The sequence below is a fragment of the Hemicordylus capensis genome, chromosome 4 (genome assembly GCF_027244095.1).
Source record: "Hemicordylus capensis ecotype Gifberg chromosome 4, rHemCap1.1.pri, whole genome shotgun sequence".
Lineage (NCBI taxonomy): Eukaryota > Metazoa > Chordata > Lepidosauria > Squamata > Cordylidae > Hemicordylus > Hemicordylus capensis.
Window position 1 is genome coordinate 148,477,587 of NC_069660.1, and position 259,149 is coordinate 148,736,735.

At 44.5% G+C, this 259,149-nt stretch overlaps 3 protein-coding genes across 8 annotated transcripts; 1 reads left to right on the forward strand and 2 right to left on the reverse strand.

Moving 5' to 3' along the window:
- Positions 1-47,723: 47,723 nt before the first annotated feature.
- ODR4 (odr-4 GPCR localization factor homolog) lies at positions 47,724-84,526 on the reverse strand. 3 transcript variants are annotated; one of them, XM_053250875.1, is made up of 14 exons: positions 84,359-84,526; positions 83,154-83,283; positions 80,939-81,073; positions 79,472-79,567; positions 78,505-78,611; positions 77,155-77,191; positions 67,840-67,980; positions 66,483-66,578; positions 64,925-64,993; positions 62,902-63,030; positions 60,331-60,421; positions 55,714-55,899; positions 49,823-49,915; positions 47,724-48,108 (listed from the first exon to the last, which is right to left on the reverse strand). In XM_053250875.1, the coding sequence occupies exons 2-14, from the start codon at positions 83,250-83,252 to the stop codon at positions 48,041-48,043; spliced, it is 1,347 nt and encodes a 448-aa protein (XP_053106850.1). In that variant the 5' UTR covers positions 83,253-83,283; positions 84,359-84,526; the 3' UTR covers positions 47,724-48,040. The 3 variants fall into 3 exon arrangements, with proteins under 3 accessions (XP_053106850.1, XP_053106849.1, XP_053106848.1); XM_053250874.1 differs by having other exon boundaries at positions 84,287-84,525; XM_053250873.1 differs by having other exon boundaries at positions 84,270-84,525.
- Positions 84,527-85,077: 551 nt separating this feature from the next.
- On the forward strand, positions 85,078-187,959 carry TPR (translocated promoter region, nuclear basket protein). Of its 4 annotated transcripts, none has more exons than XM_053250869.1 (52): positions 85,078-85,770; positions 92,762-92,866; positions 93,175-93,248; positions 95,113-95,209; positions 98,168-98,271; positions 98,716-98,880; positions 100,200-100,292; positions 100,979-101,059; positions 101,896-101,983; positions 102,894-103,034; positions 103,484-103,575; positions 104,751-104,948; positions 109,314-109,421; positions 110,234-110,460; positions 111,381-111,544; positions 118,497-118,639; positions 118,736-118,884; positions 119,838-120,000; positions 121,123-121,257; positions 121,472-121,612; positions 128,794-128,962; positions 131,958-132,124; positions 139,967-140,119; positions 141,340-141,456; positions 141,917-142,120; positions 142,240-142,424; positions 142,956-143,103; positions 149,314-149,451; positions 149,990-150,121; positions 150,891-151,021; positions 151,567-151,777; positions 152,331-152,477; positions 153,258-153,456; positions 154,144-154,349; positions 155,274-155,335; positions 155,731-155,939; positions 156,630-156,902; positions 157,042-157,190; positions 158,586-158,669; positions 159,407-159,607; positions 168,025-168,159; positions 169,196-169,286; positions 169,983-170,161; positions 171,552-171,620; positions 172,166-172,257; positions 172,834-172,940; positions 181,843-181,938; positions 183,432-183,588; positions 185,850-185,968; positions 186,071-186,249; positions 186,762-186,860; positions 187,736-187,959. In XM_053250869.1, the coding sequence occupies exons 1-51, from the start codon at positions 85,620-85,622 to the stop codon at positions 186,819-186,821; spliced, it is 7,188 nt and encodes a 2,395-aa protein (XP_053106844.1). In that variant the 5' UTR covers positions 85,078-85,619; the 3' UTR covers positions 186,822-186,860; positions 187,736-187,959. The 4 variants fall into 4 exon arrangements, with proteins under 4 accessions (XP_053106844.1, XP_053106843.1, XP_053106846.1 ...); XM_053250868.1 differs by having other exon boundaries at positions 85,098-85,770; positions 172,163-172,257; XM_053250871.1 differs by lacking the exon at positions 186,071-186,249 and having other exon boundaries at positions 85,121-85,770.
- Positions 187,960-187,961: 2 nt separating this feature from the next.
- On the reverse strand, positions 187,962-239,188 carry PRG4 (proteoglycan 4). Its single transcript, XM_053245888.1, has 13 exons — positions 239,140-239,188; positions 232,784-232,882; positions 227,346-227,468; positions 224,995-225,114; positions 216,924-217,136; positions 212,229-212,363; positions 206,526-211,262; positions 199,072-199,158; positions 198,345-198,484; positions 192,915-193,071; positions 192,490-192,708; positions 191,337-191,462; positions 187,962-188,096 (listed from the first exon to the last, which is right to left on the reverse strand). Exons 1-13 carry the CDS (start codon positions 239,186-239,188, stop codon positions 187,993-187,995), a joined length of 6,309 nt encoding a protein of 2,102 aa, XP_053101863.1. The 3' UTR covers positions 187,962-187,992.
- Positions 239,189-259,149: the final 19,961 nt, after the last annotated feature.

The following is a 259,149-nucleotide window of genomic DNA, read 5'->3' on the forward strand; positions in this document are numbered from 1 at the left end:
AACCTGAAAGTAATGATAAAAATGACAGACCTGAAGGGACCACAACAGTTACAGAGACGATAACCATACAGACCGATCCAGCAAATGGCACACACAACCCTGTTGGTGATGATAAAAATGACAAACCAGAAACAACCACTACAGTCAGAGAAACCATTACAACAGGAACTGATCCTTCTTCAAGCGATCCAGAGATACAAAAAATAGCATCATCACCCTCTAAGGCACCAAATGATGAGCCTAGTCCGAATGGCAACAGGAATGGTGACAGGCCAGATGATACTACAGAAATAATGGAGACAACAACAATAATCACAGAAACTAATACACCAAATCCCAATCAAAACGATTCCCCCTAATCCTGATGAAAGTGACAGACCAGACAGCGTCACTACAGTCACAAAAACAACCACAACCACAACAGAATCAAACCCAAAGGACGGTGATAAAAATGGCAAGACAGAAGTTATCACTAAAGTTACATGGATAACTACTACTACTACTACCACCACCACCACCACCCAGTAAAATACAACTGAACAACCAGAAACAACCACACGTGATGTTACAACTAATACAAAAATTGACCTTGTTTCAGATAAACCCACCACAGAAAATCCAACTAACAAGAATACAAATACTACAGTAACACAGGTGACTACAACTTCCTCGGTGACATCCAAACCTCTCAGCACCCCAACTTCTACAGTTGATAAGACTACACAGTATACCTCCACTTTGCCCGCCACACTTACAACTACAAAAAGAAGAGTGATCTATTACCCAACTACAATATATTCCACAACAAGATCTCCTGAGAGAACTCCCAATATAACCAGAGAGTATGTTCGACCAGAAAAGATTGCCACACCCTTATTGTACAAAGGTATGTTTATTTCTTTATTCTTGTAATAAGGCTGAACAACACCACCATAACTACACAAGTGAGATCTGCAGCAAATTTTGCATATGCCAGACCCTAATGCCCATCTCCAGAATACAATAAGTTGTTAACAGGCCAATTCACTTTCCCCACCACCAGTATTCTGCTACTGTTGTTTTCCCAACAGACACCTTCAACATTTCATGGCTCCTGAGGGCTACTGATCATGGTCAAATGTTAATAGGCTAGTTTCTCTTATAAATTTTTCACTTTTTCTTTTAATTTACAAATACGTGTATTTCTATATAACTATGGGGTTTCTCATGTGTGTAGAAACCAATGCCTAATGTTGTGCTGGCCCTGTTTTGCTTCCAAACTGGTAGATGTTCAACTACCTGAGTTTGATATATAAATCCATGGAGGGAATGTAGGTTCTGTGTGTGTGTGTGTGTGTGTGTGTGTGTGTGTGTGTGTGTGTGTGAATAATATTTGCACAGTTAATTGTGAGCCAGGGTGTTATTTAGGGAGTGGGAAGTGATGTTCCCCTTCTGTTTTTCACACCACATGTAAGTCTACCTCTACACCACCCAAGATATGACTTGGGTTCAAATGGGCCACAACTTTACTGAATAAACCAAACTCAAATTAAATCTAACTGCAACAGGCCTGAATTTCAGCTCCCAGACCCAAGATGGGCAATCACACCCTGGCTCCGAGCAGTAGATTAGCACAAATCTGAGCCATAGCCAGTCCTTTAAAGGGGTCAGGGTATCTGCCAGTAATCTCACCCTTCCAAGCTGTTCAGCTTTTGAGGTTGGCAGTCCCACTGGTGTCAAGGAAAAGTCCCCAACTGCTATCCCTCATTTTATTGATAGATAGATAGATAGATAGATAGATAGATAGATAGATAGATCGATAGATAGATAGATAGATTTTTATATCACCTTTCATTAAAACCATCTCGAGGCGGTTTACAAAATATTCAAATCCATATAACACTACATCACAGTTACACAATACAAATACTAAACTGGAATATAAAAATACAAATCTAATTAGAAGTTTTTTAAAAAACTTGCACAATTAGACCATAAAATACAGAGCAGCAGCAAAAAATAAAAACATTCATATAAAAACCTGGGTTAAAAGGTCAAGATTTTACTTGCTTTCTAAAAACTTTTGATGGAGACTGAGGAGCAAATGCCCACTGGGAGAACATTCAAAAGTCTGGGGGCAATAACTGAGAAGGGCCTGTCCTGCATACACAAATTCTCAAATTCTGTGACAGACTGAGGCAAATGCTTCCTCCAGGTATGGGTGTCTGGGGCTGGGGGCAAGAGGGTGCACACACACACACACACACACACACACACTTCCAATGAGCCACTTCCCATTGACTTCAGTGGCACATTGGCTTTAATTATCTAACTGCTAACTGAGCAAAGAGGCGCCTTTTCAAAGTGGCAGATATTAAGCAGGGGGAGAGCAACTGGCCCTCTCCAATCCTAGCACAGCATCTTTCCAGTGGTTGTTGCTGGTGTCTAACATGTTTATTTTTAGATTGTGAGCCCTTTGGGGACAGGGAACAATCTTATTTATTTATTATTTTCCTACATAACCCGCTCTGAGAACTTTTGTTGAAAAGTGGTATATAAGTAGTAGTAGTAGTAGTAGCAGCAGCAGCAGCAGCAGCAGCAGCAGCAGCATATACCCAAGGAGTGGGGTGGTGGTATTGGATTTCTGACTTTGCCTCCCCCCACTGCCAGAAAAAGTCCTGCAGACACCCATGTTTCCAGGAAGCCTTCAGGCAGAGCATGGAGGCAAAATTCCTTCCTTGTTGCTTGTCTCCAGTATTTGGTATGCAGAGGTATAGTGCAACTAAAAATGGAGGTTCTGTTTCACTATCTTGGCTAGTGATAGACATTCTTCATACTTACTCATCAGGATGTTTTCTCTCTTTGCTATACCGATGGAACATATATGAAGAAAGAAGACTTTGGACTCAGTTTTACACATGCAACTTTGTGATCCAAGACACCAAATTCTCTCTTAATTGTTTTTGTTATTTGAGCCCATGCAGCCAAAAACACCTGAAATCACTGTGTGTTGCGTTCAGCCCTATGGCAGCACAACTCCATATGTGCTGTGATGTCCATAACTCTACTGTTAATCCCAATACCTGATGTCACCATAGCCATTCAAATATTTTTCTTGTACTAGAAACATAGTTGGACTTTTTGGAAAGCCAGTAGAATTGCCACCATCAGGAGAACTGAGGTATCTGTCCTCCTGGAAAATGGCTGCAGAAGCACTCTATAATGCCGTACAAAATGGCTCAATTGAGGGCATCCAGAAACTGTTGGAAGACGGTGTAGATCTCAATTCTAAAGTGAATAATCATGGCTTCACAGCTCTCCATTGTGCAGTTTGTGACAACAAGGAGGAAATTGTCTCCTTTCTTCTTGAAAAGGGGGCTGATCCACGTGCTAGAAAGGATAATGGAGCTACTCCTTTTATCACAGCAGGGATAACAGGCAACGTGAGGCTTCTGGAGCTCTTGCTTGACTCCAGAGAAAGAATCAATGAGTATGACTTCAATGGCTTCACAGCATTGATGGAGGCTGCTTGGCATGGGAAAGAGGAAGCCCTGAAATTCCTGTCTGGCTGTGGGGCAGATGTCAATTTCGCCAGAGTAGTGGATAAGGAGAAAAGGGCCCTGAATAGAGGCGGCAGAACAGCCCTGATGGATGCTGCAGAGAATGGCCAAGTTGCTGTCGTCAAAGCCCTGGTAGAAGAAATGGAAGCTGTTGTGAACATCTGTGACAATAAGGATAGGAATGCAATAGTCCATGCTCTGTCCATGACTAAAAATAAGAACTGGGACCAGGACAAAGAGGCCATCGCCCTTTTCCTCTTACAACATGGGGCTGTTGTGAACAAGAAAGATGCATCAGAAAGAACTACCCTGATTTTAGCAGTTGAAAACAAGAGCCAAAAGCTGGTGAAGGCTCTGTTGGAAAAAGAGCAAGTTGACATCAATACTGCCGACAAAAATGGAAGAACAGCACTAATGGTCGCCACTGAGAAGAAAAACTGGGACATAGCAAAGACTGTGTGAAAAGGGGGCGAGGACAGACATTGGGGACCCCATTGGAATTGCATGTAGAACTTATCACCTTGAGATGGTGAAACTGCTTCAGCAATATGGTGCCATGGCTAGTTCAAGTCAGCCCCAGAAACACTGGACCCCAGTCAGCAAACACTGGGGACCCAAGCTCCAGGAGCTCTATGGGAAAAGCTGCATTGCTATTGGAAAACTCAGGATCTACAAAGCAAATTGTGATTTCAGGTTCCTGGAAACCTCTCAGGGTGGTGTCTACCTGGGATTTTATGATGAAAAAGAAGTAGCTGTGAAGATATTCAAGAGTGAATCAGCAAATGCCAAGTGTGAGAAAACCTGCCTTGAAAAATGCCGTACTACCAGCAAATATCTGGTAAAGTTCTATGGGTCGGAAGAAGAAAATGCCTGTCTCTACATTTGCCTCTCCTTGTGTGAGAAGAATCTTGAGGAGTACTTGAAGACATCAAATCATGCAACTCTGAAGAGTGAAGATATTCTTCCAACAGTCTTTCAGGCAGTGCAAGAGCTGCATACGTTTGGATTTGGCCACCAAGATCTGCACCCACGTAACATTTTGATAGGTTTGTATTCTTTAGAATTTGGCTGCCAAATACAGTCCACATGGGAGTCCACACCGTGCACTCCAGTGCAGACCCGCTGAGCTGAATGGGACAGATGAATTGTGGGGGAGAAGGAGGTTTTAAAAATCTGGCATATCTCGTGACTTATTTGCACGAGCCGTCTTTTTGCAATGTTACCATTTCCTCTTGCTGCCTCAAGATGAGAAAGGAAACCTGAATGTGATGGGCTTCAGTCCTCTGGAGCAGAGAAACAAGCACAAGCTGTTTAGTTTGGGTCTTCGACTCCTGCTTTCAGTTCTCATTGTTGTAATCACATTGGAGACAGTGTGATCCAGCCAATAGATTTGTTTTGTTCTTGGAGGAAAGTTAGATGTGGTGTTGGCAATTCCTTGTGCATACACATGGAATTGTCCCCACCACATAAGAGAGGTGTAAAAAGCAAAATGAGTGTGTGTGTGTGTGTGTGTGTGGCAGATTTTGAAGAGTGGCAGTGTGAGAACTGCAGACCCCTCTGACCCACTGGGCCTAGTTCTCTCTGGTGAATTCTATACAACTCGCATTGAGATGAAGGGGAACTGCGATAAAGACCATTACTTTGTTCTCACACACCCATTCATTTCCCTGGAGCCTGGGAGGGAAACTTTCCAATGGACTGTGGCCTGTGTGAATTAATAGGAAGGGGCCTACAGTTGCAAGCTCTGCTCTGCTCTGCTCTCTCACAGACTCGTTGTTCCCACACGGGACAGACAGAGATGAAGACCCTCCTACCAAGTGGGCACAACCTCAGCAGTGCCCTCTCTTTGTGAATCTCATGTGCTCACTCCCATTAGCCTTGGCCTCGTCTTGGCTCACACACAGGAAGGGGCAGCTGCAGAACATAAGGGAACATAAGGGAAAGTTCTGCCTGACTTCCTGCTGCTGCTTCTGGGGAGTAGAGGGTGGAAGAAAACTTGGCCTGCATCCCAGTCTAGGAGAAAGAAGGTGAAGCACACACAGAAGGATTTTGGGATCTTGGGATCAGGGGCTGGGATGGGGGCCAAGTAGGAAGGCCCTGAGTGGGTCAAAGGGACGTCCGTTGCCTCTTTTCACTTGGTTAATCCCATGAACGTTGTGTGCATGTGGACGGGAGTGGAATGTACAATATACATTAGGAACCTTCTGCAGAATCAAGCTTTTCCTATATAACCATCCTGAAGTGGGGGGATTGCCTGCTCCTGTGCTCCCTGCCCTCTGTCATAGTACTTTTGTATGCATATGTTGGAGGGGAGAGGTTTAGTTCACTCCCATTTTAGCAGAGCATGTGTGTGTGAGAAGAGTAAGCCCATTCAGGAGTACTGAGACAGACATTTTCAGGTTCAAAAGCGAGTGAGATTGATTTGGGAAGTTACATACTTGGAGAGAAATGCCTGTGTCCCTGAGCTTTCTGTCTTCATGGTGCAGAGTAGAGAGGGGAAGCATATCTGTCTCCCAATAGAAAACTGCTGGAGCAGAGGGAGAAACAACAAAAAAGGAAGATTGCAGAGTCTTCCTCGCTATCTCTACTCCTCATGTCCCTAGTGGTCACTAGGAGAGAAGGTGCACACAGGCGATGCCACTGAATCTGCGTCTCCAACAGCACAGAGCAAAGGGCTGCTGCTGCTATTACTGTTGTTGTTGCTGCTGCTGCTCCCTTAGACGGAGTCAGCCATTGGTCGTTCTAGCTCAGTATTGTCAGCGACACTCCAGGGCCTCAAGAAAGGGGCTGTCTCACAGTCCTGCCAACCTTTTAACGGTGGACACCAGAGGCTGAAGCTGGGCCATCACGCTTGCAAAGGATGTGCTCTGCCACAGAGCTAGAACACCCTCCCCCAAAGGGCCCAGCCTCCTTTCCTCCAGAACATGGGCTTCTTTGGGAACTGAACCCAGGCCAGCCCTCTCCATCCAAACAAAAAACCATACCTCTCGATCAAGACTAGGTTGAATAGACCTCTCTGATCCTCTACTGCACAAATGATAAGGTTTTCCAGTAGTGGGGTTCCTCAAAGGGGATACTACAAGTAGTACCCCAAGGGTACTTCTGCCTCCCCATGCTGCAGATACATGATTTGTTCCCCAGCTGACATGTCCTCACTGACATGTTTTTAAGAAATTATGATTTTATGTTTATTAAAAACACAATTCATGTTTTTATGTATATATGTGCGCACACACTTAAATGTTAGTTATGAGACAGGCTCTCCACTGTCTCTCCAATGGGACAAGTTTACTTATCCTTGTTTTACTTATTGAAGTTTACTTGTCCTGTTAATTTCAGTGGAAATACTCATGAGTAACTTAGTCTGGATGTAAGACAGTGAGCGGAGTAGACTCTCTCATGACTGTAATATTGACTTGTGTGCACAGACGCACTCACAATCTCTATGTGGTACCTGAGCTGTAGGTTTGCAGCAGACGGGGTACATTTGTTAGGCCAGAGGTTCCCAACCTTTTTAAACAGAAGGGGTCCTTTCAGTGGCACTTCTATACCTCTGAGTCTGTAGCCCTGATCTCTCCTGGTAATGCTGGCCTTGCCTTGCTTCTAGAGAGAGCCTGGAAACTCTGAACCTCCTCCTTAGGACTGTTGGCATAGAGGAGGAGAGTCTGGGGGAATACCTGGAGCACTTTGGCAGGCCAGAAGGCTTCAGCCACAGACTGTCCATTTTGGTGATGTAAGATGAAGAACACTGTGGTTTCCCAACGGGGAGAGATGAGCGGGACCTAAGAGTGCAAGAGCTTTTCTTGTGCTGCTGACACTTGTGCCTCTTCCCTCATTCATGAGCTCTGGTTTCACACTGCAGCATACTCATCGCTAAATGTTCATGGTCAACCCCAGCCTTAGTACATTATATTGGTGCTATTTTTGAAGTCAAACACTTGACGGGTTTGCCTGAAATAGGACTGGACATCTACCTTGAGGTGAGAGGGACTGAAGTTCTAGGGAATTTATTGACATATAAAACTAAACAGACATAAGTTTTGGGTGGTATAAAAATATGTTAGTCAAATAAATAAATAAAGGATACCTATGACTGCTTTCTGGAGATGCTGACTATGAGGGTTAATGTAGAAATACTCCCTCTAGGGGTCAGTAAAAAAACATCCCCAGGAATTTCAGGCTCTGGAGAGAAGCTAGCGGGGGAGAGGGGTAGCCTGAAAGAAGCAAATGAGCCCACAGGATAACCATCTGTCTGACTTCTGTTGCCCACATGGTACCTCTGCACAACTAGTTGTGTGGATGAAGAGCTTGTCTGCATGGCCAGTCATTTTTTGTATCACAGCTACTGTGGTAACTCAAGATGCTGAAGCATTGCTGGCCTCCATTTAGGCAGGTACTTATTTAAGACATAATGTGGGAACAGAGAGTTGGATCTGGATCCAGGAGACTAGGTTGAAGTCTCCTGAGCCTAGTCTCCTTCAAGTCTCCTGAACCACCTTTTAGCAGGGGTGTATCTAGGGAAAATAGCACCTAGGGCTAGCACTGAAATTGCACCCCTGTCCAAAAATCTGACACCCATCTTTCAGATAACTTTACCATAATATCAGCTCAAAAATACAAGTCAAGCTCATTAATCTTTTAATTAACAAATTATAATTGCACCTTCCTTGCCTCTGAGGCTGAAGGTGGCCTAAAGCCCTCAGACTAGTAGCCATTGATTGAGCTGTCTACTGTAAGGCTGCAATTCTATGCTCCTTGACTTGGAAGCAAGCCGCCTGAACCCAGTGGCACTTACTTCTGAGTAGACAGGCACAGCATTGGGTTGCTCATGGAGATGTGATTGTGTGTGTGTGTGTGTGTTTGTGTGAGCTTAGTGGAATGCTGAACTCTACATGTTTGGATGCAGCATTTAAGAAGTGCCCATCACAGCATTAGGGGCAAACTAGGTATAGGCAAAATGAAGCAGCTTTGAGTTATTTAAATTTAGGATGGTGAGGTGACTAAAATTGCTTAACTTTGTCTGGAAGAAGAAATCAAGAAGAAATCCAGATGCTATAATCTTACAATCCTTCTAAACATATTACCTGAATGTAAGTCCCTCTGTAGAAAATTGGATTTATTACAAGTAAATTATTTACAACTGGTGTGTAGGGGTTCATCAATGCTGAACCTAAACATAAACTGTAATGGACTTGGTGGAAAGTAAACACTTGGTGGAAAATGAAAAGGCATTGGCCTGCTTTCTGAAAAGCAGGCCTCTGTTGGGAAGAGGTTCTACAAGGAAGGTTCCACCAAAGAGAAGGCCCTGCTTCCCAAAGCAGCCAAGTTAACGTCCGGTGGGAAATGAATGCCAAGCTGGACCTCTCCAGAGGATCACTGGAGAATAAAGTGCTCCCCCTAGTGTAAAACCTTAACATGCCTGGTCTGTGGGATTTGACAGCTTCTCTTGTCTTTCAATTTGCAGCAAGTCCCAGGAGCACTGGTAGGCAATATTCCGTGCTGCCGGATACTAACTGAGGTGGCAAAATGGATGAGTGCAGCAAAGTTGCGGTAAGAAATTGGAAATGCTACATTTGCTACTATGTTAATCCGGTCCTGGCTCTGTGGTCGCCAGGAGTCGACACCGACTCGACGGCACACTTTACTAAAACTGATAGGACTTGAAAATGTTTAATTGTGGCTAGGTTATGCTCCTAACGTACAAAGAATTTTGCATCACAGTTACCATCAAAATAGCCCCTGTGAGGTTGAGGGTCATCATTCATAACAAACCTTGTTCTTCCATGTGCACATCCAACATACTGTGCATCATTCACATGTAACGTAGCCGCACCACCATTACTCTCCCATCCAAATTCGGATGTAACTGCTGCAAATTTTGTTTACATTCATTTCCCACCCCCTGCCCTGAAGTACAATGAGACAGCTTTGTAGCAGAGCAGAAGCAGCAGGTTGGTTATATATCAACTACTATTATTTTGTCCAGTTCTGCATTAGTATATCTGTGTTTATATAAATATATATTAATTTCTGTTACCACTATTTAAGAACCATAGAAGCCAAGGCCACCAAGCTGTATTTTCTCTCTCAAAAGCATTACCGGTTATATTCACACAACAATCAGATCTCTCTCTCTCTCTCTCTCTCTCTCTCTCTCTCTCTCTCTCTCTCAGAGCTCGAAAATCATCAAAGTCATCATCCAAAGCTGTAAGAGTGATTTCGGAGGAGGATGGCAGTAGGGTAGACAATATAGTGACAACAGTAGCTACCACAACTTCTACTACAAGTCAACCTTCTAGTACAACAAGGCAGCCTTCTACTACAACCACGACAAAGCAGGCTTCTACTACAGTTACAAGGAAACAGCCTTCTACTACAACCACAGTGAAGAAACCTTCCACCACAACAAGGCAGTCTTCTACTATGACCACCATAAAGCAAACTCCTACTACAACCAAAGCTGTGGCAACTCCTAGTATGACTACAATGCAGCTGCTTTCTACTGCTGCTACAATCTCAGCTTCTACTATGACTACAACAAGGCTGCCTTCAACTATGACCACAACAAGAGAGCCTTCTACAACTGCAAATCAACCTGACACGGAGCGTACAACCAAAGGAAATAAAAGTATTGAATCAACTTCTTTGAAGACCATATTATCCAAACCCCTTCTCCCCAATCCAAAAAAGTAACCACATCCTTCAGCATTACTACCACAAAACCATTGAGGCCAAATACTAGCTTGCCACCTCACACTTCTTCAAGTATTAGTAAAATACTGACTTCTACTGTGGCTAAAGTCACAGGTACGGCTGCTATGAAAACCACAACTACTCCAGCTAAAGGGACAACAACAATATCCAAAAGAGACACTACTACTGTAGCTATGGAAGCAACTTCAACAGCCGACAGAGACACAACCAATGCAAACAGCCAGGCTGTAACAAGAATGGAAAAAAGTGAAGCAACAAATGAAATTGATAAAAGTGATATCACAGCTGCAAATAAAGAGACTACAATAATAGACACTAAAGACACAAATAGTAATTTAGGCACTGCAAGTCCAATACAGACAGCAGATATTACAACCACAGGGACTCTAATAACTGATAAATCCGATGCAACTGCAGATTCCAAAGAAGCAACCACTGCAGATAAGGAAACAACATCTGTGGAAAGAAGAGAATCAACAGCCATTAATCAGGAGCCAGGTATGGATGATAAAAAAAGACAGTAGTACTGTTGATGCCACAGTCATCACTTCAGCTGATAGAGAAAAGGCAACTACACCTCTCACAGATACAACTACAAGTATTGAGAAAGAGATTAAAGAGTCAACCGCAGAGCATAATCAAGAGACAGAAAACTCTAAAGAGAGATCTGTTACCAGAATCAAAGAAAAAATGACAGTTGGTGAAATGGAAACTTCAGAAAATCAAAAAGATTCTAGTGCAACTGCTGTTACTGAGGGGATGCCAACTGAATTGCTGCCAACCGTAGCCGATAGCTCAAAAAAAGAGACCATGACTCCATCAAGCCCAAATTCTAGAGATACTACAAACACAATAGAATCAGCAATTACATCTCGGACCATCAGAGAAATTGATCAAAGTCAGGAACCAACGAACAAGCCAGAGCAACTTGTAACTCTAGATAATTCAGATCTCATTCCTGATGTTCTGCTAAGAGGTACACCTCTGCCTGAGGTTGATTTTGGAAGTGTGAGACCAGAACAGAGTAGTACAGTGACAGAGACAATAATAGAGACTGATCCAACAAGAGACACAGCCAATCCTGATGGTGATGATAAAAATTACAAACCAGAAAGTAGTACTACAGTCAGAGCATCAATAATGACACAGACTGAGCCAACAAGCAACACAGACAGGCTTGATGGCAGTTATACAAATGACAAGCCAGGAAGTAGCACAACAGTCACAGAGACAACAGTAACACAGACTGATCCAACAAATGATGCACGCAGACTTGGCAGTGATAGTAACACACCGGAAGGGACAACTTCTATACACAGAGTATAACACAGTCAGATCCAACAAGTAGCACATCAAGCCCTGACAGTGATGTTAAAAATGACATACCAAAGGCAACTACTACAATCGCAGAGACAATAATACAGACTGATCTCTCAAATGACATACCCACTCCTGATGGTGATGATAAAAATAAAAAATCAGGAAGCAGCACTACAGCAGTACTCACAGAGACAACAACAACAACACAGACTGATGGAGATGATAAAAGTGACAAGCCAGAAGGAACTACTATAGTTGCAAAGACAAAAATACAGACTGACCTCCCAAGTGACACATTTACTCCTGATGATGCTGATAAAAACCAAAAGCCAGAAAGCAGTACCATAGTCATGGGGACAACACCAACTGATCTAGGTGACACATCCAATCCTGAGGACACTAACAAAAGTGACAAACCAGAAGGGACTACTAGAGTCACAGAAACAACACAGACTGATCCAGGTGACACAACCAATCCTGATGGTGGTAATAAAAGTGACAAACCAGAAAGGACTACTACAGTCACAGAGACAATCATAACAGAGACTGATCCAGAAAATGGCACACCTAGCCCTGTTGGTGATGATAAAAGTGACAGGCCAGAAGGGACTACCACAGTCACAGAGACAATCATAACAGAGACCTGCCCTGAAAGTGATTATAAAAATGACAGACCTGCAGAGACCACAACAGTCAGAGAGACAGTAATAACAGAAACAATAATAACAGACACTGATCTAAGAAGTGGTACACCCAAACCTGAAAGTAATGATAAAAATGACAGACCTGAAGGGACCACAACAGTTACAGAGACGATAACCATACAGACCGATCCAGCAAATGGCACACACAACCCTGTTGGTGATGATAAAAATGACAAACCAGAAACAACCACTACAGTCAGAGAAACCATTACAACAGGAACTGATCCTTCTTCAAGCAATCCAGAGATACAAAAAATAGCGTCATCACCCTCTAAGCCACCAAATGATGAGCCTAGTCCTAATGGCAACAGGAATGGTGACAGGCCAGATGATACTACAGAAATAATGGAGACAACAACAATATTCTGTGCTGCCGGATACTAATTGAGGTGGCAAAATGGATTCCGGAGTGTAGCAAAGTTGCGGTAAGAAATTGGAAACCGCCTTTGGGTCCACTGCTCTTCATCTGCGTAACCAGAGCTGCATCTATCCTGCCATTGCACAAGCAGAGAGAAGCTAAAAAGAAACAAAAAAGAAGAAATGCCCAAAAGATGGGTGCCCGCCTTATTCCCCAAGATTGGCTGCAATTGGCTGCAAAATGACTACATTGGCTCAATTCTCCTTCAATGGGGGAGTGTATCTATTGATGCTGGGTTGCTCCTCCCACCTGCTCTGAGACAGGGCCAATCAGGTGACAACAGGGCTCTCAATACATTGATCACCCATTCAAATCTCTATGGTAGGCCTGCACAACTCAAATGACCTGGTGTGTCGCAAATGACCATGATATGGCTCATGGGGGCCAAAGTCACTGATTATTAAATTAACACCTAATATCAATCAATTAATCAAATCAAATTAAATTGAAATTAATTAAAATGAATTTAATTAAAATTTAACTTTTGAACTTCTGGCTGGGAAGAATTAATTTAAATTAAAATAAAATAAATTGAATTAAAAATTCTAATAAAATACATACAATGCAACCTGTACACAATACATAACAAAATGCATTGTTCTTCCTTTCCACCTCTCCCAAAATGGGGCAGTCTGGGGTGGGGGGAGAGAGAGAATGGAGCAGTCTTAGAGAGAGAGAGAGAGAGAGAGAGAGAGGGAGGGAGAGAGAGAATGCAACAGTCTTGGCGAGGGAGAGAGAGAGAATGGAGCAGTCTTGGAGAGAGAGAAAGAGAGAGAGAATGGAGCAATCTTGGAGAGAGAGAGGAGCAGTCTTGGTGAGAGAGGGTGAGAGAGAGAGAATGGAGCGGTCTTGGAGAGAGGGGAGAGAATGAGAATGGAGCAGTCTTGGAGAGAGAGAGAGAATGGAGCAATCTTGGAGAGAGAGAGAGAGGAGCAGTCTTGGTGAGAGAGGGTGTGAGAGAGAGAATGGAGCGGTCTTGGCGAGAGGGGAGAGAATGAGAATGGAGCGGTCTTGGCAAGAAGGAGAAAGAGAGAGAGAATGGAGCGGACTTGGGGAGAGGGGGAGAGAGAGAGGAGCAGTCTTGGAGAGAGAGAGAATGCAGCAGTCTTGGAGAGAGGGGAGAGAGAGAGAATGGAGCAATCTTGGAGAGAGAGAGAAGCAGTCTTGGCGAGAGAGGGTGAGAGAGAGAGAATGGAGCGGTCTTGGCGAGAGGGGAGAGAATGAGAATGCAGCAGTCTTGGCGAGGGGAGAGAGAGAGAATGGAGCAGTCTTGGGGAGAGAGAGAGAGGGGGGGAGGGAGAATGGAGCAATCTTGGAGAGAGAGAGAGGAGCAGTCTTGGGGAGAGGGAGAGGGAGAGAGAGAGAGAGAGAGAAGCAGTCTTGGTGAGAGGAGAGAGAATGAGAGTGGAGCAGTCTTGGAGAGAGAGAGAGAGAGAGAGAGAGAGAGAGAGAGAGAGAGAGAGAATGCAGCAGTCCTGGAGAGAGGGGAGAGAGAGAAAATGGAGCGGTCGGCGAGAGGGAGAGATAGAATGCAGCAGTCTTGGGAGAGAGGGAGAGAATGTAGCAGTCTTGGGAGAGAGGGAGAGAGAGAATGTAGCAGTCTTGGGAGAGAGGGAGAGAGAGAATGAAGCGGTCTTGGGAGAGAGGGAGAGAGAGAATGCAGCGGTCTTGGGGAGAGAGAGGGAGAGAGATAGAAGGAAACAGTCTTGACGAGAGGGAAGAGAGAGAGAATGGAGCAGTCTTGGAGAGAGAGAGAGAGAGAGAGAGAATGGAGCAGTCTTGTAGAGAGTGAGAGAGAACGCAGCAGTCTTGGCGAGAGGGGGGAGAGAGAGAGAGAACGCAGCGGTCTTGGCGAGAGGGGAGAGAGAGAATGGAACAGTCTTGTGAGAGAGAGAGAGAGAGAATGGAGCAGTCTTGTGCGAGAGATAGAGAGAGAGAGAGAATGGAGCGATCTTGGCGAGAGAGAGAGAGAGAGAGAGAATGGAGCAGTCTTGGTGAGAGGGAGAGAGAGAGAATGGAGCAGTCTTGGAGAGAGACAAAGAGAGAACGCAGCAGTCTTGGCGAGAGGGGGAGAGATAGAGAAAATGGAGCGGTCTTGGCGAGAGGTAGAGAGAGAGAGAATGGAGCAGTCTTGGGGAGAGAGAGAGAGAGAATGGAGCGATCTTGGCGAGAGGGAGAGAGAGAGAGAGAATGGAGCAGTCTTGGAGAGAGAGAGAGAGAGAGAGAGAGAGAGAGAATGGAGCAGTCTTGTAGAGAGTGAGAGAGAACGCAGCAGTCTTGGCGAGAGGGGAGAGAGAGAGAGAGAACGCAGCAGTCTTGGCGAGAGGGGAGAGAGAGAATGGAACAGTCTTGGAGATAGACCGCAGCAGTCTTGGCGAGAGGGGAGAGAGAGAGAGAATGGAGAAGTCTTGGAGTGAGAAAGAGACAGAGAGAGAACGCAGTAGTCTTGGCTAGAGGGGAGCGAGAGAGAGAATGAAGCAGTCTTGGCGAGAGGGGAGAGAGAGAGAATGGAGCAGTCTTGGAGAGAGAGAAAGAGAGAGAGGGGAGGGAGAATGGAGCAATCTTGGAGAGAGAGAATGCAGCAGTCCTGGAGAGAGGGGAGAGAGAGAAAATGGAGCGGTTGGCGAGAGGGAGAGAGAGAATGCAGCAGTCTTGGGAGAGAGGGAGAGAATGCAGCAGTCTTGGGAGAGAGGGAGAGAGAATGCAGCAGTCTTGGGAGAGAGGGAGAGAGAGAATGCAGCGGTCTTGGGAGAGAGGGAATGCAGCGGTCTTGGGGAGAGAAAGGGAGATAGATAGAAGGAAACAGTCTTGTCGAGAGGGAAGAGAGAGAGAATGGAGCAGTCTTGGAGAGAGAGAGAGAGAGAGAGAGAGAGAGAGAGAGAGAGAGAGAGAATGGAGCAGTCTTGTAGAGAGTGAGAGAGAACGCAGCAGTCTTGGCGAGAGGGGAGAGAGAGAGAGAACGCAGCGGTCTTGGCGAGAGGGGAGAGAGAGAATGGTACAGTCTTGTGTGTGAGAGAGAGAGAATGGAGCAGTCTTGTGCAAGAGATAGAGAGAGAGAGAATGGAGCGATCTTGGCGAGAGAGAGAGAATGGAGCAGTCTTGGTGAGAGGGAGAGAGAGAGAATGGAGCAGTCTTGGAGAGAGAGAAAGAGAGAACGCAGCAGTCTTGGCAAGAGGGGGAGAGATAGAGAAAATGGAGCGGTCTTGGCGAGAGGTAGAGAGAGAGAGAATGGAGCAGTCTTGGGGAGAGAGAGAGAGAGAATGGAGCAATCTTGGCGAGAGGGAGAGAGAGAGAGAATGGAGCAGTCTTGGAGAGAGAGAGAGAGAACGCAGCAGTCTTGGCGAGAGGGGAGAGAGAGAGAGAGAACGCAGCGGTCTTGGCGAGAGGGGAGAGAGAGAATGGAACAGTCTTGGAGATAGACCGCAGCAGTCTTGGTGAGAGGGGAGAGAGAGAAAGAATGGAGAAGTCTTGGAGAGAGAAAGAGACAGAGAGAGAACGCAGTAGTCTTGGCGAGAGGGGAGAGAGAGAGAGAATGAAGCAGTCTTGGCGAGAGGGGGAGAGAGAGAGAATGGAACGGTCTTGGGGAGAGAGAGGAAGAGAGAGAGAATGGAGCAGTCTTGGCGAGGGAGAGAAGAGAATGGAGCAGTCTTGGAGAGAGAGAGAGAGAGAGAGAGAGAGAGAGAGAGAGAGAGAGAGAGAATGGAGCAGTCTTGTAGAGAGTGAGAGAGAACGCAGCAGTCTTGGCGAGAGGGGAGAGAGAGAGAGAGAACGCAGCAGTCTTGGCGAGAGGGGAGAGAGAGAATGGAACAGTCTTGGAGATAGACCTCAGCAGTCTTGGCGAGAGGAGAGAGAGAGAGAGAGAATGGAGAAGTCTTGGAGAGGGAAAGAGACAGAGAGAGAACGCAGTAGTCTTGGCGAGAGCGGAGAGAGAGAGAGAATGAAGCAGTCTTGGCGAGAGGGGGAGAGAGAGAGAATGGAGCGGTCTTGGGGAGAGAGAGGAAGAGAGAGAGAATGGAGCAGTCTTGGCGAGGGAGAGAAGAGAATGGAGCAGTCTTGGCGAGAGGGGAGAGGGAGAGAATGCAGCAGTCTTGGCAAGAGGGGAGAGAGAGAGAGAATGCAGCAGTCTTGGCAAGAGGGGAGAGAGAGAGAGAATGGAGCCGTCTTGGCGAGAGGGGAGAGAGAGAGAATGGAGCCGTCTTGGCGAGAGGGGAGAAAGAGAGAGAGAATGGAGCAGTCTTGGCATGAGGGGGAGAAAGAGAATGCAACAGGAGGGAGAGGGAGAGAGAGAGAGAGAGAGAGAGAGAGAGAGAGAGAGAGGGAGAGGGGAGAGAGAGAGAAAGGAGCAGTCTTGTGCTAGAGATAGAGAGAGATAGAATGGAGCGATCTTGGCGAGGGAGAGAGAGAGAGAATGGAGCAGTCTTTCACGAGAGAGAGAGAGAGAAAGAGAATGGAGCAGTCTTGTGCGAGAGATAGAGAGAGAGAGAATGGAGCGATCTTGGCGAGAGGGAGAGGGAGAGAGAATGGAGCAGTCTTGGTGAGAGGGAGAGAGAACGCAGCAGTCTTGGCGAGAGGAGAGAGAGAGAGAGAACGCAGCGGTTTTGGCGAGAGGGCAGAGAGAGAGAATGAAGCAGTCTTGGCGAGAGGGGGAGAGAGAGAGAATGGAGTGGTCTTGTGCGAGAGAGAGAGAGAGAGAGAGAGAGAGAGAGAGAGAGAGAGAGAGAGAGAGAGAGAGAGAGAGAATGGAGCCATCTTGGTGAGAGGGAGAGAGAGAGAGAGAAAGAGAGAGAGAGAGAATGAGAATGCAGCAGTCTTGGCGACAGGGGGAGAGGGAGAGAATGGAGCAGTCTTGTGCGAGAGAGAGATAATGGAGCGGTCTTGGAGAGAGGGAGAGAGAGAGAATGGAGCAGTCTTAGAGAGAGAGAGAATGCAGCTGTCTTGTGCGAGAGAGAGAGAGAGGGAGAGAGAGAGAATGGAACAGTCTTGGTGAGAGGGGAGAGGGAGAGAGAATGGAGCAGTCTTGGCGAGAGGGGAGAGAGAGAGAATGGAGCGGTCTCGGCGAGAGGGGGAAGAGAGAGAGAGAATGCAGCGGTCTTGGCGAGAGGGGAGAGAGAGAGAATGAAGCAGTCTTGGCGAGGGAGAAAGAGAGAATGCAGTAGTCTTGGCGAGAGGGGGGAAGAGAGAGAATGGAGCGCTCTTGGGGAGAGAGGGAGAGAGATAGAGAGCAGCAATCTTGGCGAGGGAGAGAGAGAGAATGCAGCAGTCTTGGCGAGAGGAGAGAGAAAGAGAGAGAGAATGGAGCAGTCTTGGCGAGAGCGAGAGAGAGAGAATGGAGCAGTTTTGGCGAGAGGGGAGAGAGAGAGAATGGAGCAGTCTTGGCGAGAGGGGAGAGAATGCAGCAGTCTTGGCATGAGGGGGAGAAAGAGAATGCAGCCGTCTTGTGTGTGTGAGAGAGAGAGAATGGAGCCGTCTTGTGAGAGAGAGAGAGAGAGAATGGAGCAGTCTTGTGAGAGACAGAGAGAGAGAGAGAGAATGGAGCAGTCTTGGAGAGGGAGAGGGAGAGAATGCAGCAGTCTTGGCATGAGGGGGGGAAAGAGAATGGAGCAGTCTTGTGAGAGACAGAGAGAGAGAGAGAGAGAGAATGGAGCAGTCTTGGAGAGGGAGAGGGAGAGAGAGAGAGAATGGAGCAGTCTTGGTGAGAGGGAGAGAGAGAGAATGGAGCGCTCTTGGGGAGAGAGGGAGAGAGATAGAGAGCAGCAATCTTGGCGAGGGAGAGAGAGAGAATGCAGCAGTCTTGTGCGAGAGAGAGAGAGAGAGAGGGAGAGAGAGAGAATGGAGCAGTCTTGGTGAGAGGGAGAGGGAGAGAGAATGGAGCAGTCTTGGCGAGAGGGGAGAGAGAGAGAATGGAGCGGTCTCGGAGAGAGGGAGGGAGAGAGAGAGAATGGAGCAGTCTTGGCGAGGGAGAGAGAGAGAATGGAGCAGTCTTGGCGAGGGAGAGAGAGAGAATGCAGCAGTCTTGGCATGAGGGGGGGAAAGAGAATGCAGCAGTCTTGTGTGTGTGAGAGAGAGAGAGAGAGAGAGAGAGAGAATGGAGCAGTCTTGTGCAAGAGAGAGAGAGAGAATGGAGCAATCTTGGCGAGAGAGAGAGAGAGAGAGAGAGAGAGAGAGAGAATGGAGCAGTCTTGGTGAGAGGGAGAGAGAATGGAGCGGTCTCGGAGAGAGGGAGGGAGAGAGAGAGAATGGAGCAGTCTTGGCGAGAGAGAGAGAGAGAATGGAGCAGTCTTGGTGAGGGAGAGAGAGAGAGTGCAGCAGTCTTGGCATGAGGGGGAGAAAGAGAATGCAGCAGTCTTGTGTGAGAGAGAGAGAGAATGGAGCAGTCTTGGTGAGAGGGAGAGAGAATGGAGCGGTCTCGGAGAGAGGGAGGGAGAGAGAGAGAATGGAGCAGTCTTGGCGAGAGAGAGAGAGAGAATGGAGCAGTCTTGGTGAGGGAGAGAGAGAGAATGCAGCAGTCTTGGCATGAGGGGGAGAAAGAGAATGCAGCAGTCTTGTGTGTGTGTGTGTGAGAGAGAGAGAGAGAGAGAGAGAGAGAGAGAGAGAGAGAGAGAGAGAGAGAATGGAGCAGTCTTGTGCAAGAGAGAGAGAGAGAGAATGGAGCAATCTTGGAGAGAGAGAGAGAGAGAGAGAGAGAGAGAGAGAGAGAGAGAATGGATCAGTCTTGGTGAGAGGGAGAGAGAATGGAGCGGTCTCGGAGAGAGGGAGGGAGAGAGAGAAAATGGAGCAGTCTTGGCGAGAGAGAGAGAGAGAATGGAGCAGTCTTGGCGAGGGAGAGAGAGAGAGAGAATGCAGCAGTCTTGGCATGAGGGGGAGAAAGAGAATGCAGCAGTCTTGTGAGAGAGAGAGAATGGAGCAGTCTTGTGCGAGAGAGAGATAATGGAGCGGTCTTGGAGAGAGGGAGAGAGAGAGAATGGAGCAGTCTTGGAGAGAGGGAGAGAGAGAGAATGGAGCAGTCTTGGAGAGAGAGAGAGAGAGAGAGAGTGAGAATGGAGCAGTCTTAGAGAGAGAGAGAATGCAGCTGTCTTGTGTGAGAGAGAGAGAGAGGGAGAGAGAGAGAATGGAGCAGTCTTGGTGAGAGGGAGAGGGAGAGAGAATGGAGCAGTCTTGGCGAGAGGGGAGAGAGAGAGAATGGAGCGGTCTCGGCGAGAGGGGGGAGAGAGAGAGAGAATGCAGCGGTCTTGGCGAGAGGGGAGAGAGAGAGAATGCAGCGGTCTTGGCGAGAGAGGAGAGAGAGAGAATGAAGCAGTCTTGGCGAGAGGGGGGAGAGAGAGAATGGAGCGCTCTTGGGGAGAGAGGGAGAGAGATAGAGAGCAGCAATCTTGGCGAGGGAGAGAGAGAGAATGCAGCAGTCTTGGCGAGAGGGGAGAGAAAGAGAGAGAGAATGGAGCAGTCTTGGTGAGAGGGGGAGAGAGAGAATGGAGCAGTCTTGGCGAAAGCGAGAGAGAGAGAATGGAGCAGTTTTGGCGAGAGGGGAGAGAGAGAATGGAGCAGTCTTGGCATTAGGGGAGAGAGAGAATGGAGCAGTCTTGGCATTAGGGGGAGAAAGAGAATGCAGCAGTCTTGTGTGTGTGTGAGAGAGAGAATGGAGCCGTCTTGTGTGTGTGTGTGTGAGAGAGAGAGAGAGAGAGAGAGAGAATGGAGCAGTCTTGTGAGAGAGAGAGAGAGAGAGAGAGAGAGAGAGAGAGAGAGAGAGAGAATGGAGCAGTCTTGGAGAGGGAGAGAGAGAGAGAGAGAGAATGGAGCAGTCTTGGAGAGGGAGAGAGAGAGAGAGAGAATGGAGCAGTCTTGGTGAGAGGGAGAGAGAGAGAATGCAGCAGTATTGGCATGAGCGGGAGAGAGAGAGAATGGAGCAGTCTTGTGCGAGAGATAGAGAGAGAGAGAGGAGCAGTCTTGTGTGAGAGAGAGAGAGAGAATGCAGCAGTCTTGGCAAGAGCGGGAGAGAGAGAGAATGGAGCGGTCTTGGCGAGAGAGAGAGAGAGAATGCAGCAGTATTGGCATGAGGGGGAGAGAGAGAGAATGGAGCAGTCTTGTTCGAGAGAGAGAGAATGGAGCCATCTTGGGGAGAGGGAGAGAGAGAAAATGGAGCAGTCTTGGAGAGAGAGGGAGAGAGAACGCAGCAGTCTTGGCGACGGGGAGAGAGAGAATGGAGCAGTCTTGGAGAGAGAGAGAGAGAATGCAGCAGTCTTGGCGACGGGGGGAAGAGAGAGAATGGAGCAATCTTGTGCAAGAGAGATAGAATGGAGCAGTCTTGGAGAGAGGGAGAGAGAGAGAATAAAGCAGTCTTGGAGAGAGAGAGAGAGAGAGAGAGAGAGAGAGAGAGAGAGAGAGAGAGAGAGAGAGAATGGAGCAGTCTTGGCGAGAGAGAGAGAATGGAGCAGTCTTGGCGAGAGAGAGAGAGAGAGAATGGATACCATAAATTCTTCGCTTCAAACACAGCTCCAGTTCCCCAAGAGCTTCCATTGCTCTCTCAGCCCTGTCTTGGAGATGCCAGGGAGGGAATTTGGAGCCTTCTAGGCTCCATCCCCCTAAAGGGAATATCTTTCAGTGCTCACACATCAAGTTTCCCATTCATATGCAACCAGGGCAGACCCTGCTTAGCTAAGGGGACAAGTCATGCTTGCTACTACAAGACTAGCTCTCCTCTCTTCCCTATAGCATAGTGGTTAGAATGTTTATCTCAGACCAAGAAGACTCGAGTTCAAATCCCCATTCAACCACAAAACTCACTGGGTGACTGGGCCAGTCATGTATCTGTCAGCCTAACCTACCTCCCAGGGTGGTTGTGAGGTTAAACATAACTGTATTCCTTTGAGCTCCTCAGAGGAAAAAGCGGGATATAAATGTAAAATAAATAAATAAATAAGGCTCCCTTTGAACCTCTCAGATGGATTTCCCTAAAGTTTATTTTGTTGAAGGCTTTGTTTCTTGTTGCCATTAGCTCCATGTGTTGGATTTCAGAGCTGGGGGTGCTGTTTACACATATGAAACCGTGTCTGATTTTTCCCTATTACATTCGCCTACGGATGGATCCTACCTTTGTGCCTAAAGTAAACTAATTGTTTCACAGAACACAGAAGCTCATGCTGCCATCTTTTTGCCCTAACCCCAGTTCACCTAAGAAGGAGTGGCATACTCTGGACATGTACAGGGTAGTTAAGATTTACCTACATTGTATGAATTGTTTTAGGACCAGATTTTCACTCTTTTCTCATTCCAGGACAGCTCCCCGGGGCACAAGGTCTAAGTCCACTCCCCCCACCCCACCGGCCTTTTTAAATGCTTTTATTAGTATTATAGAAACAGAAAAGGTTACATCTCTGAGAGTCCAACAAAACCATACAAACAGATCTTATCCATCGACAACAACAAAAAAGATCCCCATACATAAGAAAGAAACAATAGTAGTAATTTTATATGTGTGTGTGTATATATATATATATATATATATATATATAGAGAGAGAGAGAGAGAGAGAGAGAGAGAGAGAGAGAGAGAGAGAGAGAAATATTGTTAATATATTATTAGGATAGCAGGCCTCGGAAAGTCTAAAACGGAATATAACCTTCAGTAAAGGATCTTAAACCTCTCAAGGAAAACTCCCCCTGAACCGATTGATCGTCCAACAATTATGCAATTTAAAGAGGCGAGAACCCATTCTACCATGACAAAAAAAGATATAGATAATATAAGTAATTCAAGCACAGTGTTCTACAATAGGTATTCCCATCTACACCACTTGCTGGTCCATGTAAAAACAGATCAATAAAATCAATAAATGTAAATTTCCGCACTCCAATTTTGTCCTTCATCTGATTTGAAACCTATATAATTGAAAATGAAAAAAAATTATTAAAAATTATTCAGAAGCTTTCAAAATCCCGAGTCTAACCTAACCAAAAAAATGTGTTTGGAGTGTTCTATAGTGCTGAATAGTAATTTTTTTAATTAAAGATTATAAAAAGTCATAAATATTCTAATCTCATCCATCCCAGCTTCCTGAGTAACAAATAAAAAATTCCATGCAGAATACTAAATGATATAAGTAATGAGTACAAATTCCATTAATAATGCTGTTTATTAAGCTGATGGGTGAATAAAATCCAAGACAGACAAGAAAAATCCAAAAATCTAGAAAAACACCAGGAATATTCAGTGTCTTTAAGATCCTTATTCTAATAAGGGGATTTGGAGCTGGGTGTTACCAGTACGCTGATGACACCCAGATCTACATCTCCATGTGAACTTATTCAGCAGCTGGCATATCCTCCCTAAATGCCTGCCTGGAAGCAGTAATGGGCTGGATGAGAGAGAATAAACTGAAGCTGAATCCAGATAAGACGGAGGTACTTATTGTGCAGGGTCAGAAATCTAGAGACGATTTTGATCTACCTGTTCTAGATAAGGTCACACTTCCCCAAAAGGAACAGGTTCACAGTCTGGGAGTACTTCTGGATTAATACCTCTCCCTGGTTTCTCAGGTTGAGGCGGTGGCCAGGGGTGCTTTCTATCAGCTCTGGCTAATATGCCAGCTGCGCCCGTTTCTCGAGATCAGTGACCTCAAAACAGTGGTACATCTGTTGGTAACTTCCAACTTGACTTCTGTAATGCGCTCTACATGGGGCTGCCTTTGTACGTAGTCCGGAAACTTCAGCTGGTTCAGAATGCAGCAGCCAGGTTGGTCTCTGGGTCATCTCGGAGAGACCACATTACTCCTTTACTGATGGGGCTACACTGGCTGCCAATAGGTTACTGGACAAAATACAAAGTGCTAGTTATAACTTATAAAGCCCTAAATGGCTTAGGCCTTGGGTATTTAAGAGAGCGTCTTCTTCACTATGAGCCCCACCACCCATTGATGTCATCTGAGGAGGTTAACAAGAGAAAAAAGTGAGTCCTGTATATTTATATTAAGAAGAGCTTTCATGAATAATAAAATGTAAGTGTACGTATGCTCAAACAATATTCTTATAAGAAATATAAAGAATATCAAATGCTGGATAGCTATAAAACCTTATCAGCACTGTTTACCTTATGTACTAAAAACATCATAAATCGAATCCCGACATTGGGAACAAATGGAGACCTTGTCGAATGTTGTAGTTTATAAAAGGCTCCCAAACAGACATAAATGACTCAGAACACGAACCCTCCTTATAAGATGAGACTTTCAAAATTGAAGTATAATCCCATAATTTCAAAAACCAATCATTTAAAGAAGGAATCTCAGACATACACCAATTTCTTGTTCATGATGTTTAAGGTTAGAGTTCAGTGGCACCAGAGCGATTCTCTAAGACTTCAAATTGGGGATTAGGGGGTAGCTCCTCCCAGCTCATCAGAAAAAGTTGTTTCCTCATTGGCCCTGTCTTGGAGCAGGTGGGAGGAACAACCCAGCATCACTGGATACACTCCCTACCACTGAGAATGATCTTTCAGGTGAGTGCCAACAATGCATTGAACCTTGACTTTGATCAGAAATGTTGTGTCGACCATGACTATACCATCTGTTTCAGTACCAACAAAGTGAATTTCTTTCGTGTCAGTATTAAACTTTCAACTACTATTCAACTTTACATATCAATTGGAAGGAACAACAGCAGCTGCTTTCTGCTTCGCACCTGAAGACCATGTTCCAGATATCTAAGACACCATTCATGTCTCCTTGCAAAACTTCACCATCTAGAACCACTTCGGTGATGACACAACAAGCATTGGAAGAAGAGAAACATCCTCCTGTTGAGTCTAGAGGTGAACATTGCTATCAACTATTTCCTCAGTATGATCATTGCTGGTACTGTATTGCAGGAGCATGGGACCACATGAGGGCAGTCAAAAGCCATATAGAGTTGGACTGTGGTTTCTTCCACCCGGACTGTGAATCCAGATTTCCACAACCATACTCTCTAGTGTCTACGATGGGAGATTTCATGCACCATCATTAGGAAGTTTGCTCTCCACATTTTCGCCACTATCGCCCATCATCATGTAGAGAAATGTCTCCTGTGCATGAGGGCTAACAGCCTGGAGAAGCAGCTAGACAGAGACATATCAGCCACAGTTTCTGAACCCGCCAGTCCCTCAGCAAACTGAGCAAGTAAGGGAAAACATTATGCAGACTCTTCCACATAGCTACTCTGTGGCAACAGTGGCAGTACCAACTACCACAGCAATCCCAATAACTCCTATCAAAGAATCATCTGTAGCACAACTTACCTCAGATTCATTTAGTTGGACTCTTTGTACCCCTTGTTCAAGTTTGATGTTAATATAACTTCATATTTGTACCTATTGAACCAATCTACCCATTACTTATAAAGATTTTAATTTCTTCCAAAGCAATGCATCTGCCTTATATATTGTACTACAAAATCATACAGGTATCATCTCATACTGCACGGGAGATAGCAATGGTAAGCCCCTCCTGTATTCTAGCAAGACAACCACAGAGCTCTGTGGTCGCCAGGAGTCGACACTGACTTGACAGCACACTTTACCTTTACCTCCTAGCCCAAACTGATTCTTTGCCTTCTGTGCAGAACATCTCATTATATTTAAGGAAGCCAAAGCTGAAATTCCAGGATTAAACTTACATCTCTCCCAAAGAACTGTGGCAAACTGCTATGGTCTTAATCTATGTTAGATGGTCAAAATAGTGCCACTTTAGGACCAGAGTTAAGGATATTTCATTTTGGCTCAAACTCCACAAAACTGGGACACTGGAACCCAAGCCTAATGCCTAGACATGCCATGTCATCTACAATAAAGTTTTGCAGTGTCACAAATTGTGCTTGCTTCCAGTTTGCCCTTCACATGCACCCACATTTTTCCTTGGTCTTTGAGGACCAAATCAAGATGATGATAGTGGAGTGCCTGGCACCAGCCAAGTCACCCATGATGTCAGTTTGGTACACTGAAGACAAGTTGTAAGAGAATTATTCTTCAGTCTATAAATGCTTGCCTCTCAAATGTCTTCACACAGCAATTATTTATATAGCCATAGATAGCTCCTTGGAGGCATGGTAACAAAGAAAGCAGATCTCCAAAATACGCAGAGCATACTTGGTGGTAGGGTGGGGCGGGGGAATAAATTGAGACCTCTTTAAAAAAAAAAAGCTGCATTAGTGGCTGATAAATTCTATTGAATGTTATAACAAAGTTTATGAACAACATCTTTTGTCAGTTAAGTTGTTAGATTATGTTTATTAAATATTGGTGGAATAAGGCACATTCATCGCAAGATACTGGGTGTTTGTTTTATATGTTGTGAATGTATTAACGTGTGTGTGTGTGTGTGTGTGTGTGTGTGTGTGTGTGTGTGTGTGTGAGAGAGAGAATTGTTTAAAGACTATATAAAATTGTACATGGATATGAATTTGCAGACTCAGACACAGGGGCATATCTAGTAGAGAGGGGGCCTGTGTTCGTCCATCTCCCTGGCGGCCCCTCAGAGTGAGGGAGAAAATGAATAAAATTGGGAGGGGTGGAGTTGGGGGCCCCTCAGGAGCCGGGGGGGCTGGGTTCTTTGAACCCCTCCGCTTAATTATCGCTACACCTCTGCTCAGACAGTTCACATTCCCCCAGAAAGAAGGGCTTTTCCTTCAGCTTGAGGACTTTCCTGTGGTTTTCCCTAAGGTCTTACCTACCTAGCATATGTTGAATTACAGAGGCTTTTTTCCTTGGAAACAGGAGTTATTATGAGCTCTCTGAGGAGGGAGGAGGCTGTTGTCTTCAAAATGAGGACTTTCCCACTCTTTCCCCCCTAAGGATCTGCCTAGACCATTAATTCCTGATCTGCTGCATGTTTCTGCCCTGCCCCCACAGAGTTTCCCCACGCCTCTTTCTTGAATACAGGAGCAGGTTGTGTCTGTTCATAAAGCAGGCTCTTCTTTCAAGCCAGATGCATTTATAAATGCATCCCTGGATGCATTTATAAAGTAAAAAAAGAGCAGTTGTCTTTCCTCTAGAATCTAGAGTCTAGATGGCTACAGTTTGTTTTAAAAACAGAACGGAACATAAAATTTGCCTCCGGAATTCATGGAAGCTCTAAAGTGTCACTATAGATGCACTTGCCAGAAACTGGCATATATGTTTCCTGAGGCTGAGAATGTGGCTGAAGATGAGCTAGTGTCATGAAGGCAGCTGCAGTCACTCCTCTGTTGGCCAGGGTTCCAGTCCACTGGCCGAAGGGGCTCTCTGGAATAAGCCCTGTGTGGTATATCATGAGGAGGGGGACACAGTGCACGGACTTCAGCCAGGGGGCGGAGCCTAGGACCAGCACTGCAGCAGGCAGGGGCCTCCGTCTTCAGTTGTTACTGCATGTTAAGCAAAAAAGGGCACAGGCCTCTAACCTAAGACTGTCTCGATGAAGCATGCAGGAGAAGGCAGTCCTCTGTAAGATAGATCAGTTCGTGAGGGCTGCTGTCTTTATGGCAGATGTAAATTTAGACCCTATGCATTCTTCTGTCTGCATCATGGGAGCAGACAGCACCTGTTCTCTGTTTCCATGCAGAGTGAGGGCTGAGAAGGGAGCCTGAGAATTACAGCACTTTCTAAAATCTGACCTGCCATTCCTGGCAGCAACAATCATAGACGAAACTAGGGTGGAGCAGCCAGGGCACGTGCCCTAGGCGCCACTGGGGGCATGCCAGTGCCATGTTACCCCCACTCCCCAATTCATGGATTAAAAAAAATAAAATTATTTACCTGTAGCCCCCTGAGGCACCTTCCTAAAGGCCGTGGGAGGGAGGAATCTGCAAAGGTTCCTCTCCCCTGCCAGCCTCTCAGATCACCACTGCAGCCCATCCTGGGCTGATTTTCAGGCCTGTTCGGGCCTAGAAAGATCAGTGCAACGGCCATTTTAGAGGTCCCGCACATGCTCAATAGGCCACTGCGAGGCCTGGCAAGGCATAGGACCTCACAGAGACTATTTGAGCACGTGCGGCAGCCATTTTTTTAAAATAAAAAAAGGCTGCTGGAAATAAAAAAATGGCTGCCACACATGCTCAAATGGCCTCTGCAAGACCCAAGTCTAGATTTTTCCCTGATCTAGGGAGTCAGAAGAATGCAAAGTTGTTGGCAAGTGACCTGAGCATTTAAAAAACAGATATAAATGGCACAAAAAAGTAAGTGGACAAAATATCCTTTAAAAGGACAATGTCGGTTTAATACCTTGTAAGCTGGCAAAACTGAAGGGTGCGGGGGGGAGAGGCAAGGAATAAAATGGAAATATTCACTCTCATGCTGTTTAATTCTCTATACAGAGCTCTATCTGCATATTTGCCAAGCAATCTGATGATAAGGTTTGTGAGATTTCAAACTTGGAAAGTGTCTGCCTTTAACTTGTGTGGTGCTTTACAAAAAAAAAAAACTGTTGTAAGAATTCACACCCAGAAATGTTGCATTTGCAATGTATTGCCATCCCTGTGCTTTCAGCTGTGAGCAATGTCTCAGCTGTGCTAAAGACCCCCTGTGGAAGGGTCCAAAGATAACAAGGATCCAGTCTGCTGCAGACATCAGTTTCTTCTTAAAGGTTATTTAGTATTAATTATAGTTCTTCATTGCACTTGATAGACTCCAGCACGTGTAGGACAAGGGTTGTGGAATTACATAGGAACTGATGTAAAAACCCAAAGCAAGCATGACTCGTTTACTGCAGTGCTTTGAAATAATCATGCCTTCCACCTCAAATTTAACAAAACGTTATAGAATAATTTGTTTTTGTTTTACTGGCAGACACTTTCTGCTTTGAAATGCCTTATGAAAAGAAGGAAATCAGCAAATAAAAATGCAATAATGAGAGGCTTTGCCTACTGAATTTCTACCTGTTGCTTAGGTTTAAAAAGTACAGCAGCATAATGTACAGGCTCCCTTTGGAATGTATGTTATAAGAACACTTGATCAAGCACTCCGTTTCTACCATCTCTTAACAATAGTTAGAGGCTTTTCTCAGACAAAACAAAGACACCCAAAGCCACAGATGGTAGTTAGTACTTATATAGTCCATCTTACTGAGTATATATGAGTGCATAGCAAAGGATTTGATCTAAGAATGCCATGTATAAGCACTACAGTTCTGTACATAATTATTAAAATGGGGGGAAATGTAGGGCTGCTAACTAGATTTTTAAGCTGATCAATCATTGGGTGGATGGGGCTCATTCCTGGGTCCACTTAACCAATCAGTCAGACACAAGGATTGGGAATTATTAATTGAAGCTTTATTGCTCTGCAGTCAGCAATAGGTAATCAGTAGGCTCATGCTCTCAAACCAATTACAGTTTGGTTACAGGTGCACCTTACATTTATACAAACAATCTAGATGGTGCTAACACGCTAGACACTGTATACGTGGCAATAAAATGGTGGTCTAAGTATCTAGTACGCATGTGAATGATTCATTGTTTATCTGGTGATTACTCCTTATTTGGTTAGATCCTGTTTTCTAGCAATGTGAAGCTTAGCTGTGTACAATTTAGCTGGAGAGAGATAATGATGTTAATCATGAGAGGCAGTGATGTCCCTGATTTTGGGGGCCAGATTACTTTAAGTTAGAATAAGGTCTTCTGGGCAAAATGGAGTTTCTTTGGTTTTTTAAACACATCAATTCCCCCCTGAAATTGGATTATCCTGAATCTTCAGGATGACTTAAGGCTTGTAAAGGTACAGCTGTATATTTAGGTCTTACATTATGGTGAGGTTTAAAGGTTCTCATAAACATTTGGATTAAAGCTGGAATGCATTATAAGCAGCAACATGTGACTATCAATAAAAAGAAAATACATGCTATAACTAGAATTATCTTATTTGCCTTGGAAATATAGTTCTGTGTTTCGTGTGGCTAAAGGATTTGTGACATGTGGTTATCGGATGCCTAAACATAGATTTTACAGAAATGGTAGGTGCTAAATGGGCTGTACACATGGTAATAAAACTAGATACATTGCATACAACATCCTAGAGCTACACACATAATTAGTATAATTCCATAAATTAACACACATATCCTTAACCACCCATATCCGGCCTGATTTGATATAGATAAAAGGTTTTACACATAGCAGCAAGGTGTACATATAAAGATCATACAACTTATAGCAAGCAACATTGTCTTAACCCAACTCCATCCCAAATAAAGTATCAGTAATAGCCTTGCATTATGGAACCAGGTGCTTCTGGCGATTAATGGATTATCAGCTCGTGGAAAGCAATGGTAATGAGAAGTCATGTACAGTCACATTAGTTAAAGATGTCTTAGAAAACTAGCAGGTAAAGCTTGGGCTAACTTAATGTCTTTAGAGCGCAAAAAGGAACCAGTAAGTTGGGGAAAGGTGCAGACTTGCAGGTAGATGCTCTGGGTGAAACTGTGAGATGATTGGCACAAGATGTCAGGGAACCAAGTAAGGAAATGACCAGAAAGCAAGCATGTGAAGTTCATGTCCTTACAGTACAGGGGATAGCAGGGTTTCCAACATAATCATAGCTCATAGTCACTACAAGAAAGTGGTGTAAATCATCAACTCCCACCCCCCTTTGTGTCCTCTAGAGTCTGCCATGGCCAAAAGGAAGCCATGGAGAGCCCTACAATTCCAAAAACTAAGAGTCCTTGGTGGGGGGTTTTTGTGTTGTTTTTTAAAAGCCATTTTAGTCCTTCAATTGGTTCTGTCTTCCAAATGCTCTTGTCCAATGTTGCAAGATTCTGGCTATCCTGGATGTTCTCTGATCAGTGTTGTTTTGGCCTGTTTGACTAGTGTCCATAGACAAGCTTGAATGTTCATGTGTTTGGGAGCCTTGACTCCCCCCCACCCTTGTGGGCAATTTGAAATAGTGTCTGTCTTTGGCAGAATTTGAAATAGTGTCTGTCTTTGGCAGAATATCTTACCCCGGTAGGATGGTTCCAGGGCTTTACAGGAGCTACCAAAGGCTTGGGGAGATGCTGTTGCACATATTACTCCAGAGAAAAGCAAACAAATTGGCTTGCCTGTTTGCTGTCAGGCACTCTTCAGGCATTTGTTGTCTATTCCTCTGCTACAGCACTTAAGAGCAGGAAGATGGACTTTGCATTAGGCCCTCTTCCTTGAACACAGGACAGGGCAGCAGATGGATGTTCTCTCACCATTGGGTTGGACTGGAAACACAGATAAGGACTCCCCTCGGGTAGTTGCTGCTGCTGCTGGTTAGTTCTCCTGGGTCAGGGTTGGATCCAGGTACTCCTTCAATCTGGGGAGGACCAATCCTTCTCGGAAAGACAATTCAAGGCACTGTTGGTTGCAAACCTGTTACCTGAGAAAAAGACAGGCAAGTGAGTTACCAATTCCCTCCCCTCATGTAGGGACAGCATCCTGAGACTAAGTCCCTGGGTGCCAACCATCAGCACAAAAGGAAAAGTCAAGTTTTCAAGGCAAATAATACAATGGATGGATAAGACCTGAGGCTATTTTCAATTTGGTCTTTTGGCATTTTTTCCAATTTATGTTTTTGTTTCCCTGCTTGTCCTGGGCCCCTCTCCCCGCCGAAGTCCAGAACAGGGGATAATGTCTGCATTTAGGGCTTGGTGGCTTGTGTTGTAGGCTGGTCTCTGATCACGAGGACAAAACGGCAATCCTGGGCAAAAGGAAAAGCAACAAAGTCAAAAGGAAAAAGGGCATCCACATTTTCACCCCCCTCATGAGTTTGGGGTTTTGAGGAAGCATTAAAGCCTGCCTGACAGGTCAAACATAGTTTTATCACTTGAGAGGCTGCAAAATAAAACTCCAGTGCTTGTATTTCACCAAGGCCCTTTGGGTGTAACTACTGACAAAGTTCTGTTTCCATGTGGCATCTCACAGTCTCTTCTGTATCCTGTTCTTCCTCCTTACAACAACCCTGTGAGGCAGGCCAAACCATTTGAGTGGCTGGCCTTGTGTCACCCAGCAAGTGTCATGGCTGAATGAGGGTTTGGACTCAGGTTTCCCTGGTCCTAGTCCAGCACTCTAACCACTGCACCACACTGGCTGACAATCATATTTACAGGCCTTTGTCAGGGCATTCAATCCCCATCCAGTATACCTGACTTTATTCTCCATAAAGGGGTGATTCGTCAGTAACATCTGGCTTTGGGATCTTCATCTAGGTCACGTGTAGATAGTTGTGGTGTTCCAGCTCTCCATCTTTAGCCTCATAACTAGCAAGTGACCAATGAGTAAGGGTTTGACATCCTTGTAGGGTAACAATATCCTCATGAAAAACCTATATAAGAAAGAAAAAGTCCCTGCCCCCAGGCAAAAATACTATACCTTGTTGAAATAGGACTGAGACTTCTGGGCAAGGCCTAATGTCTCATGAAGCAAATCAAAGTGTCCCTTTTTACAGGCCTCTTTAGCAAAAGGTGTTATCAGAAAAATTGTCCATAATTTTGCAGAGGGGTGAAACCTGTGATAATAAAGTCAAGTCTCTCATCAGGAGCTGTGAAAACAGGGTATGGGTTTCACAGTAACATACAAAGCTTGATTCTTTTAAACTGGGATGTCTTCCAGGTGAAATGCAAACCGGTACTTTGGAACTCCCTTCCACTTGCAGGAGTGGCAAAACAAAATTCTTTTCATCAAATCTCACATCTGGGATCTCATCATTCAGCTACTGGGATTCAGCTACTGTGAAGGCAAAGCAGGGCTAGCAGATGAGACAAATTTAAAATTTAAGCCTTAGAACATTTGATTATTAACTCTCAGTTTACATCAAAATCAGTTAGCAGAAATATTGCATAGATTTTGCAAAAACAAAAACAGTAATACAATTAGACTAATTTATCTTCAAATCCTATTTTTAATTCTCACCCACAATTAACTGGCTGGAACACAAACTGCTTTACAGAGAACCTCCTTCCTCCTCCCATCCAGAAATGGGCGGAGTTATCATTGTTCACCAGAGATCAGTTTTCAGTTGTGAGAAAAAAGTAAAAGGGAAAACGTCCGGTTAGAGAAAAGAGCAAAGTTTTGAGCTAACAGAAAATAGGTAAGAGAGACCATGTCAAGGAAATCAGTAAGCATAACATATAAAGTCCTATGACATTCAGTAGTGGCAGAAATAACACAATCAACTTATGCCTAATGCATTTAGCCAGCCATAAGCAGCACCTCCCTTTTGCGGGGGGGGGGGGGGACGACGACTCACAAAGAAGGAAAACATCAGCACCCCCGGTGGCCAGCTGGGACTGCTGAAAGTTCCCCCTGCTGCTCAGGCCACGACCAATCTTATGTTCAATTAATACAATAACTGCAAATTTTGGAATCCAATGTCAGAGCAAGTTTGTTCTGGAACAGTTTACAGAAAAAGACATGTCACTAGAATACATTCACAAATACAACAGAAACCTCATCTTCTCAGTGATGAGTTATAAGATTGATGGGGGTTTTGGCTTTTCCCCAGATCATTGCAGTTTAACAAAATGAGGATTCCTGCACAGAACCAGAGCATTGGGCTCCCGCTCAGAAACACGCTCGCGCACGCACGCACGCGCACACACACACACACACAATTGTCTTGTGTATTTCACAGAACAAGGGACTAAACAGGGAATTTCACATGGGTCACATAGGATTTTATAACATTTTAAATATGTTTAGGTCAAACAATCATTTTGCCGTAAAACTCAGTTAAGAAAGTAGCTCAAACAAAACAAACTGTTATCACAGTCATCCACAAAACCATCTGTAATTCCATATTACCTTTCCACATTACAGCTTACATTTTTCAACTTACAAGTGCTTTTCAACTTTTTAATAACTTCCAACTAAAATCCTTAAGACATTCCTTCCCCTCTGTCCACATCTCCTTCCAGTCTTTTCTCTACAATTCCTTGCACAGAACTACATCACATGCATTCCTTCAAACTCCATTTTTCTTTCCTCTTTTCCAACTGCAAGCAGTTGAAGGAAGGAAGAAGAAGGAAAAGAAAAGAAAAGCAGCCTTTTGTTCAGAGAAACTTTTTGCAGCAAGAACAGTGTTCTCTCTGGGCTTGGGACAGAGCGGCAGCAGGAAATTAGACTGTTCGCAACACAAGGGGTGGAGGAGGCCGATGCGCCTCCCCCCTTTTTCTCAGCTGAAGCAGCTGTTTGAGCTTGGAAACAGAACACAGACAGCATGATTTTAGCAAAAGGCAGTCATCCTTTCCTCTTTAATACTTTCCTCAGACCCCTCCCTCTCTTCACAGACTAAGAGAGTTTCCTTGTTCTCCGTAGCATGCTGGAAAGGAGAAGCTGCTTGGAGCATGATGGTAATACATATGGAGGGGGTTTCATTGGTGGGCCTGCACATATTGGTGTTCTTAACATTTCCCGCTATGTGTATAAAATAAAAGCAGTTGCAAAAGGGTGTTATTTTCGGGGCCTGAAGGCCTCTGACTCGAGTTCATAATATGGCCATGATTCTGTACAGAAGCGCTTTACTCTAAAGGTGAGTAGGAATTCCTAGAGGATTTCCCACTTGTTCTGATCTATTCCCCGTTTTCCCCACGTTAATGCTCTAGTATCGTCGATCTTCTGTTCTACAGAGTCTGCACAATACCCCCGAGAACCTAGTGGCCTTTATTGGCAGTAAGGTCTCAAATATTGTAGGATCCTACATTCATCGCTGCGCAGACCATTTTCCCCGCCCCTGCTCGGACTGGGTACTTACCAAGAGATGCCTTTCTGGAATTCACTCTCCCTCCCCCCTGCATCCCACTGTTCTCAGATGCAGCGTGTTGTGGTGAACAGCGCGTCCTGGTTTCCCGAGATCCCTTTCCGCTCAAGAGGCAGAGTACTGGCTGGGGTATCGGGGTTCCATGATGGGTCGGACAACCACCCAGGAGTCTACATCCGAGCCACAGCACCAAACTGATGTGGATGGGGCTCATTCCTGGGTCCGCTTAACCAATCAGTCTGACACAAGGATTGAGGCTTTATTGCTCTGCAGTCAGCAATAGGTAATGAGTAGGCTCATGCTCTCAAACCAATTACAGTTTGGTTATAGGCTCACCTAACATATATATAAATAATCTAAATGGTGCTGACACCCTAGACACAGTATACGTGGCAATAAAATGGTGGTCTAAGTATCTAGTACGCATGCGAATGATTCATTGTTCATCTGGTGATTACTCCTTATTTGGTTAGATCCTGTTTTCTAGCAGTGAGAAGCTTAGCTGTGTTAGCAAGTTTCATAGATACAATTTAGCTGGAGAGAGATAATGATGTTAATCATGAGAGGCAGTGATGTCCCTGAGTTTGGGCCAGGTTACTTTAAGTTAGAATGAGGTCTTCTGGGCAAAAATGGAGTTTCTTTGGTTTTCTAAACACATCAATTGGCATTTTAACTAATGCACCACTAAACTGATTTTAAATAAAGTTACAATTCTCCATAATGCCAACTTAGGCACTAGCATAAAGAGTCTCCTTTACTCACAAACCCACTGATAAAAATTTGCCATCACTAGTTAAAATTAGCTCTCATAATTAATCTACTTAAACCAATTGAAGCCCTAATAATACTTGGAAGATGAGGGTGATTCTCACAATCACAAGGATTCAGATTAAAGAATTAATAATTCTTTACAATATTGTTGTAAAGTTAAGAATTTTTTAATTACCTCTTCAGTTTATTCCAGACATTCATAGAAAAAACAAGTTTTCTGAAAGATGCATGTCAGATGTTGGGATGGGGGGGTGCAATTTCCGTGCTTGCCCTAGGTGCCATTTTCCCTAGTTACGCCCCTGTGTAGTAAAGACACTTAGGTATCCTGAATGGAAAGAGCATGAGTGCTTCCTCCCAAGGTTGGACTGGTAGAGCTTTCTTTGGGGTGGTTGGGTTTTTTTCACCCAGTTGCTATAGAAACTAAGCTCCTCCTGTGCAGGCCTATCTTAGTCTTCTCATTTCTCCTCTCTCTGTTACCCTCTTCTCCCTGTTAGCCTCCTCTCTCCCACCTCGAGTGCTGATGTGGCTAAAGAGAGTGTAAAACAGGTTTTGCTCCCTCATCCCCTCCTGAAATGGGTGAAATGGGAGTTTTCCCAAGAGCTCCTCTGATGCAAAGGCCTCTGAGGGCAAGGTTCTATTTCAGGAGCAGGGGAAGAAGAGTATCCCCTCTTTAAAAAAAAAAAAACCATTTAAAGGGAGGACAGGACTAGTGTCATTGGGGGGTCAGTGTGGGTGCTATGGTTTTGGCAGTTGCCAAGGATGCCATGCAAATGCCAGGCCTAGCATGAAGGGGTTTTGTAAACAAAAGCATGTTAAAGGGGGCCCAGAATCTAACTGGCAACCCGCACAACTGCTGCAGAACTGGTTCAGTATGTCCACACAACCTAGTACTGTATATAGCAGGAGGCAAGTGGCAGCATTGTGCACCCAGTCTTCTATACACCATGACAGCTTTAATACACAGGCATCAAATTTTGAAAATATGGGGCCCAGGGATCAAAATTTGGAAAGAATTAAATACCCTTCCAGGAATTGGATTTAATCATTTGTCTGACGCTGACTTTCTTCACCCAGTTTGGAAACAATTTTTTGATACGGAGACTTTTGGCAATTAATCATTTGCCACAATCAATGATATTACCACCACGTAGCACCTTTTGGATGCAACAAAGCTCTCCACTATCGTTTAAAACATTATCTGGAAAGCATTGTGTTCTTCACCTCCTTCATGAGACTTGGAGCTACAAGAATCTCTCCTGACCCCTGTTCCCCATTTGTAAATGGAAATAATAATGAACTGTGTGAGACAATGTTGTGAGGATCCACAAGACTGACTGACCATGCTTATCCATTGCCCCAGCTGCAGGACTAATGGAAAGGGTTCATGAAGGACTACATAGATGTAGCACACTGATTTGGAGGTTAAGAGGTATTTCACATCATGATCACTTAAGCACATTCCACCTTCTCCCTAGAAATAGCACCGTTTCAGGAGACCTAATTATAATTGGTGATTAAGAAATGGCCAATTAAAATGGCAGGTCAAGCATGCACAAGCATGATTTCTCAGGGGAATCCATTAACCTAAAATTGTCAGGAGGAGGCAATGGCACTAGCCAAGCCTCCACACATACTACCACTCTCCAAGGCAGCAGCCCATGACTAATCAAAATAAAGTTTTGATCACAACAGTCATCAAGACTTCTGCAGCAAAGTCTAAAGAAGGACTAGGACTTCATGAGAATACTATAAACCACTGCATGCAAGATTCCCTTTTTAAAAAATGAAGACTTAAGATAAAAGGAAAGGAGGGCTAGATATACTGGATATAATGCACCCAGATTTGAATAAAATCAAAATTCTGCAGAGAAAAAGTAGGATTATGTAATTTATATAAGTTTACCAAATGGTACATTTGGAATATATTTACTAACTTTTCCATGACTTACTCTGGTTTTATTAGTAATGGAGGAAAGATGAGCAGCACACTGAAGCCTCATCTGACTCCTTAAAATCCTGGGTGCATATGCATCCTCCCTCCCTCCCTCCCTCTCCCCCCCCCCTCTCTCTCTCTCTCTCTCACACACACACACACAGATTTCTGGGCCCTATGAAATATTTGCACATTTTGGTTAAAGGCTCAGCAACTTTACACTTAGAAACCGAGCCCAAGCTGACCATGAAAAGAGATGGCAAGCACAGATTAAGCTGAGCACTCTGTTCTGATAAAAAGAGAGGGGGAGTTAACATTCCATGCACAAGCTGGCTATAATGAGTACTCCTCAACTCATATAAAGATTACCAGGTCAGATTTTCTTGCTGATGAACCGCAAGATTCCTGCATATTAACTTTCCCCTTGCTCCCCAGTGGCTTTGCCTCCTCATCCACACACTCCATTGGCACATTAAGGTCATCTGAGGAGGTCCGTCTTCAGTTACCACTGACACGTCTGGTGGCGACTCAGAGGCGGGCCTTCTCTGTAGCTGCTCCTAAACTGTGGAATGCACTCCCGGCATAAGTGCCTAATCTGAGTTCATTATTGGCCTTCAGGAGAGCCCTTAAGACCTATCTGTTTCGCCTGGCCTTCCAGGGTTTTTAAACTGTAATGGTTTGGCCTGGTTTTCCAGGGTTTTACAAACTGTTTTAATAATGGTTTTATGTTGTTTTTGCAGTTTTTGATTTTAATAGTTAATTGATTTTAGTTTTGTTTTACTGTAAACCACACTGAGCCATTTTTGGAAGGGCGGTATAGAACTCAAATAAATAAATAAATAAAATATGACAGAGTTTGGTTTTTTGAACCATCTTGGGTGAATGCCAACATTGGCCAAAAATTATTTCATGCATCCCTGGGGAAATAGCAATGAACGCTAGAGCTAAATTATCAGAACTCAGCACCATTTTACTGTGGGTCCCCTTTTTAATCCTGTAGGGGTAGACATTATACATGCCCAATAAACTGCCTATATGAATACTTCTACAGCACCCTTGAATGCACAAATTCAAAATATGCAGAGAACTGCATTTAGGATCGCCAAGCAGCCTTTATTTTTATGTAACTGACCAATAAAAATTAAGCAGGGGCTCTGGTCACCTTAAGTGGCGCAGCGGGGAAATCTTTGACCAGCAAGCAGAAGGTTGCCAGTTTGAATCCCTGCTAGTATTATATCGAGCAGCAGCGATATAGGAAGATGCTGAAAGGCATCTAGGCTATTCCCACGATCCCTGGAAAGCAGGCTAAGAGACCCTGGTGCTCCGAAGGTGACTCCCCCTCCCCTTAAATGAGGTTAACGGAGTGAGCACTAGGTTAACCTCATTTTTTTGCTCGTGTGTCGCCACAGTCTGTGCAGCCTCCCGGGCTTGAGGGTCTCTCCAGGATGCCCTGCGCACTCACACAGGGCATCCTGGAACTTCCGCACACACCCCGATTCCTGTAGACATGTGGCCAGCTGATCCAGCCGTCCAGGTCTGCTTTTTTATCATCTCTGTGTAGAGTGGACTAAGCCCACTCTCCCCGCAGACCCAGAAGCTCTTCTCATTGATCGTAAGAAGAGCTTCATCATCTCATACTGTGTGGGAGGAGGCAATGGTAAACCCCTCCTGTATTCTACCAAAGAAAACCACCGTGGGCGCCACAAGTTGAAATCGATGGCACACTTTACCTTTACCTGGGTATTCTGTGCTTTAAAAAGAAAAACCAAAATCTGTCCAAAGAAAAGCTGAATACAATTCATAGACTTGCTTGTCTGCATATTATCCTGTTTTGTATAATTTATTTCGCTTCTCAAAATCTTGTGTGGAGCAGAGTTACAAAGGCCGCTGAGGTTCTGGCCCCTGCTCAGCCAACTGTGTGGTGTGAGGCATTGCTCACATGCTTTCAAGATCTTTGCAGCGATAAGTGCTAGACTGTCACTTGTTTCCTTTGGAAGAATCTCAGCTTTCCTTTTAAAATTGGATTTCTGTTCTTCTGCACCTCTGCAGAATAGCAAGATGCACTCAGCCCTATATTAGGCTTTTTAAAAGGCAGTCAAATCCCAAGTAGCCGACTATTTATTTATTTGCTATTGATGAAGCCCAGCCCTATCATATTTCACCTTGGCTCCCCCCAGATTGACTTGCCACCTGGGCTCTGCTTCTGATCTGTGTCAGCACCAGGAAGGCACTATTTTAAAAACCAAAACCAATGGCTAGGAAACCCTACCCATCATTCAACAGAAAACATGTTAGCTTGAAATGTAGCCAGGGTTTTAAAGAGTTTTTTTGCTCCTGTGCCTCCAGTGGCACTCTTACCCCTTGGACTTCGGGGCTGAAGTCTAGGGGCCTCCACACCCCCTGGGGGCCCCCAAATACTCTTTAGTCTGTCCGGGGAAGTGTGGTTGCTGCTGGCCCGCATTGCACCAGGTAGCCGAGTGTGATTGTGACCTGTGCTGGGCGCTTTAGAGACAGAGGGGGGAGCAGGGAAAGAAATATGTGGGATAGGAATATGTCAAGTTGTGTGTTGAAAGATTTCTGCTAATGCTTACTGTATTTGCATGACTATACCTGTTTTATATTCTTATTTATTTGTTCCATCTTATTTGTTTGTTATCTCTGTGTAAACCGCCCTGAGCCATTTTTGGAAGGGCGGTATAGAAATCGAAATAATAATAATAACAACAACAACAACAGCCTATATTCTGCGACGATATCTATAACAACTGACAATAAAATTCAGCCAACCCAGGTCCTTGGGAAGGACTCGATGTCTGGATAGAACAAACCAGTCAATAACACCTGTCCGACTGTGTAAACAAGAAATAATAATAATTGGTAATTGGCGTCCTGGGTGCAGTTCCAAAAGGCCTTGAAGAGCACCTCAATACCACAGGGGCCACAGAAATCATCATCAGCCAATTACAAAAAGCAACTTTACTGGGAACAGCCTATATTCTGTGATGATATCTATAACAGCAGCAACAACATTGACAATAAAATTCAGGCACCCCAGGTCCTTGGGAAGGACTCAATGTCTGGATAAAACAAACCAGTCAATAACACCTGTCTGACTGTGTAAATAAATAAATAAAAGTATTAGTAGTGGTGGCGGCGGCTCCAAAGATTTTTAAGTCCCGGCTACAAAATTACCTATGTCAGGGTTTCTTAACCTTGGGCCCCCAGATGTTGTTGGACTACAACTCCCAGAATCCCCAGCCACAAAGGCCATATCTGGGGATTCTGGGTGTTGTAGTCCAACAACATCTGGGGGCCCAAGGTTAAGAAACTCTGACCTAAGTGTATCCCTGTGTGCCTCTAAATCAGTGTTTCTCAACATTTTTGGAGTCATGGACCAGTACATCATTCATGCGCAGTTTCCTGGACCAGCAGTTTCCTTACTACCAGTAAGGGGGTCGCCCCCAACCTCACCCCCAGGCACCCCCCCAAAAAAAAACACCAATTTGGGGCAGCTTTCCAGAGCTCATTTCCAGGCAGCCCTCGTTGCTGGATAATGTTCATTTCGAGGAAGCAAAATGAACGTTATCCAGCAGCGAGGGCTGCCTGGAAATGAGTTCTAGAGAGCTCCTGGCGGCTCCCGCTGGTCCAAAATTTGTTTTTTTGGGAGGGGGTGTGATTTTTATTAGTGATGCCTCACAGTGGGGTACTCAACTCCTTGTGGACCGGCACTGGTCCGAGGACCGGTGGTTGAGAAACGCTGCTCTAAATGAAGGGTCGCTTTTACAAGTTTCAGATTTAATGAAGGCGTTTAATATGCTTGAGGACTTTTTTGAATCACAAAGAGAGGCAACTTGCTTCCACAACTAAGTTGACAGTTATATTGACAAACAACATAGTGAAGCCTCTTGTCTACCAATTACTGCAACATTTTCCCAATTATATTCCACCCAGGACACTGAGATGTGTAGGAAGCCTAGGCCAGAGACACAAGAGGCAGGCAAGATCCTGTTCTTTATTCTACCACACCCATAGGGCAGAATGTCTGCTGGGCTGGATTCCCCTGACACTGGCCAAGCTAGGATGACACTTTTCTGGCAGGAGTTTTCTTACTCACTTTACTACCAGCAAAAGAAACAGCTAGGTCTTTCCGGCCTGTAGTTCATAAAAGAAAAGAGAAAACAAGTTGTTCTAGTCAGAACTAATCTGCCTATTAGTGAATCTGCCTTCACTATCCCTTCAATTGGACTAAGTTTGGTCCAAATTGGTTAGGCAGTTCACAAGTTAGCCCACTTGCACTAGGGGTATGCACGAATCAGTTCGGCAACCTATTCACAGACTGCTGTACTGGTTCGAAAGACCAGCATTTAAGCCGGTTCAGAGGTAGGGAGGAGGTTGCTTTAAGGCATCGAGAGGGTGTTCTTACCTCCCCTGCCAGAGCTGTCAAAATCGCTGGCATGGGGCATCTATATACCCTCTTGCATTCCTGGTCAACATAATACTGGATGTGGCCAGTGCACTGATGATATAATCACAAACCGTGTTGTTGAGGTGTCCCCGTGTGTCACTCACTACATTTGTACCAAATTTGGTTCAAATTGGATAGGTAGTTCAAAAGTTAGCCCATTTGCACCTCAAACATTTACATGTTCACCATCTTGGAGTGGATGACATCATCACAAACTATGCCATTGAGATGTCCCTATGTGTCCTACAATTGTACCCTATTTGGTTCATATTGGTTCAGGCACTGCAAAGTTGATGGGGGCAGCTGGGGGGAGACACACGGATTGACGCACACATGGAATGCCAGGTGATCTTATAAGGCTAATGGAAAGTAGGCTAAAAACACTGAACTTCCATGGAACTCATGTTAAACCAGGTGTTTTGCCCTAGGCTCTTCTACTTTTTCAATGTCAATTTCCAAGACTCAAAAGGAGATGTGCTATGGCTACGGCAGTGTTATTAAAACAACCTGTCACTTGCAGATCCATCCTATGGCGGGGGCGGGGGCGGGGGCGGGGGAAGGGAGGGAGGGGGAGAAAGAGAGAGAGAAAATGAAGGAGAATAAATATGGGGGTGGAGAGAATATAATTAACTGTCTGAGAACTAAACAGAGTTAATGGCACAGTAAATACAAATCAAGTTCTAACTTAGTACTGCAAGTGAAGGCTGGCAGACAGAATTCAGAGAAAGAGAAAAGTGATAAACAAAACACTTCCCTCAAGAGGATACTCCTCTGATGAATAAGCCTTTGATGGCATCAGCTATTGCATTCTTGGGCTTTCCCCAGCATCTTTTAATTGCTAGTTTCCTAAAATAGCACTGTAAAGCATTACTACTTCTGTCTTTACATGAAAACACCCTCTACCACTACACACACACACCCAGATAAAAGGCATCATGAGCTTGTACATTCAGAATCCCTTAAAGATTATCAGTAATTTATGGCCATTTTCTATGCCATGTTGGAGGAGGAGTGAAAATTGTAATTTTAAATTGCAAAATATAGCTTTGTCAATCACTTATGTAATGGTTGGCACAACACGCCAATATTATTTTGCTTTCTAGCTGGGGTTTACAGAGGTAATGACAACTCTGTATCATAAAGGATTGCAATAGCGATTCAGAATGTCAAAACCTTCCAGTAATGTCTGTGCCCTCTGTAAGAATGAAGCAAAGGTAGGATTCAAAGAGCTATCGTAGGAGGCTCCCCTGTGGTGTGATAGCTTTGTAATAGTCATATGTTTTATACACATATCACCAAGTCAGATGCCAATTCAGCTGGCAGTCTTTCCCCCTTAAAGTCAGTGTCTCTTTTTAAAAATCAAGACAATTTATTTTTGACACTCATCACTGTCAGCTTATTAGAACACTGAAACTAACATTTTTAAGAACAGTGGCAAAATTATTCCAGGAATGGGGTGAAAGGGGGCTGCAATAGCCAACTAGTGCCCTCTGCCATGCTGCAAATGTGCAGCACTGGTTTCCAGAGCTTGCTTTTGGAAAAGAAAATAAGGCTGTTCACATGTGCAGCAGAAACCAGGTTTCTGTGAACCACCAGGAGTCACTGCTCATGTGAACCACCAGGAGTCACGAGCCCACTTAAGTAGCCTGCCGCTTAACCAAGGTCTTGGGTGCAAGTGTGCCCAAACACCGGGTCAATTGATTGTGTGTCTGCCACAGCTCCCAGTAATGCACCACACACTGACACAGTGCATTATTGGGGCACCACATGGCAGCGCTCCTGTGAGCCGCAGCCGGGCACAGGAGCACCGGAGACAAGACGCCGGTCGTCTGGGCGGGTGATCTGCCTGCCCGGCAACGGGTGAGTAATTGTCTGTGGGGAGAGCGGGTCAAACCTCCTCTCGTGTGAAGCACCTCAGTATATGTTTGTACCGAATACAGTAAGGGTATTGCTGCCGTTACAGGCGGCTTCATTGTTACTCTTCTTGAAGGCTTCTTTCTATCATAGGTGGAGTATAATCATTCCTAAAGGTATTACATTAAACTATGGAGGTCTTCACGCAGATTATTTAAAGGGAGAAAAGCCTGCTGGCAATACTGATAAGCCTGCCAAAATATTTCTCACATGTTTTTAGTTAAATGGCACAATCCACTGCACTTGGGACTTTACAGACCACTCTGTACAGTAAAGCATGAGCAGGGCTCAATGCTTATTCTAAAAGTTATCCTCATGCCTGGCCATTATTAGTACTAGTTTACATAGTGCAGAAGACCTCAGATTTATGACACAATTGGTTCCTGAAAACTGTGTCTTAAGTCACCAATGCTTTTTAACATCTACATGAAACCGCTGGGTGAGGTCATCAGGAGATTTGGTCCTGGGTGTTATCAGTATGCTGATGACACCCAAATCTACTTCTCCTTTTCATCTTCAGGAAATGGCACTCATTCTCTAAATGCCTGCCTACAGGCAGTAATGGGCTGGATGAGGGAGAACAAATTGAAGCTGAATCCAAGCAAGACGGAGGTGCTCATTGTGGGGGCTCAGAATCTGAGGGGTGAGTTAGATCTCCCTGTGCTGGATGGGGTTACACTCCCTCAGAAAGAACAGGTGCGCAGCTTGGGAGTACTCCTGGACCCAGGCCTTACCCTGGTGGAGGCCATGGCCAGGAGTGCTTTCTATCAGCTTCGGCTGATTCGACAGCTGCACCCATTCCTTGAAGAGGATGACCTCAAAACAGTGGTGCATCAGCTGGTGACCTCCCCGCTTGACTATTTCAATGCTCTCTACGTGGGGCGGCCTTTGTACATAGTCCAGAAACTTCAGCTAGTTCAGAATGCGACAGCCAGATTGGTCTCTGGGGCAACCCGGAGAGACCATATTATGCCTGTCTTGAAACAATTGCACTGGCTGCCGATATGTTTCTGGGCAAAATACAAAGTGCTGTTTATTACCTTTAAAGCCCTGAATGACTTGGGTCCGAGATATCTTAGAGAGCGCCTTCTTTTACATGATCCCCACTGTAGGTTAAGGTCATCTGAGGAGGTCCATCTCCAGTTACCACCGGTTCGTTTGGTGGCGACTCAGAGGCGGGCCTTCTCTGTGGCTGCTCCCGGGCTGTGGAATGCACTCCCAGCAGAAATTTGTAATCTTAATTCCTTACTGACCTTCAAGACAGCCCTTAAAAACCATCTGTTTGGCCTGGGCTTTCAAGGTTTTTAATTAGTTTTAATCGTTTTAATGCTAACCTGGTTTTCAGGGTTTTAATTATTATGATAGTTTAATTGTTTTTTAAGATGTTTTAATTGGTGTTAATATTTATATCTCTGTTTTAATTGTTATTGGTTTTAATGGTTTCTGTTTTTAATTGTAAACTGCCCTGAGCCATTCCAGAAGGGCAGTATAAAAATCGAATAAATAAATAATAAATAATAAATAAATAAGTCAAACATCTTAACTTGGAACCTAATTCCCCATAGGTGTTTTGGTTTCCAAACCAAGGCTGGATACCCTATTTCTCCCCCACCCCACCGGCTGCTTTCTAAGCGTACAGTATTTCACTTGGCAGACAAGTCTTGGATTCAATACAATAAGAACCAGTCAGTCACAGACATGTGGCAGAGAACTTGATGGTGAAGAATCAGGAATTCTCACCCTTTCCACCCCACTCCCTCCCCAGTCCTTTCCTGGTTCTTTCTCGGTTTTCTATAGAAGGGGGGCAGTTTAGATCTCCTCCTCCTGGGTAACAGACAGGGAGGGAGAGAGGGCAGGAAGCAGTGTATGGTTTGGAAACAGGTTGGACTGTCTCCATCTCACTATTACAGTATGGCAGATAAACCTGGAAGAGTGGACGTAGCAGCAGTGGGAGTGGAGCGGGGAGTCTTTATGCAGTATAGGGTTATCAAACAGGGCCAGCTGGGTAGTTCGATACCGAACTACCCCCGAATCTAACTGGCCCCTGTTCAGCCTGAACAAAGTTTAATAATAATTTTTAAAAATGACAACCCCCCCAAACCAAACTGGGTTGGGTGGGTCAGGGTGCACCAAACTGAACATGCCTGGTCTAGACTCAAACCTAACTGTCAAACCTAACTGTCCAATGTTTTGTCCTTAGCCATTCTTGGGTGCTTTTAGCTGTGTGTTTTGGGTCATTATCCAGTTGGAGGATCCAGGAACTGTGACTGAGACAGAGCTTTCTGACACTGGGCAGTACGTTTCGCTCTTGATAGTCTTGAGATTTCATTGTTCCCTGCACAGACTCAAGGTACCCCGTGCCAGATGCAGCAAGAAAGCAGCCCCAAAACATAAGCGAGCCTCCTCCATGTTTCACAGTAGGTATGGTGTTCTTTTCTTTGAAAGCTTCATTTTTTCATTCGTGGACATAGAGCTGATGTGACTCCAAAAATAGAGCTGATGTGACTCCAAAAAGCTCCAGTTTTGTCTCATCTGTCCAAAGGACATTCTGCCTGAAGCATTGTGGCTTGTCAATATGCATTTTAGCAAATTCCAGTCTGGTTTTTTAATGTTTTTCTTTCAACAGTGGAGTCCTCCTGGGTCTTCTTCCATTGAGCCCACTGTCACTCAAAAAGTGACGGATAGTGCAATCAGACACTGATGGACCTTGACCTTGGAGTTCAGCTTGTATCTCTTTGGAAGTTGTCCTTGGCTTTTTGTCTACCATTCTCACTATCCTTCTGCCCATTCTGGTGTCAATTTTCCTCTTGCGGCTACATCCAGGGAGGTGGGCTACAGTCCCATGGACCTTGAACTTCTTCATAATGTCATAAGAACTTGTTGTAAACCACCCAGAGATGCAAGTTTTGGGTGGTATAAAAATATGTAAAATAAAATAAAAAACATAATATTTGCAACTGTTGTCACAGAAACATCAAACTGCTTGGAGATGGTCTTATAGCCTTTGCCTTTAACATTGCTTGTCTATCATTGTCTTTCTGATCTCCTCAGACAACTCTCTCCTTTGCTTTCTCTGGTCCATGTTCATTGTGGGACACACGATGATACCAAACAGCAGAGTGACTACTTTTCTCCATTTAAATAGGCTGAATGACTGATTGCACGATTGGAGACATGTGTGATACTAATGAAAGAAAACAGCTAATTTGAAAAATCACTCGAATCCAATTATTTATGATCTTTTCTAGGGGTATCAACAAATGTGTCCAGGCCACTTTAGAATATCTTTGTAGAATAAGCAATACTTTATCTCTTTTCACACTTGCTTTGCTTTACTCGATGACATATCAAAGGCACGCAGGTATACATGGGACAGTTGCTTTTCATTTAATCACTTTTCAGGAGGCATAAAACACTTTTTCAATGAGCTGTAAGGGTACCAACAAATTTGTCCATGTGTGTATAGCAAGTGTTATGAAGTTAATACAAGGCAGCCACTTACAAACCTCTGAAGTATTGCTCATCTTAACTTGGAGCACCTTTAAGTTCCTGACTGCTTGTACAAGGCTTCTTAGTGAGCAGGGGTGGTGGTAGTAGAGTTCAGTTACTAGTGAGAATGGTTACAGGTTATAGCATACTCATAGCACTAGGACAAATTTGCTCTGGCAGACAGAGACTGTCATGGGGTGTGTGGAAGAAGAGAAGGTTACAAAAGACATGTGGGACCATGCAACGTTTTCTTGTGCTACTTGCATCTCAGAACAAGACTGGTCTGGGTAATTGTTGATTTTGAAATTTGAAAATACACTGGAAAATGTGTATGGGATACTGTCACAGAACACATACCAATGCCATATCAACACTACCTGAACAGCTGACTTCATAGAAGTTTAAGTTGTCCTGGCATCCACCAAAGAATGTTGGGAATTGTGATTTATTTATTTAATACATGTAACACATAACTGGTGGGGCACTGAGTTCTGTTAGAGATTCCTAGTCCTTCCTCAGAGAAGTAAGAGTTCGCACTTTTGCCTGAGAAATAAATAGGAATACCAGCTTAAGTCAATAGCATAGACATGTCATGGGGACCCAGTGATACTTTTGGTAATAGAGGAAAAAGTAGTCATGACTATTAAGTCATTTTAAAAAGGCAACACCTGAAGTATTGGGCAATTCAAAGAAAATACACCATTTAAATTTTTACAACTTCACAGTCTCTTGAAACAAAAGAAACAACTTTAGCAATTATCCTTTTAATTAGTAAGGAGGAAAGTACACATTTGAGATATTCTTCCTGGAAAAATAAGATTATATTACAGGTATCATCTGCCCAGTTGGTAGTGTTGGTGTTCTTTCTCCCTCTTAAAACCACCCCACCTACACTATCAGCATGCAGAAACAAGACAGCTGAAGCTATCATTATTATTTAGAACAGCTAATTGGTATTTTTAGGTGACACATTGGGTTGCTAATGCACTCGGTTCCAGAAGCATGCATCTTCTGATTAAATCTATGGTGGCTGGAGTTTCCAGGATGATGCTTGATGTCTGAAGTCTAGTCACTGAAGTAGTTAAAGGAGAAGGCTGCCGCCGATATTGCAACAGCCACTGCTATCACCACGCCTAAAAATGACAAAGGAAATACAAATTCAGCATGTGAACAGGATAACCTAGATTGCTAGAAAGCAAGAAACAGGAAGAACAGAATACAGTGAGAGTCTAGTACGTGCCTCTTGGCAACACTCAAAATACATGAATAAAAAAAAGGTCCCATTAGTCATTTCATTCTATTCAACAACATGCACATGATTCTATTTCCTCCATTCATAAGCCCTATTTATACATTGGTCAAAGCATACAGAATCAGCATATGATGGGATCACACCCACCCAGCCTGCGCATGTTGGATGTAACATTTAATTGACCGTCCACATACAGAGTCTAGTTTGTGTATGCCTGATAATATGAATATTTAACCAACAAAACTGAAAGGATGGGGTCGGGCATTTGACCACTCAAAATAGATAATTATTTATCATATTTCTATACTGCCTGATATGTGCATCCCTAGGTGGTGGTGTCAATTAATCACTCAAGTATTATCAGATAATGGTTAATAAGTACTGACTTTACTAGGAACAACAAAAATATGCTTCAATCAACAGGCTTCAGACTTGGGCTAGTTACAAGAACAAATTAGTTAACAGTTATTGTGAAACAATGATATGGATTTTTTAAAAAGCTGAAATCTCAGGAGCAGAGTCTGATCCGTCACAGAGGCTTGAAGGAGCAGCCAGACAAATCACACAAGAGTGGGGTATGCACTTGATCCTGTATCAAGCAAGATCAAGTCATGAGGAATCCTAGGCAATTACATTCGTCACTGATAACTGCCTGTGTTAAGAACACAAGAACAGCCCTTCTGGGTCAAGGCCTATCTAGTCCAGCATCCTGTTTCACACAGTGGCCCACCAGATGCCTCTGAGTAGTTCCCAGGCAAAAGGTGAGGGCATGCTCTCTCTCCTGCTATTGTTCCCCTGCAACTGGTATTTAGAGGCATTTTTCCTCTGAGGCTAGAGGTGGCCTGCAGTCCTCTGGCTATAGCTGTGTTCCTGTAGTTATACCAGGTGATCAGCAGAAAAAGCTTTTCAGCACTGCTATGTTTGCCCCTGACTGCTGCAGGGTTAAGAGGAAAGCAGCCCTCACTCCTGCCCTTGCTAAAAAATGACGGCCTATGGATAAAAATAAGTTGCCACCTATACAGCATTCTTGGCTTCATGGAATAGCTGACAATAGTTAGACTTCAATCAAATAATAGGCACATTGATCGGTGTACCAACGCCAGTGTGGGGAGATTTTACAATTTTAGGCAGAAAGGGATATAACCCCCCTCCAGGAGGATTTTCATAATCCTCAGTTCTTTGCTCCTAATGCTGCATCACAGATGACCTAAACTTCAGAGCTTAATCAGGTGAATCACAGAGAATATGCATATCAGGGAAGTCACTAAAAATCCTACTGACCACAAGGTTTCCCCACTGCACATTGCTGGATGTGTGAATCCAGTTATTCCAATCTACTCTTCCACCACCTGGCGATTCTTTTCCCTCAATTGTAGTTTTGGGAAAGCCATGGAGAATAAGCATTTTATGAAGGACACACGGTACCATCCTCAGTCATCCTGCATGCCACCCTACCCATCCCCACTGCACACACACTGCTGCATAAGTTTTGCTGAAGGAGGCAGGAATTCAGGAAGAAAAAAAAAGTTACGTTGCTGATCATACCCAGGGAGAAAATACCCAAAGTGTAGGAGCAGTTTCTGGAGTCCACATACCTATGTTCTGATGAAGTTTCAACAAAAGCATTTCTTTTGTCAACCGCTTCTGTTGCACATCATCTTGGAGTTCCTTAGGTGAATTTATTTCAACTGGAGGAATAAAGAAACATGGTGTGTGTGTGTCTCCGTTTAATCCCATTCTCATTCAGATTCCTCCTTTCTTGGCCTCTGCAGTATTTGTCAATAATCTTTAGAAGTCTCAGTTTCCGAAGCAAAGGGACACAAAGCAAGCAAACATATGCAAATCTAATGTATGTGACTATTTTATCCTGAGTGTAAGACACATATAACCCATGACCTCATTTTATATGCCATAGCCACCGATACAAAACTTCATGATACAAAACTGAACTAGGTTGCAAGCACTAATGAGGAAAGGTGGAGCTTCACCTGTTGAATAATTCAGAGATTAGTACAGGGGGAGGCAAACCTTGGCACTTTAGCCCTATAAATTGTGCTCGGGATGATGGGAGTTGTGGTTCAACAACAGTTGGAGTGCCAAAAGTTGTGTAACCCTGAATTAGTGTATGACATACTTAGCCAGAATTGGAGGGGTGGGCATTTAAACCCCACACATGGATGGCCAAGACACTGTTTATATGTAGCCCAACATCCACAATTCCTCACAAGCCAGTCTAGATCTGCATAAAGTTTCCACCTACAGAGTTCCTCCGATGGCACACTCACGACATTCAGTACATGCCTTCTCAAGGGGCCAAACATTGCTTGTGTAGTACACTAAGTGCCATCAGTGGAACCATATGGGCAGGAACCTTTAAAAAACCATGGAGGGAGGGCAACCACAGTGGCTGGGGAATGTGTTTTACATGATAGGCTAGTTCAAACTGATAAACAGGGTCCTACCCTAAATCAGGAGCTGTGAACGCTTCCGTTTTCTGCTTGTGTGCAAGTAAAACACAAAGCAGGAGGCACCTAAGTGGCAGGTGGGTATGAGGGCTCCATCCTACCCAGTTGCTGAATACAGTAGGAGGAAAAAACCCTTGCACCCAGCTGCTGCTTAAGAGACGATGACTGTAGGTGCCTCCTATATCGATTTTTACTTGCACACAAGCAGAGAACGGGAGTATGTACAGCTCCCAAACTAGGGTAGGACTCTTGCCCTACCCTATTTATCATCATGTGAACTAGCCTAATGTCTGCTGCTTCAAAACCAGCAGCAGCTGCAGCCCAAACACCAGGCTGAGTTGAAAAGGTTCCCATCTCATCCCCGTAGCCATTGCTACCTCTGCAGAGAGAAAGAGGCAAGAGCCAAGGGTTGCTTTCAGACCTGAGGTCAATGAATGAGAAGCCCCACTCCCCTGTTACTGTCATCTGCTGCTGTGTTTAGCTGGCAGCCATTCAAAAGGAAGCGTTATTTGGGGTGGAAGAGAATACCATACAAGATCTGGGAATCCTATTTTGAGGAGTACTGTATTCAGTAAGATCTCTCCACAAGTACAGTGGATGGCCAAGGAGGTGGTGTTTCAGAGCATGTAGGAGCTGGGCAGGATTTCTACATGCATTCCAAGGGGTGCTGTATATGGGTGTAGCAACTGCCCTTTCTGTAATGCTTGAACAGGACCATTGTCTTTGCTCCACAGCTAAGTGCTCTGAAGCCCCCTCCCTGCTCTCCTTGTTTAGAGTGTTTGTCTGAGGAGACAAACTCGTGGCAAGATCCTCCCTCTCATTTGGGATGCTGCTGAATTTCCAACACTCAAATTTTACTTTCCATATCTGCCCAAGAGATATAAAGCATATATTCTTTTGATAACACATTTTAAGCCCAACTTGCTCAATTCAGTACTTTCACCCTTTTTTTTTGGAGTAACCCTTAAAAAAAACCATAGCATCTATAAGTGGGGGAAATGAAGAACAACATTTCAAATTTAAGTTGCTGAAATCCCCACCCACCCAATTCATTTAAGCTCTACATATCCCAATACTGTGGGATACAACTATCTAGCATTACATGATGGACCAATCCTCCTTGCCTTTGCATGCCATCTTAGCTGCAACACAACAAGCTACTCAAATAGCTTGGATAGCCAGCCACAGCTATCCAAATCTGTAGGGGGTCAAGGTGCTCATCACTTGGGTTCATTAGAGCATCAACTAATAAAAAATGAGTTCAGGAGAACAGATTACCACCACTGAAATCTTATTTGCCTTTATCTGCTCAGCGGATTTAACCCCTTTATGCATGAAAGCGGGATTTAGGGGAGCCAACTGCTAAAGCAAATCATATTTGTTCACACTAAAGAGCTCTAGCAAAAGGTAGTGTAAGGTATAGCAAAAAGTCTTTAGGAAAAGGTAGTGTAAGGTGTAGACCAAATTATTATTTACATAGCCTATTAAAATTTGAATAGATAGGATATTTTAAAATAGGCAAATGTTCAGATAATTTCAAACACCCCAACATTCAACCTTTGAGTGGGACATTATTATAGTGGAATCTTTAAGGAGAGCCTTAAAGACCTGACTTTTTAGAATGGCTTTGAATTATATTTAGTTTTAATTGTAATTTTAATTTGCTGTAAGGTTCCACCTCCTCCTGTGTAGAGGGTTCCAGATGGCCACTGGGGGAGCACTATGCCACTGTCTGGCAAGCTCTTCCTTTCATAGACTGCCAGTGGGAACAGCTGCCTCCAGCAATCCAAGGGACTCCTGACCTCTTGGCAGCTCATCACTGGCCAGCTCTAGTTTATATAACCCTTGGCAGGTGGGGCAAGTCTTGTGATAACTCAGGGTGAGATCTCATGTGAGTTGCTCCTGGTCCTATGACAACTTGCCGTCTTCAAGTGATGGCGTGCTGCTATCCTGTGGGGGCCAGACAGACATTCCCTGTCCGGGCTAAGCAGCCACCTCCAGGGCTGCATGGCCAGGAGGGACTGACACCGGCCACATTGGGAGGGTAGGTTCCTAAGTGCCGGCTCAATCTCTTGTGGCGGGTCGTCGGGGGATCCCCAACACCTGCTTTTAATTGGTTTTTGATTTTAATTGTTATGTATTTTTGATTTTCATGTAAACTGCCCTGAGCCACTTTAGGAAGGGCAATATATCAATTAATTAAGTACTGCAAATAAATCTGTTGAGAGCCAAACTGAAGAGAGACAGAGTGGGTCACTGTATTTTCAAGAGTAAAGCAAGCACTGTAAGTCACAAAATAGAAAGCCATAGGTAGACAACATAACCAATGTTAAGTTGCTTGAATCGAGACAATTCTATCCTCATGGCATTAAGACTCATCCTACCTGTTTGTTGCATTATGGCCAACATCCAGAATAACCCTGCACCAGCCGTGCCAGGCTTTTCTGTGGCATGAAAACCATGCAACAAAGCAATCCTTTCTTTCCTCTGAAGCTGCCTGTACCCCCAAAAACTATGTCCCCAAGAGTCCTCCAACCCTCAGAGACATAGTTTCGAAAAGCACCAGCAGCTGCACAGGAAAGGGTAGGAATCACCAAAAACTCCCCCTCCCCTTGGTTTCAATAGGAAACCCTGGCACATTGGTGTGGAGTTAGTCTGGATACAATCCAGTTTCCCTTTCCCCTTTGACCTATCTGGCTGTGCATGAGTCAGGGGGAAAGGAGAAAACATTCCAAGCCTCTTCTCTGCATTTTCAGCTTTTGTTTAAAAACCGAAAGAAGATTTTTCATCCTTTTACTCAGCTAAGATATAGACTTATAGCCTATTCAGACATAACATTATATGTATGTACAGGGTCTGTACACATCTGCATTCGTGTAAATGACTGTATATGCATCTATTTTAAAATTGAAGCCGGAACCAGGAGCCCTCAAATGTATGGTGCAGAAAGTATACTGCTGTGTGTGTTGATCATTATGTGTGAATAACTGTATGCACATACAGATCTACTGTACAGAGCCTGTACATGTGTAACGTAACATGCAAATAGGGCTAACATAAATAGTAAATCTACTCCCAGTCTTCTAAGCTGTTAACTGCAAAAGGTATTGACTGATTTATGAGCACATCAAGTGACTAGCATATGTTTTAAAAACATGTTTTGGGGTGTTTTGCATTGCCCTATAACAGCCTTACCACCACATAATTTCTGATTATAGGCCAGAGATGAAAGTGAAAGATACAAGCCTTCTCTCTCTTTCTACTGTAAGCCACGTTGGGGCTCCTGCCCCAGGTGTGGCTTAGGATTTCCTGGCCACCATGGATCTGTTCAAATTGCTATAATCACACATTCACAAAGCAGGGCATGCTCCAGACTGTTATCCCCTTTAGAGGGGGAAGATTAATATCACTCCTTTGTCAGGGCTGGATCACTTCCTGATAGGGTTTAGGCTTGTTGCAGTCTCTAATCTCCACAAGGTCAGGGGATCCATTCAACTGCTAACTTGGCAAAGAGGCACCTTTTAACGTGGTGATTCTCTTTATTTAGCAGGGGGAGAGTAACTGGCCCTCTCCACCCCCAGCACAGTACCTCCAGTTACTGTTGCTGGTGTCTATGTGAGCCCTTTGGGGAAAGGGGTCCATTTTATTAATTAAAATTTTATTAATTAAAACTGTGTTTATTTCCTCTGCTGGATGTAAATCCTCTGCTTGAACAGCCTGATCCAACATCTCAAGAAAACGCTCTTGGATTTCCCTGGTTGTCTCATCACCAAACTTGTAATCACACAGCAACACACTGGATCCAGCAATGGGGGCAAATACTCTGCAGGGCAAAGTGTGATACTCCCTCTCTGAATCTAAGCAAGGGCAGGGGGAAGTGGCAGTGAAGAAAATACAGAACTCTTATTATAGATCACTGAAGGATGCTATAGAATCTAGCCTACATTACACTGCGGGTGGGCAGACCATCGATTGTGATACACTGGTCCTCCACCACTGGAAGGGGGGGGGATTAATTAATTAATTAGATTTCTCTGTATAAACCGCCCTGATCCATTTTTGGAAGGTTGGTATAGAAATAGAATAAAATAAATAAATAAAAAATAAATAAATAACTGCTCCAACCCCAGAAGCTTATGAATGGATTCCTGAGGGCTTTGGTGGATAGTCCAGCCGAGAAGAGTTAATGGTTCTGCCAAAACCTTGGTCACCCTCTGGAATGAGGTGGTGACCAGGGCTATTGCTGGTTGCTCCCAAAATGGCCTCTGCCATAACACAAAGCTCAGGGAGTTGTGTATAATTTTTAGCTTGCTCAACCTGAAGTGGTGGACAGGATCCTTGGAGGAATCCCCGCTCAATCCCTGCCCTGCCTGGCTAGTAAAGGCAGCTGAGGGGACTAGCTGATTTGATCAGGAGGGTTTTAAATAGATCTTTGGCAGTGTGTGTGGTTTGATCAGGCCTAAAGCAGGTGGTGCTGTGGAACCTCCTTTCCTGTGAGATCTGGCTTGCCCCACGTAGGGCATCTACTTAAAACTCTTCTGTTCTAGTAGGCTTTCCCCCATTGCTACTTGAGAATTCGGTGTGTGTTTTTAGTGATTTTAACTCTCTCTGTCTAGTGTTCCATTATTATAGCAAGTTGTAGTGGTTTTGTTTCCTCTGAGTTTGTCTTTCTCATTTATCTTTTAGACTTGTAAACTTCATTGAAACTTCTTATGAAAGGGATATACATTTTTAAAATAAACAAATTGCACTCAAGGAAGAGTCTTTTCCCTTGAATTAAGAATGTATAGAATAGAATGAGAGAGTTTGGCATGATATTTTCCAACTCTAATTCATATCTTGTCATATATATTCAAAATCCCTAGGAACCTACAAGGTGCAGATATGTTAAAAACCCAAGCCAAGTTCAAACTCCCCAGTTAGTCAACATTTTATGAATCAGAGTTAAGTATCTTGGATCTAGCTTCTCAGTAATTCCTGGCAGGGAGTAATCCAGCTCTTAACTTAGCTGCTATATTTACCTGTGTTTATTTCCTCTGCTGGATGCAAATCCTCTGCTTGAACAGCCTGATCCAACATCTCAAGAAAACGCTCTTGGATTTCCCTGGTTGTCTCATCACCAAACTTGTAATCACACAGCAAAACACTGGATCCAGCAATGGGGGCAAATACTCTGCAGGGCAAAGTGTGATACTCCCTCTCTGAATCTGAGCAAGGGCAGGGGGAAGCGGCGGTGAAGAAAATACAGAACTCTTATTATAGATCACTGAAGGATGCTATAGAATCTAGCCTACATTACACTGGGAGTGGGCAGACCATCGATTGTGATACACTGGTCCTCCACCACTGGGGGGGAAAAAATCCCTTCGCCAAGATGGTGCCAATGTATATGCAACATCAGTGCTACCTGTGTGCAGGTTGCCTTAACCCCAGTTACACAACCTCCAAGCTGTCAGCATTCAATTTTATTTTTTGTTTAAAATGTGCTTAATTCTGAATGCTCTATTGCTGCATCTTAAACTACAAGAAAGCATTGGATTAGCTAGTGAGATACCAAATTTTAGAAATTGCACAGATGTTGCACGTGCGTCCTGCCTATATAGAAGCAGGCACTGTGTGTGTTGGCACCATTCTGTTAAAGAGATGGATTTTCCAGTGATAGAGATCAAGAATGGATCTGGCACGGTTGGACCAAAGGGTACAGCCAAATCAAATCAAATCTCTTTATTTCGGTCAGCGACCAGCATGAGATTAAAACAAATGTAGAAGAGAAGACACTCAAGCTTCTACTACAAACAATAAAACTAAATAAATTTTAAAAAGTCCTCCTCAGCATAGATCAAGGTACTGAAAATACTACTAAAAATACATAATTAAGAATATAAGGAGGCAGCAGTATTTCATATTTATGAGACTACACACAAAACAAAACTCAAACAGTTGCCTTTCCGGCTCCTGAATCTGAGAGGGGTTAAACAATTCAGGAGCATGGGAAAATTTTGTTGTTAGATTTAGTGATGATATACAGGTGATCCCAATACCTGTGTGCCCACCTGCAGTTAGCCACATTGTAGCTACAAAAGTTGTTCTGGCCTTAAATCCATCACCTATTTTCCCATTATTAAGTTCTTACGCAAATGGATGGCTGTGCTACAAAATTTAGCTACCTGTCTGGTGGTGCTGGAATTACTTCCTTCCAACAGCCTGCCAATCATCTGAGGGGAATCAAGACCTGGGCATTTAGTCATCAAAGGGTAAATGAGAGGTCTCTATAGAACAGGTCTCTATAGAACAAACATTCCAATAGCACATGGGTGACTGTTTCCACTTGACCTTCCCCACATGGGCAGAGCCTCTCCCCATAGCGAGTCCCTCTATATCTGCCCTCTAAGAGGGCTGAAGGCAGGGCATTGCATCTTACCAGGTTAAAAACTCTTCTAAGTGGGGGCACCTCCAAGAGAGTGAGATAGGATGCTGGGGCCAAACTATACCTGACTGATTGCTGGCTCTGAAAGTCAGGTGCCCTTGCTATATCCGTAAGTCTCTCAAAATCCTCAATTCTCTGTTTAATGTGCTTCCTAGCTGTCTCCAAACTTTGCGTAAGCAAGGCAGACTGATCGAGGCCCAGAGCAGTCATCTTTTGGTTCAGAGCACACTTCCAGGTCAACTGATAGGAATCCTCTAATACTAAGCAGCTCAGCCCTGTGTCTGAGGAAAAAACTCTCAGCCAATAAAACAGCGCCATTTGCCAGCATCTGGCCTCAACTCTAATGAGACCCGCCTCCAATCTGAGCCTTGCATTAGAGGTGCACTTGGGTGTCTGAAATATTTCTCTCAAGAATTTAGACTGCACCACTTCTAGCGGGGACAGATCTGGGTAAGGACCCAATTGGGCACTGTACAGTAACTGTGCCAGTGATTTTGCTCGAAAAAGTTTTAAGATCGCGGGGATAAAATACCCTCCCCTGGTTCTAAAGAACTGCAAAATAGCTCAGGCACTGTTTTGGGCAATCTGGGCCATATGAGAGGCATGGGCCTGTCTTGATCCCGATGAATCCCAAGTTTACGAAATTTTGGACCTGCTTTATCCTTTGTCCACTGATCTTCCATACCCGTCTCTTAGGTTTCCTAGCAAAGGAGAACACCTTTGTTTTCTCATAATTAATACTCAGCCGTTCTCTCTTACAATAAACAGCCAATGCCCCCAAGGCCCTCCTTAGACCAACTGGGGTTCTAGCCAGAATGGCCACGTCATCCGCATACAGCAACACCAGGATACTTCTTCCAGCTAGCTTGGGAGGATGGAAATCACTGTTATCAAGATGGGTCACCATGTCGTTGACAAAAAAATTAAACAGCAATGGCACCAGCACACATCCTTGTCAGACCCCCTTTCCAATTGGAATAGCTCTGGTTAATCCTCCCTGTGGATTGTACCTAACCCTCATGGTTGGCGATATGTGTAAAGCTCTAATCAGAGCTAAGAGAAGCCGATCAATGGAGGAGGCTCTCCATTTATCCCAGAGCCTATCCCGTGGGATTGAGTCAAAGGCAACCTAAGATATACAAAGGCAACATGCAAGGATTGAGCATATTACTGTGCTAGATGATGCAGAACAAAACAATGGTCAACAGTAGACCCCCTTCTCTGAACCCCGCTTGCTCTTCTGCAAGAATGTTATCCTGTTCCATCCATTCCCTCAACTTCCAATAAAGGTGTTTAGCGTTAAGTTTGCTAACTCTACTCAGAAGACTGGTTGGCCTATAATTGCCTGGCTCACTTCTGCACCCCTTCTTATAGATAGGTACAATGATGGACAAGCCCCAGTCTTTCGGTATGCACCCTGATCTATCAATGGCAGTAAACAACGAAGCAAGCACTGGCGCCCACCAGTCCACACTGGACAAACTCTGGTGGGACCAGGTCAGTGCCGGGGGCCTTGCCTGGCTTCAGTTGGCAAAGGGTATAGCTGTTTGCCTACTTTGCAGAAATATATAGAAATTTATAATTCAGAATGGTCCACAAAAAATGGCAGAAAATGTAACTTCTTGATAAACGTGCATAAATGTTCTTTCGTTAGGTGTGCTTGCTGAATCCATTTATACGGTCTTCAAAACTGTAGCACTGCTCCTCTTTCCACTTGGAACACTTGGCATAAGTGTCCCCAACTACTTTTAATACTGGACCAAATAACACACATGAAGGCAAGTAGTTTGTTGTGGAAAGTAGGAGCTACCACCAGAAGTGGACCAGTGATGTATCAGTTGGTCCCACACAGCCTCCCAATAGAAGTGGAAGGGCGCGCACACACACACACACACACACACAAACACACAAACACACACCCTCCAGCTGGCCTCTGTTCTTTGACTTCCTAGACAATTAGTTTTCAGCACAATAAATTCATGATGTGTACTTGTTACTGCTACTTGTTACTAGTCTGGAAAGTTAGGACAGAGTGTCATATTTGAACAGAAAAGTAGTTGAGGGGCACAGATTGTTTAGAGGAAATTATCCCGAAGAGTTTCAACTGTCAGCATTAAATTTATAGTTGGCACATGTCATGCAAAGATATTCACATCTGTAGAAGACATATGCCACCTAAAGAGAAAACTGAAAATTGCAGGCAGTCTAGCAGCTTTGCTCAGCTAGAATCTAATTCACAGCAGATATTTCCATTTGATCTAAATGATGCCCAAACAGAGAAAGGAGATGGACTACATTTTATGGTGCAGTGGCATCAGGACCAAATGCTAGATGTTAGACTGACTGTCTGTTTCCAATCAGTTTATGCAATCTAATGCAAGAGAAATCTTCTGCAAGATGGGGCCTAGGAAGTTATTTGGATCCGTGTTTGTTTGTTTGTTTATATATATATATATTGATGTATAACAGCAAAAATAAAGAGAAACATTACCAAAACAAATGTACACTTTCCAGAATGCATAAAAGCCCAGTCTTCTGACGGGGGTGGGAGGAAGGGAAGAAAGTGAATATTCCAGCACAAAGATTTCACATCTTTAAGGACAATATTTGCCTCAATGTACTATCACACAATCTGTTCCAAGCTCAGAAACAAGGGCCAGCCAAAGAACTGTGCAATTATCTCCCTATATTCATGGGAGTTTCAGACTTGGTTTTCTTGAACATCAGTTTCCCCATGCCAACTGATTAAAAAGCATGGCTTGATCCCATGCTTTTAATAGCTTGATCTGCAGAAGTCAGCAGATTATGCTTTGCATGGCGTACAGAGAAGTATTAGCACTTGCCAATATCTACAGCATTCAAAGCTGTTGTTCATGGTACAGGAGCAGGGGGTGGTGAAAAGGTTGGCAACCCCAGTCATTGCATCATGTCTGGGCTTTACAAAACCTTGCTTTATCTGTCAGATAAAACAAGCTTTTGTAAAGCCCAGAAACGATGCAGTACATGGAATAACTGCATGGAGAAAAACATCTGTTACTATATCAATAGGACAGGCAGCTCCTGCAAAATAATCTTGTTATTTGACTCTCAAACACATGAACCCTTTGTTTTTGCTAAGAACACATTCTTTTTATCAGAAGCACCATTTTAAAAATGTCAAACTTAAGGCAAAGCATTAATTTTAAAAATGTACAATTTCTCTCCCCCTTACTTTTCTTTCCTAGAGTTTCATTTATAAGCAGATCTTCAAATAATATTTCACACCGATCAGAGAGAGTGTTTATGATGTCCCTCTTCAAGGCCTGTGAAGGCAAGAACAGAGATACACAACCATTCTACAATTTGCAAGACTATTCTAAGTCACAGCCAGAACAACACACCGAAGATTCTCAGACTATTGCATTTAGTATCCATCTTTGCAGTGAAATCAGATGTGAAAGGAAATAGCTATAACCAGCATATTGGAACCTGAGTTCAGTTGACAGCAATATTGCCCCCTTCCATTGCTCTAAAGCCCATTATAATCCAAAACAATACAACTGATGTCACAATTGTATAAGCCAATAATTATGCAGACACCTGCACATACTACACAATCTACTGCACATACTACACAAAAATGGGAGGAATCTCAAGCCTCCCATTTTTAAAGAAGTTCCCTCTTTTGAATGTATTTATTTATTTTTATTTATTTAAAATATTTCTATACAGCCCCAAACTTGCGTCTCTGGGCAGTTTACAATCAAAATAATTTAAAACATTAAATCAATTAACAATTAAAATCATTTAAAAGATTAAAACATTTAAAGCCCAGTATTAAAGTTATTTAAAACTATAAATCTAATTAAAATTCTGGGTGAATAAATGTGTCTTTAGTGCCTTTTAAAAAGTTGCCAGAGATGAGGAGGCTCTTATTTCAACAGGGAGCGCATTCCAAAGTCCAGGGGCTACAATGGAGAAGGCCCATTCTCAAGCAGCCACCAGATGACGCAGCCGCAGGTGAACCTCTCCAGATGATCTTAGCAGGTGGTGGGGCTCATGGTGAAGAAGACATTCTCTTAAATACCTAGGGCCTAAGCTGTTTAGGGCTTTATAGGTAATGGCCAGCACCTTGTATTTTGCCTGGAAACGTATTGGCAACCAGTGCAATTCCTTCAACACAGGAGTAATATGGTCTCTCCTAGATGACCCAGAGACCAACCTGGCTGCTGCGTTCTGAACCAACTGCAGTTTCCAGACTATATACAAAGGCAGCCCCACATAAAGCACATTGCGGTAATCCAGCCTAGAGGTTACCAGCAGATGTACCCCTGTTTTGAGGTCGTTCATCTCAAGAAACGGATGCAGCTGGCGTATCAGCCGAAGCTGATAAAAAGCACCTCTGGCCACCACCTCAACCTGGGACACCAGGGAGAGGATCGGATCCAGAAGCACCCCCAGACTGCATACCTGTTCCTTCTGGGCGAGCGCAACCCCATCCAGAATCGGCAGATCAAAATCGTCTCCCGAGTTCCGACCCCGCAAAATAAGTACCTCTGTCTTATCTGGATTCAGCCTCAGTTTGTTATCCCTTATCCAGCCCATTACTGCTTCCAGGCAGGCGTTTAGGGAGGTTATGCCTTTTCCTGATGATGCTGACATGGAGAAATAGATTTGGGTGTCATCAGCATATTGATAACACCCTGCACCAAATTCCCTGATGATCTCTCCCAGCAGTTTCATGTAGATGTTAAACAACATCAGAGACAATATGGAGCCCTGAGGGACACCATATGAAAGTTCAGATTTTGAAGAACAGTCTCCAAGAGACACCATCGGAATGTGCCTATGAGGTAGGAGCGGAATCACTGCAAAGTAGTGCCTCCCACCCCACAAATCCCCTCAGATGTTCCAGAAGGATACTATGGTCAATAGTATTGAAAGTCGCCAAGAGATACAAAAAGACCAACAAAGTCACACTCCCTCTGTCAATTTCCAATTGGAGATTATCCATCAGGCCGACCAGGGCACTCTCCACCCCATAGCCTGCCCGAAAACCAGTTTGAAATGGGTCTAGATAATTACTTTCCTCCGAGACCACCTGGAGCTGGGAGGCTACAACCTTCTCAATTACCTTGCCCAACCATGGAAGGTTGGAGACAGGCCTGTAATTACTTTACTCTGAGGGATCCAAGGCAGGCTTCTTCAGAAGGGGTCTAATGATTGCCTCCTTAAGACAAGGAGGCACCCTGCCCTCCCTCAGAAAAGCTTTTATAATCTCTACCAGGCCCTCTACCACAGCCTCCCTGCCAGATAGTATAAGCCATGTCAGGGAAGGATCAAGAGGGCAGCTGGTAGGCCACACCATTCCAAGCAACCTGTCCACATCCTCAGGAGTCACAAACTGAAACTGATCCAGAGTCATCACATAAGAGGAGCTGCTGGACACCTCGGCACCAGATACTGTAACAATTGTGGAGTTTGAATCCAAGTCGTCCCAAATTCGAGAGATTTTGTCCACAAAGAAGTCATTAAAAAGTCACAGTAAGTAATTGCTGGTATAGCCACATTTAAATGTGGCTATACTGCTTTCTTCCAGTTTTTCCAGTGACACATAAGTTGAATTTCATAGCACTGTTCCCAGTTAATTTAACAATACATTTACATCTTGAACTTGGTCCTGGGCACTACTTAGGAATTTAATTCGGGGTCACTTGAACTGACAGTTGCAGAAGTTAAGTAGGATGTATGGGTGAAAGGGTTAAGATCAAATCCTTCAGTAAACTGAAGGGAGCAAAAGTACCTTAACAGCATCTTTAACTTTTGGCTTGTTATTATGGATGTAAGCTTTGCATTTTAAAGCACCTTTGAGATTTATGGAACCGCTGCATATCTGGACTGTTGCTGTGGACCTGGAGTTTGTATTTCGTGACTGAAAGAGAAAGATACAGAAGTCTTAGTGCTAACTTTATATGTTACATGACCGGTTCTAAAAAAGCTTTATCTTTCCTGTAGGGTGTAAAATTTGAACACATTCTAAAGTTTAAGTGAGGTTAAAATCCTCAGGCTCTCTTCCATACTGCCAGCTAGCCATTCATTCTTTCTCTCTCTTCAGAACTAGTTTGACTTTTTGCAGCTTAAATATGAAACATTCCAGACTGAATGCCAGAAAATCCAGAAGCTTCAACTTGCTGGCTTACACCCTTTTCATCCCCGAATGGCTGTGACAGATTCCAATATTTGAAAAGTACAACTGATTTGTGGTTTTGGCAGGAACCTGCAAGGGAAGACAATAGGGACCAGTCTTCACCCACAATATATGTACAGTTTCCACTAATGGTATGAAATAAGGTGTTGACTTGTTTGCAAAATCTGCTTCATTCTCAATGAGAAAACTTATTAGGATTAAATATCTTGCTGTCAGAGCTTTTGAGTATTAACACCAAATCCTCTTGGAGAGAAGAGCTGGTCTTGTGGCAGCAAGCATGACTTGTCCCCTTAGCTAAGCAGGGCCCACCCTGGTTGCATATGAATGGGAGACTTGATGTGTGAGCACTGTTAGCTATTCCCCTCAGGGGATGGAGCCGCTCTGGGAGGAGCAGAAGGTTCCAAGTTCACTCCTTGGTATCTCCAAGATAGGAAATCTGAGAGAGATTCCTGCCTGCAACCTTGGAGAAGCCGCTGCCAGTCTGTATAGACAATACTAAGCTAGATGGATCTATGATCCGACTCAGTATATGGCAGCTTCCTATGTTAGGGATGTGCACAGAACAGGCTCCCTTTGAGCCAATGGTGGGGCGGGGTGGCTTTAAGGATGAGGGAGGGTGCACTCCCCCTCCGGCACTCTGTATAGAAATAGTTTGGTGGGGAGGCAGAGTACCTCTTTGGCGCCCCGTTGATTTCCTGACCGGAAGTGACTGCACACACAGCACTTCCAGTCAGGAAAACAATGGGGTGGCAAAGAGGTACACTGCTTCCCCGCCAAACTATTTATACACAGAGTGCCAGAACGAGATGGGGTAAGTGCACCCTCCCCTGTCCTTAAAGGCACCCCCACCCTCATGTTCAAACCAGTTCAAATGCGGGGGTTCCGAACCTGTTCAGAGATCTAAGAATAGAACACCTAACAGGTTCGTGCACATCCCTACCCTATGTTATATATGGCCACATTTGGAGTACTGCATTCAGTTCTGGTCACCATATCTTAAGAAGGATATTGGGTACTGGAAGAAGTGCAGAAGAGGGCAACCAAGATGATCAGGGGCCTGGAGCACCTTCCTCATGAGACAAGGCTACAGTATCGGGGGCTCTTTGGTTTGGAAAAGAGGCGACTACGGGGAGAAATAATCGAGGTGTATAAAATTATGCATGGAGTAATAATCGAGGTGTATAAAATTATGCATGGAGTAGAGAAAGTGGACAGAAAAAATTTCCTCCCTTTCTCACAACACTAGAAGCAGGAGTCATCCCATGAAAATGAATTTAGGACTGACAAGAGGAAGTACTTTTCCGCACAGCACATAATTAATCTATGTAATTCTTTGCAATGGGATGTGGTGATGGCCACTAGCTTGGATGGCTTTAAAGGGGGCTTAGACAAATTCATGGAGGATAGATCTATCAGTGGCTACTAGTCTGGTGGCTCCAGCCTCAGCGGCACAATGCCTCTCAATACCAATTGCAGGAGAGCAAAAGCAAGAGAGAGGGCATGCCCTCACCTCTTACCTTTGGGTCCCCCAGAGGCATCTGGAGGGCCACTGTGGGAAAAATGATGCTGGACTAGATAGGCCTTGGGCCTGATCCAGCAGGGCTGTTCTTATACTTACCAATTGCATCAAAACTCTGACATCAAGTGTTTGTGTAGGTGATTGCATGTTTCCTCTTGTAGACTTTTTCTGTAGGAATAATTGAAGTTTTAAAAGTGGTTAAGTGCATGAGTTTCAGATCTCAAAATAGAATACCAGTTGGTCATTTTGATAATTTTATACTATTGCAAAATTTACAATAGGTACTGAGGCACACCCAGGAGGATTGGTCGCCGTGGCAGCGGCAGGCCTGGCCACAGAGGCAGCGGTGGGCCCAGCCCAGCTGCAGAGGCAAGGCCCGGGGGTGGGGGGGTGGAGGGGGGCAGAGGTGGCGGTGGGGAGGAGAGGCGGCTGGGCCTGGAAGTGGAGACTGGGGCAGAAGGTGAGGGGAAAGAGGTAACCACTGACCCCAAAGAGCGCAAGTCTTTTAAATAAATACAACTGCTGCTTGGTTTTGTCTTCTAAATTCTGCATTAAATACAAGAGTCATCTGTTGACATTGACTAAATTACTCATGAGCAGCCCCATTAATTTCAGTGCGACCACTCATGAATAGTATAGTCATAACATTTCTGAACAGGTAGGACTGCAGAGTGGCTATTTGTGGCCACTACATTGTGGCTGCTCAGGATTTCAATAAAATTCTATACTCAGTTTGTTTTGTATGCTTAATTGCCAAAACACAACTTGGCTTTTTCTCTTCAGAAAATAAATGTGTGGGACCTACCAACTGCTATGCCAGTACCATTGTCACTTTAGTGGGGTGCACAGTATCAACTCAAAAAGGAAGCATGGTGGAGAAGTTTTGTATTTAAAAATATGCAAGTATCATTGCAAGGGACACTTAGTAATATCAGATGGCTCCAAAGTTGTCTTTTTTAGCAGGACATTTCCCCCCTGCAAATGTTCTCAACTCTTGAAGGAGATATATGTACATGGATACAGATTAACAAAACATGGATACAGATTAAGAAGCAGTTTGTCCTAGCTTTGCAAAGGGCCATCTTCCAAAGTGGTAAGTCATGTTTGTAGCAGAAAGAGAACAACCAGGGGCAGATTAAGCCCCAAATGGGCTGAAATTGGCCTGATCTGTGTCATTTGGAAGGAAGGAAGGAAGGCCTGTGTGAGGAGCTCTTTCACAGTGTCTGCCGACTCCAGGGCCAATCTCATTTGTCACGGTTTGGGAAGTGGGCGGAGCTCTCGCCGCCATCCCTGTTGTGCCACCACACAGTGGAAGTTTTTAGTTTTTTTAAAAAAAAAAATATTTAACTTCCCACCCCCACAAGATTTGCCACTGTAGGCAATTGCTTCTATTGCCTATGTGGTAATCCACCCAAGAACAACTGTCCCTCCCTTGAGTCTTTTAAGATTGCGAGCCCCTTAGGAAAATGTCAATTATTTTCTTATTCCTTTGCTACATAAAGAACTTTGTGATTTAAAAAAAAAAATGAAAAATTGAATTTAAATATTATAAATAAATTAAAAAATTGCACATAAAGTTTAAGCTGCCCAACAAAAATTTATACCATCCCCAACACTGACCCACGCCAACATTTCGCCCACATTGTTTAGCACTCACCTGACCTTCCAGCAAGTCGGCGTCTTCCTCTTTTACTTGACCATTGATCAAAAAGATGGCTTCCTCTATCTGTTTGGCCCACCGTGTTAATCCATTCTTTAAAGCAGAACCAGAGAGAGAGAGAGAGAGAGAGAGAGAGAGAGAGAGAGAGAGAGAGAGAGAGAAGATCGCCTTGCTGAACAATCTTAAGACGTTTTGCTTCAGTGCAAGCTCTACCCTGAAGTACAACTCTATTTGTATCATGTAAACAAACCGTATTAAACTCTGGCCATAGAGAAGCCTCTTCTAAACTTAGAATTATCCCATCTGTATCCTGCTTTGCCTCCAAGCAGGAATCATCCATCTGCATCCAAGCTCAGGGCTGTGTAAGGTCATAACAGTCTTCAATTGCTCCCTGCTACCCAATGTCAAAATATAAATATAGGTTCTCGGATGTAAACACAGCTGCAGAGGTGCATACAAGATCTGACAATCTCCTAAGCTGTAGTTTAAGCATCCTGGTATGCATAGTGCTCGCTGCCACATACCAATGGATGAGCAAAGCACTCGTTTTTGGCAACATCAAAACAATTCCACATATCTTCCAAACACTGGATTTTGCAGCAGTTAAACTGCATAAGTTTATTTACCACTTCTGAACCCAAGACGAGTTCTGAACTCGTCTACTATTGGGACGTGTGAGAACAGTGAGAACAGACACGTCCCAATAGTAGACGAGTTCAGAACCTGTCTTGAGTTCAGAAGTTTTCAGAACTGTTACAGTTCTCTGCAGAATAGCCACTATAAGCCATGGATACTGCTTTGCATTTTCCCTATTTTAACAGAAGGTTAGGAAACTTCCATTTCCACTTTACATTTTTATACTTTCTACAGAAAATGAGGGCCAAATAGGTTAAGCACCACTGATTTGAGTGCCAGAATGTTACCCTCTGGTAATAAATATGTTTTTTCCCCTGTTATCCCCAACTTCTGTTTGGATGGGATACACTGCTACTAAATAAAACACTGGGCACTGTACAAGATACAGAAATAACTTCGTCACTCTTCAAAGCAACATAGAACAAGACAGAAAGTGAAGACTGTCCAAGCGGGGTATGAGAAAAGAGCAGCAGGGAAGAGACAGAGGATTAATTAACAAAAAACAAAATGATATGGCAATACTACAGTGGTTTAGGAAAGGCTTAGGCAAAGAAGGAATGCGGGGAAAGGTTTTTACGGAAGACAGAGGAAAGTGACTTGAGGGATGGAGTATGGAGGCTCTCTAGGCTCATGGCACAATGGCAGGTATCAACAGAGCTACACATACCATTGTGATTTAAGTTACAAATATGAAGTTGACAAAATAAGCAATAGTTACCCTTGTGTTTTTCTCCAGATCATGGCTGGCTAATGTAGATGATAGTGGGATGTGTATATTAGCATTAATTATGCATTCTAAAGACAGCCAGGAAGCAGAGAGACCATTCTGGTATTTCCAGTCTGCCGGCTTAGCCGAACTCTAAATGGGGATGGGGTGAAACAGAGAGAGGACAGAACAGACTAAATTATGAAGATACCAAAAAGGAAATACAAAATAGATATCGGGGGAAACTGTGTAACAACTCAACCTGAGTATTCAGTCTAGTAAATAGTCAGATGTACAGTGGTCCCTCTACTTACGAAATTAATCCGTTCCGAATGCACATTTGTAAGTCGAAAAGTTCGTAAGTCGAAAAGCGGTTTCCCATAGGAATGCATTGGGAACGGATTAATGCGTTCCGGAGCCTAGAAAAAAGACCCAGACCCCCAGTAAGGCTTGCAAACTGCACAGGAACATTTCTTTTCAAGAATAAACAGGCAGTAAACAGGCAGGCAAGTCAAGGAAACCGCATGTAAAATTTGTAAGTCGAGGAAACCCCATCTAAAAATTTGTAAGTCGAAAAAACCGCATCTAAAACCGGATCTAAAACTGCCGTTTGTAACTCGGAAAATACTTATGTCGAGTAGTTCGTAAGTCGAGGGACCACTGTATTTCTGATTGAATTCGAGGGGCCTTACTCATGAGACAGCGTGAACTGTGCCATAAAGCTGCAGCATTCCTGTATTTGAAGTTAAATACTTCACACACATTCTAAAATCTTTAAATGGACTGGAAGATTCATTCTATCAATATATTTTCTTGAGCAAGCTCTACTGAAACCTACCTAAGGGCACCAAAATGACTTGGGAAAGTGTCCAATCATTTAAAATGGGGGTGGGGGTGGGAAGGAGTGTTGATTACTCAACATGAAGGCTTCTTCTGGGTTATCCTCCCCTATGCTGCTCCAGAGGGCAGGCCAATGAAAATCAGTAAGAAATCTATATATTCTGGGGAGGATAGCCCATCCAGTTCTGAATAGCCAAGTTGATAAAAACAGAGAAAGCAACTGGCAAAAAACTATGAGAGTGAGTATTTTAAAGAAGCAGTCCCTAGAGTAAACCTGGGCAGCCCAAGTGGGTGGGCCAAGATGCCCCTCCAGCAGCAGATGTCAACTCCAGCAGCAGGAAGAAACCTTCAAGGTGAGTAACCAATGCTCCTTTCCCTGCTGCTAGGTAAGGGTATCTCGTGGGACATGCCCTAGCTGTATTCTCAGGTGGGAGCACCCCAATCTACTGCAGAGGGAGTACATGCTGCAAAACACTTCTACCAAAATGGCCTCAGCTGAACAATGTAAATCCATTTTATACTGTCACGTGAAAGTAGATGGAGATGACCACATTGCAGCTTTACACATTTCAGCAAAAGGGGCATTGGTTGAAAATGCTGTCGTCATTGCCACTGCTCTGGTGGAAGGAACTGAAACCTGCAGAGGTGTTGAAAGGTTGAGGGTATCATAAACTAGAGAGATGCATGTCTTAATCCACATAGCTATGGTAGAAATGGAGACCTTCCAACCTATGGATGGAGATAAGCAGGACACAAACAGCACATCAAAGGACCTAAATGGCTCAGTATATCTCATGTAACCTTTCAAACATCTAGCTTGTGCCAGGCACGCTCTGAAAGGTGTGTGCAACTGGGACAGATAAAAGAACTTCCTGTGAATGTTGGAAGATGGATGGTATCTTGGGCAGGAAGGATGGATCAGGAATCAGCCTTACAGAGTCCAGGGGAAAACAGAGATGCTTGTTAACCAATAGAGCTTGAAGTTCCGAGAATCACCTGGTGGAGGTAATTGCCACCAGGAAGGCCAACTTATAAGAGAGGAGGCAAAGAGGAATAGACTGGATGGTCTTTAATGGAGGGCCTTGTAAGGCTCAGAGTACCTTATGTAAGCTCCATGCTGGAAAGCGGTGTATGGTAGGTGGAGAACATAAGGTAGCTCTCTTAAGATAACACTAGAGGTAAGATTGTAGAAGGCGTCCCTTTCATGTGTGAGGGGCCAGGAGCCCTGAAAGTGCCACTGCTTGCATTTTTAACGTGTTAACCTTCTAAGCTGTCCTGCAGGAAACTGAGCAGGTTTTTGAGGTCACAGGATTCATTGGGTCTGCGATTACGTCTACACCAAAGGAAGAAGGCCTGCCAATTAAATTGGAAGATGCGATTGGTAGATGCTTTTCTAGAAGTTACAATAGTGTCCAGTACCTTCTTGGAATAGCCATATTGCTTTAGGAGGTTCTGATCAGTCTCCAGGCAGCTAGCCTTAACCAAGCTGGATTGTCATGGACGCGTGGGCCTTGCTGCAGGTCTGTGGATACCGGAAGGAACTACAGGCTCGAAATGGTGAGGTGGATAATTTCTGGAAACTCCTCAGCCAGTGCTACTAGGATGAACTCCACCGTGTACAGACAAACTTTGTGGAGGAAGCGGTTAATCGGAGGCACTGGAGAAAACACCTAAAGCAGCTCGAGGCCAGGGAGCATCAATTGCTTCTGCTCCCTTGCATTGGAAGTGTGTGAAGAATCTTGGAAGTTTATTTATTTATTTATTTTTACATTTATATCCCGCTCTTCCTCCAAGGAGCCCAGAGCAGTGTACTACATACTTGAGTTTCTCCTCACAACAATCCTGTGAAAGAGGTTAGGCTGAGAGAGAAGTGACTGGCCCCGAGTCACCCAGCTAGTATCATGGCTGAATGGGGTCTCCCCGGTCCTAGTCCAGCACTCTAACCACTACACCACGCTGGCTCTGTTTGGCATTGGCATTGTCTGGTTGAGACAATGGTTTGGCATTGCCAAACAGGTTGAACTGTGGTTTTCCTAGGTGTGTTGGGAGACGATCAGACATGGTGGCTGAAACAACATTCTGCTGAGTGGAGTTCTGTTCAGTTGAGTCAGTCAGCTTTGGTGTAGAGTACACTGCTCACATAGTGAACCCACAGAGATGCCAAGTGTGTCTCTGTCCACTGGAGGAGGGTCGCTTCTTGATGTAACAAGTGTGATCTGGTCCCTCCTTGGCAGCTGACATGAGCTTTTGCCATGATGTCTGTGCAGACCAGAACATGTTTGTGTTTCGGCAGATGTTGAAAGGCTATCAGCACTAGCTAAATGGCTCTCAGTTCCAGCCAATTGATGCTGTGCTCTTTTCCCCATGCAGTCCACTTCTCTTGAGCTGAGTGCTGGAGGCAGTATATTTCCCACCCTCAGAGACTGGCATCAGTCATTGATGATGATTATGGGTGGGTATAAGAACGGTTTCCCCTAGGAAAGGCGATTTGGTGTAGTACACCAGTTCAAAGCCTGACGGAGCTTGGGGGGCACTAGAACTTTCACTTGGGACTTTACTTTTATGGCCTTCTGATAGGGCAGCCAGAACCACTGCAGAGGGCATAAATGGAACCAGGCCCAGGGTTGCCACCATGAGACGTGCTAAGGTGCATAATGGTACCCTGGGGTTGGTGTAGTAGTAATTTTTATTTCACTCACTGACCAGCAAATACAGAACAGCAAAAGTAAAATAAAAAGATAAAAATACATAACATTTCTAAAGGTTCCTAGAAACATTTAAACATATTGGGGAAAAGACCAACTTCATTTATGGGGAAGCAGGGCAGCGGAAACCAGCTCAATACACACGTGGACAAATGTGTTGGTACCCCTCCATGATAAAAGAAGAACCCACAATTGTCTCTGAAATAACTTGAAACTGACAAAAGTAATTGGCACCCACAATTACGTTTGTCAGTTTCAAGTTATTTCAGAGACAATTGTGGGTTCTTATTTTTTTGTCCACGTGTGTATAGAACAGCTATAATCAATAGATAATACTACTTAGTTGTTCAAGTACATAACATGGTCTTACGAATTCTACTGGCAACTAGGCAGAACCTGGCAACTGCATATTTATCTGATAAAAGATAACATATATAGAAATCATCAGAACAGCCCATAAAATTTAATAAATGTAGAATAATGTGCATATTATTTATTTTTATTTAACGTATTTTTATACCGCCCAAAACTTACGTCTCTCACATTACGAATGTCCCTATAAAAATTACAATATAATAGAACATGCACTGTTGAGTCTATGGCTCCTGAATCGCAAGGGCAAAAGCGCTCTGCAAACAGAGTTTTGTTAAATCTGCCCTCAAGAACTGCAGTGCGCAGGACATTAAATCGTGCTTGGGTAAATGCCATGTGATACTTGGGCACTGTAATCTGGTTAAGATATCTGGAAGGATGTGTGTACAGAATTTGATTTCCCAGCACTACTCCCCTTGGGATGAAACTTTGGTCTGTCTGACGTTCTGCATCTAAGATTCTTTGAGTAACCACCAACTTGGCCTGATCATAGCCCATTATGTTAGTACTTGCGGTGATAGGCCATAAGTAAGCAGCTTCTGCTCAAATGTGTGTTGCTATTTAGAGATAAATTCTTCTGCAAGAATCAGTGAAGTTAGCCCTAAAGGATAGAAATTTAGCTTGAGCCAGAACTTAGAAAGTCAGATCTTAGATTCTACCTTGGGAAGACCAGCCTCCAGGCAAAAAGCAGCACTGGGCACACCATGAGCTGTTAAAATAACTTCCAGGGGAACTGGACTGTACCGCTTCTTATGCTGAAAAATTGGAATATGGGCCAAGTTGGGCACCATCTAACAGTTAGGCCAGGGCTTTGGATTCAAACAACCTTATTGCTGGAGGAATGAAACAGGCCCCTTTTGAGTAGAAGAAAGCCAAAATTGCTGAAATAGACTTGCGAGCGTTTTGTTGCACATACTGAGAGTGAGCCTTACGACTGCCAGAATAATGAAAAACTATGCCCTAATACTTATAAAGACTTGTTCAATCCTACATCCATTGACAGACCAAGCCAGTGTCCTAGGGTGCTTTGCAAACCTCATGATTTTAGTTTTGGTATGGTTAATCTGAAGGGCATGCTCCTTACAGTAAAGAGCAAGAAAATTAAATGCCTTTCGCATGCCAATTGGTGTTTGAGATAGTATTACAGCAGCGGCAGTATAAAGTAATAGCAGAACTGATTGGGAAGCCAATTTTGGGGGTGAAAATAAGAATTAGTTTTTAAAAGCAACAACAATTTATATAAAAATTAAACAAGAGCGGTGCTAAAATACAGCCTTTGTTTAACACCCCTGCATGTGTGTGAGTAGAGACTGATATAAAATTTAGTGAAGTTTCCACATTAATGTGGGACATAAAATGAACACCTCAGACTTTATATTGCTGCAACAGATAAAGCACATCTGGATGCATGCGCTTTGGAGCATCAAGACCCCAGATGAAATCTGTACGTTGCCATTCAGAAATATACTTATGGAAAGCTAAATGAATGATGTGAGGAAGCAACAATTCAATGTCTTGTCTGTCTTCAATAATGTCATTCCCACCATTCCACACAGCTGTTGGCACCATCATGTCTTCTATCTTATAAAATGGAGGAGTAGTCTTGTTGTATGCAGCTTTGTTCATACAGTCGTAATCTAAATATTTGAATTGGTTTGTTTTGAAAACAGAGATAAGAGTGAGGAAAGGAACACAGTGAGGCTCTCCACATGAGCAGTGTGGAGAGCCGAGGTGGGTTAAGCAGGGCAAGCGGGCTCAGCCCGCTCTCCCTGCACACGAGCAAGCAGGAAGTCTTGATTGCCGGCTCAGTCACAGAGCCAGCAGGGGCTGTGGGGATCAGGGATCGGAGGCCGCCTGGCCCCTGGAAGTCCCAGGATGCCCCACAAGAGTGTGTGGGGCATCCTGAGGAGACCCCCGAGGCTTGTTTCAGCCTCTCGGAGGGGGTCTCCTCATGAATTGGCGCCACACTGCAACACCTCACGATTAGGTAAACCGGGTTAGTGGAGCATGCGCTCCGCTAACCTTGTTTAAGGGGAGAGGTATTTATGGAGGCTAGCTGCTGGGAGTCACACAGCTCCCACTGCAGCACATGGTCTCCCAAAAGTGGGCTGGGCTTCCTTAGCCTGCTTTTGAGCAATTGTGGGAATAGCCTCATTGTCTTACACCTAACTGGACTACTATGGCCTAGGGTTGGTGAAGATTGAGTGAATTATTGCCAGGATCTTCTATATATGCTCCTGGGGAAGAATTAGCTTGTCTAAAATGGTGTCTGTTAATTCACCCAGGTGATGTAGTCTTTGAAAGGGGAAAAGATAACTCTTGACTAGAAAACCATGATTGCTCAGAGCTTGCAGTGTCAGACTCTTGTCTAAGCTTGCTAAAGTCAGGCTCGGTGACCTGAGCAGCAGATCGTCTATGTAAACAAAAATCCTGACACCTTGGAGCCTGAAGTAAGCTATCAACGGCATCATAATCTTTGTGAAAACTCTGGGGGCTGAAGACAGGCCGAATGGAAGAGTCTTGTCTTGGAAATGTTTGCCTGTATATTTGAAGCAGAGCAATAGTCAGGTGTCTGGGTGGATAGGCACATGTAAATATGCCTCTGTCAGGTCTATGGAGGCAGGGTTTCCATTTTGAACTTCCTGTGCCTGACAAATTTGTCGAGAAATTTGAGATCTAGGACTGCTATGAGTGAGTTGTCCATTTTGAGTATGGTAAACAGAATAGACCCTGCCCTGCTGCTGAAGAGGTATGGGCTCTACCACCCCATCTCCTCTAAATGTTGTATTGCTAGAAAATGGCCTGAATGGTTGGTATGCGAATGGGAACGCGGGGTTGGCAGGAAACTGTCTGGAGGGAATGTGGTATATTTTATTCTGTAGCCTTACTGAATGGTCTGAAGGACCCAGTTGTCATTAGTGGAGAGCTCCCAGGTGTGAAAAACTAAGAGGTGGCAAGTCAGGATTTAGGTCTGGCTGTTTTGACTGGGCCAAGAAGCCTGGTTGCTGTTGACTGGAAGGTTTGTTGTTGGATTGAAACTTATTCCAAAAGGGGCGCTGTGTTCTGTTGTCCTTGTCCTGCAGGCTAAAGGAGGATCTCAATGGATGAAAGGAATGAAATAGTTTTTTACTCTGCCTACAGAAATCCCCCTATGGACCTCTAACAGGACCTTCGTTTTATCTTTGGTCTCAATTAGTATTTCTTTTAATAGCTCCTTGCCAAATAACTTAAAGCCTACATATGTTACAGAAGCTAGGCTGGCACGAGACGAGGCTTCAACATGCCAGTTTCAGGCATAGGCTGTGTCTAGTCACAACCTTAGAGGCAGTGGACTAGCTGCAAAGCGCACTGAATCCATAGTGGCGTCGGCCGTGAAGGCCTGGGCCTTTTGGATCTTTAGGAGTGTTTGCCTTAGGCATATGGGGTCTTCAGGGGAGTTCTGGAGAATGTCGTCCACCCATAGCATAGGTGCTCTGGCAAAAAAAGGCTGCTGTGGAGGAAGAATGATGAGAGAAGCAGCCTCATGGGCCCTCTTGAGAGAAGCCTCCATCTTTTTATCAGACAGATCACTGAGAGAGCTGTCTCCGTCCTTAGGTAGCATAGGGCCTGACAGGAGGGCTACTACTGGCTCATCTGTGGTGGTGGTGGTGGAGGACTTGGAGGAACCCAGGCTTTCCTGGGGGAAATTGTGAAATTTATTAGCCACCATACTGAGTTACTTGTTGGAAGCAGGTGTGGCCCACTCCTGCTAAACTGTATCACCGAAGAATTTTGGGAAGGGAAAATTCTTTTCTTTGGCCTTATTTGTGGGGAACACGAGAACCCCTTTGGTGCTGGTTTATTCCTCCTGGGAGGTACCAGTTGCAATCTGAGAGTTTGAATTGCCTTATTAGGGGAGGGGCAAAGTTTAATGAGGGGGCAAAATTGTTCTAGAATGAACAATTTCTATGACATAAAGAGCCCATGAGTTGGTCATCTGACCATTCCCTCGTCCCCGGGCTCCAGGTAAGGATCCTGGTCACCCTGGTCCCCTAGAATCACCGGGTTCCCTGGATAATTGGGTTGACATGGGGAAGCAGGTTCACAAAGATCTGGTATCTGGGGTAGAGAACTATGTGGATTGTTGGGGTCAGGGGAGTCATTCCCAGGTAACGCGGAGGAGTGTGGCAGATTTTGAACATTCTTAAGCCTTTTGCTGCCCATCTTTTTTGACTTTTTAGGAGGTGGACTATCAGAAGAAGAAGGGTCTTTCCTTTTCTGCTTTCCCCCATTTTGGTCTCCTGCTTTGTTGGAGGGATTTTGCCAACTTCAAAAACTATGACTGCCAGGCAATATGGGGTCCATGTGCATGGCTGGGGGCGCTCCCCTTGTTAAACAGATAGTGGGGGTGGGAGGCACCTGGCCCTGGTATCACCAGTTCTGCTAGTAATGGATCATCTGGGATTTCTGAGTCCTCTGATCCTTGGGGCACTGACTGCCCCCGTGGCCTGCTGCATGGTTGGTGCTGTTTGGTGTGTGTTTTCCACTTGGCCGTTGAGGCCTACAGCCTGGAGCCCTCTGACCGCTCTGCCTTTGCCGTGCCACCGATGCCCTAGTCAGCCAAACTGGGTCTTCTGCACAGGGCTTGTGGCAATCATGGGTGGGGATGGGACTAGCTTGGCCTGTGGAGTCCAGATGTGCTGGCCACAACAGTGCACAAGTTAGGGCTGGCTGGGAAGGCCTGGTCAAGGCTGGCCGCGGCAGTGCCACTTAGGAGGTGCAAGCTGGCCCAACAGGCCCGGGAGGGGTGGATCATGGTGGTAGTTCTGTGGATGGCTATCCCCTCCCAGGGCACCTCCAGAAATTGAGGCAGGGATTGCTGGGGTCCAAGGGCAAACAGAAGAGTGTTGATGGTCCTCATGATCTTTGAGGGGCTTGCAACCAGGTGGTGGGAGGCCTGATGCCCCTTCCCCTAAGTTTGGAATGTCTATGTCCAGTGCAAGCGGTGGTGAGAAATTAAAGGTGCTCGGTGCACTGCTTGGAGGTCTTGGTAAAGGGAAGTTAAAATTCTGTCATCTTCCCTTAGGAACAAGGACATTCATAATGCGAGGTCCTCTCTGCATAGCCAACTGCTGACTCCAGGAACAGAAGGAAAGGAGGAGAAACAAGTTGGTGAAGAGAGAGAGAGTGCTTTTATAAGGATAAAAACATGCTGTCTCCGGAGCAGACGAAGGACTAGAAGAACTAAATGGGCTATCCTCCCCAGAGTATGTAAAGACTTCTAACAGATTTGTATAGTCCTGCCCTCTGGAACAGCAGAGGGGAAGATAACCCACAATATGTCCTCATCCAGCAGCAGGGAAAAAGTGACTCCGGTATTTGGCCGAAGGTTACAAATCTCCCCACAACACAAACCACAAAAACAACTTACCTTTGGATCTTGTACATCATATGTGCGACAAAGTATTCGTTCCTATTTAAGAAACAATAACCACATATGCTTAAAGGAAATTACAAGGAATAGGTATGAAAATAAGTCACCCTGAATACCTCCAGTCACACATTTGTGTATACATATGTGTCCATCTGCCTTATGCTTGACATTTGTAACTGCCAATCAAGAAAAGAGAAGGGCTGCACTTTTCTTTCTGCTGCCAATTAAACCTGCTGTCCCATTCCTGCTCCCTCCTCCCCGTTTCTTCACCTTTGTCCTGGTTGGATTGTAAGCATTCCTTGGGAGAAATCCAGACAATGCTGGTCCACTTCAGATGTAACAGTAAACCATGGTTTAGCACGGTGAACCGTGCTAAAGGGAACTGTGGGCTAACAAGCTCTTCTCCACCCCATGAGACACAAAGGAGTGTATGATATTCTGCTCTGCTCTAGCTCTGGTTTGTTAACAAACAGCAGTTAATATGTACTGCAGAAGTACAGTTTGATCTTAAAATGAAAACAGAAGCACACTCTCTCTCTTCTCTCACATGCAAAGATAGAGAGAAGAGTGTGTGCAAGCCCACAGCTCCATTAGGCTCATTCATGTAGCACTAAAATACAGTTTAGCATTCTGTCTGAAGTGGGCCATTGTATTTTATATAGTGCCTAGAGCCACTCTTTATTTAGCAGCAGCACAGGACTTCTCAGAACAGGGAATGGAAATGTCAACTTTTGCTAGAGGACAGGATACCTGCATTTAAATGAATTCAATTTAACCATTTCAGCCACATTGCTTTATTAAGCAAATGACCATACCCACACAGTGCAATTCCTTTTTACTCAGTCTTATCCTAATTCACAGTCCATGTTTCCCAACCACTTAATGTACATCCTGCACATACAGCTAAACCCACACATGTATCTGAAAATAGAGACAGAGGTACTTTAAAAACAACAACAACCCTAAGTGAATCTTGGTGGTGTCTTCTCAGCTATTGGTAGGGTGCTCACAAGCAGGACTGGCTTTGCCACTGAGCAAAGATAGGAAAGAGATGATCCAATTATTCTGAGGCAGCTCAGGAAGAAGTTTCATATGCCTTTTATTTAGTAGACCTTAAACTGTTAGGATATAATATTTCTACAAAAAAAGATAAAGAAAACTCAGCCAAATAACCGGCAGTATCGAGGTAGGAGAAAGACTCATTTAGGGAGGAAGTGGGGGTGCCTCCTAGTTCAGTCCCCCTCTGGACCAAGCCTTTCTTCCTCAATAAACCCTGCCTTGTAGTGGACAAAGAGAAGCACCTAGAGTCTGGACCAGATGCTGGTGCCAAGTAGGAAGAAAGGATACTTCTTTGTAGTAGAACAAAGATGAAGAGCCACTCTTTCAGACACATCTTCCTCAGAGAAGGTCCACAGCCTTTTTCTAGCTAAAGACTTCTCTATTGAAAACACAAGCTTGGAAAAAGAAGAAGAAAACAAGTGTTAATGCTAGCTTCCAATTGCTATAAAAACACTCGCTCTCTCAAACTCTCTCTCTCTCTCAGCTGCTAGAAGCAAGAAACTGAATATGATTCCTGAGACACAACATATTTCTCTACCCATCACTTGCAGCTCAATTAAATTAAATCTTGGATGAAGAACAAAACACAAAGAAGAAAAACACCGCACCACCTCCCTACAACTGATGGGCCTTTGTTTACATTGTTTATTGTTACTTTTTAGGATACCCTATAATACTTGTAGTAGCTCGGCCATATGTAGAGTTGAGTGTCATCCAATTATATATTCAGAAGTGGCGCAGCGGGGAAATGCTTGACTAACAAGCAGAAGGTTGCCGGTTCGAATCCCCACTGCTATGTTTCCCAGACTATGGGAAACACCTATGTCAGGCAGCAGCGGAATATGAAGGTGCTGAAAGACATCCTCTCATACTGTGCAGGAGATGGCCATGGTAAACCCCTCCTGTATTCTAACAAAGACAACCACAGGGCTCTGTGGTCACCAGGAAGCTGCTGCCAGTCTGTGAAGACAATACTGAGCTAGATAGACCAACGGTCTGACTCAGTATATGGCAGTTTCCTATGTTCCTATGACGGCACACTTTACTTTTCAGAATTGAGAGTCCGTCCTTTTTTAAATGGTAAAATGGTAAACCTCTCCTGCATTCTACCAAAAGAAAACCATAGGGCTCTGTGGCGCCAGGAGTCAAAATCGACTTGACGGCACACTTGACCTTTAACTAAGGCTGTAAATAAAGAAATATACTCTGCTATTCCAACTGTATTCCCTAGGGGAACATTATTTGTATCACTTACCTTCCGTAGAGTACTTTGAATTTCTTTCGCCAGCTCTGGAGCAGCAACAATAAAAACACCAAGAACTAGGAATCCTCCAGGAAGCATTCTTGACACCTATGAAGACAAACCATCACAAATGATTCAATTCTGAACTTCAAAATACTAAACTATCTTAAGGAGTGATGCAAGTTTCATACAGACATGATCATTTTTTTAAAAACACAGCAGATGGAATTCAACATGCTTTATTATTATTATTGTTGTTGTTGTTGTTGTTGTTGTTAATAAAACTTTTATACCGCCCTTCCAAAAGGCTCAGGGCAGTTTACATTACTACCTTTAAATTACATTACATTAATTTACATTAATACTTATACCTGTGCATCTGCCAGATGTACATAAGCCAGGGATGCAAAGTGTGTGACCCATGGGTAATGACTTTCCTTCCTTCCTACAGAGATCTACTGATATATCTATGCAGTTACTTGAGCACTATTTTGTACAGTTATAGATCTAGTCAGTATTGGACTTTCATTGGCTGTAAAACCAAATCCTTTCTGTCCTCACTGCTTAGATTACAATGTCAATTCTCAGAGTGGAAAGGGGCGCTTTACATCTCGCAGTGAGCTACAACGTGGCATAGCAGCTAGTGTTTTGGGCTTTGAACTGGGAAACCCACCATCAAATTGCTGCTCAGGGTGGCTTCGGGCAAACTTTCATCTCTCGGGCTAACCTACGCTACAGAGTGGTTTGAGCTCCTTGGAGGAAGGGTGGCCTACAGAGTACAACTAGCCTACCTTAAGCCAGATATTTCTGGCCTGAAGCAACTAAGACCAGGACACACATAAGCCCTCCAGCTTTGCCCCAATTTCAGCAATTATGAACAAGTTGTTCTCTCACTTTATGCTTATTATGATTACTATTTTAATGTTTAGTGCCAACAGTGTTCTCTGTGCTGTACAAACAGTTGTTTCTCAGAGCATTAAAAATCATTTAGATTAGCTAAACAGAATGAAAGATACCAGAGATTGAAGGGATAATAGCCTGGATGGGGTAGGAAGCAGTCAGTTTCATTTACAGCCAACAAAGCACACATACCATTCCAGTATTTCTGAGAGTGTGCAGTTTAATCAAACACATAAAACCAGAAGTAAGCATTATTATTATTAATAATTCGATTTCTATACCACCCTTCCAAAAATGGCTCAGGGCGCTTTACACAGAGAAACAACAAACAAACAAGATGGAACCCTCTCCCAAAGGGCTTACATTCTAAAAAGAAATTTAAGATAGACACCAGCAACAGTCACTGGAATGCTGGTGATGAATTGGGCCAGTTACTCTCCCCTTGCTAAATAAAGAGAATCACCACGTTAAAAGGTGCCTCTTTAACCTGTTAGCAGGGGCCACATGACAGCAGAATGACAGGAAGTTGCAAGAAATATAAGGACACTGGGTTTTAAGAAGTACAAGAACTTGCATTACCTGATTGGCATGTGCTATTGTCCATTCTTCATCAATGTTAGATAAATCTGCATAGTAACTCTGATTGCTTTTACTTTCCTCCTCTTTTGGAGGCGTTTGAATGGCAAGTACAACATAGTCCCTTTGCGGAGAGCACTGAAAATAGGGAAGAGAAAAATAGCACTAGAGAAAGAAAAGCAAACCATATACAATCATCAGCACTGTAAAAACTGATCAGGGACGTGCAGAACGTTTTGTCGGTGAAACGTTTCAACTTGAAATGGGCCATTTCCAGTATTCTGAGCTTGAAACAAACACCCTTTAAATATAGAGGCTGTTTCGAGCTCAGAGCAGAACCCTAATAGGGAAGCCCCGACTGCTCGCCCCCAACTATAAGATTCCCTCACAAACCACCTTCAGAAGGTGGGTGGTGCCCTCCTTGTGCGCAGCAGAGCCTGACAAAAGTGTGCACTTTACTGCTGATCATGGACCAGCAGCAGTGGGCTGCATGCTTCTTTCCTGTCCCTCACAACAGATGGTGGGGGCAGGAGAGTGAGGGGTCATCTGCTGCTGGTGGTGTGGCCAGCTCCTCCCATGCAACAAAGCACAGGTGGGCTCTGCTGCATGTGGAGGTGCTGGACACTAACCACATGACAGAGGAGCTGTCGGTGTCCATGGATCACCAGGTGGAGGGATGGTGGTCCATTTCACTGAAGGTGCATGGTGACAAACAATGGTCTGAACATAGCGAAGGCAGCCGAGCAGCTTCAGCTTCTGTCCATCCACTGTGTGGTGCACGCTTTGAACCTGGTCGTCCAGGATGCACCTGGCCTTTCTGAGGTTGCAGCCAGGCAAGGCATCCCCACTGAGTGCCAGTCTGCTGTTGCCATTGCTTGTCTTGTGGACAGGACTGCAGTTTACTTTCACCAGAGCGAAAAGGGTAGGCGGATGCTTAAGGAGAGGCTTGAGCTCAGCCTACCTGAAAACCTGATTCTTCAGGATATTCCAACCTGAAGGAACTCTACCTCTCTCTTGCTTCTGCACCTGCAAAGCCTGGAAGTGTGCAACCTATTCAACCAGGATTGGGTGCTCATTTCTGAGGTTGTCTTGACACTCAAACTGTTCTTTGTTGCCACATACAGCTTGTGTGCTGAGGCAGCAATACTCAGTCAGGCTTTGCCCATCACTCTTCTCCTCGAGAAGACCATGGGTGAGCTCCAGTCCACACAGAACACTGAGGAAGCAATCACCCGATGGTGGATTGGCTCAGGACACTCTTGGGTACATTGGCAGAGCATGTTTTGTCCTGCCTATGTGACTCAAGGGTGAAGGGCAAAGCTGTCACCCTGATCAGCTGCCCAGGTGGAGGGACCTGCTGGCTGAAGAAATTAGGACGGCCCAGGAGAGGAGGCTGGTACGCAACCAGGAGGAGGGTGCTGGAGTGCCTACTGCTAGTGCACCCCAGCAGTAGCATCACCACCACTTACTGCTCTAGCAGCATGGTGTTTCTGGCAGAGAGCCAGTAGTTCTGCCTCAGCATTCCACCCAGTGGTTCAGAGAGAGCTTCCTTGGCATCTTGCCAGGGAAATGGGAGAAGCCTATAGAGCCCTGCAGCAGTGTCAAATAGTGTGTTCTTCAGTACTTGCAGGCCGCCAGATGGCACTTATCCAGTTTGACCGGACTTGGTGATGGTTGCCAGACAGTTCGTCTCATGCCCACCAAGCAGCGTCCAGAGGTAGAGGGTGCTCTCCATGGCCGGGGTCGTGGTGACACCCCATCACTCATGCTTGGAGGCTGGCTTGGTAGAGCAGCTGGTCTTCCTGAAGGCTGACCTCCCACTGTTGGGCTATCAAGAGCTGGCCATGGTGGGTGAGTAACTCATGGTCACCTATGGGGTCGGGGGAAAGGATGCTATGGAGGTTTGGTGGGGTAGATGGCTAAAAAATTGTTAAAAATCACACACTTGCTCATTTCTTTTGTGGGTTAGGTGGTAGGTAGCACTCATCATGCCCTACCATCCAACCCATTTGGTGTCCCTATGAACAACCTGTGAGGAACAATGGGGTGTTTAGCGTTTCCCTATTGCTCCCTATGGCTGAAACGCTTGAAACATTTTGTTTCGATGGAATGTTTCAGTCATTTATGTTTTGTTTCGAGCTCGAATGCAAAATACCACAGTAATCCAAACAGAAAACTGATAAGACAGAGAAGGCCCCTCAATATACAAAAAACTTACCTGCCCTACCAAAAGACCCGTAATAAAAGGTTTTGAGCGGGTACTGAGCTCCGACAGATATTGTCCAACCGCTTCTTCTACAAAGTAGCTTCTTCCCATTATTGCAAATGTTTAACAATCCAGATACAAACTTAAGAGACAAAAAGCAAGAGAGAAACTGATCATTGGGAATTACAGTCACATGACATTTTCTTCTTTGAGCAAAGAGAAACAGCAGATAGCCATACCAGCAGGGGCGTAACTACCATTAGGCAAGGGGAGGCGGCTGCCTGGGGGCCCCCACGCCTTGAGGGGCCCCCCAGAGGCAAGTCACATGAGGCAAGTCACATGACTATATATTGTGAAGTGTGTGTGTGCATCAGCGAGGGGCCCATTTTAAAATTTTGTCTATGGGCCCACTCCAGCCTTGTTACGCCCCTGCATACCAGACTCAGTATTCTGCTGGAGGAGACAAGCTGGGTCCATCCCCATTGTCTCTGTTTATTGTCTCTCCCTCACGTTTTAATCACACCTATACTTCTTTCTCAAGTGTTTCTCCTTGACAAGGATCCCTTGCTACTTCCACTTCTGCACCTACATGAATGTGTCTCCACAACTAAAATGCAGCCTCCCCCTCTTCTACTCGATGCGTTTGCAATTCTATGAAGGCTTACATGAGTGTGAGCGCACAGCTCACTGAACACAGCATAGCTTACTTTTGAGGAACCATGCACAGGGTCAGGCTATTTGACTGTGACCCCTCCTGAACCAAATCAAGGTAGTCGAGTTCTCACCAAGGAAGACAATCTGTGCCTGCGCTGTATCTCCCATGTTGGCAATAACTAACAAGAGCAATAGTCGTCCTCATCATCATAATTCCTGCATTCAGATAGCTAGATAGCAAGGAGAGATCTAAAACTAGAACCTCTCTCCTGGACATACTGGTTTCCTACATGTAAGGAGCTTTCTGTATGGAGGAGAGTTTGGTCACCTGCAGTGGCCAGGCACAACTGCCCAGGCCCAGACTGACCACTGCAGCAGGAACTGCGGATAGGCTGCTTGGGCATCCCAAGGGAGTCCGAGTCCTCCACTACACCTGCCCTGCAAACTTGACCGTCCGCACTCACAACTACTTACTCAGAAACCAACCCTACCAATTACGCAGAAGACGACAGCCCAAGAGGCTTGGTGGTGGTGTGGTGGTGGTGATGAAGCAACGCAGTCACCTTCTCAAGCCACGTCTCGCCGCCAGACCCATCGCCCGTTCGCTGCTCTCATGCTCATAGACTGAGGTGTCCCAGCATGCGTCAACTCTGGGCGACATCGCCCTTTCCCCCGAAGGGGACACAAGTCGATGACATCACACGTCTCACCCACTGAGACACAAAGGCGCAATATGAAAAAGCGCGAAGATTTACGCACATCTTGGGTGTGGCGGAAATAGGACAACGCAGATACTCTTTCCCCCCTTTGCAGGGGGTCATTTAGTACATACCTTTTGGCTGTTCCTATCTCGTAAATAGGGGGGAAATGCGCCCTCTAAAAGCCACCCAACCATGTGCTATTTGCCTATTTAAAATTACATATATGAAATGAAAATTTGCCACACTCGACAGGGCGCACACAAACGACCAGAAGCTCTTTTGTACTTCCGATATCGTTATTTCCGTTTAGCTTCTGAGCAACCATAGATGTACTAGACTGCCATGTACCTTGTCTGAAAACCTGACAGCTTTTCATTTTGACTCCTTGCTGCTCATTTGCGAGAGTGAGAGAGCGCCCAGGAGTTTAGTTATATGGCCTCCACTTTGGGTAGTATTATATCACCATTCCCAGAAAATAGTTCCTGCCCTCCTTTTCAGACATTATCAAGGAGAAAATGATGAACGCCTGTGTAAGGAGAGGAAGCGACATCGCTTTGCCAACGTACTGTGTTGGGATTACAGCGTGTGCACAGAGCCACCGATTTCATTTCTTTCCGAACACAGAGAGATTAAATCCCAGTGGTTATGAAACGATGCTTACAAGAGCTTCAGAACGGCTGCAAGTGACTTGTTGGGATTTCCAGTCAAATAGCTCTCCTACAAAAACACACTTCTAGTTACAGCAGTCTATCCAGGTTGCCTTTTCAGAGCCCTTTCCAGCTCAAAACCTGCACTGAGTTGCACATTCAAACACTGTGACTTGTAACCAGATTGTGGTCTTCTTTTGCGACAGCAAAGAGTCAAAGACCAATTGCTGGACAGTGCATGAGTCTATGTTTTCATACGTCTATAGTGGGTAGCTCCATCTTTCCTATGCGTGCACCGTAGACTTCCGGGGACCTATTCAGGAAGCGCGCGCTGTTCACGGGGCTTGCATCTGCGCAGCTCACCTGTGTTCCTGGGCGCCCTGGCTGCGGCTGCCTCTGGGTCTCCTCTCTGCTCTTCGGTGGCCTGAACAGGGCTGAGCGGGAGGTGGTCGCGGTTTTTCGGCAGCTCGCCCAAGATGGCGGCGGTGCTGCAGCAGGTCCTGGAGCGGACCGAAATCGCCAAGTTGCCCAAAGCCGTGCAGGGGAAGCTGGAGCGGTTCTTGGCTGATCAGCAGAGCGAGATCGACGGGCTCCGCTCCAGACATGAGCGGTATAAGGTGGACAGCGGTGAGTGAGGAGGAGGAGGAGGAGGCGGCGGCGAAGAGGGTTGGCCGCGGTGGGAAGGGAAGGCTGGCCTGGATGCAGCTGCTTGAGGCTGATCCTGCGAGGCAGTTATCGTTATCGTTTTTAGTCAAACGTAGAAGAGAAAGGAGGATGGAGGAATAAGGAGAAAAGAAGCAGCGTGAAAGTAACTAAACGAAAACTGCACTCCTATGTCAATCAATCAATCAATCAATCATCTTTATTACGGTGCAAGACCAGCATAAGACAGAACAGTAGAGCATGAATACTTTAAAATTACTACTCTAATGTTATGAAGAATACTGTAAAAAAAAAAGAGAGAGAGAGAGGCAAAACTGTAAAATCACTAGGATTATAGTCATAATTATGAGCATCTTATATTTAAAAGTGTAAGGGCATACAATATATAAACATTCCTGTGTCTGTTTATTACAGATTAAGTTCTACTGAGTTCAATGGGATGTATGAGTAACAAATTTTTGCATGCCTTTTGCTGTCTCAGTGGAACTAAACAGGTCAAGATGGTTGGAAGTATGACTTCCAACTCTTCCTGGAGATTTTTGTCCCCAGTATTTATTTATTTATTTATTTATTCTTTTTTACAACTACCTGTTAAAATCTCCATGATTGTTGTTAATAATCATCTGGAGATTGATGCCAATTCCTTGAGATGCCAGGCCAATCGCAACCCACGTTAGCGTCTATAGTTATATAATGAAAGTTTATACTACAGTATGTTTGCTTGGTACCCCATGATGCTGTGTTGTTTTTACTAAAACAGTTCAGCATGGCTGTGTCTCTGGAATTTGGATTACGGGTGTCTAGTGGTGCAGCAGCGAAATGCTTAATTAACGAGCGGAAGGTTGCTGGTTTGAATTCCCGCTGGTATGTTTCCCAGACTATGGGAACACCTATATCAGGCAGCAGGGATATAGGAAAATTATTATTATTATTTTATTATTTTTACATTTATATCCCGCTCTTCCTCCAAGGAACCCAGTGGTGTACTACATACTTAAGTTTCTCTTTCATAACAACCCTGTGAGAGGTTAGGCTGAGAGAGAAGTGACTGGCCCAGAGTCACCCAGCTAGTTTTATGGCTGCATGGGGATTTTAACTCGGGTCTCCCCGGTCCTAGTCCAGCACTCTAACCACTACACCATGGTGCTGAAAGGCATCATCTCATACTGCGTGGGAGTAGGCAATGGTAAACCACAGGGCTCTGTGGGCACCAGGAGTCGAAATCGACTCGATGGCACACTTTACCTTTACTTTAGTCAAACCATATTTGGGAAATAGGCCATTAAATCTCTAGTGATTATTACCTTGCAGATAATTATTACCTTGTACGTTCATTCAGTTTTCAGAGTGGGTATGACACACAAGTCTGGATACTGTTCATTATTATTCTACAAAACAGCTTCTTATTCTTAAGAACCAAAGGCAACATCCTTGCTGCTGCTCACTGGTGCTCTCAACTCCTTTTTGATTTGATTTGATTTGATTAAGTGCCATCAAATCAGTGTCGACTCTTAGTTGATTCCCATCTCAAGTAGATGACATGGGGCTGAAAGATATCACTACCTTGCAGACATTTTAAAAAGTACAGAGAAACTTTATTACGGTATGCACGGATTCGTGTATCCGTGGTCGGGAAATAGACACCCAACCTTGGCATATATGTGTGGGGGGGGGGTAGGGGAACATGTTGACTTTGTATCTACGGGTTGGGTGTGGCCAGAAATGACCACGGAGGTCATTTCCAGCTGCCATTTTGTTTCTTGGGGCCTTAAAATGGCCCCAATTAAAAAAAAAAATCTGTGATTTTCAGCTGATTTGGGGGCATTCCGGAGCACAGCATGACTTGAGGGGAGCAGCAAAGCATGGTGAAGAGCTTCCCCCGCGTTTCCTCCCAAACTGTCCTATTTTAGGCTACTTTAGGCTATTGTTCATCTGACCAGTAACCACGATCCCATAGCCTGCAGTGCCTCAATATCCATAGTTTCTGTATTTGTGGTTGCAGCTGGGAATGGAACCCCCGTGAATTTTGAGGTCTCCCTGTATATTCATTTTTGAAAATACACTATAAATACAATGACCGCTATCCGGAATGATCCTATGCCAGCATCAAGGTTTTCTGTCATGTGAGGGTTGTGTTTCTGATTTTTGGTGGCCCCCACCCATCCTCTGCATCCATCTGTACCTCCTTAAATACTGTCCAAATACTTGAGTCTAAAATTTCAAGAAAACACTGGGCATTATTAGCCACATTTTACAAACTGCTTTAGACTACAGTCTTAAGTACACTTACCTGGGAGTAAGTTCCATTGGACTTAAACATGCGTAGGGTTGTGCTGTTAGCAAGATATAGCCACAGCTTTGGGCATTATTTCTCTTAACTTAAGCCTGCTGCAGCTTGTATCTAGTGATACTTGCCTATATCGTACTTTAGCCTTTGTGAGGGAGCCTTCCAAATCCTGCTTCAAAGGCAATATTCAGTCCACACTTAATGGATGGACATCTTTGAGGGTTTTTTGGGGGGGGGGGTTCACCTGTTCCACTCATCTTTAAAAACTCGATGGACTGCATTCCTGTGCATTCAAAATTGTGCTAAGGGTGAAAAAGGAGGACTTTCACCTAAGGTAAAACTGAGAGGTCTCAAGGCAAAATGTTAGGAAGGTGCTTATTAGTTTCACACTGACAGTGTTCAGATAAAATCTCAAGGCAAAATCCAGACATTGCTGAAAGTGATGACAATCTTATCATCTCTATACTTTACCTTGAGATAACTCAGTTTGAACTTCTATTCAGATCCACTGTTCCCTCTAAAGCGTGTGCATGCTCACAAGTTTTTGGATGTCTGCTCAGTTCAATTTAGATCTCGCTCAGGTTGACTCAGGAAGGCCCCATTCTGAATGCATGTGTGCACACACTGCCTTGATACTGTCACCCAGAACAAAGCTCATTCCACGCAGAGATGAAAAAGATTCGAGGAACCATTGTTCAAATCCCTAACTAAAACATTTTGCATAGTGTCACAACATGGAATAAAGACTGATGGGAATTGTCTAATAGGTGCCTGTGACATTCATATAGTCCCAGCAGCACATATTGCAGGTTGAGTGAGGAGGGAATGCAGTATCTCCCAGTCAATACTTTAGTGAGAAAGGATGCTTGGATCCAGTGCAACATCTGTTGCTTAATGACATAAATGGCGTATGTGGCCTTAAGCTGTAAATTCCCAAACTGAATTTCTAAAAAAGAAATTTTAAAGGAGTTTAACTACATTGATTCCTACGGAAAACATGGCATAAAGTATTTATTATGATTATGATTATTATTATTTTACATTTATATCCCGCTCTTCCTCCAAGGAGCACAGAGCGGTGTACTACATACTTAAGTTTCTCTTTCACAACAACCCTGTGAAGTAGGTTAGGCTGAGAGAGAAGTGACTGGTCCAGAGTCACCCAGCTACAATCATGGCTGAATGGGGATTTTGAACTAGGGTCTCCCCGGTCCTAGTCCAGCACTCTAACCACTACACCATGTATTCAATGTGTCTTGCTAAATTGCTGGTTCACACCATAAGTTTTTCTTATAATGAACTGCAACACTTGTATAATATTCACAAAACTAGAGCATTTTGCTTAACTTAAAACAAGATAAATCACGGTCATTGCTTGTAATCCTCAAACAAAGATTCTTGGATACATTATATGTCTTCTGCAAGTTGGTTATTCTGGAGAGTTATGCATCATAGCATGTGTTTGTAAAATTATTGAATGAGCATCTGTGATAAGAGATGCAAGAAGGGAACGCCTTCTTCTGCATGAACCCCACCACCCATTGAGATCTGCTGGAGAGGTCCGTCTGCAGCTGCCACCATCTCATCTGGTGGCCACTCAGGGATGGGCCTTCTCCGCTGCTGCCCCAAGGCTTTGGAATGTGCTCTCTCTGTAGTGAAATAAGAGCCTCCCGATTTCTGACAGCTTTTAAAAAGTCTTTTAAAACACATTTCATCACCCAGGCTTTTAGTTAATGTTATTTTAATGGTTTTAATGTTGTTTTAAAATATTATTTAAAATTTTTAAATTGTTGTAATATGTGTGTCCCCTTTTGCCTTAACGAATGTTTTACTTTTTTTTAATTCTGTTGTAAACCGTCCAGAGACGTAAGTTTTAGGCGGTATAAAAATGTTTTAATAATAATAATGATGATGATGATGATGGAGTTGCCCGGCTGAGAGGCAAGTATTGTTGCTATCCAGTTATTAGTTTGCAGTGAAATAAACCATCTGCTGTACATGGACGATCTGAAGTTGTATGGAAAGTCCCAGTCAGAAATTAAATCACTGCTAAACACTGTCTGTATATTCAGTAGCAATATAGCAATGGAGTTTGGACTAGACAAGTGTGCTGCATTAATAATGAACAGAGGGAAAATAACAAAAACAGAAGGAATAGAACTGCCCAATGGAAGCAACGTCAAGAACCTGGAAGAGAAAGAACATTACAAATACTTGGGCATTCTTCAGGCTGATAACATTGCACACACTGAAGTTAAAAGAAAAATTGGAAGTGAATACAGCAGGAGAGTTAGAAAAATTCTAAAGTCTAAATTCAATGATGGAAACACCATACACGCCATAAACACCTGGGCTATACCTATTATCAGATACACTGCAGGAATAATAGACTGGACCCAGGCAGAGCTAGAGACACTAGATCGTAAGACCAGGAAAATCATGACCATCAATCATGCTCTGCACCCCCGCAGCGATGTAGATAGGCTATACCTCCCTCACAGCTCAGGTGGAAGTCCATCAAACAGTGGAGGAGGAGAAAAGAGGCCTTGAAGAATATATCAAGGACAGTGAAGAAGATGCACTTCAAATGGTCAATAACGCGAAACTATCCAACACCAATGAAACAAAGCAGGCCTACAAGAAAGAACAAGTCAAGAACTGAGCAGAAAAATGGAAAAATAAGCCACTGCATGGTCAATATTTGCACAATATAAGTGGAAAATCAGACATCACCAAGACCTAGCAATGGCTTAAGAATGGCAACTTGAAGAAAGAAAGAAACAGAGGATTTAATACTGGCTGCACAAGAACAGGCACTAAGAACAAATGCAATAAGAGCAAAAGTAGAAAAGTCAACAACAAACAGCAAGTGCCGCCTTTGTAAAGAAGCAGATGAAACCGTGGACCACCTAATCAGCTGTTGTCAAAAGATCGCACATACTGACTACAAACAAAGGCATGACAAGGTAGCAGGGATGATACACTGGAACATCTGCAAAAAATACAAGCTACCTGTAGCCAAGAATTGGTGGGACCATAAAATTGAAAAAGTTGAAGAAAATGAAGATGTAAAAATATTATGGGACTTCTGACTACAAACAGACAAACATCTGCCACACAATACACCAGATATAACTGTAGTCGAGAAGAAAGAAAAACAATATAAAATACTCGAAATAGCAATACCAGGTGATAGCAGAATAGAAGAAAAAGAAATTGAAAAAATCACCAAATACAAAGATCTACAAATTGAAATTGAAAGGCTGTGGCAGAAAAAGACCAAAATAATCCCAGTGGTAATTGGTGCCCTGGGTGCAGTTCCAAAAGACCTTGAAGAGCACCTCAACACCATAGGGGCCACAGAAATCACCATCAGCCAATTACAAAAAGCAACTTTACTGGGAACAGCCTATATTCTGCGATGATATCTATAACAACAGCAACAACATTGACAATAAAATTCAGCCATCCCAGGTCCTTAGGAAGGACTCGATGTCTGGATAAAACAAACCGGTCAGTAACACCTGTCTGACTCTGTAAGTAAGTAAATAAATAAATAATGGAGTTGCCTGGCTGAGAGGCAAGTATTGTTGCTATCCAGTTATTAGTTTGCAGTGGTTTTGAATGAAACCTATACAATAGTAACTCCACCCCACCCCACCCCACCCCATCTGGACATCCTGTAAAGTCACCTGATAGGCTCTGACACATTTGACTTCAGTATCTTTTGAAAGCCTTGAGTTCATATATATGCATAAAAATTACTTCAGAGACCAAACGGACACCTGTATTCAGTTTAAATTTGGAGGAGAGTGTATAAATAGTCTACTTCTTCCCCCCAAATTACATAATTAAGTTGGTGCCATTGTACTGAATTGTAAAATTTCTGGACATAATAATGAGGTCAGGTGGCAGGTGATATCCCTTTGTAAATTGTAAGCAAGTGCTTAATTGTCACTTCTAATTTCAAATTCTGTCCCAATACTCGACTTCTTCTCCCACTCCAACTTGCTCATGTTTGCAGAAGTTCATTTCTTCCTGTGGGCCTTTTTTTCTCCCCGGTGGTACCCTTCATCAAATTTTGTTGCCTGCCACATTATGCTGCTTATATAAAATGAAGCTGAATTGGGATCCTGCCTAGATCGGTTTAGGGTAGAAGAATGGTTACTCTTTCTTCCTGAAGCCTGAATGTGGAGCTGTGAAGAAGGTTTGCAGGCAACTAGCATTATTTTAGAGTGTGTGAGCTAGACATGTGTTGGATCTTTTTCTCTTTCAAAATAACAAGTTTGAAAATCTGGTGGTGGGACAGGGGATGTGGAGAAGAATTGGGTGAGTTGCTTCTGGTCTGAGAGAGCAACAGAGGACAAACCACTCCTGAAACCTTTCTGCAATTTTCAGGAAACTTCAGATCTTAAATTCTGGACTCAATTGACAAAATGATTCCGATCACATCTTAATTTTTGTTTATAGCTCTGGAGTATATTGAGTGCAAATATTGGACTATAGTGATGTAATCTGGTCAAGTGCCACAATAAAGATCTTTGACTTTGAGCTCTCGAGGAATCGGTTTGCAGTGCTTTTGTAGAGGAGTTCTTCATGGATGGTGTGTTTTGACTTGTGCAGTTCCTTGTACAAAATTTTGAAGTAGCATCATGGTGTGTTTTTCAGAGCAACAATACTTCGAAGTTGAAAAACGACTGGCTCAGAGTCAGGAGAGACTTGTAAATGAGACTCAGGAATGTCAGAATCTCCGTCAGGAACTAACCAAGCTTAGTAAGTACTGCTGCTTCATTGGTCACTTAACATTAACCAATTACTTAGTTTTTCACATAAACCAATTTTTATTTCCATGTTAGTGGCATGAACTAATGTCACTAAAATGTTCTATGAGCTTTTGCTCTGTTTTACAGGTAAGCATTGTTTATTATGTCGCTTATTAATTTGGGTGTGTTTGCTAAAGGACTTTAAAATCCAACCTCATAAAATACAACTCTAAACAAAAATGCAGTTGGGGGGAACCCATCAGTTTAATTTATTTACATGCGAAACCAAAAAGGGTTTTTTATTTTGATCCTCTCCAGATGAGCAGCTGAAGTCACTGACGGACAAAAACAAAGAACTGGAAACTGCTCAGGATCATAATGCAGCTATACAGGTACAGACACTGTCAATTATGTAGATTAATATAAGCTCGCAGCGGGGAAATGACTTGATTAGTAAGCCAGAGGTTGCCAGTTCGAATCCCCACTGCTATGTTTCCCAGACTATGGGAAACACCTATGTCAGGCAGCAGCGGAATATGAAGGTGCTGAAAGGCATCCTCTCATACTGTGCAGGAGATGGCCATGGTAAACCTTTCCTGTATTCTACCAAAGCCAACCACAGGGCTCTGTGGTCACCAGGAAGCCGCTGCCAGTCTGTGAAGACAGTACTGAGCTAGACAGACCAATGGTCTGACTCAGTATATGGCAGTTTCCTATGTTCCTATGACAGCACACTTTACTTTTCAGAATTGAGAGTCCGTCCTTTTTTAAATAGGCTCTATGAGAACTGTGCTTCTGGTGAATCTAGGATTACTTTTTTCCTTTCTATTAGCTCTGGTTGTCAAGGCTTCTTGTAAATTCTGGCAGTAATTTTTGTTTAAGAACAGACTGTTCCAGCAATCAAACTCCTTTGCTCTTTTAAAAAATTAAGTATTGCTGAAAAGACTGCTTACGTTGTATTCAGGGAGAACAATGAAATAACATTAAAAGTTCAAGGCAGCCTGGTTAGTATAGTGTTTCCTAAGTGCTGACTTTTCTTCTGTTGCTTGGTATTGGGGTGCTGCAATTTTACAATCATTCAATGTACATTGTTGTCTTGTTTTATGAGCTGAGATCTACAACCCGCCGCTGAGAACTCATGCCATAAGAAAGAGAGAGATGCCACTTGGTTGAATAAAATCATTTTAACCAGAGCTTTTAAGCAAATTCAGGCATTCTTATCTACACATCTCAGGAGTCCAGTATGCGGGGGGCAGTTGCAGTGGGCTGATGAGAAGCAGGCAGAAGAAAAAGTGTTGTATCTTCTATGCACATTTGCCAGCTATATCTTTTTCTCATGTACTATAGTGCCTTGCATTTGACTGTAGAGAACTGTAATGCATAAGAAAAAAGATACAGCTGATACATGTTCATAAGAGATGCAGGGTTTCTTCTTCTGTTCTCCAGCTGATGGGTGGACGTATGTGAAGGATGGTTTGGAGGTGGCCTCTATTTTTTAGAAAGCATTGCTCATTTAGTTGACTCCTGATGCCTCCTTCCAGCATTCTCAAATACATACATCTACAATCCGAGACCTATCCTGGGAAGTATCAGCAAGAAAGATAGATTGCAGTTGTTTTAATAGTAGCCACTGCAGTTGTGGAATCGTCTATTCCCACAGGTCTCTTCCTTGTAGCCTCCAGTGCTGGGGTACACAAGTCTTGAGGGGAACTGTGAAGTGGCAGATTTCTGTTTAATACCATAATAATGGGGTGTGAGAGTGAGAGAAATGAGCAGCAACAGTATCCTTCAAATACTTAAACTTTGTCCCCACTTGTCAGCCTCCAGTGATCCAGACGCTAGGGTACTCTTCTCTCTTTCTTCTAAAGGATCTATCTCCTAGTGGACAGACTCAGCCAGGGCCTGTGTTATGAGGCACTTTGCATTTATTGTGATTTTTTGTTGTGTCAGATTTATGGTTTTGTTGTTAGCTGCTTTGAGGCTCCAAGGCATACAAACAAAAAATGGCATACAAACTGTAATGAAGAAATAAATATCCTCCTTCACACTAGTCTTCTGCCACCTCAGAGAGTGCTCACAGGTTCATAGTCAGGATTACTCTGCTGGTTCACTCCAATTCAGGCAATGCCTGTAGGAATTCTTTCTCTGTTCCTAATTTGATGATTTATGTTTGTTAAAATTGGCTGTATTGATGAGCCTTAATTTTTACCATGCTGCGGTAACTATATACAACAAACCCCTTTTCTTTATTTTTAGAGTCAGCTTACTAGAGCAAAAGAAGAATTGGAAGCAGAAAAGAGAGATTTGGTCCGAACAAGTGAAAGAAGAGCTCAAGAGCTTGAGTACTTGAATGGTAAATTTTAAATGATATGAATAAAATCCCATTTATGTATTTATTGCTAAATTTGCATATCACCTTTAATAACAAATTTACCTCAGAGTGGTTCATAGCATATCTGTTAAACCATAAAAAAAATTAACACACAGCCAATAAAACCACAGAATCAGCATCACCACTAACAAAAAAGAGTGTTCCATAAAGTGCAAAGGCCTGAGTTGAACAGCCAGGTATTTACCTGCCTCTTAAAGGCAGTGTGGGAAGCCAAAGAGTGTGTGTCTGTCAGGAGAGCATTCCAAAGCTGAGAAGGGCTCTGATCTCTGTGGGGATCCATGGTCTCTCACAACTGGGTTTTCTGCACCTGTGCAGTAGTCCTACGGAGGAATCTGTAGTGCCAGTAGGTGCTCTCTGGTATTCCATGTGTTATAGGTAAGCAACCAGTTTTTCTGCATGCATTCCATTCAAGCTTCTCTCATTGCAGTAATCCAGCCATAACATGACTAAGGAATGGGTAACTGTTCCAGATCTGCCTTTCTGGTGGTCTCTGTGTTATTTGTACGACAAGTTCATTGGTTTTTATAAAGTATGTCAAGGCAAAACGATCAAACTGGCGGGGCGTCGTTTATAGAAATTAAGCAACAATGAAGAAATTATGGTTTTAGTTTCTCTTGTAGAACTAAACACATGGGATGAATTGGATTGTGATAGGATTTGGAGCTCTGGTGTTTGAGAATGGTGTTTGGTTTCTTGCGGTCTTGTAATTGTGTGGCCTTTTCCACTCTTTCCTCTTTCTAACAAAGTTCAAGAAGCAAATCTTAGTTCTTGCATTATATTGTATACATGCACATTGTGTTACTGAGATTTCTGTGATGGTGGTGGCGGCACACTCACAGAAGTCAAGGTGGCTGTGCATACCAGCAGCACTTCTGTATGAGCTTTAGAAGTCACCCTGGCTTCTGTGATGGCAGCTCAAGTGAGAGAGTGCCACTTGCCATGATAAAAATCTTAGTATCCATTTAAATGATCCATGCAGATTGGTCCACCCAGATGGTGCCTCCCCTTGAGCACTGTCCTGTTGTGAGCTCATTTCCCCTGATATTAGAATAGAGATCATATAACTTGTGGTGCCTTACATAACTGAAGGAAATATATTTCTATGTGTACAGTGGTGAGATGAAGTTTGTCAGTTGAATAGTTTTCTGTTGAAGGCGCACTTCCATGTGCTTGATGGCCAAGAATGTTTAGCACACATGAGGCTTGAATACTAGGATGGTGCATCAGAGCATCCACTGCCAGAGTAGCCAGAATGAGTACCCAGAATGTTGGGGGCAATATGCTACATCATTGTAAACCGCTTAGAGAGCTCCGGCTATAGAGCGGTATATAAATGTAAGTGCTATTGCTATTGCTATTGCCAGTGAACCTGCTGGGCACCCATTGTTCCATTGCAATGTGGAGGTGGCCACTTCCATCATGGCCATCGCAATGTAGGTCTTCACATTTCTCGTACTGAAGAGTGCAGCTTTTTCTACAGGAATAGGAATCTGGGCCTGGCTGGGAAGGTGTGGGCAGGTGTGAAAGGTAATGCTTCAGAGAGCCCTGCACATAAACAACTTGCCGCCACCAGGTCATGTTCTTGGACAGGTTCTACTATCCAGTCACTTGGGCCTCTGTCTGTCCATTTTACAAAAAGGTAGAGTGGTAAGGCAAGTAGGCATGGGCTGAGGAAAACACTATAGAAACAGTTTCTAAAGAAAATATTTACTTGCTTCAAAATCTTCTTAGTTCCAGAACAGTGCAATAATCTTAAGTGAAAATAGAAATAAAAAATCAGTTGAGCAAAAGTACAAGAAAAGCATTGAATAACCAAATCCCATAGCCAGTGCAAACTAGGCCCAGCCATGGTCTCAAAGGAGTGCAAGGGATAGCTTCTCCCAGAGCCTTCCCTCTTTTTTCTGCAGAAGGCTTGGCTTCCTTACTGCCACAAACTAGCAGTCTCTGCCTCTCCCATGCTGCAGTGATTCCAGCTCAGTGATTTCAAGCTCTCTGCCTCTGACTGTCCCAGTCAGCTTTCTTCTGCAGTCTGCTTGTCTCTTCACTGTTTCAGCTCTTCTCCTCTCTGAGATGTCTCTCTGAGTCTTACCCCTGTCCTGCACAGCTCTTACTCCAACTTTAACTAACTTTTTGCTTCCGGCGAGCCTCTTTTTATTCTCTTTCCCCTCTAATTTTGCTAAACAAACCAATCATACAAACTCAAGTTCCCTCCATTTTTTAAAACATACCTGGTCAAAGCAACCATCCAAAAATTCAACAGCAAAACTCTTTCCCCTCCCAAACCAAACTGTATAACAGGAACTGTGAACTTTTGAACTTTCTTAAAATAGAACATAGGGAGAAAACACAAAGAGGAGGTTCAGGCCTCGTTCATTTACAGCAGTTATCTAGGAGCTGTAGTTTTCCCCAGTACGATCCTCCTTGGGGATGGTGCTTGGAGGAACTTCAGTTCCCACATACCTGTGTATGCCTTCGTCATGTGCTCACACATCTTCCCAGCTGGACCCGTGGGTGTTCATTCCTGTAGAAGAGCCCTTCCTGGGGCAAGAAATGTGAGGAACTGCCATGGAGATGGCTACGGTGAGAGCGTCTGCCTCTGTGCAGCATGACAGTGGTAGGGTGTGTGTGCTGCAGATTCATCAGCGCCATACACTCCAATGCACAGCCATATTGAATACATTAAGAGTGGAGTCAGTGTGAATTTTGCCCTCGGCTCCAGTGAAATGGTATTGTGCTTATAATGTTTTGTGTTAACATGCTGATTGTGTACATTTGGGGGGATTATAAGTGGAGAGTTGCAAAATGTAACAGCTGTGTGTTGTAACCTTTTCGATCTTATGGCTTTGAATGGGTTTTAATGTCCATTGTAGTAACTGGTAGCAAAAGTTCTAAATAGTCTATTTTCTGTGTGTGTTGTAGATGATGTTAAGCGTCTAAATGAGAAACTTGTAGAAACAAACAATGCAAAGATAGAGCTACAGTTGAAACTGGACGAACTTCAAACGTCGGCCTTCTCTGTAAAGGTAAGTTTGGAAAGCACATAGTTTCTTGCAGAACTGTAGGAATACAGTAGTGATGTAACTCCTGCATATCTATCTATTTTTAATTATCAGTTTTTCAAGAACCATTCAGTATCTCTCTCACTTAAAAAAACCCAAGTTAACTGACTTCTTTTGTGTGGTCTTATTTTGTGTTAGTAAGCAGTCTGAGACCCTTTATAATAATACAAGTAGTGGACAGATGGGCAAATAGATTATTATTCATAATGAAATGGTAATAAACCACAACTTGGTTTGTTGGGGTGGTTTATTTGACTTAGTAGAGCACATGCATGCCTCATATTAATTTCTTAAAAGCTTATTTTTAAAGGACTTGGGTTGCAAGTAGCAATGTGTTCCTCAGGGTTTTCCTTTTACTCTTTTTTGCAGATTGAATGAATTGTGTATAACTTGCAATTTTATTTTTAGTATCGTGAGCAAAGGTGGGAGCAAGAAAAGGAATTGTTACAAAACCAGAACACTTGGCTGAATAAAGAACTGAAGGCAAAAACAGATGAACTCCTAGTTCTTGCCAGGGACAAAGGGAATGAAATGTTGGAACTTAAATGTAACCTGGAGAACAAGAAAGAGGAGGTAAACCAATTTTCAGATTTTTAAGTATAAGTTTCTTTCTTGCCTGGTTGATGGAGGAATTGTTATCAAATTCGGACGTTTGCATGCATGACTTTCAACAAGCCACACACTTGGATAAGAAGTATTTGAGGAGATGCCCTTAAAATTGAATGCCCTAAGTTAAAGTATCTGGTGGTGTAATAGAGTATTGGGCTGTAAAAGAATGTCATGTTACTAGTTAAAATGTGCACAAGTAGTTTGTTTTTGTACACCACTTTTCATTTGACAGTTTCCCAAAGCAGCTGACTAATTAACAATAACATTTGGTACCATATTAAAACAAGAAGAATAGCATGAAGAAGAATTTTTTTCTTCTTTTTATGAAGGGAAAGCTTGTATACTGTTCTGGTCACCCATCACAAAAAGGATATTGTAGAGCTAGAAAAAGCACAGAAAAAGGCATCCAAAATGAAATGAGTTTGGAGCACTTCAATACAAGGAAAGGCTAAAGCATTTGGGATATTTTAGTTTTGAAAAATGACTAAAGGGGATATGATAGAAGTGTATTATATTGGCACAGTTGTTTCAGTATAGTTAAGATGGAGAGTGTTTTCAACGTTCTGCCATTATAAGTGATAGAATGTTCAGGGCTTATAAAGTCAAAAGTATCTACCCAATTCTTCTGAAATTGTGCACACATCAACTAGGGGATGCGTGACATCACTCCATCAAATTCGGTGCAAATCCATTGCAATATGGCTGAGATACAGCAGTTTATGTTTTTTAACTCCTAAATGGAGGTTTCAAAGTGTTGGCAACGTTTTGTCAGCACAGCCTTAGCTAAAGCATCCCACAGGGGATAAGCTCTGTTAGTATATTTAAAACAAAAATGCCAGTAATCCATCCTCTCCTACTTTGTAGAGGATACAGCAAGGAGATAGTGACTGACATAATGCGGAACATTCCGTAAAGCCCTTCAGTGCTGCATTGTTGTTCAGAATTCAACTATGGTATAATAGCTAAGTAGTAAGCTTGTTTGGGGGCATTTCATTTGAAGGTGCTTTTATGATAGTATGTGCCAGTAGTTGTTTTTACCTTTTAAATTAAGTTTCTGCCATTTAAATATATAGTTTGAAATGTAAGCATGTAGCCTCTAAGACAGAATAACCTGACATCCAGATTCATATGTTTGGGTGCTACAGGGGAAGGGCAATTTTTGCAGACCACCCCCCCCCCCAGCCCACTGTGCCTTTTGAAAATGTGTCCTTCTGGTATTCAGAACAAAACACAGCTTTAGTTATAATCAAGCATAAATACCTTGTCTGTCCTCATTTCAATAGGTCTCCAGACTGGAGGAACAAGTCAGTGGACTAAAACAATCCAATGAAAATCTACAGAAACATGTGGAAGATCTCTTAGGGAAACTGAAGGAGGTAAACATTGTGTCCTGCTTTGACTTGCAGCATTGACTATGCTATGGCACAATTTGAGGGTTTACTGTAGGTTTACAGATACATAAACTAATCGAATTAATAATAATAATAATTATTATTGTTGTTGTTGTTGTTGTTGTTATTATTATTATTATGCAAGTAAGTCATTCTTACTCTCATCTTGTAGGTTATGTATCTATGCAGTATTACCCAAAGACCACAGTCTTATATTCTGTTAAGTTTGAATGGCCTTATTTTAAAATATGCATGTGTGTGGTCTCAGAGCCGAATCTTTTTAGTATTCTGTTGTGATATCTGGATAGATTTTAAAGAAGTGTAGCGAGTCTGGCTAACTGTTAATCATAGCATCTCTTGCCAGCTACTGTAGCACTTGAGAAATAGGTGGGCAGAGTGGCGTAGTGGTGGGATTAATAGTATGATACAAATTTTGAAAACTAGTGCAGATGATTTTGCTTGTTAAATTTAAAATGTTATGATTTGTTCTTGTTATTATTAGTACCTAACTGCTGTTGTGAACCACCCTGAGCCATTTTTGGATAGGTGTCATATGAATGAAATAAATAACAAATGTTTTGCTGTGTGTTTTGCTGTGAATTTTACTTTACCCAGTATTTAAAACTTTAATAGTTTTGTATGTTAATTGCACAAATGTTATTATTCATCAGGCAAAAGAGCAGCAATCCAGTATGGAGGAGAGATTCCACAACGAGCTAAATGCCCATATAAAGTTATCTAATTTATACAAGGTATGATTTCAGGAAACGCTTCAAATTTTGGTCTTTGCATTTATTATAAATGCAAGTGTAATTGTACACTTGTCAAGGTTTGAGTTTTGCTTCTGATTTAAAAACATGCTATTTTTCAGTTGGAAATGTCAAGACTAAAATATGAGTTCTCTTTTGATGTATATTTACTGGATACTTTTGTATCAGTGATTGCTAGCTATATTGTACATAGCTTTATAAGCAGTGTTCAAAGATACTTTGCAAAAGTAATACGGGGATGGTAATGCATCTATTTACCAGAGAAAATGCACAATCTCCAGGACCTTTTCAGAGTTTACTTTCCCCCCGTTTCTCTTTAAAAACAGTAAGTTCTTAAAGCTTTCTGAAAGGCTGGCAGGGAGGAAGCATCATAAACTCCTTGTGATAGGGAGCTCAAGAGCCCAGGGCTGCCACCAAAAAAGGCCCTGTCCCATGTGCACACCAGTTTAGCTTCAGTCAGTGGTGGCATGGGGAACATCAAGTGTGTTATGTCCTACATCTTGGAGGTTGGACAGTGTGCCAAGTACTGAAGAATGGGAGGATAAACTACACATGTAATATCTGCAAAACTGATGTATGCTGTTTGACTTGAGTACCACAGTTGGATAATACTTGCCTTCAGAAACAGTACTCATTTATTGTGTGTTGGAGGAACAGAACTCCAAGTGTAGATAATGTGTTTGATTTATTTTAAATGTATCATGCATGAATTACTACTCTGTATACTATTTCATAATTTTAGAAGGTGAATAAAAATGCATTGCATATTTTTGTTGCTTTGATTACATGATGCTTCAGTTAAAATATATTGCATTTAGAGTGCTGCTGATGACCTGGAGACAAAGAGCAATGAGCTGACACAAGCTGTTGAGGAGCTGCACAAACTTCTGAAAGAAGCAGGTGAAGGTGAGGAGTAAGCTACTTCAAAATTTAGCATCTTCTTCTGTAGTTGTAGCTATAGAGTGAAAGATTAAGACTAAGGCTGGGAGCTACCTTAGTCAGGTGGACAGGCTTGATCCTGCCAAGTGGAATTTCTCTTTTTAAGATGCATATCACAGTGTGATATGCATGGAGCCTACACCCTGAGGGCTCCATGCCCTCCATGGAGCTCCATGGAGCCATTATGTGGCTAACATAATGTAAAATGGCAACTCCTGCCGCCCAGCTTAAAATTACCAGTTGGAGCAGAATATTGGTAAACTTTGTTTAAAGTCCTATAAACAGAATATCAACTAATTTATCAGTTAACCTCTATCAAAAATCCGCTTTTTAAACTTATAGTTTTCCAAAGAGGTTTGCCATGTGACTTGTGTGTTTTGGGAAGAGAAGGGACTGCTGCTTTGCACAGTGCAGGTCTAAAGCTCCTTTGGTCTCATGGTATTTAATGTGCAGTTCTTAGATCAAGGTCTAGAACTTCAGGTGCTTCCTAGCTCTGTGACTATGTGAATAATAGTACAGGTGAACCCCGTTATCCACAGGGGTATTGTCCACTGCAGATAACGGGATATTGAAGTCAATTGGTTTGGGTGGGTTATATTCCTGGAAGCTGGCAAAAAGGGCAAAAAACATGAGGGAAAGGCAAATAAAGTGCCCTACCTACCTATGAGGTTGGTTTTCAATTAGATACCCGTGGATAAGCAGAACCACGAATAACGAGCTCCATCTGTACTAAAGAGGATATTTCGGCCTTGATGTAGCCAACATGCCTGCTAAATTGCCTTGAGGTACTGTGGCATCCTACAAATGTTTTTGTTGAGTAGTTTTGTTAAATACACTCTTGGAAGCTGCCAGTAATGTATTTTTCTACCTCCTTTAGCTAACAAAGCGACACGGGATCGTTTGGCTGAGGTGGAACAATTGAAGGCCGCAATGGAAAAAGAACTGAAAGAAACGATTAGCAAGCTGGAAAAAGAGCTGGACAATGCAAACGATTTGGTTTCTGCCACCAAACGTAAAGGTCTGATAGAACTTCAGAAATAGATATTGTAAAAATGTGGGCATTTAATATTACAAATAACCTTATTACATGGTAGGTGGTTCTGTTATAGCGCTTGAAAGCCATATCTGAAGCGATTTATTTAAAAGCTCATTACTTTTATGTTATTGTGGGTGGATGAAAGATTTTAAGAAAAAATATAGATTTCTGTCTTCTACATAGGTATCATCTGAAGAATAACATCCTTAGCAATCTCCTCCTCCTCCTCCTCCACTAATACTTTCACAGTCTGTGATTTTCCTGAAGGCTTAGAACAAGACTAGACAACACTGAATCAGAGTCTGAAAGTATTTTACATTTAGGGTTGGTTTTCTTAAGTACACACATGTAACTGGAAGACTTGTGTTTGCTATGATTGCCAAAGTAATCAATTTAACAAACGAACGTGTTCTGGTCTTTGTCTTGTCTAGGGGCCATCCTTTCAGAGGAGGAGCTGGCAGCGATGTCTCCTACAGCTGCAGCAGTAGCTAAGGTGGTAAAGCCTGGCATGAAATTAACGGAGGTAGGAATGAATATATTTGTTATTAAATTGCTTACAAGTTCATGGGTCTTTGTGCATTTTTAGCCTTATTCAGCGGGTCAGTTTTCAGTGAATGCTCTTCAGCTTCATATGATTTTATTGAGCATGGTCTTCATAGGGAAATAAAGCGTGATATAGTGTGTGTGTGTGTGTGAGAGAGAGAGAGAGAGAGAGAGAAATAAATATAGAAATTAAGCATTTGTTTCTGAATAATTTCATAGTGGGCTCTTTAGGCCATATTTTGTGTTAATGAATAACTTGACTTTTTTTCTTAACAAGACTGCATTTGCACAAGGTGCATCTCACAGTTTTGGAGCATTCCCCCCCACTCCCCTTACAACCTTCTATTCTGAAGGGTCCACTGATTCTTTGGAGTAGGACTTCTGTGGGAGGAGAAGCGGGTGGGATGTTTCCTTTCAAGAACTTATTTATGCACATGGTACTTCAGCGCCATCCCAGTGGAAATGGTTTCTTACTACATTTGAAATTACGTATATTAATAGTACATTTGTTTACATGGATTAAGGCCTTCTTTATGGCTTCAAGTCAGGAGGTAAAGAAAAGAGACTGAATAGCTGAATCCCACACTAGTTTGTATGTGTGTCCCATTCATTTTAGCAGGATTTACTCATGTGTATCAGTGCATGCCACGGTTGATTTTAGACAAGATGAGTTGACATATTAAGTTGTCTTTTTGTCAGAAAGCTATATTTTGGTTTGGCTGAAAAATTGATTAACTGGAGTTGTGTGATTTTTTTTTTTTAAAGGCTCAGTTTTGAATATGTTTGAAACTTCTCCTCTACATCTATGCTTCATTTCTACCTTGATGCTGACCAAATAATTTGTATTGGTTACTATCCTAACTAAATGGTCCTTTAGACACTGCATGGGAGATACTTTTCTGTGAAGTAACACTATGCAGATGAAAGGGCATGTGAATGGCACTACTACATAGGCAGAGCTAATCACATGAGCCTTTTGCCTGATAATTCTCTCAAAAAATCAAATGGGAAGATAGTAACAATATACAACATTATGCAACAATACACAATAGGATAGAGGATGATTACAAATTTAAGAAATGTGTGTTGGCAGTCTGACTTTTTCAGATAGCATTTGGACCAGTTTATTTTTTGTGTTTTGGTCATTTGACACAGCTTTACAATGCATATGTAGAAGCTCAGGATCAGCTGCTGCTTGAAAAGCTAGAGAATAAGAGAATTAATAAGTACTTGGATGAAATAGTGCAAGAAGTAGAAGCCAAAGCACCTATTTTGAAGCGCCAGCGTGAAGAATATGAACGCTCACAAAAGGCTGTCGCAAGTCTTTCTGCTAAACTTGAGCAAGCTATGAAAGTGAGTATATAATTTGAATTTCAGATTCTAATCTTAAAGAAACCATTTATAAATGTATCCAGCTGTTTTGCCTTGTTTTTTAACCAGTAATGGGGTGGTGGTGGTGTTGGTGTTTACACATAACTGCTCTATGGAGATAACTCTAGGACTTCTCAGCACGTTTTGATCTCAGGCCTAAATTTAATGGGCGGTTTTGTAACCTCTTAATTAACCTGATGCCTTTTCCCTGCTGTTTCCCATTCATCCATGTATGAAATTCACTGGGTGAATCTGGGCCAGTTGTTGTGTGGATAAACATAACCATGGACACTGCTCTGGGTTCCTTGGTGTAGGTCTAGCTGGCCTGTGCCAATGCAGACTGCAGGAGGGTATTACATATTTAAATGGCCCTCTGTTTGGTGTTGTGTGTGTTAAATTAATGCATACAGAAAATAGTAAACCAGGATTCTAGCCTAGTATGTTCCATGGCAGACTAGTTTTATTGTGTGTCATGGGTTTTATATAGGGGAGTTTTAAAACATGCTCTGAAATCTGTTGAGGCACCATTGACTAACAATTATTCCATATAGTTAAGCTATATGGCCTTTAGCTGTTTGGTTTGGATAAAGAAAGACCCATAAAAACTCATTCATAATTGATTTCTTACAAGTGAAATGATGGGGTTTTCTTGCATTTTATTGGCTGTATCAGCATTGCCCTGCTTGGATTGATGAGTAATACTGATCCTTTATAAAGAGATGGGGTCAGACAGATTGGGCATTGGCAAGGGCCCACCTGGCTGACATGCGAGCCCCCAGTGGTAATGATAGTGTGAGCTGGCTTAGAGACTTGTATCACTGCTGTCTTTGCCCAGCGCTCCCTGTTGGCAATGGGAGTATCTCCCAGAGGCCTTTGCATCAAGGGGCCTCTCGGAGGACGTTGCCACTAGCTGATGGGGAGTGGGAGAGGAGGAGCTGCCATGGAAATTCTTCAGCCAAGAGACTTGTGTGGTAGCTGTTTCGCCAACCATCCTCAGTCCCCATTGGTTACTGTGGGGGCTGCAGGAGGGAATAAACACAGCAGTAGTTCTTTTTCCTCCTACCCTCTGATTTCTCTGGTAAGCTGGGGTGCAATAGGGTTCCAGAGCACCATGGAGGGCTGTTGTGTTCAGCTTTGCCCAAAGATCCCCACAACCTGGTGCCAATGCTGCACAGCTGTCCTGAGGGTTTTTTAAATGATTTTTTTTTCCATTTTATCATTCAAAACAAAACAATAATCAATGTCTCACATAAAACTAGTGTATACAAACAAAATTCAGCACTGTTAATATCAAAAAGGGTACACAAAATATCCATATCATTTTAATACCACCATCTTTAACTTCTCTGGCCGTAGAATTATCAATAAAATTGAGAAAAGGAATCCACTTTTCTTTAAAAAAAACAACCCCAAAACACAACCTTTTATAACTCACACTCAAAGATAATTTGTGAGAATAATTTGTCCTGTGTTAAGATTTCCCATATTATTATTTTTTGAAACTCTTCTCTTATTCCTGGTGGTCCCCCATCCCCCCAGTTAGTTACAGTTTGAAATCTTGCTGCTATTAACACAATTCCTTCTGCAAATTTGAAGCTTTAATTTCTCTCAAGTCATTAAGTAAAACTATTTCCAGTTTATAGGACGCTTTGCCAGAATGAGTACGCAAGGACAAGATAACCATGTATTATCTATTATATTAATTCTCGTAGACATGCCTCTGTGGGGATGCGTCCCGGCAACCCAGCGGATTGGATGGGTGGTGGAGGCGCCAGATTGGCTGGGAAGCGATTGGCCGCGTAGGGAAGTGGCTGCTTGGGGAGGAAAGGAAAGGAAGGAAAGTGGGCAAGCGGAGAGGAGAACTGAACGGACTGGGGCAGAAGGGAGGGGGGAAGCTGTGGGGAGAGAAAGTGGTGGAGCCTGGCTGGGCAGAGACAAATGGCTGGCCGCTTCGGAAGACGCTCTCTAGAGGGAGGGCTGTGCAGGAAGGAGCAGGCTGAAGGCTTGGCTGCCCGACACCAGGGACTGGAGGAAGGAGGCGGCGGCAACTGCCAGCAGGGAAAACACAAACAGGCTAAAAAGCGGAGGCGGGGTGTGGGGGGAGCATGAATGAGAGAGAGAGAAAGAGGGGGAAACGGAGGAGGGAGCAAGCTGGGGCAGAAGGTTTGTGGGGGGAGGGGACTGGGGCAGAAGGCTTGGGGGGAGAACGGACTGGGGCTTGAAGGCTGGGGGGGAGGAGAGTAGGGCAGAAGGTGGGGGGAGTGTACTGCAGCACAGATGCTCTGTGCGGGATCAGCTAGTTATTTATTATTAGAGCCCCTGGTGGCGCAGTGGAAAAACTGCCGCCCTGTAACCAGAAGGTTACAAGTTCGATCCTGACCAGGGGCTCAAGGTTGACTCAGCCTTCCATCCTTCCGAGGTCGGTAAAATGAGTACCCAGAATGTTGGGGGCAATATGCTAAATCATTGTAAACCGCTTAGAGAGCTCCGGCTATAAAGCGGTATATAAATGTAAGTGCTATTGCTATTGCTATTATTTAATACATGTATATACCGCCCCAAACCAAAGTCTTGGGGCGGTTCACAATAATAAAACAACAATACAAATAAATAAAACATTAAAATAAATTAAAACTCCAAAAAAGCTGCTTAAAACGAAAAATTTACAATATTTAAAATTACAAAAGCGAAAAGGCCTGGTTAAAAAGACAAGTCTTCAAAGATCTTTTAAAAACTGCTAGAGATGGGGAGAGTCTTATGTCAGTGGGAAGCACATTCCAAAGTCTCAGAGCGACAACTGAGAAGGCCCGTCCCTGAGTGGCCACCAAACGACTTGAAAGTAGCCACAGATGGGCCTCCCCTGACAAATGCAGTGGACGATGGGTGTCGTGCAGAAGACGACGCTCTCTTAAATACTGTGGGACTAAACTGTTTAGGGCTTTATAGGTTATAACCAGCACTTTGTATTTTGCCCGGAAACCTATTGGCAGCCAGTGTAACTCCTGTAATATAGGAGTAATATGGTCTCTTTGAGATGACCCAGAGACCAACCTGGCTGCCGCGTTCTGTACTAATTGTAGTTTCCGGATGACATACAAAGGCAGCCTCACATAGAGCGCATTGCAGTAATCAAGTCTGGAGGTTACCAGCAAATGTACTACTGTTCTGAGGTCATGAATCTCAAGAAATGGACACAGCTGGCATATCAACCGAAGCTGATAAAAAGCACTTCTGGCCATTGCTTCAATCTGAGAAACCAGGGAGAGGCGTGAATCCGGAAGCACTCCCAAACTGCGTACCTGTTCCTTCTGAGGAAGTATGACCTCATCTAGAACAGGCAGGTCAATACGTTTCCCGAGTAACGACCTTGCACAACAAGTACTTCTGTCTTGTCTGGATTCAGTCTCAGTTTGTTATCCCTCATCCAGCCCATTACTGCCTCCAGGCAGGCATTCAGGGAGGATATGCCTTCTGATGAAGTTGACATGGAGAAATAGATTTGGGCATCATTAGCGTACTGATAGCACTCAGCACCAAATCCCTGGATGATCTCTCGCAGCAGTTTCATGTATATGTTAAAAAGCATTGGAGACAATATGGAGCCCTGAGGGACCCCATATAAAAGCTCGAGTTTTGAAGAGCACCAGTCTCCAAGTGACACCATCTGGAATCTGCCTGAGAGATAGGAGCGGAACCACCGCAAAGCAGTGCCTCCTACACCCAACTCCCTCAGACGTTCCAGAAGGATACTATGGTCGATAGTATGGAAAGCCTCCGAGAGATCCAGAAGGACCAACAGAGTCACACTTCCTCCATCAAGTCCTAACTGGAGATCATCCATCAGGCTGACCAAGGCAGTCTCCACCCTGTAGCCCACCCGAAAAAAAGTTTGAAATGGGTCTAGATAATCAGTTTCTTCCAACACAGCCAGGAGCTGGGAGGCCACCACCTTCTCAATCACCTTACCCAACCATGGGAGGTTGGAGACAGGCCTGTAGTTAATAAACTCTGAGGCTTCCTGAGAATAGGTCTAATCATTGCCTCCTTTAAATATATAAATATTATATATGATAATATGTACCTGTTATGCCACAATTTCTCCAGCATAGAAATATCTTCAAAGCGTCTAAGTGGGACAACCATAATGGCATTCTATACTATCACAATATTACAGGAATGTTCTTTGATATTCAATGAAGTTGATTTTAGGGGACCACTTGACCATACTTGTGAACAATTCATTCAGAGAGCAACTGGGTTCTGTTTCCCTGTTACTTATTTACTTATATTGCTATCTGACATGGCATGGTTTTCAATTTAAGATGTCTGTGATTTTTTGACTTACAGGAAATTCACCGCTTGCAAGAAGATGCTGATAAAGCAAACAAGCGAGCTTCTGTGCTAGAAAGAGAGCATCAGAGGCTTGAAATCCAAGTTAAGGATCTTTCTCAGCAGGTTAGTTTTTAGACAGCTTAATCTTGTTAGGATTTATCCCAAAGGTTTATACTTTCACTGTGAGAAGTAGACATTTGGCCAAAGACCCAGCTCTGCACTGAAAACCTAAAAAATGGAAGAGGGAGACAACACAGTTTGGAGAGGAGAAACAGTGAATGGGGTAGAAGTACTTAATCCTTACCCTGCTTACTACTTTCTCCTGCGCTTCCTCCCCCCAGCGCCACTTTTTCCAGCCATAGCAAAAGCATGCCTGGGAACTCCAGCTGGAAAATAGTGGCTGGGAAGGGACGTGCAGGGGAGCAGCAACAGGCAGGGAAAAGACTAAGCACAAACCTCCCACAGCTGCTACTACTTTCTTCCAAATTATTCTCTCCTCCACGGCAATGTTTGGCAAACACTCTAGGCTCCATCAAAAGATGAGTGTGGTTCCGAGACTCATTCATTTCAAGGGTAAATATTTCTCTTCACCCCAGCAGGTTCCTTGTTTTGCTAAACTTCCAGGGTGCTGTCATCCCCTTTTGGTGAGGAGGGTAGATCATGTGGGCAGCCAACATGACTGAACAAGACCTGTGGCACTGAAGTAGTTCGTTCATTGTAAAATCAGAATTGGGGTTCACTAAAGAGAGGCAACCAGAATACAAGTACACTAATGCATGAATATGAAATTGGGGGAGTTCTCTAATTTTGTGATGATGGGAGGCATCCTATAGGTTTGCAATTATGAAAGACTTGCCTTTTTTAAGAAGCTGGATTCTTGAAATGCAGCCCTGAAAAAGATAGTTGTATAGTAGGAAAAATCTCTTTTCTTAAAGATAAGAGTGCTTTTGATGGAACTTGAAGAAGCCAGAGGCAATCATGTCATTCGTGATGAAGAAGTGAGCTCTGCTGACATCAGCAGCTCTTCTGAAGTAATAAGCCAGCACCTAGTCTCCTACAGAAACATTGAAGAACTTCAGCAGCAAAATCAGCGCCTCTTGGTAGCTCTTCGAGAGTTGGGTGAAGCTAAAGAGAAAGAAGAGCAAGAAGCCACCTCCTTAAAGTATGTTCCCTTTCAGTCATGTTTTGAGACCTTCAGAAGCAAGATTCTATTCATGGTGCTTTTGTTCTAAATTTACAATTAAATTAGTTTTAAAAGTAATACGTCAAACTTAAGTGACAACTGTGAAAGTGTGTCAAAAATGTATTCTGTTCTTGTCTTTTTCATAATTATAATGTATTCTCTTATAGATATCAGGGGCAGCATTCAAATTAGTTTTCCATTTGTGCAATGTGGGAGAGATGGCTTTTGCTGTCCCATATCCCCCCAAAGTTCTGCTGAGGATCTACTAAACCTTAGGACACAGGGAACAACAGAGGGGAAAGGCGTTTGATAAAAATCGCCCCTTTCTCCTTGCATGAGTGGAATGTATTTCTGTGCATTAAACTGGGTGCTGCCTGCCATCTTGTAATGCTGTAGATCTGGATAGTGGTTCTGTCCATTCACAATAGTGGATTCTGCTCAGCAAATTTGGATCTTCCCTAATATTATAACCCTTTTTGTCTTATTGGCTCCTTGCTGATCTGGATCGTGATCCGTTGCATTAATATGAATTTCCGTTCTGTGATGCGTTGCATTCATATGGAGCCTGCACAGGGACCTCACGGACTGATTAGCTAGCTCCTCATAATTTCCCCTTATGCCTAGAGTTGCCACAGAACATGAAGGATTTTTAAGAGAAACTAAAAGAATCATGGTGTTAGTTTTTTTAAAAAAAAGGTTCAGGGGATTCTGCACAACTCCAAATAACCTATTAATAAGAATACTTTTTTGTTCATGACAAGAATGTCCTTCACCCCACCCTCTGAATTCAGAACTCTCCTCTTCTAGTTCAGCACTGTCTATTGGGCTGCTCATTCAATTCCCTCTTATCTGCCGAATGTAAATATCTAAAGTAGAACTGTTCTTTCACTCTGTGACAGGATTTCTGGACTACAGAAGCAACTTGATGAAGCGATCAATGAGCTAGATAAGTTGCGTGAAGCAAGGCAGCACCAGATGCAGCTTGTGGACTCCATTGTTCGTCAGCGTGACATGTACCGCATCTTGCTGGCACAGACCACTGGAGTTACCATTCCATTACAAGGTATATCTGCGCTGCTATCCATACATCTGCAAAACTGTTAGGCTGACTAGGGTTTAGGATAACTAGGGTCTCGATGAAAGGGCAAATATTGGATCCCGAAAGTTCACCTGGCAATTCTTCAAACTAAGGAGAGCAGATTTTAGAACTGGAAGGGAAGGTGCACACGTGGGGACTTGAATCTGTCCAGCTAGTAAGCTCAATCGAGAGTTCTCACTCCAAGGATTGAGTTTGAAGATAAATACTGAGGAAGATGTATATTGGAGGTGGAAGTTGATCTGGAAGTACAATTTGACTTAGTTCATTTGGATAGGGCTTCTCTGCTTAGGCCCTGCGAAGGAGTACTGCTACTGTGTAGTGTTCGCTTTACATTACATAAATTGCTACATGTAAATAGCATGTAGTCTTTTTAGTTATGGCCTACATGTAGCCCTCTTAAAAAATCATTAGATTTGATCCTTTAATTCAGCCACACATGAGACTTGTGTTTTTAATTATTATACTTTTAAAAATTAAGGTTTTTTTTTAAAAAAAAAAGAAGCTTTAGCTGGGAATTTGTGAGATGCTGCAAACTTTAAGGCCGGATGGCTGGTATATCTGGAAAGCAGGCATGAAAGGCTGTAGTAGACTGTCAGCTAGCCATTGTAATCTCAAAAAGATAACAAAATGTGCCTCAGCCAGTGATACCCTCAAAGAATCACTTGGGAGAAGCATAGCATGGCGTAGGAAGAATATGCTCGTTCTGGATTGTGAGAGGCCCAGTCATGCAGGCAAAATGGAACAGAAATTCCCAGGAAAGAGGCAACATCACCTTTGGCATTTCACTTAGTGAAAGTATGCAAAATACCTCAGAACCAGCCTTTGAACCCCCCTTTCCAAAGTAGAGAATAGCAGGAAACATATATGCACCCCAAGCATGGTTTCAGAATTTAATTCAGTAGCAGGGGATCAAGATATGTAACAGCACAAGCTCCAAAAAGTAGATTGAGCAACTATACACAGTTGTCTTCATAAACATGCATGTGTTTGATTTTTGCCCACTTTGCATAACATGCTCCCATTACAGGATGTGGGCTTGGTGATCATAGCTTCTCGGTTGCTGAGCTGCCAGGGACATCTCTATGGGTTATCCCTCTCAGGAGCTCCAAGGCAGGACAGAAACTAAATGGTTAATGAACAGAAACATGCCTACCCGAGCCTGAGGGGGATAACCCCGCCCCAGTTCTTTCTGTCCTCAGCAGCTCCAAGCAGCGTTTTTCCTCTGCTCTTGGATCTTTTCACTTTCAGCCTTCCTTTTCTTGCTGTGTTCTCCCCCTTTTTCCACATTTCCTATATCGGACTCCTCTTTTGGCCTTCTATCTTTGCCTAAAAACAAAAACAAAACAGCTTTTCTTTCCCACTTTCTACCTTCCCCCTCCTCCCTCCTCGTTCCCCTGTTGCATGGAGCTAGGGGACAGGGAAGTAGTTATATGCTGGTTCCAAGGGGTCCACGCCAAAGCAACTTTGGGCTTGAGCATTCGAGGCCCTTTCAGGGCCCGCCTCCTGCTATTAGTGCTTCAAACGCAGCAGCAAAGGCCACCGAAGGCTCACCCGTTTGCACTGCTGCCGTGCTACTGGCAGCGCTTGCAACTGCTGCTCAGACGCCCGAGGCCTCTGCCTTTACAGTGTTGGCGGCTGCTCCTCAGCCTCCCTCTCCAGGTGCTGCCGGGTCTGCTCCTCGTCTCCCGCCCTCAGGCCGTGAGATGCGATCTCCCGTGGCCTGGCGTTCGACCACCACAGTGTCCTTACCAAATTGTGAGTGGGACATTGTCTTCTCCAGGTGCCCGATCCTGAACCGCCGCCTACCTCCGCAGAGATCCGGCTAATCGGTCTTCAAGCAGGGCTCAGTGAGTTACCCAAATGGCGGCTTCCTCTCCTAAGGTGGCGCATTAGTCTAAGATGGCGGTTAACATCCAGACTTAGTGGGAATGAGCGGGGGGGAGGGGAGGGACAGACATCCTCTCCCCCAAAATCAGTAGCCCATCATTCTGGCCAGGACAAGAAAAAGTCTGCCCGCAAAAGGTCTACTGCCTCTGCAGGGGCATCACCTACAGCTACTGCTGCCAGTCAGAGCCCAGCATTGCCTTACCTACTACTATACCGTCTGAATGGCAAGCCTGGTTCCGCAACGCTATAGTGGATACCATTCACCAGGTGTGCCCCCCTAAAAGGGCAAAGAAGTCCAAAAGGAAAACTAGGCAAAGATCTCCTAGTCCTAGTTCCTTCTCCAGTGCCTCTCCCAGCCTACCTCCCAAAAAAGCTAAAACAAAGCATAAGCATGTGGAGCTTAAATCCCCTGTGACTGCAAGGAGGGACTTACATTCCTCAGAGGCCTCTGGCCACTCCTCTGCCTATCAGGACGAGATGCCCAGAACAGGGGATCCAGACCCGGAGGTTCCCCTTGATAGGGAGGGAGGAGGGCGAATAGTCGGAGGGAGATGAGGGAGATCCTGCACGCATCTCCCAACGCCTATTTATGGCAGAAGATTTTTCTCCACTTATGAACAAAATCATTTAAACTATCAGTTTGAAACCCAAGGATGCACCAGACTCTGAAACTTCAGCAAAGGGGGACCTAGTGTTTCCCAGGGCTAAGGCCAGGGATGCCCTTCTGCCAATGCCTGACCTGTTTACGAACGTAGTTAAGGAAGAATGGCTACAGCCGTCGTCTAATCGTAAACCTATGGCGATAGCTAATAAATACTACTCCTTTCAGCATGTCGCCTCCTATATGTTGAAAACGCCAAGTATGGATGCGCCTATTGCGCAATTGGTGTCATGCTCCTTGGTCCCTAAGGATGGCGAGGCATCCCTGAAAGACCTAGGAAACAGAAAGGCTGAGCTTGCGTTCAAGCACGTCCACGATAATTCCGCACTGGTCATGGGCACAACAGTGGCGGCGTCAATGGCAGCCAGGGCCTCCATGTTCTGTGTAGATGACCTGCTCAGTGATCCACCTTCAGACCCGGCTAAAATGTGTCAACAATTACTAAAATTACAGAAGGCCCAGGCCTTCATGGCTGACGCCACATTAGATGCCATCTGTTTTTCGGCACAGGTCTCTGCCTCATCAGTAGTGGGCCGCCAACACCTATGGCTCAAAAACTGGCCAGTAGATGCCACGTCTAAGCTTAACCTAACCACTGTACCATATGACTCTACTAAACTCTTTGGAGAATCAGCCCTCAAGGATGTGTGGGTGGAATCCAAAGATAAGCGCAAGACCATGCCCTCCACCTCTAAAAAGCCAGAAAGGCCGCCTTATCGAAGATCCTTCCAATTCTGTCAATCCCACCAACAGTCCAACCAGCCTTTTTGGGGGTTCCACCCCTTCCGGGGCAGGGATAGAGACAATAGAACCCAGAGGGGTTTCTGGAACCGTTCATGCTACCCCTTTAAGGGCTCCAGCAACTTCAAGCCACCTGCCACGCAAACCAAGCCCAAATCACAGCAATGATGGGAGGCCTACCTGGCTTGGAGGGCATTTGTCCAGCTTCGCCCATGCATGGGAGTCCTCAGCATCAGAAAATTGGGTACTGCACGTCATACATCATGGCTACAAAATACAAGTTTCACATTCCTCCCTCCTACGGGTTTCTTCCGACTCCAAGATCTCAAGCTTTTGCCAAACATTTGGAGATGCTTCGGGCCATTCAGCATTTACTAGAAATCAGAGCAGTGGCACCGGTCCCCACGCACCAGGAGGGAGGAGGAGTTTATTCTATTTTGTTCACCGTACCCAAGAAGGACGGATCCAGATGAGCAGTGCTAGATTTGAAGATCCTAAACAAATCGGTCAGGCGGGAACACTTCCACATGGAGATCCTGAGATGGGTCTCTGAAGCACTGCACCGTCTAGACCTTCTATCTTCCATAGACTTAAAAGAAGCGTATCTTCACGTCCCAATCCATCCAGACAGCAGGAAATTCCTATTTTTCAAATATGCAGGCCACCACTTTCAGTACGTGGCCCTTCGGCCTCTCCTCCACCCCTCGTGTCTTCACAAAGGTACTAGCACCCTGGTCGCACATCTCAGACTGGGTGTGTGTGAGTATTTGCATATTTAGACAACCTGCTTATTCAGTCAAAAATCTCCACTAAATGCCCTGTCAAGGCTTCTGGGCTTGATGGTGGCTACGTTGGACTCTGTACAGTGGGCACGATTACACCTGCGAGACCTTCAATGGTTTCTTCTGCCTTACCAGAAAGCTGTCTCACGGAAAAGTTAACTGCTGATCATGGTACTGGACCACATCCGCAAATCTTTGATGGTGGCTGGTGATCGATGACCTTCTTCACGGAAAACCATTCCTGGATCCACCCAGGATCATAATATCAACAGACGCCAGCGACAGGGGCTGGGAAAACCTGCCCACTCAAGGTCTGTGGTCCCCACAAGAAAGAGCCCACAGCATCAGTTGGAGGGAGCTTTGAACTATTCAACTGGCCCTCCTAGCCATGCACCCGTCTCTACACTGCCCTCACGTGTTGGTCAAAACAGACAACTCGACAGCCAAAGCATATGTCAACAAGGAGGGAGGTACTCAATCTCGCTTCCTGCATTGGGAGGCTGTCCTTCTCCTGTCCTGGGCGAAGGAGCACCTGGGGTCAATTGTGGCTCATCACATGAAAGGAGAACTGAATGTGGTTGCAGACTGGCTCAGCCGCTCCGACGTCTGCCTGGGAGAGTGGTCTCTTCACCAAAGGGTCTTCAATCAGAGTCTTCTTGACTAATTGTTTTAAATTTTTGCCCTGATTTCTGGGTTTTTTAGCTGTTTAATTGGTTTTCTTGCCTCTTAATAGTTTGATTTTAATTATTAACTTTTTAAAATTGTTTTTATCATGCTGTAAACTGTCCTGAGCCATTTTGGGAAGGGCGGTATACAAATCTAATAAATAAATAAATAGATCACAGGCCGCATGGGAATGCCAGTGATGGACCTTTTCACAACTCCCAACAATGTGAAACTGCCTGCATTCATGTCCAGATTTCTGAGCAAAGGGGCAGCAACCGCTGACGCCATGTCGAGCCCTTGGCCACAGGGTCTGCTCTCTGCATTACCCCCGACCCCCCTCCTGGCCACGGTACTACGCAGGGTGCACCTCCTACAAGCCAAAGTTCTACTCATTGCCCTGTTTTGGCCCAGGAGTCCGTGGTTCTCAGAACTACTATATCTGTCAGTAGAAGCTTCCTGGGAACTCCCCCACGGACCACGATCTACTCTCCCAAGGGCCCATGCATCATCCAGATCCGGCCTGGTTACTTCTAGCTGTCTGGAGACTGAACGGCGCCTGCTGAGCCAGCATAGGTACTCTGGGGGCATATTACAGACAGTGCTAGAATCCTGCCGACAGTCTACAGAACGGATCTACCAGTATACCTGGAGGACCTTCCTGTGTTGGATGACCCGCAATTCAATCCCCCGGGGCACCTCGACCTTGCAACGTCTCCTACAGTTCCTGCAGGAGGGCCTTAAAAAGGGTCTGTGGCCTAATACACTTAAGAGACAAGCAGCATCTTTGCCTCCCCTAATTTCCGGTGGGCCTATGAAAATTTCTCAGTCTTATCTTCATTTACGCCGTTTCCTGAGGGGCGTGTCCCTCCAGTCACCGCCAACAGCACATAGGTCCCCCTTGTGGGACTTACACACCGTCCTTCAGTCTCTCCATTCACCACCATTTGAACCAGTTAAAACCATTCCTCTAAGAGTTTTGTTGTTCAAGTTGGCATTTCTCGTAGCAGTGACTTCCGCCAGACGTGTTTCCGAACTACGGGCCCTTTCAGTCAACAAGTCATTCTGCATTTTTCTGAGGGATGCAGTGAGACTGATTCCTGATCCCTTCATGCGTCCAAAGGTATCATCGCCATTCCACCTGTCCCAGGACGTTTTCCTTCCCTCTTTTTGTCCCAAGCCGTCTCATCCCTATGGAAAGGCGGTGGCACAAGCTGGACATTAGGCGCTGCCTTAAAGCGTATATCAAGAGGTCTGCCTCCTTTAGACTATCAGACGCTATGTTATTCTCATTCCTCCCTCGCTCTATGGGGACACCCGTTTCATCTGCTACCATCGCTAGGTGGATAAGGGCCTGTATTGCCATGGCCTACAAGACCGAGCACCACCAGCTGCCCTCTCGCATCCTCGCACATTCGACCAGGGTGGTGGCGACTTTGGCAGCTTTCTCAACAAATGTATCAGTCGAAGAAATCTGCAGGGCTGCTACTTGGGCATCCCCGTCGACATTCACAAGGCACTATAAAATCGACGAATATGCCTCTGCCTGTGCCTCTTTCGGCAGGTGGGTTTTTACAACAGGTCCTTCCTCAACAATAGACCAGACTGCTCCCGCCCGAGTTGGCTAAGCTGTGGTATGTCCCATAGAGATGTCACTGGCAGCTCAGCAACTGAGAACGGAGCATTGGTTCACTTACGGCGTGAAGGCTTCTTCTGGTTACTGATGCCAGGGACATCTCAGCCTACCCAGCTCATATTCTTAAGCGCTCTGGTCTAGTGTCAACGAAAAATTATACTTCTGATCTAAGGACCAGTTTTCCTCTGCATAGTTTTCCTTTCTTCTTCTATGTGATGTGCCTGATACCTCTATCCTGCTACTCTTGGCCCGAAAGAACTGGGGCAGTGTTATCCCCCTCAGGCTCGGGTAGGTGTGTTTCTGTTCATTAACCATTTAGTTTCTGTCCTGCCTTGGATCTCTTGAGAGGGATAACCCATAGAGATGTCCCTGGCATCAGCAACCAGAAGAAGCCTTCACGGTAAGTGAACCAATGCTCTGATTTGGGGCTTCTCGTACAACATTCCAGAGCTCCTTAAAATGTCCCTACAGGAAGTTCTAAAGCATGGAGCTGTTGACGACTTCTCTCTAGTTTGAAAATGTTGCTTATTTTGTTCGTTTATATAGTCACAAGCATCATGCCAGAGGAAGTGTCTTTGACGTCAACCCCTAAGCGCATGTCAGGTACACCTCAGGCCATGTCAACACCAGCTTCTGTAGCAGTGACTGAGTCGGTTGAAGCAGTGGAGGCAAAGGCTGCTCTTAAGCAGGTACTAAGGGGTCTTTTTCTTGATTGCACGCACAGATAGCTTAGCTTTGTATTTTGGTTAACATGTATGAACATGTTTTATGCTCTCTCTCTGCAGTTGCAGGACGTATTTGAGAACTACAAGAAAGAAAAAGCAGAGAATGACAAACTGCTTAATGAGCAAAATGAGAAGCTTCAAGAACAGGTTACAGACCTGAGGTCACAGAATACAAAGATTTCTACTCAACTCGAATTTGCCTCTAAACGGTAATGCAGTGCTTATGACTGGTGATAAAATGCTCCTGTACAATAAACTCAGTACTAGTTGGCCCGAGTGCAGAGCATCTAGTTTGGCCCGGCTGCCTGTCAGCTGCCAGCTTCCTCCTCCAGTCGGCCGGTGTGGCTCTGCCGGCCAGCCATCTGCTCCTGCCAGCCCATTTCCCCCCGCTCGCCTGCCTCCTCCATTCGGCTGATGCAGCTCTGCCGGCCGCCTCCTCCCACCGGCCTGTTTTCTCTAGCTTACCCACCTTGCTGCACGTGTCTGTCAGAAACTCTCGTGATGGTTCTACCACTCTCACAAGGGGTCTGCCACACATCCCCACGCATACACATCTACGAGAACTAAGTATATAGATGCTTCATTTTCTGTTGAGAGAACTGCACTACAGATCTGAGATCCACAGCAACTGAATGTTATACTAGTCACTTCATAGGGCTCTTGTAGCCATAACACTGCCTGATCTTCCAAGTAAGCTTAGGAGATAGAAGTGCTGTGTGGGTTTGTGTGCCTTTGTTACTCTTTTGCATGTGAATTACTCCCTCCTCTCCTGCCCCCATTCTAGGTAAGTAACTATGGTTAACACTATACCTGCACTGCTGTTTTTTCTAGCAGCCCTGTGGTGGGCTGGAACACACACACACACACACACATATACAGAAAGCTCTTCTAAGGGAATATATCCTTCCAATGTCAGCCCTTCGTAGTACATAGAGGCAGCTGTGGAGGGCCCTGAATTAATGGGCTTTTCAGGAGGCTGGCATTGGATGTGGGGGGGATCTGAAAACCACACCCACTCTATGCATGAGTAGAACACTGCCTATGATGGCTACTGCTGCTTCCTCTCACTGTGTGATTTTAGGGAAACTTCTTTTATGGTGGTTGTTTTGATTTTGTCATACCAGTTTGATTGAAATAAAATCTTCTTTTATTTATTATGAAGTTATGAAATGCTACAGGATAATGTTGATGGATATCGGCGAGAAATAACCTCATTGCATGAAAGAATCCAGAAGCTCACAGCAACCACTCAAAAACAAGAACAGATCATCAATACCCTGACTCAAGAGCTAAGAGGAGCCAATGAAAAGCTAGCTGTGGCCGAGGTAATTGGCACAGAGTATTCTCAGTTGCTTGGGTCAAGGACATCTCAATGGATTATCTCCCTCACGTGCTCCTAGGCAGGACTGTGTAACTAGTTTAAAGAACCACAAGTCTCTAGAGTCTGAAGGGGATAACTCCGCCCCCAGTTCTTTCAGTCCTGCATAGCCCCAGGCAGACTGTTTTTATCTCTCCACAACTTTTTCTGATTTTTCTCCTACTCTTTTTTCCAAATAAACTCCATGCCTATCAATTTCTTTACTTTCCAAATCAATTTTTAAACCTTCCTTGGTTTTCCTCAGTGTTTTTCTCCTCCTTGATCTTCGTCATTCCAAAAGCCACGAGAATGCCTGTATCCCCCCCCCCAAAAAACCCCTAACAACGCTGAAGCCAACCGCTTTCAAGCTGTCCAGTGAAATGCTCCACAGAACTGCGAGTCTCCCACCTTCGGGCCATGAGACTTGCAGTAACACAGCCAGGAACTCCCAGGGAGAGCATGGAGACGGCATAGAGGCTTCCATTCCATCTTCTCTCCTCCCCACCAGGCTGCAACAGGCAGTAGCAACCCCCCCCCCCCCGATGAAGCCACCACCAACAGGGGCAATTAGTGAGATCCAGTGTGGTGTAGGATAAAAACACTGTACAAGCGAGACTTGTGTGTTAAACTACACTTGGCCATATAGCTTACTGGGTGACAGAGCAAGTTACATAACATGTGTTCTACTATTGTTTCTAAGGCGACTATGACCACAGCTAAGCTTGAGCTATATTATATTTTGCCTGTGTACTGAAGACAAACATTTGTGAGATGGATCCAAAGTGCTGTGCAAGTAGAAGGCTCTTCTGCTCATGTAGCTGGGGTGCATGTGTCTGACCCTGTTTGTTTTACTGATGCCCCTGTCTTAACATCCCATGGCATTCTCTAGAGTCCCCAATCCTTAAGATCAGCTTTTTGAAGGGAGGCGGTACAGGAGGTTGCTGTGGGAAGAAGAAAGTAGGGAAGACCTTTTCCATGAGGAGAACTCACTCACAGTTCTCAGGATTCAGCCTAGTGTGAGTTTAGATGTTCTAAGATGACAGCAATTACATTTTGTTATAATTAAATTAACACTAACCTTTTTTTAAAGGTGAGAGCAGAAAATTTGAAAAAAGAAAAGGATATTTTTAAAATGGCAGAAGTTCGTCTGACTCAGCAAAAGGAATCATTAGTAGCGGAACAAAGGGGACAGAATCTGCTACTTACTAACCTCCAGTCTATTCAGGTGTGTACTGTACCCTCTCGTTTCCCCATACTCCTTTTCTGGTTGCAATAATGAATGTGCATAGAGAAATGTCTGTTCTGGACCAATGCAAAGTTCTTTTCACTTATTCATAATGCTTTTTTTTGCTGTGCACAAGTAAATAGTTTTCTGGGTTTTTCTTGGTAGGGGGCTTGCCAGAAATATTTGGAAGCTCATCTTCTATGGCTTTTTTCAGGTGATATTGGAAAGGTCTGAGACAGAAACTAAACATAGGCTCAATAACCAAATTGAGAGAGCAGAGCGTGAAATAGCCCAGTTGAAGAAAAAACTGGAAAATGAGGTGGAACAAAGGCATGCACTGTCCAAAAATCAGGATGTAAGTATTAAAAATATGTGGAATAAGTCATCTAACAGATTCTCCATCTCCACCCCCCCCCGCGTATTGATTATTTTTGAACAGGAAGTCAAATGAGCAAAAGCTCATTTGGGTTTTATTTTATTCACTGAATGGATCTTGATTCAAGCCTTGTATCAGTGCATTGTGCAAGAAAAACATCAAACTAAATCCTAAGAGGTTCTTCCACTTGTGTAAGAGCTTACATGGGCATGGTAACTGCTGTAGAATTTAAAATGCCACTGTGCAAACTCCTGCATAGGTGCTTGCAGGGCAACACTAGCAACCATCTTCTTTCTGTTTGTGAGTCCTTGTGATTCAACCCACAGAGTGAAAATCAAAGGTATCTAAGCAAACATAGAGGATAAGAGAACCTGTCCTGGCATGGAGCTTAGCAATAAGAATTGGACATCATGTTAGATCATTTGCGGGGCCAGGGCTGTTAGATAAATTGGTCTTGGTTTTCTGTGCAAAGAACTGCCATGTTTGGGCTTGAAATTAAAAAATAAATTCTAGCACCACTTGGTTGTGGGGAGGGGGATCTTATATGGGTTCCTGAACAGGCACAAAAAGGCCCATAGGCCTGCTTGTGGTTTACGTTGGTAAACAATCTCTTCCTGGTTCAGTAGAATATAAGCAAAACCACATCAAGGCACATGGGGACTGCCTATGTACTTGAATTGAAGTGTTTAGAACTATCAACTTCTGGCCAACTTGTCAGAAGGATTTACCATCGATGAACTAGCTTGTCTTTATGGCCTCGCTGTGCAGAGGTCATGTGCTTTTTCTACTCTCCCTTCTATTGCTTTCCACTCCTTCCCTTTAAGATACAGAACCATAAAATATCTCTTATCAGCCTCAAATCATTTCCACACCAAAAAAATGATCTAGCCTTCTGAATGGCAGTTATATGCTCCCAAGGTAGGCCAATCTCTCATAAACCTGTGGGTTTGGTTTCAGCTGCTAAGAGAAAGTTTGGTGGACAGGTAAAGCTCCTCTCCCTCTCCATTTGATACTACTTGATGAAAAAAAGGAAAGCAAAGTTTAGAAGGAGTGGTCTTGTATGGATTTGTCAGTTCTCGGTTGAACTGTTGCCAGGGACACCTCTGGGTTATCCTTTCCCACTAGCTCCAAGGCAGGACAGAATTCGATTGGTTGTAGAAATTTCAGCCACGCCTCCTTGGTGCTAGGAGGATAACCCCTCCCAGTTCTTTCTGTCCTCAGCAAGCTCCATGGCAGCGTTTTTCTAGCTCTCTCTATTTTCTGCTGATATTACTTCTCTAACTACAGTATTCTGTTCTCCAAATCCTTTTTTTTTCTGTCCCTGATCTTTATTACTTGCTATTATCTGAAAAGAAAAGAAAAGAAAGAAAACCACCCTTCTTTCGTCTGTTTCTCTCCCCACCACACTTCTCTCCCCCCTCATCTCCTCTTTCCTCTCCGTTGCTTGGAGCCAGTCAGAGAGGTACAGAGCAATTTCTCCAACAAGGGGAAGAGTTTGAATGTTTTCAGCCTGGGAGGTTTCAGGGCCGTTTGTAGGCCCCATTGGCGCAGGCTGCTGCAGGCCCTGCATAGCAAGGCCGCTTTTCCGACCTCCCGAAAACCTCCTGAAAAATTCGCCAGCAGTGAGTTGACAGTCCGTGATCGGCCGTCTCTCATCTATGGGCCACGGAGTCCCCCCTGGAAGGGCGTAATTTTACCGCGTCGGTGATGGCCGCTCTCGAGCCGCCCGTCCCGATTGTCGAAGGGGCCGCATCGAGTATCCCGCCTTCGGGCTGCGAGACTCGCTCTACTGCGGCCCGGCGCGCCACGGTGCTGCAGGCAGCTTGAAGTGGCTGTGAAGAGCGCTTTGGCAGGCTCCCTATTGCCAACGCCCCACCAACCTCAGAAGAGATTAGGCGGATTGGCGAGCTGGCTAGCAACCTGACCGGCAGGGCAGCGAGGCCATCACAGGCATCTTCTGTTCCTAAGATGGCGACGGTTGTGAAGAATCCCTCCATTTTACCTGAAGGAGCCGGTAATGTAAAAGGGAGACAGTCTCTAAAAGGGCGGGAAAAGCCTAAGACTGTGACTATGGTGTTTGGCCAGCAGGGGGAGTCTGCTGCAGAGACGGGGCCTAAAGAAGCCTCCAGTTCTAACTCTGCTGTTTTACCTAAGTCTGTGCTGCCACCTGAGTAGCTGGCATGGTTTCGCAATGCAATCATTGGCACCATCTACCAGGTTAGGCCCCCTAAGAGGAGTGAGAGATCCACAAAGGGGAGAAGGCATAAATCACCCAGTGTGAGCTCCTAACCTAGCGAGTTTGTCAGTCCTTCTCCCAAGAAGGCCAAAAGCAAGCTTAAGCATAGTTTGCTGGGCAAGTTGTCTGGCAAGGTGGCACGGGACCATTCCTCTGATGCTTCTGATCAGACTCTGGGGGCCCTAGGGGTTTACTTGCACCTCCCCCCCCCCAGGAAAAAAAAAAAGTCATTGCAGACTCAGAGAGGCCTAATCTGCCTTCTGACCCTGAAGACCCAATTAATGCAGGAGGAGGTTTTGATCCGGACCCAATGGTCTGGAGGGGAGGACACTGGTGATGCCTCAGTGTCACAGCACCTCTTTGTGGCAGAGGACTTCAGCCCACTGATGTTCAGAATTATTAAAACAATGGGACTGAGGCTGGGCAGAGTTTTGACTCTTGTGCCAAAGGGGACTTGGTCTTTCCTAGAGCACACCCCAAGGACAGGCTGATGCCCATGCCAGAGTTGTTTGTGGATGTAGTCAAACAGGAATGGTTGACACCAGCTTCCAGCTGCAAGGCTGTGTGCATGGCTAACAAACTTTATTCTTTTCAGCAAACCACTACAGATATGTTGAGGACACCAAATGCGGATGCCCCGATTTCGCAATTGGTGTCGGATTCCTTGGCATCTCGAGAGGGTGAGTTTTCTCTAAAAGACATAGCTGACCAGAAGGTCTAGCTGTCATTTAATCGTGTCATGAGAACGTGTGCCTGGTGGTCCGTGCAACAGCGGCAGCATCCAGGGCAGCCCGTGACTCCTTATTATTGGTGGTCAATCTTCTGAGTGATCCTCCAGGGGACCCAGTTAAGATGTGACAGCAACTATTCAAGATCCAGAAGGCGCAGGCCCTTATAGCCGATGCCACTCTTGATACGATTAGATTCTCAGCGCAAGAGGCGGTTTCATCATTTGTTGGCAGACGCCACTTGTGGCTCAATATTGGACAGGTTGGTTCTACCTCTAGGCTAAACCTTGCTACCGTCTCTTACGACAGCAAGAAGCTTTTTGGTGAGTCTGCCCTACAAGACATTCTTGTAGAATCGTCTGATAAGTGAAAGACAATGCCTTCAACCAATAAAAAGACTGATAAACAGCCTTTTAAAAGGCCCTTCCAATACAATCGGTCCTTTCATAGCTTCCGGCCCTTCAGGGGCCAGGACAGAGATACAAAATTCCAGAGGGGATCTTGGAATCCTCAGAGAGCACCCTTTAGAGGGTTTGGTACCTACAAACAGCAAGCTGCTCAGTCAAAGCAGCAAAAGCCACTACAATGACTTGAAGCATTTCAGGCTTGGAGGGCATTTGTCTCACCTCGCCCCAGCCTGGGAAGATTAACCTCAGACAACTGGGTTCTGCAGCTGATCCATCACAGCTACAGGATAGAGTTTCACTCCTCTCCCCCTGCTGCTTTATCCCCACTCTAAGGTCAAAAGCATTCTCAAAGCATTTGCCGATAGTCTAGGCAATCCAACTCCTCCTGGACATCAGGGCAGTGGAGCCAGTGCCTCTGGCACAGGAGGGAGAGGGAGTTAAAACAAAAAAAACAAACCAAAACAGCAAAACAAAACACCTCTATCCTATTTACCGTCCCAAAAAGGGACGGTTCAAGGAGAGCTGTTTTAGACTTAAATTTTTTTTGAACAGATGGGTCCACAGAACTCATTTCCAGATGGAAACTCTAAGAGCAGTTTCAGAGGCACTCTTTCATCTGGATGTGCTCGCGTCCATAGATATAAGGGAGGCCTGCCTGCATCTTCCTATACACCCGGAAAGCAGGCAGTACCTTCGGTTTAGATATGCTGGAAGGCATTTTCAATACAGCAGCCCCTCATGTCTCCACAAAGTTGTTGGCACCACTGGTGGCGCAACTCTGTCAGAAAGGGATAGTCAATTGTTGCTGCAGGCGAGATCTCTCCCAGAGGCAGAACAGGACTTGGTCCTTAACTATCGCAACACTCGAACCATGGTTTCCTCATAAATGGAGAAAAGAGTCAATTGACGCCATGCCACAGGCTGCGCCATTTGTGGGTAATCATAGTTACCTTAGTGGACCGCCTCTTGCTTCCACCAGACAGGTTACAGACTATCCAGACAGAGGTTCACCTGGTCCTAGTGAATCCAAGAGTTCCTCTGGCTTCCTTGTCAAGACTGCTGAGCTTGATGGTGGCCGCACCAGACTCAGTTCCGTGGGCTTGAATTCATCTGCACGACCTCCAGTGGTTTCTCCTACCCCACCAGAAGGCAATCGTAAGGAAGTGTAGACTGCTTATAAAGTTGCCACCAGACCTGCGTCACTCTCTCCGCTGGTGGATCAACTCCAACAACCTGAATTGGGAAAAGACCTTCTTGGACCCACAGATGTTCATCAGAACAACAGACCCAAGTTGACAGGGGCTGGGGAGCCCACTGCCTCAACCAGTTGGCGCAGCAGCTATGGAACACGGAGGAGCGTTCTCACAACATAAATTGGAGGGAACTCCATGCAATTTGCCTAGCGCTACTAGCATTCCAGGAGATCATCCAAGGCACTGAAGTATTTGTAAAGACCGACAATACGACGGCAAAGGCATATGTAAACAAGCAATGGGGGTCCAGGTCATCTCACCAGGAGGCTGTCCTTCTGCTGTCTTGGGCAGAGAGCAACCTTCCTTCCCTGATGGCACACCACATCAAGGGAGAGCTGAACCTGTTTGCAGACTGGTTAAGCTGGGCTGACATCCAACTGGGGGAATGGGCTCTAAATCCATCAGTTTTAACCCAGATAACAGGGAAGATGGGCATGCCCGAGGTAGACCTCTTCATGACTCCGAAGAATGCACAATCCCCAGCGTTTATGCCTAGATTTCCATGCAGGGAGGCGATGGCAGTGGATGCCCTATCCAGTCTATGGCCAGACGCTTTCCTTTATACGTATCCTCTGACACCTCTGTTGGCCAGAGTCCTGCAATGGATGTGTCTTCGAGCAAGAGTACTCTTAGTGGCACCATTCTGGCCCAGGAGACCCTGGTTTCCAGAGCTCCTCCATCTGGCGGTGGAGCCACCTTGGGAGTTGCCTCAGACCCCGGACCTGCTCCATCAGGGTCCAGTTTTACACCCGGATCCATGTTGGTTTCGGCTCATCGTTTGGAAACTGAGTGCCGAGTCCTGAGCCAACATGGCTACTCGGAGGGAGTTCGCAGCACTATGCTGGCGTCGTAAAGTCCATCGACAGAGAGAATTTATCAATATACATTGGGAGCACTCCTTCGCTGGATGTCTCGCAACTCCGTTCCGAAGGGCACGGCTAAGTTATATCATCTCCTGCTCTTCTTACAAGAAGGGTTCAAGAAGGGACTATGTCCGAATACCCTGCAACGGCAGGCATTGCCGTTGATGGAGTTGCTCTCAGTAGAAAAGACAAAATGTCTCAGTCACATCCTCACCAGCGTAGTTTCTTTGAGGTGCCTCGCTGATGTCACCTCCAACAGTGCATACGTTACCCTCTTGGGAACTACATACTGTCCTCAAGGCATTGCAAGCTCACTCCTTGGAGCCTTTGGCAGCTATTCTGATCAGGATCTTACAGTTTAAATTGGCCTTTTTGGTGGCCATCACTTCAGCAAGGCTCTTCTCGGTGCTGCAGGTGCTGTCTGTAAAACAAGTCACATTGTATATTTCAGAAAGAGGCCATCAGGCTCATTCCAGACCCCTTCATGAGGCCAAAGGTGGTGTCCCCCTTCCACCCATCGCAAGATGGGTTCCTACCTTCATTTTGCCCCAATTTTCCATCAGTCTCAAGATGTTTTCCTCCCTTCTTTTTGCCCACGCCCGGTCCACGAGAAGGAAAAACTCTGGCATAACCTGGATGTCCGGCGCTGCCTCAAGAAATATATCGCCCGCACCGCCTCATTCAGAAATACGGACCAAATGTTCGTCTCCTTCCACCCGAGATCAATGGGCTCGCCCGTATCAGCACCTACTATCGCACGATGGATAAGGGCGTGTATCTCGCTGGCGTATGAGACACTTCGCTTACCCCAGCCTTCAGGCATCTCGGCGCACTCCACCAGGGCGGCCGCCACCTCAGCCGCCTTTTCAACTAATGCCCCAATCCAGGACATTTGCAGAGCCTCCACTTGGGCCAATCCCTCTACGTTTACTAAGCACTACAAGATCGAATCCTACGCCGATATTCAGGCGTCCTTTGGAAGAAGGGTGCTTCAGCAGGTTCTCCCTCGGGAGTAGGCCGGAGCGCACCCGCCCTCTGCGTTGGACAAGCTGTGGTATGTCCCAGAGGTGTCCCTGGCAACAGTTCAACCGAGAACGGAGCATTGGTGTTCACTTACCGTGAAGGCTCCTTCTGGTTGATGTTGCCAGGGACACCTCGACCCACCCAGTTTGGCGCTCCTGGCCTCCTCCCGTGGAGAGTCCCTTCTCAGGCCTCCCTCCGGGGTTCGCAGGGTATACCGATCCGCTCTTTGCCTCTAGCCCAAGAACCCTGTGTGCTGCTCCAGTCTGGTTGTTTTTCACATGTTTATTTATTGTCCAGTCCGTCTTTGGTGTGTACCAGTATTTCTCTCAGACAGCAAGAACTGGGAGGGGTTATCCTCCTAGCACCAAGGAGGCGTGGCTGAAATTTCTACAACCAATCGAATTCTGTCCTGCCTTGGAGCTAGTGGGAAAGGATAACCCAGAGGTGTCCCTGGCAACATCAACCAGAAGGAGCCTTCACGGTAAGTGAACACCAATGCTCCGTTTTTGAGAGTAGAGGCCAAAACCCTGGTTTATAACCCTGGTTAAAGTTCAGTCAAAAACCTTTGCTCCAAGTTGCTTCCCTAGATCCAACTGAATTTTTCTTATCTTCTCTGGCTTTGAAATAAGATGTGTGTGATGCATTTACAGATTCATTTATTGGATACTAAAAGACAACTTGAGACTGAAATGAGTCTTCATGTTAATACAAAAGAACTTCTAAAGAATGCCCAAAAGGAGACTGCAGCATTGAAACAGCAGCTTCATAACATGGAGGCTCAGTTAGCCTCCCAGTCATTGCAGCGAGCTCCTGGCCAAGGTAAGAAATAGAGGAGGAACTTCTACTAATTCAAACCGAGTGCCTTTCATGTGCTTATGTCCAGGTTAAGTAAACATGGGAATTTAATATACCTCAGTATTGGGTTTTCTTCTTCTAGAGGGAGGGCTCCTTAGGATATAATCCCATGGACTTCAATACTGCCACTTAAGTGAAATACTTTCATTTCACTTATCTTAGCCTACCTGTTCATCCAAAAAAGTATTGAAAAAGTCTTGTAAAGCCTTCTGTAAGGGGCAGAAATGCAATTAGAACTTGTTCTAGTAAGAACTAACCAGCCTACTTTCCTTTCACTGTCTCTACATCTGTACTAAATTTGGTGCAAATCAAGGTCCACAAATTAGATCTCTTGCACCGCAAATGTTCTTGTGTCTGCCATCTTGGATTGAGGTGGATATCATCATTACAAACTGCACCATTGAGGTATCCCTGTGTGTCACTCACTACGGCTGTTCCAAATTTGGTTCAAATCAGTTAGACAGTCCTCAACTTAGTGCACTTGTGCCTCAAACGTTTATGCACCTGCCATCTTGGATCGGGGTGGGGTGACATCATCACAAACTACACCATTGCGGCAACCCTATGTGTCCATTTAGCTGTAGCAAATCTGGTTCAAATCAGTTAGACTGTCCACAAGTTAGTGCACTTGTGCCTCCAAAGTTTACATGTCCACCATCTTGAACTGATGTGGATGACTTCGTCACAATCTTTGCCATTGAGGTGTCCCTATGTGTCCCTACAGCTACAGCAAATTTAGTTCAAATCGGTTAAGCAGTTCACAAGTTAGCCCACTTGTGCCTCAAAAGTTTCTGTGTCTGCCATCTTGAATCGGCGTGGATGACATAATCATAAGCTATGCCATTGAGGTGTCCATGTGTGTCACTCACTGCAGCTGTACCCAATGTGGTTCAAATAAGTTAGGCAGTCCACAAATTAGCCCGCTTGTACCTCAGATGTTCATGCGACCACCATCTTGAATTGGAGTGAATGACATCATCACACGCGATGCCGTTTGGGCATCCCTATGAGTCCTTACATCGATAGCAAATTTGGTTCAAATCAGTTAGGTGGTTCACAAGTTAGCCCACTTGCGCCTCAAAAGTTTACGTGTCCACCATCTTGGCTCAGGTTGGATGACATCATCACAAACTACGCCATTGAGGTGTCCCTATGTACCCAACAACTGAACCCAGTTTGGTTCATATTGGTCCAGGTGTTGCGATAGCGGGGGGCACACATGGACACACATAGTAGTATGCCGGATGATCTCATAAGCCTACTGGAAAGTAGGCTAATAAAGCATATACTTGGCTTACGGTATCTGACAATTTCAAGCTCATGTTATGTTCAGGAAAATAGCAGTATTCCTCTAGGTTGTTTCTTCAGTTGGATCTTTTTTTTTTTTTTTAACCAAAGGACTTAAAAGTAATAGATTTTCTTTTAATCTCCAACCTCCCATGGTTGGATAAGATGATTGAGAGGGTGGTGGCTGACCAGCTCCAAGTGGTCTTGCAGGAAAGTGATTATCTAGACACATTTCAAACTGGCTTTAGAGCAGGCTATTAATATCTACATCAAATAGCTGGGTGAGGTCACTGGGGGATTTGGTACTGGGTGTTATCAATATATTGATGACGCCCAAATATATTTCTTCTTATCAGGAAATGGCATTAGCCCCTTAAATGCCCACCTACAGGCAGTAATGAGCAGGATGGAAGTAATAAACTGCAGCTGAATCCAAGCAAGACGGAGGTGCTCATTGGGGGGTTGGGGTCGTGATCTGCCAGATGGGATAGAACTTCCTGTTCGGGGCAAGATTATACTCTCCCAGAAAGAACAGGTCCGTAGCTTGAGAGTGCTCTTGGACCCGGGTCTCATCCTTGTGCCTCAGGTTGAGGCTGTGGCCAGGAGTGCTTCTTACCACCTTCGACTGATTCAACAACTCTGCCCGTTCCTTGAGGAGAATGACCTGGAAACAGTGGTTCTCCAGCTGGTAACCTCCAGATTGCACTTCTGCAATGCACTCTATCTAGGGCTGCCTTTATATGTAGTTTGGAAACTTCAGTTCCAAATGCAGCAGCCAGATCCAGCGTGGTGTAGTGGTTAGAGTGCTGGACTAGGACCGGGGAGTCCCGAGTTCAAATCCCCATTCAGCCATAGCTGGGTGACTCTGGGCCAGTCACTTCTCTCTCAGCCTAACCTTCTTCACAGGGTTGTTGTGAGGAGAAACTCAAGTATGTAGTATACTGCTCTGGGCTCCTTGGAGGAAGAGCGGGATATAAATGTAAAAATAATAATAATAATAATAATCATTATGCCTGATCTTAAACAGTTGCACTGGTGGCCAGTATGTTCCTGAGCAAAGTACAAAGTGCTGGTTATTACCTTTAAAGCCCTGAATGGCTTAGGTCCGGGTTACTTGAGGGAGCGCATTTCTCTACAAGATCCCCACTGCTCATTAAGATCATTAGGAGGGGTCAGTCTTCAGGTGCCACCAGTTCATCTGGTGGCGACCTGGGATCAGGCCTTCTCAGTTGTCGCCCCTAAGTTGTGGAATGAGCTCCCCATGGCTCTAAGAGTATTATCTTCCTTTGAGGCCTTCAGGAGAGCCTTAGAGACCCATCTTTTTAGCCTGGCTTTTAATTATCTCTCATTTTGTTTTTAATTTTAAATCTGCTTTTAAATGATTTTTTATTGTTATATATTTTTTATTTTAATGTAAACCGGCCTGAACCACTTTAGGAAGGGCAGTATAAAAATGGATAAATAAGTAGCCAGATAGAGAGGTTATTCACACAACTGAAAACCGGGTAGGTTTGGGAGCTATATGTACTACCAATTTTTGGTTGTGTGAAAGCAAGCAACTAGGTAGGAGGAGGGAAAAGTGATTGTGTGGAATCCAGGTAGGAGGAAAAGATGGGTGTGTCACATCTGTCATACATCGTTTAATGTACCGTAATGTTTCTTAAACTTTTAGGCCAGCCAAGCACAAGTGAGGATGTGGATGATCTTGTAAGCCGACTGAGACAGTATGAAGAGCAAGTTATTGATTTGAAGGAAAGGCTGAAGACCACCACAAGTAATGTGGAGCAGTACCGTGCTATGGTTGTGAGCCTTGAAGAATCCCTTAACAAAGAAAAACAGGTAATAAACTCTTAGTGCTGTCTGCTAATATTGCTTTGTTCTGTGTCTGTTATGCTACCCCACATATGCAAGGAGGGCTTTCCTGTTGTGGCTTATGGCAGTGGGCGTGGGGGGAAGTGTCTTGTATACTAGCATACCTACATCCGCTGTAGTTTGCAAGAGGAGTTCCATACACACCTCTAAATTGTGGTTGTATGTTTAGTTTCTAAATGTTAAAATCCATCGGATCTTTGAGGTGATCCATGTTCCCTCACAACGTGGGTTTTGCACCTATGCAGTAACCCTGGCGGAATATTATCAAGCTCTTAGGAAGTGCTCTTTGGCGCCACTGAAAAGTGCATGTGGCATGTCTGTTAATTTCTGTGGGAGAGTGCCTATCTCCTCAGTTCCTTCTCAACCACCACGCTGCTCGATTTGGAGGGTTTCGCTCTGCTTTCTCCTTGTTCCTCGCATTTTTCTATTTTGTTTTTCGGCTTGGACTCGGACTGGTTTTGGCTGTCCCACACTCTCTAACGTTTTGGCTTTGTTTACCTCGGGGTTTTTGGACTCAGATTGTTTCTCAGCTTACTCTTCAGCATACGTTTGGACTTGTTCTTGCTCTCGGATTCCTCAGCTTTGTTCTGGCCTGTATTCAGTTTCTCTTTTTCTCTTTGCTCCATCCACAATACCTACGGATGTTAAAAAGACTTTTAAAAAGTGCTCCACTTGCAGTGCTACACTTCCCTCTTCAGAAAAGCGTGATCAGTGCCTCAGAGAAGGACATAATATAGAGGCTTGTAAGATTTGTGTGGGTTTCCCCCCCAAAACTAAGAAGTGTAGAGAGCTTCGCCTCAAAGCTGCCCTTTATGAGTCAGTTCTCCAACCCTCATTGTCAAGACCTCAGTTGATTGATTGCCTTCGACATCGAGGGCTTTGATGTCAAAGCTGGATTGCTTTTCAGGATCAAGGGTGATCTCCAGCCCCTCGACCTCTAAGTCTATAGGGGACTCGGGCTTCAAGAAGCCTATTTCTGATGGTGATGATACTCAGCACAGGCATCACAAAAAGAAGAGATTACATTCCCATTCTCCGTCTTCATGCCCCAAGCACCACTGCCCCACCTCAACATCGAGCACACCTCTGACATCAGGATATCTGTGCAAGGTTATGCCAAAGAAAAAGCCCACAACATCATAACATCAGGAAAACACCAACCTCCATCTTTGATGTTCGGCATGTTTAAACCAGCTACAGTTTCAGCGTCTACAGAGAAATAGAATTCTAGGCCGCCGCAAGCTTCAGTGTTGATCCCCTCAAAAACAACCTGCAGTGTTGACGTCGGGCACATCTAAAGTTGCTGTCTTGATACTGACTGCATCGGACAAGCCTTAACAACCTCTGATATCGACAGTTTCTCCACAGACGCTTTCCCCATCTGTGGCTCAAGCTGCCTACAGACAGGAAGTGCGATCCCTACTCTAAAGCGGTGCCCTCGACACAACCATCAGACTCTCATTAGCTCAGCATTGCTACTAGCGTGCCATGATCCTACTTAGCCACCCAGGTCTTCCTATGTGGTTAAGTCTGTTCCATTGATCACCATGACCTCGACGTCGGTGTTGTCTCTGTCTAGCAAACCGGCATTAAGGCCGCCATCTCCACTGCTGGCTGAGTTTTCTCTTGCCCATACCATCTCATCTGGGGCATTGCCATCGGTAGAAGCCCACCCCATACTCCATGCAGCACTAGTGTCTGTTCTGGACTCCGAAAACAACACACAAACAACCTTCAGTGGCTTTCAGCTGTGTGGTTTGGACAAAGATGATGATCAGGACATTCCCCGTGTTCCTAAAACTCCCTCAGCATCAACTATGAGGATCACTCCGTGCTGTTCTCCCTTGCCATGGCGAGAATGCTACCACCACTCTGCACCAAACTATGCATCTATGAGAAGGCTCCTGGGAGCTTAGATCCTGGCTTCATTAGAGGTTTAAGACTGTTCTGTGATCCCTACTACCTACCATCCCCCGACTTGCCTTCAGATTTTAATGAGTATAGGGCGTGGAAGTCCAACAAACTTAGGGGCAATGAATATTCACCTGAAACATGGTTCACAATCTTTGAAGATATATACGACGCCTTTTAAGGAGACTCTTATTCTGCCTTCTCCAGTGGTTGCTGTCAAGCCTTCTCAGCCTCCATCAGCTGAACCACCATCTACTTCTGCTGGTCCTAGAGATCCACCAGCTCCTGTTTCCTCACGTGGGGAAACCAGTGCCTTCAGAACCTTGTTACTTCATCATTATGACGACGACGACGACGATACATTCATGATGACAGAGGACCCATCTGATCTCTCCCCAGATGACATTGTCTCAAACCATCCCTTGGGCTCATCATCCAAAGAGGTTCGATCCTACAGCATCCAAGTAGCAGATATGGCAGCTGCCCTTGGCCTTGAATTTAAAACAACAAAGACAGAGATAGAGGACCCTATGTACAATTTTATGGCAAGTTTTTCCAAAGTGCAACTCACAGCCCTTCTGATGCTGCACATCCTTGTGAGTTCAGCAAAGGTGTGTTGGGACACCCCCTTTACATCCTCTGTGACATCTGAGAAGTTTGAAACTCTGTACAGCATACAGGAGGACTTCTGTCCCTTTTTATTCAAGTACCTGCCTCTGAACTTCTTAGTAGTGGACTGCACAGCCAATGCTAAGTCTAATAAAATTGTACATAGGGCCGAAAGTTGGCCAGTATGGAGCATAAATCTTTCTCCACTGTATGCCTTTTGCTGAAAATCTCAAATTACCTGGCATATATGTCTAAATATCACTTTTCAATCTGGGACCCGCTGAAGGACTACTTGAAAGACCTCAGTGCCTACCAACTGCCTTTCAAGAAAAATTTAAATCCACCCTTCAAAAGTTGGCTGATGTTATCAGGCAGTCACCGAGTACTACAAAATACCTAGTGGAAAGAGCGCCAAGCCCCTGGCAGGCTCCATCACTCTTAGACACCATGCCTGGCTCTGTTACACTCCGCTCCAAAGTGACATGAAGGAGAAGATTGAGACTCTTCTGTTCCGATACTTCCAGAAGCAAAGCACTGAACAAAAGACCCGTCAGCAGGACTCTTCCAAGCAGTCTATTTGATGATCTGGACTTGGAAGTATCTCACCATCCTCCTCTGATCTGACTAGTTTCCCATTCTGCTGAATGGCATCATATAACATCAGATTCCTGGGCATTATCCATCATCAGCCTGCTATGCCATCAAATTCTCAAGCTGGCCCATTTACATGGGCTTCAAATAGTACTCCAGTACTTGCAGAAGTAGTACTCATCCTTCTACAGAAAGAGGATCGAAGCAAGGGATTTTACTCGAGATAACTTCCAAGTGCCCTAATAGGACGGGGGCATTCACCCCATTCTCTACCTATGTCAGCTAAACAATATAAAGAGAAAGTTCTGCATGATCTCCTTGCAGACCATTCTTCCCTTTGTGACTGAGGAGAAATAGTTTGTGATGCTCAATCTAAAGGACACGTATTTCCACATAGGAATTATCCCACAGCACTGAAAATTTATGCATTTTACTGTGGGTCAGGACTGCTACCAATATTATTATTATTATTTTCATTTTCATTTTTACATTTATATCCACCATACTGCCCTTCGGCCTCTACACTGTCCCACACTTCACAAAGTGTTTCATTGCCATCATAGCACACCTGAGGACACGGAGCATTGCCATTTACCCATATCTAGACAACTGGTTCCTGACTTCAAATTGCAAGCAGACTCTTCTATCCAATGTAGACTACATGTTGGATCTTCTGTCTCGGCTGGGGGTTACAGTAAACCAGAAGAAATGGGTACTCAACCTCCAAACCAAGATTCAGTTTATCGGTGCCATTTTGGACTCTCGTTCAAAAGGGGCCTATATACAGGAAGGGATAGATACCATCATTGCTCTGACGAACAACCCAAACCAATGTGCTCAGTCAGTTCAGATGCTTCTGGGCCTCATGGTATCATGCACTTCCACAGTTCCTTTCATGCGCTTTTGAATGTGGAAACTGCATCTGTGGTTACTGTCAGAGTTCAGGCCAGCCTTCAACAATCAAAACTATGTCTGTCTATCACCTGACATCACTCTATTACTGGATCAACCCATCCTTCCTGAAACGAGGCATGCCTTTTCCCTTGCCAGTTATCTCCATCAATAATAATAATAATAATCAGCAACTTTATTTGTTAGCCTCTCCATGATAAATTGTTCTCCGGGTGGCTCACAACAGATGATTAAAACATACAATAAAAACATGTAACACATTAAATCATAACAGACAAAAGTGAAGAAAAGAAAATGCAAAATAAAATACAAAACAGCTTAAAAACTCATTTTAAATTAGTTAAAATCAGATCAAATCTGAAAACCAAAATTTAAAAGCCCTGGGTGAACAAAAAGGTCTTTACCTGGTGTCTAAAAGAACAAAATGATGAAGCCAGGCGAACCTCACTGGGGAGGCTATTCCATAAACAGGGTGTGACCACTGAAAAGGCCTTCTCCCTGTTAGCCATGCGCCTCACCTTGTTTGGCAGGGGCACCCAGAGGAGGGCCTCCAAAGAAGGTCTTAAGGTTCAGGTAGGGACATATGGGGCAAGGCACTCTCACAAGTAACTTGGTAATTTAGGCTTTAAAGGTTAAAACCAGCACTTGTAATTGGGCCCGGAAGCGGACTGGGAACCAGTGCAGCTGACAAAGCACTGGTCAAAATGTCTAGTCTCAGTTAATAATCTTGCAGCTCTATTTTGTACCAGCTGCGGTTTCTTGACCATTTTCAAAGGCAGCCCCACATACAACTCATTGCAGTAATCTAAGTGAGAAGTTACCAGAGCTTGAGTAACTGTGGCCAAGCTATCTCTGTCCAGGTAAGGTCACAGTTGGCATATCAGCCGAAGTTGATAAAAAGTGCTCCAAGCCACAGAGGCCACTTGAGCCTCTAGTGACAGTGCTGGATCAGTGAGCACCCCTAAACTGTGAACCTGGTCCTTCAGGGGGAGTGCAACCCCATCTAGAATATGCTGAACAACATTCACCCGGGCAGAGGATCCACCGACTTTCAGAACTTCTGTCTTCTCTGGATTGAGTCTCAACTTATTCACCCTCATCCAGTCCATTACTGTATCCAAGCACTGATTCTGGACAGTCACTGCTTCACCTGTGTCTAATGAAAAGGAGAGATACAACTGAGTGTCATTGGCTTGAAGTGTCATCAGTATGACAAACTTCCTGATGACCTCTCCCAGTGGTTTCATTTAGATGTTAAACAGCATAGGGGAAAGAACGGAACTTTGCGGAACCCCATACCATAATTGCTAAGGGGTTGAGCAGTAGTCTCCCAGCACCACCTTTTGGAAATGGGCCTCGAGGTAGGAGCAGAACCACCTTCAAACAGTGCCTCCTACACCCAACTTGGCCAGCCTATCCAAAATGATACCATGGTCAATGGTATCAAAAGACTCTGAGAGATCCAAGAGAATTAATAGGGTTCCACTCTTCCCCCCACTTCTCTGCATAGGTCATCCCACAGGACTACTAAAGCAGTTTCTGTTCCAAAGCTGGGCCTGAAGGGAATATCCACACGCCTATAGTTGTTTACATCCGCTGGGTCCAGACTGGGTTTCTTTAGGAGTGTTCGAATAATAGCTTGCTTCATTCTGACAGACACTTCCCTGGAAAGCTGGAGCGACCATTGCAAGGGACTACACGTTCAAGGCAGTTGGACTGCTCAGCAGAAGCTTCTTCATGTAAACTACCTGCAACATCTGGCTGTCCTTCATGCTCTGTGCTCGTTCCTACCGGTACCTGTCTTGATACACCGCACAGTTCAGGTCCTACTGGACAACACCACAGCAATAGAGTACCTGAACCACCAGGGCAAGACAGTGTCCCGATCCTTGTGCAGTCTCTCTCATCAGCTATGGTCCTGGAGCATAGAACACAGTGTCCTCCCAGTGGTACTGCATATCAAGGGGTCAGAGAATGTACTTGTGGATGTACAAATGTCAGAGAATGTACTCATGGAAGTGAGAGCAGAGATCTCTCCCTAAATCAACCACACAAATGGGAGATGACCTGGATGACCTGTTTCGTTCTTAGGGGACTCCAAGGATAGACCACCAGAGAATAAAAAGTGTTGTCTGTACTGCTCTCAGGCGGCCATAGGGGGCTGCTCCCTTAGAGAGATGCCTTCCAGATGCCCTGATCTTTATTACCTATTTCCCCCATTTCCTCTTCTTTCCAAGATGTTCATCAAGATCCTGCAGGACCATACCCAGTGCATATTGATCAAGCCTTGGTAGCCATGACAACCATGGTTCCCCTCTCTGCTACATCTGTTTCAAGGAGACTACCTTCACCTGCTGCAACATTCTGTCGCAAGAATGGGACCTGCTGTCCCAAGAATGGAACTTCCTATTCCATCCCAGCCTAGAAACAATGAACCTGCAACATGGAAGATCAACTATTAGAGGTGATTTTTTTTAATGAGCGAAAAGCATCTATTTGCAATAATTATATTTCTAAATGGATGCGATTATTTAGAAATAATTATATTTCTAAATATTTTCTGCTTCTAATGGCTTCGCTGCCTTCTCAGCCACAATTCGCCAGCTTCTTCTGTATCTCACTGGCCTGAAGCAGTTGGGCCTCTCCAAACCTTTCTTAAAGATCTATCTGGCTGCCCTATCTGCCTTTCACCCCGGATGGGATGGGCATACCCTCTTCTCCCATCCGGATACTAAACACTAAAAAATTATTTCCGCCTATATCTATACAGCCACGGACTTATCACTGGTTCTGTCCTAGCTCACTGAGCTTCCATTTGAGCCCCTTCTCCCAGCTTTGGTTGAGCGGTTCTCAAAAAAGTGCTCTAACACCAATTCTAGCACCCACCTATGTTGTGAGGGAACATGGATCGCCTCAAAGATAAACAGGTTGCTGACCTGTAACAGGTGAGCTTTCTGTTTATCTGTGTTCACTCACAACACCCGCCCGGCCATCTCCGCTGCTAGGAAGGCACCAACTATCATATGGACTTAGCAAACGCACTCTCAGCTTCAACCTTATCATCGCTTTGGCCAATCAGGAACTGAGGGGAGAGGCAGTCTCCTGCTGAAATTAACAGATGTGCTCTGTATGCTATTCGGTGGAGCTGAAGAGTGCCTCCTAGGAACTTGTTAATCTTCCACTACAGCTATTATGCAGGCACAGAACCCATGTTATGAGTGAACGTGAATTACTGGAAAGATCACCTGTTACAGGTAAGCAACCTGTTTTTATTCTTTCTTAATGGGAATTACTTATGTCTCTTTTATTAAATCAGTGTAATCAACCACATAAGTGCCATCACTTTCAAAGTGGTTAATATTCAACCAGCTGATACAGTGGTAACCCACACTTTCCTAATCAGTGCACCACAAGTGGCTATGCAGTCTGTTTGTGCTTAGGGGCAGTGGCAATCTTTTGTTTTCATGTAGACATTTTGGTTCTCTGGACTCGGCTTGGAGAATTGTAAATTATGCCATTGGCCTAGGAGTATCCCAAAGACTTGTTATCCTTTGACTTTGAGCAAGTTCCACAAGCTAACAACATGGCTTTGTCTTATAATTGAAGAGGCCCATTTCAAATTTTATTTTAATTTTAGGAGGCGTAGCATAGCAGAATTTGATTCATTTGATCTGTCTTTCAGATATTGTAATCTCAATCTTATTGTCCTCTTTGGAGGAAAGCAGTGGTATATATCCACTACTTGTGGATTTTGTTTCTTTAACTTGAGTCGCTCTTATTGTGCAGGTGACCGAGGAAGTTCGTGTAGCTGTTGAAGCCCGCTTAAAGGAGTCTACTGAATACCAGTCCCAGCTTGAAAAGAAACTGATGGAGGCTGAGAAGGAAAAACAGGAGCTTCAGGATGAGAAACGTAAAGTTGTAGAGAACATGGAACAACAGGTATAGCAGCATGATCTTTCTCCTTCATACAGGTGAAACTCGGAAAATTAGAATATCGTGCAAAAGTCCATTAATTTCAGTAATGCAAATTAAAAGGTGAAACTGATATATGAGACAGACGCATTACATGCAAAGCGAGATAAGTCAAGCCTTAATTTGTTATAATTGTGATGATCATGGCGTACAGCTCATGAAAACCCCAAATCCACAATCCCAGAAAATTAGAATATTACATGGAACCAAGAAGACAAGGATTGAAGAATAGAACAATATCGGACCTCTGAAAAGTATAAGCATGCATATGTATTCAGTACTTGGTTTGGGCCCCTTTTGCAGCAATTACTGCCTCAATGCGGCGTGGCATGGATGCTATCAGCCTGTGGCACTGATGAGGTATTATGGAAGACCAGGATGCTTCATTAGCGGCCTTCAGCAATTCTGCATTGTTTGGTCTCATGTCTCTCATCCTTCTCTTGGCAATGCCCCATAGATTCTCTATGGGGTCAGGTCAGGCGAGTTTGCTGGCCAATCAAGCACAGTATACTGTATACTTTTCAGAGGTCCGATATTGTTCTTTTCTTCAATCCTTGTCTTCTTGGTTCCATGTAATATTCTAATTTTCTGGGATTGTGGATTTGGGGTTTTCATGAGCTGTACGCCATGATCATCACAATTATAACAAATTAAGGCTTGACTTATCTCGCTTTGCATGTAATGCGTCTGTCTCATATATCAGTTTCACCTTTTAATTTGCATTACTGAAATTAATGGACTTTTGCACGATATTCTAATTTTCCGAGTTTCACCTGTATGTTCTCTTTCCTGAAGCTACTAGAAAAAAAACATGGCCAGGAGCCAAAGAGTGTCTTCAGGTGTACCTGAGGACTTGGATATATCTCTGTTCTTGTTTTGTTTTGTTTTGTTTTGTTTTTAACTGTAATTTTGGAACACAATGAGCAGGATCCAGACCAAGACCTGTAGCAATGGAACGCTTCCACTTGTGCACAGGAAGGCAGCAGCTATATTCACCAGTCCCCTCTCCCTTCTACAGCTTTTTGTGCCTGCTGAAAATATGTTCCTGAGGATCCCCTAACCCTCGGGGACATGTTTGCAGTGGGATGGGTGGAACAGTCATTCTGGTTCCACAAGTCTTTGACGGGATTCCACTCAGTAGTTTTCAGAAAGCCCTGACCATTTGATACTTCATGTTTTACATACAGCTTTCTGAGCTGAAGCAAAGCCTTTCCAGTATGAAGTCTGAAGTCCAGGAAGCTCTTCAGAGAGCAAGTGTAGCTCTTACTAATGAGCAGCAAGCCAAACGGGACTGTCAAGAACAAGTAAGTTTAGGGATCTGGATTAAGATATGGATAAATGTTTCTCATAACTGTCCAAATGATGTGTCATGAACTTTCTGGCACTACTTTGGTGCTAACCCCAAAAATGAACTGGCTGTTTGTTTTTCATGAACAGAGTTAGTGAAAGTTGGAGCCATCAGTACTTATGCCTTTCTGTTGTTAGGACACTGCACATTTTTTCTTCTGCCATGAAAACTAGTTATATCTAACTTTTAGGGGAGTCACGACGACTATGTGGAATTGAAGGGGTTTTCCCACACACCCTGATTAAGGGTGCTCCTAAGCTCTAGTTCAGGATTGTGGTTTAAATCTTAACCAGGTCTAGCAACTGCTATCAGACATAAAGAAAATAAACTTGTAGTTGAGGGACAGCTCTAGAAATAAATACAACTACCGAGTTTCTTAAAGTTCAAGTAGTGGTGATAACTGTGATTTCTTCTAGGCTAAGATCGCTGCAGAAGCACAAAATAAATATGAACGAGAGCTGATGCTTCATGCTTCTGATGTGGAAGCCTTACAGGCTGCCAAAGATCAAGTTGCTAAAAACTCCGCAGTAAAGCAGCAATTGGAAGAAACAGCCCAGAAAGCAGAATCTGCATTGCGAGAGAGCAAAGCCTCATGGGAGGAGCGAGAGAGGATGTTAAAGGTAAAATTGTCCTTTTCTGATCCCAGTGACCTTTACAAGCTTTAGAAATATGTGTTGTCTTTGAACTCAAGCTATTTAGTTTAGTTTTTGCTGTAACCAGCTTTCATCTTCTCTTGTAGGATGAAACCTCTAAGCTTGCGTCTCGCTGTGAAGACTTAGAAAAACAAAACCGGCTGTTGCTTGAGCAGCTGGAAACTCTAAGTGACAAGATGATGTCTGCAATGAAGGAAGGAACACCAAGTGCATTAAATGTGTCTCTCAATGAGGAAGGAAAATCACAAGAGCAAATAATGGAGATTCTCAGGTGGAGTTGCAGATCATGCATTGATCTAATTCAGTTTATAATTTAGTCTCTTTGCATGGCACTACATATGTGCTTTGTTACAGGGGCATCATACACTGGACTGTGTATATTTATATTTTTGTCTGTTGCTCTTTAAAAATAAAACTTTCAGAAGGTGATGTACATAACAGGTAAGCAATCAAACATGGAACTAAACATTTAAAATAAAATATTAGAAAGAAAAAGCATATTAAACTGTTGATTAAAGGTGTTCTGGATCTCTAATTCAGAAACTTGATTTAAATATTAACCACAGCTAGCAACTGACTGAAACCTACATGGTGGTAAAACAGAGGAAAAAAGACCATCTGTGATAACAGCAATTCTGTGTTATACTTTTTATAATATGATGGTTGCTGCAGTGTGCATTTGGTCCTATGAGCTGCATGTCATGTGTTCTAGTTTTTCTTCTTAAAACTCAGCAGTGTGTAGCTTTGTGTTTTAAAAAAGAGAGAGACTTTAAATCTCAAGCAAGACTTTTTTCCGTTGCAGGTTTATACGCCGAGAGAAGGAGATTGCAGAAACTAGGTTTGAGGTAGCTCAGGTAGAGAGCTTACGCTACCGTCAGAGAGTGGAGCATTTGGAAAGGGAGCTTCAAGAGCTTCAGGAGAGTTTGAATGCAGAGAGAGAGAAGGTTCAGGTATGTACAGACATATTCAGAGTCACCCTGGCTGGAAATTTCCTCTTGTATTCAGTTTGTGGTAATATTGGGATAACACCACTGAATATCTCTTAAATGAAAATTGAGCGAAATGGTCACTGATTTTCCTCTGGGGTTCCTTGGAAGTTTATCTGGGATTCCTGAATAAGACCAACAGTGGTGGTGGTCAAGTTCTCGGTTGTTGGAAGCCAGGGGCATCTCATTGGGTTATCCCTCTCAGGAGCTCCAAAGCAGGACAGAATTTGATTGGTGAAAGAAGAAGTCCTGCCTACCCGAGCCTGAGGGGGATAACTCCTCCCCAGTTCTTTCTGTCCTCAGCAGCTCCAAGCAGCTTCTTTCCCTCTCTCCTGCACCTTTAGCGTTTTTTGGCTATTCTTGGCTCTCCTTTACTCCTTCGTCCACTCCTTCCTCCAATTTCATTCCTCTTCATTCCTCCCCTTAAAAAAACCAAACCAATAAAAACTTTAAACTCTCCTTGTTCTGCCTATCCTCCCCCCCCCCCCCACACTATGCGTCGCAACTCCTCTGTGTATGGAGCAGTCACTCAGGGGCAAAAAGGCAGTCTTGGTTCCTTGGGGAACCACCCAGTGCAACTTCTGACCCGGCCGCTCTCGGCCTTTCCAGGGCCCGCCCGTTGGGCCACAGGCCCTCCCAGCAACAGCGGAACTCTCCAGGGGGGAGCTAGATCGCCGAGCTAGATTCCCCAGCCACCGGAATGCTCTGCAGCTCAACAAAAAGCAGTGCTCTTGGCCACACCTGACCCGCCCAAGCTCCCTGCACAGATTGCGTGGGCATCGGCTGCTCTGCAGCCTCCTTCGCCTCATGCTGTGGAGCCCGCCAAGCGTCTCCCGCCCTCGGGCCGCAAGACGCACTCGGCGGCGGCCCGCAGACGAGCAGGGGCTGAGTCCCCCAAACAGCTAGAGGAGCTCAGATTTTGAAGGCGCCCGACCACATACCCGCCACCAACTTCGGAAGAAATACAGGCTATCTCACTGCGGGCCCAGGAATTGAGAATGGCATCCAACTCTCTGGAAACCGCAAGTACCGCCAATGGGGGATGGGGGCAGCCAACCCTCCCCGTCTTCCTCAAGGGATCGGGGTGTGTGTGAAAAATCTGCGGCTACAGGCCCAAGCCCAGCCCCCACAGTGGCAGCTACCAGCCAGAGTCCAGTATTGGCTTTACCTAAGACAGTTCCCCTGGAATGGTAGGCCTGGTTTAAAAATGCCATAGTGGACACGGTGTTCCAGGTCAGATCTCCCAAGAAACCTAAGTCAAAGAAAAATAAATGTAAATCTAGACACAGGTCTTCCAGTCCTGAATCCTCCTCCAGCGCTTCTGCTACCCCTGCTCCCAAGAAATCCAAGGCCAAAACTAAACACATAGTCCCGGTCATCACAATTCCCATTGGTACAGATCCCCACTCTTCTGAGGCTTCTGACCATGAAGGGGAACCCCCACTAGAACCCCAGTGCCCTGACCCAGACGCTATCCCAGACAAAGAAGAGAGCAAAAGGTCAGATGGGGATGGGGAGGAACCACCATCAGTATCCCAACGCCTGTTTGAGGCAGAAGACTATTCCCCTCTTATGACAAAAATTATTAAGACCATTGGTCTCCAGCCTAAGCCTACGCTAGAACAAGAGACAACAAAGGGTGATTTGGTTTTTCACAGAGCAAAAGCTCAAGACTTCTTATTGCCTATGCTTGAACTCTTTCTGATGTAGTGAAAGAAGAATGGCTTCTACCAGCTCAAAGCCGTAGGCCCATGGCTGTGGCTAACAAATTTTACTCTGTCCAGCAGAAGGCATCAGATATGCTTAAGACACCCAGTACTGATGCCCACATCACCCAGCTGGTGTCAGGTTTACTGGTGCCAAAGGACGGTGAAGCGTCCCTCAAAGACATGGGAGACAGGAAAGCGGAACTTTCGTTTAAAAGAGTCCATGACAACTCCGCCCTAGTGACCTGCGCTACATCAACGGCTTCTATGGCAGCCAGGGCCTCCCTCTTGTGGGTAGACGAGTTGCTCAGTAACCCCCTTTCTGACCCGGTGCACATGCGCCAGCAGCTATTAAAAATTCAGAAAGCTCAGGCCTTTATGGCGGATGCAACCCTGGATGCCATCCGCTTCTCCGGTAGGGTCTCCGCAGCCGCAGTGGTTGGCAGACGCCATTTATGGCTCAAGAACCGGCAAGTGGATCCTTTGTCTAGGATCAACCTTACCTCTGTACCTTATGACTCCACAAAACTATTTGGAGAATCTGCCTTACAGGATGTGCTCATAGAGTCCAAAGACAGAAAAAAGACCATGCCGACCTCTGTCCCCAAGAGGACCAACAAGCACTCATTTCGCAAGCCGTTCCAATATCGTCAGCCTAACCAACCCTTTCAAGGCTTTCACCTCTTCAGAGGCACGGACAACAGGACACAGAGAGGCTTCTGGAATAGAACATGCCAGTCCTTCAGAGGCACAGGGACCTTCAAGGCCACTGCAGCCTCTAAATCCAGACGACAACAACGACATGAGGCCTACATGGCATGGGGGGCATTTGTCCGCGTTTCTCCACACCCGGGAGGCCTCAACTTCAGACAAATGGGTTCTAGGCATCATCAGGCACGGATACAGAATAGAATTCACCTCTCCTCTGTCCTACAGGTTCCTCCCAACTCCAAGGTCCCGGTCCTTCAAAAAGCACTCCAAAATGCTCCGGGCCATTCATCACCCCATGGACATAAAGGCGGTCGAACCAGTTCCTGCTATGGAGGAGGGCAAAGGGGTCTATTCTATTCTATTTACCGTACCAAAGAAAGACAGCTCCACAAGAGTGGTCCTGGACTTAAAAGCCCTGAACAAATCAGTTCGCCGGGACCGCTTCCACATGGAGACCAAGATCAATAGTGGAAGCACTGCACCGCCACGACCTCCTGGCATCCATTGACCTGAAGGAAGCATACCTCATGTTCCAATACACCCGGACAGCAGGAGGTACTTCACTTCAAATACGCGGGTCGACACTTCCAGTATGCAGCCTGCCATTCGGTCTGTCATCTGCCCCCCATGTCTTCACAAAGGTCCTAGCACCACTGATGGCGCGGCTTCGCATGCAAGGGTTCCGGACCTTTGCGTACTGCAACAACTTGCTTATGCAATCTTACTCCATCCAGGAAGCCCAGCGGGATATTGAGGCAATGCTGTCAGTTCTGGATCTCCACGGCTTCACAATCAATGTGGAAAAAAGCCATCTGACTCCATCTCACTGAATTCGCCATCTAGGAGACACAGAGGCGGCCACCCTATCTCTACCTCCAGACCGCCGTCTGTCACTCCAATCCAAGGTCAGAAGAGTCATAGCAGCCCCAAAGACTCCTCTCGGCGACCTAGCGAAACTCCTGGGCCTCATGGTGGCTACAATAGATGCGGTTCCTTGGGCTCGCTTCCACCTGCGCGACCTACAATGGTTCCTTCTTCCACACCGGAAACCGATCACCAGGAAATCCAAGGTCCTGCTGGACATTCCGACTCCAATCTGGTCTTCTCTACAATGGTGGCTGGTACCCAACAATCTCTTATGGGGCAGACCCTTCCTGGACCATCCCAGGGTCATCATATCCACAGACACGAGCGACCGCGGGTGGGGAGCTCACCTCTGCTTAAGGCCTCTGGTCCCCCCAAGAAAGGAATCACAGTATCAACTGGGGGGAACTCAGAGCCATCAGGCTAGTTCTCTTAGCCTTCCAGATGTCCACCCCTGAAAAGCATGTCCTCGTAAAGACGGACAACATAGCGGCCAAGGCTTATATCAACAAACGGTGGGGGGGATCTCGATCCATGCACCAAGAAGCAACACTTCTATCCATAACAACATCTAGAGTCCATAATCACTCATCATGTGAAGGGGGAACTCAGCGTAGTAGCGGACTGGCTCAGTCGCACGGACATCACGCCAGGAGAATGGGTCTGCACCCCAAGGTCTTCAAACAAATCACGTAACGGCTGGGCACGCCAATTCTAGACCTCTTTGCCTCCCCGTCCAATAGGAAACTAAAGAGCTTCATGTTGAGGTTCCCATGTCCAGGCACGACCGCCGCCATGTCAGTACTCTGGCCGGAAGGCCTGCTGTACGTGTTTCCACCGACCCTGCTACTGGCAAGAGTGCTTCGCAGAATTCGGCTGCTCAGGGAGGAGGTCATCCTCGTAGCCCCGTTCTGGCCCAGGCGCACTTGGTTTCCGGAACTGCTTCATCTAGCGATCGCTCCCCCATGAGAACTCCCAACGCCTCACAACCTGCTATCACAGGGACCAATTCTACATCCTGATCCAGCCTGGTTGCGTCTTGCCGATTGAAGACTGAGCGGCGCCTCCTCAGGCGGAAAGGTTTTTCCAGTGCAGTCCTGAACACCATGCTGGCCTCTTGTCGGTCCTCGACTGAGAGGGTATACCAATACACATGGAGGATGTTCCTGCGCTGGAGCTCCCGACACTACGTCCCACGGGGCTCGGCCTCCATCCAACATCTTCTCCAATTATTTCAGGATGGCTTGGAGAAAGGCCTCCAGCCCAACACCCTGAAACGACAGGAAGCATCCCTCCTCCCACTGCTGTCCGGCACAGATGCCCAGATTTCGCAGGCCCATGCTGACCTTCGTTGGTTCCTGAGAGGCGCTTCTCTTCTGTCACCGCCTACTCTGCATAGGTTCCCCTCCTGGGACCTACACATAGTTCATTGAGCTCTTCAATCACACCCCTTTGAGCCAATTCGAACCATTCCTATCCGGATCCTCACATTTAAGTTGGCCTTCCTGGTGGCTGTTACCTCAGCCAGAAGAGTATCTGAGCTTCGGGTGCTGTCGGTGAATAAATCCTTCTGCATCTTCCTCGAGGACGTGGTGTGCCTGATCCAGGACCCCTTCCTGCGACCAAAGGTGGCGTCAGCATTCCATCTCTCCCAGGACGTGTACCTGCCATCTTTCTGTCCTCAACCGACTCACTCCACCAAAAAGAAGTGGCACAAGCTGGATGTGTGCCGTTGCCTTAAAGTTTACATCAAGTGTTCCGTCTCCTTCAGGACCTCAGACACTATGTTTGTTTCCTTTCACCCATGCTCAATGGGGTCGGTGGTGTCATCGACCACCATCGCGAGATGGATCAAAGCCTGCATCTCAATGGCGTATGAGTCCCAGCATCTCAGACCACCGGCCTCGATTGTGGCCCACTCTACCAGGGCAGCAGCGGCTTCGGCGGCCTTCTCCACTACTGCCTTGGTCGAGGAGATCTGCAGGGCCGCCACATGGGCCTCCTCATCTACATTCACCAAGCATTACAAGATCTACGAATATGCTTCCACCAGAGTCTCCTTTGGGTGATGGGTTCTGCAACAGAATAATAGGATAATTCCTCAATTCAGAATAATTCCTCGATAATAGGTCAGACCGCCCCCACCCGTGTTGGTTAGCTGTGGTATGTCCCAATGAGATGCCCCTGGCTTCCAGCAACCGAGAACGGAGCATTGGTTTCACTTACCGTGAAGGCTTCTTCTGGTTGCTGAAGCCAGGGGCATCTTGGCCCACCCAGCTACAGCGCTCTGACCTAGTCTCTATCAAGTACCGGGGTTCATAGGGCCCAGGTCTGAGGTGTCTTTCCTCCTGGTTTCCTTCCTGTCTTTTCTTTTGTGTTCTCATTCTACTCGATGTAGTGTCAGTTCGTCTCTTGGCCCAAAAGAACTGGGGAGGAGTTATCCCCCTTGGGCTCAGGTAGGCAGGACTTCTTCTTTAGCCAATCAAATTCTGTCCTGCTTTGGAGCTCCTGAGAGGGATAGCCCAATGAGATGCCCCTGGCTTCAGCAACCAGAAAAAGCCTTCACGGTAAGTGAAACCAACGCTCTGTTTTCTGGAAAACAGCTTACCTGCCATTTCCAGTCTTCCCCTTTCAGTGCACAACTACAAGGAAGACTTGGATATGTTCCAGAATGCCCCCTTAGTCCATGTGCGGAAGTCATAATATCCAACAAAGCTGTCCCATTACTCCATAGAAGGTCCCAGAATTAGCCTCCAGCTAGGCCTGAATCTCTGGCAAGTCACACCCATTAGCATGGACAATACTGGCATAGATGGACCAATCTGACTCATTTTAAGGCAGTTTCATGTGTTTGCAAAAAACTAAATTGTAATATTGCTTTGGTGAATTTTAGGTAACAGCAAAAACAATTGCACAGCATGAAGAGCTAATGAAGAAGACTGAGACCATGAATGTGTTGATAGAAACCAACAAGATGCTGAGGGAAGAGAAAGAGAGGCTGGAACAGGAGCTGCAACAAATGCAAGCAAAGGTCAGTAAGAACTTTTAAATCTGGGTTTCTGTTTAAAAACAAAAACCAAAACCCTGAATCAGTAATGTCACTTAGGTACACTGATGAATATATGTGATTTTCATTCATATATGAATCCTAGAAAATTGCTGCTCTTTTCACATGTTCAAAAATGATTGGCTGCTTCTCCTTTTAAGGTCTTGGAGATTAATGAAACTTGAGTGGGCTGATAGAAGGAAATTATTTTAGAACAAAATGGAAAATTAGGGACTGCTTAAAACATACCCCAGTGTTTGGCACAATATGGCTGCCAAAATACTATGGAACCCGTAATCTTGGGTTGCACATTGAGCACCAGTCTTGATTGAGTGCTGCTTTCGTCTTTAAAGCCCAAAATGGGTTTCGAGTAGGCTACCTCAAGGATCACCCATTCCCGTATGACTTTCCAGAGCTGTTGGATCAGAAGCTCTGCTCTCAGAGTGAGAATGGTGCACATCATGGTTTGGACTATGCTAAGAAGCAGTCATTTGCAGTAACTTCTCAACAACTATTGGTTCAGGTGCGTAAGCTGGAAGCAGATATCTTGCCTTTGCAAGAGTCTAACGCTGAGCTCAGTGAGAAGAGTGGGATGCTCCAGGCAGAGAAAAAGCTGTTGGAAGAGGATGTCAAGCGCTGGAAGGCCCGGACTCAGGTGAGCTCCTCTTAGAACATAGAACCATAGTTGCAGTGCTTCACCATTCCTGCTGTTTTTGCAGTAAGATAAGCAATCGTTGCCTCAAGAAAGCTGAAAACTTTGCTAGATGCTAGAACAATAACATACAGAATAGAACAATGGTTATGCCTGGTATTGCATCTGCTTAGGAATGAATAAGGCTAGGAAGAGAAGTGTTCAAAGCTTTATAGAAAAGGTAACAAGGTTAAATGGTGTGTAGTACTCTGTACATAAAGTTAAGTGTGCAAGTAGGAGGTCTGGAGAGTGAATCATGCTCATAGAAAGATGAGCATGTGTTGGTGTGCCCAGAGTTATGTATGTTCCCCTTTTTCTCAGTGTGAATTAAGCTGCTTTCTTAGCCCCCAACTGCAGTTCAGTCCTCCTGTGTTTTTCCACTGCCTGGCAAACTGTTTTTGAGATGGAGTGGAGTTTTAAGAGCAGTTTTTGGTATGACGGGTGGTGGGGAATATCACTGGGATAGATGTTGACTCTTGCATGTGCCTTTGGGTCCCAGTCCATGAATTCAGATCCTGAAGCTTCTGCATTCCTGCTTCTGATATTGTTTTTAGCTTGCAAAAAGAACCTTTTTGGTGCTCAGATTTCTCAATCCAAACAGGTTAGTTTTGGCTAATGCTCCGTTAGAATCCTCTTTTATATTGCACTACAGTCTTTAATATGCTTGGGCTCTGTAAACCTGAAATTTGCAGTAATAGTATCCAGATTCAAATCTACTTATATCCTTTTCCAGCATTTATTGAGCCAACAAAAAGATACAGATGTTGAAGAATATCGGAAGCTTCTTTCAGAGAAGGAAGTGAACACCAAACGTATACAGCAGATGAGTGAAGAAATAGGCAGACTTAAAGCAGAAAATGCAAGGTAAATTATAAGAATGTCTTTCAATCTGGGAGACATTGAATAAATTGGTCATATCTATTTATTATATTTGTGCAATGCCCCAAACTTCCATCTCTGGGTGGCTTAGCTTTACAGCAACATAAACAATTAAACAAATTAAAACAGCAATTAAAACCTTGAAACAATTTAAAATCACAAGTCTAGTTAAAAAGCTTGGGTGAAAAAATGTCTTTGGAGACTTTTAAAAAGTTGTCAGATATAGGGAGGCTCTTATTGCAGCAGGGAGCAATTTCCAGAGTCTCACAGTGGCAACAGAGAAGGCCTGTCCCTGTGTAGCCATTGGATGAGCTGGTGGCAACTGCAGACAAGCCTCTCCGGATGATTGCAATGGGGCTCATAGTGACAGAAACACTTCTTGCTTGGTGATAGAAACATTGTTTGTCTAAGCACCCAAGACTTGTTTGGCAAGATTTGCTTATGTGGATTCAGAACACTGTAGCTTGTCAGTGTAATCCTTGTAGATGTGTGCATTTCTGCTGTGTGGATAATTTTTCTTTTATGTTCAGGTCAAATGCATCGCTGACTACAAGCCAGAATCTGGTCCAGACACTCCGAGAAGACCTTACAAAAATAAAAGCTGAGAAGGAAGGACTTCAGAAAGAGTTAGACGTGAAAGTTGCTGACATCCAAGATAAAGTTAGAACCATAACACAAGTCAAGAAAATTGGACGCAGATACAAGACTCAGTATGAAGAGCTGAAAGCACAGCATGACAAGGTCAGATTTAGCCTTTTACAGGGAAAACAGTTGAACTGGCAATTTGCACATTCCTCTCCTTACGCATAATTTAACAAGGAAAGGCAGAACCCAAATAGCTAAAACAAATCAGCTTTTTGTAATAACTGCTATGTTTTAGATTTGCACTCAGTTACTGAGTTTGTATTTTAATAATGGTGTCTGATTCATGCCTACATAACAAAAATGAATGTAATATACACCAGTTTGATGATTTGATTTCAAACTACTAAAAAAATGTACAATATTTATAGACTAAAGTACTGCAGTGTTGCATGCTGAAAACATCTCTTCTGGCTTCTGAAAAATGACTAGCCTATGTGGAGAGCCTGGGATGTTCGATGCCTCAGTCAAAAGAACCATGGCTCTCAGGTTGCTAGGCTTTGTCCTGGTTTGTTGTAGTTCACCTCCACAGCTGTGGTGTGGGAAGGCTGGACAATGTGTGTGAGGAGTGTACACGGCCTGTAGTTAGCCGTGTTCTAAAACTGATAAATTTCTGTAGCACAGAACTTTGATAGTAACTGTCCAATTTTAGGTGGTTGCGGAGGCATCAACTCGATCTTCTGTGGAAGAACAAGAGCAGCGTGCTTCAGACAAGGACGTTCAAGAGGCGAAGGAGGCTCTGTCCCAAGCTGAGGCAAAGATAAAAACCCTAGAAGGACAGATTGAAAATTTACAAAAGGTGAGAGAGAGCGAGAGAGAGCACACATATTTATGCACGTTTGTGAAGTGCGTATATACCTGTTGCATTGTTTGAATAATTCACTTCCTAGCAAATCAGAAGCAGGCTGTTGTATATGGACCGTGGAGATTTTAGTTCAGATCCCTGCTTGGTTGTGAAGCTTGACTAAGCCTTCCGCAGAAGGCTGTTGTCAGGATAAAATTAGCTAACTCAATGTATGAGTTCCTTGGGGCAAGAACAAGATATGAATATAGAGAGTGGTGAAAGTTGCCACAGAAATTAATTCCTAAGTGCCACAGGAGAAACTGCACTGGTGTAATATATTAGTCAATGTACTTGTTTATTTTTATAAACCACCTGATATAGACATCCCCCAGCAGTTTACATACAATGAAAAACAACCAACAATAAATTAAAACAATCTAGAATTTTTAACTAAAAGCCTTTTTTAAAAAGGGGGAAAAAAGATGTGTCTTAAGAGGAAGGCAGCCAGATATATAATGTAATATCCTAGCCCAGGGGCTCCCAACCGAAGTACTCCCGATGTTGCTGAACTACAACTCACATCATCCCCAGCCACATTGAATTGTAGCTGGGGATAATGGGAGTTGTAGTTCAGCGACATCTGGAGTACCACAGGTTGGGAACCCCTGGGCTAGCTAAACTACTCTATGGTCTTAAGATCCTTGGAGTATGTTGGAGCTTCACATGAGGAATTCACACTGTTTTAGAAATCCACTAGCTGTTGAAAGTAACCCTTCAATGATCTGCTTTCTGTAGACTCTAGGAGAGAAGGAAACTGAAATAAAAAATCTTCAGGAACAGGTAGCCCAGCTGCAGTCAGAGGTTTCTCGCCTCCATCAAGATTTGCAGGAAAAAACAGCACAGGAAGAACAACTCAGGCAGCAGGTTGCTGAAAAGGAGGAAAAGACTAAGAAGACCCTTCTGGCTGCTAAGCAGAGGATTGCACAGTTAGCAGGTGAGTTGCCTTAAGTTTGAGTTCCAGAACTTGGTGATTTTTACTCTGTTGCGGCAATCAGAGAATCCTGTCACGTCTTAAAATCTACCTTATTGAGACATAACCTTTCAAAAGCAAGTGCCCACTGCATCAGTTTCATAAAATCCATTCTTAACTCCCCCGCCCCGACCAGCTCTAAACATTCCATCCTTAACTTTTTGTGTTAGCCCTGTCCAGATGATCAAGGGCTATGCATAGTGAAGGAATTGGTCCTGCATATGGGAAGGCTTGATGTCCATGCATTAGATGACACATTCTTTCTCGGGAGAAAGAGAGCTGAAAGCCTATTCTCACAGCAGGGCTTATGGGTATAGTTCAGCTTGTAGGAGTCTGCTGGGTGTAGACCCCAAGCTAGGTTTTGGAACTAGAGGAGGAGCAAAGTGGCTGTGCTAGTTCACTGAGTAGGCCAGAGCTCTGGTGCTGTAGTAGATCCTGCTCTCTTGGTAGAAGTTCTGCAGACCACTAGAACTGGATGGTGCAGCTCTTTGAAGAGTGCAGATTTGAACTGACCCTTACCTCCTGGGCAGGAAAAGGAGGAAGAACCCATTCTAGTGCAGGCAGAGGGAGTGGAGAGTAACATGAAGAAATCTGCTCCCAGGCTCTGTGAGGTAGTTTGGTAAGCAAAGATTCTTTGTTCCTTTAATTTAGGGACAAAAGAACAACTCACTAAAGAAAATGAGGAGTGGAAACAGAAGAGCAGTGCACTGGAAGAGCAGAAGACTGAGTTAGAAGTGCGGATGAGTGCACTTAAATCTCAGTACGAAGGCCGTATTTGCCGCCTTGAGAGAGAGCTTCGAGAGCAGCAAGAGAGGCACCATGAACAGCGAGATGAGCCTCCAGAATCTACCAATAAGGTACAGTATACAGCCATCCCTTGCCAACCACGGTTTTACCAACCGCGGTTTTGAGTATATGCGAACAGGAAATTGTGACAGGTCTTGCCAACTGCAGCCCGAGTATCCGTGGTTGGCAAGGGTTTTTAGTGGGGGAGGGGGTTCCCCAACGATTTTGTGGGGTTCAGAGGTTCGATCTGCTTATTCCTCTTGCTGACCTTGCCAGTTTAAAATGCCTTTGACTGATTTGAGCGGGGGGGGGGGGAGGAGCGGTGTGTTTCAAAAAATTTCCAGAGGTTTGATCTGCTCGTTCTTCTTGGTGACATTGCAGGATTTTTTGTGATTTGATTTAGCGGGGGGGGCGGCGGTATTTTTTCCTTTATTTTTATGTCTTTTTGCAGTCATGGTTCCCCTAATCTGCTGTTTCCCATAGAATAATGTCTTGCTAACTACGAATTTGCCAACGGCAAGGTTTTGCCAGAATGGAACCCTAGCGATTGGCGAGGGATGATTGTATGTGGAACTCTAATATTGTAAGACAGGTCTCAAGTCTCCATTGGCCATTGGTTGTCACTCTTCAAATCCTTTCTTACTTCTCTACTATTACTCCTATTATTGGATACATTAGGGGGAGAGGGTCACAGCTGCTAGGCTAAGACAGCCGGCTTAAGACGGCAAATTCATCTGTTTCCTTTTTACTGACTAATATTTTGTATGAGCCTATGATATAAAAGAGATTTTATCCCACCATTTGACTCTGGTGATTAACAATTTCAGTAAAGTCAATAGATCAGACATTGTCTCAGTACCTATGCTAACAACACTGTAATGGGCAGGACCCAAGATATAATAATTCAGTAGAATGTAAACATGTGTTTTTTTTTTAAGAATAGCAGTTGTGAAATTTTGGCTCATGTGGCTTATAGAAGCATTGGATTCTTTTAGGCTCCAGAACAGCAGAGACAGATCACCCTTAAATCAACTCCTGCTGCAGGTGACAGAGGAATGTGAGTTTCCCCCCCAGTCTTATTTTACAAATGTATTTATACTCTAGTCAATTATTTCCAAACGGCTTCTATATGCACCACAACCTTCTTTGACAGGGTTGTTCTGAATATACTTTAGAAAGAATTGTAGCTTTTCCGTTACATGAGTGGTGTTCCCCCCAAATAGCTCTTTGTACCAGAGAGCCAATGTAATAGATAAAATAGGTTGTATGTTCCCACTATGTTCTATAAAAAGAAACTGGCCCCAAGAAAGCTGAGAAAGGACAGCCATTGACAGCTTATGTTTTATACATAAAGACCACTATAGCAGTATAGAAGTATCTAAAATAGACAAGCTATATTGCAGCCAGTTTGATGTGCTTTAAAATTACAGTTTATTGTTGGGTTATTTCTAGTGCTAGTACTTCAGATCCGCCAACTGCCAACATCAAACCGACGCCTGTTGTGTCTACCCCAAGCAAAGTGACAGCTGCTGCAATAGCTGGGAACAAATCTACTCCAAGAGCCAGTATCCGTCCAATGGTCACTCCTGCTACAGTAACAAATCCTACAACTACGCCAACAGCCACAGTCATGCCAACAACACAGGTGGAAACTCAGGAAGGTAAGTTTCTGATCAAAGGGCATCTTGCCTAAAAATCCTGTGCTATTCCTGAGGCCATTGAATAGGTAAAGAAGCTATTACAACTACTAAGAATTGGGGTATTGTGAAGATAAATCATGGGATGAGATGCTCACTTTACTTGATCTAGTGTTTAAGGGATTTCTAAATCAAGCACATCGGCATCACGCAATAATGTTATGCAGCTTGTGTGCTCTTGTTAAATCCTGAGAATCTCTGCTATCACTTTCTCTGCAAAAGGAAAATTGATAGCATAGGTACAAAAATCCAATTTTGAAAAGCAACTCCAAAAATTTCAGAGGAGAAGAGAAACTGTAGCAAGCTGAAATTCCTTGTCCTTCCATTCTTGATTTGCTATCCAATATGACCATCAGTGCTGCATAAATTGCCTCTTTGGTCAACTGCCTAAAGCTGGAATAGGCAGCATGAACTGAATCCCTCTCCAAGTGGATTGGAACTGGATGGACATTTGATGTAAATGCAGAGTGCTATTGACCTACTTCTCTTGGCCACACCATTGCATTTATTTTAATGGAAAGTAAGATGGAATATATTAGAGTTAAGCATTACCTAAGTTCCAAGAACATGTCTTTCTCTTTCTTCTTCTTCTTTATAAAAGAAGGTTGAACATTAACGTTATGTGAAGCTAACTAGCTTTTAACTTCATTTTAGCCATGCAGTCAGAAGGACCAGTTGAACATGTTCCAGTCTTTGGAAGCACGAGTGGATCTGTGCGCTCCACAAGCCCCAATGTTCAGACATCTCTCTCCCAGCCCATCTTGACTGTACAGCAGCAAACTCAAGCTACAGCTTTTGTACAGCCCACTCAACAGAGCCATCCTCAGATAGAACCAGCTGCTCAAGAACCCTCCCCAACTATTTTGGAGGTTGTACAGAGCTCACAGCCTGAAAGACCTTCTACATCAACAGCGGTTTTTGGCACAGGTTGGTTTAATTTCCTGGATGCAAATGAAGGGCATTAATTATCTGGCTAACTGAGCTTCTGTGGGAAGAACACTACGTATCTGCTTGTTATACGTAATCTGTTGGCGGTTTTTAAATATAAGGCAATGTTCTCCTTAAGTTTCAGCAACACCAAGTTCGTCTTTACCCAAACGTCCACGGGAGGAAGAAGATGATAGCACAGTAGAAAATTCAGAACAAATTCCAGAAGAAATGGTTGATATGCCTGTTACAAAGAAAATGAGAAGTGTGCAGAGAGTTGGACCAGAGGTTTGTAAGAATGAAAATAATGCTGCTTATTTAGTTGTATTTGGTTGCTAGACTAACTGATGATGAAGCTTCATTTATCTCAGAATGCTATCCTTTAAAAATTCTAAATTAACATCTTCATGACATTGCTAGCAGAGGTTATCTTGAGGTTTAGGCTGAGATGTCATCCATATAAAAATACACAGCTTTACCTTGCATTTCTAACTTCTAATTCTAGGGAAACAGTACAACTTCTGAATAGGTGTTTGGAGGCAGTTTTGGCCTGGGTAAGGGGAACAAGCTGAAATAGATAAAATGGAGGTCTTGCTGGTTGAAGGTTCTACTGGTCTGGATGGGTTATCCAGCCCATCTTGCGTGGGGTTGCATTTTCCCTAAAAGAACAGGTATGCAGTTTGAGAGGTTCTCCTGGATTAGCTGTTTCTGGAAGCTCAACTGTGGCCAGGAGTGCCGTTGCTCAGCTTTGGCTAGTGCACCAGCTGCGACCCTTTCTGCTTGCAGCAGACATGGCCTTAGTGATGGTGACTTTGCTCTTGTAGCCTGCTGATCTGGATAGTGGTTCCAACATTCATAAGTAGTGTGGGGTTCTGCACCTGCGCAGATCAGCTTCAGGCAGAATTCGTTAGCTCTTCGTGACGCCTGCAACCGCCGATTGCACATGACTGCAGTACTCTCTAGCGGCGGTTGGGCGTCCCTTCATTCAGTATGGAACCACTCCAGATCATCTGTTACAGGTAAGCAAACTGTTTTAACGCTCCCTAAATAGGACTGCCTTTGACAAATTTGACAGTATACCTTTGCTGTCCTTTAACTCCAGTGTGGCCTACTGTCTTATGGGAACTCTTCTGCCTGGATTTGTCAGCAGGCTTCTCATCCTTCAGGATGGAAAAAGCCATAATACTTCCATGATGTATGGAGCTTTCTGCTGAATCCATTAGAAATGTTGAAAATCACAGTGCATTTTCTCTTTCAAGACAGGTTCACAAATGAATTTTTCTTACTTAAATAAGCCATCACAGGATAAACTTACAATATTTATTAACATCTCAAAAACTTTTGGTTCACCTAAAATGCATGTCATGAATATAATGTTCTGTAATGGTCTCCCAAGTATAAGGCAATGATATTTGTCTGAGAGGCTCAAGAATAGTTTTGAATGACATTCTGACATATTTTTAATTTCAAGGGAATGGATTTCTTTATTGAAGGAGTGAAACTTACTTTCTCGTTTAACATAAAGGGCTAGCTTAACACATGCAAACAGATCACTTGATGTCTGTCAACTAAACACTGAGGCAATTCCACTGAAAAGTACTGTTCACTTCATAATCTTTAACTTCAGTGAGTGTAATGTAATATTACTTAGTTAATGTAATATTAGTTAATGTAATATTTCAGGAGGAGGTAACTGCAGAAGAGAGCACAGATGGAGAACTAGAAGCTCAAACTTGCAATCAGGATTCACAGGATTCTATTGGAGAAGTAAGTGAGTTGTCTAACCAGACAGACAATTTTGCATGACTTGACAGGTTTCAGAGAAGTTTGTATGCATGTGCCCCAAGGGAGAGCTAAAAAGTGAGTGTGTGAGAGAGAGTGTATTGGCACACTACTGTTTTCCTGACATGAATTTGGCCCTTGGTTCTTTTTATATTAGCTGACACATTGACACATTGTTTCACCAGTAATTTAAAAATAATCCAAGTGATTTACAGCTGTCACTTTTATGTATCACTGTAGTAAAATCCCATTATGTCTCGTGGTGTTTTGAGTCAAAGACAAGTAGCATGTCAGACTGTGGGCATCAAAGTAAGAAAATCACATAGACTTTTAGTATAGTATGCATATAGGGCAAAAGGATATTCAGTTAGATAGTCCTGCACTGACACAGCCTTCCACACATTGGCTACAGAGAATCCCAGCCACTGCCTTGCTCCTTCCAGGAACCCTATTGCAACTGCGAGGAGCAGTTGCAACAGTCCCTGACGAGCCGTAGGCCCACAGCATCCTACTTGACCCAATCATTTACAGCAGTGAGAAGAACAGAGCCACAGAACCCTGCTGTCTCCTGACTACGGTGTATCTCAAGTTTGTCAGGGCATGTGCAGGAGATGATAAACTGGGCACATTGAGGAACTCGTGTAGATTTTGCACACTGATTTCAAAGAATTCCTATTAGCTTAGTTTAGTCCACTGACTTTCATTTTTCTCTTGACTTGAAGGGTGTTACACAGGGGGAATATACTCCCATGGAAGATAGTGAAGAAACTTCTCAGTCCCTCCCAATCGATCTGGGACATCTTCAGTCATCAGATCAACAGAACACATCATCCTCCCAGGATGGTCAGGGCAAGAGAGATGATGTCATCGTCATTGACAGTGATGATGAAGAGGAGGAAGAGGAGGAAAATGACGGAGAACCAGTATGTATATTATAAAATTTGTTTCCTTGGTCACTCAAAAAACAAATAAATAAATAAAATCTGTGCTAAATGAGTTACTGTTAATCTCCGTAGCCTGTGGAAAAACAGGTCTTTCTGTGCATAGATACATAGTGCTACTTGATATTGGTTGCAGTTTTTTGCACTCAGTGTGGAAGTTTACCTTGCACATCCTAAAATCTCATAGACCAGAAGAGCAAGTATTCAATTTTTCCCCTCCTAACCAGGTCCACCTTGATAACTTTGCTTTAGCCCTAGCCATCATAGTACATATCAGTAGAAATGTGGCTCTGGATCATGATCCGTCGCCATTCATAAAGCTGGGTTCTGTGCCTACACAGGACCTCGCAGGTGGATTCCACAAACTCCTAGTGGCGCCCCTGCTCTGCCTCTTGTGCTAAGTGCGGCCATTTATTTTGGCGGTTTGGGCCCCATTTCCTCAGTTCATTTCTAACTGCCTTAGCATTAAGCTTGTTCAGTTTCTGCTACTTGGTTAGGTTTCATGAGTACAGTGATTGGTCTGTTGTTTCTGGCTTTGTGACCTTAAACTAACTGTATTACTCTTCTGCTTTTGGATGTCAGTTTTTGTCTGCTTTTTTGACTTTGTTTTCCAAATTTGATTCTAAAGACTTTAAAAAGATGTGTTGATTTGGGGGGCAAGTTCCCATTCACTGACAACAGTTGCATTTTATGTTTGGGAGAAAAACATAATACTACTTCACGTAAAATCTGTACTTCGTTTTCATGACAAACTTTGAAAAATTGAGCTCTGCTTCTTCGAGCATCACTGTATGAGCAAACGCTTTGACCACCAAGGCCGATGCCTCGATTGCATTCTCTTTCAATGTCTGTGTCAGCATCGAGGTTGATGTTGGGGGCTATAGTGGCTGCATAGTCTAAGCCCTCAACATCGGGCACACCGTCTATTGATATGATGTTCATGTGCCCTACTGATGTGCCAAAGGACTCCTCATCTTCTCATCACCATAGAAAGCATAAAAAGAAAAGGAAGGCATCGAACAATGATCACCATTTTTCTCTGTTACCAAAGAAGCATAAGGAGAGGAGTACTGCTCTGACCTATAGCCGTCCAGCCTTCCATGTTGGGATAGGCTACCCCAGCATCAGCTATTGTGCCACCTATGGTGCTTAGATCTGCTGCCGGCAGTCTGTCTCAGACTGCTTTTCAGTGCTTGACATCGAGGTCAACGTCCTGCCAGGAAGTCCTTCTACATGGCCGGATATGGAGCTTGCATTGGTGTTGATGAGTGATTGACATCAACCCTAGATGTCTGTTCCTGTTCTTTATCAGTCTCCTTAAGTTCCTACAGCGGAGGCTCCTCAGTGATCTCCCTCAACATCGAAGGAAGGTATCCCTTGACACTGTGGGCTGGTTTCTGCAGCGGCCTGTATCGTCGACACTGACACCATCAACCTTGAGACTGATGAGCACCATTAGAGCGAGGAAAAGGCATTGGACCGTGTCCACCAAGACACTTTTTTCGCTTTTAAACTTGACGAAGAGTACTTCTTTGGCCTCAGCATTTAAAGGGTTCCTGAGTCAAGGCTTATATGTTGACCCTGATTTGGATGAAGGGAATGTCTCCGTCCTTGAAATGCCTCTATGTCTCCTGCCTGGTTTTTTTCCTGCTGGTCCTGTCACTCATCCTACAACTTCCTTACAAGGTGGTGATGCTGGACAAGCTTTCATTCAGCCTGGGCTTCAATGCAAGTGTACTCTTCAGTGGGATTCATCACTGGGTTGTGACTGCTCTGTCACCACATTTTCCTGCTTGTTGGGAAGTCCATAGGGAAATACATGGCACTGCTTCCCCAGGCCTTGTTTATGATTATGAGGAGTATCATTTGTGGAAAGCATAACAGACTTCTACTATGAAAAAATTTCATCATGTGCAATTTCCTCTGGTGATCCTGGGATGTTTGCTGCTCAGTCGAGTTACCTCTTTTTTTAGGCCTCCTGCGTCTATGACCGGCCATCCTTTACCTCAGGCTCAGACTTCTGTACCTACTACTTCGAGGCCACAGGTGCCTACAAGTGTTTCACCTCATGAGCTTGCTACTGCATCTACAGAGTCACATCTCCCAAAGGGGATATGGTTGCTCCTGCTTTGCCTGATTATGCCTGTGATGCAGCTGAGGATAGCAGACCTTCATCTGAGAATGACTACGATTCTTCTTCCTACTCCAAGGCTGAGTCTATGGTAACAGAACATCCGTCTGACCCTTCACCAAAGGAGAATGTTCAACCTAGGACTTCTGTTTCCCCAAATGAAGAGTTGAATGCTTATTACCTACAAATTTCAGAGATGGCTGATGCCTTGAGCCTTGAAATAAAAACAAACAACTGAAGTGAAGGATCCTGGCATCCTCACATTCTGCACAATTAGTGGCCATCCCCTTCCTGTTATATCTGGGGCTTCCTGTTATATCTAGGGCAGCACAATCAGCTTGGGAGGTGCTGCAAATGTCAGCTCCTACTTCAAAAAGGTTTGGAAGGCCTGTATCTTGTGCTGGAGGAGGATTGCTCATTCCAAGTGAAGCATCCAACTCTTAACTCATTAGTGATTGACTGTGCTACCTCTTCTAAGTGGCTGACGTCATACTACTCTGGCCGATAAGGAAGGCTGTAAGATTGAGGTTATGGGCCACAAGGTTTATTCTACCTCTTGCCTATTCATTTGCATAGCTAATTATATTGCTTGCATGACCAAATATCACCACTCCTTATGGGAGTGTTTATACCAAGATGAAAAAACTTTATTGCCTGAAGTGTTCAGGCAATCAAGAAATGTTTTACTGAAACTTTGATTAAATCCACCAGCATCACGCATCAGCAGTTGAGTACTGCTAAATATTTGGCTGAAACTGAGCCTCTGGCAATGTCGACTGCTGTCTTCATCGCCATGCATGACTTTGTTCAACGAACCTACAGAACAACATGAAAGAAAAGTTGGAGGGATTGCCTTTTGATGGCAAGGTTCTGTTTAGCTAGGAGACCTAAAAACAGAAGAAATCTAAATATACAGTGAAGTCTCTCATGTCTTCCACTACACAAACTTATTCATCATCTAGGTTCCGGCCTTATTGCAGTTTGAAACAGACCTACAAGTCTAATGACTGGAGGGATTTCAGGAAGCACTTCTGGCCTTGCTAATGAAGACCCTATGGCCAAAGGCGAAATGATCACAGGGGTCACATAGTAAATCACAAGATCCTTCAAAGCTATATCTTTGATGCTTAGGACAGTCCACCAGTTCTGACTTCATCTGCAACTTTCACCATCCTACCTGCCAATTCCATCAAACTGGCAAGCTGTTTGATGCATCTGGATGGCACCACAGAACATCCGATGAATTATTTTTACGTATTGTCCATACAGGTTATGCAATAGAGTTCAAGTCTCTTTCAGTTTATACTGGCATATGTTTCATGCCAGCAACGACAGCTTTGAGAAAGTGAAGGTTTTGTTGGAAAAGGGAGCTATTATCCCAGTGCAGTGGACATGTCAGAGAGGGTTTCTACTTTCACTGTTTCCAGATTCCAGTTGGAAACAGCAATCTGTATGGCAATTTTGGCTCCACGTCCTCCAGTTGCTCCAACTCGGTGGGTGCCGCTCATCCAAACACTACCACCTCTCAAGCCATGACAGGATCGGTGGGAACTTCCACCACAGGACCACAACATGGTCGCCATCCAGGCTAGCTCAGAGATGCAAAACACCGGTGATACAGAAGCACCTGAGGGCCAGCCTCACCGTCCCACACTTCAGCCACCTTGACAGGGTTGGCAATGGCACCGGGTGACAAACAGCGGGTGCGACCTTCACCTATCAGTCCCCCAGTCACCACATAAATGCGGCAACGGCCAGCAGGGAAAACACAAGCAGGCTAAAAAGCGGAGGTGGGTGTGGGAGCAAGAATGAGAGAGAGAAAGAAAGAGAGAGAAAGAGGTGGAAACGGAGGAGGGAGCAAGCTGGGGCAGAAGGATTGGGGGGGAGGGGACTGAGGCAGAAGGCTTGTGGGGAGGGGAACAGGAGAATTGGCCGGCCCACGCTGGCGGGCCTGGCCTGGCGACCGGTGGTGGCCGCAGACTCTAGCGATTGAGAGAGGCAGGTGGCGGGGGAGACAGAGCGAGCGAGAGAGGCGTGCGGGGGGGGGGGAGAGACGGCACGAGCGAGAGAGGCGTGCAGGGGGGAGAGATGGCACGCGAGGCGCGCGGGGGGAGAGACGGCACGAGCGAGAGAGGCGTGCAGGGGGGAGACAGCGCGAGCGAGAGAGGCGCGTGGGGGGAGAGACTAGGGATGTGCACAAAACCGGTTCGCTCGGTTCGGATCCGAACCGGGTCCGAACCACCCCCTGGTTCGGTTCGGTTCGGATCAGTTCGGACACCTGAAAATTGGTAGGATGGTAGCTGGCACCCAGGGGTACCTGTCACCCAAACCCCAAAGCAATCGGACACTCGTATGATTTTTTTAATGAATTTTTGAAAATTATTTTTATTTTTTTCTCATAGGATATAATGGCATTTGAACCAGGCCATTATTCCTTATTGTGGAGCACCCATGGGTGCCAACAACCATGCAAACCCTGAAGCAATCAGACACTCCTGGGATTTGTTACGAATATTTGAAATATTTTAAATTATTTTTCTCATAGAGTATAATGGGACCTGAACCAGTCCATATCCCCTATTGTGGAGCACCTATGGGCACAAAAGCGGGGTGGGTGGTAGACAGACAGGGGTGCCTACCACCCTAAAAATCCCAAGAAATCCCCAAAATCGCAATTGGACATTCCTCTGATTATTGGTGAATTGTTAAAAGTATTTTTGAATTTCTCATAGAGAATAATTAGGATTGCAGCAAATGTATAGCTTCACGTCGGGGGCAAAGGGGTGTCGTAGAGTGGAGTGTGGTGGGTGGTAGTTCCTAGGGTGGGCAAGGAAGCTATCAGAATAATTTGAAAGGAATTGGGCAAAGGGGTGATTTTTTAAGTGATTTTTGAAGTTTACGCGTTTTTAAGGTTTTTCTCCATAAAGAAGCATGGAGGTGTCAGCAAATGTATAGCTTCACGTCGGGGGCAAAGGGGTGTCGTAGAGTGGAGTGTGGTGTGTGGTTGTTCCTAGGGTGGACAAGGAAGCTACCTGAATTTTTTCAAAGGATTTGGGCAGGGGGCTGATTTTTGGTTAATTGTTGAAGTTTACGCGTCTTTGAGGTTTTTCCTCATAATAAGTTATAATGGAGCTTTCAGCAGCCCCATAAGTGCACATAGGGGGTGCTGGGGTGGCCCAGAGCGAGTGGTGGTGTAGTGCACATAGGGTGCCAACCACCCCCATGGGTTTCTAACCCATGGGGTACAGGGTTCTGTTGTTTCTGAGGTAAATTGTGGATTCTATGATAGCATATTAGAGTGGATTCATGGTGTCTCATTGAAAATCTCATTTGTACGCCATGGGTTAGAAACCCATGGGGGTGGTTGGCACCCTATGTGCACTACGCCACCACTCGCTCTGGGCCACCACTCGTTAGAGGCGCGCGGGGGGGAGGGGTAGAGAGGCGCGGGGCGAGGGGAGAGAGGGCGCGAGTGAGAGGGGCGCGGGGGAGGGGGAGAGAGGGCGCGAGCGAGAGGGGCGCGGGGGAGGGGGAGAGAGGGCGCGACTGAGAGGGGCGTAGGGGAGGGAGGGCGCGAGCGAGAGTGGCGCGGGGGAGGGAGGGCGCCAGCGAGAGGGGTGCGGGGGAGGGGGAGGGATGGTGCGAGCGGGAGGGGTGCAGGGGAGGGGGAGGGAGGGCGTGAGCGGGAGGGGCGCGGGGGGAGGGCGCGAGCGGGAGAGGCATGGGGAGGGGGAGAGGGCGCGAGCAGGAGAGGCGCGGGGGGAGGGGGAGGGAGTGAGCGAGGGAGGTGCAGGGGTGGGGGAGAGAGGGCGCGAGCGAGGGGGGAGGGGGAGATGGCGCGAGTGAGAGAGGCGGGGGTGGGGGAGAGAGGGCGCGAGCGCAAGAGGCGTGGGGGGAGGGGGAGAGGGCGCGAGCGAGAGAGGCGCGGGAGGACCAGCCAAACAAATTCTCCCAACTAACCCCGAAAAGGAAGTGAACTACCGCACAGATGTTCAGCTAGTTATTATTATTTAACATTTATATCCCGCTCTTCTTCTAAGGAGCCCAGAGCGGTGTACTACATACTTGAGTTTATCTTTCATAATAACCCTGTGAAGTAGGTTAGGCTGAAAGAGAAGTGACTGGCCCAGAGTCATCCAGCTAGTTTTATGGCTAAATGGGGATTTGAACTTGGGTCTCCCCGGTCCTAGTCAAGCACTCTAACCACTACACCACGCTGGCTACATACTGCCATCCCAACTGGCTCTTTTTGACCCTGGTATCTCGCTTGCCTACCAAATACTGCAGCCTGCCATCAGCCGTTCTTCATCTTCTTGCCATAAACTCCATAGAACAGGTGCTACCTGGCAGCAGGGGGAGGGTGTTTCCTTTATCTTGTTCACAGTCCTCAAAAAGGAGGGTTCATTCAGAGCTGTACAGACCTCAAATTCTTAAACAAGTTCATCAAGCACAAAATGTTCTGAATGGAGATCCTCCGGTCAGTCGCAGAGTTGCTCCATCACCTTGACATCATGACATCAGACAATCTGATAGAAGCCTACCTTCATGTTCCCATACACCTACTCAGTCACCGCCTTCTGAGATTCAAATATGCAGGTGTACATTATTGGTACATGGCACTCCCTTTTCTACTGTCCGCAGCATCCTGAATATTCACAACAATATTAGCACTTTTAGTTGCCCACCTATGTCTGAAGGATGTGCAGATCTTCGGCAACTTAGATGATCTCCCGCTCTGATCTCCCATGTTTCAACCTGCTCATACAGATCTCCAAATGACTCTCTGGACTCTGACCAATCACGGCTTTCTGATCAATGAGGCAAAGAGTCACCACAGATGCCAGCAAACTGGGGTGGGGAGCCCATTGCCTTCACTTATCAGCCCAAGGCAAGTGGATTCAACAGGAGCAAGTCCACAGTATCAACTGCCTAGAATTCTGGGCAATTTGCTTTGTGCTCCTAGCGTTCCAGCACGTCCGTGCTCACCAACATGTCATCATACATACCAACACCGCCACAGCAAAAGTGCATGTCAATCACCAGGGGGGCACCAGATCCAAGCCCCTGCATTGTGAATCAGTCCTCCTCCATTGGGCGGGAAAACACCTGGCATCGATCATCATGCATCTCGTCCAATCTCAACTCCTTAGCCAATTGGCTCAGCCACAAAGAGGTTCTGGGGAAAAGGTTCCTAAAATACCAAGCATTCCAACTCCTCATACAACACTTCGGGACTCCTCAGGTGGATCTGTTGGCAACTCCACAAAACACCAAGCTGTCCAGGTTCTTCTCCCAGTTCCCATTGGAAGACGCAGAAGCAGTTGATGCACTGTCGGCTCAGCCCAGGGACCTATTCTATGCAGTCCTTGTACTCATTCACATTCTCAGGAACATTCGTCTTCTCCAGGCACTAGTGATCCTAATAGCCCCCTTCTGAAGGCCACTAGTTCTTCGAACTTCTCAATCTGGCAGTATTGGACCACTGGTTCCACCATTGCCAGGTGGATCACCCTAGCATATGAGATACAAAACCTTCATTCCCCTACTTGCATTCATGCACATTCTACTAGAGAGGCAACTACAGTGGTAGCCTTCTCTGCAAACGCCCCTCTTCAGGAAATTTGCAGAGCCCCCACATGGAAGTTTCCTTTGATGTTTACCAAGCACTACAAGATAGACTCATATGCTTCTGCCCAAGTAGAATATGGCAGAAGAGATGTCCTTGCTGAACAGCAGAGGATGGAACATTGGTTATTTACCAGTGTTTCATTGGTAAATGAAGGCTTCTTCTTGCTGCTAGATTTGAGGACATCTTGGCCTACCCAGTCTGTGTCCTGGACTACTCCAGAGAATGGATACTTTTGTACTGCTTTCTGTTTTCCATTATGCTATATGTGTTCCTTCTGAAACTATACATGTTGCTTGCTGTCTACTCTTCTAGCTTTTCCTAACAGAACTAGGAGGGGTGATCCTTCCCAGGCTCTTAAAGACTTTTGACTTAATTTACATAGTCATACCTCTGGAGCACATGGGAAGGATAATCCACTAGAGATGTCCTCAAATCCAGCAGCAAGAAGAAGCTTTCACGGTAAGTATGCAATGCTCCGTTTTTGTCTTTTGATTACCTCTTCTCCTTTTTACACATGTAGCAAATTTTTGCAATTATGAGTGCTCTTAATCTTTAGTATAATCTTTTTATTCTAGTTACAAATCAAATCAATATTAGTCTGTTTTCTCCCAATGCTCTAATAAAATAATGTTCTCATAGGAATATGAAGATGAGGAAGAGGATGATGAAGATGACGATGATGAAGACACAGGAATGGGTGATGAAGGTGAAGATAGTAATGAGGGCACTGGGAGTGTTGATGGTAATGACGCATATGAAGCAGACGATGCTGAGGTAAGAATAGCAACAAGTTGTTCTAGTGAGAACTAATCAGCCTACTTTCCTTTCTCTGTCTCTACAACTGGACTAAAATTGGTTAAAATTGAGGTTCATAAGCTAGATCTCTTGCATCTCAAATGTTCATGCGTCTGCCATCTTGGATCGGGGTGGATGACATCATTACAAACTACACCATTGAAGTGTCCCTGTGCATCACTCACTACAATATTACCAAATTTGGTCCAAATCAATTATACTTCAAGTTAGTGCATTTGCGCCTCAAAAATGTCCGCCATCTTGGATTGGGGTGGATGACATCATCACAATCTTTGCTGTTGAGGTGTCCCTATGTGTCCCTACTGCTGTAGCAAATTTGATTCAAATCAGTTAAGCGGTTCGCAAGTTAGCTCACTTGCGCCTCAAAGGTGTATGGTTCTGCCTTCTTGAATCGATGTGGATGACATCAACACAAACTATGCCATTGAGGTGTCCCTGTGTGTCACTCACTGCAACAGAATTGGAGTGGATGACATCATCACACACCATGCTATTAGGGCATCCCTATGTGTCCCTACAGCTGTAGCAAGTTTGGTTCAAAACAGTTAGATGGTTCACAAGTTAGCCCAATTAAATTACAAGTAAGCCCAACTAATTAAAAATGCTATGTTTGATACTAATGGAGTCCACTACTTTTTAGAGTGTGTGTGTGTGTGTTTAAATCCAATTGTATTAAATTAGAAATAATTTTAAAGTCTTCCTTGTTCCATAAGTGACAGTACATCTATTTTGATCATGAGGAAACTATATACTTCAAAATCAGTGGAAAATGTAGTGTATCCATTCATGTTAATAGGGAATGAAGATTGATAACTAACCAATTGGTTCAAAACACCAATGCGTGCGCCCGGTAGGCAGAAAATGTTTGTAGTAAAAGGAGATCATTAAAAGTTTGAAAGAAATGACAGCTTTTTTTCTTTTCCTTTTTGGCAAAATATATACAGTTTGCACTTTTCCTCAGATTGCCAATGAATCTTGAATTTGTGTGCTTTAGGGTGCTGATGGAATGGATCCTGGTACAGAAACAGAAGAGAGCAATGTTGGGGGTGAAAGCAGCCAGAGAGCAGCTGACTCTCAAAACTGTGGTATGACTAACTTTGTGAGATCTTTCATGAGAAGTAACATGCAGCAGGATTTGATTTTAAGAAAAATATTTTAAAATCATTTTAAAGTGATTGAGCACAGAAGATTCTGTTTGAAATAATAGACTTTTTGCACTTGAGTGTCATCCAATTCATCAATGTTTACCATCATTCATGTCCTGTTAGACAATACATTCTCCTTTTCTCAGCTTACATTTTTGACCTTAAGTGGTGCAGCAGGGAAATGCTTGACCAACAAGCAGAAGGTTGCCGGTTCAAATCCCTGCTGGTACTATATAAGGCAGCAGCGATATAGGAAGATGCTGAAAGGCATCCTCTCAGACTGTGTGGGAGGAGGCAATAGTAAACCCCTCCTGTATTCTACCAAAGAATACCACAGGGCTCTGTGGGCACCAAGAGTCGAAATCAACTCAACGGCACACTTTACCTATAAAGAACATAAGAATGGCCCTGCTGGACCAGGCCCAAGGCCCATCTAGTCCAGCATCCTGTTTCACACAGTGGCCCACCAGATGCCGCTGGAAGCCCACAGTCAAGAGGGCATTAAAATTAAATTGATGGCAGGAGTTACAGAGTAGAAATGAGAAGGAGTTAGAGCATTGAAAAATGTCAACTTATTCTGACTTGAAATGTTTTGGATTACAAATGTTATTTTCCAAATTCATGTTTTTTCATAAGGTGAAGGGAGTGCAGGTGCAGCAGAGTCTACCTTCTCTCAGGAAAGCCCTAGAGAGCAGCAGCCAACATCTGCTTCAGAGAGACAGACACCACGTCCACCTCGACCCCATCCATTACCGCCACGACTCACTATTCACGCTGTTCCTGCTCCACCACAGGAACTGGGACCACCAGTACAGGTGCAGAATCCCCTCAGTCCTTTGGAGACATCTCAACAAACTTATTGTTTGCCATCTGTATCCAAGTCTCTATACTCCCTAAATAGTTGTGATGCCTGTGTACTTGGCAACTTGCTTTTAGATTGTTCCTTTTCAGCAGAGCTATGAGACTTTAGGGTAATTATGAATTACCCTTCCCAGCTTTTATTTCTTCTCCTTAAATCTGGCAGTAGTTAAGAGCAGTTGACGTAGTCAGAGTTGTAAGTAGTGGGTGGGTGTTTTTAAAAATCCATTTAAAGACCATTACCTCTGGAGGAGTGTTTTACAGCAGTCTGTGTTTATGGCTTGCTGTAACTGAACAGAATTTGTCTGAATTTTTTACACAATGGTCTGTATCAAGATGGAGAACAAGAAGATTGTTGGGTGCTTTTTTGTTCTCCTCAGCTCACTCTTCTTTGTGCAAAAGGTCTGGATATCCGGAGGCTGTGTCCTACGTCGGCATTCCTGTTCATTTATTAGATTTTATCCAGCCCTTCCTCCAAACAGCTCAGGTTGACATGCAAGGTCTTCTCCTTTAACCTCACAGCAACCTCTGAGAGAATGAATGACCATGAAGGTCACCCAGTATTCTCTTGTCACTGAGCAGAATTTTGAGTTCCAGCCCAAGTCCAACTCACTAACCACTTTATATCAGGGATGTGTGCGGAACCGGTTCGGAGCGCCTTTATGAGCCTTTGAACAGTGGGTGGTTCTGCCGGTTCAAAGGTGGGGGGGTGCATCTTTAAGGGTGGGGGAGGGTGCACTCAACCCTCCCTCAACTTTTCTCCTGCTGGCACTCCATTTTCTTAAAGTCCATTGGGGCAGCAGCATACCTCCCTGCCGCCCCATTGCCCCCATTACCGGAAGTATCCGTGCTGGGCACACACGCACGGTAGGTGCATGCACCTGGTGCACACAGGCACATCGGATACTTCCAGTTACTCCTGGTAAAGGGGGCAATGGGGCAGCAGGGAGGTACGCTGCCACCCCGATGGACTTTAAGAAAACGGAGTGCTAGCGGAGGGAGGGGTAAACCCGCCCAGTTCCATGCACATTCCTACTTTATATCACTGGCTCTCATTTTATCTGTATGGGGAAGTAATTGCTGGGGAGGGGTTCACTGCTACTTGCATTTAGTGTCTGAGGCTTGATTGATTGGAGAAAGTCATTACTGGGCAAGCAGACATGATTCTTCTGAAGCTGTAGTAGTACTTAAAAGACTTGGATTGTAAACAGGAATGGTATTGTAGTGAGGGAATTGCAAAGAGTCATGATTTTTAAAATTAAATATGAAAGGACTTGGGATGAATTTGGCCTGAGGAGCCCTACCCTACACAACTGACTGCAACGTTTTAAATGGTTGTCTTTATAGAGAATTCAAATGACGCGACGGCAGTCAGTGGGCCGTGGCCTTCAGCTAACCCCTGGCATAGGTGGCATGGTAAGTAGCAGTATTTGGGGAGGAAATCTTTTGAATGTGGATACTTAGAAGCTTAATTTCATTAAGATTGTCTTAGAGGTAGGCACATGCAGGCTATTTGCACCTGCATTTCAGGAGCTAATTGGGTAGCAACATTGTAGCCTCCTGTCCCAAACAGAGCAGGTGTAATCTTTTGCTAACGTCAAATGAAGAATGTCCTCTTCCTTTGTATAACTGGCAAGCTAATGAGAAATTAATCAACTGTCCTCAAAGCAAACCCTAGAGAAACAATGTGCAAGAGTAAGTTTTACAGATGACAGAGAAGCTAACAAAAATCCTTATACCTTTGCATGGGAACAGGTTCCTTGGAGTACTGCTCAGCCACCTTGTGGTCCATTACAGTTTTCCTTCACAATATGCAACTAGTATTAAATACATAAACCAAAGAGAATGTTCATGTCACGGGTGGGGTGCAAGACACTATAATTAATGGTTGTTTACAAGGAATAGCAATATAGGAATAGCCATTGTTTTCGCTTGTCATTTTTTAATGTTTTCTTTAGCAGCAGCACTTTTTTGATGATGAGGACAGGACAGTGCCTAGCACTCCGACATTGGTGGTACCCCATCGTACAGATGGATTTGCAGAAGCAATTCAGTAAGTGGACCTGCATCTTTGACTACAGAGTAAGATGAGCCCATACAAAAATCTGAAGAGGGGAAAATAGCTCCAGACTAGTAAGACAAGAAGTTCATGGTTTTGAAGTCACTGAAGCAGCCCAGAATAGATGGCTGAAAGGCTGAAGAACACTTCTACATAGAAGTTGAAAACACTGGGGAAAGACTGCTGTATCTTATATCAATCAGCCTTTCTGCAAAACCTCCATAAATATCTTATCCCACCCCAAATTTCTTTCCTAGCACATGTAATCTTAACTTTATCATTGTGCAGTTCTAGCCACTGCCACATGTACTTTTCAGTGGCTATAGTGAACACCCTCCTTTTCATATTTCCTTTTCCCTAAAGAATACACAAGTGTTCCTTCAATCAGCATGTTTGGACTGTATCTCATGAGAGGATTCCTTCTGCAAACCTATCCAAGGAACAAGCTTTCTGTAGCAGGAAAGCATTACTATGCAGTGCTTTGTTTGCACAGGTCCTCTCTTCTCACCTGTCATACTGATGAGCATCCAGCCTAGGATGCATTAATTTTTATAAATCCCTTTCTTCTAGCTCCCCTCAGGTTGCTGGAGTTCCTAGATTCAGGTTTGGGCCTCCTGAAGACATGCCACAGACCAGTTCCAGCCACTCGGATCTTGGCCAGCTTGCATCGCAAGGAGGTACAAATATCCAGTCCTGTCTTCTGTTTTATATTTGATGGGGTTCACAAAACCAACTCAAACAAGATAATTTCCTCCTCCTACGTCTGGCCAAAAAAGTGTCTGACTTACCGTAAAGATAAAGCAAGTGCTAAAAACATTGTGATATTATTTGTCGCAGAACATCCCTGTCTCGTTGACTGTGACACGGTAGTTTGTCCAGTGCTGTTACATATAAACAGGTTGCTTACCTGTAACTGATGATCTGGTAGAGATCCGTCGATATCCATAAGAATGGGTTCTGCGCCTGCGCAGGAACCACACGGTAGCCATGCCTGAGCTCGTCGAAGCGTCTAAGCCACGCCCCACGCTGCTGCGTGCTATTTAAGGCGCGGCTAAGGCGCGTAGTCCCTCAGTTCTTGGACGACCGCCGCAGAGGACGATCATCTATCAGGTGAGTTCATCCATGACACAGGACAGAAGATCCGAAGAGGAGAAGCCACACACCAGTACGCACAGAGACGTAGCACTACTGCAGAGGGGAAGGTCGGGAGGGTCTTATGGATATCGACGGATCTCTACCAGATCATCAGTTACAGGTAAGCAACCTGTTTATCTGGTTCGAGATCCGTCGATGCCCATAAGAATGGGTGTTTAGCAAGCTCCAATAGGAGGAGGGAGCAGTAGTGGCTAATGTAACACCTGTTTTAATACACTTCTCCCGAAGGTAGCCTCCGCAGCAGAGCGTACGTCTATGGCGTAGTGTTTTATAAACGGGGATTCTGAAGACCAGGTAGCAGCTTTGCAGATGTCCCCAAATGAGACCCCGGAAAGGTGTGCAGCAGAGGAAGCCTGAGCCCTGATGGAGTGGGCTTTAATGGCCTCAGGAGGTGATTTATCCTGTAGACGATAAGTTAGCAGAATGAGTTCCACCAGCCATCCGGACAATCTTTGCCTGGAGATAGGAGAACCTTTGTTCGGTCCCGTATAGGATATGAATAGACGAGTGGAAAGTCTAAAGGGTTTCGTGCGATCCATGTAGTATAGAAGGGCACGACGCACATCCATAGCATGTAATGATTTTTCCAAGGCAGAGGAAGGGTTCCCGAAGAAAGTAGGTAAGATGATATCCTGGTTTAAGTGGAAGTTAGAAACAACTTTCGGTAGAAACGCCGGATCGAGGCGCATGCGGACTTTGTCTGGGTGAAAAACTGTGTAAGGCGAGTCAACTCTAAGAGCGGTCAGTTCACTAACACGTCTTGCTGATGTGACTGCAATCAGGAAGGCTGTCTTCCAGGAAAGTAGTTTGAGGGAGGACGTGGCCATGGGTTCAAACGGAGCCTGAGTCAGTGAAGACAGGACCAACGATAGGCTCCATGGTTCTACCGGTATCTTGACTGCAGGATATACTCGAGACAGGCCTTTCAGGAAGGCTTTACTTAGTGGATGTGAGAACAACGTACTTCCATCGTGTCCAGGATGGTATGCGGATAAGGCAGCCAAGTGGACCTTCAGGGACACGTTAGCAAGACCCTTGGTCTTCAAAGATGTAAGGTATCGTAGAACTTCACGGATTGAAGCTCGCCGAGGGAGAAATCCCTTGGTGCGTGCATAAGACCTAAAACGGTTCCATTTGTGTTTGTAGTTTTGGCGCGTAGATTCCTTACGCTGATTGAGCAGAATGTGAGTTAACAGATTATCCTCCATACAGTCAGATGAAGGGTTTGAATGTCTGGATGCAGAACGAGACCTCCATCCTGAGTGAGGAGATCTTGATAATAAGGCAGGTGCTTGTAGCAGTTCTTTGCCAGTCTGCGTACTTGAGGAAACCAAGGTTGTCTTGGCCACCAAGGAGTTACTAGGATGCAGTTGGTCGGGTTGGAAAGAAGGCGGGCTACCACCCTGGGTATTAACGGCAGGGGGGGGAACATGTATGGCGTCTCCAGAGACCAATCCAACTGAAAGGCATCCCCCAGTGAAAGATTGTCGTGGCCTGCTCTTGAACAGAAGCGGTCGCATTTCGCATTTTCCAAACAAGCGAACAGGTCCACAGAGGGCCTCATCCACTGGTTGAAGAAAGGAGTTATCACGTCTGTCCTGATTTCCCATTCGTGCTGGCGGTCCTGCAAGAAGACCCTGCTGAGGTCGTCTGCCAGAGTGTTGTCCAGACCCTTGATATGTACAGCCAGGGGATAGATGCGGTGTAGAATACACCAGTGCCACATTTGTACACTGAGAGCACACAGACTGCGGGAGACAGTTCCTCCTTGTCGATTTATATAGGCTTGAGCAGTTGTGTTGTCCAGGTGGATTTGGACAACCTTCCCTTGAAGTATTGGCAGGAAGGATTGCAAGGCCTGGAAGACAGCCAGAAGCTCGAGGAAATTGATGTGCAGCTTGGACCGTTGGAGGGACCATTTCCCTTGAATCTTGTGGCTGCCGCAATGGGCTCCCCACCCTTGGAGAGAGGCATCTGTGGCCATCCACACCGAAGGGGTAGGAGACTGGAAGGGCACTCCTTCGAGTAAGTTCCTGTGGTTTGCCCACCAGGTGAGTGATTGAAGGACTTCTGATGGAAGTAGAAGGCGTCTCGATTGATTGTCTCTGATAGGGTGAAAAACTGAAAGAAACCAGAGCTGAAGTTTCCTCATTTTGAGTCTGGCAAAGAAGATCACCGTATTGCAGGATGCCATCAGACCCAATAGGCGTTGAATCACCCTGGCCGGTTGTAGAGGACGTTCTTGAATTTGGAAGATAAGATTCTGGATGCAGGTGAATCTGTCTGCCGGGAGGAACGCCCTTTGTTGCGCCGTGTCTAGGAGTGCTCCTATATAGGAGAGTACGGGTGCCGGCGTCAGGTGCGATTTCTTCCAATTTATTTGGATACCCAAGTCGTGGAGCAGGTTCACTACATAATGGACGTGCGAAACTAACTCGTTTTCGTCCCTTGCAGACAGGAGCCAATCGTCCAGGTACGGATAGATTGACACACCCCTGGTCCTTAGATGTGCGATCACCACAGCCATACATTTCGTAAAGACCCTTGGGGCGGTGGACAATCCGAAGGGCAATACATTGTATTGAAACACTCTGTCGCCGACAGTGAATCGCAGGTATTTGCGATGACATGGACGTATATTGATATGAAAATAGGCGTCCTTGAGATCCAACGTCGCAAGCCACTTTTCCCCCTGAAGCAGCGGGAGGATCTGTTGCAACGTCATCATACGGAACTTTTTGGTGTGGATAAATTTGTTCAGGCGTCGGAGGTCCATGATGGGGCGGAGACCCCCATCCCGTTTCGGGATCTGAAAGTATGTTGAATAGAACCCCCCTTGCCTGTCTGCCCATGACACCGGGGCGATAGCCCCTTTCTCCAGAAGCTCCCTCACTTCCTGAAGCAGCGGCTCCGAGGCCGGAGTGAGTTTCATCCCCGTAAAACGTGGAAGAGTCCTGAATTCGATCGCATAGCCAGAGGATACTATTTTTAGGACCCACCGGTCCGATGTTATATGGTGCCACGCAGGGGCATGGCCTGCCAGCCTGATTAAGGGCTGGAACGGAAGGATGGAGAGATCCGTCAAGGCAGATGGAGGTGCCCCTGCTGGCGGGAAAGGGGGGATATGCGGAGAGAGGAGGCGGGCAGGTGTCAATGGGCGAACCAAAATTTCAAAGACGCTTTTGGGCATCTTGCGTCTTCGGTCGCTGGGATTGAGGAGTCTTCTTTCTCTGATAGAACTGGCGGCGTTGGTAAGAGGAGTAGGGCTTCCTAAAGTCACGTCTATCTTGAGGTTTGTAAGAAGATCGGAATCTACCGTAGTTGTTCCGGTATGAAGAGGACGACGTAGAGGTAGAGGTAGAAGGATGAGAGGCAAAGGTTTTTGCAGTGAATTTAGATTTTTTAAGCTGCTCCATCGTAGAATCAGTTGTTTCACTGAAGAGACCAGTGCCGTCGAAGGGCAAGCCTTCTATCTTTTCTCTCATGTCCATCTGGAGGCTGGTAGATCTCAGCCAAGCATGTCTTCTTAATGTTATTGCTGCAGTCATTGCTCGCGACTCACTCTCAGCCAAATGTTTGGCAATACTGAGCTGTCTGCGCGTTAAGTCTCCGGAGTTCTCCAGGGTTTGGCGGAACTTCTTCTTAAAGTCTTCAAAGGAGAGGCAGTCCATATCATTTTCTAAATCTTCCCACAGGCCGTGTGAATATTTAGCAGTGCATGCTGCATAATTTGCCACCTTGATGGAAAGGCAGGAAGTCGAATATATCTTTCTTCCTAGTAAGTCAAGTTTCCTGCCCTCTCTGTCTGGAGGCACAGTGAATCTCTTGCCAGATTTAGATGCCGCTGCGCAATCGATCACCAATGAATTAGGTGCCGGGTGTTTAAGGAGATAGCCGTTATCTTTGTCCTGAATTCTGTAGAGGTTTTCTAGTTTTTTTGAGGTCGGGGTAGAGGTATGGAGTACATCCCAAGCACATTTAGCCGCCCTTGTAATTACAGGTAACATTGGTAGGGCTACTGGAGCAGTTGATTGTATTTTCAACATGAAATTATACACAGGGTCATCAATAGTGGCTAGCTGGGAACGGACATCCAAGCCCAGCGCATCGGCCATGGCCCGAATTTGCTTGTGGTACGCTTTCATTTCATCGTTTGGAGAAACGTAGGTCACCGGAGCCACGTCAGTCGGAGGTTCGACAATAGAACCAGCGTCTTCCGGATCAGATTCGAAATCAGAAGATCCATAATGTTCTGAGGGAGAGGCAGGTGGCGGTTGGTCACCCTCATCGCGATGACGGGCAGTTTGAGTAGCAGCAGTAGTCAGAAGCGGCAGTAGATCCGCTTGTGTGGACGTAGACGCAAACTGGATTAACGACGTCTGTGTGGCACGGTGGATCACTGCGAAATGGTGTGTTTGAGTGGACACTGTCCCAAAGGTGGTGAAGGGGTGAGAAGGTGTAACCGGTCTCCAGGGCAGGTTCGTCTCATCTCTATAAGGACCAGCTGGAGAAGAGACTCCCAATGAAGGGTGGCGGTACCCACAAGAATGCCAAGGTGTCTGAGGTAAACGGCTGGAGGATGAAGAAGCAGGAGGTCGTGACGAAGGAGCTGTCACTTCTTGAGCATCTAAGCCAATTGACGGGAAACCAGTGAATGTCGAGCGGCCGCTCGATGTCGAGTCCAAAAGTGATAAAAGCGACCGGGTTGCAGCTGGTAAAGATTCCTCAGCTTCAGCATCGACCACCTGGAACGGTGGTATCGGCGCTCGATACCGAGGAGTGACTTGAGTTGAAGTCGAGAGGACTGGAGTGTGCAATGCTGAGGGAACAAGTATCGAAGCTTGTGGTGTCGAAGGCGAAGCAGAAGATGCCAAAGGCGTAGGAGCTGGAGAAAGACTCCTTGCTGTCGGCATCGAAGGCTGTGAAGAGTGAGGAAGGACCAAATCTTGTTCGACGTCGCATGAGGTCGATGCATGTGCAGAGACAGTCTCGGCGGATCGCTCGGCGTCTATTACTATCGATGTCGACGTGTCCGAAATGGGAAGCTGGAGAGCCGGGGCATCAATATCGATGACCATCGATGCCGAGGGAGTCGGCAATACCTGTGGGACCATCGTATGCGTCGAGGAGTCGGTCGATGTCGATGTCAAAGGTCTCGGCGTACTAACCGGTATCAATGGTTGAGCCGAGGAGGGAGACGGCGTATGGCCCCGTGGGCTCTCCCGGGTTCTCTGACGTTTAGAACCACTCGGAGTGGAGACATCTTCGCGTCGATGTTTGGAAGCCTTGTCACGTTCTTTAGAGTGACGGGAGGACTTCGAGGTGAAAGAGGAATTCTTCGATGAAGACCGTACCGACACCGAGCCTTTCTCTGATGTCGAGGGGCTTTTCGACATCGACACAGTTTTGGCGGGAACCGCATCAGAAGGTTTACGCGCAGTCGACGTCGATGAGAGTTTCGGCGTTTTCGGTGTCGGAGTGGCACGCGCGGTAGACGTCGAAGGTCGAGGTGTGCCAGGTGTAGAAGGGCTCAGAACATTATCATAAATTGCCGCACGAAGGCGAAGAGCCCGATTCTTTCGTGTCTGTTTTGAAAAGGACAGACAGATTTTACAGGAGGAGACGTTATGCTCCTCACCAAGGCACAAAAGGCAGAGGTCGTGGTCAAGAGGATAGATAGGATGAACGAAAGAGGTACTATGTACGACGAAGAGGCACAGACCGCAGGTCCAAGACACAAGGCGGTCGGAAAAGAACTGAGGGACTACGCGCCTTAGCCGCGCCTTAAATAGCACGCAGCAGCGTGGGGCGTGGCTTAGACGCTTCGACGAGCTCAGGCATGGCTACCGTGTGGTTCCTGCGCAGGCGCAGAACCCATTCTTATGGGCATCGACGGATCTCGAACCAGATCCTCAAATTACACAGCTCATTGTACAGTTGTAAAATTTAACCTCTGCCATGGAAGTTAACACCCTCAATATCTTGTTTTTTCACTGGTTTACATTTTTAAAAATAAACTGTATGGCCCTTATGGTTTTCAGAAAGAAATCTTAAAATGTATGTACGGAATAAGCGATACTGCATAGAGTATATGCAGATTTACCTAGTTAGCTTTATGTGAAGTGTAGTCGGTTTCACTATTTTGTAATGGAGAGTTAGGCGTTTCTGTTAACATGCATAGAAAGATTCTGCCACTGAACAAAGCTATGTTTAAGTGCTGCTTCACACTTTGCGGCCACCTTTGCATGGCAACTTCTCCACAGAGTGAGCATTTTGTGTGCACTAGAGGTGTGCACAAACGGTTTGAAAGTGAACCGGGTCGCTGCAATCTGGGCCAGTTCGGTTGCAAACCGGACCGGTCTTCACAAAAGGCGGGCCAGTCTGAGATCTAACCCCATTGGTCCAGGTTCGACTCAAACGGGTTTCCAGTTCAAGCAGCTATCATGTTGTTTGTAAAGGGGATAGCACTTAAGGGCGGCCAGTGAGGGCATGCAGTGCAGTGGATTGGGGGCAGCCAGAAGCACCTTTAAAAGTAAATGAGAAGGTGCTGCTTACCAGCACAGTACGGCTCCTGGAAACTGCAGCAGCACTCCCCCCCCCCACCCCCCCAGCAGCCCTCATGGCAGCGGTATGGCTCCACATGCGCAGAGGCCAGGTGAGTGAGTGTTGACAGCTGCTCCCACCGCTGGGGGGAGCACCGCCGTAGCTTCCAGGAGTGGTACCACACCAGTAAGCAGAACCTTCTCATTTACTTTTAAATCTTGCCACCTCCCCGGCACCGCCTGCCCTCACCATCCAGCCTAGCTTTATCCCCTTTACAAGCAACCTTATAGCTGCTCGAACAGGTTCAAGTTGGTTCAGTTGAACCAACCAGCTGCTCGGCAGGTCAGGTCAGTGCAGGCCAGCGGGTCGGTCTGAATTCAGTCTGAATTTGGATTGAACCGTGGGAAATGGGCTACACACACCCCTGGTGCGCACCAACTTGTCATGCTTATTGGCTTTTCTACTCCATTGCCAAGCTTGTGATGGTATAGAGGCTAACTCTAGAACAAGAGCAAGTTCTTGTGGTAAGCCAGCACATAAGGAATGCCTTGCTGAGCTGAGGCAATTTAAATCTGTATCACTTGAGGTCATCCTAAGACAATTCGTAGTACAGTTTTTCCTTAAATGATATCTTGGAGTCTTTCGTTATTCAACCATGGAAAGATGCAACTGCATTAACATCTGTTTCAGTTGCCACAAGCTCTACACCCTTTCCGTAATCATTGCATTATGAAAAAGGCATTACAAGTTTCGAAAATCCACATCTTGGGTACCACCACCCCCGCCAGCGTAAACTAAGCAATGCAAAGTGCACTAGTTAAAAATTACCAGGTGGAGCTAAGGAGTTTAAGTCATCAGCAAAAGATATGACTGCTGGCCTACTTATTAAGGCATTCTGGTCAAATTAGTGAACATCTGCTTCCATTCCTCCACCAGTTCTTAGAATGTGGTTCTTTAAGTTCTCTTCTTTAAATTCTACTTTGCAGGCAGAATGCAAATGAAAATTGCTTAAGTGTTCATCCACATGCTGTAAGCAAACTTCTAAAACTTCCTTCAAATTGAGAAATTGCTCCAAACTTTTACAAGAAGAATGTGTTTAAAACATTATATGTATTATTTTTATTATTTTATTTATTCAATTTCTATACCGCCCTTCCAAAAATGGCTCAGGGCGGTTTACAAAGAGAAATAAAACAAATAAGATTGCTCCCTGTCCCCAAAGGGCTCACATTCTAAAAAGAAACATAGGACACACACCAGCAACAGTCACTGGAAGTACTGTGCTGGGGGTGGATAGGGCCAGTTACTCTCTGCCTGCTAAATAAAGAGAATCACCACGTTAAAAGTGCCTCTTTGCCAAGTTAGCAGAGGTAACTTTTACACAATATTTACACAGTATTTACTGACAAGTATAAGAAAGTACCAAAACAGTAGTTTCAGAATGATATTCTAGGACACTGCTTTGATTCTAGTGCTTTGAAGTTTCTCTCCTCAAGGTAACTTAGCCTTATTCCTGTTTGCTCTCTCCTTCCAAAATTCAATTAAGTAGGTGAATTTCACTATATATGATGATCCACATTCTTTAAAACATTTTTCCAATGAGAGAGCCATTTGGAACTGTCCTTTTAATAACCTTTTTCCAATGAGAGAGCCATTTGGATCTGTCCTTTTTATATGCTAATTGATTCTAGCTATTACTATTGGATCTGTAATGGACAACTCAGCACATTCTTTGTAGGGGAAAAGGTATAGTGGGTAATATTTTGGCATCTAGCATAGAGACATGGAACTGAGATAGGAAGTTACCTCAGTTCCTGGGAATGGTGGCACCATCCTTCTGTTCCTAAAGCATTCTCAAATTAACTCTCCAATTGCCTTTAGGATTGGGAATGTATGAAACTCCGCTCTTCCTTGCTCATGAAGAGGAATCAGGAGGCCGTAGTGTTCCAACAACTCCGCTTCAGGTTGCAGCACCTGGTGAGTAGTTGGAAATGTACCTAATATTATGGTGATTCTACAGGCCTTGAGTTCATCATGGTTGTTACCTGATGTCTCTTTTTGCTGTAATAATAGGATGTGTAGCTATTTTTTAAAACGGGCAATTGGTTTTTTTTTTTAAATGCAGCACTTCATTTAGAAGTGTATTTACTTGTTACACTTCTACTTTGTCTTGCACCAAAAAGTGGCTTATAGCAATAGCAATAGCACTTACATTTATATACCGCTTTATAGCCGGAGCTCTCTAAGCGGTTTACAATGATTTAGCATATTGATTTAGCATATTGCCCCCAACATTCTGGGTACTCATTTTACCGACCTCGGAAGGATGGAAGGCTGAGTCAACCTTGAGCCCCTGGTCAAGATCGAACTTGTAACCTTCTGGTTACAGGGCGGCAGTTTTACCACTGTGCCACCAGGGGCTCTTACGTGTGGTTTCCGGGCAGAGCACAAGGCCAGCTCCAGTTATCAAGAAAGCAGTTATAAGCAGAGAGTCAAGGAGTTCGCACTGCTACACACCCAATATAAACAGTTTCATATGACTTTGCATGCCACATATGAGCCATATATTGTAGGGCTGAATACAACTGCAAATATCAGGTTGGATCCGGAACCCCAGATGTGGGTCCGGGACCTTTTGGATCCTTCAAAAGGCCGGGGTCAGAAAAACTGCCAGTATTTTGATTGGCAAAAATCCCCATAGAAGCCTGTGGTGAAAGAAAAGAATTGCCCCGCAAAGAAATAACACTGTGAGCCTGGGAGCTCTGAACATTGGCACACAAGTAGATAAGGATGGCTGGACTCTGTGTATTTAATTAAAACTTAATCCAACCATCTGTTGTGTTTAAATTAATTTTCTCAAGTAACCCAGAAACTGTATTCTCAGAGAGAATGCGGAAGGAAAGTGATGTAACATTTGAGAATCTCCGCGGAAGTGATGTAAAACCCACAAAATCTTCCACTTTCTTTTTCAGATTGTGAGTAAAATAAAAGCCAAAAAAGATTGAAAACTAAGAAATAAATGTGCAGGTGGGCAGGCAGATAGATGTCAGTAGATGGGTCCCCCCCACCCGCCAGAATCAGCGGGAGGAGGGGATGTGGGCTCCCGCCATTGTTTGAGCTCCAAAGTTCATCAGAAATGCCTGAATGGTGTTCGGGAATTCCAACCCAACATAGCCTTTCCTAAGTTGGAAGCGGCTTATCTCCAACATGGGCCCATATTGGGCCATGTACAACATTACCAACCCGAACTTGTGCAGTCCAAACATATTGTGATTTTATGTACTTGACAATCACTCTACGTTTGCAGTCTCAGGAAGGCAGCAAAAGCAGGTTTATTGATGGGCCACCATACATGACTAAACTGGCTTCCCTTTTTTCAGAAAGTTGCCTTTCTTGATTGCAGGAGGTTTAAAATAGAATTCTTAGATGGTTTTAATTTATTCTCTGTTTTGATCATTCTTTTTTTCAAGTATCTGTGTTTACTGAAAGCACCACTGCTGATGCTTCAGAACATGCTTCTCAGTCTGTCCCAATGGTTACAACATCTACTGGTAACTTATCAACCACTTCAGAATCTGGAACAGGTGATGATGGTGATGAGGTATTTGTGGAGGCAGAATCGGAAGGGTAAGTTCAGCTGTTTGATTGGTTAAGACTTCTTAATCCTGTCTCTCATGCTGACTTATACACAATCTTGTTGAAATGTCTTCATTCAGTCATCTCTCAAAGGACTCTGTTTTTCTATCCAAGAATACGCCCATCTCAGTGACTTGACCTTCTAAATAAAGTTGCAAAGTATAGCAGTTGGATCTCCCCAACTTTCTAACACACTCTTAACACTAATTCCTACATGGTTCTGCTGGTGCTATGCTCTTTTACTTTCTGGGAGGCACTCTGTGCAGTAAGCACTTCTGTAAAGCCCTACCCATGTGGTTAGGGTGCACTATGCCAGTAGTAGAGGGATTTTCTCCAGTGGTACCTAACCCAAACATTGTGTAAAATGTTACCCATGCAATTTAGGGGTTGTGGTGGCACTGCCAGAATAATGTACACATCAGCCCACAGAGTTTTGCAGAAGCAAGGCTGCCCCGTTCACTTCCATTATTAAGAAATATGCTCTGTTCATGCAGTGGAGAACTTGCCCCAACTTTAAAGTGAATCAGACATCAGCTTGCACTCCACTCCTTTTACATACCAGAGCTGGAAGACTGGCCCATTGGTTTCAAAATGTGATGTAACATACTGCTAAGAGGCTGAGCTGTAAACCACGACTTTCCTAGTTTTAGTCTCAACTACATATTATGTGGCCTTAAGTAAAAGGCCACATACACTCTCTCAGCCTTGCTCGCCCCATTATTAACATGTAAACAATAAAGACCTTCTTCATAAGACTGTTGTTATAAGAGTTACTATGATAATGTGTGTGAAGCTTCTTGAACTCTGAGTGCTATATAAGTGCCAAGTGTTGTTCCCTCTTTTGAGCTGATCTTTCCTTCTCTAAAAAGGGAAAAGGTATATTTTATTTCAACTGCTTTCAAGCTGTAGCCTTTAAATGGAATTTACATGGCTAGCAAAAGAGATAATTGCTCCCATCTGTATTAAAGATTACTTCATGACTGCAGGACATGATTCACACATTAATCCACTTGCAGTGGAAAATGGTGTTCAAACCAGGCTAGATTCAGTTATCCTCTGGTGTTAAGGATGTCAGAACTTATAGGCGGTTCAGATGGCAAATTTTTATATAAGCTATTTGGCACCAGTGGTAAGCAGCAGGGAAAGTGTTCTTTTATGTTCTGTATATTTCATTGATAATGTGTGGTCTGTAAAACTGCTGCCACTAAGCTTAATAGATGAGCTCAGTAATTTCATTGCCAAGCTTTCATGTCCAGATAGGTTTCGACTGAGCTTTTTAGAAAACAGTATTTCTTTGAAAACTAAAACCTTTCTAGAGTCTTCTCTCTCTCCCACCTCCTCCCTCCCTCGAGTGTGATTAGTCTGAAACATCTCTGTAGATACTGGCAAAATAATCAAGAGTACAAACTTGGCTACAGGAAATCAGTGTGAGATTTGCTGTTGATTCGGAACATGTTTTTGCACTTTAAACTTAAATCATCCCCTCCCCACCACGTATGCTAAAACCTTGCTCCTCCTACTGAATGGCACCTCATCCCTAAATAAATCCCTACACAGAAGCCAGTTTCCAGCATTCCATCATGCCCTAGTGTGACAAAAAGCAGAACCCAGGACAAGCCCAAGCCTGATTCTCAATGGCTGAATCACCAAGAGCAGGCAGCAGCTTTAGCCACCATCCCAATGGTGTCTTCTTCCCCTGCCCCCAATTAACCCTCTTGTAGTGGCTACAGTTGCTCTTTCAGTGCTGCTAATCTTCACACCGGCTGTCTTCTGTCTCCTGCTTGTTTTCCCCAGAATGCATTGGTGCATCTTGGGGATAAAAACAGGGTGCGAGACAGCCTGTGAAAACCAGCAGCATTTGAAATGCTGCCTCAGCCTCCACCTGTTGATAAAGTGCCATTTTTCTGTTAAAATAAAAGGGGACTCATCATTAGCAAAATCAGTACCTGCCCCCCAGCCCACTGAAAATTTCTCATACATTCATGGGAGGGCTTACAAATTCCCAACATTCCCTTCTCTCTTTCCCCACCCCTGAATGGTCGAAACATAATGTCAAACTTGGCTGAAAGGGCTGGGGCGGAACATAGTTGGTGTACCTGTTAATAAGATAAGAGAGAGACCATTCGCTTCTGTTAGCCATATTAAAATATTTAGAGAGAGAACAGATTTTGGGGTGGGGCTGGTGAGGTCAAAAGCCTTCGGCTGGAAATCTCATTTGACCATGCATATATGTTTCCACCCCACCCCCCTAGAATTTCTTCAGAGGTTGGTCTAGAAATTGATAGCCAGCAGGAAGAAGAGACCTCTCAAACTCCTGATGAGTCAGACCTTCCTTCTACCAGTCAAGATCCTCCTTCTAGCTCATCTGCAGGTACAATTTGTCTACTCATCACTCTGGTTAATCAGTTTGCAGTACTATTGATACAGTTCTGCCAAATTATGACATTGAAGCTCTAAATGTTGTTCCTTTCAGTTAGAAGATGTTCATGTTTTCTTCACTGCCACTTTTGTGTGCACGCTTATTCGTTGAAGAGAGGGATTCACTGTGAACTGCTCAGTATAGGGAGGGAGAAGGACATTCACCTGATCCAAGAGATGGAAATCAAGGGGGCCCAGATAGATCTTTGGAGTCTAAAAGGTCTAAACACCAGGGTAGGCAGGAACACACTATGATTTTCAGTCCTCTGGAAAATGTTCTTGGTCAGAGTTTTAAATATTAAGCTACAGTAAAAACCTTTTGCTTTGTAAACCTTGTGCTTGAGTAAATTGCTCAGTACAGGAGCTTCTGTACATCTCCACTTAATACTGAAATACAGTATGGGCAGCATGCAGCCTGAATTAGTTATGACTAAGTCTCATTGAAATTAATGAGACTCAAATTACTTATGACTAACTTTGTCTCATGGATTTCAGTGGTGCTTTGTCATGACTAACTAGTCTGGATGCTGTCCTATCAGAACGAACATGCATTTAACTTGATAGCAAGTAGAAAAGTTGAAAGCCAATTATACTTTTCCCAGTGTGAGATTTTCTTTATTTGCTGCATCCCCACAAATGAAAAAATCAAGAGAACAGCTTGTATATGAAAGTTCATCCATAAAACTACTTACTAGTATCACGTCAGACTACACTCATGGCCTTACCCCATACCATTTCCCTTTCAGACACAAGCAGTAATCACCCCAAGCCTTTCCGTCGGGTCAGGCTTCAGCCACCAACCTTAAGAACTGGAGTCCGCGGCCGTCAGTTTAACAGACAGAGGGGTAGGTATCCTTCCTTGCTAATGTTAGCATGACTTTGCTATATCTGACGTGATATCTAATACGTTTCCTTACTTGCCGTTAATAAAAATGATGTATTGCATAGTACTGCATTCATCAGCAGCATGCATTTACAGTCTTTACCCACATTTAAGCATGTAGACATTGGATAATATAGAATTCTTTACCCCAAAGACTTTAGGACATACATCCACCTATATGCTTGTTTGGCTTAAAAGGAAAAAAGCAAAACTAAAGGTGATGATCACTGTGATGCATTGGAACAGTGCATGGTTCTTATCAAGGGAAGTGAGTTGCAGTAGCTAGTACAAATAAATATAATTAGCTTGTAGACCTTTAAAAGCTTGACAAGATAGAGTTGCCCCCCTCTAAGCTCATCTTTTAAAAGAATAAATCTCTATCAGAGAAATGATAGATCTTTCTTGTCAGGCAGTAATGTATGGAATTACGCCTGGAGAGAAATTCCATCCAGTTTAATTGGAACTTTTCAAGAAATGTAAATGTTTAAGATCAGTTTGTCATCTCCGTTCATGAATAGTTTTGATAACTTTTAGCAGGGGCAATCTAGTTGTCAGGAACATGTTTTGATGGCATTCCCAGCACAGCTTATTATTTTTGAATTGATTAAATGAAGTGTGATAGAAAGGAAACAATATTTACCCACATTTAAGCATGTAGTGCTGTATGCTTTTGGTTTGTGGGGAGGCTATCCTATAAAAGATAGTGGAATGACTCTCTCAAAAGGATGGTGGTAGGAAGGGGTCTCTTAGGCATCTGTCAGTTTTAAAATAGCAAGGTGTTAATCATTATTAGGTATTGTGAAAAATATGTATTAATATTTTGCTCTTTCGTTACAGGTGTAACTCATGCAATGGGAGGCAGAGGAGGCTTAAATAGAGGAAATATTAATTAAGTTATGTAAATTTTTGCAAACGGTGTATACTGTTCAGTCTGCTTTTATTCTGTATTAGTGTAATGGCTGTCAAGTTTAGAACAAGTTTTTTTTTAGATTTGGATTGATGTATGAACACTTCATTGTCTTTTATTAATAAAACTAGAGAAATTGTCAAAGATAATAGCATTTTTCCCCCCAGCTTCCTTGAGTTTTTTCAAATCACTCTGAAGGACATTTGTACCAGGCTTTGGACACAGTCTGCCCAGTCTGTGAAGTGACAGGTCTTGCAATTCTGCTGCCCACATCCAGATTATAGTATTGATCTGAAAGAGGGAAAAGTGCAATTTTAATAGAGTTTCAATAAGTCTCTGATGCAGGAAAACTTGACTTCATGCAAAGCCTTCTATCCTAAAGTGGATAATGCCTTTCTTAACGCCTCTGCGGTACTTGCAGCCCAGTCCTAAGCACATTTACTCAGAAGTAAGTCCCATTTAATTCACATGTGCCTAGGACTGTAACTTGGTAGCTATGGGGAGAGGTGACAATATCAACTTACAACGAAGTCTTAATTTAGAGAGTACAAAGTTGTTAATAAATATTACATTAAAAACATACAACTCAGAGCCTGTCAATATTGTTGCATGTTCAGTAACACTGACCCACAGTATGTTTGCCAGTCATTTTGACAACAATTCTTATAATAGACTTTCACAAGTATCACAATTCACTGGGAAATGTCCTTCCTGTAAAAGATTCTTCAAGCTGTAGAGTGTCATTTCACAGAAACTCAGCAGCCCTCAACACCCAAGCATGTGTTAATAGCTTACTGACTGCCCTGCCTTTCTGTTCTATATTGTTTGGTACTGGCAAGCATATTCACTATGTATAGAGACAATTTTCGTAGTAAGCTGTACACGTTCCTTCTCCCACAGTGGAGGAGTGAATCTGGTGACAAGCTGCTCTTCCCATCTGCTCTGAGACATTCTAGCTTCAGCTTCCTGTATATGTTAGGAGAAGCTGGTCTTGTGGTAGCAAGCATGACTTGTCCTCTTAGCTAAGCAGGGTCTGCCCTGGTTGCATATGAAAGGGAGACTAGAAGTGTGAGCACTGTAAGATATTCCCCTCAGAGGATGGAGCCGCTCTGGGAAGAGTATCTAGGTTCCAAGTTCCCTCCCTGGCATCTCCAAGACAGGGCTGAGAGAGTTTCCTGCCTGCAACCTTGGAGAAGCTGCTGCCAGTCTGTGAAGACAATACTGAACTAGATAGACCAATGGTCTGACTCAGTATATGGCAGCTCCCTATGTTCCTAAGCTCTGAGCTGCCCCAAGATAAGAGTGGCATAATTCTGGATGTGTAACAGTCTCTAATGTTCTAAATGTTTCAGAAGCCTTTTTCATGTCCTTTCAGGCTATGGGGTGTATGGTGTCAGGCAGTACAGTGGCTAGGTAGATTTGGGCATGCATTAGTCTGGCTTATGCTAACAGGGACATTACTCCACCCGGGGGACTCATTGTGCATTCTGCCTGGAGCACAGCCATGTCAGTGACTTCTTCCACACAGACATGGCAGATATTTTTTGCACAGCCATTTGGACTTCACTTTCCTGGTGTTGGCTGGTGCTTCTTTTGGCAGAAGGGGTTTGCAATAAGTGTCAACAACTTGAGTATTCTGACAATGACCTCTCATCCAGGAGATGGAGGAGCTGTTGCAGATCCTGTCACTGTATACACTCCTCCACCGAAAAAGAATGAAACAGATCCTCAGTGGACTCGCGTGTATCCAACCCGCCCAGTCTATCATAAAGCAAAGCAGTTGTGGTTTTCGGCAGGGTGATATCTTTCCCTTCTGATTCAGAGTTTCATCTCTGAATCGTCTCTGTCCTCCCAGGGTTTTTTGTAATGGTTACTCATTCCTAGATTGTTCTTCCTTCCCGTTGTCAGTTTATAGCTGGCTCAGCTGGGTATATTGTCAATGTGTCTTTTTCTGGTACCACTTGGGGCTCATCAGCTTTGTAACTGATGAGGCCAGCAAGCTCTCAGAGCCACCATATATGAGACGCTCAAGCTAGCATTTGGCCCTTTCTCAGAGCATATGGGAGAATCAACCCATCAACAGATAAGCTGCACTCCACTTAATTGAGGAGAATGATCTATCAGGCAAGTCTCAACATTTCATTCTTATCAGTAATGAAAAATGCAGCACCTTAGCTAGTATTCGCTATTTTTAAAAAGGGCCCAGGAAAATTCTGTAGTGGCAAAGTAAATGTGCCTGTAGATTGAAACTTTAAACAGATTTAAACAACGTTTTGAAAACAATAATGTTTATATTATTGGAGTCCTACTGCTGTTCCCGTGTCCTTGCTTTGGAAATCCTCTTAACTGCAGTATTGCCATCCACTCAGTAGAAGAGTTAACTTTGACAATGCTAACATCATAAATGGTTACATTAGCTATAATAATATAGACTCAATATTTTATATACATTCTTCTAGCTTAATCCCCGGTGCATTTTTGCCACCATCAGATTCCTGGAGTTTAATAATCAAATTCTGTGTGTGGGTGTGTGCACGCACATGTGCATGTTTGTACGTACATCCACACATGAGGATGGAGAGAGACAATATAAACAACTAGCTGACCCGAGTGCCGCCGCCGCGGCCGGGCCGAGTGCCGCCACTGCAGCTGGGTCGGGCCGCCCCCACCCCGCCGCACCACCACTACCGCGCTGTCGGGCGGGCTGGGGCCCACCGCCGCCTGGCCCGCCCCGGAGTGCCGCGGCTGAGTCCCGCCGCCGCGGCCGGGCCGAGTGCCGAGTTCCGCCGCCGCGGCCAGGTCGGGCCGCCCCCGCCCCGCCGCACCACCACTACTGTGCTGTCGGGCAGGCCGGGCCGCCCCCGCCGCCTCACATCTGCGGCTGGGCTGGGGCCTGCCGCCGCCTGGCCCGCCGCAGCTGCCTGGCCTGCAGCGCGGCCAGGCCCGCTGCCTCGCCTCCGCGGCTGGGCCCGCCTGGCTCCCCGGCCATGGCCACCGCCACCGCTGTTCTCCTGGGTGCGCCAGGACCAATCAGGCGCCCCAGCAGCCCAGCCAATCAGCTGGGCTGCCGGGACGCATTTCTCCTGTGCACACCCAGGAGAAATATATAGATAGATGGAATCAAAGGGTTATATCTATACCCCTTGCTTTCCATAGCTTTTTGACCACACTATTTTTCTTTTCTTTGTCCCCATACCTGTGTATGTGTGTACTTCTATTTAGACAAAAAGGAAATTAAAACCTCCTTTTCCTGACCAAAGTTTCTCACAATATATTTTGTATACTGTTTTATATCCAAATCCAGAGTTTACATGCAGGAGCAGGACACTGATTCTTTCCTGTTAATCACTTTCAATTATTTTAAAGGGAAAAGTTGTGTCTGAAGCATTTGTAGGCTTCATAATTAATATAGAATGTGTGTATTGTAACTGAAGATCCAAACTGTGGTACAAAATTACTTAAGACAAGTAGCCTCAATTATTTGTCATTCTTAGTGTCTGACTTAGTGCTGTTCTAGGCAACACAACATACCTTTAGAAAAAGCATAGTAATCGTAGCCATCCGGCTTCTGATAATTAGGTACCGAGATAACAGAATTAACTTCTTTTGGAAATCCTCTCCAGATTGATGTGATTCTGCCCTCTTGCTGCAGTGTTCCTGCAAACACAAAGTCTCTCTTGAAATTAGGGAGATGATATAAAAGCTCTCTATTGTTGACAATAGAATCCATGAAACACAGGTCCATTTAACTTGAATACATGTAAACTAGCCGACCCCCACACAGAGCATCTGTGTGCTCTTTGGGGCCAGCTACCCCTCCCCCCGCACCTGCCCCAGTCTCCGGCCGGGCCCAGGCTGCCGGGCCGAGTGCCGCCATGGCGGCTGAGGTGCTGCCACTGCAGCTGGGCCCGCCGCCACCTCACCTCAGCGGCCGGGCCCACCGCCACCTTGCCCCAAACAGCAGCAGTGCTTGACTGGGCCCTTCCTTGCTGCCAATAGGCGCCACAATGGCCACTTGTTCCCCTCAGGCCACTGACAGGCTCGGCCCCATCCCTTGTCCTTCATTCTTTCTCTCTTCCCCTCCCTTCTTTTTTCCTCTCTCTCCTCCACTCGCTCTTTACCTCTGTCTTTCTTCCCCCCTTCTCTCTCTCTCTCTCTCTCTCTCTCTCTTCCTGAGTTAACAGATCTTGTTCGTCTTGTTTCCTCATCTAATTCACATAACGGCAGCCTCCTTCTCCTGAAAGGGCCCTTTCCTCCCTCATGACCCCACTCTCTTTGCAGACCCCTGCCCACTATCCTTTTATATATAGATTCCTCTCTTCTATAGTCAAGAACATCTTCCGATCAGTAACAGTTGCATCCCAGCTAACCTTAACCGTCACAGGCGCCTTCTCCCTATCTGCATATGGAACCCCCACTGCCCAATCACCATGGTGCTTCTGCTCGAGAGAGCTGCCACGCATGGGATTTGCAACGGGCATGTCTAAGAGAAATAAATATATAGATACTAAATTCAAAGAAACAGAACAGCTGATGGAAATAGGCCACTCATAGGTTTTTCCGGTTTTAGTTAGAAAAAGCTAAATTGGAGTCCTGCACACAGGCTGCTTGATCCAGTTCAGTTCAATGGGATTTAAACCACCTAACTCTGCAATTGTAGCTGTTAACGTTAGGCAATGCATACCTGTTGGATAATGGCTGACCTGAACCATTGGGTAATGATGGACTTTCATGGTGCGAAAAATCTGATGAGGTCTTAGTGCACGTTCAAAGCGGCGGCGGCGGCGCTGCTGCCTCTTCATTGTAATTCTTGGTTTATATGCTGGGTATTTCACAGTCACAGCTTTCTGCTTGCACTTCTTTGTTCCTTCTTGTTTGTAGGTATATTGCTGGACATTGCCACCTATAGCAGAAAAATAATTGGTAAAACCCTTTAGACACCAAAAAAGCCCTAGTTTCGTAGCTACGGATTCAACCAATTAAATCATTTAATGTTCAACATATATATTCTTCAGACCCTACCTACATGTGCAAGGCCCCCACTGGCCCTATACAGGATTGTATCCAGTGTTTCTTATACTTGGTAAATAAGCTCAACATGAAACCCACCTTTTTTGAAGAAATAAACAGATTCTGGCCTGTTCCTGTGTTTAGCTACAGAGAGAGCTGCTACAATTTTCCCATTTAATCCTCCAAATCCTTTTATAATGGGCTTGGGATAGCCAGTATCCATCCTGTCATTGGTGAAACGCCAATATTGAGAATCCTGAGAATTAAGATGAATAAGTTATGTGAGGGTATAAAATATTCACTACATAGACGATAATATAGATCAGTTGATTGATTTGGAAAATAAGCAGGCTGATTCCGCTAGAACAGTTGGAACTACAGCTTCCATCATACCTGTCTATTGGCCACTGTGGCTGGGTGTGATGGGAGCTGTAGTTCAACTGGAGGGCTGAAGTTGTGCAGCCCTGAAGTACATCTTTCTTTCTTTGGGGAAATATACATTAAAAAGTTGAAAATACTTATATGTATGTAGACCACCTACAAATAGATGATTTGACACAAGTCTTTTCATATGTATATATGTGTGTTTACTGCTTTAGTAGCTGCCCTTCTACCAAAAGGGGCTGGCTACAATCACAGTAAAAATGGATCAATGAGAGTTTTTAACTTAACCTAAAAACAGAAATAAAGCAAATGTGATTAAAGCCAGAATGGATTAAGAGGCCTAGACAGGGTTTTAAAAACAGAATGGTCTTTACTCTCAGGGGAAAATAGCAAGAGTTGCAAGCAGTCTCCATGGGCACAATGTTACAGAATACAGGAGCCATATCACCAAGAATGTCCTGCTTCACATACAGATGGACCATAGCCTGCTAAAGGATTGCATATGCATCAAGGTATCCATGAAACTAAAAGCACAGAGAGGAATATATTCCACCTTGGAGGAAACACTTGATCATTTATGTAGATTAGGGATGTGCAAATCGATTTGGGTACAAAACAAATCACCCCAGATACAGATCTCCATTTTGTGGTCAGTGGGTTGGGTTCCCAATGGGTGGAAGCTACCACCCAAATTTCAAAGACATTGGGCAAAGGGGTGATTTTTGAAGTTGGTACGTCTTTAAGCTTTTCCCCATAGGGAATAATGGTGATTTTATCAGCCTTCATTATAACTCCCTGGGATGGGGACACCAGGATGGCCCAGAGCAGGTTGTGGTGGGTGGTAGTGCCCAATGGGTGCAAGGAAGCTACCACTCAGATTTCAAAGAAATTGCACAAAGGGGTGTTCTTTTTTAAAAAAAATTGAAGTTGGCATGTCTTTGTGGCAGATTCAGGACAGAAAAGGGGTTTGGGGGGCAAAAGGGGTCAGGTGGTAGTGCCCCAATGGCTACCTCCCAGATTTCAAATAAAATGGTGAAAGGGGTGGTTTAAAATGTTTTTTCTGAAGTTGGTTGGTCTTTAAGCTTTTCCCCCATAGGGAATAATGGGGAATTTCAGCAGCCCCATAACTCCACTTGGGGGGCACCAGGGTGACCCAGAGCGGGTTGTGGTGTAGTGCACCTAAAATGCCAACCACCCCCAGCACTGGGTTTTGTTTTCAATGTCTGAGGTGTTCTGAGAGTTGATTCTCTGGAAGGAAATGAGAGTGGATTATATGAGGCTGGGGGAAGCTTAAAGATGCACAAACTTTGCAGGGGGGGGCGGATTTTAAAATGCCCTGCCCAATTTCTTTGAAATCTGGGTGGTAGCTTCCACTCATTGGGCACTACCATCCACCCCACTCTTTTGCCCCCGGGACTCCCTTTTTTGCCCTGAAATTTGCGTACAAATGGAATCTCAGGTGATTCAAGGGGCAGATTTGGACCCTAAAACAAATTGGGTGTGATTTGATTCAGGTACAAATTGAATAAAAAAAATCAATTCATGCACATCCCTAGTGTAGATTGATTTTAAATAATTTATTGGTGGGTGATTCTTAGAATGTAGCTTGTATGGCAGAAGGTGCCCCCACCCTCCCCTTAGTTGCTTCCTCTGAACATTTTGTCCTTCAGCCAAACTGCCCATCCATCTGCTTCCTGCTCTCCACTCTCATTTTCACCATCTTTACCTCCCCTTTTTGTCATGCCACCCTCTGGTTCAACGCTGCCCACTGTTATCCCACTGTTAGAATGTTTGCAAATAACAGAAGAGCAGAATGATACTTGACTCTCAGTGATATGTTTCCTTATTACTGTGTGCAGTGGCAATACTGTAGGCTACCAGAAAAGGAATCACACAGGCCGCGTTACATGTAACATGAAAACGGAGGTCCCTTCACCTCTCGTTTCAGGAGCTGTACGTCTGAATGCAGGCAATCAGAGTTAAGTAAGAAAATGTACCCATGGTCTGTACTTTCAGTTTGAAGTGGAGTTTCACCACCTTTAACTCCAGTTACACAGTGCCAGCGTTATCTCCAACACACCACAGTATTCCCCTCATGCAACTGGATTTGAGGGAGGAAGCTCCTCCCTTGCTCCAGCTGCTATTGGTTGCTGGGGCTGTCCATTAAAGAAGGAAGCCTGGGCAACCAGTTCCCCCTCCTCTCTGCAGTCAGTGAGACTGCAGAGAGGGAGCTCTCCAGTACATTTGAATGTGAACAGGAGAGCAGGGGGAAGGGGGGGAAGATGGAACCGCAGGTCGAAAGGCGGCCACAGTCTTGAGAGCTCTGGGCTATTGCAAGGCATTCTGGGATGCACTTCTTGGATTGTGTGCTGCCTTAAAATGTCTTAAGCCAGCCCTGTTTTCAAAAGCCGCCTTATCTAAGCAGGTCAGTATATCTTGGAATAGTGAATGCATATTGCTGGCATTTCAAAAATTGCTTCTGCTTTTAATAGTATTTAAAAATCCAGCTGAAGAACAGGAAATATTTAATATGAGGTATGGTACAGTGTTCTGTTGTTGTTTTTGGAAACTACTCCTATTCATCAAACGGCTTCCTAATTATTATTTTTAAATGGTTTTACCAGGTACCTAAACACTATAGTGGTTTTTCTCTTTCAGAAACATTGTGTGCACCACAAAACAATTTTTCATTCTGGCTGAGAGAGTTGATTAGTGGTGCTTGGGAAAGTCTTGCTCTTATGGCTGCAATATTTAGTAGCTTAATTGGTTCAATTAATTGATCAAAATGTTTTAACTAAAATAATTCCTAATCAGTCAACACTTTTAAAAATATTAAGCATTTCATATATAAGTACTTATTAAAAGTGTGGATGGCATTCTATGGGAGGCCTTTGCTTGAATGTGTGTGAAAGCGGAAGTTCTTCTAAGATGGTGCCTGCATAACACAATACATGTATCACCTAAAAACAAAGCAAATGTGCGTCTTTGGCTCAAAATGATTATTATATTCAAATGCAGGTTTATGCAAGTATAACTGATTAACATTAAAAGTCACATATTAAGAGTATTATATATTTAACTTCCCCCTATTTCTTGTTGCACCTAAAATAAAAGTGGAAATCATCAGCTTTGCTAACACTGGCCACACGAGGCATATGTCACAAATGTTTGGCTGGGTGCCCTGAACCTCTTGTCCATCTTCCTGCCCAGTGTGCCCCCTACCAATGATCTTGTTTGGGTAAAGCAGTAAGCAGTGATGAGTGGGCATGCTCTGTCAGGAAGGTACTGAGCAGGAACTCCCCATTACCACTTCCTCTGCAGTTGAAACTCCATGATCTCCCCTTCGCAACTTTGCAGTGGAAAGGGGGAAGGATGGAGCCAAGCACCTCCCAATTGCCTCTTCCACTCTCTTTCCCTTCCCTCTTCCTGCACAAAGGGGAGGGGGATGTGGTTGTGCTTGGAGCCCTTAGCCACATGTCCTGCAGGCTCAACGGAGGGGGCGGTAGGCACCCCTTCTGCTCAAAAGCTCTATTTAGAAAATGGTGGCAGCAAAGCTACTCCCCCCCACCCCAAAGTAAAAGTAAAAATAAAGCAAGTTATGTAGACCCAATCCTTACACGACCCTAGCAATGGTGTAGCAATGTATATACCAGATATAACAAGGACGTCTTGGTGGATTAATGGTTTCAAAAACTAGAAGAGTGTGTTGGATTCTCTTAGAGAGCCTAAAAAGGTTTAATTATCAAAATGGGCGGTGGGGGGGAGGCTATGAGCCTGAGCCCCAGATCTTTTGCATACCTAGCAAAGCCCCTAGTGGAAAATGAAGTATGTCTTTGCTGTGTCCTGCTCTCAATGGTCTCAATCCAACATAGAGCTAGGCATGCTTAAGTCCGTGGGTCATGAGCCTTGAAATCTGAATAGCTCTGATGAAAAGACCTCAATTTTTTAATAAACAAGGAAAGGAACAGGATTCTAGGAAGTGAATGACCTTAAGACAGTGGTGTACATGCCAGCAACCTCCAGGATTGACTACAGCAATGAACTCTACATGGGGCTGCCTTTGTAGGTGGTCTGGAAATTGCAATTGGTGCAGAATGTTGCTGCCAGATTGGTCTCCGGGATGTCCCAAAGTGACCGTCTTACTCCAGTTTTAAAGGACCTACACTGGCTTCTAACAGGTTTCTGGGCAAAATACAAAGTGCTGGTTATTACCTATAAAGCCCTTAATGGCTTGGGCCCAGGGTATTTCAGAGAACACCTTCTTCATTATGAACCCTGCCGCCTATTAAGCTCTTCAGGGGAGGTTCATCTGAGGGTGCCGCTGGCTCGTCTGGTGAAGACTCAGAGGCAAGTCTTCTTTGTAGTTGCCCCAGAGCTGTGGAACGCACATCCTGCTTGGATTAGAGCTGCTCCATGCCTTTTGGCTTTTAGTTTTAGGAAACAACTGAAGACACAGCTCTTCAGCCAATGTTTCTGGCTATTTTAGCTTTTTAGCTAGTTACAAGTTTAATGGGTAGTTATTTGAATTTGAACTTTTTATATGTTTTGTTTTTAGATTTCTTGGTTTTATTGTTGTAAACTGCCTAGAGACTTTGGTAGTGGGTGGTATACAAATACATCATAAATATATATGCATGTGTGCACACACACACACACACTCACTCACTCACCCTCCCTAGTGTGTCTGGGAGAAGGCTAGGCTAGGCTAGGCTAGGCTAGCATCTTGTTCCCTGACATGCTAGTCTTCTTTGTTCAGAGACTTCATGTATGCAGGAACATTCAGATATATGTTCTCACCTGCAGTCTGTAGTACAGCCAAAACACAGGTTAACCACCTCAGTGAGAACCTGGGCTGAATCGCCTTTGCTCTGAGTTTTAGTTCTCCTTTCCAGCATCTCTCCAAAACAGTCACAACAAATAGATCAATCAGTATAAGATATGCAAATGAAGGAATGCATATTTGCCTAATTTGCACACTACATATTTTCTGTGGATAAACAGTGCAGATCTGAGGGTGGGTTCTGACTTCAGAACCTGAGTGGATAGTGTAATGTTCCAGCTTCTCCCTGTTAAAACGGATTTCTGCAAAAAAAAATCACTTGTCAATATGCTGACATCAGCACTATAAAAGATAAATGACCCCACCTTGAGAAAGAAGGTTTTTCCATCACAATTACATCTAGAGAAGACTGTGTCAATTGGGGAGGGGATGCCCCACACCTCAGTGATTTTACGAGGGCAAGGTGATGGCGAGCTTGTTCCATTCAGCAACCAGTAGTAATGACCTGCAAAGCCAAGCAGAAGGTGTGGGGAGAGACAGATGCATGAATCCTCACCGGTCAGTTTCTCTGTAGAGTACAGAACGTCTCAGTGTTCAGAGGAGGAGGGGAGGGGTCAGACACCCTTAGCAACTTGATTTGTGGGATCCTGTGTATATTATGTTTTGAGGTGCTTGATGGAAAAGACAAGCAGCTGAGAAGCAAGCACTTTCCCCCCCATCAAGCATCAAATAAAGAGTATCAAACTAGACTTGTCCCAGTTCAAGAAGAGAGATCTGTCTGTGCAAGAAGGCTTATGTCTATTCATCTGATGTGGATATGGCTGTGCATAACATTCATATCTCAATGATGCTCATTCAAGCACCCTTGTACTTACTGGCTGGATATTTCTTTTGATGTGGATAGGGATGCCAATGTTCATCTGGAGCTACCAGTAACCAAGTGTGACTTCACTGCATGCAAATGCAGCTGGACTGGGGCCAACATATATTTCATTTTGTCAAAAGAGGTCACAAAAATTGACTTTTCTTCCATTTTTTTGGTCAAAAATCTAAGTTATGCTAACTCACCAAAAATCTAAAGTATTAACTCACCCCTGAATACAGCCAATGATCCATTTTGTAAGGGGACAATCCCATCCGCTGGCTTCTTGTTACACAAATTCATTTCTTCAGGAACATCTAATACAAAACAATAACTTTAATTTTCAAATCAAGGTTTATATAACAAGTGGTCTAGCAAGCAAACCTAATATTCAGTTGATCATTATTTCCTTGGACATTAATATATGTATAACTGGGTTTCCCCCCCACACATAATTCTCCCAAAGTAACAGGCAAGACTTTGAATAAATGAGTAATTTACAATTTGCTTCTGCTACTCTATACTAAATATTTGTACTGGCCATTTCTGGAAAATTTTCAAGGATCCAGTGATTTGCTCTGCATTCAGACCACAAGCAAAATAACCAGTTTCTTAAATGTGGCCTCCAAAGTTTCAAAGTTGACAACCATGTCATCCAAAAGTATATCATTTGGTGCATAGATTAATAATGATTAATAATAATAATAATAATAATTAATAAATTAATTAATTAAAAATATTTACCATTGTGTTTTTGAAAATACAGCTGAGTAGCACCTGCACATTTGTTTTCCATTATTCTGTGTTTTCATCATTTTCCATACAATTAATGCTGTGTGCGCACACGCGCGTGAATGCACATGTGCATTCACGTGCATACACTGATAGAGCTGCCAGCAGATGGTAATATTTTTTTTAATAAAATTTATTGACTCTGAGATTGATTACCATTGTTATCATATTACAGATAGGGAACTGGAGTGGATTCACATGTCTATATGGGTGCACTTTTGAAGGGATCTTGCCCTTCCTCCAAGAAGCTCAAGGCAGCATTGCAGGTACAATCACTCCAGAGAGTGACTGTACCAAGGTATCTATGTAGTTGAATGAGGATTTGAATTTGGGTCTCCCCATTCTAAGGCAAAAATGATAGTACTGACACCGTCCTATGTTGACAAATAATCCCCTGACGTCTAGAAGTAAGTGTGGAGATGCCTTTTGATGAATTCTCATTGCTAAGCTTCCTGCTAGAAATGACCGTACTGTATATGTATCAGTATGTTTGGTGGTGGATGGGAAGCAGAGATCAAAAAGAGTACTGCTGTGGTGTGGTGTGTGGTATGCTGGACTGAGCATCAGACATAGATTGGTGAGATCGCCATTCAGTTCTTTGTTCAGTCAGAAAGCTCACTGCACTCAGGTGATTCACTCAGCCTAATCTACCTCAAGGGGTTGTTGTGAGGTTAAAAATAGGGGCATGGAGACAATGCATGCTTCCCTGAACTTTTCAAGTAAGGATGGGATAAAAATAAACATACAACACAAAGTTAACATTTTAAAAACGTGTGAATACAACCTACTTTTTTTATGGCCATTCAATGGGTCCATATATGAGTTAGGATTTGAAGTTATATCTTCCAGGTCTATGATCACATTAAGCTACACTGAGTTTTCCCCTCAACACTTCAGAGTTTATAAAATCTAAACTTTTTTTAAACCTTCCCTATGACAGATAATGAAGGTACAGTAGCATTTGACAATGTATTCCTATTGAACTCATGCCAGCAGCAGATCTAGGGGGTTGTTGTTCTACCAGTCATGAAGGTGACCTAATATTTACAAAGCATTCTAAACATTCAACCCAAGCTGAGCCTTTAAAGGTAAAGTTGTGCTGTCGGGTTGGTGTCAGCTCCTGGAGCCCACAGAGCCCTGTGGTTGTCTTTGGTAGAATACAGGAGGGGTTTACCATTGCCATCTCCTGAGCAATATGAGATGATGCCTTTCAGCATCTTCCTATATCGCTGCTGCCCAATATAGGTGTTCCCCATAGTCTGGGAAATGTACCAGCAGTTGCAAATTTTCCATGATTTTCATTTTAAAGACATCTGACCGGGGGTGGGCTCTAATTTATCTTCTGCAGTGCTTTATCTCTACTATTCCTGGTTGGGCATACATTAGGAAAGGGGGAAAATATTAAGAAAATACCTCAGTCTCGCAAGGTATTTTTGAAACATACATGTATAATCTGGATGCATATTTTTAAAGGATGCTTTCATATCAGCTGGCTGAAGGCTAGAGAACGAATACATACGGAAGCGATCCTCACGATCAGTGGAAAGCGGGCTAAGGGAGCTTAGCCCGCTTTCCACGGACCGTGGGAACCACTGGTCTCGCAGGCAAGCCCGGTTTCCCCAAAGTGGGTAACCCGCTTAAAGACCCCTCCCCTTAGCACAAGTTAGTGGAGCGAGCACTCCACTAACCCGGGATTTCCAATCGTGTATTGCTGCGGTGCGGCTCTGTACCACATCAACACATGAGGAGACCCCCATTGGGAGGCTGCAAGCTCCGTGACGGAGCCAGCATGTGGGCGGCCGATCTGGCCACCCAGGGCTGCAGCCTTGATTGCTAAGCCCGCTTTTCCCACAGAACCCCCTCCAGCGGGTATCACCAATCGTGAGACTTGCCTCACTATGGTGTAATGCTCTCAACACTAAGCAGCTGATGATACAGAACTCCCTCTCACCCACCCCCACCATCATCATGCTGATTTCAGTGAGAAGGGAGTAATCTCTAGTCTTCCCATGAACAACGGTGTACTGAAGACTTATGGATTAGGAGGACCGGATGCATTGCATGAGGATGTTGGATCATCAAAGAAATGTACTTCAGGGCCACTTCTACACTGCTTGTGCAAATCCAACACCCATTAAGCTGGACCCGCAGGATCTCTGCGGTCTAACCTGCCATCGAAATGGCATGGAGGTAGATGGTGCAATGGAGTATTGATGCTGTGGCCCATCTATCTAGTTAGATAGGGGCCTAGTTCAGACATAATGTGGAAGCAGAGGTCCCCGAGACTGCAGAGAGGTGAGGGAGCTGGCTGTGCAGGCTTCCTTCTTGACAGATGGACAACCCACACAGCCAATTGGGCTGGAGTGAGGGAGGAGCTTCCTCCCTTAACTCTGGCTCCGTGGGCCCCAAACTGCGGTGCCAGTGTTTGGATGTAACACTGGCACCGAAAAACCAGAGTTAAGGGTGACAAAACTCCAGTCTGACCGAAGATTCAGAGTGGAGTTTGGCAAGGGAAACTGCAGGCCCCTTTTCACCCTTTACTCCAGTTTGCTAAATTCAGACATGCAGCTTCAGAAACTGGAGGTGAAGGGACCTTGGGTTCCCTATTTCATCTGAATTCGGCGAATGCATCAGTGTGCAGGCAAGCTGAAATTGAGCTAATGATTTATCCGCCAAACCATCACACATCACTAACAAGAATGAATATGTGTGTGTGTGTATTTGGATTCAAACATGCAATATTAGTAATGTCTGTACTTTACACAAGATATTATTTGCAGTAATCGCTGAATTTGTAACATTGTATAGAGATGAAGCTTTAACTCAAACATAAGAAAAACAGAGAAAAAGAAAATTAAAGGTCTCTTCCCACCCCGTGCATACTTCTAATGCACAGTGGTTCTTGAATAGTACAGTTCCATAGAGCATAATGGTTTCCTCTTATTCTCTATATCACAGCTCATGATCCAGCAATCTCAATCTGAATATACTAAACAGCCACCTGGTTGATTATTTTGGAGTCTTCTTTCTAGCTGAGGATTGTCACATCTCCCAGAGGACAGGAAAATAGCCATTACATATTTGCATATGTTGATGTACAGAGTATATGCATGCAAATTTATCATGGCCTGAATTCCCCCAAAGGAATTGGTTCTAGCCCCCCACCTCATATGCACACAGCCACACTATAACTGTAGACTTATTCATACCTTGTGGTGCCTGTGCAGATCTGTACACATATACAGTTATCCACACATTATGCTCAACATGCATACAACAGAGCATTTTCTATCTATACCCTGCATTCGAGGGGGGCAAACCAGGTTCACTTTTAAAATGAACACATGTTTAATCAGTCACACAAACACACATACATGTGTACAGACATCTGTAGTCCCATACACCATAATATCTCAATAGGGCTTATATTTGAACAATTTGTTATTGTCATTATACAGTCCTCATTAATATTCAGTACCATAGGTCAGGGCTGCACAACTTTGGCCCTCCGCCTGTTGTTGGACTACAATTCCCACTACCCCTGTGGCCACTGTAGCTGTGGATGATGGGAGTTGTAGTCCAACAACAGCTGGAGGGCCAAAGTTGTGCAGCCTGCTATAGGTCAACAGCTGGGGGAAACATTGGAGGCAGCTCCCTATGGACTTCTTGAAGAATCCCATTCATCAGAGAGCAAAAGCTCATGTTCAGCCAGTCACTTGAATACTAGATTCCCTTCCATGGTCATTCTCCAGGACTCGATCTCACAGATCATTATTGAAGCATTTGCCTTTTACGCCTCTGCAAGAGCTCTTCAGCTGGTGACTGGTCCTGGCAATGCTCTGCTTGGGATCAACTTCTTTCCTAAGCTTGTCAGGCTCTGTGTGTGTGTGTGTGTGTGTGTGTGTACATACATATGCACATACGCACATACCAAGCTTTAGAGAAACTAATTTCTGTAGTAGCTGAGGAAACAACCCCCATCCCATAGTTCACAGCCAGGGTGCCATTGGAAGCACACATATTTTGCATGCTGCAAGTCCCAGGTTCAATCCCTGCTAGGGATACCAGGGACTGAACCTGGGACCCCTGTCCGAAAACCTGGAGAGCTTCAGCCAGTCAGGGTACGTAAGACTGAGCTAGATGCACCAATGGCCAGAGTCAGTAACAGGCAGCTTCATGTGTTCATTTTAGCTTCCAATAAGTGTTGGGGGCAAGGTACCAAATAGAGCCAAGATTCTTGCATCTATTTAAAATTGTTAGAAAAGAGAGAGATGTTTTATTGTATAGTATTATCATGTGTCAAAAGCTCTTCACGTTTATTATGGTGTTAGAAGCCTCACAACTAACGTGTATGGTAAATATTATTCTCCATATACTGCAGGTGAGGGGCACTTGCCATATTGCCTCCATGAATGATCGCTAAGCATGCCCATTGGCCAGTTGGGCAGTGGGACAGAGCGCAGGGAGGAACATGGGCCCAGCCAAGCATGTGGGAAACTGGGTCAGCTGCTGGGCATGCTCCGCCAGCAGCAGCAATGTGTGCGCCATTTTTTAAGCCCTCCACTCTCCTCCTCACTGCCTCCCCTGCCCCAAGGCTCACCAGTTGCCACTGTATCCTATTAGGTGCCTAAACAGTTCAGCTGCTTCTGGGACTACCTGGGCCACTCAGGCACCTAGTCAGAGCCCTATGGGGGGGAAAGGGCAATTTAAACATCAAATCTCTTATTGTGGGCTCCGTCTGGAGCAAAAAGGAAGTGATGTACCTGCCACCTGCCCCTCCCCAGTTACATGTAAGGGAAGGGTGGGGTTCCAACAAGCATGTCAGAATATTTGTGGGTTCCAGAATGGTTTCAGCAGGGATCTTGGAGTTCCAACTGTTGAAAGCTCCCTGTTTTGTTGCAGAACTCCCCTCAACAACCCCTAACAGAGGGTGTGATGAGATGTATATAGGAGCTGGTGAGTGAGTGTGTGAGTGAGTGTAGGTTACCCTAGTAACAAGGCACAGCAGGTTCAGAGGGGGAGAGATTTAAGAAAGGCAGTGGAGACAGAGAGGGAAGAGAGAGAGAGAGTTGGATTTAGTTGTGTGGGAGTAGGAGGTGTTTTGAGCTGGGGGTTGAGAGTTTGGGGTGTGTTTTCTGAACAGGAGAGGTTGTTCAGGGGGGTTGTGTGGAACTTGAAGGGTGAATGTGTGGAGGCTGGAGAACCAGCGGTGTTCTGGGCAGCTCCTAGTAACAGACAAGAAGGTCTGGAGGAATTCACTAAGTTGACAAGCCCAAGTTTAATTACCTCTGCCCCAGTTATCTCGCCCCCCTATTTTATTTGTTTGTTTGTTTGTTTGTTTGTTTGTTTAACATATTTTTATACCACCCAAAACTTATGTCTCTGGGTGGTTTACAACCAGATAAAAACAAAGGTAAAACAGTAGTTAAAAATAAAAACAAGAAATTTAAAACACAGCAATTTTTTTAAAAAAATTAAAAACGATATTCAAAAAACAACATTAAAACAATTAAAACAATATCAGTTAAAAGCCTGGGTGAACAGATGTGTCTTTAAAGACTTTTTAAAAATTGTCAGAGATGGGGAGGTTCTTATTTCACTGGGGAGCGCATTCCAAAGCCTCGGGGCAGCAACAGAGAAGGTCCATCCCTGAGTAGCCGCCAGACGAGCCGGAGGCAAAAGCAGACGGACCTCTCCTGATGATCTCAATGGGTGGTGGGGTTCATGATGAAGAAGCCATTCTCTTAAATACCCAGGCTGTTTAGGGCTTTATAGGTTATGACCAGCACCTTGTATTTTTCCAGGAAACGTATCGGCATATCATATGTTACATTTGATCCAGAACAGCTGATGTACCTAGTAACTTGGAAAAGAAGCTTGTGTGCCCTGCTTTGCAGAGATCTTTATTCTAATCCTCTCTAATAAAAGCCTTGGTGTCCGTCCGTGGACACCAAGGCGTGTGTCCATGCCTCCCTCGGCTGTTCTGGGCATGCGCGGAGCGCATGCCCAGTACGGCCGAGGCAAAAACGGACACAGGGACCAGGCAGCCAGCCATCTTGGTTGCTTCGCCCGGCCGCGGAAAGGCCAGAAGCGGTCGCCGCGAAGCCGGGGAAGAGGCAGCGGGGGAAATTGACCGAGGCGGCAGCAGAGCTGCCGCCCTGGCCAGAGGAGACGGAGACCGGCCCGGGGAGACGGAGACTGGGGACGGAGCAGAGGCCGGCGGAGGCCAGCGGCGGCACGGAGGTGACCGCGAAGGGCCCGGCCTGGCCGCGGAGGCCGGCAGCGGCCCGTCCGGAGACCGCCCGGCCGGTGACTGGGTCTCTGGAGAAAGGGCAGGGAGGGAGGGAAAGATGGAGGAGGGAGCCCGCCGGGTGGGCGGGAAAGGAAGGCGAGCGGCGGAACTCTCCCCTACTAGCGCCCGTTATTTAAACGGGCTTGAAAACACTTGTCTGTAAATAATAAACTTATTCTTGTTTTCATTCTATACCGCAAGTTTTGTTTCATTTTGTATCCTGAACATATATGTCTATCCTGTGCTCGTGAAGCTACACAGCCACAGGTGTTGAGTACTGAGAGCAGGGCAGCAAGAATTTATATGGTGGCAGCGAGAGAAAGTAAAAGCTGAATGAATTCCCAGAACCTGGAGACTAAACTGTCATAGAACAATAAAAACAAATTACCTCCCTAGAATTGAGAGGGGCATTAGGATGAGACCCTGACAGAGGGCATGACTGTTTCATCAACACAACTGCACAGTCGCAATAGATAGGGACTGCTTGTATTTAGATCACAAGTGGCAGGCATAGTAACGGCAGAATTTGCTGCAGATCTCACTTGTGTAGTTATGGTGTTGTTGTTCAGCCTTATTACAAGAATAAAGAAATAAACATACCTTTGTACAATAAGGGTGTGACAATCTTTTCTGGTCGAACATACTCTCTGGTTATATTGGGAGTTCTCTCAGGAGATCTTGTTGTGGAATATATTGTAGTTGGGTAATAGATCACTCTTCTTTTTGTTGTAAGTGTGGCAGGTAAAGTGGAGGTATACTGTGTAGTCTTATCAACTGTAGAAGTTGGGGTGCTGAGAGGTTTGGATGTCACCGAGGAAGTTGTAGTCACCTGTGTTACTGTAGTATTTGTATTCTTGTTAGTTGGATTTTCTGTGGTGGGTTTATCTGAAACAAGATCAATTTTTGTATTAGTTGTAACATCACGTGTGGTTGTTTCTGGTTGTTCAGTTGTATTTTTCTGAGTGGTGGTGGTAGTAGTAGTAGTAGTTATCCGTGTAACTTTAGTGATAACTTCTGTCTTGCCATTTTTATCACCGTCCTTTGGGTTTGATTCTGTTGTGGTTGTGGTTGTTTTTGTGACTGTAGTGACGCTGTCTGGTCTGTCACTTTCATCAGGATTAGGGGAATCGCTCAGTGGATTGTATTCTGTTGTGATGGTGGTAGTTGTCTGTGTGACTTTGGATGTGTTGTCTGGCTTGTCATTTTGATTGGGATTTGGTGTATTAGTTTCTGTGATTATTGTTGTTGTCTCCTTTATTTCTGTAGTATCATCTGGCCTGTCACCATTCCTATTGCCATTGGGACTAGGCTCATCATTTGGTGACTTAGAGGGTGATGACGCTATTTTTTGTATCTCTGGATCGCTTGAAGAAGGATCAGTTCCTGTTGTAATGGTTTCTCTGACTGTAGTGGTTGTTTCTGGTTTGTCATTTTTATCATCACCAACAGGGTTGGGTGTGCCATTTGCTGGATCGGTCTGTATGGTTATCGTCTCTGTAACTGTTGTGGTCCCTTCGGGTCTGTCATTTTTATCATTACTTTCAGGTTTGGGTGTGCCACTTCTTGGATCAGTGTCTTTTATTACTGTTTCTGTTATTACTGTCTCTCTGAGTGTTGTCGTCTCTGCAGGTCTGTCATTTTTATAATCACTTTCAGGGCTTGGTGTGCCAGTTCTTGGATCAGTCTCTGTTATGACTGTCTCTGTGACTGTGGTAGTCCTTTCTGGCCTGTCACTTTTATCATCACCAACAGGGCTAGGTGTGTCATTTGCTGGATCAGTCTCTGTGATGATTGTCTCTGTGACTGTGGTAGTCCTTTCTGGCCTGTCACTTTTATCGTCACCAACAGGGCTGGGTGTGCCATTTGCTGGATCAGTCTCTGTTAAGACTGTCTCTGTGACTGTGGTAGTCCTTTCTGGCCTGTCACTTTTATCTTCACCAACAGGGCTAGGTGTGGCATTTGCTGGATCAGTCTCTGTTATGACTGTCTCTGTGACTGTGGTAGTCCTTTCTGGCCTGTCACTTTTATCTTCACCAACAGGGCTAGGTGTGGCATTTGCTGGATCAGTCTCTGTTATGACTGTCTCAGTGACTGTGGTAGTCCTTTCTGGCCTGTCACTTCTATCGTCACCAACAGGGCTTGGTGTGCCATTTGCAGGATCAGTCTCTGTTATGACTGTCTCTGTGACTGTGGTAGTCCTTTCTGGCCTGTCACTTTTATCGTCACCAACAGGGCTGGGTGTGCCATTTGCAGGATCAGTCTCTGTTATGACTGTCTCAGTGACTGTGGTAGTCCTTTCTGTCCTGTCACTTTTATCATCACCAACAGGGCTGGGTGTGCCATCTGCTGGATCAGTCTCTGTTATGACTGTCTCTGTGACTGTGGTAGTCCCTTCTGGCCTGTCACTTTTATCATCACCAACAGGGCTGGGTGTGCCATCTGCTGGATCAGTCTCTGTTATGCTTCTCTCTGTGACTGTGGTAGTCCCTTCTGGCCTGTCACCAACAGGGCTAGGTGTGCCATTTGCAGGATCAGTCTCTGTTATGACTGTCTCAGTGACTGTGGTAGTCCTTTCTGGCCTGTCACTTTTATCGTCACCAACAGGGCTTGGTGTGCCATTTGCAGGATCAGTCTCTGTTATGACTGTCTCAGTGACTGTGGTAGTCCTTTCTGGCCTGTCACTTTTATCATCACCAACAGGGCTGGGTGTGCCATTTGCAGGATCAGTCTCTGTTATGACTGTCTCTGTGACTGTAGTAGTCCTTTCTGGTTTGTCACTTTTATCATCACCAACAGGGCTGGGTGTGCCATTTGCTGGATCAGTCTCTGTTATGATTGTCTCTGTGACTGTAGTAGTCCTTTCTGGTTTGTCACTTTTATTACCACCATCAGGATTGGTTGTGTCACCTGGATCAGTCTGTGTTGTTTCTGTGACTCTAGTAGTCCCTTCTGGTTTGTCACTTTTGTTAGTGTTCTCAGGATTGGATGTGTCACCTAGATCAGTTGGTGTTGTCCCCATGACTATGGTACTGCTTTCTGGCTTTTGGTTTTTATCAGCATCATCAGGGGTAAATGTGTCACTTGGGAGATCAGTCTGTATTTTTGTCTCTGCAACTATAGTAGTTCCTTCTGGCTTGTCGTTTTTATCATCTCCATCAGTCTGTGTTGTTGTTGTCTCTGTGAGTACTGCTGTAGTGCTGCTTCCTGATTTTTTATTTTTATCATCACCATCAGGAGTAGGTATGTCACTTGAGAGATCAGTCTGTATTATTGTCTCTGCGATTGCAGTAGTTGCCTTTGGTATGTCATTTTTAACATCACTGTCAGGGCTTGATGTGCTACTTGTTGGATCTGACTGTGTTATACTCTGTGTGATAGAAGTTGTCCCTTCCGGTGTGTTACTATCACTGCCAAGTCTGCGTGCATCATTTGTTGGATCAGTCTGTGTTACTGTTGTCTCTGTGACTGTTGTGCTACTTCCTGGCTTGTCATTTGTATAACTGCCATCAAGCCTGTCTGTGTTGCTTGTTGGATCAGTCTGTGTCATTGTTGATGCTCTGACTGTAGTACTACTTTCTGGTTTGTAATTTTTATCATCACCATCAGGATTGGCTGTGTCTCTTGTTGGATCAGTCTCTATTATTGTCTCTGTCACTGTACTACTCTGTTCTGGTCTCACACTTCCAAAATCAACCTCAGGCTGAGGTGTACCTCTTAGCAGAACATCAGGAATGAGATCTGAATTATCTAGAGTTACAAGTTGCTCTGGCTTGTTCGTTGGTTCCTGACTTTGATCAATTTCTCTGATGGTCCGAGATGTAATTGCTGATTCTATTGTGTTTGTAGTATCTCTAGAATTTGGGCTTGATGGAGTCATAGTCTCTTTTTTTGAGCTATCGGCTATGGTTGGCAGCAATTCAGTTGGCATCCCCTCAGTAACAGCAGTTGCACGAGAATCTTTTTGATTTTCTGAAGTTTCCATTTCACCAACTGTCATTTTTTCTTTGATTCTGGTAACAGATCTCTCTTTAGAGTTTTCTGTCTCTTGATTATCCTCTGTGGTTGACTCTTTAATCTCTTTCTCAATACTTGTAGTTGTATCTTTGAGAGGTGTAGTTGCCTTTTCTCTGTCAGCTGAAGTGATGACTGTGGCATGAACAGTACTACTGTCTTTTTTATCATCCATACCTGGCTCCTGATTAATGGCTGTTGATTCTCTTCTTTCCACAGATGTTGTTTCCTTATCTGCAGTGGTTGCTTCTTTGGAATCTGCAGTCGCATCGGATTTATCAGTTATTAGAGTCCCTGTGGTTGTAATATCTGCTGTCTGTATTGGACTTGCAGTGCCTAAATTACTATTTGTGTCTTTAGTGTCTATTATTGTATTCTCTTTATTTGCAGCTGTGATATCACTTTTATCAATTTCATTTGTTGCTTCACTTTTTTCCATTCTTGTTACAGCCTGGCTGTTTGCATTGGTTGTGTCTCTGTCGGCTGTTGAAGTTGCTTCCATAGCTACAGTAGTAGTGTCTCTTTTGGATATTGTTGTTGTCCCTTCAGCTGGAGTAGTTGTGGTTTTCATAGAAGTCATACCTGTGACTTTAGCCACAGTAGAAGTCAGTATTTTACTAATACTTGAAGAAGTGTGAGGTGGCAAGCTAGTATTTGGCCTCAATGGTTTTGTGGTAGTAATGCTGAAGGATGTGGTTACTTTTTTGGATTGGGGAGAAGGGGTTTGGATAATATGGTCTTCAAACAAAGAAGTTGATTCAATACCTTTATTTCCTTTGGTTGTACGCTCCGTGTCAGGTTGATTTGCCGTTGTAGAAGGCTCTCTCGTTGTGGACGTAGTAGAAGCCTTTTCTGTTGTGGTCGTAGTTGAAGGCAGTCTTGTTGTGGATGAAGTAGAAGGCTCTCCTGTTGTGGTCGTAGTTGAAGGCAGCCTTGTTGTGGTCGTAGTAGAAGCTGACGTTGTTGTAACAGCAGTAGAAAGCAGCTGCATTGCAGTCATACTAGGAGTTGCCACAGCTTTGGTTGTAGTAGGAGTTTGCTTTATGGTGGTCATAGTAGAAGACTGCCTTGTTGTGGTGGAAGGTTTCTTCACTGTGGTTGTAGTAGAAGGCTGTTTCGTTGTAACTGTAGTAGAAGCCTGCTTTGTCGTGGTTGTAGTAGAAGGCTGCCTTGTTGTACTAGAAGGTTGACTTGTAGTAGAAGTTGTGGTAGTTGTGGTAGCTACTGTTGTCACTACATTGTCTACCCCACTGCCATCCTCCTCCGATATCACTCTTACAGCTTTGGATTTTACAGCTTTGGATGATGACTTTGATGATTTTTTAGCTGAGAGAGAGAGAGAGAGATCGAGAGAGATCTGATTGTTGTGTGAATATAACCGGTAATGCATTTTTTCATGCTTTTGAGAGAGAAAATACAGCTTGGTGGCCTTGGCTTCTATGGTTCTTAAATAGTGGTAACAGAAGCTAATATATATTTATATAAACACAGATATACTAATGCAGAACTGGACAAAATAATAGTAGTTGATATATAGCCAACCTGCTGCTTCTGCTCTGCTACAAAGCTGTCTCATTGTACTTCAGGGCAGGGGGTGGGAAATGAATGTAAACAAGATTTGCAGCAGTTACACCCGAATTTGGATGGGAGAGTAATGGTGGTGCGGCTACGTTACATGTGAATGATGCACAGTATGTTGGATGTGCACGTGGAAGAACAAGGTTTGTTATGAATGATGACCCTCAACCTCACAGGGGCTATTTTGATGGTAACTGTGATGCAAAATTCTTTGTACGTTATGAGCATAACCCAGCCACAATTAAACATTTTCAAGTCCTATCAGTTTTAGTAAAGTGTGCCGTCGAGTCGGTGTCGACTCCTGGCGACCACAGAGCCCTGTAGATTTCTTTGGTGGGGTTTTCTCAGGAGGGGTTTACCATTGCCTCCTCCTATACAGTATGAGATGATGCCTTTCAGCATCTTCCTATATTACTGCTGCCCAATATGGGTGTTTCACATAGTCTGGGAAACATACCAGTGGGGATTCGAATCGGCAACCTCTGGCTTGGTAGTCAAGCCATTTCCCCACTGCAGCTGTCCCTTTGAACTCAAATGCATGCAGTTGGCTTTGGCTAGATCATGCCCTATACCACACCAAGAATAGCAATTTATGGTGACTCTCAACATTAGTTTTCAGCAAAATAAAAGTGCATTAGAATTTACTGTACCCAGGATTTGTTTCACTTTCTCTGAAGTGATGTCTTCATGTTTTAAAATGATCACATAGCATACCTTTTTCTGTTTCTTCTATTTCCTCATCATTTTTACCATTTTTCTTCTTGCGCTTATCACCAGAATTTCTTGATGAAGCCTTAGTTCTCCGAATGGTTGAGGAGGAGGAAGAGGAGGAGGACTGTTTAGAATGTTCTGCAGTCAAATAAAACAATCAGGGAAAAGAAAAAGTCACAGAGAATCTAGTTCTGGGACAGACATCTTCATGGATGGAATCTTCATAGAGATTTTCCCAGGTGCACAATAGAAGAGGAGGCATAGATAGCCCCTTTCAAATCTTATTGGCAGACATCCAGGCTAACGCAGTATGCATGCAGTGAAAGCACAATGCATGCTCCCGGGAAAGAGGGGTTTTTGTCTATGTCCCCTTCCCTCTGAAGGTGACTGTGACTTCTAAAAACACATCCCATAGGGCTGACTTATCCTCAAGCACATATTTTCAGGAGTGACAGTCAGCTTCAGAGAAAGGAGAGACTTCAGCTACCCTGTTATCAAGTCAGCTTCAGAGGGAAGGGAGACCAGCTACACTTTTGGGAGACAAACCCTCCAAGAGATATCAAGGAATCTCCCCAAAATTACTTCCATTGGGTATAATGGAAGTTTTGTGTGATGTGCAACACATAAGAGTCAGCAGTACCAGTACTGTCCTCTTGCACAAGCAGCATTGCTGGATGATTTACAGCCCCACAGTGGTGTGGGCGAGTCTGCACTACCCAAATTACACTGCTATCCAATCCCATTTTATTAAACAGAAAAGTCAAACAGGGCTGTCTATTGACTCCCTTTTTATTTAATGTTTCTATCAAAGTATAGGCCAAGGAGTCTCAGAAATTCTGATCTTAATGGGCGCAAAGTCTCAATCTTGATGTATGCCGATGATATGGCACTAATATCTTGTGTCAAGATTGGCCTTAGAAGAATGCTGGTCAGATTGGCCGATTACTGCAAGGAGGAGAAGTTGAGGATCAACTATGATAAAACAAAAGTAGTAGTGTTTGGTACCAGATTGATAATTAACACTTAACAAATAGAGCAATGCCACTCCTGTAAATATTTGGGTATCTCTTTTCAGAAATATTTATCTTGGTCATTCCATCTTAATGCAGCCCAATTAACTGCCTGGCGTACAGTGGGGATTATTTAAAAATTCTTCTTCTCCAGGGGATGTAAATTAATAGCTCCTGAACTAAAAATATTTCAGGGCAAAGTACTTCTGCAGCTTTTGCATGGGGCAGAGATTTGGGGGTGGAATTTGAAAGTGATTGCAAAATTAGAATAATTTTCTGAAAATTCTGAGGAAATTCTGGGCCTTCCCCGGGCACCTTACTATGTATATAAGAATGGAGGTGGGGCTGCCCTCAATATCTGTTAGAGTCCATAGGATACTGCTAAAATATTTTACAAAATTTGACAACCTTCCAGAAAACCATCTAGTTAAATCATGCTATTGACACTGGCAAGAGGGGAATCAGTGGGCAGCTATGCTCTCCGATATTCTGCAAATATACTCTCTGCCTTCACTAGAGGAACCTAAGTCCTGTGGTAGGGAAAAAATTGTTATTGGCTCCAGGATGCGAGCCGAGATGCTGATTTGGTCCAACATTAAAAGTTCTCTTGACAGCATCCTCACTTGAAGAAAAACTGATCCATTTTGCAACCTCAGCCTTCCACCACTAAGGAAAGCATTTACCAGTTTATGTTTTCAAACCATGCTCTCAGCATATCTTGAGGGTAGATTTCACAAAGTGCCCTGTGGCCAGTGGAAAGTGGAGGACATTAAACCTTAGGTCCTACACTGCTCCATTTAGGGAACAGTAAGAGGAAAAAAAACTGGGTCAGATCATTGATAAATTAACTGGTTCTGAAAAAGAATGTGGCCAGAGTGCCTCTCTCTGCCTTTTAAAGGTAGGGAGAGCCACTCCTGGCCACACTGCAAATGTGGTGCTGGCTCGTTTTAGCTCCCAAATGGGGTCACGCGGCCCCTTTTGAGACCTAAACCATGCTCCCATGTCAGTTGCAGGGGGCATGTCTAACCACTCCCAGATGCCACTTGTCAGATGCTGGTGTAGGGGGCGGGGCTAGGGAGGCCGTGGCGGCAGGCTGAACCCAGGCCGCCGCTGTCTTCCCTCCGCACCTGTAGCTAATTATTATGTTTTTTCTGTCTTATTATGTCTTATTTGTTTTTTCTTGAAGCATGATGTGTTAGCTATTACGTTATATGTTTTATGTTGTTTTATTATGCTTTAACGTGTGTTATGACCTGTGGTTACAACAGTAAACTTACATTTACACTGTTTGACATGTCAGCCACTGACTTTTGTTGTTGTGCTTTGTCTTCATTGAAAAATGGTAAATAAAAGTTGACAGACAAAACAAAATTGGAGGAACGTTTAGAGGGTGATGACACAGTACTCTTCAACATGTCAATGGCTTAGATGAAAGGGTGAAGGTCATCAGGTTTGCTGATGACACAAAACTGAGAAAGATAGCTAAGACTTTAGAAGAAAGGAAATAACATTCAAAATAAAGTCAAGGTCAAGTAATGACCTTGATAAAATGTACCCTGGGCTGCGAATAACAAAATGAAATTCAACAGACACAAATGCAAAGTTCTGCATTTAGTTCCCCCATCCCCCCAAAAGTCAAATACACAGTATAGGATAGGGCATACCTGGCTTAACGGTAGTATATATTGGGGCGGGGGGGGATCTCAAGATTACAGTCAAAACTGAGCTAAACATGCATAGCAGTGTGACACAGCTTCAAAAAAGGCTAATGCAATGTCATACTACATTCATAGAACCATAGTTTCACTATATACAGTACATACTAGTCATACTTCATCTTGAGTACTGTGTCCAGTTCTGGGCTGTACTTTAAGAAGAATGTAAATATTTTGGAATAGGTTCAGAGGAAGGCAACAAAGATAGTCAGCAGTCTGGAAAACAAATGTGCAGAACGATTTGCGGTCGGAATGTTCCGACCACAAAACGAATGTTCTGAGCTTGGAACAGAATGCCCTTCAAATGGAGGGCCTTTTCCAAGCTCAGAACCGAACAACCCTGTTCTTAGTTGGAACACTCAAAATGTTCCGAGTGCCATTTTGGATTCCAAAACAGCGCTCTTGTGCATGCATGGCAGCCATCTGCATGGTCACCACTACCATGTAAATGGCTGCTGCACATGCACAGAAGCCAGAAGAGCACCATTTTGGATTCCAAAATGGCACTTGTTACATTCCAACTCTGAACGGGGTCATTCTGTCAGAACAACTAGCTCGACTGGTTGTTTTGATTAAACGATCCAGGCATTTGCATTCTGTTCCAAGCTCAGAAGAGAATGTAAATGTTGTGTTGTGCACATCTCTAAAAACAAGTCCTATGAGGAAAAGCTAAGGGAATTGGGTATGTTTAACTTGGAGAAGTGAAGATCAAGTGGGGATATGATAGTACTCTTGAAATATCTGAAGGGTTGTCGTATAGAAGAGTAGCCCTCTGCTGCTCCAGAGGGAGCAGGATTAAATTTTATGGGCTTAAGTTACAAAAGAGTAAGTTTCTATTGGACGTTAGGAGAAACGTCTTAATGGTCAGAGCAGCTTGACAATGGATCCAGTTAGCTAGAAAAGGGGGCGGGGGGCTCTGGAGGTTTCCAGACAGAAGCTGGAGAGCCATCTGTTCAAAATGCTGTAGTTCTGGATTTTCTACATTGAGCTGGGAGTTGGACAATATGACCTACAAGGTTCCTCAAACTCTATGGTTCTGTGGGCAGGTTCTTACTATCCCTGCAGTGTTGTTGAACTGGGAAAAAGAAGACTTCCAAGGTGTGTGTGCTCTCAATTTCCTGTCATAAGAACTCAGACATTTTCAGCATGTTGGGGTGGGGCACTGTGCCAACTTGACGTTTACCGGAGATCAGGAATCTAAGAGATTTTATTTATTCATTAATTTAATTTAATTTAATTTAATTTAATTTAATTTAAAATATTTATATCTCAGCCCTCCAGTACACTACTGTTCGAGGCAGCTTGCAATCTAGGATTGGATCTAAGCTTGTTGGTCTCTGTTAAATTTTGGGTTGGCGGGGTGCCAACCCAACATTGCCAGAAATTTCCAGGTTCTTTTGACTGGAAATTGAGAGCATACATGTCTTCCAGTTGGGTGGTGTTGCAGGGATCATGAGAGCCCATCCTATGATAATACTTAGCATTTGTATAGCAGTTTTGAGTGTTGAAAGCACTTCACATGAAACAATAGCCTTATTACTTAGTACATGGTGGAATTGAGATTTAAACAGGGAAAATCCTGGTTCGTAATTCCGTCTCTTAGCCACCACTATAAGTGTGAAGAACCTTAAAAGAGCCCAGGGCAGAGAGCAGGAAGGGAGTGCACTCTTTATATTGCAAAACTTTCAGATGAGTGCTCTATAATAGAGCCTCCAACATGATAGTGTATTTAAGATTATGGTAAATTGGGCTCCATGAAAATCAGTAAAGTGATTTACCAACATAGTTGGGTTTGAAACAATAGCAGTCTCCTCCTTTGCCACTTTCTTCTGCAGCCAATGTTTACATTAACTCCCATTGCTACATAGGGTGAACCCACAAACTCTCATTGCTGCACAGAGGGGCAGGGTGAGGGGAGGAAAAAAATCTAGGCAGAGCACCCACAGATTCATAGCATGTACATTCTTTCTTACCTTCCATAACTTCATGGGACACTTTCTTTTGTTTCTTTTTCTTCTTTGCAGGCTTTGGTTTGGGTTTAGTTTTGGGTGAACGTTTGGTTGTTGACTTTGGTTTTGGTGTTGTAGTTGGTGGTTTGGTGGTAGTTCTTAACAGTGGGGTGGTGGTGGTTGTGGTGGTTGATGGGGTTGTAGCGGTAGTCTTTGGTGGTGCCGAGGTAGTCTGAACTGCAATCGGACATAAAACTCAAATGATGGTTTTCCCCAATATGGCTCAAAGAAGCACTGTTGGTTTACAATTTTAACGAAAGCCTAAAACAAATCTCTCTCCTTCTTTCCCCCAAAGCTCATTTCTATAAACCATGTATCAGTGTGTAACACTCCACCCTTAACTTTCAAGGTTCCACACCAATATTACCGCTGACCTACTAGATTCCTCTAAATTCAAACCCTGATCAGCAGGTTCTTCCCTCTCTTACCCAGGGGTCCTTGTTGTTGTTTTTTTAAAGGCAACTGGGCTCTGTCCCCATGTCCGTATAATACTCAACTATTGTAATTGCTGTACCAAGACTAGATTGCTAGGTAATTAGTCCAGCAAGATCAGAACAAGCCGGGCAGCAGTGGATGACTGTGAAGATAATGGGGCAAGTCCTGCTGAGGGGCTCTGAAACGAGGGACTCAATGGACTGTACTCAAGCCTAATATTCAGGTTTTGAGGCACATGAACCAGAGTTGTCCCTTTGAGTTTCATCTCCAGCTGAGACAGAACAATAAATCTCTTTTTTTGGTCTGGCCTTTCAAAGTTTTTAGATTGTTTTAACTGTTTTAAATTGTGTTTGAATTGTTTAGATTTTACGTGGTTTTACATTTGATTTTTAAATGATTTTTTTTTTTACTGTGCCTAGTAAATATATATTTGTAGTCACCTATATTGGGCAGCAGCGATATAGGAAGGTGCTGGAGGCAGATGCTTCCTTCAGGAACAACGGCAAAGGCATCATATCATACTGTGTGGGAGGAAGGCAATGGTAAACCATTCCTATATTCTACTAAGAAAACCACATGGCTCTGTGGTCGCCAGGAGTCGACACAGACTCGATGGCACAATCTTTCCTTTTCCTTTTTGTAAACCAGCCAGAGCTGTTGGATGGTGCGGTATAGGAATAGAATAATAAATGAAATGAAATGAAATGAAATATATCAATCTAGTAATCCTATCTATCTATCTATCTATCTATCTATCTATCTAAGAATCTAAGAAATCATGTATTAAAAAAAGAAAGTTGTGGAGAAGACGGATCCCACATTCTAATCCAAATAGACCTCATCTCCTGCTGTAGGCTTCCAGTGGCATCTGGTGGGCCACTGTGTGAAACAGGATGCTGGACTAGATGGGCCTTGGGCCCAATCCAGCAGGGCTGTTCTTATGTTCTTATGACCTAAGCACAGATTTTTATGATGTTTTGAATCTGTGAGCTGCCACTGAAATGCCAGTCCATAAATGAGCCTCAGCATAGTAATTGGTTACCAAAATAATCCCTCCTGAGTCCCAATCTTTCATCAGAAAAGTATTTTTTTAAGCAGTAATGGAACAGAGAGTCACACAGAGGCTGTCCAAAACAGCAGGAAACAAGAGATCTTCCTAGGAGCTTAGGGGACTTAAGGAAGTGGATATATGACTGACAGCTTTGGGCCTTAAAATGTGCTTCCTGTTTATTTTCATGTAGTGCTCCAGAGAGCTTTAGGCATGTTTTCATCTTCAACTCAAATACTGCAAACAATCTTGTTTCTGTGCATGTGGAAAACACTATTTTAAAATAAATAAATAAATAATGACCTTATAAAACAGATTAAACATTTTAATACGGTACATTCTAACCCGCTTTGCTCTCTTTCCCCTCTTCACTCTTTCAACAAAATAAATCCATCCCAGCTCCACAGCCAGGGAGAAGAAGTCATAAAGGGGCAATGCCAACTCCAAAGTGCCTAGGGGACACAAACATATTCATGCAACAGATTCCAAGCACGGTGTGCCAAACTGGACAGATTGCATGCCACTACAAATACATCTGTATGCAAGCTTGTGGTAATGTGCAAAGCAGTTGCATTCAGCACATGATACTTGGTTCAAATGAACACTGGAGCTTGCGACGGGTTGCCACTCCCCAGCCCACAGCCCCACCCCGCCAGAGTCTCTGTTCCTGTGCTAAACTTTGTCTGTAGTATTTTGTTGAGATGTTGCCTATAGATTTTCTGCCTGCCGTGCAGCTGTTAAAGGCAGAGCTCCTTAGGCAAATTAAAAAAGGTGGATAGAAAAACAAAACAGGACAGTACCGAAATGACAAGAAGCCAAAAAGGGAGAGGCAAACTCTCAACAAAATACTAGAAGTGAAATAATTGTATTTTATGATGTGGGATGCCCAATGTGTTTTGGTCTGCCACGTTCTTTATGGGTAAAAATCTCCTATCCCACTAATTGTCGCAGTGCACACAGAACCTCTTTCAAAAATGTCAATATGGGGCAGGGGCCACCCTAAACACTAACCAGTTCCAAACAAACACGTTCATGTTGCGTCAGGGTGATCAGCTGCAAAAGAAGACAGGTCTCTTGAACGGTTAAGAGTTGTGTAGCAGCGCAAATTCCACCAGCAGGTTTAGCTTTTCTCAACCTGCATGACACAGGAAGGTGCCTTATCAGGGGCATAGCAAGGTTGGAGTGCGGTGGGTCTGGGGACAGGGTTTTTAAATGGGCCCCTCGCTGCCTTCCTCTCCTTCTCCTGGCCCCGTGTCTTTACTGCAGAAGAACATTAAGGAGACGTGTAATATAGTGTAGCAGATTAACAGAGGACAAGAGTCTATAGTTACAAGGTGTATACTGAATAAATAAATAATAATAAATAAATAAACAACAGCAGAATCAAAGCAAGACTAAGTTGCAGCTGACCGCCTTAATGGTCCCTTTCTTTTTGTAGTCCAAAGTGATTCTTTTATTTCCTTTAATATATTTGGATGGCAGGGGAAGAGAAGAGGAAAAGAGAACTAACAAACCACCCTAAACGGAGGGGGCCAGGGCAAAGCCATAGACAGGCACAGAAAGAAACTGGGAAGATTAAAACATGAAAGACCAACAAGGCTCACGGGGTGCTGCAAGAGCTTGTTCTCCAGCTGCTGGGCGCTTTCCAGACTAGCTGCTCAAGAGCAGCAAAAGGCCTCCATTCAGGCAAGTCGCATTGAAAACGTAAACAGCAGCGGGGGGCAGTCTCGCGGAAACTAACAACCCAAAAAAACAGCAACTTTCTTACGCCAGATATACGACACCCTAGCTCTATATCACAGCGATTAAATTCGCAACAAGGCATTGGAAATGTGAACAGCACCCTGCTGTCCACATAGGGACTGCGGTGTCACAATGCAGGGAGTGTGGAAGCACACTTCTGAGATCCGACCTGACCCCGTTGCAGGGTCTAATCTGGAAAGTGCCCTTGTCAGCTTACTGGCTGGGAGCTGTCGCCCTCTTTCAAGCGTGGCTCCGCCCCTGGCTACCCCAGAAACTCCATGTCCAAGCCATGGTTGGTCAGCCCTCTTGTTCGGCCCCGCCCTTCTCTGGAGTGTCATGGAAATGAGCAATATAGGTAGCCAAGAAGGGCGGCTTGGCGGATCACAGCTGTTCACTCAGCTCTGAAGGCTGCGGAGCTGGTCCTCTGTACTATTCCCCCTCTCTCCCTCCCTCCCTCCCTCCCTCCCTCTCTCCTCACACCAGCCCAATGTGATCCAGTCACCCACTCTCTCTCCTTGCAGCCAAGCCAGCCCAAAGTTGCGCCTTGCTTGATCAAAAGAAAAGCTGGACTTACAAAACACAAGCCAGCAGCCAGTTGTTGTTGTTTTTCTGCTGAGGGGGTGGGTGGGTGGAGAGAGGCAGCTTTGCAGATTTCTCCCCCCTCTTATGTCTTTTCTCCCCGCTTTTGCCAGCAGATTTCTGGCAAGCAGGAGAGAAGCTTGGCAGCTGGCTGCTTTGTGTTGCAAAAGTGGAGGAGATAAGACATTGCTGCCGCTGAGCGCACCTCTCCTGTGGCTGAGCTGGGCTGTGGTGAGGAGGAGGAGAGTATGTTTCTTTGGGTTGGTTGGCTCCAGGGCAGCTTGGACGCTGGAGTGAGGCAGAGAGTGAGCAAAGCCTTCTCCTCCCTCCGCTGGGAGAGGAGCCTTGGGGGCCTCTCAAACCCTGTGGGCCCAGGTGCAGTGCCCCACCCCGTCCAATGGAAGCTACTCCCCTGTTCCTTATACCAAGTCAGACCATTAGTCTATCTAGCTCAGCATTGTCTACACTGACTGACAGTAGCTTCTACAAGGTTGCAGGCAGGAGTCTCTCTCAGCCCTTTCTGGAGATGCCAGGGACTGAACCTGGGACCATCTGCATGCAAAGCAGATGCTCTGCCACTGAGCTATGGCCCCAGCCATCCAAGATGAGCTGCACCTGCCAAATTTCCCTCCTCTATACAACTTGTAAAGGGACTAGAACCCTGTTCTATTTTGGATTAGCTCACCTCAATAAGCTCTAAAGTAAACCAAATATGGGAAAACCAAGCCAGCACCAAACAGCAGGTTCGCTTGCACCACAAATACACATTTAGTTCCATTGCATGAAGACTGAAGGACATGAACATATAAAAGTCATTTTCACAATCAAATGGTGGTGGGGGGAGCAGAAGGGAAGGCAGGCATCTACCTTCCTGCTCCCACACAATGTGAGCCTCCTCTGGGCTCTGCCACTTGCATGCCTATATGAGCAGCATGGTAGCGTGCTCCAGAGCACAGATGGGAGGAGAGAAATCACGCTGGGTCCTTGAGGTTCTCACAATGCAATGCATGAACAGCAGAGCTGCTGTCCTCAGTATTGCAGCAGCCCTGCTCGGCCTAGTCCCTCTTTCTCCCTGTTTTTTCTCTAAAAAAACATGGCTGCTTTGGAAGAAACATTGCCTTCTCGTTGCCTTTGGTAATGCAAGTAGGTTGCTTTATTAGTTTAAATCAATTCAGCTGAAAGGTTCAGAGAGCTCCTACAGAGAGCTCAATGACTAACAACAAAGCAAATCACACTGTCTTATCCTGCAAAAAGAGGAAGTTGCATGTTTGACTTTGTCTGTTTAAGCATTCCAAACAGTTAGCTGGACATTACACGTGTACATCAAATATGGAAGTTACAACAACAGGTCATTGCAACCCTGCATGATTAAGACACTCCAGACATGTTCTTTTGCAAAGCACAGCTTCTGTTACTGTTTGTCTAGTGTTATCTGACTTCAGGGACTTCCCCGCAAATCGATGTTGAAGCTAAAACCTCAAACCAGTGGTTTCCTGTCACTGCGCCAAGCCTGACTGTGTCATCTTGTCCTCTACTTGCAAGGCATTTCTCCTTAGGGCAACTTTGGCATCAAGGCAAAATGGCTTCAGGATAGTCAAGCAAGGCGAAACAGCCCCCATACTGATGACTGCCCAGGAGCAGCACTCGAAGGGGCAGTGGCACAGAAGACCAGAAAGTGAGACAGAGTGGGGTTTGTTCTCCTCCTACCTCATTTTTAACCTGAGTAGCCAACCTGGGCTATCCAGGGATGGAGCATCTGTACCCAGAGGGCTCCCACTGCTGCAGACAATCAGAGCTACCAGAGTAGAAGAAGGTTAAGCCAAATAGCTTTGGTTGGGAGAACAACCTTATAGTTTTGTGGGTAGGCCCAGGTTTGGGAGTATGAGTTTCTGCCAAATCACTGGCAAGTTATAGGACAAGTGATGGGTGATGGGGAACTGCTAAGTCTCTCCTGGGAGAAAAGCAGCTCAGATCCAGGGATTTCGGGGGAAGTGGCAGATGGCTGAAGCACCCCTCCCTTGCCTTCTATTTCTCAGTTGCAAATCACGCCCCTCCCCCTGCTTTGCAGCTGTTTGATCAAGGCCTTAGTTCTCAGACTGGAGTTTGTCACTGAATGTGTCATTCAGTCTATTATCCTTGGTTTAAAAAATGGTACTTTATTTTGAAAAAGGGAGGGTCCCCCCACCCCTTGAACAGAACATCTGTTCCCTTGTACTGTCTTTGGGGTTGACAAGGCAGGTTTTCCACAGTATTCTGCCATGGCATTTATTACCCCTTTATTACTAACCTTCTACAAGACCAAATTCTACCCTGGCATAACTCCACTGAAGTAAAATGAAGTTATGTCTGCTGAAAATCCAGACTTGACTGCATAATAAATGAAAATCAGTAAATGAGGGTGTGAGTGGCATATATAAAGGCTAAAAATAATTTTAAAACAAACAAGTGAGTCTCTACGCACTTTTGATTCTCCAGTGGCATTTTAGCGTTTCTTCTTGCATTTATGTTGTAGTGAAGGAGCAAAATGCACATTGTTATGATGGGCAAAGCTTATGCATTGCATAGATCCCTGGAGGGGAAGGGCAATGTTTCCCTCTGTGTGCAACAATACAATGCACCTTTTTGCAGGATCCATGTCAGTGAGAAGAATATAGGCTACCCAACATTAGGGGTGACAGGTAGGTTTTGCCCTCACTGCAACAGTGTCCCACAGTGTAGCAATTTACTTTTCTCCACAGGAGCAAATGGCAATTTCATTTATATGGGAGGGGGAATAAAGAAGTGTATTTGAGGGGTGCCAGTGGGTTTTGGGCAAAACCTGGTCCCTGATTCAGCTGACACCAAAATCTGGATTGAGAGTTTCCAAATGAATCCCATTTACTTTGGCCAGTAGCACTTGACAGGAGCTATTGGGAAGAACAGAGACAGACCCTTAATCCGCATAGTTCTGGGTTCTGTTTCTTCATAGGAACCAGCCAGTTTTTTCAGTGCCCTGCTGGGGCAAGGCTTTTCTCCATTTCCAGTTATGATTGGCCTGGAGCAATGCAGAGCACAGTCATTGCAAGGCCTGGGAGCTAATGGTAACTCCCATCAGTTCTAAGTGAGGCTCCCTTACTAATGGTTTATTGGGCCTGTGCGAAGTTTCATCCAAAGCTGAAGTTTCGGCCAGTGCACATCCCACATGGCACCCTGTGGCACCATTCTCATCAGACAGTGCTGCACTTTCCCCAATGTTGGAGGGGCAGGTTTTAAGGGAAACAGGGCCATCTCAAACCCCAGCACTATCATGGAAGGACTACACTTCCCAGTGATGTTGTGTGCACCTTCCAAGATGGTGCTGTCTTGAGAGGGCTCTGTTTTCCTGAAAGCTTCCTGCCACTGGCACTTGGAAAATCTCAGCTCTGTGCAGAGGTCAGCACATTGGGAAATGGCTCTCAACATCTGAAGGGTTTGTGTGTTTGTTTGTTTTTGCCAAAGTGCCAATGCCCCTCGCTTGAAAAACAGTGAAGATCATTGCTCTGTGTGATAACTGAAGGATTAATCTCCTGCTCCACAGTCTATGTGATTAAGCAATTGGAGGCGTACCTAATAGAAGGTTGTGCTCAGGTTGTGCTCTGCATCTTCCTTCTAACCTAGGTCTAACTTTCAATCAACTATGACAACAAAAAAGAATGCTGGGAACTGGCTATTAGAACGATAAATGCATAGGCCTAGTTCTTACTGAGGTGGTAAACCACTATCTCGGATGTACCCCTTCAGGTATGGGCTCACAACTGAGTCTTCCTCTATACCAGGGATTCTCAGTGTTGGGTCCCCAGCTGTTATTGGACTTCAACTCTCATAATCCCCAACCAAAGGCCACTGCAGCTGGGGATTATGGGAGTTGAAGTCCAATAACATCTGGAGACCCAATGTTGAGAATCCCTGCTCTATACAAAGCAATTCATTTGGAAAACTAGAATATCATGAAAAAGGGCTCTTGCCTAGCTTTCTCCCTGAAATACCAGTTTCCTTCATGGAGAGAATGTTGTATATTGAGGAGCATTCAAGCATGTGCACCCACACTTACAATCCAATGTGGTATTTCCCAGACAGAGGTTTAACACCTCAGTGAGAACCAACTGGGGCACTGAAACAGGCCTCAGGGTTGATCATGAGTCTATTGGCTCAAGTAACACATGGACTGCAGAAAAAAGGGCTGGAAAGCAATGAAGTATATAGGAGACTTACCTACTAAGCATGCTTCTTTGTAGTCTGGACAACACTTGCCAAATCTTGCACAATCAGTATCACAATCACATTGTCTCCCTCTTTTGAATGCTTCAGCGCAACGTCCTTTACAGGAGAGTTCTACATAGATGACAGAAGAAGGTTAGCACTGTTTTCTTTGCATTCAACAACATAATATTTTTAAATTAAGTTATCATACATTGAAAGTTTTATTGCAAATGGAGGGAGTCATTGCAGGCATGAATTATTGCATTCCGTTTAATTAATGTATGATTTCTGAGTAGTTTTGTATAATTCAACTCTTTGTAACATAGTAGAGATCATTTAGAATCCATGCTTCTGTCCCCTTGAACCCATTTCATCATTCCTGGATTACAATAAAGCTAAGGATCTATGAATTCAATTGTTTCTCATATAATGTTAGTTAAATGTTGATAACCTATGATTTAGGCACCATGTGTTGGTGTGTGAATGGTGAGGAGAAGAATTGTTTTTCCCTTTTTTTGTTTCCAAAAAGCAGAATTGCAAAAACTTACCCATCTTTATCATATCTTGTTTATAATCTTGCTCTTCTGCTGGAAATTTGCAGATGTTCAGCAAATAAAACATTTTGCGTTATGTATATTGCTGCCCTTTTAAACCGAAAATGCTTGTAGGATATGCACATGAGACATTATGGTGTGAGTATTGGCCCCAAATCAGGCCATAGTCAAAAAAATATGTGACATACAATGGAACACTACTCTGGGTTGCTTCACATATGATGTGACGAACCAGGGAATTTAGGAAATGGGAGAATTTGCTTGTGTTGCCTTCTCTTTGAGAAGAATTAGCCAACTGTGCCTGCGTGCTTTGAAATCTGAATAAAATACTAGAAAAATACAGGACATTTAGAAAGCCACATTTAATATTTTTGAATGGCAGAGGTTCAGTTATCACATCATTGTCGCCCCTAGGTTGTGGAACATGCTCCCCATGGTTATAAGAGGATTATCTTCCTTGAAGGCCTTCAGGAGAGCCTTAAAGACCTATCTTTTTAGCCTGGCTTTTAATGATATCTAGTTTGAATTTGAATTTTAATGGGCTTTAATCTGGTTTAAATGTTTTCTGATTTAAATGGTTTTATGATGTGTTTTTTTGTTTTAGTGTAAATTGCCCTGATCCACTTTAGGAAGGGTGGGGTGTAAACAGAGGTGCACCTAGGTAATTTTGGAGCTTGGGCCTAAAGGACTTTGGACCTCCCTCCCCCCACTGTAAGTTAAGCATCATCCCCGGGACAGACTAAAGAGGATTTGGGGGGGCCCCAGGGGGTGTGGAGGCCCTAGACTTCCACCCAGAAATCCAGGGGTAAAAGCGCCTCTGTACATAAATTGAATGAATAAACAAACATGATCTTTACAGACTAGATAATCCCCATGACTAGATAATGTTGGAACATGTTTTTTCAATGGTCTATACATGGTGTTTGCTCCTTAGTGATCTTGTGAACTGTACAGTAGTTCCCAGAGGATGGTTTCACAGGGACAAACTGTATGTAGAAGTCATTCACATGACATGATGTGTTTCCTCCACCACCCACAGAAATTACTCATGGATGTCTGGAAATTGTACCAGGAAAACTGGCACAGACTTTACAAATCACAATACAACATTCAGTGAGAGAGAGGGAGGAGGAGAGGGAGGAGGGAGAGGGAGAGTAAGTACATAAAAGGAACATAAACAACAAGACAACAAGTAACAGGTGCCAAAGGGAAGGATCTTAAGGCAGCGGTTTTCAAACTTCTGGTGTTCCTTCATGGAATCTTTTCTGCATAATGTGGTGAGAGACACCCCAGCATGGCTGCTCTAGAATCAGGGGCATAGCTATAATTGAATAAGGAGAGACCAATGTCCTTAGACCCCTGAAGAAGAAGGTGCCCTCCAGCTTGCTTTTTGTTTTCCCCTCCTACCTCTCCAAAGAAGAAGGTGGGGAGGCAGGGGAACATCCTCACTTTTTGCCCCAGGGCTTACTCCAATCTTGCTACATCTCTGTGTAGAATCGATGGAGGTTTGTAGAATGAACTAACAGTTCTTATGGGATGCTGTTCACATGCAAACTGATAGCACACTCTAGAATGCATTCACCCTGACCTTGCACATGCACATGTTTGGAGAAGCTCAGTGATGTCAGACAAGCTGTCTTTGAGGGCAATTTGTCCACCCTTACTGATCTGCTCAGTGAGGGGTTTCCAACATGCTTGTAAGCAACCCCAGGATTTCCCAGAACAAAGTCTGAAAACCACTCTTAATGAAACAGAGCAATGCTTACTTGTTTTTTTTTAAAAAAAAACTGACTCTGGTTGAGGACTTACCTGGAATGCAGACTCTCTTGTAATCTGTGCAGCACTCCATGTAGAGTTGGCAGTTACTATCACATTGGCAGTCATGCTTCCTAGAATACCCTTCCCCACATCTCCCTGCACAGCTTGATATATCTAAAATCACACAATACTGCTGTAAATATTGCCAGGCCAGAACAGCATATTAGGAACAATGAATGGCAAAGCACTGGGGAGGGCAGTGGTGCTTCCCCACTAGTTTTTAAACGTCCTGATCACCAAGTCATTCCAAGCAAAATGTTTCTGTTGCTTTAGGATGAAGACCACTGGGCTCTCCTCCTATGTAGGAGAAGATTGACAAGAATGGGAATGCACAGGAGTAGTTATCCATAGACTGTATTATATGAGAAGGATGAATGGGGCTATTCAGAAGCAGACGTTGTACTAGGTTTCCCCTACCCCCAATATTATGGAAAATCTGTCTTAAATTTCTACTCAAAAAGAATAACCATCAGCTCAAGGATCAAGCCATAAAGACAAAAACAATTGTTGTTTTTAATCAAAACTTAAAAATATAGTCTATAAAATAGCCACATCAGGGCTTTTTAGATCCCCCGTTTTCACCGCTTCAAGTTGTTGGACCTTGTTGGACCATTTTGACCTTGAAAAGCCCAGCGGAAGGATCCTTGGGAGTGGAAGGGTTTGCAGCTGGAAGGGCAACTTGGCAACCCCTCTGTGCGTGCACATGGGAGTGCTTTAGACATGCACTCACAGCCCTTGGATTGTGTCCCTAGAATTTTCTCTCATAAACAAAAGCTTGACTATGTGCTGCCAGTTTGGATGCATGAAACAAAGTTAAATATTGGTGGAGCAGATATTTTGTTTCATCTTGAAAGCAAAATATCTGTCCAACTGCTTGCAGAGACAATTATAGGCAATTTGACTTTGGGGCTATGAGATTCCATGGGGTCTTCTAAAAATTGTCAACAACTTGAAGCATTATCTGTCTTGCCTGAGGATAGGGAAGGGTTCAGCAACAGAAAATTAGACAGGAGTTTGCCCCATCACATGTTCCATATAATGGAACACAATCTATTACTTTGACTCATGTAGGCTTTTTTCCAGTGGTTTACCCTGCACAACACTTATCTCATAGAAACTCTTCATCACCACAGTTATATTGCAGCTGGCTCTGGTGCTTGGACAACACAGAAAAATATGAACTTCATTAGGCTGGTCCTCAAGTCCCTAAGGTAATTTTGCACATCACAAGACTACCCTTCAGCTAAAAGTAAGGGTCATATTCACACTGCCCGGATCCATTTGCCCAGTGAGTAACATGGGCCTGCTATCTCATTGGATGTGGATAGACATTTCATATTTTTGGAAACCAGCTGCTCAGAGTCCTTCAAGGAGCCATCCTTCAAGGAGAGCCAAGGAATAGGATCGTTCTACTTCTAGATTATCTTTAAACAACCCTGTGAGCTAGGTTAGTGTCATGACCCTGAATCCATGGCTCCTGCTTGCTAGTGCTACAGAACATGTCAGCCAATTAATTTACATTTTATCTACCAAACTAAACATAATGTTAAACAACACATCATACACTTTCCATCTTTTTTTCTTTTAACGTCAATTATGAGGGGATATCCAGATCAGAACCGTGGCACTAGTGAAGGAGGAAATTAACCCTTTCTTCCTGCATGATGGTGCCACTGAAATCCTCTCCTCTAACCTGATATTTGTCTTAGGAAGGAAGCTGCTGTTGGCAGTTACTTCTTAGTTTATTTAACAATTAGAAATAAGGAGGGCTACGATCCAGTGAGCTCATTTCTGGGTATGCACAGAACTGCACATGAGTAGCTGGACTCTTTTTAGATCTGCTTTAACAAACCAGCAACACACATGCAAGTTCTGAGGGCAGTTTGTATGCAGCATTGGAGCTACTATGCTGGACTAGAATGAGAAACCCAGCTGAACCTGAAAGTTTGGCTTGCATGATCTTTTTCTTTGTAGTCAGCATGTGCAAAAGCTCTGAGATGACAGGAAACTAGCTCACATCTGGTTTTCACCAAAACAATAGGCCGATGGGCTGATTTTATGATTATATGTGCGACCATTATAGATGCATTCAAAAGGAAAGACTTAAGAGAAAAGAAACAGCACTGATTCCATCAAACGTCAGCTCGGGGACAGTGCATCCCATCTGACATCCACAGTATAGTTCCTGTAATGTTTCCCATAGTTTGCCAAGAGATGATCCTAGGAATCATCTCTCAAAGAATTCAGCCTTCATTCACAGGATCATTTCCAAGCAAACTACCCATCAGACAGAACACTTCCATTAACTGTCTTCCTCTTCCAGACTGAACAATGATTTTCATAATTCAATTTTCATATCTCATATTTCAAACCCTCTACATGAAATCTTTCTAGCATCCATTTCAATGCTTTCAGAAATGGAACATTCAGGGCTAGAATCAATGGATGGTATGATCCTATCTAACTGAAATGAGTGGGGGTCATGGGGGGGGAAGGGGAATACCCTGTTGACTTCAGTGCAGTTCAGTCCACCAAGGCATCCTTCCCTCTGAACAAGGAAGACCAAACATTTAGTGGACAAACATTTTTTTTGGACAAACCAAAAGAAATTGCTCAAGACAAGGTGTTAAAATTTTGAGACACAACAAGATGCACACAGCACAGGAGACAACAATACTTGTTCAAACAACACACAGCAAGAACTGAAATGTAAAACAATCTTCCAAAATTTCAGTAAAGCATTGTATAAACATGAGCATTCATTTTCTACTTTCTGTAAAGTTGGTAGTTGAAGCTTAAATGTTCAGAAATATCTCAAAGGTCAATGACAGCATAAGCAATGATATTAATACAACATGCAATCCTTAAATCTCTGGCTACATGCACAGAAATGCATCTATATGCATATCCTCTGTCTCAGACATGGATGAGGTAGCAAAAAAGAAGAAATGAAAGAGAGATCAGATTCTTGTAATGAAATGAAATGAATGGAAACTGATGATCCATCAAATTCCACTGGACACAGTCTAGTCAAAGTTAAATACTTTTAAGGATCATTGATTTCAGTGGAAGGGAATTATGTCCATATTTTACTCCCCCATTAAAATTAATGGACCTTAAAAGTGCTTCGTTTTGAATTCATCATTCACATTATGTGTGCATGCATATAAGTCTATAGTTATAAGTACTACAGGAGCTTGTAGTTAAATGCGTCATTTTAAAATTGCAGCCAAAAAATGGTTATCTATGCTTCTTTCTAATGCTGTATTAGGATAGTTTTCACACTTCATGAAAGTGGATGTCTGATATTTGGTGATCTCTGCATTCACATGTGAATGTTGACAATCACAGATGAATTCTGTGAATATCTGAAAACCCAGAGATAGTCTGGTAAAAATTGGCAGGCACTTAAATGTGCTGTCAGCATTCAATTATCTATCTATCTGTCTATCTATCTATCTATCTATCTATCTATGTGCGCACACACACACATACACACATTTCCAGGAGCCCACAAAATTCATCTGGAATTGTCAACATTCACCAAACTGGGACATTCACAACATAAAATTAGTAAATGCTGGATAAGGTTGTGATTAGGTGATCGGATGAATAGATATATTTTATTTTATTTTAATTAGTATGCCTTAATCAATCAATCAATTAATTAATTAAATGCCCAGCCTTAATTAGCTTAAACTATCAACCCCTGCACCACGTTTAGAGCCTTCTGAATTTAATTTTATGATCTATGAAAGATGTCAAGGTAAGTGGTTAGAGGCAGGATTTTGAGATGGAGAATACAGAAAATGTTAAGCAAATATGTGCTTTTGTTATGTGTAGCATTCAGAATTAAATCTAAGATGAAATTATTCCATTAATATGCTAATTTACAGCTTTGTGATGACAATTACCTAACAAAACATTCCTTATAAAATTAGTCATAATTGTAATCCCAGTTTTCAACTATGCATTTAACTCACTGAAATAGATAATGTAAAGAGTGCTCTCAATGAATATATGTAGGAGATGTCTCTTACCTGATTATTGCTGGAGCAATACAGTTTTTAGAATTTCATTATTTTATTAAATTGCTATGAAAAGAAAGTAACAGCTGGAACACCTGTCATGCTGGCCATGGGAAGAGCTATAGAATATCTTACATATCATGTTATGATATCCCTCTGTGCCCCACCTCTGCTGTCTTAACGGCTGTGGATGAGGGCATGGAGATTCTCCACATGACATCCACCATTAACATAGCCACACAAACTATATATTCGAGCCTGGGGTGGGAAGTACTTTTTCACACAGTGCATAATTAGTGGATGGAATTCTGTGCCACAGGATGGGGTGATGGTCACCAGTTTAGATGGTTTTTAAAAGGATTTTGAAAAATTCATGGAGGACAGGTGTATCAAAGGCTGTTAGTCTTGATGGCTATAGGCTACCTCCAGGCTCAGAGACAGGATGTCTCTGAGTACCAGTTGCAGGGGAGCAACAGCAGGAGAGAAGGCATACCTTCATTTCCTGGTTTTGTCACTTCCGTGAGGCCTCTGGTGGGCCACTGTGGGAAACAGGACGCTGGATGGTCTTGGGCCTGATCCATCAGGGCTGTTCTTATGTTCTAAGAAACCACGAGGATGTGGCATCTCCATGGGCACAATGACAGATGCACAAGCTCTGATTTCAGTAGAACTACCCAATGCATATAGGATTAGGAAGTTATTCTAATTTAAAACAAATCTGTCACCTCTGTTACAGCATAGCAAACAGACCATTCATGGGGAATCCTGACAAGTGTTTAAGGTAAGGGTGCTTAACTGGGAGCATGGGAGGAAGTTCTCTGGGGAAAAGAGAATAACCCTGAAGAACCCTTCCTGACTTTCACCACCAGCTGAACACCTTACCTTTGTGCACTGCAGGCATGAAGTACAGCTGAACACCAAATCAAATCCTTTAATTTAGGACAAAGCACACATTAAAGTTTTTACCAGCATTGCACCAAAAATGGATTACCAATAGGGACTGAACTTCTTCCATGCTGTTACATTTGGAAGTGGTCACCAACACATTAGATCCATAGAATATTACTATCAGTCCCTTTAACACTAATCTGTATATGAAATTTTATGCTGGTCTCTGACCATAATAAAGGTTGATTGATAGATTGAATGAGCCATAGAGTCACTATATTATCAGTCTCTTTGCTCTCCCCCACATCTGAGATGAGAATCAGTTGCAATGAAGAGACAGTTTTTGGTGAAATCCCTGTAGCTCCCAAAATCACAATCTCCAGCCTTTACAGTTGCTTAGATGGGCTTTTATTCCATTTAAATTGGAATGCTTCACCTTAACTAGGCTGTGAATTGGGCTGCCCCTCTCATGTAACTCAAACAATGTTGTTTGTGCTTTACCTGTTACAGTACCTTGTGAAGAAACTTGCTGTGCCAAGAGCACGGAAAATAAAAGTAGAGCGATCCAGTATATATTCCAGGCCATAGTGATTTTTAGGAGCTGCATCTTTCCTGAAAATAAAGGAACATTGTTTACTTTTTATTATTCTTATGATAAAATCAAAACATTGTATATAACAGATAGTATTATAAAATAAAACAACAAATAACAGTTAGTATTATAAAATTCTAAAAATTTATATAAAATCCATGAGTTTAATGTTATAAAATATTCTTCTTATGAATATATCCTTCATATCAGCCAAATACAAAGACTGTGCAAGAAAAGATAGACAAACAAGAAGGAGATTATAAAGTCTCCTGCATAATGAAAGTGCAGTATAAAGGATGGAGTCTGGTGTTTTTTTAAAAAAAACTTCTTTCCAACCATTTGTAAAGATAATCATAAACACAAAATAAAAATGACTGCATTCAATCATTATTTATCCCTTATCATCTTCATTACTCCAGCAAAATAAATGTCTATTTCACAACTCCTCTAATACATACAATTTATATTATAGTTTATAATATAGTATTTATAATATTAGCAATACTATCATAAACTGCATGGTATTGAGCAAAATGACTGATTATTTACATTAAATGTTTTAATTTATATTAAATTTCTACCCTGTTTTGTTTTTTAAAAGGCAGCTCATCAAAAACTCTTCAATTTTTAAAAAACCCAGTACAAAGAATGCATCCGTCCACACACATACAACCAAAACCACAAGTAACGATGTTAAAAATTCATTTAGAACCTTGCATCGCCCTCTATATTTATTGATTATAATCTTGCACTATATTTTGTGTCTGGATGTCATTCAGGGGTATGAACCCTTTCAACAAAGTTCTCTGCACAGACATAGATATTCCACTTACCCTCCAATGGATATGTCTGTTAGCAGTGATTCTCCAGATGCTTATATATATCGGTGAGAATATATTGGGATGAACTAATTAGGCAACATGTTAGACAAAACCAACTGTGACAACCCATGACAGCAAATTTTCCACATCTATTGGAAAACATCCCAGAAGACTAGACAGCAACATCTGGAAAACACTCCCATTAAGAAAAAAAGATCATAAAAAATAAATAAATTTAGACTTATTAGTCAAAACACATTTCTAATATTTTAGTTCAGCGAACAGACTGTCCTGAGAGATCAAATGCATCTGGCAGGCATGAGTTAGGATTGAATGGCAGTAGAAGATCATAATGATTGTTTGATTTGGGGTATATGCTATTTCATGTCAAATGGTCCAGAAAAGAGAAGGGTAGAAATATGAAATGCAAGCTGAACACACAAAAATAAATCATAATTTTGAGGAAAGTTTGATGGAACATGGCAACACTGGTCAGTGGTCCCTGTTAGTCACAGTTAAAGTCGCTGGAATTTTCCCAGTTCCTCCTGATCGTCTGAGTGGCAGTAATCCCTCAGATTTAAAATTATTCACTGATTTTGCTGGACTTTGAACAAGCACTGTTTTCCTTTCAGTTTCCATTCAGAGGCCTGGTTCACACGTACACATTAACAGTAGTCAAGACTAACTGGAGTTAAAATTACAAACTCCAATTCACGCCGCAGACGTACAACTAACTGCCATTAGCCTAAATGGAGTAGATGGAGAGGTGAGCCCCACCCTACCGCTCAACCTCCCAGCCTGATCCCAGCCAGCTCTGTGGTCAGACTGTGGGCAAAGCATCACCACATCAGCCAGCCGGCCACAATTGGCTACGATCTCCAGCAGGGCGTGCCAAGCGAGATCATGCATTTTCAGAGCATCCTTCCCACCCTCAGCAGGGGAAGTGCATTGAAAGCCCTTTAAATGCCTCGTGATGCCAGCACTGCTTCTGCCAGCCATGTCACTGCTGCCACCCCCCAAGTGGCACCACACCCGAAAGCACCATGCAAATGCCAGTCTTAACAGGGATCAGGGGTACAAGGGGGATGGAATACCGCCTTCTTGCAGGATGGGAGGGGAGAGCCCACATTCGTCAGAATGGGATATGCAGGTGGAGCAGGGCAAAGGATGTGGGGGTGGGGGTTGGTGGTCTGTCCCATCTTGACCAGGGAAGATGTCACAAGGGAAGACCCCAGCAAAACACTCCAGCCAGACCCATCACCAAGCTGCTGCAAGCAGCTTGCTGCCCCGTGGGCTAACAATCTCATGAGACGATCAGTCTATTGGGGATGTACCTGAGCCTATTGAGGCTCAGACAAAATCTCTCGGATTCGGGCTGACCTAGATGGGGACTCCACAATTAATTTGATGTCTGAACTGGAGGTGTCCGACAACTCCTCTTATACGATTTGACTGGATCAATTTAAGTTTGTGACTCCTGATGATGTGGACAAGCTGCTTGGAGCGGTGAGGCCTACCACTTGTTCTCTTGATCCTTGTCCAACATGGCTTGTTCTATCTAGCAGGGAGGCTGTTGTAGGCGGCCTGGCAGAAATCATAAATGCTTCTCTGAGGGAGGGCAGGATGCCTCCTTGTCTTAAGGAGGCAATTATTAGACCTCTTCTAAAGAAGCCTGCATTAGATCCCTCAGAGTTGAGCAATTATAGGCCAGTTTCCAATCTCCCATGCAGAGGCATAACTAGGGAAAACAGCGCCCGGGGCAAGCACTGAAATGGTGCCCCCCCTCCCGCCCCCTGCCCCCCCCGACATACTACATTATATTTAGGTTTTTCCTCACAAGCAACAACCCTGTGGGGTTGGCCTGTATCTCAAACAACAGAATTATGATGCAATGATGATACACACTACGTTATACTTAGGTTTTTCCTCACCATTAGTAATTCCCATTAGTAAAGCCCATTAGTAATTCTGCATTTGCGTATCTCTTTTTTAAAAAGAAATGTCTAATTGAACTCCAAATTGACATTTTTTTACCAATTCTGGTCCACCTCATGCCATCCTTTTTAATCAATGTACTAATTGTAATTCCATTAAAGCAGATATAATTTTATTAGCATTCACAATTCATCAAGCTAGCAATAATGGCTGTTATTGTTGAGTTTAGAGAAAAATAAAAACTGCAAAACAATTTGTTTACTCCAATGTTTAACACAACTTGTAAATAAAACTTCCATGGCTAAATGTGGGTTTGTAAATCTAAGATTAAATACATGCTTCCATCAATATGTATACACACCATACACAACATGAAGGTGCACACCACACATTCAGAGACTACCACAGGATTTAAAAACCAACCATATAACATAATCCTTGAAGAAAGAAATACATATATCCATTTTGGGGTTAAATATAGAGGCTATTTAGAATTCACCAAAAACAAATTCAAGCATTCACAGAGGAAATAAAATATTTCTAACTCAGAGAACCATATATTCCTTAGGACCTTTAAAAAAAATTCCCCATAAACATATACTGATCTGCTCACCTCTGTCCACTTAGCAAAATGTTGGTCTGTAATGAAAAGCCAGTGCCTAGGTTAGGGTTGCCAGCACTGACCGAAGGGATTCTTGGGGATCCGATTTTTTCACTCATACTATCCCCCACCCCAACATTATTTACCACAATATTAAGCCGCTAAAATCGCCAGGATTCCTTTCAATAGTCACCTCTGAGGTTGATGCCGATTCTTGGGGAGACCACTGCCAACTGAACTCCTCTCCCTTCCCTCTTCCACCTCCCTGATTGTGCCCACAAGACACAAGTGGCGCAGAGAGGCGGAGGATTCCGGTCCTGCTAACGCCGGCGAAGTCGCGAAGATCAAGCAGGCTCAGAGGGCGTTTTGGGCAGCGACCGGGTCAAGCTCCCGCAGCGTCGCTCGGGGCCACGCCGCCGCCGTGTCTCAGGGAGCCGGCGGTCTGGACGTGCTGCGATGGGAGCCTGGGCCCTGGGGATGGTGCTTTGCAGCCTGGCTGCTGCAAGCCTGGGTAAGGTTCTCTTGCAGGGGCAAGAGAGCGAGGGGCGTGTGTGTCCTCCTTGTCTTGCCTGGGCCAAGCCCCAGCAACGACGCTTTCCTCCTCCGCGACCGCGCCACCAGCCCACCATGTGGGCAAACCGAGCTGGGATGGACGCACCTGCACGCATGTGCAGCAGCCAGGCCAGCAAAGCAATGGGGGGGGGCGGGCGCAGAAGGGACCGCTGGTGCTCGTGGGCGAGGAGGCGCCAACGCTGCTGAGCCGCAGAACCTTGTATTGAAAAAAATTTCTTTGTTAAAAATTTTTTTTGGGATCAGTGGGTGTCATGGCGGCACCCCCCACGTGACCCAAAAAGATGGTGCCCGGGGCACGTGCCCCCCTGCCCCCCTGCCCCCCTATTGTTACGCCTCTGCTCCCATGGCTGGGCAAGGTAATTGAGAGGGTGGTGGCCTCTCAGCTCCAGGCAGTCTTGGAGGAAACTGATTATCTAGACCCATTTCAAACTGGTTTTCGGGTGGGCTATGGGGTGGAGACTGCCTTGGTCGGCCTGATGGATGATCTCCAATTGGCAATGGACAGAGGAAGTGTGACTCTGTTGGTCCTCTTGGATCTCTCGGTGGCTTTCAATACTATCAACCATAGTATCCTTCTGGAACGTCTGAGGGGGTTGGGGGTGGGAGGCACTGTTTTACAGTGGTTCTGCTCCTACCTCTCGGACAGATTCCAGATGATGTCGATTGGAGATGGTTGCTCTTCAAAATCTGAGCTTAAGTATGGTGTTCCTCAAGGCTCCATACTCTCTCCAATGCTTTTTAACATCTACATGAAACCGCTGAGAGGGATCATCAGGGGATTTGGAGCTGGGTGTTACCAGTATGCTGATGACACCCAGATCTACTTCTCCATGTCAACTTCTTCAGGAGTTGGCATATCCTCCCTAAATGCCTGCCTGGAAGCCGTAATAGGCTGGACGAGGGAGAATAAATGGAAGCTGAATCCAGATAAGACAGAGGTACTTATTGTGCTGTGTCAGAACTCCAGAGACGATCTTGATCTCCCTGTTCTAGATGGGGTCACACTTCCCCCAAAGGAACAGGTTCACAGTCTGGGAGTACTTCTGAATCAATGTTTCTCCTTGGTTTCTCAGGTTGAGGCGGTGGCCAGGGGTGCTTTCTATCAGCTCCGGCTGATAGGCCAGCTGCGCCTGTTTCTCGAGATCAATGACCTCAGAACAGTGGTACATTTGTTGGTAACCTCCAGACTGGACTTCTGTAATGTGCTCTACGCGGGGCTGCCTTTGTACGTAGTCCGGAAACTTCAGTTGGTCCAGAATGTGACAGCCAGGTTGGTCTCTGGGTCATCTCGGAGAGACCACATTACTCCTTTGTTGATGGAGTTACACTGGCTGCCAATAGGTTTCCGGGCAAAATACAAAGTGCTAGTTATAACTTTAAAAGCCCTAAACGGCTTAGGCCCTGGGTATTTAAGAGAGTGTCTTCTTCGCTATGAGCCCCACCGGCCATTGAGGTCACTTGAAGAGGTCCGTCTCCAGTTGCCACCAACTCGTTTGGTGTCTACACAGAGACGGGCCTTCTCAGCTGCTGCCCTGAGATTGTGGAATGCGCTCCCTGCTGAGATACGATCCTCCCCATCTCTGGCAATTTTCAGAAAACACCTGAAAACACATCTCTTCAACCAGGCTTTCTCAGCTTTTTAAAACTTGTTTTTAAATTGTTTTGATTATTTAATCGTTGTTTTATGATGTTTTTTTATTGTTTTATGCTTTATAATTTTTGTTTATTATTAATTGATTTCAATGGTGTTTTAATGTATACCGCCCTGAGCCTTTTGGAAGGGCGGTATAAAAGTAATAATAAATAAATAAATAAATATCCCCACCTGCAGACTGCGAGCTCATGAGCTGAGCCAGCCACTTAACCACCAGGGAATCCAAGGGGGGCCCCACTCTAGTGGAGCTCCTGACTATCCTTGTTGAAAAATTGAAGAAGAAAAATAAAACTTCCCTCTACCCTAATCCCTCTTTAGCATTCCATGCACCTTGGAGGACACCCCCACACTCCATGTTCCATAGCCTGGCCACATGCAAGTCCATCGGGTGGGCCAATGGGACAGCACATTCGCTCAAGTTTTAAAGTTCCTGGGTCTGGTCCATCTGTGTGCCGTATGCAGGGAATCACAGAAGAGGGCAATTTCCTCTGCTCTCCGCCGACCCTGGAGCAACTGGGTGGACTGCTGGGGTCGCTGGTGACAGCACACCTGTGCACAGGTGCAGACGGCTGGGCAGGGGGCTGGTTTCCCTGCCACCTTGGCCGCCATACCTGGGAGCAGGAAAGAAGTCTCCGGGAACCCCCTGCCCATTGGATCCCAACACAGCTCAAATTAGAGCACCCATGGACTGACGCTTTCGTGAGCGGGCATAGTCCGTGTTGGCTTTGGTAGCCATCCTCATCGCAGAGGAAATATAATTCCAAAAATTAGAGTGATTCTTATCCCACTGGCTCTTCTCATGAGTAAGCAGAGCTGTAAATCCCCCACCCCCCAGGAAGTGGCTGGGCCCTACTTTCTCACCTTTGTTTTTTAAAATTATAACAGATCCCCCCCAAACCTCCCCACACTCCTCCCCTGTGCGGGCCTGCAAGCACCGAGAGGGCATCTAGATGCCTCCTTTCCCCTTTCCCTAGTGTGTGCATGGTGTTGGTGGAGGGATGGACACAAGTACAAAGCTTTCTGCTCATTCAGGACTCCCAGATCCTGGTCCGTCCTACCGCCATATGCATATCTGCTGGTGTAGGGATGGATGGGAGAGGGGAGCCCCCCTGCTCTCTGGACAATGCTGGAGAGCAGGGTTGGTGCTCTGGGGCGATAGAAAGGGTACACTGGTACACATGGATGTGCGGGCAGGAAGGGGGCACAATATCGCTGTAGCTTGCCCATGGTTCCCAAGTCTAGGGATGTGTTAGCAGTCCCCGTGGCTGTGAGCCTTGTTCTATCCAGAGCAGGGGCATAGCAAGGTTGGAGTAGGCCCAGATACAAGATTTTAAAATGCCCCCGCCACTCACTGAAGCTCAGCTCATGAAGTAAAGAAATCTTAAATGAGGCTGAATAGTGGTAACAAAAAGCATCTATATCTATATCTATATCTATATCTATATCTATATCTATATCTATATCTATATCTATATCTATATCTAACCTATGTGCCACAATAGAACATTATCCTAATTTTTTTTTTTAAGGTTTTGTAAATTGTGGACAATGCAAGTCATTTAATGGTACTTATGCAAGTGGACAATGCAAGTCATTTAGTGGTACTTATGCAAGTGGACAATGCAAGTCATTTCATGGTACTAGAGAAAGACATGCTGTTCTGGTAGCTTCGTCTTAACACTCACATCAATTTTGGAGGATGAATACAACTGAAGGAAGCCCGGGCAGGTGCACGGCTGGGGGAGTCAGTCATGTGACTTGCCTTGGGGGGGGCAAGGCAATGGGCCCCCAGACAACTGTCTTCCCTTGCCCTATTATAGTTACGCCCCTGATCCAGAGCACTCATGGCCTGACGCTCTCGTGAGTCACGTGTTAGGTAGAGAAGGATTTGTTTTGCCATCTGGCATCATGGCAGATTTGTGCAGACAATTCTCTTCATTCCTCTCCACTCTGATGGTCCCACTCATGAGCTGTCTGGGGGTGTCACTGTGGCCTGTCACTCTCATGCCCAGCTACTGTGCCCTGGGTCAGCTGGTGGTTTCCTTGAAGAAGGATCTCAGCTGACCCAAGACTATCCTGAGTGACCTGTCCTGCTCATGAACTAGCCTGTGTGGGCATCTACTCCCCAAAGAGGAAGGGGCTGGGTCCCCCTTCCCTAACCTGTGAAAAACAGAACTTGGCTGCTCTGGAATCCCTTCCGGAGGTCTGCCTTTCAGACTCTGCCCATAGCACCCCCACCAAAACCAATCGCAAAGCCAGTATGGGCAGCGAAGCTGACCCTTCCAACCATTGGAAATTCCCCGGCCAGGGCTGGCATTGTGGCGTATGTAGATCTAGAGGCATGGAGATTCCTGAGAGTAGAGAGCCCCAGTTTCCAGCCACCCTGGGATGCCTGTGTTGCACGTTGGGGGCTGTGGGTAGGAGTGCACATATCCACATTGGTGGGTGGGTTGGCAGGGTGCAGGGTTTGACAGAGGCTTGGCGGCAGTCACCGAGACTAGGAAAATACTTGCCCGAGTGCCCGCCCTCGCAGCTTTCCCACATGAAGCATCCTCCCTTGCTCCCTTTAGTCTGCCACTGACATGAGATTGCGATCCATGGGGTCATGGGCTGGAAGTTCAACTTTCAATTAGTGCCCAACAAACAGTTCTTCTCATGAGTAAGACTTAGGGATCAATCATTTCCACCTTCCCCACCCTTTCTTTGTGAACAATACAACTTGGCTGCTCCAGCTCCCCTGCTTGGGTCTTCCTCTCGGCTTCCTCTTCTTGTTCTCCTGCTTGTGCTTCTACTGGGTGTGTTTGTGCTTGTGGACACCCATGGTTGCTCACCCCAAGCGACTGAGCAGCTTGGCAGGCTGGCTGGTCTGGGATGAGGCATTTTGACATCCTTGTGGCCTGGCAACTCCATAGCTTTACAGCTGATAGGAGGGGCGGGGCTGGTTTTCCGAGCGGTTGACAGCAACAAGTGCCAAAAACCTGGAGCAGCCACATCCTCGCATGGGTCTGTGCTGTTACCTCTCTGATTGGAGTTAGGAAATAGGTGCTTCTGTGGTTAGGGATGAGTCTGGCTTCGGGCATAACCGCAGTTATCGGCGGTGAACCATTGAGAAACTCTCAGGTCCCAATTGGAGTTTGTCGGGGCAAAATGGAGTTAACTTTAGACCCTTAACAGAGGTTTTCTGAGGTCGGGCATACTACAGTTAAAAGCTCTGTTAGCTTTAACTGGAGTTAAATTGTATGTCTGAACCAGCTCAGAGTAAGGAGATAGGCTAAGAACAGGAATGTGTATATTCTGCTCTGAATAATTTAAATCTTTGTGCCTAGTCAATCCAAGTTCTGTACCAAAGAAGAAGAAGAAACCTACTGTATTTTCATGAATACACCGCCCATCACACACACACTAGTATAACCCACCAACTAGTATACCCCGCAGAAAGCTAGCATTTATGCATAAAAAGATCGTGGATAGCCCACACCTTTGTATTCCCCACGGGGTATCTATGCAATATTAAGAATTCCTTCCTCCTTTTAAAAATATGTTTCAGTCTTATTTGCAGCTCTGCTGTGATGGGTTCAAGGTGTTTTTTCAGGCTGGGCTACTTGCCAGGACATGGCCCGAGCCTGTGAGATGCAGTGAGCTACCAGCCCACTGGGCAGGGGTAGGGGTTGGGGTGAAGCTGGATTCCTCCAGTAGTAGATGTGTCCCGCTGCCTCCTCCTTGGTCCTGCACCCAGAGCTTTCTAAATGGAGGGAGACAATCTGGTAGTAGTGGGTGGCCCAGGTGGAGGTGCTGGAGGTGCGCACAGGCAAGCCGGATAGGATAATAATAATAATAATAATAATAATAATTAATAATAATAATTCAATTTCTATACCGCCCTTCCAAAAATGGCTCAGGGCGGTTTACATAGAGAAATAATAAATAACTAAGATGGATCCCTGTCTCCAAAGGGCTCACAATCTAAAAGAAACATAAGATAGACACCAACAACAGTCACTGGAAGTACTGTGCTGGGGGTCGATAGAGCCAGTTACTCCCCCCCTTCTAAATAAAGAGAATCACCATGGTAAAAGGTGCCTCTTTGCCAAGTTAGCAGGGGAAGATAAGACAGGACTGGGGGCTTCCAGCAGACTAGTCTAATCTAAATCTAATAAATAAATAAATGAATAAATAAATAAATAATAATGGGGGAAGAAGAGTATGCATTGCACTGCCTATGTAAAAATAATTCTGGATCGCACTGCCTATCTGAAAAAGAATTCACCCACTTAGTTCCCCACATACCCAGAGGTGCACCTAGGTAATTTTGGAGCCTGGACCTAAAGGCCTTTGGAGGCTGCCCCCACCTCTGCAAATTAAGCAACATCATGCTCTGCCAGGCGGCCATACCTGCGACAGATTAAAGGGGATTTGGGCGGGGAGGGGCTGTGGAGGCCATGGTCTTGGGCCCCGAAGTCCAGGGGTAAGAGCGCTTCTGCACACACACTCTGGCAGGAAGCAACACTTTGTATATCCTGTGGGGTACATATATGGAAATACAGTCGATTTGACAAATTGACTGAATTATGTAAACTGGGCAAACCTGCCTAATTTATCTCATGGTGCATAATTTTATCCTGCTTTTACTAGTTGGAGGGTAGGTAGAACAAGGGGCACTGCAGCTACAGACCTAAGCAACTGGGAAGGAAGTCTTGCTCAGCCATCACTCTGCTTTCTATTGTTTCCAATTTAGAAGATCTGGGGAACTACAAGTGAATGCTCCTTTGATTAATCACTTTCTCTAATGTGCATACAGAGGACTAAATAGGGGTTTCCATTCATTATTTTTTCTTTCTTTTAAAGTGAAATGTGTATAAAAGAAAAGTTGTTGTTGATAATAATAATAATAATAATAATAATAATAATAATAATAATGGCTGATATAATGAGGAACATTACTCAAAGTAGTCCCGTTGAAATGTAAAGCACAAATTATGGAATACCTAATTTGTCTTTTTAATTTCAATGGGACTACTGTGAGTAATTTCCCTCATCTTGTAGACCAATAATAACAGTTACAGTTGCAGGTGGAGTGCCACTGCTTGTGGAGGCTTGCAGGTGCCAGTCGTACGGCCAGTAATCACTTTTAAAGGTACCTCTCACCACAACCACCACCCCCAGCGCCGCCACCACTGGCTGGGGGCAGGGCTGTTTTCTCACAGCAGCCAGCTGTGATCTGAGCCTATGGTGGTAGGCTTCAACCACATCATCATGGGGAAAATGAAAGGAAAACATAAGTGTGATTGACAAAATAAGCAGTCAGTAGTGAACACAATGTTTGTGTAAATCTGACATCATAGGGTTTGACTGGATGGAAGTAAAGTTCCATGATGATCGCCAAATTTCCATAGACACTGCTGAAACCTCAAATTATTATTCTAGCATCTTAATAGGAGGTTAGGACTGCACTCATATGCACACTTACTTGGGAGGAATTACCACTGAACTCAGTGGGATTTCCTGAATAAACATTCATAAGATTGGGCTGCATAAGTTGCTGGTGTGATCTTAGGGAGGATGTGGAAGTAGTAAGCACAGACAAACCAAAAGTTTGTTCATTAAGAACCCAGTGCCCTGTCAAGCCCAATAAATCTGATTTTACTACTAAGGACTAGAAGAGTTTCCAATGTATATGAAAAGAGGGTTCACATCCAAACTCATGTTATGTGTCTCCCCTACAGCCCACTGTGGTTCCCGAAAATATGTCCCTGAGGGTTGTGGGACTGCAGAGGGAAGATAAATTGGTGAAAACTGCCACTCCTCCATTGTGTATGGGGGACTTTTTTTGGCATGCACAGCTTTAGCCTGGATGTCAGCCAGCGTAAATATGTCCTGGGGATAATATTAAAGCAGCAGTATTTTTTTTTTAAAGTCCTATATGAATCTGGATAAGGCAAGAAATAATTTATTGTGTATATATGTGGAGAGAGAGAGAGAGAGAGAGAGAGAGAGAGAGAGATTTATACAGTACATCTGTTTTGCAGTTCATATTAATCTTCCAATGTTGTATAACTGGCTTGCTTTCTACTGGCTTGAACAGTATAAGGCATGTGTAGATGCCATGGGAGCTTCCCATCCTTTAGTGTACTAAACCAAATTGTTCCTTAAGAAGGAGGCACTACATGGAATCCCATGCTGTGATTATCTCCTCTTGCCTCTGTCTTCAGTGCAGATAGGCAAGAGATCAGAACAGACCAAAGACCTTGTAAGATGGATTGTTCGAGATCAGATGTGCATTGGATGCACGTCCAGCCCCCATTGAAAATTCATGCTTGGTTTCACCCAAAGTGCCAGGACAGAAGAGAAATTGAGTATGTTGTCCCCCAAGTTTGGTAAGGAAAACTAATAACTTGAAACATTTTCACAAGTGTTGTAATGGAGACCATTTGACACTAGACTGGATAAGTCACTCAAGGATATATTTAAGGGGACGCTTCTGTATTGGTATATTGTTAAATCATGCATCTAAATCTAATTTTGATGAAGTTATGAAGTTATGCTGTTATTTATGTGGCAGAATTCTTACAAAGGCGGGGGAGCCCCTAAAGTGTAAGAAAATCTGCCTAAGTGTAAGTTGAACTGCAGGCGGAGGTGCAGATTCTCCCCTTACCTAAATCATCTTTCTAGAAATGTGGTGTGAATGCATAAATGCCTAAATATGATGTGCATAGACAACTGCATGATCCTTTCTTCCCTAAAAGTGGAGAAAATACTACACGAATTGTTCATGCAGATGTCCACGTCACACATAAATGTTATTTATCTGAGGAGTACGAGGAGCACACGTCCTGTCACTCTTCCTCACCACACCTATAGAAGGCCTGTTTCAGTGAGTGTATAATCAGGCCTGAGAAGAGCACAATGCATGAGCAATCAAGACAAGTGCAGCCCACCAGCCATATATCGATAAAATCTTCTGTATGTACCCCATCGCACGTTGAGGTCATCTGGAGGGTTCTGTCTCCAGTTGCCACAATACGTCTGGTGGCGACTCAGAACTGGGCCTTCTCTGTAGCTGCTCCTGACCTATGGAATGCACTCCCAGCAGATATCTGCAGTTTAGGCGCATTGTTGGCCTATAAGAGAGCCCTAAGGACTTACTTGTTTGGCCTGGCTTTTAAAGTCACTTTTATTTAAGTTATTGTTCTGAACTTTTGTGTTATGTTTTATGCTGTATTCTGTTTTACTATCTGGTCATAGACCGTAATAAACTATTCATTCAGTCTGTTTGGCCTGGCCTTCCAAGGTTTTAAAATTGTTTTTACATATTTAAATTGGTTTTAAATTGTGTTAAAATTGTTTTTATATTGTTTTAAGTAGTGTGTTTTAAATGTTTGTTTTTGTTTTTCAAACTAGTTGTACACCACCCAGAGATTCTGGATGGAGTGGTTTATAAGTGAAATAAGTAAGTAAGTAAGTAAGTAAGTAAGTAAGTAAATAAATAAATAAAATGGTAACTGCCCAGAGATTTGTATATGGGGCGATATAAAAACATGATAGATAGATAGATAGATCTTAACAGCTATGTGTGTCTGTATCTGTGTGTGTGCTTTTTTGCAAACCCATGCAAACCAGTCCCAAGCATACAAAAGGGACTTATTTAGCTCATTATGCATGCTTGGTGGGCCACAAGCTGTGTAACCCTATACAGGGGTTTCCAACCTATGGTACTCCAGATGTTTCTGAACTACAACTCCCATCATCCCCAGCTACAATTTGTTGTGGCTAGGGATTATGGGAGTTGTAATTCAGCAACATCTGGAGTACCTCAGGTTGGTGGTACTATACTGTGCCCTTCCTATACTATCTCCTGTGGACTATACTATGTCCACAGGTTGGATATGTCCTTCACAGAAATACTCACAGACAAAAAACAAACAGCAGGAAGTATGATGTCAGTACTGCAATTGCTATTTTAGATAAAGGCTGGGGCAGTTCCCTGCATCCATATTCAGTTGCATTCAGAATGTGTTTACTCTCTGCTCAAATCATACAAATTATACAGTAACCTTTGTTTCCCTGATTTTCTAATGAAGCAGGAAATAAGGTTTTTATTAAACAGATGCTTCCCCGCTCCCGCTTATTATCAGAGCTTATGTATAACTATTGGGCCCAGGCGCAGACCATCTGCACCTCTAGTTGGGCCCAGCCAAACACCCCCACCCACGCTAGCATGCCCGGCTTTCTGGCTGGCCGCTCCCCCTGTCGCCAAACCCCTGGGCCAGGCTATCCCACTGCCACCGGCAAGGCTTGGCTGGTCCGCCACCGCTTCCTCCATTTGGCCGAACCGGGGCCTGCCGCCACTGTCTCACCCTGGCGGGTGGGCCAGGGCCAAGCTGTCCTGCTGCTGCCTCCCACCTCCTCCTCCTTTGCCCGCCGTCCGCCCACCTCTTCCGGATGGTGGGGCTTCGCTCTCCATCTCCGCCTCCTGGCTGCCGCCATTATTTCTCTCCGCTTCAATACTGGAACTCTTGTGCACTCTAGAGCATCTGCGCACTAGTACATGATTGCTCCCCTCATCCCCTGCCACAGCTCCCCTCACCTCAGGGATCTCCCCATCCTCACCTGAGCTGTACTTCTGCTCCTCCTGCTCCACCCCATTGCTTCCATCCCCCTCACCCCTCTTGGTCATGGCTGCAGCATTGCTGCCGCCTATTGGCCAAGCTGCAGCTCCAGAGACCTCCCCACCCTCACTCAAGCCCCGCTTCTGCTCCTCCTCACAGGAGCAGCAGTAGTGGTTGACTGGGCTGTTCCTCGCTGCTGCCACCACCATGACTGCTCATTCTCCTGAGGCCGCTGACAGATCTGGGCTCGTCCCTTGCCTGCCTGCCTCACTCTGACAGTGATCTCGGTAGCCCCAAACAGAGCAGTGGTTGACTGGGCCCTTCCTTGCTGACAGTTCTTCCATGGCTGCTCATTCCCCTCAGGCTGCTGACAGAACATCTTCCAACCAGTAACAGTTGCGTTCCAACTGATTTTAGCCATCACAGTTTCCTCCTCCTTATCTGCATATGGAATCACCACTGCCCAACCACCACGGTGCCAAGGCTCCTTCTCCCTATCTGCATATGGAATCCCCACTGCCCAATCAGGTGCTTCAGCAGGGGCGTGGCTTGCCACATCCCCACACATCCCCGTGGTCCGTCTACATGAATTAATAGTATAGATGTTATATCCAGAGGTGCACCTAGATAATTTTGGAGGCTGGAGCCTGGACCTAAAGGCCTTTGGAGCAGGGCCCCTTTCCCCTGCAAATTAAGCATCATCATGCTCTGCCAGGCGAGCATACCACCCAGGACAGACTAAAGAGGATTTGGGGGGCCCCAGGGGCTGTGGAGGCCCTAGACTTGGGCCCCAAAGTCCAGGGGGTTAGAACACCTCTGGTTATATATACATTGTTTTATGTAGAAATAAAGTGAGCCTATGTTATCTCTTCATAGATTTGTCACTTTTTTTTTACTGTGCTTAGCACTAACCTGATATACAGAAACAGAGTAAGTGATCTTTCCCCACCATCACTTATCTTAAGGTTACTGAGCTTCTGCTGCAAACCAGTCCCATGCAAGGGATTGCTTAATTTATGTATTTTGGGATGATCCGAAATATCACTGGGCTTTGATGTAATGCCCTTCCCTTGGCGCTTTTTGAGGGCAGACATAGTAAAATCCCCATTGTATGTCGTCTGTGTCCTTGTGGCGCCCAAGAAATTGAATCAATTAAAAATGTGCTTATGTACTGTAGATTTTATTCTGCTATACAACACAATTTGATTTTGCCCTTTTTGCTGGAATTTCTGGGTCATTCTGATGACTGAAGGTATCATGTCACTTATAATGTTGCTAAGTTTTGTTTTTTAGCCTCTAGATTGTGGCGGTTTCTGACAGCATTTCGATTAGTTTTGTTTAGTGCTGGTGTATAATCTATTATTAATTGTATTCCATGTTGTTGGGCTCTAGCTGTAATAAAGAAATTCATTCATTCACTTGTATGTTGGGATGCTGCCAAAGGCACAGGGGCAGGACCATAAAAAGTGGAAGCCTCCACCTATTCTGTTTTCCATTTGTCCTTCTAATTCATGCACTGCTGAGGTCTAGTTCAGACGTGTCATTTTATGAAGGTTGTACAGACAGAAGTAAATCAATCAACAGACAAACTATGACATGATACTATATTAGAATACTGTCTAAACCAGTACTCAACAATAGGGGAAGGGGGTGGTCCTTAATAAAATCCACAACTCCCACTCCCTGGTTGTCTCCGACTTTAGCCAATTTATCCCCTCCCTGGTAGCCTTTCTGAAAATAGGCCCTAAGGGACCATCACAAGAGGAAAGGGGTCTGGGCCCCCTGCCTCCATTTAATTTGAACATTAAAATCATACCTGTAGAATCCAAAGCAAATGTTGCGGTATGCAAGGACAAGGCAGTGGAGTGGAATCAGGAATATTAATAGTTTTAATGAAATAGATATTATGCACAGAGAGACTGCTTTTCAGTGCTCTTGCTGCTGGCTGTTTGTTAGCCCTGCCTCTACCCGGGGACTGGAATACCAGTAACTAAAGCCCCATTCAAAAGCTGGCCTGGATCCAGGAATGGATTAACCAAAAAACACCACAATACCGCCTGCTCCCAAATGGGCATCCTGTGTGACTGACTGACTCTCCATGTCAGAACAATAATGGGGTGCGTTCTCCAAAGTAACACGAGCAGAACACCAGACATGCAACAGGCCTTGCTGTCCCCTCCTTCCCAATGCAGCTCCCTGTGCATTGAAAATCTCCTCTCGAGGGTTAAGGGATCCTCAGTCTGGAGCAGTGTGGGATGGGAAGTAGGGGGCTGCAGAACGGTAGGAGCATCACTGGAGTTCGGGAGAGGCACCTTGTGTGAGCAGAAGTGCCTGTCCATTCGCACAAGACACCTTTGCATACAACCTTACGTGTTTTACAGAGTATGAAGAGCAGTGTTTTACACATTCTATGATGTGTATTTTGGGAGTGGGTTGGGCACTGTTTGTAATTTCAACCTACTCTACATGCTTGTAGTGGAAAACACATATATCATTTTACACATTACAAAGTTTCCCCCCAACCTGATGTTTAATCTCTGTATGAACAAAAACAATGCCGATCAAAAGACAAGGACCATTACTCAAAGAGTCTGTTTAAGTATGTACCCAGCAAGGGTGCACTAAGGTGAAGGCCTATTCAAAGTCTTTCCCATAATGCTTCCAAAGATTGTGTAAGGTAGGTCAATATGTATCTCCCAGAACCCTGAGGTTACCTAATAAGGCCCTGCTCTGCATACCATAATCATTGAAAGCCAGGGAGTTATTCACACATGGCTTCATGCTGCAGGGTAAATGTTAAGCGAAGCCACTTCGAATTACACTTGCGGCATTGAGGGAAGCAGCCCCTCCTCTCTGCTCTCAGGTTTTGTTTTGGTGCAGGTTCACATTGCATGCCTTCGTGTTTTTCTTCTAGCCAATAGGTGGAGAGACAGATTGAGATTTCTAAAGCTTATATCTGTATTCCTAAAAGAGTGTATCCCTCTTATCGTGTTGATGATTCCACGTCAGTGCCTCTCCCTATTTGTTCTGGCGTTTTCAGAAAAACTCCTTAAAGCATTTCAAATACCCGGAAATACATCAAGATAAGATAGAATGCAGAAGACAAAGCCCGATTTGTGTGTGGAGTGCTTCCAAGGATCTCGAATAGGCTTTGGGATGTGTTGGCTGGTGTGTGAACGCACATACTCTCTTCCGGAGGAAATTCAGGGTAACAGCCCTGTCTGTAAGGCCTCCTGGTGGGTCATTGTTATGAGGGATTTTTCTGTAAAGTACCATCCTTTTGAACAGTCTGCCAAGGAAGTCCCAGCACTGCGAAGATTCCAGAAGCTGACAAAGAGATTTGCATTAGTTTTTATTAATTTGATAGGCTTTTATGACCTTATATCTGTTTTAAAATGTTTTATATTAGTTATAGACTTTTACAATTCATATGGAAGAGGTTTTGCCACCTTGGCTATAAGCAGGAGGTGTAGCAAGGCCAGAATGGGCTCTGGGACAAAGAGTGAAGAAGGTGGGCCTTTGCACCTCACTATATCTCTGCCTTTTTCTTTGGAAAAAGAGGGGAGAGGGAAGACCTTGCTGCTGCTCAGCTGTTGGTGCTCATGGAGATGGGGGCCACCAGCTGTTCCCTTCCTTGTTCCCTTCCTATAGTTACACCCATGACTAGAAGGTGGGATATATATTTTAAATAAAACACCATTTTTTATTTGGTGTTTACCAAATAACACACACCCCTGCCCCCGCCCCATATTGCAGATGCACAGCTGAGACTGAAAGCGCAGTGGCTGTGCCTTGCCTAAGGTCAACCAGAAACTTCATGGCTAAGGTGAGATTTGAACTAGGGAGTTTCAGACTCACACTACAACAGGGCTACACAGCTCAAATACCCTGGTGGGCCGGAACCATCCACAACATGGCGTGCAGGGGCCGACTCAATTTTTAGCACATTATTGCATTAAAATTAAAAATATTATTAGTTACTTGTGGATCTATTCCTCCTGTCAATGGACCCATAGTTTCAACCAAGGATAGTGGCCAGAGAAAAGGTCCTGTCCCTGCTAAATCAGTGGAGCCCTTGGAGTGCATGTCAGCCCTCTCCTTTCCCTAAATTGTTTTTGCTTTCAGGCTGCAATGCTTGGCATGCTTACAGGGAGTAAGCCTCTTTGGGCACACCATGGAGCATATTTCTGAGAAAGCATGCACAGGATGGCGCTATAAGGCAGTTAGCTGCTCCTGTGTTGCTACGAGATACCTGGGGGCCAGTAAAATAGTCACTGCAGGCTGAATCTAGTCCCCGGGCCTTATGTTGTGCAGGCCTGCACTACACCAACTCATCATAGCTCTCTCTTGTTCTGTAATGATGCGCATTGGTGAAATTGCCCTAAAATCTGAAGGTGAGTTTTCAAGAAAAACAAGGGAGGGTTGCTTTTAGGAAGAGGGGGACTCAGGAACAAGTTACTGCACCCAGCCTAGTGTGTACTTGTCCTTTTAAAAAATTATGAGTAGTCTCCTAATGTTCACCGCTAAGACATATATTCATTTTTCCATTGCTTATCCCATATCTGTTATTGAATTGGAGGTGTTCTGCAAAAAGGCAGAGAGGAAGTCTGGACAAATCATTAGCCTGGTTTAAGTTAGGAATGTAGAGCCTGGCTTGCTTTTCCTGGCACTGCCGTTGACTCATTATATGATGTGGGGCAATGAATCAACCTTCCACAATACAAGTGGGAGAAGGAAAAGGACAAGAAAATCATGGGCTAGGAAAAGAAGTTTGTACTTCAAGGCGGGAAATCAGATAGTGAGAAAACCCGTGTTCTTTGGAATATGTTTTGAATATTTAAGAAAAGGACACAATCTTATAGAATTTTCAACTCTGTTGCTTTTACAGTGTATTGACATTTTAGGGACAGAGAAGAAGTTGTTAGGTTTATACAATATTGAGAGGTCATGGATATAGGCTGTGCACAGACAGCTTTCAAGAGAACTGCATAGTGGAATTTGCTGAATGCAGAACTGTCATTGCCTCTGTGTCTATTCAGTGCTTAGAGTAAGATGGGCTCATTAACAACTGTGGAGGGGGGCAGTCCCCCCAATTAATGACAGATTAGATTTTTAAAAAAAAACACCAATTGAAATCCTTTATAAATATATTTGTATGTATGTACTTTGCCCCCCACTAGTCCCTGGAAAAATTCTTGCTGATACCCATGGGCAGGCTGGAGTGGAATGCCATCCAGTTTCTTTTCAGGTGGATCTAAACAATCCTGCCAGTGACAGCAAATATTGGGGGCAAGCACAGAAGGAGCAAACTGTATTTTGGGGGGGTGATCTTTCCCCACATATTAGACTTCTGAAAGAGAAGTGATGAGATATTTCACATTAACATTCCCACCCTAAATATATGTTCTTGAAAGTAAATCCAGTTGGTTTTGACAGAGTTAAATTTCCAGTAAGCATGCTTAGGATTGCAGTCTTATTTTAATTTCTAATTTATGATTCAGGAAAGGGTCCAGTAAAGAGGATGGTGGAGGTGGTGGTGAGGTACTTGCTAGGGAGCACTTGCTCTCGTAGGCCCCACTCCCAGCACTACTTATGCAACTGGCATCCTGTGTTTCTTTTCAACAGACATAAAACCATCCCATGTTGGCCCAATTTGGAATAAAACCATCCTATTCCTCCCCTTTCCCCTACTTTGAGCACTGGATCTAATGGTACTGATTTCTCATAGTGCTTCAAACTGTAGCCTAGAAAATCTGAAGATGAGCATCTGAAACTAGATTTGCCATCTTTTTTTGCCACTGGCATCTAAAGAAGATAAATATAAGAAACCACAGACAGTGAGGTTGTTCTTACGTGCAGCCTAACCCGGGCTAGGGGTGCCCAGCCCAGGTTCAGCTGTAAGTGAGAACTGCTGGGATTGGGCCCAATCTCGGTGGAGTAGTGCAACCTAGCCCTGCTTTCAAACCCAGTTGTTAGCCGAGGTTAAGGGAGCAAGTCTCCCTTAACCCGAGCTAACTGCTCATGTGTTCACTGGGGCTATGCTTAGCCCCAGTAGACACAGAGATGGGTGCCTAAAGTGCCCGTCTCCTGAGGGAATCCCCCAGCACATCACATATGTAATGCAGTGCATTGTGGGCTTCATGGAGGCCGGAACAACAAGTCCCGGCCTCGGATCAATTTGCCCTGCTCCTTACTGCACAGAGCATGGCTGATGGTGTGGGTGTATGCTCCACATTCCCACTGAGGACCAAACGATCATCTGGCGGGGGGGCAAGGTTTGGGGAGCCTTCCCCCTGCCCACCCGCCCGTCCACCAAGTAGGTCAGGTGAATGACCCGCGTGGCTGAGATCCTGACTAAATTTACTTGAGGAAGTCCCATTGAAATTTAGGCATGCCTAACTTGTCCTTTTAATTTTAATAGGACTTTCTTGAGCAAGTTTAGTCAAGATGTCAGCCAATGGGCTCTGTCAGACGCAATGCGGAGCCGAGTTTGAATTTAACCAAGCCTCTAAAACCAGCCAAGATTCACTCCGCAGACAATCAAAAGCAATGTGGTTTGTTTTGCCTGCTGATGGTTTGTTTTGCCCATCCCTTTGCCCAGTCCTCCCAAATGCGACCCCAGATTTCCAAGTCAGCCTGACTCCTGAGAATGCTTCATCCCATCACTCCCTCCCTTAGCAATGGTTGCCAGCTTGACATAGGTGTGGACAAGTTGCAGGAGCCATTTCAGCTCTTTTTACCCAACCTCGGCTTCTCTCAACTGGTCAAACCCTAGCCATGGTGTGGCTATACAAAGACAGACAGCATGCAGCTTTCGTGTCTGCTGGGAGATTTCTTGTAATAGGTTGGAGAATGCCAAGCCCATGGCACCCCAGCACAGGAGAATGCCAACCTATGGCACCCCAACACAGAAAGCCACACGTGGCTTGTTTTCAGCTACTATAGTCACCCTGCTCTTCCTCACCCCACGAAACTCCTGGTCAATGTCTGCACTCAACATGCAATAGTTTAGGAGAGCTGCTGTTGCAGACCACTTATGGTAGCAGTGGTGGCAGTAGTCACTAGGCAGCTTTCACTCTGGAGGAGAAACCACGGAGAGGCATCACTCAGTTACTGCTCAGCTGCCCTGCACCGGTGTCTCTGTGGGCAGAGGCAGAACTCTTTCAACAATAAACCACCAGGTTCGGTTCAGATGCAACACAGTGGCAAATTGAAGCATGATTAAAACAAACAAGCCAACTAAAAACTTGGCTGACAAAGGTCAGTTTTAGACTTGTAAAAGAATATTCTCCTGCATTGTTGAGGATAGGAGCGAATATTTCAGAGTTATTCTACCCATTCTATTGAATGCATTGGAGATTATTCTTTTACAAGTCTAGTCAGTTTGTTGGACCAATTGAACCTCGACTGAATTTCAGAGGTGTGTTCAAATGAAAAAAACAAACCGGGCATGCTGAAATCCAGTTAAACTTCTATGCTGCATCTGGGCCCAATGTGTCCTAGACCAATACAAGTTGAAAACAAAGAGGTCTTTAAAAAGCCTGGATGCTAAAAGTGTCTTCGTCAGTCATTAAAAAGACTACAATGTAGGTCTCCTGCAAGCCTTTTGGGGGACAACCTTCCATCATGATGGGTTTCTGCTGGCTCCTTATTCATAGACTGTATGGCTCTGAGGGGAGGGGAGCCACAACAGGAAAGTGGGGGGCGTGCCTTCACCTCCTATTTGTGAGCAAAGAGGCATCTGGTCAGCCACTGAGGATGATAGATCAGATAGACAGGGCCTTGGCTAAGGCCAGCAGGGCTCTTCTCAGAGACAGGACACCATAACGGAGAAGGCCCTCTCTCTGGTCAGCACCTGCCACATTCTGTCTGCCTCTTCTCATCTGTAAAAAGAGCCCTGCTGATTATCATCATGCACAATCAGGCTGATGTGGGGGCAGTTGATCCATCAAGAGCCCTGGTCCTATGCCATAAAAGACTTTACAGTCTAATACTCGCACTTTCTGTTATGCCCAGATATGGGTCAGGAGCCAGTCTAGCTGTTTAACTGACAAGACGTGTTTCTTGTAAAAAGATTAAGCAAATCTCCAGCTTGCAACTTATCAGTTTGCAACATGAATATTGGAGAAGAAGGGACCCGTGTGTAGTGTCTGGGGTTTTTCTTGTGCTGGACTCAGAAGGGCAAATTCTACTGTGGTCAAAATGAACACTCAGTAAAAGCTTAGCCTGCATTTGCTGTTTTCTGTAATATGCTGTAATAGTTTCACCACCACCTCTCTCACTAAGATGAATAAGCATTCCCAGAAGTTGTTGTGAAAAATAACACCCTTCCTTTTGCGGAACTGTGATGTGAGGGGGGTGGGAGAAACAACAAACACACACAGACAAACACATATGGGCCGTAATGCATCATGGGATGTAGTCCCCCCCCCCACCTCCCAATGCTGGCTGTGAGGTAACTTCCACATGATGTAAAGAACTGTTTTGTGCTTGTATATTACAGTTCAGGAAACTTGAAAGGGAAATAAATCACAACAGGGATCACAGTATGCCTGAATGATGTACAGAAACTGAAGCTGAAACAGAACGTACAATTTGATGTTCCAAAATAAAGTACGCTTGTGTTGTAATATGGAAAAGCAAGAAAAATGCTCCAATGAATTTTATGTTGATCCCTTCCTGACCTCCACATGTAGTCATGCCTATGCAGGATCATGCCCTTAATTAAGATGAGAGATGCCAGGTTGGTCTCTGGGTCATCTCGGAGAGGCCACATTACTTCTATTCCGATGGAGCTTCACTGGCTGCCAATTGGTTTCCGGGCAACATACAAAGTGCTAAGCCCTAAACGGCTTAGGCCCTGGGTATTTAAGAGAGTGTCTTCTTCACTATGAGCCACACCGCCCATTGATGTCATCAGAGGAGATCTGTCTCCAGTTACCACCAACCTGTCTGGTGGCTACACAGAGACGGGCCTTCTCAGTTACTGCCCCGAGATTGTAGAATGCGCTCCCTGTTGAGATACGATCCTCCCCATCTCTGGCAATTTTTAAAAAACATCTGAAAACCCTTCTTTTCACCCAAGCTTACCCAGCTTTTTAAAACTGTGTTTTAATTTTATGGCTGATATTAAATTGTTGAATTGTTTTAACTTTTTACATGTGTTTTAATTGTTTTATGTTAACCGCCCAGAGATGAAAGCTTGGGCAGTATAGAAGTTTGATAGATAAATAAATAAATAAATAAATTTAAATAATGTTTAGTATTTATGTAGTACTTGAGAATCTTCAAAATGATAATAAAAAATATACCAGTGCACATTCTCCACAATGCAACGCGGTGATAGGAGTGCCTGTTGCCATGCTGTGCCTGCATAAGCTGTGGGGACATTGTTCTGCCCCAGTGCAGCCCCACTCTAGCATAAAGTTGCACAAATGCAGCTGTGCAACAGGACCCCCATCATTTCCAGTGAGTGTCCTATTGTGCAACTGTGTTGGTGGTACCACTTTACCCCAGAGCTGTGCTGTACTGGGGTGCAACAGCACTGGGAGTGCTTACACTGGTGGTTCCCAGCCTGAGTGTCCCTCAGGACTCCATCCACAATAAATTGTTGCTGTGGATGCTGGGAACCCCTGGCTTGCACAGACGCACAGCACAGGTAGATAAGAACTCATATCGCCCACTTTGCATTGTGAGCCAGTGTGTACAAATGTGTCAGTTTGAATCTGCAGAAGTATGTGTGAAAACAATTGCTTCATATTATATTTATTTAGAATATTTTAAGAGTGCTTTTCAGCAAAAAAGAAAAAAAAGAGTTCTTAAATCTGTTTACATAAAAGAATCAGAAGATTTTTCTCTATCCCATAGGAAACTGCCATATACTGGGTCAGACCATTGGTCTATCTAGCTCAGTATTGTCTTCACAGACTGGCAGCGGCTTCTCCAAGGTTGCAGGCAGGAATCTCTCTCAGCCCTATCTTGGAGAAGCCAGGGAGGGAACTTGAAACCTGCTCTTCCCAGAGCGGCTTCATCCCCTGAGGGGAATATCTTGCAGTGCTCACACATCAAGTCTCCCATTCATATGCAGCCAGGGCAGACCCTGCTTAGCTATGGGGAGAAGTCATGCTTGCTACCACAAGACCAGCTTTCCTCCCAAAACGCTCATATTCTAAAAAGAAATGCAAAATAGACCCCAGCAACAGTAGAGGGACACTGTGCCACATTGAACAGGGACAGCTGTCTTATACTCCTGCTAAGTATAAGAAGTTGCCACTTTAAAAGTGCCTCTTTGCCCAGTTAGCAGGAGTATCCAGGGGTGGCTTAACGCATAGGCAATATAGGCACTTGCCTACGGCGGCAAATTTTGAAGGGCGGCAAATTTTGAGAGTGGTGTGCAAGTGAAGGGCTTGGGCCAGGGGAAAGTTAAATCTTCCTTTTCTGCCTTTAAAAAACTGTCACTGCGCATCGGGATGGTGGCAGGATGGTGGTGGCGTGGCGTGGCGGTGGCGAGAGCTCCTCCCACGTGTCCACCTGCCTCCCAAATGGCAGGTCGGGCCGTTTCCAGCCCATTTCGGGGCTCTCTGTGCATGGGGAAAATATTTAACACCCCCTGCAAGCCCTTTACTTGTAAAGGCGAATCCTTGCTGGATTCTCCTTTACAAGTATAGCCGTCGAGCCCCCAAGCCAGGGCAGCAAATCTTGGGTTGCCTATAGGCAGCAAAAAGCTTAATCTGCCCCGAGAGTATCTGATTCTGTAAAGGAAAATAATCATGCATAATTACTAGTTGCTTTCTAGGAGAGTAGAAAGTGATGACTCTAGAGTAAATATAAGTGCCATTTCCCTTTAACTCTCAACGAAATACATTGGAAAAGTATTCCATGCAATCTGCACCTATCTTTCCAGGCATGTATTTTGCAATCATTCAGAAGCAAAAGAACACACAATCCGTCTGAACTGTGAAACGTACATTAATTATTTTTCAACCGCATGCAGTCCATGGCTGCAGATTCTATCTTTGACATTAAGAAGGGTGTGGTCAAACAGGATGTTCTAAATCCCAACACCACCTGCTGAGTGCAGCACTCTGCCAGATTATCAAGGAAACCAAATAACCATATGATTCTTCATGTGGACATGCATTTCCCATATGTTCTCCTCTTCCTTTTGCCTTGCTTAAAATTATCTCGGATAAAACAGCATTTTTCGAGGAGTATGAAATTATCTTGAATAGGAAGGATATTTTAAAATTTCTAAGAGAATCTATTACATGTGTAGCAGCACATTAACATATTAATTCATCCCTCTTCTATATATTCAGCTAATCATTTTTATTTGCTTTTTACTTGTTCTCTAGTTGATTTTACACCTTCATCCTTCCATTTGTCAGATAACTGCATTCTTTCTCTTACACTCTTACATATTCCCTTTCTACTTGTTCTTTCTTTTCACAGTACAGACTCATTCAAGCCTGATCCTTTTGCTTCCTACCAAACCCATTTTTCTCCCTTAATTTTATTTTAAATATTGCACTATTCTCTTCATTAGATTCATGGCACACTGCAGAATATCTTTTTCTTCCTAACTGTATTCAATATCAAGTCATTTTCAGTTCATAGTCAAAATACTTTATCCTCTACTGAGCAAATCTGTTTTTCCTCTTTATTCATATTCTGCTTAACCCTGCAAGTGTGTGTGTGTGTGTGTGTGTGTGTGTGTGTATGTTTCTCTTTGCGTTTCTCCTACTTGTTCAATACCTTCCCTTTCAGGATTTTGCTTTTTCATTGCTGATAAGTTTTCTTCTACTTATGGTCCCCTTTGTTTTTCTGCTTCTGCTTCTGCATCCTCCCACACTTTCAGCTCCCTTCTTCTGTTCTGAGTTGTTTTTTTACCTGTTTCTGATATTGCTTGTTTCCATTTTTTCTTCTTAGGTTCCCACATGTTGTTCCAATTCTATTTCTTCTCCTCTTTTAAATAGAGGGGGGCAGTGGCAGTGGGGTGCATTTTGAATATTTTGAAAAAGTTAAAAAAGGACCCACCATGTTGTGATTTTTTCAGAGGATGCCCCAAAGGACATGAAAACATTTGCTATGGAGGACA

Coding starts and splice junctions, on each gene's coding strand:
- ODR4 (XM_053250875.1), bottom strand. CDS start 83,252: ATGGGAAGAAGCTACTTTGTAGAAGAAGCGGTTGGACAATATCTGTCG. Junction 79,568..80,938: donor CAATAGCACATGCCAATCAG/GTAATGCAAGTT, acceptor TTGTCTTCATAG/GTGTCAAGAATGCTTCCTGG. Junction 49,916..55,713: donor AGCAGAGGAAATAAACACAG/GTAAATATAGCA, acceptor TTATTCCTCCAG/TTGAAATAAATTCACCTAAG.
- PRG4 (XM_053245888.1), bottom strand. CDS start 239,188: ATGAGGATGGCTACCAAAGCCAACACGGACTATGCCCGCTCACGAAAG. Junction 227,469..232,783: donor ACAGCAAGTTTCTTCACAAG/GTACTGTAACAG, acceptor GTGTGATTTTAG/ATATATCAAGCTGTGCAGGG. Junction 199,159..206,525: donor CACACCCTTATTGTACAAAG/GTATGTTTATTT, acceptor GTTTTGTATTAG/ATGTTCCTGAAGAAATGAAT.
- TPR (XM_053250868.1), top strand. CDS start 85,620: ATGGCGGCGGTGCTGCAGCAGGTCCTGGAGCGGACCGAAATCGCCAAG. Junction 128,963..131,957: donor GCAGCGAGCTCCTGGCCAAG/GTAAGAAATAGA, acceptor TTAAACTTTTAG/GCCAGCCAAGCACAAGTGAG. Junction 156,903..157,041: donor AACAGCGGTTTTTGGCACAG/GTTGGTTTAATT, acceptor GTTCTCCTTAAG/TTTCAGCAACACCAAGTTCG.